This window comes from Zalophus californianus, chromosome 4 (assembly GCF_009762305.2).
Source record: "Zalophus californianus isolate mZalCal1 chromosome 4, mZalCal1.pri.v2, whole genome shotgun sequence".
Taxonomy (NCBI): Eukaryota; Metazoa; Chordata; class Mammalia; order Carnivora; family Otariidae; genus Zalophus; species Zalophus californianus.
In genome coordinates this window covers 180,317,054-180,605,411 of record NC_045598.1, presented here as the reverse complement: position 1 = coordinate 180,605,411, position 288,358 = coordinate 180,317,054, and the positions used below count along the sequence as shown (strand labels likewise).

General features: G+C 43.5%; 2 protein-coding genes and 1 non-coding gene across 6 annotated transcripts; 2 read left to right on the top strand and 1 right to left on the bottom strand.

Annotated features, from left to right (window-relative positions):
• The first annotated feature begins 56,713 nt into the window (after nucleotides 1-56,713).
• ADCY8 (adenylate cyclase 8) lies at nucleotides 56,714-285,337 on the top strand. Of its 3 annotated transcripts, XM_027615207.2 has the most exons (18): nucleotides 56,815-57,777; nucleotides 103,470-103,619; nucleotides 142,950-143,080; nucleotides 153,115-153,226; nucleotides 163,781-163,908; nucleotides 176,496-176,654; nucleotides 182,506-182,776; nucleotides 202,865-203,062; nucleotides 218,830-218,930; nucleotides 234,465-234,666; nucleotides 236,764-236,853; nucleotides 245,245-245,417; nucleotides 254,119-254,197; nucleotides 262,949-263,107; nucleotides 270,962-271,108; nucleotides 280,427-280,519; nucleotides 281,891-282,005; nucleotides 284,828-285,337. In XM_027615207.2, the coding sequence occupies exons 1-18, from the start codon at nucleotides 56,815-56,817 to the stop codon at nucleotides 285,313-285,315; spliced, it is 3,759 nt and encodes a 1,252-aa protein (XP_027471008.1). In that variant the 3' UTR covers nucleotides 285,316-285,337. The 3 variants fall into 3 exon arrangements, with proteins under 3 accessions (XP_027471026.1, XP_027471008.1, XP_027471017.1); XM_027615225.2 differs by lacking the exon at nucleotides 202,865-203,062 and having other exon boundaries at nucleotides 56,714-57,777; XM_027615216.2 differs by lacking the exon at nucleotides 236,764-236,853.
• Nucleotides 221,881-221,987, bottom strand: LOC113917308. Its single transcript, XR_003518198.1, has one exon. It is a non-coding gene; the product is annotated as a U6 spliceosomal RNA (small nuclear RNA).
• On the top strand, nucleotides 272,582-274,167 carry LOC118356926 (heterogeneous nuclear ribonucleoprotein A3-like). Of its 2 annotated transcripts, XM_035727344.1 has the most exons (2): nucleotides 272,582-272,632; nucleotides 272,699-274,167. In XM_035727344.1, exons 1-2 carry the CDS (start codon nucleotides 272,627-272,629, stop codon nucleotides 273,758-273,760), a joined length of 1,068 nt encoding a protein of 355 aa, XP_035583237.1. In that variant the 5' UTR covers nucleotides 272,582-272,626; the 3' UTR covers nucleotides 273,761-274,167. The 2 variants fall into 2 exon arrangements, with proteins under 2 accessions (XP_035583237.1, XP_035583236.1); XM_035727343.1 differs by having other exon boundaries at nucleotides 272,595-274,167.
• Nucleotides 285,338-288,358: the final 3,021 nt, after the last annotated feature.

Below are 288,358 nucleotides of genomic sequence, written 5' to 3'. Positions count from 1 at the left end.
CAAGTTAGGGCAGGTGTTTCTGCTCTCGGAGTGAACAGTGCTGCCCCTGGATTTCTCCATGGGAGCCCCTCCTTGTCATTCAGCGTTTAGTTCAAACACCACCTCTTCATTAAAAAATAATAAACAGGCTGATCAGGATGACCTCACAAAGTAAAAAGTAGAGAAGATACGTCTCCTGGAACACAGACTGGCTGCTCTGACTTAATGAAAGTCTCTTTTTCCTAAAAGGTACCAATTCTTACTGTCTGAGGATCTCAGACGAAGACCACATACTCATCCTGTTCTCCAGCCTCAAACCAGCCACTGAAATGTTGTAAATAGGAACGTTCATGCATCTCAGGGCCTCCATGAGATGTAATTCCTCTTTGTAAACATTTTCCTCAGGATGAACAGACACACATCTCAGACAGCGTCTTAGAGGCACTTAGCTTGATGAGGATGGTTCACTTTTTCTAAATAATCTCTGCCAGCACCCCAAGCACAGATGTAAAAGGTAACAAAAATCCCCCAAATATGGGTTGGGAACCAAGAACATGTACTCAGGCTCCTCCAAATAGGCCGCTAGCTGCTCTCTTGAAAAAGATCAATAGAATTTCAGAGTTGAAAAGAACATTGGAGATTCTCCCAGCCCAGCATCTCCCAATGTGTGTTTTACTAAACACTGGAACTACGAGATATTAGCAGGTGGGAAAGGGAGGTTAGGAAATTTTTTTTAAATGCAGAGAATGCTATGTCTCACAAAGTTAGGTTTCTTATGGAAGGTCGTGTAGGGTCTCTAAGATGTATTGGGAGTCTACATGGGGAAAAATAGGATATCACATCTGATCTTATCCATGGGGACCATCTTGCTGCATTAGTGTTCTGTGGTGTACTAATTTGGGAAGTGCTGGTCTAGTCTTCCTCTACAGAAATAAGTCACTTTGCTCTGCAAACAGTTATATGTGTCTGGTGTAAAAATTTCTCTAGAGATTACCCTAACTGAAATTTCACAGAAAGAAGAGATGAATAGCAGAAGACAAGATCGCTTGGTGGAATGCACATGGATTAGAATCCTAGCAATCACAGCCATTAGATGTGTGGTTCAGGGAGAGCTGTGTTATACCTTTGAGAAGGCTCGGTCAACATTGAGCAAAAGGATAAGCAACCAGTATCTCCTGCTGGGGAGGATTGGTGGTGCATGAGACCATCCTTCAAACTTCAATGCTACAGCATGTGGGGGAATCAAGTCTAAGCCAGTGTTGTCTGCTACCATCAGCCCATGCCTTTTCTGGGTGTTTGGTTCTCTTGGCCAAAAGTTTATAACAACTTGATTGTTTTCTTAAAAAAAATCCCATGTTCCTCTTCATGTCAAATAGACCGCACCTGTGGATGTTGATTCATTCAATGGCACTTGTTAAGAACCTGCTAAGTGCATGTAAATATCACCAGGCTCTAGAAGTGAAGGCCATCAATCTGGGCTTCTGACACTTTCAGCTTACACAGAATCTCTCACTAATTCTAGTCCACATCCTGAGTGTTTTCTTCTACCTGCCTCTAGGGAAAAGAAAGTACCTGTTGTGAACACCATTCCTTCAGAACTTTACTCTAACAATGTATTCATCCAGCTGTCCTTCCATCCATCAAGCCTGTCCATAGTGCCAGGTTCTCTAATGGGTACTAAGAACACAGGATTAACAAGACCCAGGCCCGGCCTTCAAGGACTTCATCAGTGAACAAAGACGCATGCCTAACCTTCAGGTGAATAACAAAAAATTCAACAGAACATTCAGAATGCTTCTGAATGTGGAAAAAAAAACCCAAAAAACAAAAATAGGCATTCATTTTATTTATTTTTTTAGTTAACATATACCATATTATTAGTTTCAGAGGTAGAGTTTAGTGATTCATCAGTTGCATATAACACCCAGTGCTCGTTACATCAAATGGCCTTCTAAATGCCCATCACCTTGTTACACCTCCCCTACAGCAACCCTCAGTTTGTTCCCTATAGGTAAGAGTCTTTTATGGTCTACCTCCCTCTCTGTTTTTATCTGATTTTATTTTTCCTTCCCTTCCCCTATGTTCATCTGTTTGGTTTCTTAATTCTTACATGTGAATGAAATCACATGGTATTTGTCTTTCTCTGACTGACTTATTTTGCTTGGCGAAATACCCTCTAGTTCCATCCATGTTGTTACAAATGGCAAGATTTCATCCTTTCGGATGGCTGAGGAATATTCCATTGGATATATGGGCCACCTCTTCTTTATCCACTCATCTGTCGATGGGCATCTCAGCTCTTTCCATAGTTTGGCTATTGTGGACATGGCTGCTATAAACACTGGGGTACAGATGCCCCTTCGAATCACTATGTTTGTATCCTTTGGATAAATATTGTTAAGTTTTTGAGGAACCTCCATACAGTTTTCCAGAGTGACAGCACCGGTTTGCATTCCCACCAACAGTGTGAGAAGGGTCCCGTTCTCCGCATCCTCGACAACATCTGTCGTTTCCTGACTTGTTAATTTGGGCCATTCTGACTGGTGTGAGGTGGTATCTCATTGTGGTTTTGATTTGTACTTCCCTGATGCCAAGTGATGTTGAGGATTTTTTCATGTGTCTGTTAGCCACTCGTTTGACGCTGAAAGTTAGAAATCCTGCTTACCAATTACTATCTAGGTAGCTGTGAAGAAGCCCACTAGCCCCTCTATTCCTTAGTTGCTACCTGTTCAGGAATGATTTACCTGGTCTCTCTTCTCAGTTTTTAATTAAACAACGGACACTTACATAATATTTAACAGTATGTAAGTTCTTTTAACATATATTTTTAATCTTCACACTTATAAGTACTATCGTTAGTATTATTAGATATCAATACTTACTAATATTAGATATAAATACTTGTTAGCATTATTATTATCACTGGCTGTTTTGTGTTAGAATTAACATCAGTATTATACGTGAGAAGTATCATCGTTAGCAAGGGCGATCATCTATCTGATAGCCCTGGAACAGAGCCAGCAAAGCTTGTATCCTCATACAACTATTAAAAGTACTCCATGGGCGCCTGGGTGGCTCAGTCGGTTGAGAGTCCGACTCTTGATTTCGGCTCAGGTCATGATCTCCGGGTCATGAGATCAAGCCCCGCATGGGCTCCAAACTCAGTATCGAGTCGGCTGGAGAGTCTCTCTCTCTCTCTCCCTCTCCCTCTGCCCCACTCCCAGCTCACTCTAAATCAATAAATAAATAAAATCTTTTTTTAAACAAGTACTTGAAACGTTTTTTATTTGAATACAGTTGACACACAGTGTTACATTAGTTTCAGGTGTACAACGTAGTGATTAGACAAGTTTATGCTATGCACACCACAAGTGTAGCTCCCGCCCGCCACTATTACGATATCATTGACCATATTCCTTATGCTGTGCCTTTCATTCCCTTGCCTTATTCATTCCGTAACTAGAAGCCTGCATGTGCCACTCCCCTTCACCTATTTGGCCCACCCCCCCCACCCCTCGCCTCTGGCAACCATTTATAGGTCTGATTCTGCGTTCGGTTTGTTTATTCATTTGGGTTTTTTTTAGATTCCACATATATGCACCTGATGTTTATTCCAGCATTACTGACAATAGTCAAGATTGGAAAAGTCCTCAGTTTTAAGGTCAAAAGTATCTAGGTTTGGATGGTAGACTTAGGATCCTTCGGTCCTTATCCTTGATCCAACTAAGGCTGAGAAGCCACGCGGGACTCCAAGATCACCTAGCTGACAAGTGGACAAGCTCTGAATGAATGCAGAGCTGTCTTATTCTAAATGCCACTGCCTTGGAACCATCATAAGCAGGACCAACCCTTTGTGAGAATGAAGAAGTCAATGAATAGGAAGGTGCTCTGGAAACTGAGATGACATGCATTGCTTCGGCAATGTGTTCTTATTAACAATCCGTCCTCTGTCCTCTGTCCCAACCCCCAAGCCCTGGGGTTGGGGCACTAAGTCATAGAAGAGACAGCCCAGAACAGGCTGAGAAGCCACAGCAAAGGTGTGACCAGGAAGGAAGAAGCTTTCTCTCACGTAAGCAAAGGCAAATCCCTTCAACAAAGAAAAACCGTGAAACTCTGAGGCTGAATGACAGCGTCTGTCACTGAGAAGAGGAAACAGAGCTGAGGCTCCATGCTTTCTGGTGAGGAACACAGTCCCTCTGTTCATGAGGTGCAGTGGGACGTGGCACCTGCATGAGGAAGGGGAGGAAACATGGCACTCGTCCCAGAGAGAGATGAACCCGCCCCACAAGCAAGCACTGCCTCCCCTGGTGGAAAGCGTCTCCTCAGGAGCATCGATAATCAATTCTGAATGGAATCCTATCACAGCAAGGGCAGGGAGGAAAGATGGCTGGTGGCCATTTCTGGTTTTGACCCTCACACACACTCGGTAGCTTTTCATTTTTCCCCAACGTTATCAAGAAATAATTGACACACATCACTGTGTAAGTTTAAGGTGGGCAGCATGACAGTGTTTGACTCACCTATGTTGTGAAATTATGCCCACAGTGAGTTTAGTTGACATCCATCGCCTCATATGGATACAAAAAGAAAAAATAATACTTCTTGTGATGAACTCTTAGCATCTACTCTCTTAACAACTTCCCTGTATTCCACCCAGCAGTGTGGACCATTGTCCTCATGTTGTACTCACATCCCTGGTCCTTACTTACATTCTAATGGGGTGCAGCTTTTCAGCTGATGTCAAGACAAGAAGGAGAAAACATATTATAATTGAGCACTTGCTTTAGGGCAGGTGTTGCTCTCATTTGATAAATACGTGTAGAGTTCCTAGTATGTTTCTAGACATAGATTTAGGCATGTCACTGTGCAAAACAGATAAAGACCTCTGCCCTAAAAGGAGATTCAATTATGGAGAGGGGAAATATACAGTTAACAATAAACACAACAGACCAAGACACCTTCCAGCTTGTTAGCAAGAGGCAAGTGATACTTAGCTAAAAAGAACAAATAAAGCAGGTGAGGGGGTGGAGAGAGAGTACTGGGGAGGGGTGTCAAATTTGGTGGTCGCATTAGGTTTCATTGAGAAAGTGACATCTGAGCAAAGACTTAAAAAGGTGGGAAAATGAGCAAAGAGACTGTGTGGAACAGAGGGTGCCAGGCAGAAGGAACAGCTAGTGCAAAGGCCTCGTGGTGACCCCATGTCTGGGATCTTCAAGTAACAGTGAGGAGGCCAGGGAGTCTAGATCAGGGAGAGCAGGTGCCCCAGGGAGGTGGAGGGGAGGAGGGTCAGAGAGGAAATGAAAGCTCTTTTCATGCAGGGCCTTGTCACCGACAATGACTATTGCAAAGGCTTTGGTTTTTACTCTGAGTGAAAACGAGGCGCCATTACAGAATTTTGAGAAGTGACATGAGCTGACTGAAGATTCTGAAGGATGACATTGTCTTCTCTGCTCTAGGGGACACACAGGCAGGCATGGGAAGACTTGCACAGAAGTTACAGCAATCCCTGAGGCCAGAGATTGTGGGGGCTTGGCCATGGTGGTAACAGTGGGGTTGGAAAGAATGGTGGGACTCTGGCTGTATATCAAAGGTAGACCCAAGGTTTTCTCATGTGGAAAATGTGACGTGGGAAAGAAAGGAGTCAAGGGTGACTCCAAGGGTTTGGCCTGAACAACTAGAAGGATAGAGTGGTCAACAACCAATGTAGGTAAGGATGTGTGTGGAACAGCTTGGGGGAGATCATAAGATCAGTAGATCAGTTATAGACATGTTTTGAGATTAATCTTCAGTGTTCAAGCAGAGATCTCAAGTAGTCTGTTGTTTCTATGACCCTGGAGTTTGAGGGAAGTTTCTGGGATGGGAACATAAATTTTCTTTGCTTATTGCTTTCATTCATTCCTCCTCACAACACTTCAAGGTAGGTAGTATTCCCTCTGTTTGTTCCAAAGTGGTTGTGATTTAGCCAAGATCACACAATTAAGGAGAGATTATGGGTTTTTGATTTCATGTCTGCCTTCCCAAAGCCCTTGCTCTTTGAAAGCTTCTCCTTCAAGAGAAATCAGTTCTCTCTTTCTGCCCCCTTTGTTTCTTTTGGTTATCCCTGTGACTTAGTTTATATTAAGTTCAATTTTAGAATCATAGAGGGATAGACCTAGAACGAACTACATGGATCCTGCCTCCCTCCGAACAACCTGCTCAGGACTGATGACCATCAGGAGACTCTTGAAGGTGTTGAACCCAAAATGAGGACTTAGAAAAGATGAGCCAGAGGCAATAAGAGATTAGAACTCAAGGAAAAAGGGGGGGAGTTGACAAAACAAGGTACTGACAGGCATAAGAACATGAGGGACACCAGATATACCAACAGAATAGCTCTCACCCTGTGACACCCACCGCTCCCGTCTTATTCCAGGTGAATTTAATGGCATACGTATCCCAGGGAGTGCATGATCTCAATGAATGCATTTGTACATTGAGCGCATGTATCTTAATGGTGCGTCATGAGAGTCCCTGTACATGTGTGTCCTGTTAGACTCTGAGTTCCTTGAAGACTAGTGCTTTCTCTGTTTTATTCACCTTTGTGACTCCAGCATCCTGACACTTGGCTTGGAGTGCATGTAGCACGGACACATGGATGACTGAGATGCTACATGGGCAGGAATTCGGTCCTAGAGTTCCCTGAGGGAACGTTCTGGAAAGAAGAAAAATAATCTAAGTGAAAATCAAGCATCTTGTTATTCTACTTCAACATGACGGGTAGCATATTTCTGTGGACATGTATTTGCATAGCTTTTTCTTAAATAGTCAGGCCAATTTACATACATTTGTATATTCCATTCAAAGAAACTTGCTGTCAGTATGTAAATTACTCAGCACATCCCGTTCTCCTTTTCTTCTTTCCATTTTTCTCATTTTCACTGTTTCCTTTTCATACTTAAAAATGTATATTTTATGCAAATTCCCTCCATATTCTGGTAGTGCCTTTCAATGGCATATATGACTTCAAATGAAATTATGTATTTAATATATGCATTATGTATGTGTGTATGTATATGCCTTGAACTTCTATTATTCTATTTTAAAGGAACCACATCTTTATAATTTAGTATAAAATATATTTTATTTCATTTCCATTTCCAGCTCAAGCACAAAATTTTATATAGTTACTGAGAACCCCCAGTGAAGCTTCCTAGCCTAGCATTACCACTAACCTGACAGAAGTCGTCAGACCTCTGTGACTCTATTTCTTTAGTAAAATGAAGAGCTTGGGGCTCTAAGATTATTTCCAGGTGAAAGATTTAGCTACAAATGTTTTCACTGCTGCTAGTGCAAATCTCTGGGAGACACACAAGCTCAGGGACAGACAGGATAGAAGACCTTTTTGCAGCAAAAGAGTAACATGGGCTGATTGGCGGGGACTGACTTATATGTAGGAAGAGAAATCCCTTTCAGAGCAGAATAGAGGAAGCAATGGAAGAAATACACAAGCAAGAATTGCAAGATTTAAGCAAATCAATGGACCCCGGGAACAACATATTCCCAAAGAACACCGGGAGCTCTGCTTGATTCTTTTTCTTTTCTTTTTTCTTTCTTTCTTTCTTTTTTTTTTTTTCCAGTGCTCCATTCCTGAGCTCATTAATCTCAAACTGCAATCCTTTTCTTAGGAAACATACCCTGAGCAAATGAGAAACTGTTTCATTTCCCCAAAAAGGCCACCTGCAAGAGGAATCCTCTTGGTGTAGAATTGCCCTTATTCTCAGGGACCAGAATGTTGTATAAATTATCCTGAACCTCAGAAGCCAATGGATTAGAGTTGTCACCTCTACTTAGCAAAGTATCCTTCAAACAACACATGCCCACGAAGCTCTTTATACTAACGCTGGAGGCAAGGAATTGATCCATCTGTTCATCCACTCCCCCAACACTTACTGAGCTCTGCTGCACACCAGTCAGTCATGGGAACATGGGGGACATGAAATATATCTACTAGAGTGGTTCTCGGTCCTATTAGATTCTCCACACCCATCTTGTTACAAACAAATCTAATGATTCCTTTACTACTTGGAAATAAAGTTTATTGATATGATATGATATGATATATATAATACTCAGAAATATAATTTCAAAAATCAATATAAGATCAATATAATTCTCCTTAAGTGTAGTAAAAAAGACAACTATACTAAGAGAAGTTGTTAGCTGCTTGCCCCTACTTTGTAATGAAAAAGGGAGAATTTAAAAGAAGCAAGACAACTTTTAACTGATTGTTATGTACACCCTTTCTCTGTGTTTGACATTGTAAAACAAGAGCTCTGTGAATATCTGTGTTGTGGTAGATGATGTCCATGTCCTAAAGCTGGAACCTGTGAATATTTTACGCAATATGGCAAGGAGGATTAAAGTTACAGATGTAATTAAGGCTGCTTATCAGCTGAATTTGAGATAGGCGATTATCCTAGATTATCCGGGGGGACCCAATCGCATCACAAGGCTCCTTATAAGTGAGAGAGGAGAGTGAGTGTGTATCAGAGGGATGCAGCAAGAGAAGGACTCAGCCCGCCATTGCTGGCTTTGAGGATGGAAAAGATCATGAGCCAAGGAATTCAAGTAGCTTCTAGAAGCTGAGAAAGGCAAGGCAATGGGTCCTCTCCTAGCGCCTCCAGAAGGAATGCAACCCTGCCCACACCTTTACATGAGCCCCATGTGTCTCCTTTTCAGACTTCTGACCTCCAGAACTATTAGATACTAAGTCTATATTGTCTTAGGAAGCTAACACAAACGCATTTTCATTTATACACATGCACAGAATCCCAGTGCACATAACAGCTACAAATGCCGGTTCCTTGCTTTGGGTCACTCAAATACAACAGCGGCCATGAACTTTGTGAGGAGCAACTGTTCCAGTAGTTGCACCTGGTACAGAGATGACAGTCAGGATTGCCTACATTGAGCCAGCATTAAAACCAGGGAGGCCGAGCCAGTGGACACCAGCTAAATATCGGTCTTGTCAGAGGGACATAATTTTCAAAATGGTGAGCAATTTGGGGAACATTAAAAAAGAAGAAGAAGAAATGTGAAGAAAAGCCACTTTGTGTGCATATGCAAAGTGGGAACGTTACTGAGTAGCAGGTCAAGATCAGGGTACTTTCCAAGGGGGTGATATCGGAGTCCTGAACAAACAGAGGGCCCATTCAAGTGGGATGAAAATAAGAGTTTCTAGAGGGAATATTTTCAAAAGCATGAGCGGATTAAGGAAATGCGAATAGGGATGGTGAAGCCCTTGTGAGCTAGCAACCACCCTCTGAGTGGCAGGAGGAGGAAGTAGTTCCCAGTTCCCGGAGACAGTAGCGGAAGTTGAAGGCAGTTGGAAGGAAAAACACTGTGATCTTTCCTTAAAAAAAGTGGACCAATCCAAGGCCTGGCAGGAGGGACCCAGAGGAATATATTGCACTCAGTCTCCTCCTTCTCTGAAGCTCCTGCTGGCGCTCCCACTAGTCAAACTCAAGCAGACATCGGAAGGCAAAGAGCTCAGTTGATGCGCTTGGTAGGAGTTAGCTTCCTGGGGCACAGTGTGGATAGAAATTGGGGCAAACAGGACATATTCAAAGAAGGACTGAAGGTGGCCTCTGGGAATTAAGGAGAGCCTCTGGCCAACCACTAAGAAGGAGTGCGCAGCTCCCTGAGCTCGGAAGCAGACACCCCCCCCATCAAACCTCAGATGAGAATGTAGTCCTGGCTAAACCTCGTGAAACACTAAAGTAAAAAAGTGAGACCCTAAAGTAGAGGACACAGCTAAGCCGTGCCCAGACCACAATATATAGAAACTGTGAGCTAATAAATACATGTTATGACACTAAGTTGGAACCTCTTCCAGGCTTATCCTTCATCTGCCAAATTGGGATAATATTCCTTATTCTGTACTGTTGACTGCTCTGGGACTGAGCTGCATAAAGCGCATACGTGGTGACACGCGGCAGTCATTGAAAGCCTGTTCATTTTCTTCCCTGCTTCCTTATCCCCAAGTCCTTGGTTAAAAGAAAGCAAAACATGGTCAAGGAAATACTCCCAAAGAGAAAACACGGTTAATGAGAAACTATTTAAAACGTGTAAGTTGTATTGGTTGACTTGGATCAGAATAACACTGGCAACTCAGAAAGTGAGCCGATGAGCTTCCCTGCACCTTGAGAACCTGAGGACATTGTCTTTAGGTCCCCAGCTCCAGTGCTGAGGCCTCTCTAACTCTGGGCCTCTCTCAGAGATGTACTCCTAAGTCCTGGGTGAGTCCAAACCTTGGGCTCCAGCTTCCTCCAGTGCTGTGTCTGCCCCTATTCAATTTCTGCCCACCGTTGCTGAGCTATGAGAGAGCATACACACCCCTGCCTTCCCCCAGACCCTCTCCTTCCCACCTCTGCTCTTTATCCCACCCTCCCCCAACCAGAGAATTCTCAGTCTCCTGCCTCCAGCCTCAGCCCTACTCCCTCCCTCCCCATCCTTTCAAGTCCTTCGCAGAACATCTACATTTCTTAACCTAGTTACACACTATTTTTTATTACTATTACTGCTAACAGGAGCTGCTGCTACTGTTCCATCACATGCTGCAGGCTTGAGAGACGAAGTCACAGAATGCAAAAACCACCACCTGGGCTCACACCCTGCTTCTTCCGCCTGGTGATCCCGGGACGGTGATTCAAACAATCCGAGTGTCTCCATTCTAAAATAGGGATGATGGAACCTATGTCTTATGGTTTCTGTGAAGATGAAATGAGACTATGTCAAATCCTTAAAATAGTTTCTGGAGTATTCTGGAACATTAATTATAAGTATCATTCAGAGCGAGAGAGATGAGCATTTTGTGATCTCAGGTAGGTCACACAGCATCTCCAAGCTCCACTTTTATCATTTATAAAATAGGGATATTTGATGCCTCCCGCTCAGGCTGCAAAAGAATCGGTGTGAAAATACACATAAAGTCAGGCACTTAGAAGATACTCGCTACATTGTCATTTTCCCCCAGATGTAAAGTTCTGTGGTTTGTTAATTCTCCATCTTTGAAAACTTTTGCCTACATTGAGCCACTCAAACACCCTCTGACCTGGCTTCAACAAATTATTTCCTTAGTGGAATATACAAAGTGTACTAGTAGCCTTTGATTCCAAAGTAACCTCTGATTCTTTTTTGTTTGTTTGTTTTTTCTTTACTTTTCTTTTGTAGCTTCTCAAGTTGAAAACAGCAGTTCGATGTTACTTCATTCAGCCATTCAAAGTGTGCAGGACTCAGGGGTGCCTGGGTGGCTCAGATGGTTAAGCATCTGCCTTCAGCTCAGGTCATGATCCCCAGGTCCTGGGATCGAGCCCCATGTCGGGCTCCCTGCTCAGCAGGGAGTCTGCTTCTCCCTCTGCCTCTGCCTCTCCCCACTGCTCCTGCTCTCTTTCTCTCTGTATCTCGCTGTCTCAAATGAATAAATAAAAAAAATTCTTTAAAAAAAGTGTGCAAGACTCAAGGTGGTTGGAGTGATTTTCATCCTCATCTGATGGAACGGAGACTGTTAAATGCAAATGAGGTTTGACTGTTTGCAGCCATTTCTCTTTTACAGAACCTTCCCTCGAAGCCCCCATCCATCAGGGCTGACACTGAAGGGTGTGAGTTGAGTGTCATGGGCCAGCTGCACCTCATCTTAGCGGGTTGCTCTGCTTACACTCTGAGCTGCAGTGTTCTTATCTGTAAAGTGGGGATAACAGTAGCTACCTCTGCATGCATAATGGGGATTAAATGTGATCATGCCCTTAGTGTGCTTCGCAGAGTGCATGGCACAATAACGCTTGGACTTACTTTGATGATGATGATGATAATGGATTTTGCAGGAGTCCATAACGACCGAAGACAAAGCTTCACCTGCTAGGCATCTTCACAAGCCCTTTCTACAATTCTGCTGTTTTAAAAGTCTGCATGTTGGGGTGTAAAGTCTGACTCCTATTGAAAAGTGAGAAAATTCCCTCATTATAAGCGTCACAAGCTAAAGTTAAAAATAACCTTGCCAGTCAGGTGCAGGAAAAGCTCCACGGAAAATCCCACACCCTCTTCCCCCCAAACAGAAGCTCCATCTAGGGGGCAGTTCTGTCCCACAGCAGCCGACAAGCAGGGTGCATTGTGGCTGCCCTAGTTTTTCAGGGCAAGTGTAACCACAAACAGGGTAGGTCAGGACGACAAGCTCTTAATTTCTCACAGTTCTAGAAGCCAAGTACAAAACTGAGCTGTTCGTAGGGCTGCACTCCCTCTGAAGGTCCTAGGGAAGAATCAATCCCTCCTGGTTCTGGGGGTTGCAACCATCCCTGGCATCCTTTGGCTTGTGGATACACCACTTCAATACCTGCCTCAATCTCTAGATGACCTTCTCCCCATGTACACCTCTGTGTTTCTGTTCTTTTTATAAGGACACACCAGTCATATTGGATCGAGAGCCCCCTGAACCCAGCATGGCTTCATCTTAACTTAATGACATCTGCAAAGAACTTATTTCCAAATAAGGTCACATTCTGAGTTTCCATGATTTTTTAAAAATTTATTTTGTGGGGTAAGAATACAACCTGGATCTACTGGCTTAATAAATCTGTAAGTATTCAATACGTTATTGTTGACTGTTGGTACAAAGTTATACAGCAGATCTCTATAGAGCTTGTTAATCTTGCTGAATCTTATACCCATTGATTAGTAACTACCCATTTTCTTGTCTCCCTTGGAGACCACCATTCCTGGAAACCTGTCCCTGGAAACCACCATTCCATTCTTTAATTCTATGAATTTGACTATTTTGGGTACTTCTTATAAAAGAAATCACACCGTATCTCTTTCTGTGGCTGACATTTTTCCACTTAGTAGAATGTCCTCAAGTCCCCCCATGTTGTGTCCTATTGCAGAATTGTCTTCTTCTTTAAGGCTGAAATGTACATTGCAGTATGAACCACATTTTCTTTACCCATTTTGGACATTTGGGTTGTTTCCAACGAGGTTCTATGAATTTGGAGAGGATACCATTCTATTTGATTGTTATTTTTTAGGGAGGGAAGGGCAGAGGGAGAGGCAGAAAGAGAATGTTTGTGTTAAGATTTTATTTATTTATTTGAGAGAGAGAGCATGCGAGAGAGTGAGAGAGAGAGAGAGCACAAGCAGGGGAGTGGCAGAGGGAGAAGGAGAAGCAGACTCCCCATTGAGCAGGGAGCCCGATGTGGGTCTCAATCCCAGGACCCAGAGATCATGACCTGAGCCAAAGGCAGACGCTTAACTGACTGATCCACCCAGGGGTCCCTCACCTTATTTTATAGATAGGGCCAAAAGGAAAGGGTCTCCCGTACCCCCAAACATTTGATTTCCAATTAATACCTTTTCAACATTCAATTCCTTCCACTAACCACAAAGATGTGAAGGAGAATTAATTACCCCTGATATAGATACCAAGTTTTTGAAGGTAATATAGGATTAAATAGAGTGGTAACATAGGATTAAATGTGGACTGCAATAAGTTAAGTTGGTAGACACAGGCCCAATTATATCAATAACTGCAGTAAAAAAGACTCACCCATTAAAGACAGAGAATGACAGGTTAGTTTTAAACATTACAGATGCACGCTATTTTTTTAAATACAAGACGGTGCATACTTTATTTAGCCCAAAAGTTCCCCAACCTTTGCACTGTTGGCATTTGAGACCAATTCTTTAACTGCTGTCCTGTGCATTATAAGGTGCTTGGCAGTCCTACCCCTGGGATCTCCCCAGGTGATGTCAGTAGAAGCCCCTACTCCTATCATGAAAACCCAAAGTCTCCTGACATTGCTAAATGTCCCTGGAGAGGGAACGAAATGCTCCCCCGTTGAGAATTACTGACCTAAAAAAGTTATTTAACTTCTCACTAAAACAAATTATTTAATTTCATTATTAGTAAGAGGGCAGTCATGATGGTATCTTCACTCTAAGAAGATTGTGAGAATGTTATGAATGTACCTGTTAGAAGTTTGTAGAAAAGTCCCTAGATGAGGATAAGCATTAACTACATGTAATAATACTAGGGGTATGACGTGACTGGTGATGGTAGAAGCAATAGCACCAGGAGCAGTATTGTGTAAGTGTGTCTTCTAGTAAGTGTTACAGGTTTAGCGTAGACCCAGAGCAGCAATTTGTCTTTTCCATAAAGGGGGAAATGTATTCTTTTGTTCAATAGATAGTCAATGAGTTCTTATTCTGTTTCAAAGACTGAGATAAACTCTGGGTATGAAATAACAAATATTTGCAATAAGACCAAAAAATGTGAGAAAATTAAGCCAATAGGAAAAAAATAGAAGCAGGAGAGATTGAGGAGAGACGAGAGTGACAGCAAGGCAGTGAACTACAGAAAGATAGAAAGATAGTTAGAAAGACCAACAGACAAAAAGAAAGAGAAAAAGGAGCAAGGGCATGAGTAAGAAGCAGGCTTGCAGCAAGCAGGCGTTCTTGTGCAGAGCATAACAAGGGGCCCTTAGCTTCTAATAACATAGCAGCGTAGATTAAATTACTGTTTCAAAATGCCTAAAGATGCCAGGGGAAGTAACACAAATATTCCTTTAAATGTGCAGCTGAGCTTTCAAGGAAGGAAAGTGGGATTGCTCAACGAGTATATTTCCAAATGAGGTCTCACATCCATTCTTAGATCAGGGCATTGGGCTGCAAAAGGAGGAGGTGAAACTGAGACTCCCTGCCATCAGGTGCCAGAAGGACTAAACCCTACATCAAAGTGTAGACTTGAGAAACCACCTAGTAGTCCAGGTAGCACACACCGCATGATGTAACACCCATGCACATGCACACCACAAATTGTCCTGGAATCCATCCGAATTGTTGATGGGCCGTTGGCAGGTTAGGTACCTGATAGTGGGGGAACCTTTTTGCCTTTGGCTTCATGTTTCCATGTGGAGGGGCTTCGTTTAGTGTAACCCTAATGCCCTCTCATGATCCCTCACTTTTCCAGAGGAGGAAGAGCATCTTATCCAACTAGGAGGCTGGCATATGAATTGGACATGTTTTACTTCAATATTTTCCTTTTCTTCTCTACCTTTTGTGATCTGCCCAGCCACAGAAAGCATGCATTTCTCTCGGCTTGTTCACACTGTAAGTTCTAGAGAGGCAGGTCCTGCTGTCTTTATGACTAGATGGGAAACCTATTTATTATTATTATACTTACGTTTCCTATTTACTGTGACTCTTCACTGGGCTTCCTCAAACGCTATTATGAGCCTGCTGACCCTCAGATTTGGGGACTCAATTTACATTGCTTCGTGGTCTGTAACACAAAACCTTATAAATTAAAATAGAACATGAGTCCACACAGGAGATCTTCCTGAGATGCCTGAGAGAAATAGGTAGAAAACCACCATGTAGGAATGCCCTACTGTGCCAGGATTCTTGGGATTCAGAAAGACAAAGCCCCACTGAAGACAAGTTCACAAATCAAATAGATGATGGTGATGATAGAACTAACATTTCTGAGCAATTCTTATGTATCAGACTCTTTCTAATCATTTTAAATATAAGATTAACCCATACTATCTCAATAGGATAGGTTCTGTTAATATGTTCATTTTACATTTGAGCAAAGTCAGCCCTGAAGAGTTTGTCTGTAACGACTTCAAGATCACTCAGTTAACAAATTTCAAACTCAAGATTCAAACCCATGTGTTCTGATGTCAGACCGTATTCTTAACCCTTTGCCAAACTTCTCCATGGAACAGGCAAACAAGCCATGAGCAATGTCAGAAGACAAAACAATTTATTTTAGAATGCCAAGCACTTCAAATAATGGCAACATAAAACGAGACTATAAACATGGGTTGAGTGATTGCTGACATAAAAGAAGAAATTGGAAACATAAGCACAGAACACTGTGAACGAAAAGACACATCGAACTTCCATAAATGAACAAAACGGTCACTGAAATTTGGAAACTCAATGGACAACTTAAACAGCAAATTAAGCACAACCAACTCTTCAGAGAGAGCCAGGTAATGAAAAATAGATTTGAGGAAAATACATACAATGCAGCAGAGAGAACAGAAGAGATGAGAACTGGATAGACGTCCCAACGTCTATCAGTGACATCCCAACACGTGTCTATCAGTAACTCCACGGGGAGAGAACAGACAAAATAGGGAGGCAAAATAGGCTAATGTCTGAGATCGTTCCCGCATTGTAGCGAAACATGAACATTCATATTGAGAATAACAGTGGGTTATGTAGAGGATAAAGAAAAGTAAATCCAAATCCAGACATCTTAGTGAAAAAAAGCAGGAAACGGAAGAGAAGGAAGCAGGGAGAACTAAACAGAGCAGCTAAGAAGGAATAGATCTCAGACCAGCAGTAGCTTCTCTCACAGCAACAACAGAAACCAAGAAACAATAAAATTATATCGTCAGTGTTTTCAGGGGACTTAACTGTCAGCCTAGCATCACATGCTAGACCCACTGAAATTTGCATCCAGGAATGCATGTGTAATAAAAAAAATTATAAGAAAAAATATCAGAGCGGTGCCCACTAAGAGACTGAAAAAAAATTAAGAATACTACAGGGTGTACTTCATGGAGAAGAAAACTAAACCCAGAAGGACATTATGCTGCAAATAGTGAATTTAAAAAGGAACGATTTCGCATAGAGCAATCTCCAGGTAGATCACAAGTTAAACGACCAAACAAGTCTCAGTAAGTTTGAGGAGAAAGAGCTCCTGTCAAGCTTCTTTTCCAACACAAAATTATGACACCAGAAATCAATTACATTAACGAATTGGAGAAAACCACAAACACAGAAAGGCTAAACAACATGCTACTAACCAACCCACAGGTAACAAAGACGTCACACAGGAAATCCCCAAATACTTTCAAACAACAGAAAATGAAAACAACACGCCACAATCCATGGGTCACAGAAAAAGCTTTTCTAAGGGGGAAGTTCATAGTGAGCGACACAGGCATATCTCAAGAAACAAGAAAAATTGCTAATAAATAATCAAAACTAACATCCAAAGGAACTAGAAAAAGAAAAATAGAGGAAGCCCAAAGTTAGCAAAGAAGGGAAATAATAAAGATCAGAGTAGAAATAAATGAAATGGAGACTAGAAAAGATCAATAAACTAAGAGGTGGCTCACTGAAAAGATAAAAAAAATTGATAAACCTTCAGACAGACTGATCAAGAAAAAGAGTGTAGGGCCAAAAATAAATAAAATCAGAAATTTTTTTTTAAAAAGGGAATAACTTGTAAGCAAACACTAATTAGAAAATAAAAATTTTGATCAATTTAAGAGTATAAAAACAAGCAGAAATTAATATTCTAAAAAGAAACAAGTATGAAGATGAATTATTGGAAGAGTTAAGGAATTCTAAGGTTCTTGTGTCAACCTCCAGGAGGGAAAGAGAGCCACGGATGGTCATAAACTGTGCTAAAGTGTACTAAAAACAAACAAACAAAACCATATATTGGAAAAAAGCAAAGTACCATAATAACTTCACTTAATGTAAACTGTGTTTTTGCAGAGTAAAAGTCATCTCCATTCAGGAGTAAAACATCTAAACAGAGGAAACCCGGGCATCTGGGTGGCTCAGCTGATGAAGGGTCCGACGCTTGATCTCAGCTCAGGTCTTGATCTCAGGGTTGTGAGTTCAAGCCCCGTGTTGGGCTCCATGTCTGCGCATGGAGCCTACTTAAAAAAATAAAAATAGGGGCGCCTGGGTGGCTCAGTCATTAAGCGTCTGCCTTTGGCTCAGGTCATGATCCCGGGGTCCTGGGATCGAGCCCCCGCATCGGGCTCCCTGCTCCGTGGGAAGCCTGCTTCTCCCTCTCCCGCTCCCCCTTCTTGTGTTCCTTCTCTCACTGTGTCTCTCTCTGTCAAATAAATAAATAAAATCTTTAAAAAAATAAAATAAAATAAAAATAAATAAACAGAGAACGCCGCATCTTAGAAAGAACCAGCAAGGGTCAAAGGGTGTCTACTGTCACTGGATTCTAATATCAAGAGTCATGGAATAGTGCCTCCAAAGTGCAGTATCCAGCTTTCTGTATTACAGGGCGTTGCCTGGGTTGTGCTGTCATAAGGAAAAAACAAAAAACAAAATGAAAAAAAAGCTCCTAAGTTCATTTCTCACTCTAGCAATAAAGCAATTTCCACTTTGGAAAGGACGAGTATGTTTGACCATCGGTGTCAGACCAATAGAGCCGTCACACGTGGCCACGCAGACTCCAGGAACCGGGTTTGATCTACGGCCATGTGGCAGCAAAGGGTCCAGTCTATCCTGGGCTTGCTAACTTCACATTATCCCCAGCTTCATGAAGCAAACACTCTGCCTCCAGCCCCTTGGCAAACAGCACACGGGGGTTCATGTCTCAAGATTACACAGGGTCCATTGTGCAGATGTTGGTCTTGATGCAAATAAAGTCATTTTGATGTCGAACGTCTAGCCGTTAGTGTGCCCAGGGTGGTTCCTACTGGGGCCTCTGCAGGCACAGAGCAAAACCAGGGGATGTGAATAAAGAGGTAACAAGGCCTGTTCTGTATTTGAGGAGCAGGATCTCACATGGCAGAGTGAAATGGATATTTGTGGCCTTCTCAGGAAGTTCCTTTTCCCTCAAAATTAGAGTCAGAGACTCCACGGGTTATAAGAGCCAGCCTTTTTAAAAAAAGAACAATATGAACAAAACACCTTTTTACACCTGTTATTCTGCCCATGGTCTTCTGTGTATGATTTCTGGGACAGGGATCCGTTTCTTCTACGGTATCGAAGCATCTGGTCGGATGTAGTGCACCAGCTCAGTTTACCTTCCTAGAGGGGGACAAATCAGCATAGGGACAGCTTCGGGGGAAAAGGCAGAGCCAGGACTGAACCGAGAGTCCCAGTCAGGCTGCCCGAGCATCCCATGTGATCCCCTTACCCTCTCCCCTGGATTCATGGAACAGGTTGAGGGCTAGTATTTCTCTCCTTTTAGGTTGTCCGCCCAGCGGTAAATCAGTACATTTAAATCTCCAAAAACTATGGTAGATGTGTCCCAAATTGCTCTTTCTTCTGCCCTCATTCAACGGTTACCTGGCCTTTGACTTCCCATCACCTAGATCTATTATTTTATTTATTTTTTAATTAATTAATTAATTAATTTTACTAGATAGCAATATTCTCTCTGTCAGTCGCTGGAAGGAATAGAACATTGACCAATGTGAACAAGTCATTCCCCTTTCTGTGCCTTGTAATCTCACCTGTGAAATGGATAGTGGGTCACATGAGTTGCCCGCCAGTATCCCTGCTGACATCACCACTGTGTGCTTCGAAATCTGTCAGCAGACTCTCCATATAATCAAGACTTGTTTTTCTGCCACCCGAGTTCTGGAGATTTCTGGTTTCACATTTTATCATTCCTCTCCACACTCTTTTACTAGATTGGGAAATCCCAAATAATAACAACAGTAATAACTACCATTGATTTAGCACCTGCTCTGTGCTTTGTATTCAAAGCACATTAATATACTAACTCCAATCTTTACAACAGCTCTGCAACTTGCATACTATGAACTCAGTTGTACCGGCAAGGAAGCTGAGGCCCAGGGAGGTTCAGTGACACTCCCAAAACTACCCAGTGTTGGCACCAGAATTCAAATCCAATTCTAATGACTCTTGAGCCCACACCCTGCCAACTCCAACAGACAGCCTCTTTCTCAAAGACAGACTGTGGCCCCCTGCATGTTGGGTCTCCTGCCCCTAGTGTAAAATCAGATATGTTATCCCAGGAATTATGGAGGAAATAAATATCTAAGTTTCCTTTCCCCTGGGCATGTCCACTGCCCTCACTCCAGTGCTTCTTGGAGTCCAGCCTCATCCTGTAGCTTTCAAGACTCCGGACAAGGGCCACTCCCACCAAAAACACATCCCCAGTGGCTCTTGCCCAAGCATCTTTCTCCCACCTCTGAAATTTTTCACTATACACTACCTATAAATGATGCATTTAACATACTCCGACCAAGCCAATCCCCAAGCACACAGTACAGCTTGAAGTGTTCTTCTCCCTCAACTTTTTTATCATGAAAAGTCCTACCTCATCTTCATTCTGCTCAAATATCACTTTTTCAGGAATGTATTTCCTAGACCTCTCTGGTAGAACCAATTGAGCACTGAGTGTTCCATCAATATTTGGAGCTCATTTTGACTATAGCACTTGTTACATTATATTGTAGATAGTTGGTGCATGTGTTTACCCCTCCAGTATCTATACGATGTGCCCCTAGAAGGCAGAAATATCTGGTTCATCTTTACTAGCTCCTGACACATAGAAAGCATTAGAAAACTATAAAGTTCAAAGGTAAAGAAGGCAAGCATCTATAATCAGAGGTCTCTCCAAACAATTGTGCTTATGGAATTTTTCTATTTGAATGTATTTGGTACTGTCATTAAAAATCATCAGAAGAGCAAATAACAGGAGGGAAAAATAAGAAGGCTGGAATAAGAATGAAAATAATATAGGAATGGTTAAAAAAAAACAGCAGTGACTATGCAGTGGAATTGTTCATGAAAATAAGCACCTAATTTAAATTAGGAGCTACTCACAAGAAGAATTGTGAGGATATTTTTGGGAAATAGTTTAAGTAGAGCTTACATGGGAAATAGAACCTGTCAGCTTTTTCATAGTTAAGAATGACAGCTCTTAGAACATGACATGGGGAGAAGGTCTCATATGGAAAACAAGTTCAGCGTGGTGGACGCTCAATCCGTGGTTGTTGACTGATAGATTGTCATTTGAGGCATGTCACCTGCTGGTTGGTTTTTTAGTTCATGTTATTGTGTGCAAATTAACTGCTTTACCCACATCAACATTACAAATATTCCAAGCATCACTGTGAAAATATTCATTTCTTAAATACTTTATAAACATGAATTTTCACAAAGCAAATGCAATAAGCATGGAATGAAAGAGCACAGAACAGTGGAATTTACTGTTTGGAAGTTCAAGTCCTGATTCTGCCCTACCCTAGCTGTGTGATGTGGGAAATCCTATTTCTCCTCTCTAAGTCTTAGGGTTATTTCCCTCTCTAAAATGAAGGGAACCACTCCTTTTTCATAAGGTTGTTACAAAAATTAAATGAGCCAAGATGGTGAGTTGGTTCTTTGGTTCTTCCTTCTAAAAATTGATTGTTTCGGTCCAAAGAATAAAAGTTGGTAGCTGGTTTTAATCTTTCCTAGTTTTAAATGAACAGCCATAAAAACCAAAATACTGTATCACGTTGAACTTGAATTTCAAACAAGTCCAATATACACCTCATGCCCTTCTTTATGTCACTGGTGATGCTTTCACTAATAAAGCTCATGTTTGCTCTTTGTCACTGCAACAGCAGCAGCTCCATCACAAATCACTCATGATTTCACTGCAGTCTGCAGGTTTACTAACTTTGGGTTTGAGTTCTAGCATCTTTTAATCTGCCATTTTTATGTCAAACACATTTAAGGATCAAAGAAAACTGATCACTTAAGGACGCCTTGCTCTTCCTTAGCTCTTTGTCCTGTCTCCTCTCATTTCCTAGACAGCGTTTGTCTGTTTGTTCTGAAATGCTTGTCTTGAAGGCCGTCTGCAAAATTCAAATGAGGTGGACAGTGGACGGGTATTTGTGACGCAGGAATGGGCCAGATGCTAGGATACATAGCATACATACTTTCTCTCTAAACTTCCTTGTTCAGGAAACAAGCATGAGGCCACGTCTGCCATATTTATAGTCCCTTTATCCAGATGACACCGAGTCTCTGAGAAAGCCAGGAGGGCTGGGTCATGGCGGAGCTGAGGTTCATACTCAGAACCTGTTTTATTTCACAGCCTTTGCCTTTTCTGCATGTGTTAGTTCAAGAAGCTGTAACAAAGTACTGTAGGCTGGTGCTGTGGTATGGAAACAATAGAAATTTCTTTCTCACAGTTGTGGAGGTCGGAGGTCTGAGATCAGGGTGACAACACAGTCAGGTTCTGGTGAGACTCTTTTTTGGGTTGTAGACTGCCACCTTCTGCATCTTCACATGGTAGGAAGTGTGAGGGAGCTGTCTGGGGTCCCGTTTATAAGGGCACTAATCCCATTTGTGAGGGTTCCACCCTCTCAACCCAATTACCTGCCAAAAGCCCTGTCCTTTGATACCTTCACATCGGGGGTTAGAATTTCAGTATATGAGTTCACATAGAGGACACATTCAGTCCATCAAGCTGCAAGATCAGGCAGCTTCTCATGCTATGCCTTTCTCCAAATTGCCCACGACTGTCACCCAGTTTGTATCATGGTTTCCCGACTACATTTCCATTCCTGTCCTAGAGTTGGAAACTACCCTGAATCTTGGATTTTTGGCTGAAGTCCAGTCCTATATATATTCTTGTCAGCCATTGTCAAAGGTTTGAAACCTTTTATACTCTGGTTGTTCTGTATGTTTGGATCCAAAATAAATGAGTAAGGAATGCAAAGAAGTTAAGTGCTTGCCTCCAAACATCTCCATGCCTGTGTGGATGTTGTTAGGTGTACCTTCTTCCTGGATCATTACAGTTGAGGGCTGGCCATTTCCAGGGGAACCCATGATACATATTAGTCATCCACTTTGCTCAAGTCATGCCTTACAACCAAATCCCCCACTGGGAGACTTAGTCAATATCCCACTGAACTTTAGGCCATGGCTGCCATCTGGTCACTTCAGACTTCTTTTGCTAAGACACAGTAAGCAAGGAAGAACTCACCATCCTGGCAGGGGTAATCAACTGTGATTATCTGTAACAGACCTCCTGTTGCCATGCAATGGGCCTGCAGAAGAATGAGTTTGACACTCAAGAGGTCTACAGAGCATCACTTGATGCTTCTCTGCCCGACCTTGACAGAAAGTGACCAGGTGCTGAAGCCATCCCCTGAAAAGAGCATGATGACCAATGCCTTGGATCCCCAAGAGATGCAGATCTGTGTTACCTATCACGTAAGACAACTGAACCAGCATAGGTGTCAGCTAAGGTGAAGGGAAACTAGATGAACAAGAAAGATGATATGATTCAGACCAGCTGCAAAAGTGGAGTTGTAGATCATCCTGCTAACCTTTTCTTACAAGTTTTCCCAAGAAAAGACTCCATCCAGGATCCAAGAGAAACTGGTCTCAAATGGGTTAAACTTAGCACATGAAGCAAGCAAATGTGAACAAAGCAAGGGACAGAATATAGCACATATTGTGGTGTGTCCTCCCAATCTCCTTCAGGACCAAAGCATTCGTCTTCCCAGATGCCAAGAGTGCCCCCTGATGAAGGTGCCATTTTGCTCCTCTCTAGGAATTATCTTCAGCCAGAGGGATCTGCCTCCCAACCCCAGGGACAGTCCTCATGCAATGACTCATCTATGCAGAGGTACAAAACTTAGAACACCTGCTCCAAATTGGGACAACCATGAAGGGTCACCTGGCCCCAGAGTCTCCCAAACTTTTGGCTGAGTTCTCTATTATAAGTGCGTTGTGATTGAACATCTCCCTCTGCCCACCCCAGCCTTTCCTTACTCTCTCATCATGTGTTCCTAATAAACCTCCTGAATATATATATTTGATGTGTTTCCAAGAAACTTGACTGGACCCTATCTATACTCTGTTTATTTCTTTAAAAAAAATTACAATAATGGCATTGACTCACATTCTACTTGTCTTTTATCCCCCTCCTCTCCTGTTTGATTATATGTCCAATAAATACATTCACTGTGGTCTATTAGGTTCATTCACGCCTGTACACCACCATGAACATGCTTTTTCTCCATCAAGTATTTAACTCTGTTTTTCCTCCATAACATTCTGTATAAGATCCAATAGATTTTCTTGGCTACTTATTTCGCCCCACTGCCTAACTCTTGAACAATTAAAATATTCCCTCATGGAAAGACTGGGATTTATTTTGCATGATTACACAACATAAGATACCCATAGTTATTCTGTCCAGATGAAGACGCTGTCTTGTTGAGTGGTTTTCTGCTTGCTGTCTCTCCAACCTTAAACAACTCATGTTGATTTCTAATGCATCGAGACTGTGGCTGAATGGCTTTGTACTTTCGACTCTTCTTGTCATTCTTCTGATTATCTTCAGGCCTGGGGCCCCGGCACCCACAGAACAGAGTTGCCAGACTAAGGAAATAGAAATATAAGACACTCAGTTTAATCTGAATTTCGGATAAACAACAAATAAAACTTGAGTATGAGTATGCATCAAATATTGCACAGACATCCGTGTAATGTTAGAAATGTACTTAAACCAAAAATTATTCATTATTGATATTACATTTAAATTTAAATAAAAGTCCTATATTTTATCTGGAAATCCTACCACAGAATATATTTGAAGTGGACAAACACCAGAGAACACTCACTATAGTATTCAGAGTACTGGATTTGGAGACCGGTTTTAGTGTAAGCTCTGCTCTATTAGCTATGGGACCACAAGCTAATGGTCTGAACTAGCTCAACCTCTGCTTTCTTAATCTGTGAAATGGACATAATTGTTTTTGCCCTATTTCCCAGGTCATGATAAGGATCAGAAATGTGACAAGAATGTACTTTGTATAAGGTTAATGCATAAACAGAGGCTCTAAGCTGCCTTACGATAAATACCTAGAAGCTCTACTTTTGGTTCAGTGGATATGTCTATTGTTAAGGCTTTTGCTACACGTTTACAAAGTGCTCTCCACAAGGCTTGAGATAAGTATATGAGAATATCTGCTTTTTCTCCCCAACTAATGCCATGAGTTATTAAATAATTTCAGCAAATAACATGTTGTGTGGTTTTATTGAGTATAGTTGATGAAAACCAGTATCTACAGTCCAAACTCCCAGTGGAGTGTCATCTCATGTGAATAATGGTTCTATTATCAGGGGTAGAGAGCCTAGACTCCTTCACAGGATCGCCCAATTAGGTCCAGCACAGTTTTCCCTCAGTAAATAATACATAAATCAGTATTACCCTGTGTCCAATACACCCGCAAATGCCAAGATTTAAATCGCCCCAGCCAAAATGCTTCTGTCCACTCACCAAGAACAGCTGATTCTTTGAAGATTAGTTTATTGGGATCTTTGTGAAATGGATGTGGAGGCAGCTCATAGGCTGGGAGAAGTTCAGTCTAAAGGCCAACTCTGCCATTAACCATCTTGAAGCCTTTAAGAAGGTTGCTTAACTTCCACGGGCCTCACAAAGTCAGACTAAATAATCTCTCAGCCTTTCCAGACTCTGAAAATCTCTGAATCTAGAGTTTGAGGTTAAATTACTCTTATAAGAATCCTAAACTCCCAAGTCACATCTCACCTATTCAGACCAATAATCTGTCCACAACAGGTACCAAGAAATGCTTCTTAGGAGGCTTTATTCACTTGTTCCTTTATAGATTACTTCTCCCCTTCAAATAATTTTCAGTAAATAATAATAAGTAAATAACCTCGGAAAAAAATAGGCAAAATTGTTAGAACAAAAAAAAAGAAAGGAGCCAAGAGTAGGACAGATAGAAAACGCTTCAGCTAAAGATAAATTTTTTTAAGAGAGAGAGAAAAAGAGAGATCATGAGTGTGTGGGGGCTGGGGGGGGGCAGAGGGAGAGGAAGAGAGGGAATCTTAAGCAGGCTCCTTGCTGAGTGTGGAGCCCAACTTGGGGCTCAATCTCCCAACCCTGAGATCATGACCTGAGCTAAAATCAAGAGTTGGACACATAACCGACTGAGCCACCCAGGCACCCTGGCTGAAGATAACTCTTATGATAGAATACTCAATTTAGCTATAAGCTTCCTGGCAGGCAATGCAATCAACCTCAGTAGACATGGATCTCAAAAGGTGACCAATGGAAGCATAATTGTATTAGGAAAAACAACATTTCTGATTTTGTTCCCTTGCACTAAACTCTAAGTGGACCCTTACAAAGATCTTGATTTGTTACATCATTAGAATATCACACACAAACACACACACACACACACACACACACACACATCTGTATTTTATAGGAAATACTTCAAAGTTCAGGATCACCCTCAGACGTTGACGACTGCACTTGACTACCCAAAATATTTGTAGCCTTAATCTATGCCACCTTCTAGAGTAACGATCTATACCTGTGCTGTCTAATAGAGTAGCCACTAGTCACTTGTGCCTATTAAACATTTACAATGTAACTAGATCAAATTGAGATACGATCCAATGCACAATACACACTGGATTTATTTTTTTTAAAGATTTTGTTTATATGAGAGAGTGAGAGAGCAAGAGAGCACAAGCAGGGAGAGTGGCAAAGGGAGAAGCAGAATTCCTGCTGAACGGGGAGCCTGACAACGTGGGGCTCGATCCCAGGACCCTGGGATCAAGACCTGAGCTGAAGGCAGACGCTTAACTGACTGAGCCACCCAGGTGCCCTTACCCACTGGATTTCAAAGACTAAGTAGGGAAAAAAATATAAAATACCTCATTACTAATTTTTATATTGATGTTGAAATTGATAATATTTGGTTATATTGGATTAAAGTAAATATATTTTAAATTATTTTATTTAAATAATTTATCATTTTTTATGATTTTATTTTTAATTATTAAAATAATTTCAACATCTTTCTTTTTACTTTTGAAATGTGGTTACTGGAAATTTAAAGTCCCATATATGGCAAGCACTTATGGCATGAATTATATTTCTGTTGGACAGCACTCATGTATCATAATTATAGTGATAAAAGCATCAATTTCTGAGCAGCGAGCAGGTGCACACAGCTTGCGGCCGTTATAGATCTAGTATCCCATATTCCTTACAATAACACCTCATGTCAAAGTGAGTCAGAGAGGTTATACCTTGCCCAACTTTGGAAAACTAGCGTGTGACAATGCATAACCCAATTTCCCCAAAACAACTCCTCTCATATGTTAGAATTCTGAGTCTTGAGGTCTTATTGATCAACCATTCATTTTAATCATATTAATCTTATTAATCATTATTTAAAGATCAGAGAACTGAGTTCAGATCTAGCGGACTTGAGTGTCAGTCCTGTCTGTGTTACCAGCTAGTTTTCCCCCAAGGCCTCACTTTACCCTCTTGTGAACTAGATGAGCTAAAAGCTAATGTGCAGTAAATGTTTACTACAGTCCAGGCAGTCATCCAAACACTCTACATATGAACTTGTGCAACCTTCATAATAATTCTATTAGGGAGTTCCTGCTCTATCTGCATTTTTCAGGTGAGAAAACTGGGACATTAAGAGGTTCATCAACCTTCAAAAATCACACAAGCTAAGAACGAAGGATGCCCAGGGTTGAACCAGTTCACTTAGCTCCAGAATCTATGCACAGAAGATCTAGGGCAGTACGGGGTAGAGACAATCAGAAAGTGCATGATCCTAAAGACTTTAAAAAGAATAGTAGACACACCTAGCTGAATGTCCACCTGCTGTTATCATCACCATTCACTGGCAATTCTAAATAAGGTTGGTGAGAAAATGCAAATTCCTTGGAAATAGTTGCAAGTTGAAACAATTGCTGTTAGTACTGTTGAGTGTCACTAACGTGTATATGAACTTCAAACCAGCACATTTATTGTTCATTAAACATTTATTGTTCGTTAATAAAACAGAGATTGATTCAAAGAATTCCCCTAACACAGGCAGATCCAGCGATGCACACTGATTTTGAGAGTAAGCATGTAACTATTTGGGATCGTTTGCCCTCCACCCAGGTGCAGGGGTGGTTCAGTCTCCACCGTCTGGGGCTATACACACTTTTATTTCACCAACAGGTGAGAGAGAAACAGGAACAGCACCATGATATAAAGAGGGAGAGGAGAGTTGCTTCAGTCCTGCCATTCTATGTGATCACTCAGGATATTTATTTCTGTTTAAAATTTTGAACACTGAAACGGTGTGTAACACAAGATGGAATCTTTTTATTCAGCAAGTACAAATTTTAGTTCATACATGAAATATAATCATCCCATTTCATGTTATTATGCCCTAAAAAAGAAGGCAATACCAAACACAGGTTTGATAAGGATAAGCAGCTTCTTGAATGTCTTACGTCACCCTAAAATGCCGTGTTTTATGGTTCTATCAATTCTCACTCTTCACCTTTCTGACCCGGTCAGCTCTGAGGGCCCAAGATACTTCTTTTTTTTTTAATTTTTTATTGTTATGTTAATCACCATACATTACATCATTAGTTCTTGATGTAGTGTTCCATGATTCATTGTTTGTGCATAACACCCAGTGCTCCACGCAGAACGTGCCCTCTTTAATACCCATCACCGGGCTAACCCATCCTCCCACCCCTCCCCTATGGAACCCTCAGTTTGTTTTTCAGAGTCCATCGTCTCTCATGGTTCATCTCCCACTCTAACTTACTCCTCTTCATTCTTCCCCTCCTGCTATCTTCTTCTTTTTCTTTTTGCTTAACATATGTTGCATTATGTGTTTCAGAAGTACGGATATGTGATTCAACAGTCTTGCACAATTCACAGCGCTCACCATAGCACATACCCTCGCCAATGTCTATCACCCAGCCACCCCATCCCTCCCACCCCCCACCACTCCAACAACACTCAGTTTGTTTCCTGAGATTAAGAATTCCTCATATCAGTGAGGTCATATGATACATGTCTTTCTCTGATTGACTTATTTCACTCAACATAACACCCTCCAGAACCACCTACGTCGTTGCAAATGGCAAGATCTCATTCCTTTTGATGGCTGCATAATATTCCATTGTGTATATATACCACCTCTTCTTTATCCATTCATCTGTCGATGGACATCTTGGCTCTTTCCACAGTTTGGCTATTGTGGACATTGCTGCTATAAACATCGGGGTGCACACACCCCTTCAGATCCCTACATTTGTATCTTTGTGGTGAATACCCGGTAGTGCAATTGCTGGATCGTATGGTAGCTCTATTTTCAACTCTTTGAGGAACCTCCATACTGTTTTCCAGAGTGGTTGCACCAGCCTGCATACCCACCAACAGTGTAGGAGGGTTCCCCTTTCTCCGCATCCCCGCCAACATCTGTCGTTTCCTGACTTGTTAATTTTCGCCATTCTGAATGGTGTGAGGTGGTATCTCATGGAGGTTTTGATTTGGATTTCCCTGATGCCGAGCGATGTTGAGCACTTTTTCATGTGTCTGTGGCCGTCTGGATGTCTTCTTTGGAAAAATGTCTGTTCATGTCTTCCGCCCATTTCTTGATTGCATTATTTGTTCTTTGGGTGTTGAGTTTGAGAAATTCTTTATAGATTTTGGATACTAGCCCTTTATCTGATATGTCATTTGCAAATATTTTCTCCCATTCTGTCGGTTATCTTTTGGTTTGGTTGACTGTTTCTTTTGCTGTGCAAAAGCTTTTTATCGTGATGAAGTCCCAATAGTTCATTTTTGCCCTTGCTTCCCTTGCCTTTGGCGAAGTTTCTAGGAAGCAGTTGCTGCGGCTGAGGTCAAAGAGGTTGCTGCCTGTGTTCGCCTTTAGGATTTTGATGGACTCCTGTCTCACGTTTAGGTCTTTCAACCATTTGGAGTCTATTTTTGTGTGTGGTGTAAGGAAATGGTCCAGTTTCATTCTTCTGCATGTGGCTGTCCAATTTTCCCAACACCATTTGTTGAAGAGACTGTCTTTCTTCCATTAGACATTCTTTCCTGCTTTATCAAAGATGAGTTGACCATAGAGTTGAGGGTCCATTTCTGGGCTCTCGATTCTGTTCCATTGATCTATGTGTCTGTTTTTGTGCCAGTACCATGCTGTCTTGATGACGACAGCTTTGTAATCGAGCTGGAAGTCTGGAATTGTGATGCCGCCAGCTTTGCTTTTCTTTTTCAAGATTCCTCTGGCTATTCGGGGTCTCTTCTGGTTCCATACAAATTTTAGGATTATCTGTTCCATTTCTTTAAAAAAAGTGGATGGTATTTGGATGGGGATTGCATTGAATGTGTAGATTGCTCTAGGAAGCACTGACATCTTCACAATGTTTGTTCTTCCAATCCATGAGCATGGAATGTTTTTCCATTTCTTTGTATCTTCCTCAATTTCTTTCATGAGTATTTTATAGTTTTCTGAGTACAGATCCTTTGCCTCTTTGGTTAAATTTATTCCTAGGTATCTTATGGTTTTGGGTGCAATTGTAAATGGGATCGACTCCTTGATTTGTCTCTCTTCTGTCTTGTTGTTGGTGTATAGGAATGCCACTGATTTCTGTGCATTGATTTTATATCCTGCTACTTTACTGAATTGCTGTATGAGTTCTAGCAGTTTTGGGGTGGAGTCTTTTGGGTTTTCCACATACAGTATCATATCATCTGCAAAGAGTGAGAGTTTGACTTCCTCTTTGCCGATTTGGATCCCTTTGATTTCTTTTTGTCATCTGATTGCTATGGCTAGGACTTCTAATACTATGTTGAATAGCAGTGGTGATAGTGGACATCCCTGCCATGTTCCTGACCTCTCAGCTTTTCCCCATTGAGAAGGATATTCGCTGTAGGTTTTTCATAGATGGCTTTTATGATATTGAGGTATGTACCCTCTATCCCTATACTCTGAAGAGTTTTGATCAAGAATGGATGCTGTACTTTGTCAAATGCTTTTTCTGCATCTTTTCAGAGGATCATATGATTCTTGTTCTTTCTTTTGTTAATGTATTGTATCACGTTGATTGATTTGCAGATGTTGAACCAGCCTTGCAGCCCAGGGATAAATCCCACTTGGTCGTGGTGAATAATCCTTTTAATGTACTGTTGGATCCTATTGGCTAGTATTTTGGTGAGAATTTTTGCATCCATATTCATCAAGGATATTGGTCTGTAATTCTCCTTTTTGATGGCGTCTTTGTCTGGCTTGGGGATCAAGGTAATGGTGGCCTCATAAAACGAGTTTGGAAGTTTTCCTTCCATTTCTATTTTTTGGAACAGTTTCAGGAGAATAGGTATTAATTCTTCTTGAAATGTCTGATAGAATTGCCCTGGGAAGCCATCTGGCCCTGGGCTTTTGTTTCTTGGGAGATTTTTGATGATTGCTTCAATTTCCTTACTGGTTATAGGTCTGTTCAGGTTTTCTATTTCTTCCTGCTTCAATTTTTGTAGTTAATACATCTCAAGGAATGTACCCATTTCTTCCAGGTTATCTAATTTGTTGGCATAGAGTTGCTCATAATATGTTCTTATAATTGTTTGTATTTCTTTGGTGTTGGTAGTGATCTCTCCTCTTTCCTTCATGATTTTGTTGATTTGGGTCATTTCTCTTTTCTTTTTGATAAGTCTGGCCAGGGGTTTATCAATCTTCTTAATTCTTTCAAAGAACCAGCTCCTAGTTTCGTTGATCTGTTCTACTGTTCTTTTGGTTTCTAGTTCATTGATTTCTGCTCTGATCTTGATTATTTCTCTTCTCCTCCTGGGTTTAGGCTTTATTTGCTGTTCTTTCTCCAGCTCCTTTAGGTGTAGGGTTAGGTTGTGTATTTGAGACCTTTCTTGTTTCTTGAGAAAGGCTTGTATTGCTATATACTTTCCTCTCAGGACTGCCTTTGCTGTATCCCAAAGATTTTGAACAGTTGTGTTTTCATTTTCATTGGTTTCCATGAATTTTTTAAATTCTTCTTTAATTTCCTGGTTGACCCATTCATTCTTTAGTAGGATGCTTTAGCCGCCATGTTTTTGAGTTCTTTCCAACTTTCCTCTTGTGATTGAGGTCTAGTTTCAAAGCACTGTGGTCTGAAAATATGCAGGGAATAATCCCAATCTTTTGGTACCGGTTAAGACCTGATTTTTGACCTAGGATGTGATCAATTTTGGAGAATGTTCCATAAGCACTAGAAAAGAATGTGTATTCTGTTGCTTTGGGATGGAATGTTCTGAATATGTCTGTAAAGTCCATTTGGTCCAGTGTGTCATTTAAAGTCTTTATTTCCTTGTTGACCTTTTGCTTAGATGATCTGTCCATTTCAGTCAGGGGGGTGTTAAAGTCCCCCACTATTATTGTATTGTTGTCAATGTGTTTCTTTGCTTTTGTTAGTAATTGGCTTATATAATTGGCTGCTCCCATGTTAGGGGCATAGATATTTACAATTGTTTGATCTTCTTCTGGATAGACCCTTTAAGCAGGATAGTGTCCTTCCTCATATCTTATTACAGTCTTTGTTTTAAAATCTAATTTGTCTGATATAAGGATTGCCACCCCAGCTTTCTTTTGGTGTCCATTAGCATGGTAAATTGTTTTCCACCCCCTCACTTTCAATGTGGGGGTGGCTTTGGGTCTAAAATGAGTCTCTTGCAGACAGCATATTGATGAGTCTTGTTTTTTAATCCAATCTGATAGCCTGTGTCTTTTTGGGGGAATTTAGCTCATTTACATTCAGGGTAACTATTGAAAGATATGAATTTAGTGCCATTGTATTGCTTGTAAGGTGACTGTTACTGTATATTGTCTCTGTTCCTTTCTGATCTATCCTGCTTTTAGGCTCTCTCTTTGCTTAGAGGACCCCTTTCAATATTTCTTGGAGGGCTGGTTTCGTGTTTGCAAATTCCTTTAGTTTTTGTTTGTCCTGGAAGCTTTTTATGTCTCCTTCAATTTTCAATGAGAGCGTAGCTGGATATAGTATTTTTGGCTGCATATTTTTCTCATTTAGTGCTCTGAAGATATCATGCCAGTCCTTTCTGGCCTGCCAGGTCTCTGTGGATAGGTCTGTTGCCAATCTAATATTTCTACCATTGTAGGTTACATATCTCTTCTCCCGAGCTGCTTTCAGGATTTTCTCTTTGTCTCTGAGACTCATAAGTTTACTATCAGATGTTGGGATGTTGACCTATTTTTATTGATTTTGAGAGGGGTTCTCTGTGCCTCCTGGATTTTGATGCCTGATTCCTTCCTCCCATTAGGGAAGTTCTCTGCTATTATTTTCTCCAATATACCTTCTGCCCCTCTCTCTCTTTCTTCTTCTTCTGAGATCCCAATTATTCTAATGTTGTTTCATCTTATCGTATCGCTTATCTCTCGAATTCTGCCCTCGTGATCCAGTAGTTGTTTATCTCTCTTTTTCTCAGCTTCTTTATTTTCCATCATTTGGTCTTCTATATCGCTGATTCTCTCTTCTGCCTCATTTATCCTAGCAGTTAGTGCCCCCATTTTTGATTGCACCTCATTAGTAGCCTTTTTGATTTCGACTTGGTTAGATTTTAGTTCTTTTATTTCTCCAGAAAGGGTTTCTCTAATAACTTCCACGCTTTTTTCAAGCCCAGCTAGTATCTTTAAAGTCATGATTCTGAACTCTAGGTCCGACATCGTACTAATGTCCGTATTGAATAGGTCCCTGGCTGACGGTACTACCTCTTGTTCTTTTTGCTGAGGTGATTTTTTCGTCTTGTCATTTTGTCCAGAGGAGAATAGATGAATGAGAAGAAAATGCTAACAGGTTAACAACGTCCCCAGGAAATATACTCTATACAAATCAGAAAAGACCTGAAACCAGGGGAAAAGAAAGGGAAAGAAAGAGAAAAGAAAGAAAAAAAAGCAAAAAGAAAAAGATAAAAACAAAAACAGAACAATACAAAAAAAAAACAGAATATGATCAAATATGATCAGGCTAGTGCACAGATCAGTGTCACACACCAGATTTTGGGCGTATTTTGGTCTGTTAGAAAAAAGTGACTCCTAAAATTTTAAAAGAAGAAAGACATATATGTACAAAATAAGGGTTGATACAATGACGGGAAGGAAGATGATTGTAAAATGAAATTTATAAAAGATTTTATAAAAGGAATTGATAAGATAAGAAGTTGTTTGAAAAAAGAAAGAAGATTAAAAAAAAAGGAGAGAATGTGATCAGGCAGGAGACTAGAACAAAGCCATACACTAGTGATTTAGGGTATATTTTGATCTGTTAGAAGAAACCGTATCTCAAAATTTTAAAGAGAGAACAACTTATATATATATATATGCCAAAAATAAGGGTAACTACTATGAAGGGATAAAATATGACTCTAAAAATGAAAAATAGAAAATGTTTTTTTTAAAAAAAGGGATTGATAAGATGTTGGTTGAAAAAGGGGAAAAGGAAAATTAAAAAAAAATTTAAAAATTAACTTTGAAAAACTAATGAATCATGGTAAAAAAAAAAAGCCATGAATTCTATGTGCAGTATTCCCCTAGCGCTGGAGTTCTCCTGTTCTCCTTGATCGGTAAACTTGGTCTTGGCTGGTTGTTCTTGCTGATCTTCTCTGGGGAGGGGCCTGTTGCTGTGGTTCCCAAAGGTCTTTGCTGGAGGCAGAATTGCCCCACCCTTTCCGGTCGGGGCTAAGGAAGCTGCTGGGGTTTGCTCTCAGGAGCTTTTGTTCCCTGCAAGCTCTGGTACAGCTTTGGAGGACCAGGGTCAAAATGGTGGCCTCCCCATCTCCACTCAGAGAAGCTTAGAACTCGGGGCCCCGCTCCTCAGTGCGCCCCCAGAGAAAAGCAGTCACTCCTGTGTCCCCGGTCTCCAGCCGCACTCTGTGCTCACCCAGCCTGTGACTGAGCGTTTCTATCTCAGTTTTTGGAGTCTCCAAACCCAGCAGATCCCTGAAGTGCGCTCCCACGCCACTCCTCCCGGGGGAGGAAGGGGAGTGTCCCCGGATCTGCCGCTTGTTGGGTCCGTGCTGGAGGAGCAGTGGCCCGACTGGGCCGCGGATCATGGTTTATGGCCACCCCGAGCTGAGAGCCCGCGCCTCGGCTCCGTCTCTGCAGCTGGCTTCCCTGCTCCGATACCTGGGAGCTCTGCTGCACTCAGGCACCCCCGGTCTTTCTGTGACCCCAAGGGTCCTGAGACCACACTGTCCCGCGAGGGTTCCACCCCCCGCTTAGCCACTGCAGCGACGTCCCTCCGTGGAGCCGACTTCTAAAAGGTCCGATTCTGTGCTCCGCGCTCTAGCACTTGCCAGAAGCGGCCGACGGAGGCCCCCTCCCCCGCCGTCTATCCTCCTGAATATCGCCTCGGATTCACTTCTCCACACGTCCTACCTTCCAGAAAGTGGTCGCTTCTCTGTTCAGAGAGTTGTTGCTGCTCTCTTCTTCAGTCTCCTGTTGAGTTCGTAGGTGTTCGGAATGGTTTGATCCCTATCCACCTGAATTCCTGAGACCAGACGAAATCCAGGTCTCCTACTCCTCCGCCATCTTGCTCCGCCCCCCCGCCCAAGATACTTCTACAAAATGAAGCAGGGAATAAATGAAGTTGGTTGATACCAACCAGGTCCCAGTGGCCTCTTTCATTTTACCTGGATGCTTTTCTAGACCTTCTCCACTGTGTTTTTCAGAAATGTGATTCATGGGGCACCTGGGTGGCTCAGTTGTTAAGCGTCTACCTTCAGCTGTGGTCATGGTCCCAGGGTCCTGGGATCGAGCCCCGCATCGGGCTCCCTGCTCAGCGGGAAGCCTGCTTCTCCCTCTCCCAGTCCCCCTGCTTGTGTTCCCTCTCTTGCTGTGTCTTACTCTGTCAAATAAATAAATAAAATCTTAAAAAAAAAAATGTGATTCACCAGACCACCACACAGTTTGTGTTCCTTTGTGGCTTTGAGCCTGAAGTCCTCCGCAGCTTCGTTTCATCCAAATAAACTCTTGCTGTTCCCCCAACTGGTTCTGTACCATGATTTTCCTCACCTCTGCCTGGAGAGCTTTCCCCCCACCTTTCTCCAGAACTCTCTGACCCATCTCATCTGCTGGGGGAGTCCCTCCTCATCCTTTTAGGATTCACCTCATATGTTAGCCTCCCCTGAGAAAAGCCTCCTAAAAGCTCCAGACAAAAGTTAATGGTTATTTTCTTATCGAACACTTACTACAATCTCTTGATACCTTGTTTACATGTGTGCTTCTCCTTCTCCCTCCTTAAAAGTGGTGTCGAAAATTGAGGAATAACTTTTTCTGCATTTTTGTACTTAAAAGGCCCAAAATGAAGCCTATCTGCTAGGATGACTTCAATAAATATTTAGCTAAGGTATGCATGAATGAATGAATATTTTCAAATTGCCTAAGTTGATGTTCCTCAAAAAGAAGATGTTTTAAACAATAAATTATATAAGCCTGAGTTTCCTAGAAAGAGGGGTGAGCAGTTAATGGGCCAGCTCCTTCCCAGGTTCTGTCTCCCACTGGTCCAAGCTTACCCCATGGGGCCTCAACTCCACTTTGGTCTTTGGCTATGTGCGCTGGCTCTTCCTGTCAGGCTCTCAGGAAGTGGTAGCCTCTTGGGCCTGGTGGGGTCAGGCCCAGGCTCTGGTGCTGCCGCCATCCTCTCTTCTGAGGACTCCATGAAGGCCATGCTGAAGGCTGCCTCTGTCCCAGAAGAGGCAATGTTGGGACACCGTGTTGGAGGCAGCAGTCAGACTTTGCTACTGTAGGAATTGTAGGAGCCAAAGTCAGGAAAAGTGCAGTGACTGCAAATGCCAAGCAGTTCATCAGGAGTACCTAGACTGGAGTGACTAAAAGTAAGAATAATAAACAGCAGCTGAGGTGCCCTAAGCATTTGCATTGGATCAGACTCAGTATTGCCCCCTGGGACCACAATGGTGAGGGGGGAAAATAGACACAGTCCTTCTTCATAGGCTGTCAATAGTTTGGTGGGAAAAACAGACATTAATCAAATAACTGCCAAATAAATGAAAAATTGCCAAGATGAGAGGCACAACCGAGCAAACGTTATGCCGTTTTTTCAGAGCCTATGATAGGAGCTACTGAGGGACAGGGGGATGGGGAAAGATTCTCTGAGGATACAACAATGAAGGAGAGCTACTACTGATGAAAGGAGTCATTGAGTTGACCAGAGCGAGAGAAGACACAGAGGGGTGTTGGTGGATGGACGTCCGTGGATGGTGAGGAGCAGGAGCTTAGAGGGTGGGGGAGGAAGTGACCCCTTGGACAGGTGAGGGTGGAGAGGTGGGTGGAGGCTGGGTCAGGAGAGGCCCCGAGCTCCATCCTGGGGATTAGCTGTAGAAGCACCCAGAGGGGCTTAACAGATTTGTCGACGACCAGATCAGTACTGCCCCCCAAAAATCATGATGACGGTGTAGAAGAGAATAAACAATAGAAAAAGGGAAGGATGCAGGGAGACAAATGAAGAAGCTGCGGTGAAAAGTGACAATGGAGCTGGAAGGAAAGGAGAAAGATGTGAGAGATGGTTGCAGAAGACAAGACGTCTTAGGACAGCAGATGAGACAGAGCTGGAGAAGAGTTGCAGGGGAATGTTGTCATAACCCCGGTTTTATTCCTAGACTCATGTGACCCGAAAACTGTGGGTAATGCATGGCTTGCATGGTTTTTCTTCTGAGTATAGCACTTCACACGTTTCCAGATCATGTACCTTTTCATACCCTCTTTTGTGACCTAGCAAAGCACTTTTTCCTATGAACCAGATAGTCTATTCTTCAAGAGCAAAGCATCATCTACAAATGGAAGGATGATTTCTTCGTTCCCTCTCCTGCAATGTTTAGTAACATATTAAAACGAATGTTTACATGGATTTCCAGGATTATGCATTTATTTTATTTATTTATTCATAAAGATTTTAATTTTTTTAAGTAATCCCTACACCCAACATGGGGCTCGAACTCACAACCCCGAGATCAAGAGTCACAAGCTCCACCAACTGAGCCAGCCAGGCACTGGGATTACGCATTTAAACTAATTTTTTAAATGGTGATTGTACTAATAACAACCAGCATCATCTCAGCCTTCTAGTTTAGCTGGAGAGAGTCATCTCCTTTCTTGAGGAACTTTGCTTGGATCTTGACGCACGGGACAGGAGGCTAAAGAGGTGGGCCATTCAGTTTTCATGAGTGTAGGAAAGACTGTTAACCTCACTGTTTTCTGTCGTCATCTTCACAAAAACAGAAAACAATCTGCTTCATTCACTGAGTTGCTGTATAAGCCAGTGAGAGTTTTCTTTTCAAATAAACTGTAAATCACTTACAACAAGGATCATTATTATTACCACAATAGGAAATTGTGAAAGGACTGTTGAGTTCAGCAGGGTGTAATGTAGCATTCTTTTTACTGCAACAGGAAATATGATATTATTTTTTAGTGTAGTAATGCTGGTTGTAGAGAAAAAAATCATTAAATTTTCTTTAAAATATAATTATGATAAGAAAAGATAAAATAAAAAATCACTGAGGAAGGTATTAAATATTAAACGTGTGAAACATCCAAGAAAAAAAATCCCATGAAAATTCAAATATGCAGATTGAACTTGCTTCTCTGGTGATAACTTTTATTTTAGAGTGAATTTTATGCTTGAGTTGGCCACACAAATTTCTGATTGATACTTTTTAATGAGGTTCTTTTCGAAGTTTTAATAGTCGTTACCACTAAAAACTATCTTTGTACAAGTAGGTGATAATAAAATGTAAAACCATTTTACAACCATTCAAAATTTGCAACAGCTGAAATTAAATTTACAGAATCCAAAAGATCTTTCTCGACTAAACTGACAGAAATATTGAGGAAATGTCTTGCGACAATGTAAGCAGATTTCAAAAGCAATCACATGTTTTCTTACAGAGTATTTCAAACACGGCAGAAGTTCTCACTTGAGAATATATGTGAATGGTTAAGGTCGTTATCCTCTACAGCTAGTTTGGACGAAAAGATGGTAAAAGAATCACCATGAAAAGCGAATCGCAAACTACCACATCATCAGCAAATCAAATAGAAGTACCCAGTATTTGTGAAAATGGAGACTCTGCGCTGACCCCGGCAGCTGTGGCCCTGGACATTTTAGAAGCTGCCTCTCAGCTTTGCTCTGACTCCTCCCACTTGGGCTGCAGGCTATGTTGCCAGAGCACCTGGAACGTGACCTTCTCCCTCAACCCTGCAGACCTCTGGTCCACAAAGGGCGGAAAAAGTGCTCTGTGGCTAAGACTGCCTTGGCCATATTTCACATTTCACAGTCAAACAAGAAGTAACAGATGTTACTTCTTTTCCTTTTTTTAAAGATTTTATTTTATTTTTTTTTATTTGACAGAGAGAGAGAGAGAAAATGAGCGGAGGTGCGGGGGAAGGGCAGAGGGAGAGAGGGAGGGAGAAGCAGGCTCCCCTCTGAGCAGAAAGCCCAACATGGGGCTCCATCCCAGGACCCTGGGATCATGACCTGAGCTGAAGGCAGACGCTTAACCGACTGAGCCGCCCAGACGCCCCCAGATGTTACTTCTTCTGCTCACTGCCACTCGATCTCAGTCACCCGGCCCCACTCTTTGTCCAAAACTCCCATGAGTTGGTGAAGCCCATGGCCGTGGGATCCTGCACCCACCGAGATCAGTATGATCAAAGTGCCCCAGTAACCCACTCCATTCCAACCATGTTCGAGAAATTTCGAGTTAAAGGAACCTCTTCCACCCTCAGTAAGAGGAAGGTAAGAGCATGTGTACAGGAGAAATTTATAAACCCCGGTATTAGCACCTTAGGTGTGTGGGCATTCCTGAGGGGATGGTATTCCGATTCAGATAAACAGGGCCTGGTGCTTCCACAAAAGATCTCATCTGTTAAGCAGTGGACTACAACTCTGTCCTCTGTGCCTGTCTAATCAGTGGGCTCATTTGAATTAACAAGGACAACACCGAGCTTTTAAACCTAAAAGTAAACATGAGTCAACAGAACATTATATATGTAGGTTGAAAATAAGGACTAAAGGTGCAATCACATCCAAACAACACCTCAGAAACAGATAGAAAAAAATAAAGCCAGTTCACATCACACGGCTCTTTTCAGGTAATAAAGACTTCAGCATCATTCACCTGGTAGCTTCTGTTTGGTAAAGCAATCATCAAGCAGAAATCATGGTTCATTACAAATCCCGTCAGTTACTCCCCGTTTGAGTGGTTAAATATTTCTTTGAAGGGAAGAAACCCCCTCTAAATTCCTTTTAGATTTTAATTTTCTGCACAGGAAAAACTTTAAAATAGGAATCAGAGGCTCTAAATCTCTCAATTATCTTACATGTCCCCTCAGACATATCACTTAAAATCTGCGATTCAGTTTTCCAGCTATAAAACAAAGACATGAACTGAAATGATATATGAGGCCACAGAACTATAAAATTCTAGAATTTTCTCTTTGATCTACTTCCTCACAGTGTTCTATAAATTAGGACCCTTTTACTCAGGAACTGTGTGTTTTCCAGGTGTAAAATGTTGAGATGATCACTGAAAGTCAATGACATAAAATAATGGTGAAAAAGATGCCAATTTAGGTAACATAGGCAGGGATGTGGTGCTGTGTATCACTGCATCCTTGGGAATGTTTGAAATAGACTCAGTGCTCAGCATATATTTGATAAATGCAAAAGATCCTTGCAAAACACATAGCCTTCCTCAATTGTTTTGGAAGATATTTTTTCCCGTATGTTTGTTTGTTTTGCTTTTGTTTTTGATAAAAGAACTTCTTTGCTTCAACCTCTCAGTACTATTGCTGGATGATGTAGAGGAATTAAGGGGGTCTCATAATGGGTAAAACCCCGATAAAATCTTTTTCTTGGTTCTGCAGTTTTACTCTAAACCTTCAGCATAGCACACAGGGCTGTCTTCTCAGAGCATGCCCTCGAGGCCGTCATTCAATGGACCATTCATCCCTTCCATGAATATTCCTTAGGCATTTACCCTGAGTCAGGTACCTCTGCTCCATGCAAGGGATATGGTGGTAAATAAAATGAACAACAATCCAGTTTTCATGGAGCTTATATTCTCAAGGAAAACAACATTTAAGTAGAGTATGTGACAGAGAAAACTTTCAGACCGTAATCAATTTTATGGGGGGAAAAAGAATTAATTAGGAGTAGGAGGGATGGGGAAATTGGGGTGAGGAGGTATTTCAGGTAGGGTGGCTCTGAAGAGATATTTTAGGGGACATCATACGGCAAAAAAAAAAAAAAGGCAGCCAATGGAAGATCTGAGGACCCAGAGGGCTACCAGAGGCAAGGGCAAGCACCAATGAGAAGTTGGGGAATTCAGACAACACTGTTGAGGTCTCCCATGGTGGCTTACTAGTTGTGTGGAATCAAAACATCTCATCTGATCTCCGGAACTTACTCATCTTCTAACTACGAGTTTGTCACGCACAGCATGGTGATTACAGTCAACAATACTATATTGTATACTTCAAAGCTGCTAAGAGACTAGACCTTAAATGTTTTCACCACAAAAAAAGAGATGATAATTACAGACGTGATGGGTGTTAGCTGCCCCTACGGTGCTAATCCTATTGCAATAGAGAAAAATATCAAGTCAACACACTGTACACCTTAAGCTTACACAGTGATATATGTCACTGACGTCATTCATTCATACATAAATAGATACATAAATAAAGCTGAGAATGAAAGATCAAAAGTCTCATTTGACCTCTTTGAACCCCGGTTTATCCCTACGTATTAGGGATTATAATATTGCCTCAAAGGATTGCCGGAAGGATTACATGGAGCCGAGAAAAGTCTTTCAATACCATCCCATGGTCTGCCAACTGAACAAACCCCCGGCATAGCACCTTAGGTGGTCTGGATCTACTTTTCTAGCTGCACTTCAGCCTATTTCTCCTCCCTCACATTTGACCCAAATACAGTGTGTCCGCACAGATCCCTAAATGTGCCAGTATTTTCCATTTGTCCTTGCCTCACACCGTTGTTCCCTCTACTTGAAATATTCTCTATGTCCTTCTTGTCTTAACTCACTTTTACTTGCTTATCAAGACCTGACTCAACCAATACTTCCTGCCACTCTCTCACAGTCCAGTGACAAGCTGAGCCCCCTTGATCTGGAGCCACTAATTCACTGCTTTGGGTCTCACCCTCTCTACTGTACCCTCCCTGAGAAGGGAAACAACTCCATACCTGCACATCAGATTCCTACATAACCTGGAACAAGTGGGTGCTCAATGAATGTTCATTGGGTAATCCCCATGTCAGCTTGGATCTCCTTAGTGCTGAAAATCTGGACATAACTGGCTCCCACTGTGAAGTCGCATTTCTAGTGTTAGTCAAAAGAAGCTGGATTGTTCCATAATAACAAAGATCCCCAAAGCTCAGTGGCTTAAGACAAATAGAATTAGCTCTCATTCATGGGACATGTTCAACCCAGCTCAGCTAGGGGATCAGCTCATCATAGTTTCTAGGACTCAAGAAGTCAGAGGCTCCTTCTTGACACCTGATTCCTCAGTTACCACCACAGAAAGAAGGGAACTCTTGAATGTCTGAAAGGGTTTGGCTAGAAGATTCTCAAAGACCATTTTCTAATTTCTCATCAAATTCTCAGTTTCCAATTTGACTAAAATTTGAGAGAACAACTCCTTTAAATACATTTCAAGAGCTAAGTAGGATGGGGAGAAAAGGTACACACACACACACAACTTTCAACAACTAGTATTGAGATATCACAAGAGCTTAAAGTCCTGTAATTGCCGGTGCCAACTGACGCATGTTCGGGAGAGAAGTGATTTACCTGGTGTTCTGCTACCTGGGCAGTCATATTGCCTTAGGGTTAGGTTTCAGGGCCATACATATGTAGGAGTTTTTTCCCCTCCACCTAAAATAAAATCTAGTTCCACCAGTAGATAGTGAGTGATATTGAGCAAGTCATTTAATCTTTCTGAAACTCAATTTTGCAACTCTAGTAATCAATAGCACTGGGGTCATAATAATAAAGCAGTTTACAACCATTGGGCATCTATGCGCATGAGTTACCTTAATTCATTCTCATTCTTACACACACACACACACACACTATTGACTGGTGCTATTAACCTACTGCAGATTAGGAAGCCAAAGCACAGAAAAGAGAAGAAACGTGCCTTGGGCCACAATTAAGCCAAGTTGAACTCAGGTCCAACTCCAGAACTAGAGCTGTTAATTCTACTCCTACACGTCAGTAAAAGAGGACAATAGTATCAAGAATCCAAATCTGTGAATACATTAAATGGGAACAGGTTTATGGAAAGCTGGTAAAATGTGAAGATTAATTCTTCAAGATTACTATAAACCACTGAAGACAAGAATCATGTTGCATTCATTTGCGTGTTCCCTGGCATACAACAGATACTCAATAAATGCTTGACGTATGTACTAAACGCTAATTCAGGGGGTCCACACGGGGTATTATGGGACCATGCCTACTTGACCAAATATGGTACTCTAGGTAAAAGTACCTGACCAGACTGTCAGTGAAGCATTTCTACCCTCTGAGAATGAGAAACCTGGAAGTTTCCCGAGACCGAAGGGCCTTGGAGCTGTGAGTTAGTTCAATGAGTGTAATGTAGAAACAGAGAGAGAGGAAAGAAAAAAAGGAAAGAGGAAGGAAAGGATGAAGGGAAAGAGGGAAAGAGAAAGAAAGGAGGAGGAGGAAGAGGAAGAAGAAGGAGGGGGAGGAGGGGGAGGAGGAAGAGAAGATGAAGAAGAAGAAGGAGGGGGAGGGGGAGGAGGGGGAGGGGAGGAGGGGGAGGGGGAGGGGAAGGAGAAGAAGGAGGGGGAGGGGGAGGAGGAAAAGAAGATGAAGAAGAAGGAGGGGGAGGAGGAGGGGAAGGAGAAGGAGGGGGAGGGGGAGGAGAAGGAGGGGGAGGGGGAGGAGAAGGAGGAGGGGAAGAAGGATTAATGCCAAAGGGTAGCTCTGTGGTCCTCGGTCAGTTTAAGGCTTGGGACAAATGGGCCTTGGATGTTGGGAGCCCCACTCAGGGCCACATCACAACCCCAAGCCATCTCATCACCATGGAGGCTCTCAGATTAAGTGGGGTGGGGTGGGGTCTTCGCTCTGGGCACATAGAGAATGTGTAACCAAATCCCACCTTCCAGCCAGTCAGCCTCATGAGGAACTGAAGCCAAAGGACGCAGCTTTATTTGTGACGACCTCCTTCCTGGTTCCACAGCCGCAGTGTCTAGACACTATTTATTGGCAACCCCCTGGGGTTTGTAAGGAGTACACTTGAGTCTAATTAATCAACCTGACTAACAGTGTGCGCAGTCATTAAAGAGTAACCACAGCTTTAATGAAGACAAAAGGGCGCCAGATGTCCCCTTTGATCATAACTTGGGCTACTTTGTCTCTTCCTCCCGGTTCTTTCCCTTCCTTGCCCAGCTCCTCCCAATCCACACTCATTTCCTGTCATACTCCTGCCTTTTCTCCTGTGACACGCACATGACTTTCAAAGCCTCTGCTGATGCTGAGTCCCATTCCTGAATCATGCAGATGAATTGCTGTGTGAGCTGGATGAGGCCTCAGTTTCCCCATCTGTGATGAGGGTGATTGGGTTCCATACAATAAAGTCTGTGGAAGTGCGAGGCTCACCCTCCATCTCTCCCTCCTGCCTTTCTCACTCCTCTGTTCTTCCTTCTTCCGCTTTATGATGTTGCTCTTTTTGAAATCTTTACTGCCTTTCTTCCCTACTTCCCCTTCCTTTCTTCTTTCCTCTTTTCATTTCTTTCTTTATTTCTTCCCTCCTGCTTTTTCTCTCCTTTTCCAGGTTTTCTCCTTTGCTCACCCTCTCTCCCTTTGCAGTCAGAAGTCATCACAGGCACAGTCAACTTGAGACTTCTCTGGATGTCTGGCAAGGCTGGCAAATTTGTAAAAGACTAAAGCACAGGAATAGCACTTGAAGTGGCAAAGCAGAGAAGGTGTTGGTTGCTTGTTGTTGTTCTAAGACTGTCTTTCTCTCACCTTCTTGGCTGGTGAGGAATATGCAATGAAACAGGAGATTGAGGAGGCCAGGAGAATCTCCATCTAAACATCTTGGAGATTCTGGCTCAAGGCTTGCAATTACCCTACCTGAAGAAAAAGAAAGCACTAAGCTAGTTACGTATGTGTTGCTACGGACTGAATCGTGTTCCTCCCACCAAATTTATATGTTGAAGCCGTACCCCCCAGTGCTCTAGTGTTTGGAGGTGAGGTCTTTGGAAGGTAATCAGGGTTAGATGAAATCAGGAGGATGGGACCTTTATAATGGAATTAATGGCTTTATAAGAAGAAGAAGAGATCACACATAATAGGAAGACAGCCATCTGCAAGCCAGGAAGTGGGCTCTCGCCAGGAATTGGATTAACGAGCACCTTGATCTTGGACTTCCCAGCCTCCAGAATTGTAAGCAATAAATGTCTGTTGTTGAAGCCCCCCAGCCTGTGGTATTTTGTCATGGCAGCCCTCATAGACTAATACGGGTATGCTGTAACTTGCAGCTGAAAGTAATACTAATCAATAACCTCTTGGCCTTTGGAAAGAAATTAGAGTCCCAACTCTTCCACAATCGATATCTGAGTGGGGGAGTTATTCTGGATGCATGCAGTTGCATTGAAACACCTTCCTGACCCCCTTACAGAGTAGCACTAACCCTGCTGTTTAGTAGGTGCTCTTAACAACTGATCTCATATACTTTGAGAGTGATTGCCCGATGAGGAAGTGCCCCACTTAGAATCCAATTTAACATTCTTGGGGCTATAGTCTTTCCTTTTCTAATTTTGAAGATTTTTTTTTTTTTTTTTTTTTTTTTGCTCCAGCTCATAAAAAGTGTAGGTTTTCTCCTGGCCCAGCTAACTCTGCTTGCATGGTTTGCCTATATAAGTCACTAGCCAACCAGTTAGTTACCCAAACTAGGTCATTTTCATTAATTCATTAAAAAACTGTTTACTAAGCTAATCCCAGCTCAAATCACTGAGGACTTTATAAAAATAAAACTTTTTACTGAAACTATTACAAGACTTCTTCCCATATCTTATGAGTTATTCCTGTATTTTTATGAATGAAAAAGAAAGAAATGCTTTTCTGCCATTCTGATTAGTGTGCAACTGGTTCATTGTTGTTATGGCTTTGGTTTGGTTTGGTTTTTGTCTAAAGAAACATACTTTGGGGCACTTGGGTGGTTCAGTCAGTTAAGTGTCCAACTCTTAATTTTGGCTCAGGTCTTGATCTCAGGGTTGTGAGATCGAGCCCCACATCAGGTTCCACGCTCAGCATGGAGTCTGCTTGAGATTCTGTCCCTCTCCCTATCCTCTGCCCCTCCCCCTGTTCATGAGCTCTGTCTCAAATAAATAAATAAATAAAATCTTAAAAAAAAATAAACTTACTGTGCCAGAGGCAGTCAGATAATGCATCCGTTATCTATAGCTGCATAACAAATAACCACAAAATTTGGGGGGGCTTCAAACAATAAACATCTATTGTCTCACAGGTGATATGGATCACAAATTCAAAAGCAACTTAACTGGATGATTCTGGTTCACAGACTCTCAGCTGGAGCTGCATCACCTGAAGGCTTGACTGGGGCAGGAAACTTCACTTCCAAATAGCTTCTGGAAGGGGACATCAATTCCTCCTTGACTATTGGTAGGAGGCCTTAGCTCCTCAATACATAGGATGCCTGAGTGTCCTCACAGTATGGTGGCTGACTTCCCCAAGAGTAGACAATGCAAGGGAGGGCAAGCAGAATGGTCTAGTCTTAGAAATGACATGCCACCATTTCTGCTGAATTCTATTGATCAAACAAACTAATCTCACACGATGTTGGAGGGGACTATGCATGGGCATGAACACCAGGATGTGGGGGATTCTTAGGGGTCATCTCAAAGCCTGACTACCACGGATGAACGAAGAGAAGGGGAGGTGACTGGATAGAGCTGAGATGGAGATGTACAACTTGCTAAGCAAAGAATTAATAGGGGCTATAAGATAATCTCTGTTGCCTATTCAAGACCCATCTCCCACATGCTTCTTTGTATCAGATCCCTTGATCACTGGAAAGGTGGCCAGGTCCTGGCTTTAGGCGTAAGCATGAGATACAGTTCTGGCCAAGGACACATATATGGAAGTCTTCTAGGTGATTCTGGAAAGACTTTTTCACCTCTGATAAGGAGGAGGTACTCAGGAGAAACTCTGAGCAGTGCTCCTACCTCTGCTTTGATCTTTCTATGTGGTGCAAGAGAATGAATGCTAAAAGAGGCTGTAACCATCTTGGAACCATGAGGTAAAGGTCAAAGGAATTCTAGAGTCGCCAATACAAAGCCCCAGATATAACTGATTTCCTGAACCAAACCAGCAAATTTCTATATTCCCCACTTCTTGTTGTGTAATAAAAATAAACTCTTATTGGTTTAAGTCACTCTTACTTGGGTTTTCCCATTATTTGTTGTCATTCTAACTTATAAAGGCATCTAACCCAGACATAGGAGGCCAGGGAGAGCTTTCCTGGAGAAAGTGATATCCACGCTAAGAGCAGAAGGATAGGCAGGAAGAGACTCTGAGGAAGGGGGGCAGCAAATCCCTAGATTCAGAGAAAAGGGAGAGCAAGATATGTTTGGAGAGCTGAATGTAGTTGAGTGTCGCTAAAGGCCTGAGGGCAAGATGGGCAGCAATGGGAGAGGGGACTGGAGCGGGCCATCCTAGAGATATTTGTCTTTGATTCTAAGGCATAGGAAGGCAAAGAACAGTCACTGCAATGTTCTAAGCAAGGGAGTGACGTGTTGGCATGGGCAAAGGAGGTGGGGAGTTGTTCTTTCGTAGATATAAAGTCTCAGTCATGGAGGGTGGTGAGGGAGTTCTGGGTGCACACTGTGCAACAGTGTATGTGAAGTTGACAATATTGTACTGGAAACTTGGAAATTGCTGGTAGGGGGAATTTTATGTTGTGTTTTTTCCACAATAAAAAAGAGTGACACATTCATATTTTTAATTTAGAATGATCACAACAGCTGGAGAAAGGAGGCAGGCTATAACTAGAGAGACATGTTCAGTCTACTACCATCACTAGGTGAGACGGGATGGCGGCCAGAAATAAGAAAACAGCAGTGGAGGTGGCAGAACTATAAGAAAGTTTTCATCTACTCTATCAGTAGTTAACAGACCTTATTAATTTAGTGGATGAGGTAGGGCGAGCTCTTAAATATTAAGCGTTTGCTACGTGTGTTGTACCATATCAGGTACTTCATGATGAATTGCCTGTAGGCTTCACAAAACCTAGCAAAGTTTTTGTAGACTTCACAAAACCTAGCAAAGGTAATTCTCCCTTGTTATGAAAATTCCAAAGTGTTCAGGAACTGGTCAAAGTCACAGAGATAGCACCTTGTAAAGTTAGAACTCAAGAATGAGTCTTCCTGACTAAAAAATCAACTCATTTCACTAAACCATGACTTTGGGTAAACATAATATTTAATGATTCTAGTAAGCGTCTGAGGACTAGGCCAATCAATTCCAAACATTTTGTTTACTTCTATCCATATGAAGAAATCCACTTTACACTGTGCCCAGTACATGTAGTGTGTGTGTGTGTGTGTGTGTGTGTGTGTGTGTGTGTGCGTGTGTGTGTGTGTGTGTGTGTAGCTCACACTATCCAAATCTATTTGATTCCTATTTGTATAACAAGAGTTCAAATATCATTTTGGAGAATGAGAAATACCATGTCAAACTGAACTTTATGTTTTGTGAATTTCAGATACTGTAACACCAAGAACTTGATAAGGTATTTTTCTGAAATTTTATCAAATTTTCTTCTGTTCTTTACTTCAGAGAGGAAGAATTTGGATGCTAAAGAATGCCTTTGTACAGAGTAGCAAGACATAATTGTCCTTATTATTCTATTTTACTCCCTTTCATTAATTTATTCTTTAAATGCTAATTATGACCCACCAAGTAATTTTGCAATCTCTGATTTGGTTGGAACCCACAGTGGGGAAAAAAAAAAAAAGCTTTGATTGGGAGAAAGAGTGAATCTCCTACATTTGTATATATGAATCATATTTTGAGCTATTAATTCAAGGGGTTTACTTTTGTGTGCTCCTCTTTTTCTTTGCCTTCATTCAAGCTTTCTTTAAGTCACTTCCATAAAGAAGGGGCAGAAAGCAAAAGTAATCTTTTCATCTTTTGTTTTTACAAAAATATAACCTCCAAGGAGAACTTAAAGGTTTTAGAGGTACAAGGAGTAGAAGTTTTAGAGGGAAGCATGTGCACAGGGGAAAATCAGATGGGCTTCAAGGAAACGTAAAGGATTTTATCGGTCTAAAGGAGACACTCCCAAGCTGGAACAGGAAGACAGACAGACCGGAAGACAGACAGAAACAGAGAAAGCCAGCAAGTCTCAAATAACGACATTTCAGTAGTGCCCTGGAGAGGGTTCATCACCCCAGAGACGAAGGGCAATGTGTTACACCGAGCATATGGGACCATAGGCAGACCTATGAAGACTCTCCCACAGGGACCATGAGAGTTGGACAAAAGATCCACTCCCTCAGGGGTGACCTTTATGAAGGGAGAGCCAAAGACCAGAAGGCATGCACATTCACGGGTGCACACCTTCCTCCTGACACGCCTGGGCACTGAGTAAGAGCCCCGAACCAGGGCATCTCTCCAGGATAAGGATACAAATGAAAGCCTCAAGAAGGATGTGAGTCAAATGTCTCATCAACTGGGTAAAAACAGAAATACATTGTTTTTTGGAAGGTGAAGAAATGTATTTCTTTGATACTTAATGGACAGAGATCCACACATACAATTACATGAATGTGTATAAATACCTATATTATAATGCCATCTATAAATTTTTAGCTTGAATATTCTACATAAACCCCAAAGGTCTCCCGGGGGGCAGGGGTCAGTAGTGGGGGTGAAATACTTAAAAAATAAGATGTTTCATGTTATTGAAATAGCACTAAGGTAGGGTAGTTTTTTTTTCCCCAAAAGAGAATGAGGAAAATGATCTGCTTTATTTCTCACTGAGTCTGATCATTTTGTCCCAAAACTTCATATGTGTGTCAAATTAAAAAGCAGGTCTTAAACCATGGCTAAAAGAGGTTTTGGTGATATGGGTGAACTAGGTGGAAACTCTCATATTTTTTCTTTCATTACTACTTCTTTTAGCTAACTTCTTAATGGTTCTTCCAATGGTCTGTGTATGTGTGCTATGAATTTTATGATTTCAATAAGTGAAGCCTTAGTAAGTAATGTCATAGTAAGCTCATGCTGTAGTTAAACCAGAGACAAGGGGATCGTCTTTTTTTTTTTAAAGGTTTCTTTTTTTTAAAAAAAAATTCATTTACTTATTTGACACAGAAAGAGAGAGCACAAGTAGGCAGAGCTGCGGGCAGAGGGAGATGCAGAAGCAGGCTGGACCCTGGGATCATGACCTGAGCCAAAGGCAGCCGCTTAACCGACTGAGCCACCCAGGTGCCTCAGGGATCATCTTTTTAAAAAAGATTATTTATTTATCTATCTATTTATTTATTTATTTAGAGTGTAAGTGGGGGAGGGGCAGAGGAAGAGAATCTCAAGCAGACTCCCCACACCTTGGAACCCGATGAGGGGCTTAATCCCACTACCCTGAGATCATGACCTGAGCCGAAACTAAGAATCCAACACTCAACCTACTGAGCCAACCAGGTGCCCAGTGAATCATCTTTTAAGAAGAAAAAAAAGGAAGAAAAAAAATCATCTTTTAAGATTTCTTCCTCTCACTTGACTAACTGCTGAATTCTGCATATAGATACATTGTTTCAGAATTGTTTTCCCACTGATGAGACTCTCTTCTCCTTCCAGGCACCAGAATCCAATTTAAATTAGTTCCTGTGAAGATCCAAAATGTATACAAAGGGTTTTTTTTTCCGCTTTTGCATTTTTTTCAAGGCAAAAAAGTACAAGATAGGAACAAAATAGATACTTTGTTTTTTCTATCATATCTTGTGCTCCATTCCAGATGAAATGTGAGTCCAAGGTTTGTAATTAATATCCTGTTTTCATGGATGAGTCCTACTTACTTCATTTTTTTAATTGAAGTATAGTTGACATACAATATTATATTAGTTCTAAGGTACACCATAATGATTCGACATTTATATACACTTTGAAATAATTGCCATGATAAAAAGCAAGCCCTACTTTCTTTAACCATTGACTTTTCCTTGAGTTCCATCAAAGCAGTTAATAATGCCTTTGATATTTCCTAAGAGCAGTGCTTCCAGGCAAGACAGGCATGCCCTCCCCCTGACCTCCAGGTTTATTGGGGTATAACTGAAAACAAAAAATGTGCATATTTAAAACTTGTAAAACTTGATATAAAATGTGAGTTAATCACCACAATCAGTAGTTAACACATCCATCACCTCATGTTGTTACCATTTGCTTTGTTTTTTCTTTGTGTGTGGAGTGTGGTGTGCAGTTAAGATGTACCTCTTAGCAAATTTCATGTACTTTTCCTTTAAGGCTTTCCAGCTTTGGAAGCTGCCCTGTCACAAACACCCTCCTTCCCCTGGGAAACAGGATCTCTCTGGTTTCAGGTCCCCTTCCTGAACTGAGTCCATCTTTTCTTTTACGTGTGAATATTTTATGTCTTCAGTGAGTGTCAGGGTTTCTATGGGTATTTTGCAAAGGGCCCAGTGCTTATAAAATTTAAATTTATATGTTAATATACTTAACCTGCGAGGTCAAAGATGCATTGGAGGGAAACAAATTTCCTTTTCTTAAACATATCTACTGTAAATGTGGCCAGTGGTATACATCAGCATCACAAAGCAAACAATGTTATTTTCTAATGGGGCAAGAGGATGTTTCCCCCCAGGACCACCCAAAGGAAGTAAAGTAGACCAAAGCAATTATTTTGGTTAAATCCAGTATGTGAAAATCTGCTTTTGCACAAACTGCAGAAATACTGTCTGTTCTGTTGCTTGACCTACACAAAAAACTAACAGACCCTCTACCCAAAGAAGAATTAGTTCTGCTACCTGTATCTGCCACTCGGGGTCATGCTACCAGACTTCTCAAAGCCAAAATATCTCAGAAGTCTCTTACTTAATTTGTATTTGGAAAGTCCAAATATATTTGATGTTTTCATTTCTATCAGTCCTGTTTAAATTAGGTCAACACTTGTTGATTTCTTGTGACAGCATTTTTATTAAGCATGTGAAAGCTAGAATTATACAATCTAAATTTAATTGCCGGAATTTTGTTGTCTATTAACCATGAGGTCCCAAGCAAGTTATTTAGCCACATGGAGGCTCAGTATCTTAGTAAAATGGAAGTAATATTTTATTCTCTTTAACTCAGAGACTTGCTGAGCTGCTTAAATGAGAGGATGGTAAAGATCTTAAGTCCTCAATAAATTGTTGCTGATCTTATTATCTTCATGTACACTTGGGGAAACCTCATTAAAGTGAGTAGGGAGGCTGGAAGGGGGAGCTATACAAGAATTACAATTACAGGAAGAATTGTAACATAGGCTCCAACAGAAGACTCTTCAACAAGAAAGAATGATCAATTCCAGGCCCCCAACAAGGAAAGACCTACAGTGAATCTTCAAGAAATCCACTACACTTGCAACTTACCTATAAGAAACTGGCATCACCCTGAACTCTTGCCTTTCTCCAATGGACTTGCTCTCAGAACAACCCTTCCTATCTTTCTCCTTCTCCTCCATAAAATAATGTTCCTCTCCTTTGTTTGTTGGATTGGCCTATGGTTTTTCCATAGTTTGCATGTCCCAAATTGCTATTCCTGAATAAATCCATTTTCTCCTGGTAAAATAACAGACAGCTTTATGTTTAAGGTTAATACTATAGTTGCTAGAAACTGGAGGCTATGGGCCCAGTTCTCCCCTTCGATGAGTTCACTGCTTCATGGGGAGAGGTGAGAAACAAATGGGTGAGCAAATGGGACAGAGCCAATCCCCATAGTAAGTGCCACACTAGCAGTACCAGAATAGACTGGCAGACAACAAAGAAGTGTCCACCAAGAAGACAACAAGGCTGTAAAGCAACCAAACATGTTTATTTGGGGTCCTAAGAATTGCAGTCCAAGAGATACAGAAGACACAGAATCCACAGAAGTCAAACATTTGCCCTGAAATGTGTAAGTGGTGTGCAGGTTTGTAAAGGCAAAACCCACAAGGCTACACAAGTTGTTTTGAAAGAATTATGATTGGCGCTGGCAGAGTTTGAAGTGACTTTCTGTACATGGCTGGATATTTGGCTAACAGGTGTTACATTATCTCTATTTCAGTCCAAAGTAGGAGGATGTGTTCCAGGAGGTGGTAGATCTGCAATTGACAGAAGTCAAAAAGTTCTAAGAATTACAACAGGGTATGTGCCTAGGTCCTAGTTCCCTGAGATCCTTCTGATTCTATTTTGAGTGACTCTTTTAGCAATGCTTCTTCATTTTGGAAGCTTCTTTCACAGAAGGAAGTTTTTAATTTTCACTGGGAAGATCAGGAAAGGATTTGCACAGAGACATTGCTCAGGCTTTGAAGGATGAGGTGAGTAGTATTTTGAGGGAAGGAAATGGCAGGGGGAGGGAAGAAGATACAGGGCCATTCTAAGAGAAGGCATCTATGTACAAAAAGATAGTGAGTTTGCAAAGTACTGTCCCTGAACATAGCAGAGACCACTCATAATAAATAGGCAGGGGACAAGTGAAAGCATGATGAGAGGCCCATTGTAGCATCAAAGCAGCATGTTAACTTGTTTTAAGTGATAATCATTTGGTGGTTTTCCTGTTTCAAAAAGCCTCTCAATATTTGTGTAAAGCCAACTTTGTCATTTGAAAACAGAATGTTTTGGGGGCTGAATGGCACTGTGTCACCCCAAGAAGAGGAAAAATAATTGAATCTAATTATCATCTGTGCTTATTTTAAAATAACCTGTTCTAACACCCCTTAACAGCAAAGGAACTTTCAGAGGAGTCAGTTGACCAGATGCAACTTTCTCCCTGATATGTTAGTTTCAACCTGAGTTCATTAAATTCTTCGGGTTTTTCTTTTCTGTAGCATGCTATGCTCATTCATCAGCCTGAGTCATTTTATCTGATTGGGTCCAATCTCCCCCTCCTTGGCATGCCTGCTTTGCTGCTGAATAAATCATCCTGGGATATGTCCAGAAGGAAGATTTTCATAGGAAAGTTCCATCTGCATTCAACCCCTCATTTATTCAGGCTGAGTTCTTAGGCTCCCAAGGAGAAAGATTGAGAAAATAAAGAGGTATCTTCCACCCCCAAGTTTACTAATATGGTCATTAGCACAGATGACTTGGGGCAGTGCCTGCAGAAAGAGGACACAGTTGGGCATACAACCTGGCACAGGGTCTGCAGGAACCCACCTCCGTCCCCCACCAGCCTTCTGCCCTCTTTGGGCTCCCTCCGCAAGTCAAAACACTTATTACCCGCCAGAGTTTCAAGAGAGCGAGCCAGGCTGATGAGTCCAAGCAATTTAGAAAAGGAGAAGCAAGCAGTGTTTCTTTTCTGGGATAATTTCATTAATGTCTAGATAACTGCAAAACTGAGTTTTGGGGTGCGCTTTGCCCTTAACCCCCAGGCCCTTGGGAGTGGGACAGCTACCCCAGGAGATCTTTATAGTTAAATTAATTCATCCACAAACCGGCTTAAAAATAGAACCAACCTTCTTTCTATTTAGAGTTGAGCATTTAGTTTTGTTCTCTTGAGAGATGGGGGACTACAACTCTAAAGATCTGGGATTAAGGGAGTTTTTCGGGGTGTATATTACATCCCAGAAATCTACTGTTAAGGGATAGGGGAAAATGTTAGTCGTTTTCTCTCTTGGGATTCTCCTGACAAGGCAGTGGACCAGTTCCGGATTTAAACCGAAACCCATGTGTGTGGATAAGAAAGAATAAAAAGGAAGTAATTAAATCCCGTGTTTCTGGAACACAGTGGACACAAATAACTCTGGAGATGGAGTATGTGGTTGGGGAAAAGGGCCATCCAAAGCTATTCCCCACTCAGGGCAGGCAGAGAGCGGGGAGTTTCTCCTCGGGAGAGCAAGGGAAATCGCTCATTCTTGAGGGCTGAGGGGGCTGCGAGGCGGTCTTCTGGGCTTTCACGGGACGCCACGGGGAGCCGAGAAAGCGCCCAGGGCTTGACGTCATTGGCCATCAGCTGACTGTGCTTAGGGCTCGGGCTCCACCGGCTGCAGCCGCAGTCGCGGTGGCGGAGGTGGCGGCCACCGCGGCTCCGCCACCTGCAGCCGGGCTCGGGACTGCGGCGACCACACTTGCCCTGCGGCCCCGGGACCGGGCGCTCCCGCTCGGCCGGGCGTGGGCGCGGAGCCGGGAGGGCGGGAAACCCGGGCTTGAGCGGGCAGCTGGAAATGTTTTCCCCTCGTCCTCCCCCTCTCCTCCTATTGTAAGCAGGGAGAAACTTGGTATGCGCGGCACTCGGGGACGAGCCCTCCACTCCTCCGGATTGGTGTAGTAAAGGCTCTTACTGGAAGCCGTCTCTACAATTGCGGCTTTTTGCTTTTAGCCCGATAGTTGGTTTCATCAAAAGATGCCCGGGTGGGGAGGACAGAAAGGAGACCCTCTATTTCGTCGCGCTGTGCTCTCGGAGTCCGTGGGCAGAGCGGCCTACGAGTCCTGGCTCTGCACCTGCCGAGGACCGGAGCCAGTGCCTAAAAAAGAATAGCGGAGGAACCGGCCCGCGCGGCCAGCTGGAGCGCTGGATACTCGCGCGGGGGGAGACAGGGGCGCCTGCGGTCGTCCTCACCCACGCCGGCCTGCGCGTGTTGCTGCCTCCAAGACCTGGGGCGTCCTGGCCAGATCAGGGTGCCAGCTCCCCGCCACCACCCCCACCCGGTTCCGGGGGCGTGGCTTGGCGTGGGGGCGGGTTTAAGTCGCCGCGGGTGTCTGACCGATCTGACAGGTCTCCAAATTCCTCCCCGCCGCCGGGTGCCCGCAGCGCGCTTCAGAGCGCCAGGGTGGCACGCGGCGCGTCCCTGGATCCGGTGGCGTCTCAGTCGACTTCCCCGCGGCTTCGGGCCTCCCTCCTCGTCCGGACCTTACACCCACCGCACCCGCCAAGCTTCTGTTCTTAGGCTTAGGGATCCGCACCGGGAGCTTCTCGGCGATCTCAGAGCTGTTGGCTTCGGAGCCCTCCCCACTTTTTCCTGCCCCCGCCTCCCAGCTCCGGGCCAAATGGACTCCGAAGAGCGAAGTGAAGGGAATGGGAACTGTGGGCTCCGACCCTTCGGAAGCACAGCTGGAAAAGCTTACCTCGTCTTCTAGCCACGACTGGGACCCTGCCGCCCTCCCCCTTCCCCGAGGGATGCGACGGGCCAGAGCCAGCGCCGCGCGGTCAGTCCTCGCGCAGGAAAAGGAGACAGCCAGAGATGAGCCGAGGAGGGAGCCTCAGCACACCCCCTGCTCCAAATTAACTGTTTGCTGACTTGTTAGCCCCGAGGCTACCACCTCTCCAACCCTTCCGCGGGGCACCCCACCACTTCCCCGTCCCCCACACCTCCCCCTTCTTTGCCCCCGCCCCCAGCTCCGCCCCGGCTCCCCATCCCGGCGCAATGGAGTTCTCCGAAGGGCTCTGCTCCAGCCACAGCGGCTAACTTCTCACCCGCCGCCGTCGCCGGTCACCCTCGGCCAGTCCTCCTGCAGGCGCCGAGTCGTGGGTGTCCCGAGCCCAGTGCCGCAGCCAGGACCCGCCCGGCGCGCAGCAGAAAGAAGCACGGCGCCCAGGCGCCTTTTGGAGAGCAAAGGCTGCGCCAAGACGCTGAGCCGAGGAGCGGCCCAGAAGCCTGAGCCCGAGAAGGGGGCTGCGTGGCTCAGAGCGCCGCGGCTTCTGCGGACACCGAACCACCGCCGCCGCGCACCCCAGCTGCGCGGTTTGACTGGAGGGCGGCGCGGAAGAACGCAGGGGTCTGCGGCAATCTTCCAGACGCCCTTTGCCCCGGGGCGCACTATGACCTGACGCGCGGAGCCTCCTGTCCAGGGCTCGCGCGACCCGGCGGCCGGGGATACCAGGGCTCGCCGCCCAGCTCCCGCCAGGCCGCCGTGGGGTCTTTGGGACCCCTCCCCCAGCTGCCTCCTCCTGGCTGTGCGCCTCCCTGCCTGCGGCCCGGCGCCATGGAGCTCTCCGATGTGCGCTGCCTGAGCGGCAGCGAGGAACTCTACACTATCCACCCGACGCCCCCGGCCGGCGACGGCGGGAGCGGCTCGCGGCCGCAGCGGCTGTTGTGGCAGACGGCGGTGAGGCACATCACCGAGCAGCGCTTCATTCATGGGCATCGGGGCAGCGGCGGCGGCAGCGGGAGCAGAGGCTCCGGCAAAGCCTCGGACCCTAGAGGCGGCGGCCCCGACCATCACGCGGCGCAGCTCTCCGGCGACTCGGCGCTGCCCCTCTACTCGCTGGGCCCCGGGGAGAGAGCGCACAGCACTGGTGGCACCAAAGTCTTCCCGGAACGCAGCGGGAGCGGCAGCGGCAGCGGCAGCGGGGGCGGTGGCGATCTGGGCTTCCTGCACCTCGACTGCGCCCCAAGCAACTCGGATTTCTTCCTCAGTGGGGGCTATAGCTACCGAGGGGTCATTTTCCCCACTCTGCGCAACTCTTTCAAGTCCCGGGATCTGGAGCGCCTCTACCAGCGCTATTTCCTGGGCCAGAGGCGCAAATCCGAGGTGGTGATGAATGTACTGGACGTGCTGACCAAACTCACCCTCTTGGTCCTCCACTTGAGCCTGGCCTCGGCCCCGATGGACCCGCTCAAGGGCATCCTCCTGGGCTTCTTCACTGGCATCGAGGTGGTGATCTGCGCCCTGGTGGTGGTCAGGAAGGACACCACCTCGCACACGTACCTGCAGTATAGCGGCGTAGTCACTTGGGTGGCCATGACCACCCAGATCTTGGCAGCAGGCCTCGGCTACGGGCTTCTGGGTGATGGCATCGGCTACGTTCTCTTCACGCTGTTTGCCACCTACAGCATGCTGCCGCTGCCGCTAACCTGGGCCATCCTGGCCGGCCTGGGCACCTCGCTGCTGCAGGTGGTCCTGCAGGTGGTCATCCCCCGGCTAGCGGTCATTTCCATCAACCAGGTAACTCCTGCCTGCCTTGCTCTTCAACCCCCCCGCCCCCCGCACTCCCCTGGGTTATTTAGAAATAGCTTTCAGAAAGGCCGGCTTGCCTTGCTTATTTTGAGGCCCCTCCCCCAGCCTGGCACAGTGCCTCGCACTTGGGAGGTCCTGGGTGTTGGTGGGATGGTATTTCGCTCATCTTAGAGGAGTTGGAACTAAATGACCTCTAAAGTTTCTTCCAGCCCAGTCCTTCTCGTCGGCTTCTGTTAGTAATTCTTCTCTGACATCAGCTAAGAAACAGCCTCTTTTCTGCTCTGCACATGTCCCCCAGGCTCTGTAGTCTCTGGAGCAGGAAACAGAAGGGGAGGAGAAGCACCCTGATTTAGAAGGTGACCCACTCCTTAACAGCTTTTACTCACAAGAGTCGCAGCAGGGTGTTGTAAGGGACTCTGGGATTCAGAGTTGGGTTTCTGTGTATCTCTGTGCCACAAACCCTCAATTCTAGAATTTAATAGCATTTTTTGAACACATAGCAATTGCTGGTGGGGACCCTACATATGTTATATCGTCCAGTCTCTCAGTCCCATGATACGTATTTTACTTGGGAATTATTCACTGCTTTGGAGTTCTAAGAGGGTATCTTCTCTTATAGGATCCGAACCCAGTGCTTTGCATAGATCAGCCTCATCTGGGACCGGTAGGGTAGGCAGGGAAGTGTCTTTGGCAAAGAATGCAAGTTTTGCTTAATTGATAAAGGATATTTTGATGTAGATGGTCTGAAATATTTAGGTGGAACCTGACCCTCCGTCGCTTCTCTTCCTTTCTTCCTGTCTTTCCTGTTAAATGTGGTTGTGTTTCTGGGAACAGAGTTCCCATTGTCTGTGAAGGAGAAGGTAGATGGTGATTTTATTGTTGAAATTCATTCAAATCAATAGATAATTAATGGTCTGGCACTTTGTTTGCCAAATGCTTGATAAATAGCAGGAGACTGAATTGGGGGGCTTCTCCATAAAAATGAGGGAAACATGTCAGCTGAAGTGTTTCCACATAAGAGGCTGACACAGGTGCTTGGAGAGGGGCCTGCTTTATATGTTCCTGTTCTAGGCTCAGCCTCTGCCTTTGGCTCTATCGGAAGCTTAAAAACTCCTCATCCTTGTGTTCGGGTTTGAATATATCGTTGAATAACCAGGTACAACACCTCTGAAAATGGCTTGTGGTTTCTGGAACGCAGACACCTATAGAACGCTTTACCTATCATTGACCTTCTGGGTTTCTAGTAGATTTGGGATTCTCTCTCTTCTCTGATGGCTCTGTATCCATTCGCTCGGGTTACTTATCTGGTTGGCTGCTTTTACAATGCTTTTTGAAGTCTCCCTGGGTAGAGCAGAGTATTACGAAGTACATGGCTGTGATCATCAGACATGAAATGGAGAGATGAGAGCCTCTGTGAGTAAGGGCTGACCAGCTGAACTTGTCCTTATAAGACAGTAGTGAATGTTTTCTCGAAATCACTGTGAACCTTTAATACCCACGTCTGATAAAGTCTCAATTTGGGATTGTGTAAAATATGTCTTCAGAACTATGTTTCTCAGTCTTCACACTTGGATCTGAACCCCACTAGCCTCTGAAAGTCTCAATTTCTTCCAAGCCCTCCTCCTTTTTTGCATTTTCTTTATTACGTATCTCCACATCATCAGACTCTCCTTCCCCATCTTGCTCCTCTTCCCTTCCTCTTTCTCCTCTTTTTTCCTTCTTCTCCTCCTTTTTCTTTATCTTTTTTCACTATGAGTCATTTTCACGATCTATCACAGGTATCTGCTCATTTGCAGAAAATCCCATTGATCATAACCCACTGCTTTCCATGTAGGAGCCTTCCTGAGTACACATTGCTGAGAGACTTCATCAAGTAAGTTTGGAATAGTATTTAGAATAACAACATCCCAAGTGGCAAATGATGAATATTTTCAAAGTTCTAAGTATAGAGACGCTTTGCTTGCCAAATGAATCCAGAAAGTAAATTTTGGCTTCATTTTTGTTTTATGCTCTACTCAAATACTACCAGATGGGAGAAGATTAAAAATAACCCCAAAATGTCTTCCCACTTCCATCCCATGATAAACAGTCCTTCGCTTGAAAACCAAGGTCCAGGTACATGCAAACCAAGCTCATTTGACTTTCTGTTTGGGTAGGAATTGTAGATGAACTACACTTTCCCAGTGGAATCAGCTTTTCCCAGACTCCTGGGGAACAGCCAGAGCGCTCTCCTCTCACTTCAGGTGCTGAAAAGACCTTTGTGGCTTTGGTTACCAAATGTTTTCCTTTGGCGCCCTCTAGAGGTCCAAGCTTCTTTCTTAGATCTTGCAGGTGGGTGAAATGGAGCATTACTCGCTTTTAAAATCATCTTTGATTTTTGAATAGGTACTGTTTGGTTTCTTTGTTTGGGAACATATAAGGCATGCCCTGCTAATGACCTCTTATAGCAATTAAAATAACATCCTAACTCTTTCCCGTGGTCACCCGGTCCCCTTACAAACTGGTTGCTCCTTCTCTCTATAATTATGTTTCCTTCTGTTCTCCTCTTCAGGCTCCAAATACCCAGTACCTTTTCCTGCTTTCAGAGATCCTGAGCTCTTTCCCCACTTCTTAGCCTTTGTGCTTGCTGCCTAGAATGATTTTTCCCAGGTTTTCCCATTATCCTGGACGCAGTTCACACACCACTCCCTAGTGCTTGGCTTGTTCTGTTTTCTCCTGAGCACGTACACTATCTGAAATTATTTTATTTGTTTATATTTGCTCTGTTTCTTTCCCCAGCCCACCCGCACAGAAACATAAACATCACCTAAGGGCATAGACGTCTATGTGTTTACCAATTTATGCTCATCACCTAGAAAAATGCCAGGCACCCAGCATACAGATACTGAATGAACAAGACTGTTCAATGCAAAGGTAATATAAAATATCCAAGCCCCCTCTATTGTGCTAGTGAAAGTTTTCTGCGTACACAATCACACGTAAGTTATATGTGTGTAAGGCAGTCTTTTATACATAAACGCCCTTGGCAAAACCAAGGCACAAGGATAATCCTTCACATATGCACAATGCTTTACATGTAACTAAGGGCCTTTACATACATTATCACATCTAATGACAAACAGATGGTATCCTTCGTTTTCATTTCACAGAAGAAAGAACAAATTCCTGGGAACTTTAAAGAGACATCCCAAAGATGGTGATCCCAAGTGGTGAGAACACAATTCAAATCCTAGCTCCAGAGTCATTCATTCTTAAGAAACCTTCTGAGAGTTTCTTTCCAAGCCCACATTTGAATTGACTCAAGACTGAGGGATACCTGTTTCACGACTCAGGAGGACAATACCCAGTATAGCACATGAATGAACGTTTAATGAAAAAAGCCAAAGGGAAACCATGAGAGAAAAATGTCTGAATTTCTAGGCATAAGCTCTTTGTGGCTAGCTCATCATCTTGCTCATTGGATACAAACTTGTCAAGTGAAGGCCATTGACACTGGAATATCATCTTTCTCCACATTTATCTTGATTCCCATTAGAGGATGGCTCACATTTAACTTAGCATTTTCAAGAAGCAAGAAGCTACATGAGAGTGTAAAGTCCACACACCTCAGCAACTGTTCCACTTACTGAAAATGCCATTTTCAGAAGTAACAAATGAGTCAATGATTGCCTTCCCTTAACCCAAGCTACGAGAATCTGTTTCTGTTCTTTTCCTCCCGGCGGAAATTACATCTGTGGCTTGACAGGGTAACAACCAAGCTGCAAATCTCGGCAGATGCCCTATATGAAGAGACAGGGCCCTGTGTTCATTTAGATCATCATGTGCTTTCCACTCTGGACACAAGATGCAACTGGAAAAGGGCCACGCAGGAGGCCCTTGCCATCAGCACGGAGATAGCTTATGTTTTCTCCCCTCGGTGAACCGTTAGACCTAAATCATGGATTTCCCACCCAAACTTAGAGGTATTGTTCTCTTAGTGGCAGATATATAGGATCACCTGTGTATGTTCTAGGTCCAGGTGGTACTGGGATACAGAGGAACCTTCAGAAGGTTCAGAGCTCAGCTCACAGTGTTGCTTTTCTATTCACCCTGACAAAGCTCAGTTACAGGTAACACAAGGGCTGCAGCCATTCCTTCCTCAGGATGCCTCATCCACCTCAAGTTAAACCTGCTTCATGTGCATCATTTAGTTCATCAATAGTACTGCCTTTGTCCAGAGACGACAGATTTTTTTCTCCACATCTTAAATTGTTTATCCTGCCAGGTCTCTTTGTCCATCTAAACCTTGATTACAAAATCGGGTAATATGTATGAATAAAATATTAATAATAAGGGTCTTATTTGCTAGGTTCTTTCACGGCTCAGGTAAATCCTAAGGACTGTTGCTGTAATTCGCATTTTACTCGGTCTTAATTGCTGGTGACGGTAATGTGAGCTACTTCACGTTTGAAACTCATCTTGTTCTCATTCTTCAGCTCATTAGTGATAAAATGGTGAAGATCATTTAGTTATTGGAAAACTGAGAGGCAGCAATATTTAACCAGAAAGATCCCTGCATTATGTTTCCTCTTGGGGATTCTGAAATGTTAAAGCTTGTGGCTAATTAGTCTTCTGTATCTCTTGGCGAGGCAGATAAGCAGAAGTGTCAGAGTGAAGGTGATTTCTCCAAGATAACTCTAGGAGCAAAATCAGCCAGGTATGCAAATCCAGGTTAGTTAGTGCTCAGGGTCATGCTGTCAGATCTGAATTTCCATGCAGCATTTTTTTACTGTCTTATACAAATCCCATCAAACAATAGAAGCTAGAGCCAGAAAAAAAAAAATACTAATTAAATCATGATCATTAAACTTGACTAATGAGGGACTTTTAGTTTACATTTGGCCTTTAAAAACTCCTTTGGGAGAAAATGCACTGTTTGTAGGGGGTAAGATAGTGGTTAATGGTATGAGCAGGTTTGGGTCAGGTGAGAAGCAGCTTTTGTGCATGCTTCAGAATGCATTCCTGCTGATTTAGGGGTGCCTGGGTAGCTCCGTTGAGTGTCTGTTGATTTCCGCTCAGGTCATGGTCTCAAGGTTGTGAGATCTAGCCCTGCAGGGGCTCCACATTCAGCGGGGAGTCTGCTTGAGATTATTTCTCTCCCTCTCCTTCTCCCTCTGCCCCCCCCTGCATGTTCACGCACGTGTGCTCTCTCTCTCTCTCAAAATAAATAAATAAATATTTAAAAAATATAGAGAATGCATTTCTGATTATTTAAATGAAGGATTGGCTTCACAGTAAACACAGAGTCAGTATAATAGAATCACCAATATCTCTCCCCCCATTTGTAAAATTTAAACATAAGTGTATATTCTGTATTCTTTGTCTAAATCTGCTAACTCAAATCAAATCAAAGGAATTGTATGACTACTTAATGTACAGCAAATGGCACGTAATTTGAATCATCCCAATTTGGTGGTTAGTATCAAGGTAAGTGCTCAATTCCAAAACACAAAATATCCGTTAAATGAGTGGAACTGGGCTTCTATTTAATGCACCTTGCTAGTTATGGTGTGCATTTTTTAAAACTCCAAATACATTCGTTTCTGTACATTTTCCTTTAGCAAATTCATACAGGCTTAAAAAAAATAATTGCAGTGTCCCAGCATGTCTCAGAAAATGTCTTTCAAAACCAGATTTGACTGTCACCATTTCCAAGAGGTTCCTCTGAATGCCAGAAAATGGAAATAATACTTTTTCATTCTTGTGAAAAATGCCCAGAGACTTTTTGGTTCTAATCCTTCCTTCCTTCCTTCCTTCCTCCCTCCCTCCCTCCCTCCAGCTCTCCCTCCCTCCTTCAGTCCTTTCCTCACCGCCCCCCCCCCCAGCCTTTTTTTGTGTGTGTGATGGAGATGTTAGGCTTTGCAAAGGATATTTTTAATGACTGCTGGAGTGACCAGTTAAATTCCTTCAGCCCCGTCCTTTACCCCCTTGGCCCTAGAGTTGCAAATAAGCTTGGTGCCTGTGTATTTAGAAATAGTTGTAAAATGGTTATAAGTTGTGTGCTTTGCAAGATTGAATTATGAATTTGTTTTCCTTCCTCTCCGGTAATGTCACCTGACCGGTATCAGTGGGTCAGAACATAATTAGATCAAAACCGCGAAGGCTGGGAGGACTTTTCCTTCTGGCACAACTGCTGCAATGTCATGCTAAGTAGGACAAACGCATTGGTCATATTTACACCTTGATGATTGATGGCACTGTAAGAGCTCATCAGAAATAAGTGAAACCAAGTATAAAAAGGAAAGATTAAAAAAACAAAGCTTATCCCACATTCTGTGCTGCTGGTAACGTGTAATCAGAGGATTCTACTACAATCATGCTGCCGTGACATTTCACTGTTGTCTAAATATTTCTTGAGATGTTAATTTATTCATTTCACAAGTATATCTCTTTTAGTTGATCCTACATGGGTTTATTTTCAGAACATAGGAGACACTTGCAACATTCCTCTCAAACCTTTCCTCTTACCCACAAATGGGCACAATATTAATCCTTCAAGAAACCAGCAGGTCCAGAATCTTCAGCTGGACAGCATATCAGCTCACTTGACGTATGTTCTTTGCTTCCTCTGGGCTGGAAATCAAGGTAACAGAAACTGAAGGTTGGCAGATTTCTATGGTACATAGGTTTGAACCTTAGTTAGCAAGAGGATGGATCCTGGAAATAACGTCTTCCCTGGCTTTTCTCGGGGCCTGAGTGCAGGAACGCCGCCTCACCCAGCCAGCCACGGCAGAGCAGTGGACGCTCGGACCATCTGCTCTGTGCTTTCCCAGGAAATGTAATTGGATTTACACACTCAAATTATATCATGTGTGTTTTGTTTATGAAGGACTATTTTAAGGAGTCAGGTCAGTTAAGCAGCGCTTGGAAGCCAGCTCTTCTCACTGCAAGATTTCACTGTCAGCCCTGCAGGGTAGAGAAAGAACAAGGCAGATTAATTAACCACTGAGGTGCCAGACATTCTGAGGGAGGCCAGGCCATAGCCTGGTAGGAATAAAAGCCATGCTATCTGTAAATACAACCGTGTGACCACCTCCCTGACCAATGAACTGGGGTTATAGCTCAGTGTGTTGTCAGATAAACCTGTCAGTCCTTGTTTCTTGGATATCTGTGATTTGATATTTGAATTTGAATTCGCTAGATCATGTATTTTCATATGTACAATATCTTACACATTGCTTAGCTCCTGGGGGTTTATCTCCCTGTGGTCCCATGTCCTGCCTTCTATGCCAAGATGTCTTTGAAGCACAAAATTCTCCGAAATCAGGAAATGATAAAATTCTACATGGTGAGGGACATGAGCTAGATGTGAAATTAAATCACATTAATGGGGTTTTTTTAGGAGGAAATTTTAAAAACTGCCCTCTCTATGTAGAGTGCATACCGGTATAAAATTTTCACATAAAGCAAGAACTGTTGCCACTTCCTTGTGTAAACAACACATCTTTTCCTGTGTCAGCTAGCTTTCCAGTCGGAGGAAATCATTTCAAATCTTTTTTTTGGGGGGGGGGGGATTACATGTTGAAAACACACATATCGCTTATAAAACAGAGATGACTAAGGATTAGGGAATGCATAATCAAAATATATATATTTCTTTAACTTAGAACATGGGAAGATGAAATGCAGCATAAACAATTTAACAGAACAAAACCAAGAAAAAAGGAAGAACCCTCGGAAACCTTGGGATACAGGGATGTAGAAGAGATATGGTGGGTTTTCCCAAATGTTTGGGGTGCTGTCGTGGTGAAGAGAGACTCGTTATTTTACGTGTCTCCTCTGGGACAGAATACAGATCAACTGATGGCCCCTATAATGTGAGAGATTTGGGTTCATCTAAGGTCGAGATTTTAAAACAGACAGACCTGCCTGGGGGGCTGCCTTTTAAAGTGATGAGCTCCCTGTCATGGGGATTCTTCAAGGGAAAGTTGTACAGCAATCCATCAGGGATGGCCTAAAGTAGATTCCATGCCAGGCGGACTTTTCCATCAAGGTCAGTCGAAAGCCATTGGCGTTCATCTCCAAGCCATCAAGGCGTCTCTTTAGACGGGAAAAAGGAGAGGGCAATGGGCAAAAGGCAAAAGGTTGGGATGGCCAACGGGCATTTGCCAACCGAATGGGTTGCCCTTCTAGGAGCTCTTCTGGATCCCTGCCCAATGACATCTGTACATTTTGGGGACTAGAATACTGACACATAGCCACTCCATGGGTAGACAGGGTGGCAAAAGTAGATGAGATTTTACTGCATCTCAAAAAGTCAGGATTGCATAGGAAGGAGAGAATAAGGATTGAGTAGGTAAGTTGTTCAACAAATATTTGTTGACTGCCTGTTGGGTGCTAGGTTCTGGAGCCCAGCTGTGTACTGGACAGTCAAAGCTGTTGCTGTAATGACGCTAATGCTTGACTGGAATTTGGAAGGGAGTTTGTGACTCTTGGTGCGGAGGTAGGGAGGTTTGTACCTGGTTCTTAGAATACAACCGGAGGGGTGCCTGGGTGGCTCAGCTGGTTAATCATTCAGCTCTTGGTTTTTGGCTCAGGTCATGGTCTCACGGGTCGTGAGATCGAGTCCCGCATCAGGCTCATTGTCCAATGGGGAGTCTGCTTCAAAGATTCTCCCTCTGCCTCTCCCCTGCATAAAGAAATAATTTTTTTTTTTTAAAAAGACACGTGGAACACAGCATTCGGTACAGATGCAAGTCTTTGGCTTTTTTTCTCTATAGACGTCTAAAGTATGAAAAACCAAAGCTGTGGTGTGTTGCTTTTAGGAGTTGTGTGAAAGGAAAGGTCAGATTCTAGAAGACATTGTGTACGGGTATGGATCTTCCTTCTTAGTGAAGAGAGTGTACGGGGACCCAAGAAAGGGCTAGAGGATTGGTTATTTAAGTAGTTCCTTTCCACAAACTGAATGCATCCCAAGCCTGGACTAGAAGATGTGGCAGGAGGGAGTGTCTGCCTCATGCTGGGGAGGGTCAGGCTGGTCTGCAGCTCTGGGCACACCCAGTTGGTCTGCGTTCACAGTAACCCCAGCTAAAAATTTGGGAGCTGCAGGAGACCTATCCCCACCCACAGGTAGGCAGACCAGGTATTCAGGTAAAGCTCAATTCCCTCCCCTTAGTACATTGTACACCCTGCATTTGTCCTTTATCAGAGCAATGTCATAACATTGCCTGGGAGCCCCTTGAGGTCAAGGGCAGTGTTTTACTCACCTCTGTGTTCCTAGCATATAGCATAGCACTTGGCCCCATGGAACAGTTCTGAGCATGGTACTTTTAAACAAATGGAATTAATGAATGTTACATGACCCCTCCTTTCCTCTGCCCCCCCACCCCGAATCACACAGTTATCAACAGGGAATGAGTAACCAGTGAGAGAAGAGAAATTAGTTTCTCTAAGAAAGAAGAGAGAAATCAGAAGAGGAGGTCAGTGAGAAACCAGAAAACACATCAAAAGCTACCCCCTTCTAAAGTGCTTTGGGCTGGAAGCCCCAAGTTGAGTTTTTGCTAGACATGTGTTTAAAAAGTTATAGTAGACAACATGAAGAAAAATCCCAAGTGAATCCCAAGTAAATCCCAGATCATTTAAGTCAAAAAAGAAAGAAAAAGGAGAAAGGAGGTGGGGAAGTTTAGGCACCTAGAATATCCATTAAGTGTTTGTCCATTCGTGAAAATTTTATATGGGTCAGGCCCATCCCCACAAAATAGAGTCCTAACAAGGGGCTCACCTCATTCACTTCCTTCTTGGTTCTTTAGGACCTTGGCTCTGAATCCCAACACCCAACACCTTGCTCAAGTATTCTTTGAACACACCCCAAATGGCCCCTTTGGCCTGACTTCTTGTCACCAGTCAATGTTCACCTTCTAGCTTCTGTGCAGCTGTGGGCAAGAGGCGCTCTCACCTTCAGACCTCATTTCTGTCACTCCACACCAGCAGGGCTAGTCGGCCTCACTCCTCTAAGGGGAGAACATTGCACAAAACTGGTTGACTTTGCTGAGCATGGTATACAGATCATTGCTTAGACTACTGTTCATTCCCCTCAGCTTAAAACTTATCACAGAAAGGCCAGTTTGTACCCTAACTGGATCAGTTTTTCTGTATACTGCCTCAGAGCAAAATCAAGCCTGATTTTAGATATTGGAGTCCAATGCAATTAACTAAAACAGTCATCATGAAGTCCCTTAAAAGGATGAGTTAAGTCTTCCCTTTTTGGAATTATCCCACTTAATTCCTCTTTCTACTGTCAATTAGTTCAAGAAACAAAGTCAGAATCAAGAACAGCAAGCTTGTTTTCTTTTAAGTTCAAAGTCAAACTCCCCTCATTACTTGGGTGAGCTTTCCTCGCCTGTTGGTGGAAACCAACAGGCATATGAAGTGCATATGAAGATGGGTTCATGACCCCAACAGTCAGTTTCCAATGAACAGAGTCCCCTTCCTTCTCTATTTAAGAGTCAGATGTAGCTTCTTGCCTTCTACCAAGTGAATAATCGCATCATAAGCAGTCCTTGGGGCCCTGCCCATGCCATTTCAGCCGGAGACCAACTCTGAGCTCTGCCAATGGACAGTTAGAGATATTTTTGAAATCATATAAGTACATGTCCTTAAAACAAATTCTCATCCTATTTTTGCCATGATTTTTTTTTCTAGCAACTTTGACCAAATGGCCTTGGCTTCCTTGGCCACACGTTTCTTTATGCCTAAAAGTTTTGTGAGCAGTGGAGAGAAATACAGGACCACAAAGGGTTCCCGGGACCCCAGACCAAGTTAGGTATTCCTGTGCTGCTGCCCGCATCACCCTTTCTCTGCCCGTCTGTCCTGCCGCATGCTGCTGTCATTGGTCTCCATGTTTCTCTCGCCAGCTGCGCTATGTGCTTCACAGAGCAGGGGGTGTACCAGAGCCATGGTGGTGTCTCTCTCTATGCTATAGTCTAGCGCCGTTTACATTCTCTCCCTTCTTAGATGCTTCAGTTCTCCTCTTCAGTGTTGGGGCTGCTTAAATTTCCATTGCACATATCTCCTTGTTACCTCACTCCATACATCCCCCTGGGCAATCACTCCCTTCTTCCATTACTGAGCATGGACCTAGGTGCTGCTTACTCCTAAATCTGTACCTCGAGCCCAGTTTTCTTGGTTAATTACCAGGCCATCTAGTGACCTGCTGGGCATCTCCAGTTAAGGGTCTCACAGGGAGCTCAATCTCAACAAATCAAAAATTACCAGCCTCCCACCCAACATCCGTGTGAATGCCTGATGGTGTTGTCTTCCACCACTGGGATCTGTCCATAGCTCTCCACCCTTCTTGCCGTTCCAGTGCAGCCCCCATTATCACTCAACTCTGTCATTCCCTGTGCTCCTCCAAGCCACCCCTCACCCACCAGGGAGTAGGCTTCTCCCAAATTCGAGTCATCATCTCACCCCTTGTGCCTGAGGGTAAGTTCCACAGTTGAACACATCCCCAGTTTCCTGACACCCTGTGCTGGCTTACTCCTGTGTCTGCTTTCTGGGGCAGCTCTTCTGTCATCTTGTCCCTTCCCTGTCTGCTAGTACCCACACAGGGGTCACCAGCTCCAGGAAACCTTCCCTGTGCCCCTTCTCCAAGACACATGCCATCTTAAGAACAAATGGCATTTGTTTCATCGGAGGATCATATGTGCTTGTTGGATTTTGAGAATCTGAGCTCAGATGAGGTGTTTAAGGGAGGAGGGGTAAGCAGACACTATGGAATTTGACAGAAAGATAAATAGTCTTTCGGGCAAGACTCTTTCAATGGGTCAGTACATGTATGGAGGGCTGCCATGAGCCAGACCCACCCATATCACCAGAGAGCACTTGTGTGTGAGCCCAGTGCAAGATGAGGATTCACACCGCCTGGGATTGATTGCCATTGGTAATGTTAGGACACCAATGAGGGTCTTAATCTTTTTGCACCTCGCTTTCTTCAGCTGTAAATGGGAATAATAACATTAGCCCAGAAACTTGTTGAAGAAATGAAATAGACATGGAATATTTAGATCTGAGCTGGTTCGTAGAATTGCACAGTACATTTCATTTTTTGTTGTAACTTAATTTTTAAAACTGACCACCTTTTCTGTGGAGTCCTCTGCCCTGAGGAGTCCTTTCCCAGGCTTTACCTTTCTAAACACCTGTGTACGGCAGACCAATGCTTGCAAACTTTAATATGCGCAGAAATCACCTGGAGGTCTTGGTACAGCCTTTGGATTTAGGAAGGGGGTCCCAAGAGTCTGCATTTCCAGCGAGTGCCCAGGTGCTGCATGCTGCAAGCCTGTGGATCTAGTTTGGGGAGAAAGACCTCACTTTCTCTGCAGTGGTTTCCCTGACACTCCACTGATGGGCTTAGGTCCCTGACTCTGGGCTGTCCTCATTCTCTTTACACACCCCCATCATTTGTTGGTTCACATGTCTGTTTAGCCCTTTATCTGACAGATAAGCATGGAGTACCATTGTGTGCAGGGGTGCAAGCAATGGGATAGTGTGATGAGGTCAAGAACGCACGATCCTGCTATGAAATGGATTCTAATCTAGAGTGAGAACCAGCCATCCATCAAATAATGGCCTAAGCATGTGACTCGTTTCAAACTGAGTTAAGTACTTTTAAACCAGATGACATGGTTTGGTGCCAGGCTATGACGACGTTGAGGCTAGGAAGGCGTCCAGGGTAGAGTTTAAAGAGGCACTTGCTGTCAGGAGCCAACCCTGCAATGTAGTGAATCCTACGCATCTAGCTTGCCTCACCCTATCTTGGCCCTGGTTTCTCTTTCAAAGGAGAAACCTGACTTGGGCTGAGATAAAGAAATTCTTCCTGATTAAGACCTGAAAGGGGAAAAGGGGTTGGCAGGTGAAATTGGAACCGTGGCATCTTTATTTGTTTCTGCTACTAAAACATGTGCTCTCTGAGGTTGATCTCTCCTTGTATATATCTCTGGACTAGACATTGGCACATCCCAAGGGAAGCTTGCAGCAGAGGCTTACCGAATAAATGCCTGAACCGTCATCTTAGCATGGGTATGGCTGCTTCCCTTCTCGTAGCAAAGGATGCTGAGCTCAGAGTATTACGTCATTTCCCTTTTGGTCATAGCGCTAATAAGGGATTCTCAGCCACATCTGTCTCATTTCAAAACTACCCCTGGATTTGATGGTCTTTTAAAGCCACTTTATCTCAATTAACTCTGCTAGTTTCAGAGGCAAGGAGCTAAAAGTAACAAAGAAGAGGGAAAACGAGATTTCTATTCAAAATGGTAGCAAATGCTTATAACAATGGTCTTGCTCCATGGAGCCAGGGGACCCCACATTGTATTGAAATAGCACCTCAACCATCGTCAAAAGACTGACCCCAGATTTTACATCCAATGTGGTAAAACTTCGTACAGACTACTCCACGTGTCTCGGCCTCAGAATGAATTCCTTACAGCTCTAAAAGTCTGTCACCATGAAATGATTTCTGAGGTTCCTCCCAGCTGTAAAATTTTTATTCCCGTGAATTACAGGGAGTGCGAATGTGGGGATTTGTAAGCTTTTCTGGTTTGTTCGGCTCCCAAGATCAGATAATGACATTTCTTATAGAAAACATAGCTTGCCGAGGTCTCTGACCTCTGAGAAGGAGGAGAACTATGATGAATAATGATTTAGCACATACTGAGAGAATTACTTACTAGGTGGTATTTAATATTTAATTTTTCCTCATGGCTTAATTACATTGACACCATGAGTTGTAAAATTGTGGATCATTTTAGCGATTCAGTTTGTTTCAAAGGGAATAGTGATGGAGAGATTTAATTGACAGACAATTGTTCCTTTTGAATATTTAATTAGTAACTTTGTGGTGCTTGTCAGAATTGCCTATCTGGCTTTTGCAAAGTGGGAATGTCCGCTGTGATCAACAAGCCATTTTATGTCGGTACTACCCAGAAGCAATTGAACTGGACACTTAGCAACCTGAATATCCACAAACTGGGGGGTCTGGCTTTTGTGGTTCCCTCTTCTTTGTCTATAGACCCCAGGAAATAGAGGCTGAACCCTGGAGGAATTCACTTAATCTTGCTGTCCATAAGTCACTTCATTGGTAACAACATGAGAATGAGATTCCTCTTGTCAAGAATTTCACTGTTTTTCGATATGGTGGGAGCTGAAGACTATGAAAGGTCATGAACAGAGAAACAACAGTTGCCAAGCACTGGGTAGTAGTAATATTACTTCTGTAACACAGATGGGTCTGCTTGCTGTGGTCACAGGCAGCAGGCTCTCTTGCTCTGGGGTTGGTGTGGAGCTCTGCCCAGCACAGGTTGGTTGCCTGAACGGTGGGTGAAATGGGAAGGCCCTGCCACTTCCAGCAGTAATGATCATCACAAGAGCTAGGAGCAACAATCGGAAGCAAAACTGCCCCCAGGATGAGGGGATGTCCACTAACTTTCAGGCTACCCACTGCTACCCCTCTGTTCCTTTTTGTGAACAAAACCACCAGTCATTAGGAATCACCCTTTGCCATGGATTTAGAACGTTCTTACAAGGAAGAGAAATCATTTTGCCTTTGTTGCTGCTATGTCTCCCTACAGATAACCACACTCAAGCCCTCTCTTATGGAAAGTCCTTCCTAATTTTATGGAAGGGAGAATCACATGCTCATTTGACATCCTGCAAATAAAGACTTTAGTTCAAGGTAATTTGACTGTAAAAAAGGCTGAGAAGATCATTTTAAAACCTAGTTAATAAGCTATTTTTTTCACGCACACAGACAGGATTCAAACCGTGAACCTATTCCAATATTAAACAACCGTTAAATGACAGCAAAACAAATCCATTGTCAATAAAATTAGTAGGAAAACTCATAGTAGAGTAAACATCAAGTTACCTCGAACAATTAGGATAAACAAAAGATTTTAGAATAGCAGGGATCCCTTTTTCAAACTAGACGAAGTAATAAAACATGAAAATAAAGAAAGAGGCACGGCATTGTTAGGGGAGGGAGGTCCATTCTTTCTGTCTCCTTCCTGCATTGCTCTGTCCCACCAGCCAAGGCACCACCAAGCTTCCCCTCTGTCAACACCATTTGAGGACCACGCCCTTAGAAAACCTCTTCCAGGCCTCGGACTTTTGAGAACTTAGATATTTCAAAAAGCAGAGCCATTATACGATTTCACACACAACCTATCCACTCCTAAGGGTATTCCTGTACTATAGTAGAATTGTAACCTCCACTTCGAAATGAAGAAATTGAGGTTCAGAAAGTGTGCACAGAAGTTAATTTCCCTGAAGTCATTCAGGATGTGTGTGGCCAAGTGAGGATTCAGCTTCAGGTTTGTTTGGATCCAACCATACATGGGTTCCGGCTGGCTCCCATCACCACCCCCCTGCACATACCAGGCTGCCATTGAAGTAAATGTATACTCATATTTAATAGAGCATGTTCCTTTCACTCAGCTCTCTACCATGTGCTGAACTTGAGGGCTGCAATTTCAAATAAGATCCGTTTCCTATCCTCAAGTCACTTTATATTTTCAGGGCGAGAAGGCAAGAAAGAAAAGTTTATCCATTGATACCTGGCTGCCTCCTGTATGGTCTCTTCATACCCTGAAACTATAGAGATATGAGAAATGGTACACTTCCTTACCTGGCCTTCTGTGCACACTTCATGTGCCCAAAGTAGAACTAACATTTAGGGAAGAAACTGAGACAGAAGAACTTAAAGTTTTGATGACTTCACAGTTCACCATCTGTCTTCAAGACCGGATTAGTGGCTACACCATAAGGAAAAGCAGAGGATCATTACATAATTTATTAAAATATGCAGACAAAGCTCTTTTTACCCAAGTCCCTTCTAGCAAAATAAATAGCTTCTTGAGAGTAATATAGACCTAGTTGCCCATGTGATTCTGAGTTACCCTATATTGTTTCACGTGCTTTAAAATGATAAGCCAGTTGAGGATATTATTTCTCTACCTCGGGCAGGTTTCTGTATACTGTTGTGTTTTAGAGACTGCTGGGTGGTTGCAATATGCATTGTCTTTTCTTCCTTATATGTAGAGCCAAATTTTTATCTTGGGAAGTAATGTGTATGATGTGCACTTATATAGAGAGAGTGGGTGGGGGAGTTGGCAGGGAGTGTGTGTATACATGCATGCACACACAGATGTACCTCCTTTGTACCTACGGGTAGCCAATAAAATAGAGGTACTCATTACTGGAGGATTTTGGAAAGTTTTGAAAAGATGCCTGATTCATCTGGGAGGACTGCCTTTTTTACCCACCCCGCCTCCTTTAGCCTTCTTACTGCCTGGTAAACAGATATGACGGCACCTCCACCAGCCATCTTGGACCATGAGGAGCCGTTGAGGATGGAAGCCACACAGCAGGATGGTGGACCACAAAGAAATCAGAATCCTAGGACACTGCCAATGCTCTGAGGTCACTATACCAGCTGTAGACTGCTCATCCCTAGGTATTTTTTTATGTGACATAAAATAGACTCCAAATGTTTTTCATCCACTGTTATTTTAGTTCTCCATTACAGCATCCAAATCAATACTGGCTGCAAAATATATTCGTGGTGCATCAGACAAGAAATTAAAGTTGTCTATTCTTCGAGATAACATTGCAACTCTTACACTTGATGATCTGATCGTCTTAAGAGAACAGACCCATTTTCATTTTGTGATTTTTTTTTTTGCTCTGTAGTTGAGATTTAGGGAACAGAAAGACCCAGATCAGATGTTGTGTCATCTGATATATAATTTATAGCACTAGAATAAATGGCAGGCAATAATTATGGCTGGAGAAGATGTGAGGGACTATTTCCCAAAGGAAGAAACCGATGTTTCCCTATTTATAGCTCTTTGAAATTGTACTAGGCCTTGTGAGATTAAAAAGTCATTGCTGAAGGTGCCCTGCAGAGGCCAGCTGCCCATCATCAGGGGTATGGGGCAAAGGGGAAGGGGTTGAGCTAAATGATTTTTGAGATCCCTTCTAATTTGAAGCTTATGAGTCTGTGGCTTGATGTTATAAATAATTGGTTAGATGTAGAATAATTGGACTCTAAAAAGGAGAGAAGTCCCAGAAACCTGAATCTCAGAAAGGAGTGCTGGATATTTACATCCAGCTGCTCCCCTGACCTTGTCCTCTTTGTGGATCCCCACTTCAGTGAGGCTAGGGGTCTGTCGTCCATCCTTGCAGCTGCCCGAGCCAGAAAGCCCAAAGGCACCCCCAGCACTTCTCCCTCTGCCAGTCCCCATGGCCAGTCTATTGCTTTCCTGACAAATTTGCCTCCAGAATATCCTCAAGGCCACCCACTTCTGTCTCTGCTCCTTCCTCTTTGGTGCAGGAAACACTGTTCTTCATCTGAATCACAACAGCCTTCCTGCATCTGCTTTCAGCCTTTTGCAGTCCATATGATGATGGCTTAGAATCCTTCAGTAGATGTCAGTAGTTTCCGTTGCTCTTAAAACAAAGGCAGAACTCCCTCTTGGGACCCACCTTTAGATCTGCCATTCTTCCCCCTCTTCTTCTTCAAGTCACATGACCTTCATTCGATTCCTCAAAAGACCCGTGTCTTTTGCTGCCTCTGAGCTGTCTGAGTTTCTATTCCTCCTTTGCCTGAGGTGCCTTTCCCTCTTTCTCAGCTCAGAGAACCTTTCTCAGAGAAGCTTCCTCTGCCCTCTCTTAGGTCACCACTTAATCACATTTTCAAATGTGATTTTCGTACTTTTCTTAGAAAACACATACCACTGTGTGTGTGTGTGTGTGTGTGTGTGAGAGAGAGAGAGAGAGAGAGAGAGAGAAAGAGAGTATTTGTTCCGTGTCTGTCTTTCCTACCAGATAGTAACTGTGATGAAAATGAGAATGAGTCAGGGTTGCTTGTTCACCAGAATATTCTCAGCATCCCATGTTTAATAAATATGTATTTAAGAATTAAAAAAAAGAAATTCACCAATCCCATTTATCAACAATAAAAGTAAAAAAGATAAAAAAAAAAAAAACTATGGGGGAAAAAAAGAATGAATGAATGAATGAATGAATGAATAGGAATGGCTGGGGCTGGTGTTCAGGCCCAGTGGGTACTTCTGGTTTCTCTCGAAGATGTGTAACAGATTTCAATCATCCAAGAAGGTGAGATGATGCTGGTTTGGACCAGGGTTTGGGTTAGTGTTTCTGCTGGGTTTCTGTCCCATTTCTTTATGGCTCAAATCCTGGTTAAGGCTAAAGCTTGTAGATAAAATATTTTCAGTACCAGAGACTGAACAGGAATCCTACCAGAAGAAGATGACCTAATGAATCTGCCAAATTGTAACTCCAGCAATCTACACAAAATTGTTATGCCAGGGTGATGCTTTTCTTTTAATAGTCTATGTTCTGGTAAAAGTGCTTGTGACTTCCACAGTCTTTAAATAGATGGTATCATTAAAGAGGCAAACAACAATTTTATGAAATGTAATTACTTGCTCTTATCTTGTTGCTTATTTCTTATGATGGATCTCATTATGGCTGACTTAAATAAATATAAAGGACTATGAAGAGGAAATTGACACTAATATTGGGTCAGATAGATAGATAGACTACTGAGGAGGATTTTTGAGTGATGCTGCTGTTCATTTATCTTTTCAATTTTGGAAAAGGGTCTGGGAGGAGTAAAGAAACAACATAAGGAAGTGGGATGTAGATTAACCTATTTAATCTATAAATTTCCTACCAAATTTTTATCCCAGTTCTGCTTGAGTATCCCAGTGATGGGAACTCTTATCCCAAGGAGCTCTTTGCCTTATGTAACAACCTACTTATGGAAAATAATGTTTGCTATGGACATGATCTAGGCAGCTGCCATAACTGTGTGTTGCAAAAGGTGAGTGCTGCCTAAGATAGCACACATTATCATTTTTATGACTATCAGCATTACCATTGGTTTCGTCACTGCCACCATCCCCTTTCTCCTCTTTCATCATCCCCACAAGAGTCCCCAACATTTGCAGAGTATTTTAAGCTAGAAGGCAAGTGGCATTAATTCTGGCTGAGGAAGCCTTCATCATGGAGGTGGCAGATGAACTTGAAATTCAAGGGTAGGGGGTGCCTGGGTGGCTCAGTTGGTTAAGCATCTGCCTTGGGCTCAGGTCATGATCCCAGGGTCCTGGGATCGAGCCCCGCATTGGGTTCCCTGCTCAGCCTGGAGCCTGCTTCTCTCTCTCTCCCTCTGACGCTCCTCCCCACTTGTGCTCTCTCTCTCTCTCTGTGTGTGTCTCAAATAAATAAATAAACAAAATCTTTTTTTAATTTTTATTTACTTTTTTTTTAAAGATTTTGTTTATTTATTTGACAGAGACACAGCAAGAGAGGGAACACCAACGGGGAGTGGGAGAGGGAGAAGCAGGCTTCTCGCCGAGCAGGGAGCCCCATGCAGGGCTCGATCCCAGTACCCCGGGATCATGACCTGAGCTGAAGGCAGACGCCCAGCGACTGAGCCACCCAGGCGCCCCTAAAATATATTTTTTTTAAAAAGAAAGAAATTCAAGGGTAGGATACGGAAAAGCCCACACAAGGCGTGGTGACAAGGTTAGACCCCCATTGGGAGAAGATGAGATCCCTACATTCATGCCCTTCACTAGATCTTAATCTTCAGGAAACATACACTCTCCTGTATTTCGTCTCAAATAGAAGAAAATATTTTGGCCAAGTGAGTGAGAACACATGCTCTGGAGCCCAAGCGCTTGCGTTTGGATTAGCTTCTGAGGCGGCAAATTACTCAACCTCCGTGAGCTTCGGTTCCTTCATCTGTAAAATGGGGCTAGGTATGGTGTGTGTCTCATAAGGGAGGTGTGAGCTTTCACAGAGGTGATGCGGGTAATGTCTTGGAACGGCACACATCCTGTAAGTATCACCTGTTAATTATGCAGGCTGCAGGGCAAACTGTGAAGGCAGAGACTTTGATTCTCTGATTTACTGCCATTACTCCAGCTGCTAAAACAATGCCTTGCACATAGCTGGTGCTCCATAGTGATTATGAATGAAGAAACGGTTACTGCAGAGAGTAGCGTGGCCAAACTGAAAAGGCTGGCAGTAGGCTCAGGTCAAAGCACTAGCAAATAGCTTGATTTATGAAAATGCATGCCTCTGATTTTTTTAAAAGGTTTATTCATTTATTTGAGAGAGAGAGGGAGAGAGCACATGAGCGGGGGGTGGGGTGGGGAGGGGCAGAGGGAGAATCTCAAGCAGACAGGGTGCGGAGCCTGATCTCAGGACCCTGGGATCATGACCTGAGCTGAAATCAAGAGTCAGAAGCTCAACCAACTGAGCCACCCATGTGCCCCTGCCTTTGACATTTCCAATGGATATTTCCAAATCCTTTGAAAGCTGGAAGAATACGTGTAATGCAGACATCACTTCTCCAAGATGGTGTATTTTACCAAAAGAAAAAGAAAGACAAAGAACCACCTCTCTATCTTTGAGTGTTCTCTTTGACCTTTAAAACATAATAATAGCTAAAGGAGACAGCATCGGAACTAACGTTGAGTCACTATTTTGATTAAATATTGAAAGAGAACATGTATTTCAAAGCCCACTTCTTTCCCTTGAACCAACATTTACTCCAAATGATCCACTCAGAGCACTCATACCAAAAAAAAAATATATACTTGGCATTTGTAATACAATTTATATTTGAAAGTTTTCTCATATTTAATGTACCAGATGGTATAATAACTCAGTCATAGAGGGCCCATTTCTAGCCCCATTGCCTATTGGACCAGGAAGCTCAGGCCTGAAAGATTCCTTAATATCCAAACACTGGGCAGGCTACAATCCTGGGCTGTTCATCTTTTAGTTCATTTCCTACTGTTTTTTTTTTTTTTTTTCCTCTTACATGTCATACTTCTCTGGTGCCATTTCTAAAACTCTGACGGGCAAAAGGAATTAACTGGTCATGGGCTGTGACTGCTACGGGCTCCAGCCTCACATCCTAGGCAGTGGGGTCAGACCCACTTGATGGGCACAGATGAGAGCAGCGACCCCTGGTGGCCGCCCCCCACAGACACCAGGACAGGGGGCAGCTCTTCTTGCAACCAGCACCGGCTGCTCCCTGGCTTCCTGGCATTTCACTTCTAGATCCTAAAAAGCGTTTATGCAAACATATTTTCTCTACTTAAATTCAAAAGCCAAGACAATTATCCATCGAAGGATTTTGGGTGGGAGCAAGGAATTCTAATCTGAATGAATCCGCTCATCCAGCTCGGATTTCTACCTGCTTTCCCTTTAGAATCATTGGCATTCCAAGTCAGAGGGGGTGTTCAAGGCCACCGAAGGCCCCTTTGGATCAAAGCAGGTGTCTTTTATCCAGTATTCTGGATGGGGGCAGGACAGCGACTCCTGGAGCTAAAGAAATTTTCGGAAGAGTTCAGGAGACAGCCAACACGCCATTTTGTACTCTGCCAGTTCCAGCACTGGGCCAAGAGCTTTTTGGAGGATAACCCCTGAACCGAGCATACCATCAAGGCAGCCCCTCCTCTGCTCCAAACCTAACATGACTCCCCATTTCATGCTGGGTCATGCTTGTGTCTGTCTGCTGCCCTATCTCCTGCTACTTTCTCCATTGCTCACTCTGCTCCAACCTCACCTCTCTCTTAGAATTTCTCTGAACATACCCTCCTGGCTTTACCATTGGTGCTCCTCCTGCCTGGAGTGTCCTTCACCCAGAGAGCCCATGATCCATTCACTCTCCTCCTCCAAGTTTTGGAAGAAAAGTCACCTTGGTCTCCGCATCCATCCGGGTGTTCTCATTAGTAATCTCTCATACGACATCCGCACCCCCACACCCCTCAACTTGTTACATTGCCCTAGTTTAAAAGAAAATCACTTTTACCTTCTACTACCCCAAATAATTTACTTAGTTTTATTGTTTACCTCTGCCAGCAAGGCAGGCACACAGAAAATTGTGTCCGTTTTCCAAAAATGAATCCCTGGAGTCTAGAATGGTTCCTGGCGCGTGGGAGGCCCTTGGGAACGATGAATGAAGGAATGGATTGTCCTCAAAAATTGTGTCTTGATGTCTGCTGTCACTCTCTCATGGCCACAGGCTTCTCATCTAGGTATTAGTACTAGAAGCAGAGTCTTGCGAAAGGAGGCCAGACACTGGAGACCAGTAGACTTCGGATCTGCGTTTCAGAGCCAGCCCCAGCTCCCTAACTGAGTGCACAGAAAGTTTGCCACCTCTGTGAGCCTCAGATTTCTCACCTGGAAAGTGGGTGTCTTCTCCATACTGACATGTTATTGTAAGGAAGGACATATTGTTTATAAAGCACCAAGCAACCGGGAGAGACTTAATGAATTCAGCTGTTGTTTTGTACTGGCAACAGCTGGATAAAGCAATAGATGATGAATGATTAAATACCCAATAACCAAAATTATAAAGAAGACCGTAGGCATATCTGAAATGAGTTGTTAAAATCTCTATAGCACTGGGTAACTTATATCTTGCCTATCATCCTTTATTTTTACCTTTTATGTCTATCAAGGCATTACTGTGAATGTTCTCGATAATGGAATATATATGGACGTAATTCCTTTGGATAGCTGCATGGTTTGAGTCTCTTCAAATACAGCCTATCAGAGGTATCTTCTTGACCCCATATAAAATAAGGGTTCATTCCTTTCTCCCCTTCATCACCTTTAATTCTCTCCATAGCATTTTTTACCAATGCGCAGGAAATGCTATCATTTTGTATGTGGTTTTTTTTTTTTTTTTTATTGTCTATGTCCCCATATGGTGAGGGAGAGATCTAGTTTATTTCGTTTATTGACATACACCCAGAGATTACTCATACATATACTATGAATTGAAGTGACTGCTCTTCATTCAGCAGCTTCCCAGGAATATAGTCTGAAGATTTATATACTTGGCCTCCCCCTCACCCAGAGGTGTGTGCCGTGGGTAGGATGACCACACATCACAGTGTGCCCATGACACTCCAAATAGATGTCTGTCTCCTCTCACTCTCCAGAGTGTCCCAGTTCGCCAAATATATGACACTGTCATGATAGTTATGAAGTCCAAAAGGATTACGCATGACACATAATCCCTCATTAGAGGAACTTACGGACTTGATGAGAAGGGGAACGAAATCACTATTGATAGGAGCAACTAATGGGAACTGAACGCTCCTCCTGTGTCTAGGGCTCTGTGTCATTACCTCTCTCAGTCACAACAACCTGTGGCTTATCACCTTTTAACATGAGTAGCCTGACACTTATAGAGGTTAAATACATGTCTCCTCTTCCCACAACTAGTAAGAGGCAGGGTTGGGATTCAAATCCCAGCAGGAGACCTGTGCTCTGCCAAGTAAGTGTAGCAGGTGCCAAGGCAGGGTGTTTCCGAATGTGACATCCTTGTAGTCTGTGGCAATCCTGGAAGGTTAGTGGTTCTACTTCTACTTCTTTAAATCTGTAAAATTGGCTTCACTGCATTCAGTGGCAGAATTAGGCTTCTAAGTTAGAATAAGCATGTTTATGAGAAAATGGCAAACAGCATGGTGGGAGCTAGTCGTCATCATGAGCTGAAGACATTGTACGTTCCCGGCTTCCATGATACTTGTCACTTCCTACTGTGTCATGAGGTATATACCTCAGCAGTATAAACCAAATCACATTGCACTTAACTCATAACCCTTGTGTCTTAAATTTTGGAAGAACATCTTATTTGATTCAGACATTAAATGAGTTTACTTGAGGGGCGCCTGGGTGGCTCAGTTGGTTAAGCGACTGCCTTCGGCTCAGGTCATGATCCTGGAGTCCCGGGATCGAGTCCCACATCGGGCTCCCTGCTCAGCAGGGAGTCTGCTTCTCCCTCTGACCCTCTGCCCTCTTGTGCTCTCTCTCTCATTCTCTCTCTCTCAAATAAATAAATAAAATCTTAAAAAAAAATAAATGAGTTTACTTGACAAATCAAGGGTAAATGAAAGCCTTGTTAATACATGTATTTGTTCATGTTTATTCCCTCCTGCAGATGTCGAGCCAATGTTGGCCCTTAGATAAATTGTCCTTTTTAAACCACTCTGTGGTCTGTACTCCTCAGAGGAAAGGAATTCTGCGAGACTTCTTTGTCCCCCAACTCTGTAAAATAGGACAGTTGAGAAACTTTGTGAAATTTGTAAAGTCACCTTCCTTATGAATTAGGCTACTCAATTTGGACATAATAAACTATTTTCTTTCTTCTCTCTTAGGTCAATGTGATGTTCCTTTGTAACAATAAACACTTTTTTTTTTCTCTTTTTGGTAAAGCAGAAGGTGATTTGGCCTTCTTTTGAGAAGTCCAGATCAGGACGTGGATGACTTGGGGAAAATGCTCCGATTTTTGGTGCATGTAACTGTACTTTATTAACCCTGAAAAACGGATGCATTTTAAGAGAAAACAAGCTCTTGGTAAGGTGCTGTTTTTAGCTCAGTAACTAATGATGAATCAAAATGTTTCTTCAAACCCAATTACCCAATAAAAATTGCCATAGTAACCATCACATTACACAACACATTCTCATGCTCACACCACAAACTTCTTTAGGAACTGCTGCCACCACCTTCTTGACACCGACATCTGCTATGTAGTGAGAAGGAGAGATGGGGGGAACGTCTAAGGAGGGAAAGGTAATTCTGATTTGTGCAAATCATTGCAGGGAAAGGGAGTCTTGGGGCAGAGACATACTGGTAGAAAGATCCTTTTCTGTGGAAGTCTGGTGGTTTTCACCTTGATCTAGGAGTGGCTCAACCCAAGAGCATCAGAGGAAATAAGATTAGACCTTAAATAAGGGTCCCCCTCCCCCCATCACTGTGTCTGCAGTAGGTGTTCCCTTGTTCTTTCCTTGGCTGACTCTTCCTCATTCCTCAAGTTTCATGGAAATATTTCATCCCCAGAGAGGTTTTCCCTGCACCACTTGATCTAAGTTAAGGTCTCCGCAGGATGCCTCCTAGGGAAGGGACATTAGTTATCTCATTTGCCACTGGAATCTAAAGCAGTGCCTAGATCCTACTTGGGACTCAGGAAATATCTATAAAAGGAATGAAGAAAGGGGAAACTACCTATGAGACAGTCATTATCATCATTTATCTGATGGTCTGGATGGTATTCATTAGTTAAATCACCCATTCTACAAATACTAGAGGCTGACAACATCAGGAAGGGCAATGAGTGCTTTCTGGCTGGTACGGGTTCGATCCTCTGAGTGGCAGACTCTAGGAGCGAGGTTAGTGGGTAAGAAGTTTATTAGGGGATGCTATTGGGATCAGCACCCATGGACAGGAAGATGTGGAAGCAGAAGTAGGCAAAGGGACAAGTTGAGCTGTGATGGGGTTTCCAAAGAGACCTGTTGCTGTGGTGGGGAGTTCTGGGGCTGGGATGGTCTTTCTGAGATCTCAGAGTTGGAATTATGAGTGTATTCCAGGTGTCTTCCCAGTCGATCAGTCCTGAGCATGAGCTTGGTGAGAAGGTCCCCTTCAGCTAGGTGCTATCCCAAGGAGGTGGACAGCTGAGGGCTGTCTGCCCGCGGTAACCATGGGAAGATGCATCCTCCATTCCTGAGGGGGATCTTGTCCTACCACAGTCGACCCCTTGTGTGAAGTTCTGAGAGCCGTTCTGTGATCCTGGGGGGCCTTTCTTCTTGGGGAAACCTAGAGGAGGACAGCTAATGGGGTCAGTTGTAGTCCCTGCTGCTGCAGCTTGTCTCGGGACCCCTACTGATGTATGTTGTGTCCCTCCTTTCTGCTTTGTTCTAGATTCTCCTCTCCCTCAGCTAGTACCTCTGCTGGTCTTGGTCGTTTACCTGATGGCATCGTGCAGACTCTAACCATGCCTTTCTCAGGCCAGGGTGTAACTCCTGCCTGGATGGTAACTCTTCCTGTCTAATGGCCACTTGGCATGAGAAGCCCAACATGCCATATGTTATAATTCAGTGGGACTCTTGCTGCGTCACCTGGTGGATGTGCTCAGCCTGAGGAAAGCTGGAACTCTAAAGCTATAGAACCCAAGGTTCAGGCTCTGTAATCACAGGCTTCCCGGTTGGGTTACCAGGAGTGATGGCAACTAAGGCCACTCCTGCTTCTGGAAACACCCCTTGTTTCCCAGACTCATGCATCCTTCCTATCGGGCACAGCACCATATAGGGCCTTTGATGGAAAGTGGCCATTGCAGCCTAGAGGGTGGCATCCCATCCTTGGAAGGTGTTGACTACAAGATGGCACCAGGGAGCTCCCTTGTTCGCTCATGGGATCACCTTCTGGGAGTGGGTGAATGATGTAGCCACTGGGCCCCACAGCCTTGTGCCCCGTCCTGTCCCATACCCCTTCTGCCATAAGGGAGGTCCCTTGGTCTGACACGAGACCCCTGGAGCAGGACTCTCCCACACACGTCTGTCCCCAAAGCTCTAGCGGAACCACCCCAGGCTCACGCTGTCCCCTCCATTTCTAGATTAAACCTAACCCGGGAAGAATAAACACTTGAGAGCAGCTAAAGCAGAATTCCCAGCTCTTCCCTGCCCTGGGTGTCAGGAGCAAAGGGAGAATGTAGTAAAGGTGGCAGTTTCCTCAGTGACCTTCTGGCAACCTGACCAGGGTGGGGCTCAACCAGCACGGGAGCGAGTCACCTGAGTCTCCGCCAGGTAGGCCCTTTGCCTCCTTCCAGCCGCATCCATAAAGCACTTTTGATGTGCTGCCTGAAAAGCTCTAGGTGAGGAGGGAAGAGAATTGAATCAGTGCCCACTTGGGTTTTCAAACTATAGCTGATTTGCCTGCCAGCGAATATTTATAGACTTCATTTCCTACACAGTGTTGCAAATGCCCATGCATGAGGAGCCTTTCCAGAAAGTACTCCTGGTTCTCTTCTGACCGCCAACAGCACTTGGGTCATGGATTCATTTTTTTTATTCTAAAAACATTTATGATGCCCCCACCATCACTAACTACTCTGCCAGGGGTTGTGTGAATAAAGATGTTGGCTTTTCCTGCAGCTGCTTCTTTGGTTAATGCCTCCGTTTCTCTGTAACATGTTGTAATGAGCCCCGTTGCTGCTTGTGTGGAGCCTACACCATACTGGAATCACAGCTTACACTGGGGTGAGGTTTGAAGGCTAACAACTTAGTCAGAAATCCTGCTGGAAAAAAAAAAAAAAATCCCTGAAATGCCAGAAGAGTCAGTAAATGGGTGTATCCTCTCCGGAACCCGAAACAACCAGGTTCTTCCCTGGTATGAGTGAGCTCCAAGCGAAGCAGTTGGTTTGTGTTCAGGGACCACGTTGTGTGAAAAAGATGGAACTTGAAGCCTCGTACACACCCCGTCCAGTCAGGTGGGCATGCTGCTGGAGGCCAAAGGCGTGAAGCAGACTGTAGAGACTCATCACCGCGTGCCAGGTCATGAGTGCTCATGAGCGGACAGCATTCTCAAGCCATTTAGAGTGCTTTGTCTTTTGGTTTCTGTCCCCTTTTCTTCCTCTCCTTCTCTCTCCCGCCCTCCCTCTTCCTCACCCCCAACTTATAACAAATACATAAAAACTAAATGCACATATGTGAAAATTCCACTGTTCTAATTTGTCACCTTGTGGAACTCAGGGTCAAATAGAGAACCTTCCCCCAGTGCTCCATGCACATTGGACAAAACTTTTCCAGACCTGGCTCTTGGTTTTCCTTATAAAATGCCAGCTAAGTGGGCATTGTGCCTACGCCCCTAGAAGAGACATTTCTTCCCATCACGAAAGCCATTAGCAGTGATGCTCGTAACCATTCCTTGACGCCATCTCTAGCTGGGATGCTCAAGGAAGTATTGCAGACTCCTAAAATAAAGACGGCCAAGTGTTCTGCAGTCAAGGATTAGATGTAGTGAGATGGAATGGATTTTGGCATCAGACATACTCCCAGCTCCCCTGTCAAATGCAGGCTTTGGGAGTAGGAGGGGAGTCTAAGACTCTGTTTTCTTATTTGCATAAAATGGTAAAAGTTCTACTTTGCAGGATTGAGATGAAGATTTATTTATTTATTTGAGAGAGAGAGAGCATGAGCAGCAGGAGAGGTGGAGTGAGAGGGAGAGAGAACCTCAATGAGACTCTCACTGAGCACGGAGCCCGACATGGGGCTCGATCTCACAACCCTGAGATCATGATCTGAGCCGAAACCAAGAGTCAGACACTTAACCGACTGCGCCACCCGGGGCACCTCTAAGATGAAAATTTAATGAACTAATTGGCCCTGTCACATGTAGTAGATGCTTCTCCTGCTCCCACCCCCTATATCCGGCCACTCCAAGCTTACAGTCCTACCCTCCGGCAATGCTGGACACTTTTCAGCTTCCCAAATGGTCCCTGCTTATTCTTGCCACCAGGCCCTTCCACATATTGCTGCTTCAATACCCCTTTTCCTGTTCTTGACTTGTACAACTCCTCTGCATTATTCAAGCTTCAACTTAAATGTCACCTCCTCCAGAGAGCCTTCCTGGATCGCCTGCCCTCTATTAGACTCCACTGTTATGCACTGTCTTTACAGCATACTGTTGTTAGTGCTTAAATGAGCAGGCTCTGAAGGCTGACTGGCTGGATTCCAAACCTGGCCCTTCCACTTATGGAGGGGTGACTGGAAGCGAGCTCCTTAATTTGCCTTTGTCTCCGTTTCTTCATCTCTAAGTAGGGATTGGGCAGCCGTGCAACCCTGTTTTCCCCCCAGGGTGGGGGGTGACGTTCATGCCTCTGATCCCAGAATCATCGAATGACCCCCTTCACTGTCAAAATTGTTTTATTTGAATAATTAATTATGGTGTCACCTAATAATAGTAATCATGGCACCCACTTCGTTGGATTACCGTGTGAATTAAATGAGTTGGTACAGGTACAACATTTAAAGCAGTGCCTATCAAAAGTTGACAGGGCAAGAAACAACAAATGTTGGAGAAGACACGAAGAAAGGGAAACACTTTTACACTGTTGGTGGGAACTCAAGTTGGTACAGCCGCTTTGGAAAACAGTCTGGAGGTGCCTCAAAAAATTAAAAACAGAGCTACCCTGTGACCCAGCAATTGCACTCCTGGGTATTTACCACCAAAGACACAGATGTAGTGAAAAGGAGGGCCATATGCACCCCAATGTTCATAGCAGTAATGTCCGCAATAGCCAAACTGTGGAAGAGCTGAGATGCCCTTCAGCAGATGAATGGATAAAGAAGGTGTGGTCCATATACACGATGGAATATTACTCAGCCATCAGAAAGGCTGAATACCCAACTTTTACATCCACATGGTTGGGACTGGAGGAGATGATGCTCAGTGAAATAAGTCAAGCAGAGAAAGTCAATGATCATATGGTTTCACTTATTTGTGGAACATAAGGAATAGCTTGGAAGACATTAGGAGAAAGAAGGGAAAAATGAAGGGGGGGAATCGGAGGGAGAGATGAACCATGAGAGACTATGGACCCCGGGAAACAAACTGAGGGTTTTAGAGGGGAGGGGGGCGAGGGGATGGGTTAGCCCGGTGATGGGTATTAAGGAGGGCACGTACTGCGTGGAGCACTGGGTGTTATACGAAAACAATGGATCGTGGATCACCACATCAAAAACTAATGATGTACTGTATGGTGACTAACATAACACAATAAAATAAAATTTAAAAAAGCGGTGCCTATGACACAGCAGGTGCTCAATACTGTTTAATTAGTTAATGATGTCAGCTGTTGGCATGACAGCCATCAGTTGCCTTTGGGGTGTCTCTGTCCTGACACCCGTCACCCCATGTGAGAATCGCATACTTAATCATCTCTCTTCCCCACCAGACCCAAGCCCCTTGAGGGCAAGGACATCATCTGTCGTATTTTTGTACCCCCCAGTGTGCCGCTCAGTAGATAGCTCAAGGTTAGTTACACAAAGAAAAAAATCCACATAACAGGGTTAGAAATGTGAAGATACTTGAAAGAGAATTGCTGGGTTCTGTAAGCAAAGCGAGTTTTGAAAATGAAGCTGTGCACTTCCCACTTACCCAGCAGTAAATTTACTGAGCATCTACTGTGTTCTGGTGACTGCAGGACTCCCGAGGAGGGTTTCTCCCCCTCGGCACTGTTGATTGTTGAGCAGGGTGATTCTTTGTTGGGCAGGGAGGCTGTGTTCTTAGGATGGTTAGCAGCACCGTTGGCCACCATCACCAAATACCAGTATTGCCCCCTCCACATGGGACATTCCAAAATATCTCCAGACATTGCTGAAAGCCTCTGACTGCACAAAATCTCCCCTGTTTGAGACCCACTGCTCGAAGGGTAGGACCTGCCTTCTTCACCTTCGTAATAGTGTGGGGAAGCTGGGAGGTCTGGCACTTGTCGGTTTTGTACGAATGTGATCTTGACGTAGCATAGACACGGGCCTCTGATTTTCTCCCTAGTCATTAATATTTATGACAAGTTAATTCAGTGATACTCATTCTTTTTCGGGGGAAAGAGTTTATCAGACCATCAATTCAATACAAATATTTCTGCATGAAATATCTCATGTTTTCTACTGTTTGTGCATTCACTCATTATCGTGCACCTACTGTTTCCCAGATGTGGCTTCTCTCCATCTCTGCCGTGATCTGTGTTGGATAGAATACCTTTCTCTTCCCTCCTTTGGTTTGATAATCAAGAAGTCTTATATGCTTGTTGCAAACAAGAGTCATGAATGGTTTTGAAAGATCAGTCTCATCAAAAATGAAAATCTTCTCTTTGAACAAAATGCCTCCATGGAAGGGTTGTCATCTGGCCTTGGCACCCACCCATGCCTTTCTGGAGAATTATTCAGAAAACATCAGTTCTGACATTTCTCATGGAGATCTAAGTAGTGTTGTGAGAGAACCAGTTATGGTTATTTGTATCTTCTGAAGCACCTTTCCTTTTTTGCAACATTGGCCACCATTTGCAATGGCCCAGGAAGTGATTTGTTCACTAAGCCACCAAGAATTGTGACAAGGTGGAAAAAACACCCTCTGTAGGTTTCCTTCTACTTCACGGGGAAGAACACTGGACTAGAAACCAGAAAACGTGTATTCTAGTAAATTCCCCAATTTTTTATAAGTTTTTGACCCCTGACAGGTTGGTGAGCCAATGTCACCCATGACCTGTCCCACCTTCCCCTTCTGCCTCCCACACTTGCACGTATACACACACTGACACACAAGTGCTGTTACCCCGAGACCACCTTGAAGACCAAAAGGACCCACCTTCTCTCCCTAAAATTACCCCAGAATGATGGGAGAGGCAGGGTCAGCAAAATTTTTCTGCAAAGGACCAAACAATAGGGGTGCCTGGGTAGCTCAGTTGGTTGAGTGTCTGACTCTTGATTTCGGGTCCGGTCATGATCTTGGGGTCTGGGGATCGAGCCCTGAGTCGGCTCTGCACTCAGTAGGGCATCTACTTTAAATTCACTCCCTTTCCTTCTCCTTCTGCCCCTCCCCCTGCTTGTGTGTGCTCTCTCTCTCTCTGTCTAATAAATAATAAATAAATAAATAAATAAATAAATAAATAAATAAATAAATAGAATCTTTAAAAAAAAAGGACCAGACAATAAATAGTTAAATATTTTAGGTTTTATGAACCACATAATGAAATCTTCCTCTCGCTCCACCTCCTCGTCCTTCGCCTGCTCCTTCTTCTTCCACTATTCCTTAAAAAACGTGAAAACCACTCTTAGCTAATGAGCACTACAATAACAGGGGCTGGACTGATTTGTCTGGCCCGTAGTTTGTGGATTGTGATGAAAAGCATGGATGAAAACTCCTCCTGATTTTCCCAGGACTGTCTAGATTTTAAAACTAAGTTCTGTGTCCCAGGCAAGCCAGGACAGTTGGCCACCCTGGTACCCCTTCTGATCTCTGCGACCGCAGGTAATTACTTAATGTCTCTGAGCCTCACCTTTCTGTGAAAGGGGGCTAATAAGACCAAGCAGGATTGCTACTGAATTGTCTATAAAATGGCACATTTGAAGGCCAAAGGACAGTGTCTGGTACACAATCGGGGCGTGGAAACAGAGGTTCTTCTAAACTCCCCTTAGGAGGAGGTGGACAGGAGATTTTAAGTGGTGGAGTCACCTCAGGCTGCAAAACCCTCTTGGAACAATTAGGGCTACTTGTTTTGTTCATCTGTTTGAGGACAATGGAGTAGACATTGTAACCATGTTAATATCTTACCTGCTTTGCATGAGCATGGTTTATCTTTAAAATTTGGGCAGCCAGCTCCTATTTAAGAAACAATTGACTTCGTCAATTTGTACCTTGTCCAGTTTTAAGGGGTTTAACCACTTATTTTTCCTCACTTCCGGTCTTTCCTGTGGTTAGCCTTTTCAATTTTTACTTCTTCCTCACATCAGTTTTTTAAGTCCGTGAGAAAAGTCTTCTAACTCCGTTCTGTTATTCTTTTAATTTTTTTTTCTCAAAATTCTCTCTTTCGTGGTCTTCCGAAAAGACTGCGTTGTCCCCTCATTATGTTGTCGTTTCTCAGGACACCAGTTGGGGAAGTCAGGTTTTTCATGGAGGTTTTTCATCAGTCTGTGCGACTTCTTACTGTTTGCTAACTGAGTTCAGCAGGACTTTTTTTTTTTTATATATTTTTCCTAGATGTTCGCTTAAGTTCACTACTTGATGGCTCTGTTATATTTTTTTTAAACTTCATTCTGTTCCCTTCATGATTTATTTTTCCAGTTCCGTGTGTACTATTTATAAAGGGCAGGCAGGAAGCGTGGTCACGGGCCGGCAGCTGTGGGAGAGCCCACGACCCTGGCAGAGGATATTGCTTGTACTGTCTGTCCCACCCGTTTGCTCAGCCACTGCTGGGGATCCAGCTAATCCTTCCTCCGTGCCATCAGCTAATCCTTTCTTCATGCCATTCTTCACCAAAGCCTCACAGACAGGAGTGTAACCTGGGTGTACGCATTCTGCATGCCACGTCATGAGTGATCTTTCCAAAACATAGACATGACTGTTTGCCTACCCGCTTGGACCCTCACTGAGTCACCACTGTGACATAAAAGACGACAAAGTAGTAATGACCACCACCACAACCACAGTCAATACTCATTGAGTAAATACTGTGCTACAGGCCCTTTGCTAATTGCTTTTCATCAATTGACCAACGATATTTCTAGGAAGGTATTCTTATTTTACAGGTGAGGAAATAGGAGGACCAGAGAAATCCACTAACTAGGCCAAGGTCATGCAACAAGGAAGTGGCATTATTGGGAGACCAGATCCTTAATCACTGGGCTAGGCTGCTGAGCTCTACACCAAACAACAAACTGAGCTGTTTAGTATCCAGCCCTTAGTGAGGGGAATGGTTTGCCTTGGTCACCCTGGGGGAACATGGTGATTTAAGGCCCACTCTGACTCCAGAGTTGGCTCCCTAATCCCCACCTCCACTATCTTCTCTGAGAGTAAATAATGGGAAATAAACATTCTTTGTAAAGTAGCATAAATACAAAAGATTTTAGTACTTTGTGGTTCTCTGGGGTGTTTCTTAACCTGAAGGAAGAAAGTTTGTAAGGTATCATTTATTCAGAAAAAAAGTTTGTGTGACACCATAGAAGAGAATTTAGAAAAAAAGATGGCCTCATATTTAAATATATATAGAACATTTGTTGCATGTCTGCTATAGGTGCTTTCATATATACACATGTAGATGCAGATATGCATATGTATACATTACTTCTATAAGGTGAAGTTTTATTCCCATTGTTCAGATGAGAAACTTGAGGCCCAAAAAGGCAAAAGGTGACTTCCCTAAGGTCATAAGCCTAGTAAGTGGTGAGGATGAGATATGCAAATCCCGGCCTCTGGCTACAGAAGCTCTAGCACCAGGCAGGTGCAAACGCTTCTTGTGGGTAGCTGCCCCACTCACTTTGTCAGGACCCCCTTCCACCAAACCTGAATATCCCTGGGGATTGTGGAGAGTATTATTTTCATCATTCGGCCCCGTATTCATGCTTCCCACTTCTGCAGCTTCTCCCTCTGCCCAGGATGCAGCCATCACTGTCCATGAGGACAAGCCTCAGTCCAAACGCAGAGAGGCCCAAACACGGGGACATTTCTCCAGTTGTAAGAAGGACTTGTAAAAACATGCCACAGCTTGCCAGGAACATGGGCGTTGGGGTTAAAGAGCCTGGTGATTCTCACGGCTCTTGAATCTTCTAACCTTTGGGCAAGTTACTCTCAGGGTCTTGGTTTTAACATTTATGGATGGAGGTAACTGGTGGCCTAGAACATCTTTGTCGGGAGAAGAGTTAAGAATGCAGACATCTGGCTAACACAGGGCCTGGTTCACAGTCAAATGCTCCGTGAATCTCTGAATCGATTTAAGCAACCGTTTTTAAGATGTGTTCGAAGGCCTTTTCCGTGCCTTGGGTGACTCTCTTTTATGTCCTAGAACCACTTACATGGCTTCTGGACTGTGTTAAAACAAGCCTGCTGGACGGCACACACATCTCTTGTACGGTTCCTTCCCCTTTCCAGGCTTCGCAACCGAGCCACAAAAAATGGCCAAACCCTAGTGTCTGCCATGCATGTGCCGAGTCTGCATTTGTGGCTCGAGTGAACTTTGTGTTCGCGCAGCAACGGGCTCAGGGAGGAGGGTGGAGGGCACAGTAGTTCAAAGTGCAAGAAGTTCTGATGCCAGTGAAGCTCTGCCGCTGGCTTCATCTGTTCTCTCGAGCAAATGAATGAACAGTGCCTCCCGCATCGGGCTCTTGTGGGGTCTACGTGAATGAAAACCTGCCAGGAACTTAGGACGATTCCTGGCATATACTAAGTGCTCAACAAATGCTAGGTTTCAATTAGAGAAGGACGCCAGACCCTCGTCTGCCAGGCTCATTCACCTGCAGATACCAGGCCTCTACCTGCATGGTTCACCTATGCCCATTATGTGGCAAAACATCCAACATGCCTCATGCGTGGTGCAGTATTTAGTTGCTAAATTCTACCCTAGTCTCCTGAAAGGCCTCCATTTCTTCTGAATATCCAAGGTCTCCTTCAGGTCCTGGCCAACCCTTGCTTGGATCCCGCAAAGTCAGACTTCCTGCGTTCAGTTCCCTGCCCTACCACGGGGAGGGCTGTTTAATCTTAGGCAAGTTCCTTAACCTCTCTGAACTTCAGCCTCCTTATATGGACATAACAATACTTCCTTCCCCATTGAGATTATGTAAGAACATATATGAAAATTACTTTGTAAGATACCCTGTGCTTAATATGAACTCAAAAAAGTAAGTTATACGTGCGATTAGGTAGTCTCCCAATTTCAGCCTGCATATCCTCCAAAATTTATGATGCACCATTAATGCAAAGGACAAATCAAGGTGGAAATCCTTTAAAAATTAGTTTTCAGCATTTCATATAAATTAAGCTGCAGGGTAACACCTTTTAAATTTCTGGTTTCTATTAAAATATTGGAAATTATCCAAATACAAATCAATCCTTATGGGATTACAACACATCTCTTCTTCATTTTCTTTCTAAGTTTTAAAAATAAAACTATCTCCAGGGACAGAATCACTTTTCCAGAACTGGAAAACACATACAACGGCACTTGAGTGGATGCTCTCTCAAGACCCAGAAACAAGTGGAAGGAGGGTTTTCCCCGTTTTGTTTTTTTTTTTAAGATTTTATTTAGTTATTTGACGAGGGTGGGGGGAGCACAAGCAGGGGGAGCTGCAGGCAGAGGGAAAGAGAGAAGCTCCCTGCTGAGCAGGGACCCTGATGCAGGGCTTGATCCCAGGACTCTGGGATCATGACCTGAGCCCAAGGCAGATACTTAACCAACTGAGCCACTCAGGCGCCCCTCTTTCCCCTGTTCTTAATAAAGCAGGTCGCCTCCAGCCATCAGCAGCTTAGGCTGTAGACCATGGTGAGGTTTCCTGTACAAAGTGAGCCACAGACAAAATGCAGTGCATCCTCCGTGGCACCAGAAAGCACACACTTTGGTTGTGAGGCCCCAGGGACCCGGTCCTCTTTCCCCACCTCCCATCTAGCTACTCGGCAATGAATAGCAGTGGATTTTTTCTGCAGTGACAAAATGCAAATCCTGTATCAAATGGGGAAGCCGACTTTGTGAGCCCTTCCATCTCTGAGCCTCCTGGCCTCAAACAGCAGTGTCCACACGTGGTCACCACCCCGGGGTGGAGGGCGGCACCTGGGGCCCACAGAGGACCCTTCCAGTGCCAGAGGTTGGGGGAGGCTGTGGGGGAAGGTAGGGAGGGACTTGTTCTGTTCTGGATGAGGTTGTGGAGGGCTGCCTACCTCAGTGACACCTCCCTATTCCCAGTGATTACAAAACTGGACCAGAGCGGTGGGTGATTGGAATTTGCTCCTGTGACTGTGTCAAATCAGACTGGACAGGTGTTTGCTGAGCACTAGGATCCTAGGCCCTGCATAAGAGATGGAGATACAACAGACATGGCCTCTGCCCTCTGGGAGTTCAGAATTTAGTAAGGCTGGTGGTCCTACAAAAAGGAGGTCCTCCAAAAAGGAGGTCAAAAGGTATTGCTATGTGTGATCTTCAGGCCATTTTTTTGAAACAGAGATTCTCTTATGCCAGCCTGTGGACCTACTGCTGTAGATCATTTTGTGAGCTTTCTAAAATGAAAGATTCTCCGGCCATATCGTTAGGTATTTTTACCCAATAGGTCTGAGTAGGGCCCATAGGACTGGCATCTTTGTAAGCCCCCAGGTGCTTCTCCTGTGCAGTCACAGTAATGGTATTTCTGGAGGCCATTTGGTCTCTGACTTTTTCTGATACTCTACACAAAACCCATCTGTAAATCGGGCTGTCTCTTCCTTTGACATATTCAAGGTCCAGCCATATCACAATGCCTGCATGATTGCTGCCCTGGTCTGAGCCAAACTCTCTTTCCAATGGGACTTTTGTAAGAGGCCTCCAGCTTGTCTCCTTTCCTCTGGCCTTGCCCTTCCTGCAGTCTGTTCTGTTCCTGGTAGCCAGCATGACCCTTACAACATGGAAGATAACCCATCTTCTGAATCCCCAGAACTCAGAGCTCCCTTCCCATCTCATGGAGAGAAAAATCAATGCAGGTTTCCCCTGCTTTCCAAAAGTTCCACTTTGGAAGTTTGGAAGTTTGGAAGAGAAGTTAGAAGTTTGGAAACTTCTCATAGGCCAAAAATGGTGCACAGACAAGAAGCAATTAGCATTGACTTATATGGAAAATTTTTTGAGCATTCCCAGACCCCTAAAATCACCTCATAGGCTTTTCTGGTCTACTTTGTACATGTGTGGCTAATGGAGGCACACAATAAGTTGAGATAAAAGACAGATGCTCCCAGACACAGAGCTCTGGCGGTTGCTGCTGAGATGCCGTGTGGTCCCTGGGAAGGAGCTGGGCATTGCCACTCTCCCTGCTCGGGGTGCCTGTGGCTTCTGTAACATACCAATGTTGGACACTATTTTTACGTATGGCTAAAGCAAAAATCCTCTTCGGATTTCCTTCAGGTAACAAAAACAGGTGCTAATGTAGGTCTTTTGTAAAAGCGAAATAGCATAACATGAATTTTCAAAGAGGGACATACCTGTATCCCTCTCATGGTGCAAGACCCTACCAGGCTTGGCCCTTCGTTCCCTTCAGAGCTCAGCTCCTAAATGTGTCCCCACCCTCACGCACCCCTCTCCGCTGCAGCCACAGTGGGCTTCATGCTGGGCTGGAGTGGGCTTCTTCCTTCTCCTGCCACAGAGCCTCTGCACTTTTCTATTCCCTCTGCCTGGAATGTTCTTCCCAAATATCCTCATGACTCATGGCCTCACTTCTTTGAGGTTTTTACTCAGATGTGTTCGTATCAGAGAGGACATCTTTGAACTCCCGAGGAATGAGCAGTCCTACCTCTCATTGTCACTTTCTATGCTGCTTATGCTGCTATATTTTTCGTCATAGCATTTATCACACACCACCACCACTTATTAAACATTCCTGGTTTATTTGTTGATTGCCTGTCTCCCACTACTAGAGTGAGAGCAGGTGTTTATCTGCTTTGTGCGCTGCCAGTTTATGAAACCATACCTGATGTAGAACTTGCTCCATAAATAATTTTGAATGGTTACATTTATTAATAGGAGCGAGGGGCTAGGAAGGCTTATCCATGGCAGTTTACAGATCTTTAAAGGTAGAAAAATAGAGCATTGATCAACAAGTGCTTCTTAGGCATCTCACACTTAACATGTCAGCTCCAGGGCAGAGGTGGCTTACAGAGGGGTCTCACAGGGACCTAGGTAGAATTAGGTAGTTTGGAGGATTACAGAATATGACCAATCCAAAAGAGTTGTCACAATATATGCCGCTCCTCCATGGACCCACAGATCTGCAGCTGCCACAGTGGAAAAGTATTTCTTTCATAAAATTTAGTTATAAAAAGGAACAATAACTTATTGAACAATGTAGGGTTTGGGGGGGTACTTAGTTGATGCTGAAATGCAGCAGTAAAGATATTTGGGAAGTCAGTTACTAAGAATCAAGTCCATATAGGAGTGTGTGCTTCTGGGCTCTGTTCTCCTCCAGCACCTCTGCACCATTGTCTCTCCTCAGCTTTTGTTTCCCTGGTGCCATCTTGTTAGATCTTCACAAGTGAGTTTGTCCTATTTCAATACACGCACATATATGCACACGTTTACACATAGGCAAGCACATATACCTGCAAATATATATATATATATATATACACACACACATATATATATGCATTTCCTTTTATACATGTGTACACATATATATTTCCTTTTATTTTAAGCATGAGGATTACATTGGATTTATAGGTTTGTGTTTTAACACAGCTTTAAATTGAAAAGTTTTAAATTAAAGCTTTTAAAATTGAAGTTAATTTAGATTTAATCTTAAAAGTTTTGAATTAAAGTAAAATTACATTTTACTTAATGTATCATACAAATTGGCTCATGCCATTAAATATTTTCCTGTGATTTTATGTTCTTTTGTGTATGCACATCTCCAATGCATTCAGCCATTTCCCCAATGGTAAAAATATGCAATTTTCTTTTTCTCTCCATAAGAAAGCTTCAGTGAAAATCCCTTAACAGAAGTTTCTGGTCCTATACCTGATTATTTCCTTCAAATAGATAACCAAAAGTTGGGCCAGAGGGTCAAAAGAAATGAGTAAAACTTTGCAACATGTTGCCAATTTGCTTTCTACTTCAAAGATGATCAGGTTCTTTTAATTTAAAAAATTTTAGTTATATTTAATTTGAGATTTGGGTCATGCTTTTGTGCTGACTGGCTCATTTTCCACATGTAACTCTTTAATCCACTGGCATCTATATGCATATATATCATGAGGTGACCTTCAATCTTTTTTCCCGTAGTTGACCAATAGTCAATGAATCCCTTTACTGACAGTTATTTTTCCCACCGAATTGTTGAGCTATATGTATCATAATAAAAACTCGTTGTCTTCTCTTTTGTCTATTTCTGGGTGGTGTACTCCATTTTATTCTATTAATTTTTCAGTTGAGATTTTTTCTACTGCCACAGAATTTTACTTACTGGAGCATGATGATTTGTATTACCTTCTGGCTGGGCAAGCCCCCCACCTTCCCCACTTCCAAATCCCTTTTGTAAAAATGTCTTTGGTATTCTAACTCATGCATTATTTTTTTAAAAAGATTTATGTATTCGTTTCAGAGAGAGAGAGGGCATGGGGGCATGGGGCAGAGGGAAAGAGAAAATCTCAAGCAGACTCCCCTCTGAGCGCAAGCCCGATTGGGGGCTTGATCTCATGACCCTGAGATCATGACCTGAGCCAAACCCAAGAGTCGGGCGCTTAACCGGCTGCACTGGCTTCCACTTGGGAGTATAATATTGAAGCTATAAAGTGATTTGGGCACTATTTACATAGTTGATAATAGCATCCCTTTACTAGAAATACCTCCCTCCTTTATCCTCTGTAACGTTGCATACTTTAGTTACTCCCCCCGCGACCCCCAGCTCTCACACATTTGTTATTGTTATTGTCAAGGATATTCTTTGGTGTTTTACATTATCATTGCTCTTGTGAATAAGATCACTGTCTCATCATATCTTGTAAATGATGATTAGTGGTACATAGGAAAGCTGTTTATCCATTCAGCAAATATATTTAGTACTTAGTGGTTGCTGAGCACTTAAACAGGTACTCTGCTAAGCACATCCACTATGCTAGGTACTAGGTGTCAATCAATGTCTAAAATGAGCACCATCCTTGCATTATTAGAACTAATAATCCAGCGTGACAGGCATCAAACAGCCAACCAAGCAAATAAATACACACTTACAATCTGTGATAAGTGCACAGTGTGCAGGAACAAAGAATAACAGGCAACTCCTACTTTGATGTAGTGATCAGGGAGCATCTCTTTGAAAAAAAAAAACAATAATAAAATCGAGAACAAAGGATAAGAGGAATCAGCTAGGCAAGAAATATGGGGAAGTGTGTGTCAGGCACAAAAAAACAACATTAATAATAACCCAGAGGTGGGACAGGCTTATTGGAAGAATAGAAACTAAACCAGGTTGTTGGTTGGAACAAATGAGTAAGGGGAGAAATGGTATGAAATGACCTTGAAGATGATCAAGCAGGCTTTATTGTCACGATGAGGAGTTCGCATTTTTCTCATTTTTAGCAATAAATTTATCAATCTTTTTAAAAATCCATGCGTTGGGATAGGTACTACATGCACTTATTCAAAATATAAAAGGTAGGTATTATAAACCAGACTTCAGTTTCTGTCCCCAGAATTACCCACTGCCTTACTGAAGGAGTCTGTGCATATAAAAATGAGAACAAATGTTAGACCTTTGCTCTTTCCCCCCACCTAGCAGTATATACTGGAGAATGTTCAGCACTCATATACAGAAAATCAACTTGGTTTTTTCAGCATATGATCTAGTTGTATGGCCTTATAATTTAACCAGTCCTCTGTTCATGAGCATTTACGTTCTTTCTAATTACATGTAAATGATGCTGTGTTATCCTTGATGCTAACACCTGGTGGTCATATTTATAAGTCCATTGAAGTGGAATCACTGGGCTGATAAGCATGAATATTGTCAACTTTGATAGGCATTGTGAAATTCATATCTTCAACAACTAGGCATGAAATGATTGATCCCACAACCTCTCCAGAGGAGTATGTCATCAAATTTTTGATCATTGACAATTTGATGGGTAAGGGAAAAAAATGCCATCAGATGCTATCTCATGTGTCCATAAGCAATATATTGTCTAGTTTTATTGCTTTTGTCTCTATGTCACTGGATTATACCTTTTAAAATATTATTATTTTCTGTACTTATCCATTTGGATGCATGCAGTGATAGTTCATATATTTTCAATGCTCAGTAGTATTTCATTGTTTTAATTCATCACAGAATATGTATCTATTCCACTATTGGTGGACATTCAGAGTATTTCCAGTTTCAAGCCCTTATGAAGAACGCTATTCCAGACATTCCTGGATATGTCTCCTGGCCACACATGCAAAGGTGGCTGTGGAGTGAAAAGGTGAAGTTCTGGAGTGGCGCAAATTAAATAGTAATGTGTAAAGTCAAAGTAGTTGCATCATTTCACATTCCCACTGGCATCCTTGACAATTTAATGATGCTCCACTATATATTTTCTTTTTGGAGCCAACCTAGTAAGTGTGGAATGGGTGTGGACTTTAACTTACAGTTCCTAGATGGTTGCACTCAGTTTCATATTTGTCTTTTCTTGTCTTTGAAATATCTGTTTATCTTTTGCCCTTGTTTTCTATAGGATTGTTTATGTTTTCTTATACATTTGTACAAGTTCCTATAAGCTAAAATTAATTCTTGGTGGTTATAAGTATCGCAAATATCTTTTCTTAGTTTGTGTGTAGTTTTTTTCTTTCAATTTTATTTGTGGTGTCTTTGAATGTATAGAAATTCTTTAATCAAATATACTCCTCTGTTCTTTCTAGTTTGTATTCTTTGTGCTTTATTTATTTTTATTTTTTAAAGATTTTTAGTTATTTGAGAGAGAGAGAAGGAGAGAGCGAGAGAGAGAGAGAGAGTGCATGAGCTGGTGGGGGGGAGGGGCAGAGTGAGAGGGAGAAGCAGACTACCCGCTGAGCAGGGAGCCTGACTTGGGGTTCGATCCCAGGACCCTGAGATCATGACCTGAGCCAAAGGCAGATGCTTAAATGACTTAGCCACCCAGGTGCTCCTGTGGTTTATTATAAAAACCTATCAAGGTGGTAAAAATATTCTCCTAGATTGTCTTTAATATTTTTGTCTTTCGTAGTGAAGACTTTAACCCACCTGCAGTGTGTTTCCATGGGTGGTATTAGGCAGGGGTTTACTTTTACTCTAGTTTCTAAATGGATAACAAACTGTTCTGGTACCCTTTGTTGAAAATCCCTCTTTTCTCCTTAGACCTGTGGTGCCCAAACTTTGTGCCTTTGTGTTTCTGGGTCCTCTGTTGACATCCACTGGTCAATTTTTGGATACCTATATCAATACCATGATGTTTTAATTGCTGAAACATTATAATAAGTCTCAATATCTGGTATCACAACTCTTTCTATTTTGTTCTTCTTTAAGAATATCTTTTGTATTTTTGACCCTTTGCCCTTCCATATAAATTTTAGAATCATCTTGAATTCCACTGGGGGTAAAAATACCTACTGAGATTTGAGAACTTTACTGGAGCAATTCTTTCCTATCCATAACATGGTATATAACCCTCCATCTATGTAGGTCTTATTTGATTATTTTAAATTAAATCCCATTATTTTCTCCACTAAATTCATTTCTTTCTGTTTGTTATGGGTGCATAGAAATGCAATTGACATTTTATTTTGATTTTATATCCAGCATCTTTGCTAAATTATTATTAATTTTAGTCATTTTTCTGTAGATATTTTTGGATATTCCACATGGATAATCATCTGCAAAAAATGAAAGTATATTTCTTCCTTTCCAAACTATCATTTTTATTTTGTTTCTGTGTTTGTCCTATTGAGATGGCTAGAATTCGAGAATGGTGTTGAATACATTCATTTGATGGTAACTGCTACCCTGGTCTTTAAACAAATGCTCTTGAACCTTTTTCCATTGAGCAGGATGTTTGCTTTAGGTATTTTTGGTTTTGTTTCTGTACATATTCTGCATAATGATTAAGAAAGTTTATTTTTAATCTCAGGTTTTTCTTTTAATGAAAACATACTGAATTTCATCAATGCTGTTTCATCTCAATGGAATGATTATACGTTTTTTAAAAGCTATAAATGTGAATTACATTAGTTGAGTTGATAATTTGAAACCATCATTGGATTTCTGGGAGAAATTCCCTGTTGTCAACTTGAAGTATTTTTTCTATACGTTGATGGATTTGATTTGCTAATATCACGTGTAGTAATTTCTCTTCATGTTCATGAGTGAGATTTACTTATCCACCAACCATACTGGTTTTGGTATCAAGGTTATGTCAGCCTTATAAACTGAGTTTGCAATTTTTTGTTCTCTGGAAGAGACATGAAATATTTAAATTATTTCTTCCACAGTTATTTATAAAATGTTCCAATGAAGGCATCTGGGCCCATTGCTTTCCTTGTGAAAAGATTTTTAATTATGGTTCCTTTTATTGACTTTTTCTCCTTTTCCTTGAGTCAGTTCTGGTAAAGATGTATTTTGAGAAATACACCAATTCCATCTCAGATTTTTTGTAGCATTAAACTTCATAACATATTCTTATTACCTATTGATTTCTGCAATATCTTTGTCACATTTCCTATTCTTAATATTGCTTATTTGGACCTTTTCTCTCTTTCTTTTAAATTAAGCTTATAAGAATTGTTATCCTTTCTTAGTCCCTTCAGAAAAGGAACTTTTGACTTCATTTATATATTTGTCTTTATTGTATATTTGCTTTTTATTTATTTTTGCTCCTGTTTTATTATTTTTTTTCCTTCTACATACTTTGGATTTATTCTGCTTTTTGTTTTTTGCTAAATCCTTAAGTTGAATGGCTAGCACATTGATTTTCAGTTTTTTAAAAAAATAAAGCATTTATTACTATATATTCCTCTGTGAGGACTACTAAATTTTGTTCAGTAGTATTTTCATATTATTCTTTAACTATACCTTTTTTCCATTATGATATATTCTTAGATCCATGAGTTATTTAGAAATATTTTTGATTTCCAAACACATGATGTTGTCTTTGTAAATTGATTTTAGTGTAGTAATTGACTATAGTTATATGCTACTAATTCTTTGAAATTTGCCGAGGCTACCTTCAAGTTTTATCATAAAATCCTATTTATAAATATTCAATAAGTGCCTAAAAAGAATTTGTACCATCTAGTTGTTGCATACTGTATTCCATTTCAAGTTTTTAGTTGTATGAGATACTTAAGTTGTCTCTGTCTTTGCTGATTTTTTTAATCTGTTCGATCTGTTAACTGCTGAACATTGTGTAAAAAATAGATCACTGTGATGATAGATTCGTAAATAATGCCATAGACTTATGTTACACTTGGCATTGTGTATTCTGAGCTATGTTGCTAAATGTGCTCAAGTTCGTAATTTTTAGATCTTTCTGGTGAATTAAAGCTCTTAACATTATATAGTGACCTTATTTATCGCTAGTAATGTTTTTTTCCTTCAGTTCTCTTTCATATAGTATTTACAAAGCAAAACCAGCTTTATTTTGTTTCGACTTTCAAACTTTTCAGTGTATTTTATTATTTTTTTAAGATTTTATTTATTATTTATTTAGAGAGTATGAGCAGAGGGAGGGGCAGAGGGAGAGGGAAAGAGAGAACCTCAAGCAGACTCCACACTGAGTGTGAGCCTATGCAGTCCTCCATCTCACAACCCTGAGATCATGATCTGAGCCGAAACCACGAGTCAGATGCTCGACCAACTGAGGCACCCAGGTGCCCCTCATTTCAGTGTATTTTAGTAATGTCTTCCTTTTTTATTTACCTGAAAATCATTATCATAACTAGAGAGCATGTCCCCTGTCTGTAACATTTTCTCTGACTGCTTTCAAGGTTATTCTTGGCTTATTGATTTATCTTTAAATTTATTGGTTTTTTTCTTCTGTCATTTACATTATCCTATTACTATCCTCCAGTGACTGTTTTAATTTTCAGTGTTGCGTTTTCCGCTTCTAGAATTTTCATTTTGTGTGCATGGTTTCTATTTCTCTGCTAAGACTTTTTTGCATTCATTGCTAGTATATTTACTTCTATATCATCGAAAAAAAGTTGTAAGAGCTACTAGATATAATAGTAGTACTATTAACTATTTCTTACTAGTTCTTTTCCCTTCTTCTGACCTGCTCCTCCAACCATTTAGAAGGCTAAAAACTTCAGCTAGTGAAGGGGGAGAGGTAAGGCAGAGTGAGAAAGAGAGAAGTGCTCCTATCTAACCTCAAGTTTCCAATTCACGTTCAAATCCACACTTGCAGTATGAGAAGCTTTAAATTGGATGGAAAGGCCAATGGGGGGCTGACATTTCACCCATGACCCAAATGGTTCTATTAGGCTGATGCTAAATGTTTGGATTACTACCTTAAGATTTACCTTGGAAATCTTTCTTTATGTTTTCCTCTTTGTCTCCAAACAGCTCTTGTTTTAATCATCTGACCAGCCTATGTTTGCAAATGTGTTTTAGGTTGTGGCCCAGGCAGTGTTATTCATGTGTATGAACACAGCTGGAATCTTCATCAGCTACCTGTCAGACCGGGCCCAGCGCCAAGCCTTCCTGGAGACGCGGAGGTGTGTGGAGGCCAGGCTACGCCTGGAGACGGAAAACCAAAGACAGGTACCAATTGGAAAGGCCTAGTGTCTGAGTTACATGGAGCTTTTTTCCTCCCCAAACACATCCTGACTTCAAGTGTTTTCTTCAGGTTTGTGTCATGGATTCCAGAGTCTAAAATAGTTATGTTAAACTTATAGCTCAAAGCAGGTTGGTCTTGTTTCCCACATTCGATTAAATGTTGTCTACAAGAAATAAAATGATTTGTCACCAAGTGCTTTTCTGACACTTTGACATCTGTGTTTGTGAACAAGGCCATGGTTCCTAAAAACCATTAACATTCTCATTTTTGACCCTCTTTTTTTGAAACTGTGAACTCTTATTTGAAATAAATATTTTCATTACATACCAAATCATAGTAAGCTTATGGAAGAATCTTGTACATGTGTAGTTCCTTATACCTCATCCTGATTTTCAGAAGAGCTTCCAGAACACAACAAATTTTGTGGAACGTGATACCAGTCCTAGGAAGGGGATGCAGTAGGGAAAACAGGTTGTGTTGGGTCAGAGACCAGGTGTTTTCAGTTTGAAGAGATCGAAATGAAGATTCTTGGACATCCCGATTGGGTAGTTGTTAAAAGGATTTAAAAAATAGCTTTGGCCCTAAATTATATGTTTCCCCAAAATGAAATCAGCTTTCAAAAAATAAAGATTTGCCCCATGAAAATTATTCATGTGATATTCAAAATTCATGCCTATCTTTGCCTCTGATTGCAGTTTTCAAAGAGGGGTAGCAGGAATATATGGAAAAAATTGGTTATGGAATCAACATATAATCTCCTAAATATATATGCTCTTGGGAATTCTATGCTCAACAGATATATTAGTGTTATCACCCAAGGCTCTCATCTCTAGATACACACTTGTTATATTAAGCTTTATGCCATAATAGTTTGAGAAACTACCAAAAAGTGCCACATTGTCTTCAGCTTAATTTGATCAAATCATCAGTAAAACATGGATCTTTGAAGTGAGTGAAGCCAGGTCTGTGTGATCATGGATGGGCCAAAACTCAAGTCCCACTGCCATATGTCATTGCCAGGGGCACAGAGAAAACTACTGAATTTCCAGACCCTACGTGGACTTCACAGGAATCAGAGCTAGGAAATTTTTTAAATTAATGTCTGGAATACTTATGCAACCTCATAATAGATTTATTATAATTGTCCTGAATATCCCTATAAAATAATTTAGAAAAATAACTTGAAATCACCTTGTGCAATCAACACCAGCATCTCCCAGGATAAAATGTTTTGTTCCTCAGCAAAACAGAACAGTTGCCAGACTGGCACGTCACTCTTTCCATGGGATGCCTGCCAATTCAGAGAATACTGCTGCATTAATAATTTATTTGACTGTTCTTGATGCCCTATTGCAATGAGAACGGCAATTGTGGGTGAGATGTCTGGGAAGCTCAGGCTTTTATTTAATGTTTATGAAATACTGGAGGTCCTACAAATGATTGCTTTATCATACCCATAAGACTTTTCTTCTTTTCCCGTCCTTCAAGTTGAGTGTCTTGGAGTCCCTGTGATGTAGTCATCCCACAGGCCAGAAGGACCTTCCTCCGTCCTTTCGATAAGCTTTATTTTTTTTAAGCTGGTGGAACAAGGAGGGAAAGGATACTCTACGGGGAGGAGAACCAGTGACAGCTGGGATGTCGGAACAGTCGCTAGAGTTCATCCGCAGCCGTCTTACCCTCTGGTGGGGTCACCAAAACCAGTGAACTCCCTGTTCTGGTTCCTCATCCATACATGGGGCAGGATCTTTCTTTCCAGCTTTGTGTTTCCCTCAAGTGAGATAAGGTGTATAAATCAATACAAAATTATAAGTCAGGGGGCACCTTGGTAGGTCAGTTAGTTGAGAAACCAACTCTTGGGTGTCAGCTCAGGTCAGGATCTCAGGGTAGTGAGATCAAGCCCTGCGTCAGGCTGCATGCTTAGTGCAGAGTCCGCTTGGGTTTCTCTCTCCCTCTCCCTCTACCCCTCCCTTCCTCTCTCTCTCTCTCTCTCTCAATAATAAAATCCTAAAAAAATTTATAAGTCAGCCTCATTAAAAGAAAAAACTGTCTTTTGGTGGAACACTCTTTGTTCTAAATATACAGCAAAATATGTTATAAGTTGTTATAGCCCTGTGCTCACCATTATAATAACGTGTTTCTGGTATATTGACCATGCCCTGCCCCCAGAGGCAGTAGCTAAGCTAGCGGGCTCTGTATCATTCAATGCTAAGTTTCCTTTCCTTTGACATGTGGTCTCTGCTTAAGGTCTCTGTTGTCTCTGAGAACTTCCTCAGTGGTAGATGGGCAGAGAAGACTTTCCAATGAGACTGCTCAGGATTTGACATCTTTGGTGAATTAGTTACTGTCTTAGTGAGCTCAAGCAAGCTCTGAGCTTTAGTTTTTCCATCTGTAGCATGGGAATGATAATACCCTTCCTGAAGAGGCATCTTAATGAGAAGTAATGTATGTAGTGCTCTTGCAGCTCAGTGAAGTTTCTATTAGCATGATTGTGCAGAATGATTTCCATGAGTCAGCCAACAGAGTTCAATGCCAGGAGGACTCCTGTGAGAACACATTATGGATTGGCTTGTCTCACTTGAAACCCCAAGTGAAAGTTAACTCATTTGGAGGGAAATCAGGATGGTGGTTTGACTTTGGTTTCCAGCGGTCAGAGCTCAGCATTAGGCTCCATATCTGTTAAAATATCGTGTGTCATTAACAAATCCAATCCCATTTACCTCTTATCAGAGCTAATTATAATACCATAACTGTTAGAAATTCTGTACCATGCAAAAGAGACGCTATAAGGGCCTGAGTGACAGCGGATCCTTTTTCCTTGGGAAATTATCCCAGAGGAGACTAAACCGCATTTTTTGGTACTTATAAAAGTATAGAATTAGGAGGGCTTATTGCACATAAACATTGAAGTTTTGTGGGATTTTTCAAGACCTGGCTTTATTTCATGGTAGGATACAAAGGAAATATTTAAATGACATACTTTGTTCAATCATGAATTAATTTATTTGAGAACCTATTATGTGCCATGAACTTTACTGGACATTGGGAACATAACAGTGACTAGCACTTGGTTCCTGGTCTTCCAGAGGTTACCAGGTATGGAAAAGGATGGCTACCCAGATGCCTCAAACCTAGAAGCAGGCTGAAGCAGGCTGATGGAAGCCTACCTAAAAGAAATGATGCCTGAGTTGCTGTATGAGTAGGATTTAGCTCAGCGGAAGAAGCAGTGAAGATTGCTACATAAGGGTCTAACCATACAAACATCCTGAAAGAAGGGAGAACACAGTTTGTTGGGACAGTTATGAGCACTCCCATGATGACTTCTCCCATCATTCTCTATTTACTCTCCATCCATTCTTGGTGGGGTTACAGAGACAAGTCAGTCCCAGTCTGCACTCTGGAGAGGGCCTGGAGGATGAATAGAACTTTATTATTGGAAGAGAGGGAAGAAAGAATTAGCAAAGATACTGATGACAGCAACATGGACAGCAACATGGGAAAGTAGGTGTCCTCGACACCCTAGCAAAGTTACGTACTTTCTTCAGTGGCATACCACTGTGCTCATTTTCCGTTCAGTATATATTTATTGAGTGTTAACTGTGCACTGATATAGCTCCCTGCTGGGCATACCAAAATGAAGAAAATCTGTTGCCCACCTCTGTTCCACCATGGAACACTGGACCTCGATCACTGCATGCCTGTTACCCTGTTAAGGTAACTGACCCCTTAAGAGTGACCCATGGCTCATTCCTCTATATAGCCCACCAGCAGTTCCTGAAAACCAGCATGGAATGGATGATTATAAAATGACCGAGATTGTCAGTATTTAATGGTGGTTACCAATAATTTTTCCAAAGAAAATTGCCAAGCAGTAGTTAGAGGCTAAGTGGCACATGAGCCCTCTTGCTTGGCAGGTCCCATAGTATGATGATATGCTTGAGGCCCAGGGAAAGAGGCTTTTTCCTGGGATAACCTGAGGTTGGGTGTGTGGGTCTATCGTTGAGAGCAAGCAGGTAGGTCTCTTCAAAGAAGGTTTTGGGGTTTTTTTGCATTTTATTTTATTTTATTTTACTTTGATGTAGTGATCCACGATTCATTGTTTGCGTATAACACCCAGTGCTCCATGCAGTACACGCCCTTCTCAATACCCATCACCGGGCTAACCCGTCCCCCTCCCCCCGCCCCTCTAAAACCCTCAGTTTGTTTCTCAGAGTCCATAGTCTCTCATGGTTCGTCTCTCCCTCCAATTCCGCCCCCTTCGTTTTTCCCTTCCTTCTCCTAATGTCCTCCCTGCTATTCCTTATGTTCCACAAATAAGTGAAACCATATGATCATTGACTTTCTCTGCTTGACTTATTTCACTTAGCATCATCTCCTCCAGTCCCATCCATGTGGATGTAAAAGTTGGGTATTCAGCCTTTCTGATGCCTGAGTAATATTCCATTGTATATATGGACCACATCGTCTTTATCCATTCGTCTGCTGAAGGACATCTCAGCTCTTTCCACAGTTTGGCTATTGCCGACATTACTGCTATGAACATTGGGGTGCATATGGCCCTTCTTTTCACTACATGTGTGTCTTTGGGACAAATATCCAGTAGTGCAATTGCTGGGTCATAGGGTAGCTCTGTTTTTAATTTTTTGAGGCACCTCCACACTGTTTTCCAAAGTGGCTGTACCAACTTGCATTCCCACCAACAGTGTAAGAGGGTTCCCCTTTCTCCACAACCTCTCCAACACTTGTTGTTTCTTGCCTTGTCCATTTTTGCCATTCTAACTGGTGTAAGGTGGTATCTCAATGTGGTTTTGATTTGAATTTCCCTGATGGCTAATAATGATGAACATTTTTTCATGTGTCTGTTAGCCATTTGTATGTCTTCTTCAGAGAAGTGTCTTTTCATATCTTCTGCCCATTTTTTGACTTGATCATTTGTTTTTTGGGTGTCGAGTTTGAGTTCTTTATAGATCTTGGATACCAGCCCTTTATCTGTAGCGTCATTTGCAAATCTCTTCTCCCATTCTGTGGGTTGCCTCTTTGTTTTGTTGACTGTTTCCTTTGCTGTGCAGAAGCTTTTTATCTTGATGAAGTCCCAAAAGTTCATTTTTGCTTTTGTCTCACTAGCCTTTGGAGATGTATCTTGAAAGACGTTGCTGTGGCCGATGTCAAAAAGGTTACTGCCTATGTTCTCCTCTAGGATTTTGATGGATTCCTGTCTCACATTGAGGTCTTTCATCCATTTTGAGTTTTTCTTTGTGTATGGTGGTAGAGAATGGTCGAGTTTCATTCTTCTGTATATAGCTGTCCAATTTTCCCAGCACCATTTATTGAAGAGACTCTTTTTTCCATTGCATATTTTTTCCTGCTTTGTCGAAGATTATTTGACCATAGAGTTGAGGGTCCATATCTGGGCTCTCTATTCTGTTCCATTGGTCTATATGTCTGTTTTTGTGCAGTACCATGGTGTCTTGGTGATCACTGCTTTGTAATATAGATTGAAATCGGGCAACGTGTTGCCCCCAGCTCTGTTTTTCTTTTTCAACATTTCCTTGGCGATTTGGGGTCTTTTCTGATTCCACACAAATTTTAGGATTGTTTGTTCCAGCACTCTGAAAAACATCATTGGAATTTTGATCGTGATGGCATTGAAGGTATAGATTGCTCTGGGTAGCATAGACATTTTAACAATGTTTATTCTTCCGATCCATGAGCATGGAATGTTTTTCCATCTTTTTGTGTCTTCTTCAATTTCTTTCATGAGTGTTCTGTAGTTCCTAGAGTATAGATTCTTTACCTCTTTGGTTAGGTTTATTCCGAGGTATCTTAAGGATTTTTTGTGCTATTGCAAATGGAATCCTTTCTCTAATTTCTCTTTCTACTGTTGCATTGTTAGTGTATAAGAAAGCAACTGATACAAAATCAATGCACAGAAGTCAGTTGCTTTCAAACTAGGTTTTTAGCTTCTTGAAGGTGGTTCTCAACATCTTTCCTTCCCATAGCCGCGGCACAGTGCCAGGCAGAAACTACTGAATGGATCCAAATTTTGACATGTTTCATTTAGATTGGCATCAAGAGGTTGAGCACATATTGGCTCTTTCCTCTGGGGAGGCAAGGGCATTGCCTTTTTTAAAAATAATTTTATCCCCAGTTGTAACCAGCACAGCACATACTAAACATCTAGCTGGTCTCTTGGTCTCCAGCTTCTCTTCCTTCAATCTGTTCTTTCCAAATCCCTGGTCTGGTTTAGAGCCAGTATGAGATAGAGGTTAAGAGCTAAACCTTCAATGTTTGGAAGATCTGGATTCCAATCCTATTTTCTTTGCTTCCTGGCCTTGGAAATGTATGTAAACTATTCCCTTGGGAGACCTTGACTTTGTCGGTTTAAGATGAGCATGATGATTTTGCCTTCCTCCAAGGGTTGTGGTGAGGGTTAAGGATGAAATTAACCGAGGCAGGGGATATACTCAAGCTATATGAAAGAGGATGCTGTGATGATAATGACATTGATGTCACTCTTGTCTGCAAGAAAACCCTTCAGTGGCCACGTTCCCTCCCAGACAAAATCCAAACCCCCACATGGGGCCTAACAGCCCTCCACTTTCTAGCCCCCATTGTCTCTCCCCAGATTCTTCCCCACTCCCTCTCCATTCTTGCAATACCATAGGACCATCAGCTCCCTGAACTGCTGTTCGATGGCCCTGTGCTCTGTGGTTCTCTCGGCCTGGAAAGCCCACCTCCCTCCTAATGTCTTCACCCTGAAAATTCTGCACCAGGATCCCTTCCTTCCTCCATGAGGCTTGCTTTTCATCTTTCCAAGTTGTATGGAAATGCTTTGCTCGTGCTTCCAGCATGCTTTAAAGTTAACTCTGTTATAGAGCCTGTCACACTTTATGACATTTGCTAGCCTGAGTGTCTCTCTACCCTCCATGGCCAGTACAGACTACTTAGAGGCACCTGCTCTTTCCAATTCATCTGATTCTCCTGGCATTTACCCAGCACAATGGCTGGAATATAAGATCTTCTGATTAATGTCTATTTAACTCAGTTATATTGAATTCAAACTTTGGCTCCTGGCCTTATTTCTACCTAAGCGAGGGTTGTGTTGTAATAATTCTCCTATGTAAAAGGAAAGGGACTTTGTGCTCCTTGTGACCCCCATGAATAACGGTTGGGGGAGGACACTTACCCAATTCAGGATAGACTGGGACAGCCTGAACACATGTCTTACACAGACCTGTTAGGGGAATTTTCCATCTAGAAGCTGAATCTTAGAACATCTATCTTTGGGGAGCTGAATTCTAATTATTGTAGTTACTGTAATCCCATTTCTCCTCCCAAATGATCCAGTGGCCCATGTTTATTTTAAATATTAAAATGAATTAATTGTTTTTCTTTTAGTTTGAGAATTACCAAAACCCGCTTATGGTAATCCTGGCATTTCGAGGTGTCTCAGAAGCTCCGGGTGCACTGGAATAAAGTTTCTGATGATGCCATATGTTGCAGCAGCAGGAAGATTATTATTAAATGCAGCAGATGTTTTAGCTGTTTTAAAGCAATTCTGTTTAACTTAAACGTCTTCGTTAGACAACATTGGTATAAACTAGTGGTTAGGACAATAGTTTGGGTGAGAAAGTTAGGTTTCCTACTTGAGTTCTGAGTTGTTTGGCTCATATTTGTGCCCTACAGAATTGTTTTTAAAGTTACAGATAACTAAGTAAGGCAGTGCCTTGTCGTTCGTTCATTCATTTATTCATTCATTTAAAGTTGACCTGAAAATGCCAGAATCTCAAAATATTTGGATTTTCTGCTCCAACTTGCTGTCTTCCCATTATATTCCAAAAAACCTCTTGAGTCTCCTATCATCAAGCCATTTTTCTACTGTTTTCCATCTATTGCATTTAGGACTACCCATGTACTGTCCGCCATGCTCATCCTTATCTTTTATTAATGATTTCATATTAACTGTTCTCTAGTGTATACTGGAATATTCTTGTTCTCCTAAACATTCTTCTTACCTTTTTACACTCGTGCCTTTGCTTCTGCTCTTCTCCCTTCCTGGTCCAACACTCCTTTCATCACTAAACACTTGGCTCAGATGTCACCTCCTCCACAAAGAGCCTCTCTTTTCTCCCCAACTGTGACTTCCATGAGTGTTGTGTGTGTGTACGTATGTGTGGGTGTATGTGTGTATTTCTTTATGGCGTTAATCTCCTTCTCCATTCTGCTGTGCTCTCGCTTTATTTTTCCTTCTACACTGTAAACTCATTGCAGATTGGATATATGTTTAAGTTGTGTGCCTCACAATCGCTCTGGATCCAGAAAGGGAGAAGCCCAAGCTGGGAAGAAAAGCAGAGACAATGACCATAATCATGAGTGCTGTCATTGTGTTTTCCCAGTAGTCTTTCATGCAGAACTACCTGTGAATAAATAGATCTGGGAAATCCTCTCCTCTCGTGCTACGGTGTCCAGGGTCTTTGTCCTCCAAAACCAGGAGTCCAACCTCTCTTTGGCAGTTAGCAACTCCATCTTCCTGATCTTCCGGTCCAGCTTCTCCTTCTGTTATTCCTTCACATAAATGACTTCAGCCTTGGCAGAGTTGTGCCTCGAATTTAAAAAAATAAATCTCACTTCAAGGCATCTTCTTGATTATCTGACTCTTGCAAGTTTCTCCATCTCCATGCTATTTTTGTCATAGTGTCATTTCATTTCTTCTCATGGTTTCACTTTCATTTCCCTCAGGTATTTTGGGGATAAAGAGTGAAACGTTATTCCAGTCACCATCTTCCCCCAATATATAATGCTCTGCAACTCTGTTGTCCAGTTCCCGTGATGATGGGAAAATTTTAGAGCTGTATCATCCAGAAACCACCAGCCACATAGGACCACAGTGTAGAATGTGCAATGTGGTTAGTGTGACTGAGCAATTGATTATTAAATTTTAATAAATTTAAATAGCCATTGAACCACCGTTCTTGTCTCTTGTCTCTCCTGTGGTGAGTTATCGTGACTTCAACCATCACTTCTGGATTGTTCCACATCAGTATCTCTAACACCATGTTCTTTTCTGAGCTCCCCATGCCCATCATCAGTATCCTGCTGGGCAGCTTCATCTGCATGGTTTCACTGCCTCCACCTGTTCAGGATCCTCTCACCACTCCCAAAATGTACTTTGTTCTGATAGGACACATTTTTTTTTTGACCTGATCCGTCCGAATCAACTGTGGCACCAATTCCTGTTGATGCTGTCTCTACCATATATGTACTAGCTGTCCCTGAATTTCTTTTTCTAATCTTGTTTAAGCCCTCCCACACTGGTTAGCTTTCTAATGGGTGTTAACCCGTTTCTAACTAGTGTGAACTGGTCTAGCCACCTGTAGGCACTTCACCCTGAGGTTCCTCTTGAGAAAGAAGCTGTCTTTGCATTTTCTTTATGATCTATGAAATCAGAGACACTGCAACATTATGACACCTCATGGAAATGAATGAAGCATGATCCACAGTTTTCTCCCCATCTATTCTTGTCCCTGTCCATCTTACAGAGAGGAGGATTCCTGTGTAATGTGTTTATTTTCCAGGTCTCTTTGTGGGGTGACAATGAGGATCCTCTCCTCCAACAGGGAGCCCACTCCTGCAGGCTACTTTTCTCCCCACAGTTAGCGCACCGAGGCAGTGAGCCCCACAGTGGCCCAGCTGCCCTCTCTTTGCCTGGAGATCTGTAGCCAGTACAGAAATAAGGCATAGAACCCCATGTTCACTCACTTTGCAGCCACAGTCCCAATCCCTTTGCCAGCAAGGCCAGTGTCTATTATGATTCCTGTATACTTCAGCTGTCTATTTCTCAGCTGGTTCTTCTGAGAGGTGAGACATGTGACTAATTCACATCTGAGAGCCCTACCCCAGTGTAACATCTGTCAGGATCATCATCTTAGTGTCCCCATTTTTTATTTTTATTTTTTTTGAGAAAGACACTTTTTTTACTTTTTTTTTATTATGTTATGTTAATCACCATGCATTACATCATTAGCTTTTGAGGTAGTGTTCCATGATTCATTGTTTGTGTGTAACACCCAGTGCTCCATGCAGTACGTGCCCTCTTTAATACCCATCACCAGGCTAACCCATCCCCCCACCCCCCTCCCCTCTAGAACCCCCAGTTTGTTTCTCAGAGTCCATAGTCTCTCATGGTTCGTCTCCCCCTCCGGTTTCCCCCCCTTCATTTTTCCCTTCATGCTATCGCCCTTTTTTTTTTTCTTAAACATATAAGGTATTATTTGTTTCAGAGGTACAGATCTGTGATTCAACAGTCTTGCAGACTTCACAGCAATCACCATAGCACATACCCTACCCAATGTCTATCACCCAGCTACCCCATCCTTCCCACCCCCTACCACTCCAGCAACCCTCAATTTGTTTCCTGAGATTAAGAATTCCTCATATCAATGAGGTCTTATGATACATGTCTTTCTCTGATTGACTTATTTCGCTCAGCTTAATACCTTCCATTTCCGTCCACATCATCACAAATGGCAAGATTTCATTCCTTTTGATGGCTGCATAATATTCCACTGTATATATATACCACATTTTCTTTATCCATTCATCTGTCGATGGACATCTTCGCTCTATCCATAGTTTGGCTATTGTGGACATTCCTGCTATAAACGTCGGGTTGCACGTACCGCTTCGGGTCCCTACATTTGTATCTTTGGGGTAAACACTCAGAAGTGTAATTGCTGGGTCGTATGGTAGCTCTATTTTCAACTTTTTGAGGCACCTCCATACTATTTTCCGGAGCGGCTGCACCAGTTTGCATTCCCACCAACAGTGTAGGAGGGTTCCCCTTTCTCCGCATCCCTGCCAATATCCTGTCATTTCCTGACTTGTTAATTTTAGCCATTCTGACTGGTCTGAGGTAGTATCTCATTGAGCTTTTGATTTGGATTTCCCTGTTGCTGAGTGATGTTGAGCACTTTTTCATGTGTCTGTTGGCTATTTGGATGTCTTCTTTGGAAAAATGTCTGTTCATGTCTTTTGCCCATTTCTCGATTGGATTATTTGATCTTTGGGTGTTGAGTTTGATAATTTCTTTATAGATTTTGGATGCTAGCCCTTTATCTGATATTTCATTTGCAAATATCTTCTCCCATTCTGTCGGTTGTCTTTTGGTTTTGTGGACTGTTTCCTTTGCTGTGCAAAAGCTTTTTATCTTGATGAAGTCCCAATAGTTCATTTTGCCCTTGCTTCCCTTGCCTTTGGCAATGTTTCTAGGAAGAAGTTGCTGCGGCTGAGGTCGAAGAGGTTGCTGCCTGTGTTCTCCTCTAGGATTTTGATGGACCCCTGTCTCACATTGAGGTCTTTCAACCATTTGGAGTCTATTTTTGTGTGTGGTGTTAGGAAGTGCTCCAGGTTCATTCTTCTGCATGTGGCTGTCCAATGTTCCCAACACCGTTTGTTGAAGAGACTGTCTTTTTTCCATTGGACATTCTTTCCTGCTTTGTCGAAGATGAGTTGACCATAGAGTTGAGGGTCCATTTCTGGGCTCTCGATTCTGTTCCATTGATCTATGGGTCTGTTTTTGTGCCAGTACCATTCTGTCTTGATGATGACAGCTTTGTAATAGAGCTTGAAGTCCGGAATTGTGATGCCACCAGGTTTGCTTTTCTTTCTCAACAGTCCTCTGGCTATTCGGGGTCTTTTCTGGTTCCATACAAGTTTTAGGATTATTTGTTCCATTTTTTTGAACAAAGTGGATGGTATTTTGATAGGGATTGCATTGAATGTGTAGATTGCTCTAGGTAGCATTGACATCTTCACAATATTTGTTCTTCCAATCCATAAGCATGGAACGTTTTTCCATTTCTTTGTGTTTTCCTCAATTTCTTTCATGGGTATTTTATAGTTTTCTGAGTACAGATTTGTTGTCTCTTTGGTTAGATTTATTCCTAGGAATCTTATGGTTTTGAGTGCAATTGTAAATGGGATCGATGCCTTAATTTCTCTTTCTTCTGTCTTGTTGTTGGTGTATAGGAATGCCACTGATTTCTGTGCCTTGATTTTATATCCTGCCACATTACTGAATTCCTGGATGAGTTCTAGCAGTTTTGGGGTGGAGTCTTTTGGGTTTTCCACATAAAGTATCATATCATCTGCCAAGAGTGAGAGGTTGACGTCTTTGCCGATTCGGATGCCTTTTATGTCTTTTTGTTGTCTGATTGCTGTGGCTAGGACTTCTAATACTATGTTGAATAGCAGTGGTGATAGTGGACATCCTTGCCGTGTTCCTGACCTTAGGGGGAAAGCTCTCCGTTTTTCCCCATTGAGAATGGTATTCACTGTGGGTTTTTCAAAGATGGCTTTTATGATATTGAGGTATGTATGCTCTATCCTTATACTCTGAAGAGTTTTGATCAAGAAAGGATGCTGTACTTTGTCAGATGCTTTTTCTGCATCTATTGAGAGGATCCTATGGTTCTTGTTCTTTCTTTTATTAGTGTATTGTGTCACATTGAGTGATTTGCAGATGTTAAACCAACCTTGCAGCCCGGGGATAAATCCCACTTGGTCATGGTGAATAATCCTTTTAATGTACTGTTGGATCCTATTGGCTAGTAGTTTGGTGAGAATTTTTGCATCCATGTTCAAGGACATTGGTCTGTAATTCTCCTTTCTGATGGGGTCTTTGGTTTTGGGATCAAGGTAATGGTGGCCTCATAAAATGAGTTTGGAAGTTTTCCTTCCAATTCTATTTTTTGGAACAATTTCAAAAGACTAGGTATTAATTCTTCTTTAAATGTTTGGTAGAACTCCCCTGGGAAACCATCTGGCCCTGGGCTTTTGTTTGTTGGGAGATTTTTGATGACTGCTTCAATTTCCTTAGTGGTTATAGGTCTGTTCAGGTTTTCTATTTCTTCCTGGTTCAGTTTTGGTAGTTGATACATCTCTAGGAATGCATCCATTTCATCCAGATTATCTAATTTGCTGGCCTAGAGTTGCTCATAATATGTTCTTATAATTGTTTGTATTTCTTTGGTGTTGGTTGTGAGCTCTCCTCTTTCCTTCATAATTTTATCTATTTGGGTCCTTTCTCTTTTCTTTTTGATATGTCTGGCCAGGGGTTTATCGATCTTGTTAATGCTTTCAAAGAACCAGCTCCTAGTTTCGTTGATCTGTTCTACTGTTCTTTTGGTTTCTATTTCATTGTTTTCTGCTCTGATCTTGATTTTTTCTCTTCTCCTGCTGGGTTTACGCTTTATTCGTTGTTCTTTCTCCAGTTCCTTTAGGTGTAGGGTTAGGTTGTGTATTTGAGACCTTTCTTGTTTCTTGAGAAAGGCTTGTATTGCTATAGACTTTCCTCTTAGGACTGCCTTTGCTGCATCCCAAAGACATTGAACAGTTGTGTTTTCATTTTCATTGGTTTCCATGAATTTTTTTAAATTCTTCTTTAATTTCCTGGTTGACCCATTCATTCTTTAGTAGGTTGCTCTTTAGCCTCCATGTATTTGAGTTCTTTCTGACTTTCCTCTTGTGATTGAGTTCTAGTTTCAAAGCACTGTGGTCTGAAAATATGCAGGGAATGATCCCAATCTTTCGGTACCGGTTGAGACCTGATTTGTGAGCTAGGATGTGATCAATTCTGGAGAATGCTCCATGGGCACTAGAGAAGAATGTATATTCTATTGCTGTGGGATGGAATGTTTTGAATATATCTGTGAAGTCCATTTGCCCCGGTGTGTCATTTAAAGTCTTTATTTCCTTGTTGATCTTTTGCTTTGATGATCTGTCCATTTCAGTCGGGGGACTGTTAAAGCCCCCCACTATGATTGTATTGTTGTCGATGTGCTTCTTTGGCTTATATCATTGGCTGCTCCCATGTTAGGGGCATAGATATTTACAATTGTTAGATCTTTTTTGGATAGACCCTTCAAGTATGATATAGTGTCCTTCTTCATCTCTTATTATAGTGTTTGGTTTAAAATCTAATTTGTCTGATATAAGGATTGCCACCCCAGCTTTCTTTTGGTGTCCATTAGCATGGTAAATGGTTTTCCACCTCCTCACTTTCAATCTAGGGGTGTCTTTGTGCCTAAAATGAGTCTCTCGCAGACAGCATATAGATGGGTCTTGTTGTTTTTTATCCAATCTGATAGCCTGTGTCTTTTGATTGGGGCATTTAGCCCATTTACATTCACGGTAACTATTGAAAGATAAGAATTTAGTGTTTTTGTATTGCCTGTAAGGTGACTGTAACTGTATATTGTCTGTGTTCCTTTCTGGTCTATGTTGCCTTTAGGCTCTCTCTTTGCTTAGAGGACCCCTTTCAATATTTCTTGCAGGGCTGGTTTCGTGTTTGCAAATTCCTTTACTTTTTGTCCTGGAAGCTTTTTTATCTCTCCTTCTATTTTCAATGACAGCCTAGCTGGATATAGTATTCTTGGCTGCATATTTTTCTCATTTAGTGCTCTGAAGATATCATGCCAGTCTTTTCTGGCCTGCCAGGTCTCTGTGGATAGGTCTGTTGCCAATCTAATGTTTCTACCATTGTAGGTTACATATCTATTGTCCCGAGCTGCTTTCAGGATTTTCTCTTTTTCTCTGAGACTCATAAGTTTTACTATTAGATGTTGGGGTCTTGACCTATTTTTATTGATTTTGAGGGTGGTTCTCTGTGCTTCCTGGAGTTTGATGCCTGTTTCCTTCCCCAAATTAGGGAAATTCTCTGCTATTATTTGCTCCAATATAACTTCTGCCCCCCTCTCTCTTTCTTCTTCTTCTGGGATCCCAATTATTCTAATGTTGTTTCATCTTATGGTATCGCTTATCTCTCGAATTCTGCCCTCGTGATCCAGTAGTTGTTTATCTCTCTTTTTCTCAGCTTCTTTATTTTCCATCATTTGGTCTTCTATATCGCTGATTCTCTCTTCTGCCTCATTTATCCTAGCAGTTAGTGCCCCCATTTTTGATTGCACCTCATTAATAGCCTTTTTGATTTCAACTTGGTTAGATTTTAGTTCTTTTATTTCTCCAGGAAGAGTGTCTCTAATAACTTCCATGCTTTTTTCAAGCCCAGCTAGTATCTTTAAAATCGTCATTCTGAACTCTAGTTCTGACATCTTACTAATGTTCATATTGATTAGGTCCCTGGCAGTTGGTACTGCCTCTTGTTCTTTTTTTTTGAGGTGATTTTTTTTTTGTCTTGTCATTTTGTCCAGAGGAGAATAGATGAATGAGAGAACAAAATGCTAACAGGGTAACAACGACCCCAGAAAAATATACACTAAACAAATCAGAAAAGACCTGAAATGGGGAGAAGAAAGGGAAAGAAAGAAGAAAGAAAAAGATAAAAACAAACTTAAAAAAAAATATGATCAAATATGATCAGCCTGGTGCATAGATCAGTGCCACACACTAGATTTTGGGCATATTTTGGTCTGTTAGAAGAAAGTGCCTCCCAAAATTTTAAAGAAAGAGAAACATATATGTACAAAAATAAGGGTAAATATGATGAAGGGATGGAATATGACTGTAAAGATGAAAATTATAAAAGATTTTATAAAAGGAATTGACAAGATAAGAAGTTGGCTGAAAAAAGAAAGAAGAGGATTTAAGAAAAAAAAGGGGGGGGGGGAGAATGTGATTAGGCAGGAGACCAGAACAAAGCCATACACTAGAGTTTAGTGTATATTTTGGTCTTTTCGAAGTAACTATATCCCAAAATTTCAAAGAGAGAACAACTTATATATATATACCAACTATATATAACTACTGTGAAAGGGTAGAATATGACTCTAAAAATGAAAAATGAAAAAGATTTTTTTAAAAAAGGAATTGATAAGATGTTGGTTGAAAAAGAGAAAAAGATAAATAAAAAAAATAAAGAAAGTTAAAAAAAATTAACTTTGAAAGACTAAAAAATCATGGTAAAAAAGCCATGAATTCTATGTGCTGTATTCCCCTAGCGCTGGAGTTCTGCCATCCTCATTGATCGGTAAACTTGGTCTTGGCTGCCTGTTCTTGCTTATCTTCTGGGGGAGGGGCCTGTTGCTGTGGTTCCCAAATGTCTTTGCCGGAGGCAGAATAGCCCCGCCCTTGTCGGTACAGCCTAAGTAATCTGCTCAGGTTTGCCCTCGGGAACTTTTGTTCCCTGCCAGCTTTCCGTACAGCTTTGGAGGATGAGAGTGAAAACAGCGGCCTCCCAAACTCCGCCCCAGAGGAGCCGAGAACTCGGGGCCCCGCTCCTCAGTGCGCCCCTAGAGCAAAGCACTCAATCACTCCCATCTCCCCAGTCTCCGGTGGCACTCCATGCTCACCCGGCCTGTGACCCAGCGTTTCTATCTCTGGCACCCGACCCCATGTGGAGTCTCCAAACCCGGAAGATCCCTGCGGTGCGCTCCACGTAGCTCCTCTGGCGGGGGGGAGTCTCCCCGGATCTGCCGCTTATTGAGTCCCTGCTGGAAGAGCAGTGGCCCGACTGTGCTGCGGATTATGGTTTATGGCCACCCCGAGCTGAAAGCCTGTTTCTCAGCCCCGTCTCTGCAGCCGGCTTCCCCGCTCCGATACCTGGGAGCTCTGCTGCACTCAGGCACCCCCGGTCTTTCTGTGACCCCGAGGGTCCTGAGACCACACTGTCCCTCGAGGGTTCCACCCCCCCACTTAGCCGCTGGAGCGACGTCCCTCAGTGGAGCTGACTTCTAAAAGTTCCGATTTTGTGCTCCGCGGCTCTATCACTTGCCAGAAGCGGCCAAAGGAGGCCCCCTCCCCTGCCGTCTATCTTCCCCCAAACATTGCCTTGGATTCACTTCTCTGCACGTCCTACCTTCCAGAAATCTGTCGCTTTTCTGTTCAGAGAGTTGTTGCTATTGTTTTCTTCGATCTCCTCTTGAGTTCGTAGGTGTTCCGAATGGTTTGATCCCTATGCAGCTGAATTCCTTGGACCAGAAGAAATTCAGGTCTCGTACTCCTTCACCATCGTGCGCCTCCCCCCGTCCCCATTTTTTTAAAAGATTTTATTTATTTGAGAGAGAGGGAGAGAATCCACAAGTAGGAGGGAGGGGCAGAGGGAGAAGCGGTGTCCCCCACTGAGCAAGGAGCCTAACTCGGGGCTCCATCCCTGGACCCCGGGATCACGACCTGAAGCAAAGGCAGATGCTTTACTGACTGAGCCACCCAGGTATTCTCTTTTTTTCCATTTGATTATATAAGCCTTTACAGTAAAGCTCCCCATTGATTGCTACTACCCACACAATACAATCCAATTCATTTACCCAACATTATAGTCCATCCACTACTTGGCCCAGCCCGACTTTTCAATCGTTTTACTTACTAACTCCATTCTCGTACTCCACCCAGACCAGCAAACATGCCCCACGCTTCTGTGCCTTTGACTTTTTGCTGGATGTCCCCTGCTCACCCTCCAGATCCAGCCTTTACCCTTCTCTGCCTTCTCAGTGCCCCTGAAGGCTAACCTTTATGGATGCATCAACAAGCTCAATACCATCTAGCTTCTGGTTGGGTTTGGCCAATGTGAAGTACAGAATGAAGATGGGAGGGCAACGAGGTCAATGGCTTTATCTCCTCATCAGCCTGGCCAAGCTGTGAAATGAGAATGGCTACATTTCTCTACCAAGGGCCACAGCTTCTCTCAGGCTCCCCTGTCCTCCCGCTACAGGATTTGCCAGGTTCCAAGAGTATTTGTAGATTCACTCTTTCTAGCCTTAGGATGTTTTACCATTCATTGTTGGGTTCCTTAACTCTTCATTAAGGTCTCTTCTGTTACCCTTTTTGAAGTACCAGTTGTGTCCTGCTGGGACCCTGAATTACAAGTTGCTATTGCTTCCTTTGGGTGAGATGCCCTGCTGCCCTCCCTCACTCCCTGTACATGTGAGGCAGTTTAGGAGAGCTGGAAAGACAAGGAGTCAGAAAAACTGCCCTGCCCAACATGGTAACCACCAGCCACATGTGGCTATTGAGCACCTAAAATACCCTTCATCTAAATTGAGACGTGCTGTGAGAATAAAATACACACCAGCGTTTGAAAAGGATACCAAAAACAAAAGGAATGTAAACTATTTCCTTAATAACTTTTTAACTATTGGTTACATGTTGATTACACACCAAAATAATATTTGGGCTATGTTTGATTAAATAGAATATACTACTGATGTGAGTTTCAACTGTTTATTTCTACTTTTTAAAATGCATACACTAGGGATTTTGAAATGCGGCTCACACGATATTTCCACTGGACGGGGCTGCCCTCGATGCTCCTCCCATTTCCATGATGTGACCGAGCAAGTTGTTGAACCCCTTTGTGTGTGAGCGTTCTCATCTCTCAATTAGAAATGATAAGTCCTGCCCTAACTCGTGGTGTTCTGAGAGACAATAACATAATGCCTGAAAAACTGTTATTTCAACTGTAAAGAACTCTACAAATGGTAGGGCTCTATCTATGAAAATCTCACCAACACCCCCTCTAGGAAGCTGGTACTCAGACGTCCCCTCTAGGAAGCTCCCTCTGCTTTTCCCAGTCATGAGCTATGACTGGCATTCAGAGATTTTTAGTTAGCACGGTTTTTTTTTACGCTTTGCCTGGTGTCTCGATTAGCACCATGATTCCCTCCAAGTGCTGGTAAGATGCTGAGTGGTGAACAGAGACCTCGTGTTAATAGCTTTGACCCTCTTGGAAGAGCTGACTTCACTCAAGGGTCTGTGTTTACCCCCTGTGGGTGGAACACCAGCTCTCGCATTCCATCTGGCTGCCTTGTTCTTTGTGATCCTCCCAGTACATTATTTGCATTTTCTGGCGCAGTGGAGAGAGTGTGAGCTCTGTAGAACAAACTTGGATTCAATTGCTAGTTCCAGCTCCATATCTGGGTGACCCTGGGTGTATCAGTTAAACTCTCTGAATTTTGGATCTTTCATCCATCAAAAATGATAATCCCTCTATCTCAAGGTTGCTGTGAGGAAATCAAGCTTATGGGTGAAAGTTGGATGTCATAGTTGGTCCTTGCACCTGGATCATATGCTGAACTTCATAGCAGAACACACTCTGATTCTAGTAACTATAGTTTTTTTTTCTTGCGGTTTGTGTTCTTATTCATATTTGCCATCCTGGGCAGTACTAATTCTAAATACTCCCCCTCTTCAAAGAGAGGCCATCACCCTGTGCTCATTTGCATACAATTAACATTTCCAAAGGCAGTTCCAATGGGAAAAATCAATCACCATCCCTGCTCTTAATACCTCTGATCCAGCCTGGAGAAGCTGAGGAGCAGCCAGAGAGCCAAATGGGTCCCTTTTATCTCATAAACCTGTCCAGGGACTTTTGACTAAAGAAATTGGAATTGGAAACCCAATACAGCCCAGCTATAAAATGCTGAAGGGAGGGCATGCTCTGTTGCCTGGATATAGTTGAAGGCACATCTCAAAAGTGGTAGGAGAATAGAACAGGGGAAAATAAAATAAGTGTTTTTAAAAAGTGATTCATGCGGGGTGCCTGGGTGGCTCAGTCGTTAAGTGTCTGCCTTCGGCTCAGGTCATGGTCCTGGGGTCCTGGGATGGAGCCCCACATTGGGTTCTCTGCTCCACGGGAAGCCTGCTTCTCCCTCTCCCACTACCCCTGCTATGTTCCCTTTCTTGCTGTGTCTCTGTCAGATAAATAAATAAAATCTTTAAAAAAAATGATTCATGCCTACAATAGCTTATTTCAGCTGGATTTGAGTACAGGTCCAGTGATGGGAATTCTGTATCCTCTATTTGGTATAAATTGCAGCCAAAATGGATTGGCCATAAAAGAGGACAAATAATTTAAGAATACTCTTAGAGCAGTCTGAGTACAGAACCATCCTAGAATTGTGTTTGTTTCTAATCTTTTGTAAATGTCTTGCCCACACCTAATTTGAGAGCAATATTTTAGAAGGAAACTAAGTATTTACAAAGTGTTCAATTTATTTTTCATAGAAACAAACACTTGCTTTCTTTTCATGCTTATATTTTGTTGTTTACATTATACTCAATTTAATTTGGTGATAGCAATGGCAAGTATAACTCATATAAACAGATTTGGGAACAAACATTACTGCCTGTTCGTAGAGATAGGACATAACTGAGGGAGCAGACATGGGTGGTGGATGGTCAGGGCTTGATATGCGTATTTAGCATGTTGGAAGCCTCCATCAATCAGTTAAGTGGAGGTCTACTGTAATGCAATGACATTTTAAAAATTATTTATAAAAAAATCAAAGGAATCCAAACTGATCTTTTAAAAATATTGAAACTACTCTTGATTAGCGGGCAGAGTTTACAAAGTTGAGAGAGCCTGAGAACTCTGGTTTCAAGGCAAGAAGACACACAGAGACAAAGAGGAGAGACCCCTGGAGCAAGCGCCAAGAGCAGAAGGAGGCGGAGACTGGAATTGACAGATCTAGGACTCCATTTGGACTTGAGATTGGAGAGATGCACAAGCCAAGGAAAGCCAAGGACCGCTGGTACCCAGCAGAAGCTAGTAAAGTGGCATGGGGACGTCTCTCTCTGAGAGCTCCTGGAAGGAACCAACCCCTACAGCTTGATTCCAGACTTCTGACCTCCAGAACTGTGAGAGAATAAATTGCTGCTGTGTTAAAACTGCCTAATTTTGTGGTGATTAGGAATCCAGTGCCAATTTCCATTGCCTTTGTTTTTAAGATTTTTTATTTATTTATTTGACAGAGAGATACACAGCAAGAGAGGGAACACAAGCAGGGGGAGTGGGAGAGGGAGAAGCAGGCTTCCCGCGGAGCAGGAAGCCCGACCTTGGGCTCGATCCCAGGACCCTGGGATCACGACCTGAGCCGAAGGCAGACGCCCAACGACTGAGCCACCCAGGCGCCCCTGAGCCCCTCCACTGCCTTTAGAATCCAGTCCACTTCTTACCCCTGTCTTCACCTTAAACATTACCTGGATAGAATTAACAACAGCTAGTCCTTATAAAGCTTTTACTGTGTGCTGAATGCTGTATTATGATGCTCTTTACATATATAGGTGACCCTTCTTGAATAACACAGTGCATCCACTTACTACTCAGAGAAGGAGAACCAGCAGCCTGTGGAGCTGCTAGCTTCCAATGAAAACTTCAAGGGAAGCTTTCCCTTCATGGGAAGGCTCTTGCTGACAATGGGAGAGCCTGGGCAGGCCAAGGATAGTGTTGGGTTTTCAGCAAATTCTCTTTGCTTTTGTCACAGCCAAAGCATCCTGGGTCCTCCCAACTATTCTAAAGGCTCCAGCTTCGTGCCTACCTGCCCACCATGGCAACAAACTGATAATGACCTCAGAAGGTCATCTTCCAAGGTATGTGGTCCTCCTCCCAGAACATCTTTGTCCTGCCTGAGTTCCATTCTTAACAGGCTTCAGGCACAGATTGAGCCAGGGGCCATCTAGTACACTTGGTTGACTTCTTCCTTATTTAGGACTCAGTTAAGTCATCAAAATCCAATCAAAATTCCACATTAATTGACTTTTACTCAGAGCCTTCTTCAGAGCTTTCCTAATAGTAATAAGTGTTATTATCACTATTCCGGTTAGTGCATTAGGGAATGTAGACAAAACCCTGAGTTAGATGTCAGGAGTAAAATAAGACGAGATTTTGTAGATCGAATTTCTCATAATTAACTGGAGTTTGGTAAGCTTGGCACTTTCCAACTTACAGTTATATGTGGCATGTCTTATATCTCTTCACTAGAATCCAAGTTTCTTGATCAATGGAAGACTCATGTTTTCCCCCCTAATATCTAACTTGGTATTAAACACTTAGTATTGTACCAAATAAATAAAGTAATGACTGAATTAAGGAGCATTTTCCATGAATCCCTTCCCCAAATATGAGTATTATTGACAAATATTGAGGAATAATTTCCCTTTCCTCCTTAATCAGTTTGATGATAAATTCTGCAGTGGATTTCATTTACAACAGAGGGTGTTCCTGCTCAACTTTCTTCTCCATCAGCTCCTTTTCCTCTTTCCCCATTATCCAAGAGTCTACAGTTTAACTCAGTGGAAACCACCTCTTCTATTAATCACTGGAATGTAAATATTTCATCTTACACCTCTTGACTCTCCAACAGCTCAAAGCATTTCATTTTTCACATCTATTAACTTGTTACCTCTTTGAAACACACAAGAGGCAGGTAGTTCCCTGTACTGACTTTTATCCTAATGCCATTAATATTTTATGGCAATCATTTTTAGTCTCCGAGTCAAGTAGACTGCAAGCACAGTGAAGATCATCCCTTGCTTTGCTCAGTGCATGCGTGAATGAGTAGCGGATGATATTCCACAATATATTATACAAACAGGTGGAAAAGCTTGCAACAGGAGAGTCAGCCCTGTGTGGTCCATTGCACCCACACAGAGCCTGGTGGATAGCACTCACTCACTAACAAATCTCGATGCCTGGATTTGTATCCGGGGGCTGCCACTTAACTCAATCCATGCCCTTGGGACGACTATCTGACTTCTCTGAGCCTCAGTTTCCACCTCTGTGAAATAGCAGGAAGAAATGTATCTTACTGTGTGGATGCCTTGTGAGTTGCTGTGAGGATGGAATGAGATAAATCATGGACAGAGCTTGACCCATAGTCTAAGTGCCAAGTAAGACCCGTTGTTGGCTGTGGGGTTGTCATTGTACTTGTCAGTCTTTTGAAACATTTGTTTTAATCATAAAGTAATACATCGCACAGAAAATGGAATCTTTGGACTACCCCAGGCTGAATTGATTTTAAGTAAGTAGAGGGAGAGACACACTGGTATAGTGGCAGTGTGGAAAAGTGGGGAAATCAAAGGCAGGCAGCCGAATTACACCTTATGTTGTAAGGAGTAGCTTGTGTTTGCCCTGAGTTCAAGGGGACTAATGAGTGAGCATTGCATGTATTTTCCAGGTAACCTTACTGATTATGATATTTTTTGTTTTTTCAAATATAAATGAGGAGGGTTTAATTGTTCTTTTCATGAGCGGAGAATGGGCATAAGCTCATAATTAAACACTGGGGTGAAAGTAACAATTCAGCTCAGCAGCCAGTTGGCTTTATAGCCTGGGAGGAAGGGGGTCACAGAGACCACATGCCCACACCTGATCTGAACAATTTCCCCGGCAGTTTTGTGGAGGTAGCAGCTGAGGGGCCACCAGCCACATTGCCCCTGCCGTGCCCTCTGGCCTCTGACTCCGTTTCATTTTTGGAGCTCAAGCATTGATAGCCACGCTTTTTTGAGATGCAGCAGAAGTGGGAAATGCAGCTTGGATTCTGCATTAATACATAGATTGGCCTCAAGCCGATCACTTTTCTGAGCCTTAGTTTCTTCACCTGTAAAATCGTTTTAATAATTCGTACCGGCAGTTCCTGGGTGGCTCAGTCGGTTGAGTGGCCAACTCTTGATTTTGGCTCAGATCACGATCTCGGGAGGTGCCTGGGTGGCTCAGTTATTAAGTGTCTGCCTTAATATCCGCATCGGGCTCCCTGCTCAGCGGGGAGTCTGATTCTCCCGCTCCCACTCCCCCTGCTTGTGTTCCCTCTCTTGATGTCTCTATCTCTGTCAAATAAATAAATAAAGTCTTTTTTTGAAAAGATCATGACCTTGGGGGTCCTGGGATTGAGCCCCCCTCTGGCTCTGTGCTCAGCAGGGAGTCTGCTTGGGACTCTCCCTCTCCCTTTGCCCCTCACCTCTGTGCATGTGGTCTCTCTAAAATAAATAAATAAATCTTTAAAAAAATAATTCCTACTTCATAAGATTCTTGTGACCATTAACTGAGTTGGTACATATGAAAGTTAAGTTTTGAACTGTAACCACATTTCAGATGAAAGTGACAATTTCTTCATTTTTTAACTGTTGTCTTTGAGGAGGGTATATAACCTCCTGATAATGCTGCATGCAAGGGGCTCCTTTTTTAAGTTTTAACTAATCTTTTAACTTCTCAATTAGAGCTACTTCAATTACCATCACACATACAATGTTCTTGAATAAATATGAAAAGCCCTGCTCAATATCAAGATAAAACATAAAGACGGTGTTTAAAAAAAATGTCCGTGGATGAGTGTCTAAAGCTCTTGTAAATTAATAATTACATAGATCACAGAATCATAACAATTGAATTAGAAACTAAGAACTCCCTGTGTTGGATTCTCATCATTTGGCCTTTAGCACAAATATACCCTTTAAGTAGGTTGCACAATTACATTGTGAATATATACGCTTACTCGGTTATTGTAGGTCTCCCGATTAAGAGTAATTCGGTAAAAATAGGGGTCTTATTAGTTTTGTGTTTCATTATATCTCCCAAACTTCAAAAGATGTTTATTGAATGAATGAATGTTTTCTGGGAAAGAAAGAAAAAAGAACCACTGTGTTGGAAACAGTGTTCACATAGCCTGGGAAGCATGCATTGTGGCAGTTATAGGCAAACGTCACAGCTGCATAGTAATACTTGCAGTGGGCAATAATAATCGGTTGTATCTGTCCATATGCAGCCACGGGCTAGGTGGTGCTCCAACATGTCGGCATCTTCCAATATTTATAGTAATAAAAGTTTGCCTGCTCAGCACAAAAGACTGTTTGCCTGCTATGGTGACGTATGCTTAATGAAGTTTAAGCTTCAAGACCGCTCATTTAAAAAGCTCTTCCAAGGCCCTCCAAAGGGCCTTAGTAAGTGTGTACTGACTACTTGTGGTGTGGAGGTTTTTTGTTTTGTTTTTTTAAGATTTTATTATTTGAGAGAGAGAGAGAGAGAGAGAGTGAGAGAGCACAAGCAGGGAGAGCAGCAGCAGAGGGAGAGGGAGAAGCAGGGCAGGGAGCCCAATGTGGATTCGATCCCAGGACCCTGGGATCATGACCTGAGCCAAAGGCAGATGCTTAATTGACTGAGCGACCCAGGTGCCCCTTGCGATGTTTTTCTTAAAGAGGATCCCTCTAAAGTACTTAAGTGTGACAACCCACAAACCTGGATCAAGCCACTGTCCCTCCCCCCTTGGAGTGGATGGAATATCCTCTCCCCCCACTATACTTTCAGGACCTAAGCCTTCCCCTTGTAAACACCCAAGTGGTTTACTGGCCTCAGACATGGATGCCAATTTGAAAATGTGTGTGTTCTGCCGAGTCTGCTCAAATGTTCACAGGGGCAAAAAACTTAGAATGTGGAGGTCTTTTCCACATCAAGATTTGCAGTTGTCCAAAAGAGGTGTGCCTGTGTAGCATCTTGAAGTAATACTTGGTAGTTTTGTAACATTGTTCCTCATCACCGATGATAGCTCGCTGTGATAAATTTTGAAGTTACCATGGTTGGACAGCAATTTATCAGAATCGAGGGGTGTATAGCAGACAGTGCTTTAAAGGCAAGTCTGTTTGTGACTTCTGCTTTTTCCTTTGCTAGAATTTCAACGGGAAATTTATTTCTGAGGAAATCCCTACGGTGTTTATGGGCAACTTCATTATTGTGTGGACGGTGGAGTCAGACACACCTGGGTTTGAATCCCAGCTTTGAGCCTCAGTAGCTGTGTAAACTTGGGCAAAAAATGTACCTCGATGTGCCTCAGTTTCCTTATCTGTTAAACTGGAATAATCCGACGTACCTCACTGACTATGGTGAGACTTACTTGAAATGAATGTTTGTGGTGTGACCCAGGAACAGGCACCGCAGGTCCCTGCTTCCCCTCCCCCCACGTCACGACTCGGGTTCCAAAGCACGGCCTTCTTGTTTCCATGATTGAGCTTGTTGAATCAAGCCATCGGGATGTTCCCACATCTTGGATGCCCCAAGATGTGTGTTCTTTGGGGCCAGGGTCTGACTCAGCTCCCAGGAACACACTCCGAGCCTGGCACACATCAGGCATGATTACCGTTTATTGAAAGAAATCGAATTGAATAGTTAAACAGAGCCAAATATGCATGTTTTTGGAGGGGTACGTAATGGAACAGTAGAGAGATGAGTGGTGTGACGTTTGCAAACATGTAGTCAGGAGGATTTCCAGGGTGTTTGTAATTTCTCCTGGCCTGATGAATTTTAGAAAAGATTGCTGAGTATTGATGAAATTCTAAGATACCTTCCTGCTCTAATCCCCTGCCAAGGTTACACATGAAGACTTTTCATCTCCAATGGCCTTGGAGGAGGGTTAAATCCTCTCTAGGGACATCGATGTTCCTCTTCTAGACCTGGTGGACCAGCTTCCCAGTCGCGGTGAAGGGCAGAGGTCGGGAAAACACCCCCACCACAGCTGTGAGCTCCAGAGCCACTCTGCCTTCTGGGTCCACCCTGGCAAAACATGGACAGTGGCCACCCTCTGGACCACCACAGATCTTGCCACTGGACACCAGAATGACGCTACTGAAAATTCCAGTATCTCCATGACCATGATTGCCGGTGACAAAAAGAAGAAATAGCTAAAAAAAACCAGCCTCTGTCTCACCTCTGCATTCTAGATCTTGCATCTAATCCGCACAATTCAGATCCTCTCCAGAGCTGCAGGATTTGGGGAAAATGCAGGAATTAACTTTCCAGGCCTTTTAATTCAGAAAGGGGATACTTGTGGCTTTTTCAGTCTTTGGACCACACCTCCCAGTAGGAAGTTCATTTTACTTGGTGATCTAGCAGCATGTACTTAAAACAGAGAAAATGCCCATGAAGCCACATTTAATGCCCAGGAAACTGTTCTGATGTTTTCTGTTTTTACTTATTTCATTTTTTAATGCTGTGTAGGATCCACTACATTTGATTTCAGGCTCACAAATGTGCACAAAGTCCAGTTTTTAAAATGCTGCACTGTTTGCACATGGTGGGGAAGAGCACGGAGGGCTAGATCACCACACCCACCATGCCCACCACACACTTCGTTACGTCCATTCCAGCAGACTCTGTAGTCCCTGTGGCTGAAGCCTATGGCTTGTAAGTAATTCTGATGCCTCTGGATCCAGGACCCCATGGGGAAGCATCCTGGGAGCAGGGCATCCATACCTCTTCCAAGATGCTGGCTACCACTCTTGACTCTAAAGCACAGAAAGTAGGGGAGGTGGACAGCCCATTGAAGGATAAGGAAGCAGAAACGTGAATGGTGCTTTGGTGGACAGGGTACTAGCTTCACTTATAGACAGAAGGGCAGCTTTGGAAACTTGTGTACCTAAATCATCAAGAGTATTCAAAAGAACACTGGCTCTTGTGCCAAACTTCCCAAATTTTTTAGTCCAGTTCTGCCACTTACAGTTAGATTTCTTGGGTAAATGTTTTCACTTCTGAGCCGGTATACTCATCTATAAAACAGGATAATAATTCCCACTTTGTGGTATGTCCTTGGACAATATATAATATCTCTCTTGTTTTTCTTGGCTATAAAATAGGCTTTGCTCCATGGGCTAGTTGTAAAGATCAAATGAAATAAATTGTGTGAGAACTGTCACACACAGGTGCTCAGATGTCAGTCCCTTTCTTAGTCATTTATCCTAATCAAACTCCTTTTCCTTCCATCTCTATTAACTTGGAGTATTTGTTATCTTTTGCTTTGTAATGACCCCAACGTGTAGTGGCTTAAGGTAATCACCATTATTTAGCTCCCAATTCCGCGGGTTAGCTGGGGAGTCAGTCCTTCTAGGCTCTAGTGAGTGTATCCAGTCACCTTGTGGGACCGATGGCTCTCAGGTGATCTAGGGCAGCCCCCTAACACATCCAGCAGTGTGGCGGACTAGAGACCAGGGCATCCAATTCTCTACCACATGGCTTCTCATCCTCCAACAGGGAGTGCAGGCGCACTCACATGGTGGTCTCAGAGTTCCAAGCATTGCAAGAGGTAATATAAGCCTCAGTGAACAAGCACATTGCACACCTCTGCTTCTGTCGTATTTGCTATTGTCCCATTGGTCAAAACAAGTGATGTAAGCATGCCAAGAATCAACGTGGGAGGGCGCTACCTGAGGGTAATTATTATGCACATATTTACACACAGTCTACCACGATTAGTAAGTTTGGACTGTCCATGGTTGCCCTTCCCAGAAGCTCTGCAGAATACTGGACAAAAACCACATCCCTCAGGGGCACCTGGGTGGCTCAGTCGGTTGAGCGTCTGCCTTCGGCTCGGGTCGTGATCCCAGGGTCCTGGGATCGAGCCCCACATTGGGGTCCTTGCTCCGTGGGAGACCTGCTTCTCCCTCTCTCACTCCCCCTGCTTGTATTCCCTCTCTCGCTGTTTCTTTCTCTGTATCATATAAATAAATAAAAATCTTAAAAAAAAATTCTATAAAAACCACATCCCTTATTTTTCTCCCCACGTATAGGGCTTACAGGAAGTGAGAAAATGTTTGTTGTAGACCATTGTGTCTTATCCAAAAAGGCACATGTTGAACGTGGATGGCCTAATAGTATATAATTCATATTAGATACAATATCTAGTATTAGATGTTTATATTATCTAATACAAACTTTCTTTTCTGGTACATTTTGGGAGGTTAAAGTGTAGAAGGGAAGGAATGTGGGGGAAGGAAAGGAGACAGAGCAGCCCATCAGCCTTGGTTGAGCCCCCACCATCCATCAGCAGCTCTAGTGTCTCTTCCACATGAAACCCTCACAGAACCATTGAGGGCTGTTTATCATTCCTATTTCCCAGATAAAGAAACTGACACTCCAGCAAGATCACTCAACTAGAAAATGAATTCAAACCTCATCTGCCTTACATCAGAGCAAAATCTCTTCCTTCTCCGAGGTAGTGTGAAGACCCAGGCTGGTAAATATGGAGCCTCGTTCCTGTGGTTTCCTAAATGCCCCCCAGAGAAAACATTTTTTCATTTTAAATGAACGTAGCATGCTCACCTCTGACTACAAAACAGGTTTACAAATACGAATGGATTCCTGAGAGAATATCAAAGTGTTTTGGTTCCATCGATGTATTTAAGAAATGTGATTTTTCAGGCTTGGAAAACCATTCCAAAATAGGTACTTTGGACTTTTTAAGTTTTATTTTTAATGTTGTCGTATTTCTGCTTTCATTGTTACAACCTTGCAAGTTGTTTTGTCCTGACAAGGCCAAATGAATCGAAGTCTTAAGTTTTGATCTTTCAGTGTGTGTGTGTGTGTGTGTGTGTGTGTGTGTGTGTGTGTGTGTGGCAAATTGTTCCCAGCCCTGTTGACAAAAGGAACATAAAGTTTAGCAAAGCACGTGTTGAAAAACCATAAGAGACCTACATTGACCTACATACACTGAAATTTCTGTTCTCCCAAAATGTTGAAGAAAGGAATGTTCTAGGCGATTGAATATGCTGGTTAATACACAATTCCGTATGGATCAGCTGCTCTCAGATGTTCGTTCCCAGGGATCCCAAACACTCTTGAGAGGACTGCCGTGAGAGCACCAGTGTTTGATGGTCTCTCACTAAGGACTGTCTTCTCATTCGTTCTAGACTCACCCATCCGTTTCCCTCTTGTCCTCCTCTGATCCGTCGCCATTCCTTAGCCTGAGTATCTCTGAAAGATGCAGTGTGAGTCATTCATAAAGTAAGTCAGCTGGCATTTATCGAGTGCCCACCACGTCCCAGACACTGCTCCAGGTTCTCGGGATACCACTAAGATCCTTGCTCTTGTGGACTTACGGGGAGAGGAGAGGAGATAAGCAGTGAGCCGATGAACAAATGAATAACCATGAAATTATTCATGATGATGAATGCTATGATTATGGGAACTGATGAGGTGACAAGAAGAACCTGGAACACTACTCCAGACTAGGGGTCAGATGCAATGTAACCTGCTGGAAAAAGCAAACCAAGCAAGGAACTGGGGGAAGAACATTCCAGGCAGAAGGAATACCTAATGCAGAGGCCATAAGATGGGAATAAGCTCGCCAAGGAGCAGAAAGGTTCATGTGGCTAGAGGATGGTGTTTATTGGGATGAGAGATGGAAAACTGGGCCAAAGCATGTATCTGGGTCATGTGAATTTAGATTACTGTTGTTCACCCTAGTGGAGTTGTCAAGTAGGCACCTAGGTATAGAGTCTAGCAGCAGAAAGGTTGAGGTTGAAATACAGACTATGGAGTGGGTCAACATACATATGGTGTAGAAAGTCATGTCTTAGAAGAGTGAATCCAGGAGAAGGTAGTGTAAACAAAGAAAGGAAGAAGCTGCAGTACTGAACTCTGGAGTTCCCCAACATTTAAAGGGGTAAATAGATGTGAAACAATCAACAAAGATGTTAAAAAGGTAAAAAATAATAATATAAAATGAAAACCATGCCACCACCACCAACAAAAAAAAATCAGAAGAGCAGGTGCACAGACTGGAACCAAAAAGTGTCTCAAGGAGGAGTAGTGGATGACTCCCTTCAGTGGCTGCCAGAAGGTCAAGAAACATGAGGCCACAAGTGACCCATTCCTTCTAGATGTAGAGTGATAGAAGCCAGACGCAAAGGAGAACATACCATGTGATTCCATTATACGAAGCTCAAAAACAGGAAAAACTCATCTATGGCACTGGGAGTTCTGACTCCAGTGGTTCAAAGCATTTCATCTTTCACGTCTGTTATCCTGGCATCTCTTTGGAACATGCAAGAACCAGGTGGTACCCTGTGCTGATGTTTATGTAATGCTGTTAATATTTTATTGGAGCCATTTTCAGTCTCCCAGCCAACTGGACCACAAGCATGGTGAAGGCAGAAGAGAAGAACATCCCCAGTTTTGCCCAATGAAGTGCAAAGCAAAAAGCCCACCACTCACTCCTTCCTTAGTACCTGCTTGCTACATAACAGTTCATCAGATTCATGAGTGGGTAGCGGATGATATTACACAATAGATTATACAAAGACGTGGAAAAGCTTGTGACAGGAGAGACAGCCCCAGGTGGTCCACTGCAGCTGAGAAAAGAATGAGCCCTAAGTCAGGCTCCATAATGCAGAGCCTGGTGGATAGAACTCACTTACTAATGGATCGAGACACCCAGGTTTGCATCCAGGTGCTGCCATGTACTCGTTCTGTGCCTTTGGCAAGTTTCTTTAGTCTCTGTGTGCCTCAGTTTCTACATCTCTAAAGCAAGGATAATAGAAGTATCTTCTTTATGAGCTGTCGTGAGGACAAAAGGAGATGATTCATGTACAGAGCCTGACACATAGTAGTGATCAACAAGAGTTGGTGTTGGTGGTAGGGGTAGTGGTGGACAGAATTATACTCTGGCAATATGATTGCTACTCTTCCTTAGGCATTAGCTCTGTTAAATAATGTGTTCCCTACTTCTTGAAGTTGTGACTTGTTGGAGACACAAAGGGCTTTTGGGGTAATGTCATGTTCTGCTTCCAGGTCTGGGCTCTGTTCATGAAGAGTGTGTTCATTTTGTGAAAATTCATACAGCTGTCCATCTAGGATATGAACATGTTCCTCTATGTGAATTACACTTCAACACAAATAAGAAAAAGATCCTTCAGTGGCTCCCCTTAGCTTTCAAGCTGAAGTTACTGTTTCTTAACTGAGCACACAAGGGCCTTTAAGACCCAGCCCTTATCTTCTCCACATCAGCTCTTTGAAGTGTTATGAATATACCATCTCTGTTACTTCATCATGGCTTCACTCATAAAATTTCCTCTACTCAAAACCAAAACTCAGCTCAATACCATCTCTTCCGGGAAGACGTCCCTGACCGGGTCAAGATGTCCTTAATGGGATTCACACTGTCCCTGCACTTCCATCCATCACTGCATTTACCACCCTAATATCTTTATGTACTTGTCTGAAGTTTGGTGAGAGTAGCATCCTTTTTCTTTTCATTAAATTGTGCCATTTTGAGTAAGAGCTTGAAAAATAATGAATGATTACTTAATTAAATGGATGAATAACATTAAAAGGAACCCCTTTTCAGATTTATGACCATAGAGAGGTGGCAATGGAAAAAGACAGAGCTGGAAATTCTTTAGTACAGGTTACTCGGGTTTCTCTGAGGATGTGCATTAATATCATGGCCTGTCTCAATTTTATCCACTTAACTCTGTTGTAAGAGGTGTTCTCTAACTGAGAGCAACGCTTTTACTTCTAAACAACCTAAACGGGAGTATTGAATGCAAAGGACATAGCTATCTCTGTGACCAGTAGTTTATTACTAACATGGAATAATTAACATGACAATGGCCACCTGTTAGCACAGCAACAAGCAAGAGATATTTAGTAATCATTTATTGGGTTCCTACTGTATACCATAGTATACACTATCCAGGTGGAATTCAGACTTACATGTTCAGCAACTCTGGAAGAAAAAACTGAGGTGGCTTTCATGGAGCCCCTCTATGCATTAGGTATTATACAGATTATCTCAATTCATTCAACACCCCCCAAGGTGGGGGTTATCAGCCCAATATCAAGAGATGTGGCTGTGTAATCAGACAACTAGTAGAAGAACGACAAGCAGTACAGAGGTCCTTTCATCTCTAAAATCCAGGTTCCCCCATCCCCTAGATGCCAGTTCTTAAGCAGAGCAGTGGGAGCTAGTCAATTTGCTGAGTGGTTTTTTTGGAGGGTTGGAGGGATCAGGGGATGCTGATGGAAGAGGCAGAGAGCTCCAAGACTCATATTTCTCAGGTTAGAGAAAGACCCATTGCCCTTTCCTTACCATGCTCTCCCTTGCCAAGTCCCATGCCAGGAGTTTTGAAAACCAGAAGCAGCAATTTGTCAAGCAATTTCCTTTTGGTGCATGCTATGTAAGAGACAGCCATGGTGCGGCTTTGCGGTGGTTGAGATTTTGAGTGCTTTTGCGCTAGGGAGCGTGTCTGCATACTTCCTTGAGCCCGGGCAGCAGGTAAGCAGTCCCTGCTAGCACTGAATGTTGTTTACACTGCAGTGTACAGAGACTGTATAACTCCGGGTGCTCTGTGTTGTTCAGTAGGTCCATCAGCATTGCTGGGCATCACTGAAATGACCATAGTGAAATAGAGAAGACAGAGCACTTTGGGTTCCTAGGCTACTGTATAAGCAGGGTATCTATCTTTCTGACTACCTATTGATTGATCAATCTATATCTGTATCTGTCTACATACATATTTACATATTACATATTTATAATTTAATATATAATTTATTTATATCTTTGAGATATATATATATACACACACACACACATACCATTTTCCCTCTGTTTTGTATGGTTTCATCCCTTGTGGAATTTCAAAAACTTTTTGGAAAATTTTCCAGCCCATATACAATCACAGTACCTTCCCTTTGTCTCTCCATTCTAACCCTTCTCTTTGCCCGCTGCACTGGCCCACATTCAGATCTGCTCTCCTTGCTGGAGACATGGCAACAACTATGTCACGTATTTTCTGTCTGTCCCCTAGCCTTGCAATCCATTCTCTAGAGTCATGCAAATAATGATGTCACCTCCCTTCTCTGCCCCCACTTAAAAAATCACTCGTTCCCTATTTCCCTATTAGCTGAAGACCAAATTCCTTGCCACAGGATACAAGGGCCCTTCCAAGGGCTCCTGGGTTGCTCCTTGGTTAAGCGACTGCCTTTGGCTCAGGTCATGATCCTGGGATCGAGTTCCACATCCAGCTCCCTGCTCGGCAGGGAGTCTGCTTCTCCCTCTGACCCTCTCCCTTCTCATGCTCTCTCTCACTCTCTCTCTCTCAAACAAATAAATAAAATCTTAAAAAAAAAAACACAACAAAACAAGGGCCATTCCAAACTGTTTCCAGGGAACTCTCAAGTCTCAATTCAGACCAGTCTTTCACAGAGAACCTTCAACCATGGTGAACTCACCCACAAACTTGCCATCTGCTGTCCATCCCCTGTGTCTTTGCTTGTTGCCTGAATGGTCTTCCCTAACTCTAACTGGCGAACCCCTATTTTTTAAGACTAATATCCAGCTGGAATGTCACACCCTCAGTAAAGCCGCTCTGTGAAGTAGGCAGAGCAAAGGTCAATGACTGCCTTTACACCTCAGAAAACTCAGATTCAGAGAGAGGAAGGAGCTGGTCCAAGATCAGACAGTGAGTACGCCCATGCCAGAAAGAGACTCAAATTCAGGTCTTCCGATTGTGATTTCCGACCTATATGTCAATGTCTCTTTGTTGAAAATGGCTCAGTACTTTTCTGTGTCGGAGAAAAGTGGCAAACTTTACATGAAAGAACCTTTCAGCACTCCCTAAAAGGACTGAAATCCTCAAGCCATAAGAAGTGCTTAAAAGAAATTTTTTCAAGAGGCGATGCTTGGCAGCAGATTGGGCGCCTAATGTCTGCTGCATACAGCAAATGTGCTCTTTTGCACATTTGACTAAATTCCTTTCAGGAGAACTCAGCATTGTGCTTTTAGTGTCATATTGCCTTTGGTTTATTGTTTTATTACCAGAGCAAAAAACTGCCTTCCTTTTTACTCGATTAACATTATCCTAGGAGTGGAGGGGAGTATTTTGTCGCTGACTTTGTTTCAAATAGTCCGTGAGTGGTGATAATGATAAAAAGCAAAGCAACTTTTAGTCCTCTTACTATTGTTTTAAGTTCTCTACAGACCAGGGACCCGCTTATTGCCTGCACCTGAGACAGACCACTCCCCACTTCATCCCCCCGACTCCCAGGGCATGTTGATCAAATGTATCTCACGGGGTCCTGAGGATAACCGCAGAAGGGAACTACTGTTAACATTTTGCACATGAGGATAATAGGCTTGGAGAAGTTAAGTCACTTGCCCACTTGCCTAGGGACACACAGCAAAGTTACAGGATCTGAGTCGTGATCTGTGAAGGCAGGGCCTTGATTGGCTTTGTGCGCTGGGGTCTCCCGGTATACAATAGGCATTCAGCAATGCTTAAGCAAATCAAAGAATGAAGAAAGAGCTTTGTCTGGCAACTACTAAATGAAGGGATCTGGGAAAATCTTAACTCCTTAAAAAGAGAAAAATAAGAAAAAGTTCCCTGAAGCCTGAATTTTGTTACTCATCCCTTTAAGTTCTATTCCATATCGTGGACCATAGACTATAGAGTAATGCTGGTTATGATCTGTGAACCAGCCACTGGAATGAATTAAAACACCCTTGATGACTACTGCTATTTAATAGGCACCTACTGTGTGCCAGGATCTATAAAAAGGGCTTGAGTGTAAACCACAATCCTGGGAGGCAGGCAGTATTTGTTCCCATCCTGTAGATGAAGAAACTGAGCCACAAAGTGGTCATATAAGTTATCATGGTCACAAGGCAAGCCACTTGTTGAGCTCAGCCAGGACTTAACTCAAGATTGCCTGACTCCAGAACTTTTGGTCTTTGCATTTCCAGGCAGAACTAAATTTCCTGGTGGTCTTAGACCCCCACCAGGTAGACACGGACGTTATCCGGACTGTCAGCCCCCTCACTGAATCAGCCTAAAGAGCATATACAGACTATGGCTTTCGGAGCCAGCTCAACAACACCTTTTGCACGGCTGGGCTCACACTTAGCTTTCAGAAACAGTAACAGTTCTGGGTGACAGTTCCATAAATTCCCTTTCAGATACAAACTCAACTGCCAGAGTCAAAATTTTGGTAATAAAAATGGAAGAATTTTCATTTTTACAAGTGTGACTGAAGCTTTTCATTGTGTAGTACGATGGCCTTTTTATATTCTGTCTATTCATCCCTCCCATACTTCCTGTGGAACGTTCCTACTTCAAGAGCTTAAAGCATTTGCACCCAAGTACAATTCGAGTTCTAAAACAATGCTTAAAATAGAGCATGCTTGCCAGTGAAATTCATCAACATTTGGGCTGCGGTTACAGCAAGCTAGACACTAGATCTAATTCTTTTACCAACACTAACTCACTTCATCCTCCAGCCTTGTCAAAGAGGTGCTGTTATGGGGCGCCTGGGTGGTTCAGCCGTTTAGCGTCTGCCTTCGGGCTCGGCTCATGATCCCGGGGTCCTGGGATGGAGCCCTGCATTGGGCTCCTTGCTCAGCAAGGAGGTCTGCTTCTCCCTCTCCCACTCCCCCTGCTTGTGTTCCCTCTCTTGCTGTCTCTCTCTCTGTGTCAAAAAATAAATAAAAATCTTTAAAAATTAAAAAAAAAAGGTGCTGTTATGATCAGCTCTGGGTTACAGACAGAGAAACTGTGGTACAGAGAAGCTAAAGGATGTGGCCCAAGTCACAGAGTTAGGAACGGGCCGAGTTAGGTTTCGAAGCCAGAGCCTACCTCCGGGGCAGTGCACGTGACCACCAACCTACACTGCTGCTTCCGCTTACTGACCTTCCCTCCAGGTTCCCTGCTCTCCACCCCTATGGTCAAAGCGGGACCCTTTTCAGGGACAGCTATTTATCTTGTACTCATCTATTCCTTCCACAAGTGTGCACTGGCTACTGTTTTGTGCATCTTTGTTTTCTGCCATGTCCCCACTTGGTTGGGACTTACTCTCTCCCCTCTGTATCCAACCTGCCCCTCTCTTAATGGTCACTTCAGTGATGACCACGCTCTTTATTGTGGCCCTGCACCTGACCATGAGCCTGAGGCAAGACTGGATGTTTGACCCAAGCAGACTCCTTCTGCACACACGGTGAGTCTTGAACTGAGTAAGAATCTTCTCAAAATGGCCAAAGAGAGAAGGCATAAGGTACAAGGCATACAAAGATAGAAGGCATAAGAACTCTCAGTAAGGGAGAAGTGAGAGAGCCTTCTTGCTAATTTGTAGGACAAGTAGAAATCCAGGTTCAAGGGCCATAGTCATTAAGGGTCACTGGGTCTTTTTGTTCCCAAGACCCAGCCTCTCAGTTTTGCCCTCAGCTTCCATGAGACACTGCAGTATCCTTAGGATAAAGCCTGAGTTTTCTGAAACTGTGTTGAGTTGGGTATCGATCTGTCACCAGAGGAATCCAGATAAATATGGCTACCCCTTCCTTCTTAAGCCTGTGTTGGGTTCTGGAGGTGGACAGGACACCGCCTTGGCTCTCAAAGGCTTCGTGGTCTAGAGGGGTGACAGACATCCAAACAGGAATTGTAAAACCACTTTAGTGGAAGTAATCAGGGTGCGCGGTTGCTTGATTCATTGGAAAAGTAGATTAAAATGGGGAACTATTGAAAAATTATACTTGAACATTTCATTTATGACTTAAACACAAAACAATACATTCATTATCTGGTCTTTTAAAATAAGGCCAAGGCATTTATTTTTAGCTTTGATCTGTTGTTTCTTATTGAGACCATAGCTAATTGTGCATCAGCCAAGACTTCTGGTTCCTTAAAATGGAGCAAGAATTTAAAAGTTCTTGCAATATTATCAGAGTGACTTTTGAATTTTCATCACTTTTCCCATAAACGTTCATGGCCACCTCACCCATGTCTTAATTCGGTGTTGATGTTTTGGTTATTCAGCATTACCAAGTCTTCCTGAAGCATTCAATTCCATTTTCATACAAACAGCAACACTCATTCCTACTTGTTTAAAAATTTTAATTTGCTACCTAATTAAATAGAGTGAACACACTCACAGATAAACCGACATAATTGCATTTGGGAATAAGCCCAGAGGCTCCTGGCCAACATGGGGCTAATATGGAATAGAAGCTGTGGGCATTTAGAGAGCTCCTTATGAGCTGGGGACCTTCAGCCCTGTAAGTGCCCAGCTGACAGGTGTGAGGGAGGGACTGGAAAACGGACCCACTGAGTCAGGTAATCCAGAGTGTCGGTAAGTGGAGGTCAGCCAGGAGAACTATTACTGCATTCAAGTAGTACAGGAACTGGTTCACAAGTTGGTGGAGGTTGCCATCAGGGCAGAAACAGGCGGGTCAACATGGCATAGGATTCAGGGCGGGTGCTTCACGGAGGATGTCACTTCCGCAGAGCAGTTAGAGAAGGCATCCCCCAGGCAGGTCCAGGACGATCAGAGGAAGGCGTGGCTCATCTGAATAACTGCCTGGTTTAGAACACTTGGGTGGCAAGCCCCTGGACCAGGGATGAGCATATGCCTTCTTCCTGAGACTTGCCACAAATATTTAGGCTCTGCAGATCCGAGTTCCCATCACTTGCTCTGTGCCTGGCTCTGAATCTTGATGCCAAACTGGGTAGAAGCCCGGCCTCTCCTCCTTTACCTTTACAGCTCTAGCAAGGCTCCCAGGACCTCATCGGTGGCTTACAGAGCGGTCTGCCCCAAGTCACTGGGTTCTCTGCCCATGCTGCTAGTGAGAGCTTAGCCCTGACTTACCGTCAGAGTGCTTGTCAAGCTCCTGCCAGCCACATTCGCCTGACCTCTCTGCTACCATGACTGTCACTTCTTGAGCCTGGCATCTCTGAGATGGAGCCTGTCAGCCCCCCCCCCCCCCCCCGCCGCCAGGGAATTCAGGATTGCATCTGTTTGTTCACTCCTATCTTCATAGCGGCTAACCTACTTGTCTACAGAAGAATCGCAGTAAACGTGTAGAGTGAATGAATGAGTGAATTTCAAAAGAGACCGTATCCCCCAGCCTCAGTACTAGCTGCCCCCTGTGCCTGCAGCACGTTCTCTAGCTTTCTATAGGACCGCTCTTTCTGTCCTTTAGCTCCCTGCTTCAGTCACCGGGTGGAGTCCTTCACTAGCCGTTTGCAATGGACAAAGGAGTAAACCACTGAGGCACTCAGCTAAAGTAGCCACCAGCTCCTCTTCATCTCTTCCAGGATCCGTTTATTAGCTCTAGAACACTGGCTCTCCAGAGGCGAGTGCCATGCCTGTTTTGGTTTTCTGCCAATTCTCCACGCCCAGCCCTGCACCTGTCACATGGCACCTTCTCCTTGACATGGTAACTGAATGAATAAATGGATGAATCATGATCCAAGTTCCAGTGAGGGCGAGGAACCATAGGCTTAAGTCTCTGCCATCTGTGTGTTCAGCATTTGTTTAGGAAGCATTTACTGAACTTCTCCTATTTTCAGGCACTCAGTGCCCCTCAAAGCCGTGATTAGCACCTGCTCCCATGCAGCAGGGATGCATGAGCAGGGCCACGGACACCCAGGAAGCTGGAAAATTGTGATAATGAAGACAAAATGGACATGATGCAGGGTCATTTGCAAGAACCACGCTTCTCAGTCTCATGATGAGACAGCTTTCAAGAGCGGAGAAGCCTCATCGTATGAAGCTCCGTGGGCACTTCACTGATAAAGCCCTTTGCATGGGAGCAGAGTTAAGGGGAGCAGAGAGGAGGGAAGGAAGTCATGCCAGGCCTATCGCACGTTTTATTTCATGGAATGCTCACAACAAGTCTGGGAAGTAGATGATTTTATTGCTATTTGCCAAATTAGGAAACTAAGGCACAGACATGACCAAGCTCACCTAATACTACTCGACTATCAGTGATGGAGACAGGGTCTCAGACTTGCTGGTCAGCCTAACAAGCCTGTCCCTCTCCATTGTTTTGTTCCAGGAGCGGCTCGTGCTCTCTGTGCTCCCCCGCTTTGTCGTCCTGGAAATGATCAACGACATGACCAATGTTGAAGACGAGCACTTGCAGCACCAGTTCCATCGGATCTACATCCACCGCTACGAGAACGTCAGGTGAGAACCACGGCACCCTCCCCCCCACCCCGCACCCCGGCTCCGTGCGTGATCTGGGTGTGCACCTCGCTGCTCTCATCACTTCTGTCTGCCTGAATGTCAAAGCCTTTCTTTATTTGGTTGATTAATTCATTAACCTGTGATTATTCATCATAGAGTTCCTTTCCAAAGTGAGGCTCAAGAAGAATGTCAGAGAAATGCAATTATATTGGCTTGCCTGCCTTTATATTTTGAGTGGAAAAGCAAAAGTCTTTTACATTATGATTGAAAAAAATAATTCCAAGATGTGATCTAGAGACCTCAGGAGTGATCACATAGCTCCTCTCCTTATATCCCTTATAACTTTCTTCAAAACAATATAAAAAAGGATTACAGCTGATTTTTCTTTTGTGAACGTATTTTTGGCCAACCATCCATCCATCCATCCACCCATCCACTCAACTACCCACCCACCCATTCTTCCATCCACCAACCCACCTACCCAACTATCCACCCACCCATCCATTCACCCGTCTACCCAACTACCCACCCACTCATCCATCCATCCACCCACCACCCACTCATCCAGCCATCTACCACCTCTGCACCCACCCACCCTTCCCACCCATCCACTCATCCGTCCTTCACCCATCCATCCATCCATCAGTGCCCCTCTCTGCCGAGCACTACCCTGGACAATATGGTATGTACCGAAAAATTAGAGGTGGGGGCTCCTTGATGAGGCAGGGCAGTTTTAAAATTCCAATTCTACTTCTTCCTTGTGTGTGACCTTGGACAATTTACATAGCTGAATCTTAGGGCCCTTCTCTGTAAAACGGGCATTTTAATAACCACCTTGCAGGGTTGATGGAGATGATGGGAGTGAAGATACATATAAAGCGTAGAATATAGGGATAAGCATATAGCAGAGCATTGGGCATATTGTAGATGGTTTCAGACATGTTTCCTAATTATAAGCAAAAACAACCTAACCCTGGTTGATTTAAAAGAAGTCTGTAGAAAGGCTGAGTAGTGGCTCACAGAGTAATTGGGGAAGGATGGAGAGGCAGGCTCAGCAAATGGGCTAGAATCACAGCAGAACACTAGGCCAGTGAGTATGCTGCCTCCACTGTTTCTGAAGAATCCCCTGCTTGTGCTACCAACTCTGTCGCCTTCCCCAGCACAGCTGCTACCTCTTGGATTCCTCCTGCAGTCCCCCAGGATCTGGAGTAGCTGACTCTTCCTTGCCCCCACTCCCTGTTCCCCTCTTTGCGCTGCGAGTTAACTCGGGCAGATGTGTCTGATTGGCTTAGCGCAGGCACTCACCAGAAGAGCAGATTTTTCATGAGAGGATTAATAAACTAAGAATGTTAAAAAAAAGAAAAGTGCCTGGAAAGCAGATATCTGACCTTTTCAGCTTGTACAGTAGAATTATATCTCCTTCCCACTAAATACCGTAGAGTGAAAATTCCCAAACGGAGAAAAGTTTATATGTTAAATAGCTCTAAAACACCAGTGTACCCTCTTGGTTCCCTTCTTCTTGACATTGGTCAGAGGGAAGAACAGCTTTTCCTTCTTACCAGCCTCTCTGGGCATTCACCTGGCATGCTGGGACACTCATTTGAAAGGAAGTCCAGTGGAAAGCATGGTTCTAACCCAGCAGACATATTCGTAGAGATCATTATCAGAGTTTTGTCCAAGAATAGAGCTACACTGGTTTAGATGCCTGGGTTTGCAAAGCAGCCTTTTGTCAAATAGCCACTCCCATAAAAGATAGTCCCAAGATCCATGAATTGGTCCCATCCGTAATGGGAACTCATCAATACCAACTGTAGACAACAGGCTCAGGGAAGCATCTATAATTATAATATATTGTGGGATTCTATTTTTACAGTAAGCAAAGGGTGCAAATGGATCGTAAAAAGAGGAACACCTAGAGAGGGGGGTGGGGTGATAAAAGAAACCTTCCTACAAGAGATGATTCTTATTTGCCTTATTGGAAATTGAGTCCACTTAGTGAAAAATATCAAAGAAAAGGAATCCTACACTGAGGGATTAGTACGAGTGAAGGCTGAACACTAAGCTATATCTGTCTATATCTGTATCTCTATATAATATATACCATATATTTTATGTATATATGATGATATTCTCTGATATTGATGATTATCATTATTATATGAGATATATAGTTATGTAGATATGAGAAGAGTATTATGAAAGTGCCTGTCACCATGGAAAAAGTGATGGTGGGGGAGGAGAATTACCCTTAATAAAGAAAAAAAAAAGGAAAAAATAAACAAGCCTGCACACCCACAACAACATACTCGGGAGCCTTAAGTTCAATAAATGACATGTTTGGCTTTCTTTCCGCACCGATCAGTTTTCAGTGCTTCCCTTAGTCGAGAACAACTAAAGTGACTTCTGCCCTCCCCACCTCACCCATTTATTTTAAACCATTAAACGGAGTTCTTAAGCTTGAGACGGACCCTCTTGCAGAAGTGCACACTGCACTAAATTAGAATTGGGTTTGCTGCCCTGCATTTCTCAACGGCCTCAGCCCACGGCAAAGAAGCCGTTCCTAACAGCAGAGTCTGCAGACCCCTGCTGCCACATTGGGCCTCTCTGGCCATCACAGAGGCGGGGCGGGGGGAGGGGGGTGGTGGGCGGGATGCCCACCGCTCCCTCTGGTATAGGGAAATGGAATTCTGGGAGGGGTGGTGGGGTCCCTCCAGCCACTGCAAGGTTGCTAGTTACTAAAATAAGACCAGAGATGAGAAAAGCAGAGGAGGATGGTCCTTAGCCCATGTCTGAGAACAAAGCCAGACCGGCTGCTCTGCCCTGTTCCCCAGCCCCTAGAGCACACCCACTGCAGTGGAGGGAACGTTTTTAAAATTATTTCCAATCCTGTGTCTATCTCTTCAGGGCAACCCACCTAGTTCATTCTTTCTTCTCTGTTGCTTATATTATTGTCTGTTGTTTTGTGACCCTTCCCTAAAAACAGTCTGCTGTAAATGTCTGACTCTTGATTATATTTCCTACGATTCTTGGCCTCCTGTTGTGTATATAGGCATCCGCATGTCGGTTCAGTGTGTCTGGTAAGGCGTGCACGCGGCCCTTCCTGTGCCCAGGGGACTGGGAGCCAATGGATTAGGCTTCTCATTCCAGAACACATTCTCTGAGCCACTTCTACTGCTAGACTTTGGCTGCATCATTTCATCTTTTGGGACCTCATTTTCCTAATCTAAAAGCTGCACTGTTTGCAATGGACAATTTGGATTCTCATGTTGATTTCAGCTCTGTGCATCTGAGACTTCCCTGGATTCTCTCTGGAGACCTACTTGGCCACTTGATGTTTTACTGGAAGCCTTTTGGGCTTCTAGTACACCCCCCCCCCGCCCAATTCTCTTTATTTCTCCTATTTTTTCCCATATATTTAAGACGCTTACATTATTCAGAGTAATACTGTCTGCTCTAACAAATCACTTCTCAATTGCATTGATTTAAATTCAATAACATTTTTTCACACAACTGCCCACTGCTGATGTTCCTGGTCAGCGGGTGACTCAGGGACAGAGGCCCCTGAGTTTTATATCTGTGTCCTCCCCTGAACTCAGGGATTTTGGCATTTGGCTCTTGGAGGAAAAAAGGGTAGAAAAGGCACACCTGCTTCTTCACCACCTTGGCCCAGAGATAACACATATCGCTTCTGTTCAGATTGCATTGATGAGACCCATGATCCCATGGCCCTACCCAGACATGAGAAGAAAACAGAATCCCTAGCTCAGCGGCCTTTCCTAGTGACAGGGGAACATGGATTTGGAGGATGGTTCGCTTCTCTCCCAGAGCTCCCTTCCCCTTCCTCTCGCCCAGCCCCACGCCATTGGCACACTTGCTGGCGCACAGTTTGGATCTACTCAGGAGGCAGATTTGTCTTTACCTCTCCCAGTGTTAGATAGTTCAGTGAACCTTCATCGGGGATCAGAAAATCCTCAATTTTAGAGGCTTACTCAGTCTACTCGCTTTCTGGGCTGGCTGATCTCTCCAGTCAGCCCTGTCCACATGGGTAGCCACCACATTGGCCATGTAGACCAGAGTTTCATGTACAAGCAAAATGCAAGTGAATGGGCCCAGAGAACCTGTTGGCTTTTGAGACCTATCTGCATGACAATCTATTAAACGCTCTCTGACTCCCAAAAATTTCCCCAAGGAGTTACATATCCTCCACTTATCAAGAACTATGTTGTGATTTAAAAGTTACCCACTTGTAGGTAATGGTACAGAGTTGCTTCAGTGATCTCTTCTTTATTATCAAGAAAATGGAAGCTCAGAGAGGCTAAATAAACTTTCCAAGGACACGCAGTTTAGGAAGAAGAGTCTACCCAGGGCCCATGTTCCTAACGATTCTTTAGAACCGTGCTAAGCCTTCCTTGAAGTCTCTCCATTTGCAGAACAGCTATTAGGTAACAACACTTATTTTTAGCCAAATAAACAACATACATAAGCAAATTAGATTTGAAAATTAACATGGCCTCTTCAGTACATTCCTAAATGAATACACTCCAAGATGATTATCATGGAAGGTTCCAAGTTCATACCTAGAATCAAGAGACCTGACCTGGAGCTCACCACATGGGGGGTAGTAGAATGAGCAATGCAGAGAGGCCAGAGCCCTGGTTTCTGTTTTCCTCTTTTAGTCAACAAACTCTCATTGCATAACTATGACTTAAACAGGTGCTCCTCATCTTGAATGTGCACATGAATCACTAGAGGCTCCTTTATTTTTTTTTTAAGGATTTCATTTATCTATTTCAGAGAGAGAGCGAGCACGCAGGAGTGGTGGGGGGGGAGGGCAGAGGCAGAAGAGACTCCCTGCTGAGCAGGGAGCCCAACTCAGGGCTTGATCCCAGGACCCTGGGATCATGACCTGAGCCGAAGGCAGACACTTAACCAACTGAGCCACCCAGGCACCCCTAAGGGCTCCTTTTTTAAAAATTTAATTTAATTTTATTATGTTAGTCACCATACAGTACATCATTAGTTTTTGATGTAGTGATCCATGATTCATTGTTTTCATATAATACCCAGTGCTCTATAAAGTATATGCCCTCCTTAATACCCATCACCAGGCTGACCCATCCCCCCAGCCCGCTCCCCTCTAAAACCCTCAGTTTGTTTCCCGGGGTCCATAGTCTCTCATGGTTCATCTCTCCCTCTGATCCCCCCCCTTCATTTTTCCCTTCCTTCTCCTAATGTCCTCCAAGCTATTCCTTATGTTCCACAAATAAGTGAAACCGCATGATAATTGACTTTCTCAGCTTGACTTATTTCACTGAGCATAATCTCCTCCAGTCCCATCCATGTGGATGTAAAAGTTGGGTATTCATCCTTTCTGATGGCTGAGTAATATTCCATTGTATATATGGACCACATCTTCTTTATCCATTCATCTGTTGAAGGGCATCTCGGCTCTTTCCACAGTTTGGCTATTGCAGACATTGCTGCTCTGAACATTGGGGTGCATATGGCTAAGGGCTCCTTTTAAAGCGGATTCTGATCCAATGAGTCTGGGGTGGGGCCTGAGATTCTGCGTTTCTGACCAGATCCCAGGAGATGCCAGTGGGGGCCTTTGACCACATTCTGAGAAGAAAAAGACTTCATTCTGAAGATTTCTGTTGATTCAGTTCAGGAAGCAGGTCAAGAGGCCACCGTGTGCTAGGCAGTTGGGATACAGAAGTGACTTTCTTCCTGTCTTTTAGTTAATAGGTGGAGCACACTTAGTCTTCAATGATTGTGTTGTCGAGTGTTAAGTGTCATGACAGAGGGGCCACAGGCTGGGTAGAAAGCTGGAGTAGGAATGACTAGCTGTGCTTGGGAGAATTCCCTATAAAAGCAGGGTCTCTACGTAGGAGTGGGTTCTTGGAGGACAAGTAGGAGTTTCATAGGTAGCAGCAGGAAAGAGAACTATGCCAGGGAGCAGGTACATCATGTTCAGATGCTGTTGCATGAAGTACGGTGTGTTCAGAAGATCACAAGAGATTTGATGATATTGGATCACTGAGCACATCTGAAACTTTTTTGACCTTTGGTTTCTACAAATCCATTTTTTTTCAATAGGTTGATGCCCCATAAGGGCTGCGATGGTTCTTTCTGCTCACCACTGTCATTCCACCGCCTGGCACAAGTAGGCATTCCATTAATTAGCTGTTGAATGAATGAATGAATGGACCGTCCTTGGAATAGACAGATAGATATCAATAGTTTTGGGTGAATGGGTTGGACTAGATGATCTATGGGCCCTTCCACTTACACCTGCCATGGCAATGACCATCCTTACTTCAGAGGTAGCACACCAGAGTGATAAAGAGTACAGATTCCAGAGCCAGGCTGCCTGGTTCAAATCCTAGCTTTTCGTGTCCATGGGCAAGTTACTCAGGTCTCCATGTCCTTATCTGTAAAATGGAGATGGTCACAGTAGGTCCCACCTCATGGAATGTTATGAGGAACGAACGAGTTAATACATGTGGAACTTAGGACAGTCCACAGTAGCTCCTCTGTAAATGTTGCTGCTCCTCTTATTCCCGTTTGTGTCAAGTCAGGAATTCTTTCAGCTGCAGGTAACGAATGATCTAATTACTTTCTCCTCTGATACCTCTCTCCTCTCGTTCTCTCTCAAATGCAATCATTCAGTTCTAGTACATTTTTGTAGAATAATGAAAAGAGCTAACACACTTACGGAACACTTACTATGCCAAGTACTGTGCTAAGCATTTGCTACTCACCAATGAGACAGATACTAGAATTATCTCCTGCTCGCAAATCAAAGGCTTAGAGAAATTCGGGAAGTTACCCGAAGTCCTGGTATTCGTAAGTGGTGAGCTGGGCTCTGAACTCTGATCTGTCCAGACTCAAATCCTATGCACTTGGTCCTATGCACTTGGCGGATGCTGTGCCACCAGAACACAGGACAGTGACCGTGTAGTGACTTGCCCGGAGGAAACTGTATACACTAGAAATCTAAAGGCATCAGGCCCATGCTTAAACCCCATCACTGGCTTTCCATCACTTTCAGGACAAAGTCTGTATTCTTGAACCTGGCTTACCAGCCCATTGCCAACATTGCCCTGCTCCACATCTCTAACTCACACACACTCTCTGTCTCCCCTCTTCTTTTCCCCACCCCATTGCTCAGTGCTACCCTCTGACCAGCTGCCCCTGAATTCTTACAGAGCTTCGGTACATTTGCCCCACTTCCACCAGACCCTAAGAGGTGCCGATTGCTCTGCTCAGACCCCCCCATCCTACTCACTTTACCATCTGTCTAGACACATGGGTCCTTCAAAACTCAGCTGAGACTTTGTTGCATCGGGAAACTCTTGATCCCCTGTGACTGGTCATCCCCCAGTGTGTCCTTCTGTCAGAGTACAGCGGTCCCCCTGTTATCCGTGGTTGCAGTTTCCCACGGTTAACTGCAGTCCAGAAGCAGATGACCCGCCTCTGACTTAATGTCAGAAGGTAAACGGTAGCTTCACACTGGAGTGCAGTGCCTGGGTCATGCCGTCACTCACCCCTCGCTTCATCTCATTACGTGGGCATTTTATCATCTCTCATCACAAGAACAGTGGGTACAGATGTTTTCAGAGAGACCACATTCACATAACTTTACGGTATATTGCTACAATTGTTCTATTTTATTACTATTGTTGTTAATCTCTTGCTGTGCCTAATTTAGAAATTAAACTTTTTTTTTAAAGAAATTAAGCTCTATCATAGGTATGCATGTATGGGGGAAAAAAATAGTCTCTATAGAATTCAGTACTATCTGCAGGTTTAGGAATCCCCTGGGGGGTCTTAGAATGGATCCTCCTGCCCCACCCACCATCCTTGGGTAAGGAGGGGGCTGCTGTAGTCATCTCCTGTGTTGTTTCTGTCTTTCTCCTTGACTGGCCTACCTCAGTCCCTACACTGTGAGCATCTTGAGGATACGCACTGCATCTTTTTTATCATTTAATCCAACTTCCTAGTACAATGTGTAGCTAGACACATGGTAGATGCACAAATATTTGTTAAAATAATGAAGGCATTACATAATTAATTCATGCAATAGTTGTTGCTGTTTTTTTTAAACCGGGGCCTGATTCCTAATCGGTCCACAAATGGGCTTCAGGGAAGGTGCAAATGCCTTGAAATGAAGTACAAAATTGTGAATACTCGTGCATTTTTAGGAGAGAGAATTCATAGCCTCTGTCAGATTCTTAAAAGGGTCTATAATGGAGATAAATTTAAGAACCACTGAATACTGAGGTTAGTAACCAACGTAAGTCAACACACATTCCACAATGTCTTCTGGCTAATTAACCTATCGCATTCAAACTAAGTTACACTGATTGTAAGACTCGCCATTACTTTATGCAACACTAAGAAAAATAAAAATGAAAAGTTTGAAACACTGCTAAGATGGTATCCTAGCTTCAAAGATGATACAATATGAAAAGTGCCTCTGCTCTTTTTTATGTTCTTCTTCTTTTTTTAATTTTAATTCCGATATAGTTAACACACAGTGTTATATTAGTGTCAGGTATACAATATAGTGATTCAATAATTCTATACATGATTCAGGGCTCATCACAGTAAATGCACTCTGAATCCCCTTCACCTATTTCCCCCATCGCCCACCCACCTCCCCTCTGGTGACCACCAGTTTGTTCTCTATGGTTAAGAGTCTGTTTCTTGGTTTGTCTCTCTCTTTTCCCCTTTGCTCATTTTTTTGTTTGTTTGTTTCTTAAATTCAACATATGAGTGAGATCATATGGTATTGGTCTTTCTCTGACTGACATATTTCACTTAGCATTTCTAGCTCCATCCATGTCATTGCAAATGGCAAGATTTTGCTCTTTTTAAAGGCTGAACAATGTTCTATTGCGTATATATACCACATCTTTATCCAGTCATCGACTGATGGACACTTGGGCTGCTTCCATATTTTGGTTATTGTAAATAATACTGCAAAAATAATAATTTTTTCAAATTAATGTTTTCATATTCTTTGGATAATTACCCAGTAGTGGAATTACTGGATCATTTAATTTTTTGAGGACTCCATCCTGTTTTCCACAGTGGCTGCACCAGTTTGCATTCCTACCAGCAGGGCACGAGGCTTCTTTTTGCTCCACACAGAGGGACCTCTGCTCTTGCCTGGGTCCCTGAGCTGGTGCGGAGAGGTGGGGTGGGGAGGCAGTGCCCTACAGTTTAAGTGGACAACCCCAACTCTGCCACGTATTACGAGGGGACTGTTAGGCATGTCTCCTTGCGTCTCTGAGCCCCAGTTTGCTCATCTTCACGGTGGAGTGGCATTCCTACATACTCGCTGGGTGGATGAACTAAGGCAGTGCTCATACAATGCCTTGCTTTTAGAGGGCTTTCAAGGACTACCCCCTTCCCTTACTTTCCTCATCCTTTATGCCTAACATATGCAGAGCTAAGGGCCTGACCTCACTTAAATCCTTAGTCAGTGTGAGAGTTTTAGGCAATGAACTATTCTGCCTGAGTCTCCCAGCTCTGCTACCTATTCCCATAATTTTTGAAAAATGCCACTTTCTATTTGCCTGCAATTTTAGGTATGTCATTTGCTGGAGATAATGAGATTTTTTTTTTTTTATTCTTTGTTCTCCTGTGTCCATTTCACGCTATGTTCACAGCATCTGCATTGTTGTTCACTGTGAAAACAGGTAATTCATAAAGCTTCATGTTGCTTTCCACAAATTGATCTGTTCATAGTGACAAATTCCCTTTGGGGTTGTTTGCATTGCCCACACTCCATTGGCCCTGCACAGGAAGAAGGGCTTTCCCTTGCCCCCTTGCCCTTCCTGAACCCCTGGGTGAACTCTGTCTGCTGAGATATTTGTTAAATACTGACACATTCCTCCTGACTCCCATGGCAGGGAGAACTAGAATCTCAGACCACGGCTGGTTATTTGGATGGTGTTGATGTCTTCCAGGATGGAGTAAAATATTAATATGCTTTCTCCTCACCCTGTCCCTCCCCTGTTGTCTAGTATTCTTTTTGCAGATGTTAAAGGATTTACCAACCTCTCCACGACCTTGTCCGCCCAGGAGCTGGTCCGGATGCTCAACGAGCTCTTTGCCAGATTTGATCGACTGGCCCATGTGAGTTGAATTTAATTCCCTTCTAGTCTTTTGTGGGAGTGAGGGACTGCATGTGGAATTAGGGAGAGGAAGACTCAGGCTTCATCACCAATGATCTCCTGTCCTGCTTCCTCTTCCCTGGTGTGGACCCTCAAGCCCCGCACCTTCTGGGAACCGATATTAGTTATTTACAGACCTCGGACGGGAGGTTTGTCAGATTAATTTTCCCAACTGAGAGATAGCCGGTTGAGTGACAGTTAAGTCAAAGCCCTTTTTTTCTGTTTTCTGCCCCTTCCCCCTCATTACTTCCCTCTTCGTGTGGCCAGGTGCCATCCAGCTGCAGCCTCAGTTTAGTTCAGGCAGTGATGGCTGCCTGCAGCTTTCCAGCCAACTCCAGCCATCTGAAACAAATTAGCCTGTTCTTTAGAGCCAGTAATCCACTGGACCGCCATTTTGTTTGACCTAGCCTAACTGCTTTGTTTTTAGCCAACAGAACACTATCTTTATTTTTCAGCTGGCTCGAGAGAACAGGCTAAAGGAGATGGACATTTGCTCTCAAAACACAGATTGCTAGTCCTAAAGCATACAAGTTGCAGAAGAATATCATTGTCACACTGTATTTTAGAGTGGGCTTTAGGTTCAAACAGGCATCGGGCTTCCTGCTCAGTGGAGAGCCTTAATTTCCTTCTTTGTAAAGTGTGTTTCTGTCAGTGCCAACTTCACAGGGCTCTTGAGAGAATCCCATGCAATCATATCAAGTGGCAGTTCATTTTTCAGAGTGTCCAAAAGTCCGAATTTAAGGCTGCCTCCCTCCAGCGAGAGCCATTCATACTTGCATCTGAGGACCTGCTAGGTGTTGTGCATTGTGCTATGGGTCAGGAGTGTGGGAATAACAAAAACATACTTTGTCCTTCCTGGAATTAATTCTAGCCAGGAACAAACACATCAATAAATGATCAATGCACAATGTGTTGTGTGTATTGAGGGTGAGTCTGGGATGCTGTGGGAAGGCAGACTCCACACATAACCCTGGCATCAGAGAAGACTTTCCGGAGAAAGTGACCCTAGACTGAGTCTTAAAAATGGGAAAAGAAATACAATTGAATACTATTCAGCAACAAAAAGGAGTAAACCACTGAGGCACACAGCAATATCAGTGAATCTCCAAAGCAGTATGCCAAGTGAAGGAAGCCAGACGGAAAAGCCTAGACAACTTTATGATTCCGTTTATAAGACATTCTAGAAAAGGCAAAATTATAAGGACAGAAAAGAGATAAATGGTGGCCAGGAGTTGGAGGTGGACAGAGAGGATTGATTGCACAGAAGCATGGGGTGCAGTGATTTGGGGAGTGATGTAGCTCTCCATATGTGAGCATGACTGTACTCTTTTTCAAAATAGTCAGCTTTATTGTTTATAAATTGTACACCAATTAGCAAAGTGAAGAAGACAAGGACGGTCATTTTTTAAAAGATCTATCTATTTATTTGAGAGCACGAGCGTGAGGGGCAGAGGAAGAGAGAGAGAGAATCTCAAGCAGACTCCAAGCTGAATGCAGAGCCTGCCGGCGGGGGGGGGGGGGGGGGGTTCAATCCCAGGACCGTGAGATCACGACCTGAGCTGAAACCAACAATTGGATACTTAACTGACAGTACCACCCAGGCGCTCCTGGCAGGGAAGATCATTTTATGCCAAGGGGAGAACGAAGATAAAGATGCTACCCTGTATGTGTGAAGAAACCAGAAGAGATTTAGCGCTGCGGGAGGGGCGAGTGAAGGTAGTGAGCGGTGGAGATGAGGCCGGAGAGGTGGCCAAGGACCTGCCAAGGAACCCGCCTTGTCACCTGTAGTTACTGGACAGCTGTAAATAGGAGACTTGACTTGGCAGAGGAGGAGGGGCAAACCGAGCCCCCCTCCAGTCCCCCTACCCCAGGAAAAGGGTTGAGTTTACCTGAAGTGCTGGAAATTTGGAGGTGGAAAAGAATGTATGCCACTTCTTTTTACTGTTGCACCTCTGGGGCTTGGTGCCAGTTCCAATAGTTATTCTACTTCATACTACGGTTCTATTTCTGTCCAAAGACCTAAGATGACCAAAAATGGCCCTCCAGTGAGAACCAACAGATGTGATCGGGGTCAATTTTTAGTGTCACGGTAAATAAACTCCACTGCCCCAGGGACAGTTGCTAAGTAAAATCTAACCCAAGTTGTTCAGCCAACATTTATTGCTAGGTATCGTGCAAGACTCTGGCAAGACAAAACCTGTCCCAGCCCCCAGGAAGCTCAATTCTGGTAAAGGGAGTGCAAATCCATAAGAATTGCAGGACAGAGCGGGTTCAAGCCATAATAGGCGCAGAAGTCCTGGTGGAGGAAAGAGCAGCCAGTGCTTGGGCGAGGGGGCGGGGGCAATGGTGGTGATTTGGTAGCACCCAGAGAAGTGGCCATGTGCAGGCTGGGTCTTGAAGAAGAGCAGAAGCTTTCCTGGTATCAGATTAGACCAAAACAGACAAACAAAAATACCTTTTAGGCTGAGCTGTGGTGCACACGCAGGAAAATGTGAAAATTCAAGAATGTGCTGCTTGTTTGGAGAGTTATAAGAAGCTAAAGATTGGGGCACCTGGGTGGTTCAGTCAGTTAAGTGTCTGTGTTTGGCTCAGGTCATGATCTCAGGGTCCTGGGATGAAGCCTTGCATCGGGCTCCCTGCTCAGTGGAGAGTCTGTTTCTCCCTCTCTCCCCGCCTTTGCACGCGTGCACACTCTCTCTCTCAAATGAATAAATAAAAATCTTAAAAAAAAAAGCTAAAGATTACTAGAACATCAAGGGCAGGGATACTGTAGTGAGAAAGGAGCTTAGAGAGCAAGCAGAAGTACGTTTGGAGGGCATGGTGCAACTTTTTAGGGGATGTGAACTTTGTCCTGTAACTGGGCCGAAATTTCCCCTGGTTACCTTACACACAGTGCAGGGGGAGCAGGGAGACAGGGTACACAGCCCACTTGGTCCCCAATGGGTGCAAGAAGCTATCATCCATCTTCTGGGATGAGGCTTACTGAAATTTTAAGAAAAATATTTTGGAGAAAAAAAAATTAAGCACAGATCCATAGTGGAGTAAAATTATTATTAATTTGATAAGACTATTAAACGCTCATCAACTGCCTGGTGTATGTTACTTACCGTTCTGGGTGTTTGCCCTGGATTCCCTAATTCAGTTCTCGCAACAGACCTACAAGATAGGTTATTGATTGTTCCCATTTTACAAAATGAGTGACTGAGGCTCAAAGAAGTAATCTTCCTAGAACCTGGTAGTTGGGTGTATTTGACTCAGGCCGACTGGGCCAGCTGCTCACTTTTTTTTTTTTTTTGAGATTTTTATTTATTTACTTATTTATTTGAGAGAGAGAGAGAGCAAGAGCACAGGAGAAGAGTAAGAGGGAAAAGCAGATTCCCTGCTAAGCAGGGAGCAGGATCCTGGGATCATGACCTGTGCAGAAGGCAAACGCTTAACCCACGGAGCCACCCAGGGGTCCCACAAGTGCTCCATCTTGACCACCAAGCAATGCCACAGGCATTTCAGGAGACAGAACACAAGACATTGGCAGATGTGTTGCTGCCCATGCGGGAGCTTGAAGGGTTAGATCCGTGGGACTTCAGGTGTGGGCTGGACTTGAATGTACCTGTGCAAATTCCTCTCCCTGTCTCTGTTTTCTATCAGAATTGCAATGGAGGATAAATGAAAAGGAAAAAAAAAAAAAAAGACAAAACACACGAAATGTCTCTTAACCTAGAGACTGTCTCCAAATAAGTACTCAGCACCCATTAGCGCTCCGTAGCTCTCACCCCCACCCCAGGTGCATCAGTATCTATTACTCTCAGGGACCTCCCTGGAAAAGTTTGAGAAACACTGCCAATGAAAACAATTCTACTCATCTTGGAATGAGAAAACCTACTTTCAGTGCTTTTTGCCCCCAGCGGTGGGCCAGTCACTTAACCAACTGGGTCAAACTCTGCTTCTCTGTATGAAAAGGTTTTAGAGTTGACCATTTTTGCATTTTTTAACATCAAGATTCTGTGGCTTTATAAAGATTCTCTATCTGCCTCACCATGATTTTTCCACTGTAGATATTTTTATGTTGCCTATCAGAGAGAATTCACCTTGCATGTGAATTTCATACACTGTGCCTCTTTCTCTACTGCATTATTGAAATGCAGGAAACTTCAAAGCTTCCTCTTAAAATTCCTCTTAGTTTGATTGAACTCCTGAGTGCCCTTGTGGTTCAGGCTGCTCAGAATAGAGCTTTGTTGTTTGGTTTTTTTTCTTTTTTTTAAGATTTTATTTATTTATTTGAGAGAGAGCTAGAGAGAGAGAGAGAGAGCACGAGCTGAGGGGAGAGGTAGAGAGAGAGAAGCAGACTCCCTGATGAGCAAGGAGCCCAATGCGGGACTTGATCTCAGGACCCTGGGACCATGACCTGAGCCGAAGGCAGACGCTTAACCAACTGAGCCACCCAGGAGCCCCTAATTTTGTTTTTTGACCCTTGACAGTGCCCTTGGCAAATTTTGTAACGTTCTGTCTTTGATCTTTTTTTAACATACTCTCTGCCTACTCCTCCCACATCCAAATTAAGAACGAATAATTTGCATACTATTATGAAGGCTTTAAAATTGTAAAACAAGGAACATATTTACTGTTACGCAGTTGACATGATTGCATCTTAAACTTTATTTTAAATTGCTGACAAACTGGAAGCAACCGAAGTTATTGCTGGAAGGAATAAATCCAACACTATGGAAAGTGAATGAACAGATTAAAAAGAATGAGCTAGCCATTTCGGTACTGACATAGAAATTCAAGACCTGTTTTGCCTGAAAAAAAGCATGTCTCAGATCCATAAACATGGTATAATATGGCTAAGGATGTGATACGGCTGCAGAGGATGAAAAATAGTACATATATATAAACATGTAATGTACATGTAGACGCATAGTAGCCTCTGAGGAGGGGAACAGAGCCAGGCTTCCAGGCGGCTGTGTGTCTGAGGGGGAGGGGCTTCCCAGGGGGATTTATTTGCGAGGACAATATATTCGTGTCACTTGTGTCATGACAATTAGATAGAATCTTATAAAATTGTCATGATTTCTAATACAACTTTTTCAAAAATACATAATGCTTTTGTTCTGAGAGTCTTTCATTTTTTTTTAAGGTTTTATTTTATTTATATGTCAGAGAGAGAGAGCAAAGGCAGGGGAGAGGCAGAGGGAGAAGCAGGCTCCCGCTCAGCAAAGAGCCAGATCTGGGACTCGATCCCAGGACCCTGGAATCATGACCTGAGCCGAAGGCGGATGCTAAATGGACTGAGCCACCCAGGTGTCCCACGGTCTTTCACTTTTTATTGACTTTTTTCTGATTACTAAAGCCAATCTTAGTCATTATGTAAAATTCAAACATCAAAGGTATAGAGCATACAGCAGGTATACATCCCCGTAATTCCCTCCCTCCCCAACAATATAACTACCTTTGATAATTTGGTGCTTTTATCATCTCATTATCATCTATGATCAACATGATTTCATAAACGTCCAAAATTTTTATACTATATCATAGCCATCGAGATGGGAAGAAAAAGCTTATATTAAAACTCACTTAGTAAAATTTGCAAGAAGACCCTCACCCTACTTTATTTTTCCTTTTCAATATCTTTTTTTCAAAGCAACCTGCTTCCTTAATATTTTAAGGAGTTTCTGGTAAAAAGAAGCAGTTTCTGGTAAAAAGAAGTTGCTTGGATATTACTGTCAAGTCATCTGACAGCTCACAGGAATTGATCAGAAAAATGTGCCTGCAAATTGACAGAACTTGACAGACCAGACAGGTCTTTCATGTATGTATATTTTTATATTTCACACACACACCCCATTTGTGTTGAGCTCAAAGTTTTTCAAAGAGGCTGCCAAGCCTCACCTTTTGTTTATAAGCAAAATGGACCCTGGGCACGAACATATTCACCTTATTATGTGTGTCTGCTCCAGAAGGATGATAAACCATTTTACACCCTTTGCTTCAAAAACATATTTTTGTCAGGAGAGCTACCATTCTGGACTCTGTCATCATGTCTTCAGTTTCCTGGAGAAAGAGCATGGAGTCCAGCAAAGGTCAGACAGACTCAGGTGTGAATTCCAGGTCTGCCTCTTACTTGCTTTGTGACCTTCACCTACTTAAGCCATCTGTGAAATGGCACATGACTCAAAATGGGCTCATGAAGACTCACCAACATAAATGGAATGCAATTAACTCATCGCCTGGCGCATAGTAGATGCTCAATAAATATTACTTCCTTTCCCTACTTAAGTTTTTCCAGAATGCTTTTACCTCTGTTTCCATGGAAAAGTCACTGATTAAGAGTTGATGAATATCACATGTAGTCCATAACCTTTTTTTTTAATTTTTTTAAGTTTTTATTTAAATTCCGGTTAGTTAATACACAATGTGATATTAATTTCAGGTATACAATACAGAGATTCAGCAGTTTGATACATCACCCAGTGCTCATCCCAACAAGTGCGCTCCTTAATCCACATCACCTATTTCACCACTCCCCCACCCTCTTCCCCCCTGGTAACCATCAGTTTGTTCTCTGCAGTTAAGAGCCTGTTTCTTGGTTTCCCCCTTTGCTTATTTGTTTTGTTTCTTAAATTCCACATATGAATAAAGTCATATGGTATTTGTCTTTGCCTGACTTACTTATTTTGCTTAGAATTATACTAAGAAGATAGACTCTGAAAAACAAACTGAGGGTTCTAGAGGGGAGGAATGTAGGGGGATGGGTTAGCCTGGTGATGGGTATTAAAGGGGGCACGTTCTGCGTGGAGCACTGGGTGTTGTGCACAAACAATGAATCATGGAACACTACAACAAAAACTAATGATGTAATATATGGTGATTAACATAACAATAAAAAAATTTAAAGAAAAGAATTATACTCTCTAGTTTTTTTATTTACATTATTTACAATAGCCAATGCATGTTGTGCAAGTGGCAAGATTTCATTCTTTTTTATGGCTGAGTAATATTCCATTGTATATATATATGCCACCTCTTCTTTATCCATTCATCAGTTATCAAAAGAAAAGTCTTCTGCACAGGAGAGGAAACAATCAACAAAACTAAAAGACAACCTTTTATGGAAGAATGGAAGAAAGATATTTGTAAATGATGTATCTGATAAAGGGTTAGTATCCAAAATATATGAAGAACTTATAAAACTCAACACTCAAAAAAACAAATAATCTAATTAAAAAATGGGCAGAAGACATGAATAGACATTATTCCAAAGGAGACATCCAGATGGCCAACAGACACATGAAAAGATGCTCAATATCACTCATCATCAGGAAAATGCAAATCAAAACCACAATGAGATATCATCTCATACTTGTCAGAATGGCTAAAATCAACAACACAAGAAACAACAGATGGTGGTGAGCATGTGGAGAAAATGGAACCCTCATGCACAGTTGGTGGGAATGCAGACTGGTACAGCCACTCTGAAAAACAGTATGGAGTTTCCTCAAAAAGTTAAAAATAGAATTACCTCTATAATCCAGCAAATACACTGTTAGGTATTTACTCAAAGAATACGAAAATACTAATTCAAGGGGATACATGCATCCCAATGTTTATAGCAGCATTATTTACAATAGCCAAACTATGGAAACCGCCTAAGTATCCATCAACTGATGAATGGTTAAAGAAGATGTGGTCTATATATACAGTGGAATATTACTCAACCACAAAAGAGAATGAAATCTTGCCATATCGTTACTTTTAGCCAGTTGATCTGTGGCACACGAAATTTTTCACATATTTCCTATCTCTCATACTGAAACGTTCATATATAAAAACAGGTGTAAATCCTAACTGTCTTCCTGTGTTCAGGGCTATTATGACAAGACTCAAAAGAAGAAAGATCACGGAACACTGGGATGACTGTTTCCAAGGTGTTTTGTTCTCATTGCTACCATTGCTAACTGATGGCCATGCTTACATTATTATGTATTAAGAACAAGATGGGTTACTTTGACACGTTTTCTAGATGGGGAATTGAAACTCACGTATCAGTGGCTTCAGTGATTTAGCCAAGGTCAAACAGCTGGTAAATGAGACCAGAATGCAGATGTTAGATTCTTAGACTAGAGCATTTCCTGCTCTACCCTTCCCCTCCTCCTTCCCTACTGCCAACACACAGTGCTCCAGACTATCATTAGTCTGAGTCACGCAGAGCAGATTCTGCCCCCAAAGAGTATGGTTGACTGAATTCACCTACTGAACCTCTCAGCCTCAGTGTTCTCAGCAAAATCTCCGTCAGTGATCTGTTTGATCAGTGGTTCTCAAATGCTCTTTCACAGTCAAATATCAGGAAGTTGAATTTGTGGCCATGAGATAAAATATACACATATTTATCTGCAATGTAGTGAGTTTTCATAATGATTTTATTTAGTTCAAAAACCTTTCTTTTAGGAATTTTTTTTACTTTTTTAGTGTTAAAAGTGTCCTTTCTTTCATAAAGTCATGGGGATAGTGGATGGCACTTGGGTTATTTTGTTTGTTGATGGATTTTTTTCATATTTCTTTGGCAAAATACAAAAACTGAACTTTATAGCAGTCCCTTGAGCCCTCTGGTTTGTTTTTTAGGTTTTTTTTTTTTTTTTTTTTTTTTTTTTTTTTTATAACTGTACCATGGATGCCACAAATCTGGAAACTGCCAGGACCCGTAGGCCAAATACTCTCTGGCTCTGTTCCAGCCATACACTAGGGGTCTTAGAAGACCCAGCTGAAGGTCTGGAGTTTCCCTTGTTGATCAGACCCCCACCAGAAGGTCTCTTGCAAAATTAGCTGCAACAAAGCAGCCAGAGGACAGGAACCACAAGTTACTAAAAATAACCCTGGGACAGCTGTGCATGCCATCAGAGTTCTGAAGATTGCATCTGAGCCCATTTGGGAAGGTTGGCAAAGTCCTGGCAATCTGATCGAGGCGGGGAGGCTCTCGTGCCAGTTCTTCTCTTTTCCCTGTCAGATATTTGTGTTTTGTATTGGGAGAGTGATTTCATTCATTCATTACCCAAACACAATGGCTGAATCCCCCGATCTGATGAGGAAACCAGCATGGTGCTGTGTAGGTTAGCAGGACAAAGGTGTCCATTGTACTGCTGGTGTCTCAGGGGGTCCTTTCCTGTGTGTGCCTCCTCTCCTCTGCCCTTGGACCCTGCTTTCCCAAGGAGAGCCTCGCACTCAAAAAGCCCGTAAGCTTTTAGGACTTCAGATCTGAGATGCATCTCAGAGGTCATTCAGTTCCACCCATGTAGCCGAGGAAGCCGAAAAGGAAAGTCATCTGCCCACGATCACAGACAGATGTGAGAAAACTGGGGCAGGAGTCCCACTCGTCATCACAGAGACAGGTCACACTGATGTAGTACCCTGTCTGCTGGACCCCATACTAAGCCTCCACACGCATCATCTTACGGTCCTCGCAGTCAAACAATGAGGTCCCCTTCATTTACCATTTTACAGACGAGGCAACTGAGGCTCAGAAGTTAAGTAGCTGTAGGGAATGTAGGATTTAATCCTGTGCAGTGTGACTCTTTAGCTGGTGCTCTTAGCTCCTACTTTATGCTGCCTCAAGGTCTCTTTCCTCGAAAACCTGCGTCATCCGGCCTCTTCCCATCCAGTGCGAAAATGCACCATTTCCCTGTGCCTTTTGCCCTTTGAGACTAGGTAAGAATCGTGTCCTCAAGACTGCGAATCTGCCAAACAACTGTGCCATCCTCCTTACCTATGAGGTATTGAAGGTACTACCCTTACCTTAACGAGGATAAAAACTGTACCTACTTCATAAGGTTGTTGTGAGGGTTAACTCTGTTTAATATAGTGTGCATCATAGGGATGGTTATTAATTATCTTTGTGTCAGGGACAATGCTTGACTTAATCATCGTGCCCTATTGGCATTTTTTTTTCAATGAACAAGCATATGAACTCACACATGAATAAAATGATAAGTAAGACATAGTCAGCCCCTCTTCTTAAGGTGCCAGGACCCTAGTAGGGAAAGGGCCTAAAACAGAGTTGAAGTAGTAGGTATCCCTGCATGATTTATATTTTTATTGAGCTAAGACTGCTAAAAAGTGTTAATTCAGAAACCTGTCCTGTGAAAAAAGACATTGATGAGCAGGATTCACAGGGGAACACTGAATATGGGTGTTTAATGCCCACACTTTGGCAGGCCTGCCCACATGTTGGGTGTTCATCTGAAGGCTAGTACATGGCAGAGCTGGGATGCAGCCCTGTGTCTGTTGAGCTCAAAGTCCAGTGTTTTTCCATGACTCCATTCCACCTCTGAGGCCTTCAAACTCTTATTTAGGGTACCCCTCCCCCAATCTCTTAGGAAGATGATAGAAGCGCATTTCAAAAGTAGGTGCTCCCCCAACCCCAGGGTGAAGACCGCCCGACCCCACTGCCAGCCTTTCCAAGCCTTTCAGAAGCACTTACCTGTGTGCTGACTCAGTCCTCTCCTCTCCACCCTGTTCCTTCCAGGAGCATCATTGCCTTCGCATTAAAATCCTGGGGGACTGTTACTACTGTGTTTCAGGGCTTCCCGAGCCCCGCCAGGACCACGCCCACTGCTGCGTTGAAATGGGCCTCAGCATGATCAAAACTATCAGGTAATCTGGCGTCTCTTCCATAATACCCAGGCCTTCAATGTGCATGAACACAAACCACCCCATCTGTCCTTTGTGGTGGATGATGTGTTTGTTGAAAGGTGACACGCTTTGACTTATGACACAAAAACTTCATGCCCATTAACTCTCTCATATGAACCCATGAACCTGCCAGCTTCATTATGTTCCTGGTATACCTCCCTTTCAATAATTGTCCAGCATATTGGTATTACCAGTGTCCTTGTGGGGATACAGCTGTTTTCTAAAAGGTGAGCAAACCTTAGATCCTGGGGGAGTGGAGAGTGTGATTTGACACGTGGGGGGTCAGGATGTGCTACAGTGACAGCCTGGGGAGGAAAGGGTGGTGACAGATGCATTGCAGGTTGGAAGCCGGCAGGGCTCACAGGGCTTTCTCAGCCTTGATAAGGATTGTACTTTAGCCTGAGGCCAACAGGAAATCATTATAGGGCTACCACCAGGGTTGGCTTTATGAGTGTGTGACAAGTGCTTTTGGCTATGGTCAGTGTATCTGCCAAATAGAAGCTTAATCAAGAGGGCAACAGTTATTGAGGTCAAGGATTTTGGAATTAGACTGTGGCTTTGGGACAGAAGCTCAGTGGTGTCAGAGCTCCCCTTGAGGTTCCAGATAGGAGGCTCCAAATCGAGCCTACAGGCATTGCAACCTTCCCCGACCACAGCAAAGACAATAAAGAGGGTACATGGGTAGAAGTCTTCTCTGTGGCTTATGCCTTCATCTTACAAGGGAAGAATAATCCTGCCATTAACAGGCCAGAAAAATCTTCCAGTGAACTCATGCCTTGGTTGTGTGGTCTAGTGGTATGTTCATGATCCTTGGCTGTATCAGTCTGATTTAAAGAGCAGTAGGAGGACAACTCATGTACCCCACACACGTCCTCCACTGAAGGCTCAGATCACCTGCTGGCTTCCAAGACCAACCCTGGAGTGGGCAGGAGGGATGTAAGCAATTGGAGCCATGACCAACACAGTGTGCCTGCCTCCTACTTGCTGACAGATCCCTGACTTCATTCAAATTTGGGGCAGAGGTCTGTTGACATCAGGAAAGGCTGTGTAGTCCCCTAATTCAGAAAAAGATGGAAGCTCTTTCCCTAAATATGATTTTGCTTCATCGATGTGACACTGGTCGTTTCAAGACTTAGCCAGATAATCTCATTCCTGGTGGGCAGATATGCTACCCTGGCAGACCCTAGGGTCCCACCTCTGGAACCAGCCCATCACCAGGGCCCAATCAAGGTGGCACTGTGCTTTGCTATGGGGTGTATGATGAAAACCCAACCATCACCATCCCCAAGAGCAAGTAGACTGGTGGAGAAAGAGATAGGACATGCCCCCTCTTTGACAGAAATGCAGAAGTTCTCACCTTTAGGAACTGTGGAGAGAGGAGCCTACAAATTCCAAACCAGAGTTTCCTTTTTTTTAATGGAAAAGCTTGCAGATGCTTCTTGGTTGTTAATTTGGACATTTGGGAGTCTTGCTCTGAAAACTGGGATGAATTGTAATATTTTAACTAGCTTCACGGGAGGCAATGGGACTGACATGCAGAAGACTTGCTGTCTTGTATGCATTCTACAACTAATTAAGTGTGTGAACTTTATTCTACCAGCCAGTTGGTAGAAAAAGAAAAAACCAAAACAAAACCTGTGAAGCTCTACCAAGTGTCAGATGCCGCCATGTTAGTTGCCAGAAGTACAGTGATGAACAGGTCACAGGGCGTCGTTCTCTTGCCCATGGGTGTCCATTAGGGAGATGACTTGGATTTTCTGTTTGTGAAATGAGGAAATTGGGCCAGACCAGCTCTGAAGTCTTTGCCAGTTCTGAAAATCTGTGATTTTTGGTCAACCACATCAAAATCAAGTTTAAGTAGCAAAACTTGCCACAGGCTTTCTTTTTAATTTATTTTTATTTTTTGTGGTGATATAATTGACCAAAAAAAATGGTATGTATTTAAAGTGCAGAGCATGATGATTCAATATATGGATACATTGTGGAATAATTATATAGTCAAGTTAATTAACACATCCATTGCCTCACAAAGCAATCTTTTTCTTTCCTTTTTTTTTTTTTTTTGTGAGAACGTTTAAGTTCTACTCTTCTGGCAAATTCCAAGTACAGCATTATTAACTGTAATCGCCATGCTGTGCATCAGATCCTCAGAACTTAATCATAACAAAAAGTTTGTGCCCTTTGACCAGTATCACCCCATTTCCCCCACCCTCCCTTAATGCTGGCAATCACCCTTCTACTTTGTTCCTATGAATGTGACCTTTTTGTTTTTGGTTTGGGGTTCTTTTAGATTTCACATATACAGTATTTTCTTTCTTTGTCTGGCTTATGTCGTTTAGCATAATGCCCTCCAGGTTCATCCTTGTTGAGGCAAACAGTAGGATTTCCTTCTTTTTTAAAGCTAATTAATATTCCATCCTTATATGTGTGTATATACAGGGATTTTCTTCTTTTTAAAAGCTGATTAATATTCCAGTGTATATATATATGTGTGTGTGTGTGTGTGTGTGTCTATAGATACCACATTTTCTTTAACCATTCATGTACAAACTTGCCATAGGAGTTTGTATCTTGAGCTTAGAAGAAATGCTGCAGAGATGATATTGCAGAAAAAATGAACGGTGATTATCAAAATGCTTAAGATACTTAGGACGTTACCATTTATCTCTCTGGGGGGGACCTTATTCCTCCTGACCATTTGATCCAATCTGAGGGCTCCTCTCTCGAGTTCTGGAGTAGGTCAGTGAGAGGTGAGAAGTTGAAATGACTCAAGGACTTTCTCTCATCCGTTGCTTAAGGGCTGCTTTCATTCTCTTAGAATAAGACAGTTCAGTAGGATATTTTTTTAACTGAATGAATCAGAGTCTATTAATACTCAAACACTCCTTGATTATAACGTAGGTGACAGGAGGTCCAGCATTAATTCTTCCAGTTAGCAACAAAACATGATGCAGAGGAATACATGAGAACTCTGGAATGAGACAACTTCAGTTGCAATGGGCTCAGACTTCTAGAGCTCTCACCCTTACAGTCAAGTGTTGCAGTCTGAGGAAAGATTGGCAGACAATATTTCTACCTGAATGCATATAGAAGAGAATCCCATTTACATAACTTTATCACAATCTTAACATTGCTTACACAAGATGCAATTTTCTTCTTCAGACCCAAAGGCACTTGTTCCAACCGGGAAACTCAAGAGAAGCCATAAAGTCTGGAACCATATATAACATGACGCTGTGTGTGTTGTCATATAATGAAAATAAGCCATTTATTTACTGGTATGCCCAGACTTGATGGCTGCTCTGTATATTTGTCATCAGAGATGGATCCCTATTTGAGGTATTGTCCCCAATTTGTCAGGGTCTCTCCTTGTTCTTTTTTTTTTTTTTGGCATTTCCTCAAAGAGTTAGGGTCCCATGCTGGTCCACAGAGTGCAAACTGGCAGTGAGGGACTGGTGTTTTGTTGGAGAGATGGCATCTGGATCTTGGATCTCTAGATCTCAGGAGCTCCAGTAGTTTCTTTGTTCGGTGAGATTTACAATTTTGGCACAAATGGCAAGCCAGCACTCAAACAACCCTGTACCTTAGTCACCAATGAGTCTAAATATGGGATGGAGGTCCTCCTACAATTGTAGACAGGTGAGGACAGGTGCCAAGCTGACCCCGAGGTCAGCTGCTGCTGCTTAGAGCACTGGCAGGATTCACAAGTGAGCAAGAGTCGAGGCAGTCAGAAGAACAAGCATGACAGAAGTAGTTTCCCCTGCATTTTGTCTTCAGATGTATCTCCACAGTAGTCATTTTGACTGAGAAATAGAGGTGTTTTCCTGGAAACAGAGACACGAAGAATATGCCCTCCTAGCTGTTAGGAATGGCAGAAGCCGCGCACACGCGTGTGTGTGTGTGTGTGTAAATGCGCGTGCATATATATACATGTGTTCATTTCTATCTGAGTGTATGTGGCATGTGTGTGCACAGACGTGTGGTATGTAGGTGTGAGTGCATGAGTGTGTGTGCATGTCTATACACACGTGTAGGCATACACACAAATATGCATGTGTGTGTACACGTGCATATTTGTGCAGGCGTGTGTGTATTGAGCATTTGAAGCAGCCTTTTGTGATCACACTTCTAAATTCAGACAGTGAATTTAGAGTCAGAGTTAGCGCACAGTTAGTTGATGACCTTGTGAGACAACTGTGGCTTTGTCCCTCGGGCAGTGGGTTCTCACCAACACGTAAAGTAGGGAGGCATCATTTCCCAGCTGGGGCATGAAGAAGGTAATTGTGGACATAAGTAACTCTCTCTTCAGTTAACTCTAGAAAAGAGGAGGCAGATGCTGAAGGAAGGAAACTGGTTGGAAGATATTTTTGTAGCAATTCAGGGAAGAGAAGTCAGGCCCTGAATAGAACACGAGCTCTGGAGCAAAAAGAGGACGGTGGTAATATTCCATCCGACCCAAGATCGTGAGAGCCTCTGTAAGAAACAGTACATGATATGGACATTTAAATTAAACAAAACACTTGTGAGGACAGTGAGGTTATATATCGCTTGACAATGCTCCAATAATTTTAGACAGGATTCCATTTTATTGGAGATAGAGTTCATTGCTAGATCTTGCTGACATGGCCATGTTCCTTGAGTGGTGACTTCTGGGGAATGTTCTGAGGGTACGTACGGAGGGAGTCCCTGGCCTGCAATCAGCAGACCTCATCTGGTTTCTGCTTCTTCCTATTATTAGGTATGTGGCTGGGGACAAGCGTGACATCACTTCTCAGAGCCTGTGTGGTCTCTTCTTTAAATGGGGATCATAAGATCCCAACTTCAGAGTGTTCTTTTGAAAATTCAAATAGATGGCAGGCACATGGTGACCATACAAATATTTAATAGAATCTTGTAGTTAGGGCTGAGTTTGGACACTGGGAAATTTGACTCAGTTAAGTTATAGAAACCTATTCCTTTCTTATGGTTTCTATTTTATTCCAGTAAAATAATGATAGTAGCTGGGTTTATTGAACACCTGCTATGCTACTTGCCAAGCACTGAGACAAGTGTTTTACATATTTTATCTCATTAAGTCTTAACGACAATTCTAAGAGTTAGGCAGGGGTGGTAGAAAAATATTGAACAACCAGTGTGGCCACAGTACGGACTAATCAGAATAGTCCAGGGCAGTTGATGAGAGCGGATGTCAGCCATTAGCAACAAGTACAAATTTTGGGGTTCATCCTGAGTAACAGAAGCTCTGGAAGTTGGCCTCTCCTTTACCAATGAGGAAACTGGAACTTACAGAGTTTGTGTAATTGCACAAGATCACACAACTAGTCAGTGGCAGAACAAGGAACACCCATCTGGAGCCATCTGAATCCAAAGGCATTGGCCTTAACCATATGGTACCCTGCCTCTCAGCATCAGGTTTCTACGATTACTTCTGATGCCTGAAGCCTGCCATTAATAGCCAAAGGCTCAACACACAGCTCAGGAGATCCTCCATACGTCCCTAAAAAATTAGCAGAACCAATATTGAGGGGGAGGGAAAGTCAGTAAACATCTGAGAAGAACAAGATAATAAGTTGTAATCAAGCCTCACAGTAAATCCATCCCATCAAAAATACTTGATTTTAGAAACATGACATTAGCTGGATGAATGGCAAAAAAAAAAAAGTGATTGTAACTTTATTTCTAATGAAGCATTTAATACCATCTCATGCATGTCTGTTCATAAAATTAAATTAATTAAAATTGGCTTAGATAAGAGTTCCATTAAATAGATTGAGAAGTGTCTCCAGGTGGCTCCTCTTCACATGCCCTGGGTCTATTTTGGGGACGCTTGATAGCTGAGAAGACAGTGGAGTTAAGGTGGGCTGTTATGTGCAGGATCTTTATTAATGATTTCGAAAGGCTTCCTTGATGAATCTTAATGAAAATTGCAGAGCCTGGTCTTTTCAGTGTGGTTGCTAAAAAGTCATAGAATGACACCAGAATGCCAAGCAGGAACTGGCTGTTCCCCAACAGTTAATTGGAGCAAAGATCTTAATCCTTGTGGCCGGGTTCCCCTGCCAAGCAACATAGCAGGACAAGGAACGAAACACAGGAGATTCTGCTGCCCTCATTTGAGGCAAGAATGCCCAAGCCCCCTCTTGGTGTCTCCTACTCTCTCTCTCTCTCTTTCTTGTACTTCCTTTTTGCTCTGTTTCTCCACCCCCCCACTGTCCCCCCTCCTTTCCTTCCTCCTTTTCCCTCCCCCACCAATCACTGTTTGTCTCTCATCCTGTCCCCCTAAGGGCCCCCCCTTCTCATTCATTGCTCTGAAACGCCATTCACTATAGGATCCACAAAGTCCCCTCTCCTCTTACAGATACAGCAGTCAGAGTGGTCCTCAGTCCATGGACAGGATTTTTAAATTTTTTTTGCAAAATCATTTATAATGGTGAAGATTGACTCTATCTAGTAATGATAGCTGATAAAGCTACTTTTAAGTGAGGGCTCACCGTGTGCCAGCCACTAGACTAGAGTTCCTGGCTCACCTCACCTAAACCTATTGAGGATGCTACTATGACTTCCCCCACTCTTCAGAGAAGGAACCTGAAGCTTTGACAGGAGAAATAACTTCTGAACAGTGACGTACAGCTTGAAAGTGGCAGAGAGAGAACTTAAGCTGGTTCACTGGACTCTGTAAATGCCCAAAGGCAAAGAATTACTTAAATAAATTTTGGCGTACTACAAAATAGGAAAATGGGGAACTATGAAGCATCATGGTTTACATTAATATTCAGTGGCACAAGAAGACGGTTGTGAGTTTAAAGAAGTATGCTTTGTGGAGCACACACACAAACACGTATCTGGGCAACCTCAGTTTTTTAAAAATCTATTTTAGCAAAAAAGAGAAGGACATAAAGCTCTGTGATGGAAAATGGATGGCCAGATTGTTTCTCTCACTAGGTCCACACTGTTTTGGAACAGGAATGCAACATTAGATCTTTCCATTACTTTCCACTCGAGAAACAAGAGTCTAATGCTGAAGGGAGTGCAGGCAGCAGTTAAGTTAAGCAGAGCACTCAACTTGGAGTCTGGCGCAGTGTGGACCGATGGGGCCATTACCTACTGTGCTTGACTGAATGACTTAGCCTCTCTCTTGCTCAGGCTTTCTTAGCTGTGCAGTGGAGTAAACCCTCCTCATGGAGCTCTATGAATACGGACGCTGACTTCCTGACTCGTCCATTTGGTTTACTACGGACGCTGACTTCCTGACTCGTCCATTTGGTTTACTACTTATATTGGCAGAGGTCTTCAAGAAACGCTTGTTGAAGGAACGAGCGAGTGAATGAACTCTGGTGGCATTGGATGGTTGTGAGGATGCAATGAGATCATGAACATAAAAGGCCTGACACAGAAAAGGTAATAGAGTGGGTGCCTGGGTGGCTCAGTCAGTTAAGCATCTGCCTTCAGCTCAGGTCATGATCCCGGAGTCCTGGGATTGAGCCTCTCATCGGGCTCCCTGTTCAGCGGGGAGTCTGCTTCTCCCTCTGACCCTCTCCACTCTCGTGCTCTCTCTCTCTCTCTCTTTCTCACTGTCTCTCAAATAAATAAATAAAACCTTAAAAAAAAGGTAATAGACTCACCTGAATTGTCTTGGAGCCTCAATTCCCGCATCTGTAAAATGGAAGCTTATAATCCTTATAGTTCTCTACCTCTCAGAATCACTGTAGGCATCAAAAGGAAGCACTTTGTGAAATTGCAACTTCTATGCTAGGATAAGACATGGTGGCTTTCGAACATTTTAAGAAGTCTGATGCCTTTGGAATTAATTGGTAGAGACTGTCATCGGCCTATTGGGCAGAGCCAGATCAGACCTCAGTGGTCCATATACCCTTGAGCATGGCTTCTTGGGTTTAGACTCATACATCCGGGGTGAAATTCCAGCTGTTTCACCGGTAGCTGTGTGACCTAAAGAAAGGAACTGCTTGAGACTCAGTTTCCTCATTTGGAAAATGGTGTGGATGATAATAATATACAGGGTTATTGTAAAGATAAAGTGTGACACAGTGATCGTAGATGACCTCCATAGCTAACTCTCTCACCTTTCCTTTTTTCCAGAATGTTCAAGGGCACTGTTTCTCCCAGGCAGCTGAGGAGGACCCAAGTTTTTATTAAATTATAAGTTAGTTCTTCCTTTTGGAGCCAATTTATGCCTAGGAACTCCTACCTGGTGTATGAAATGGGTTTGGTTGCAAATAGAGTGAATGCAGGCACAGTTTAAGCAGGAAAAGTTTGTGTGATCAATTTATAATTTTTTTATCCAATTCAACATGTGTAGTTATAAGTTGTTATTACTAACAAAAATTAGTATTTGTTATTATTTTTGCATGTTCACCAGTTTAAGGGCTTTATATACATGAGTTTATAAAGCATCCTAACAGTTCTGCAAGGGACCCATTCTCTTTCCCATTGTACCTTAAAGAGCAGGACTTGGGGCCTAATGCATGCAGCCCAAGGGCCACATCCAGCAAGTGGGGAAACCTAACTTCACATCCTGGTTTGCTTCAATGCACACTCTGCTCCTTGGTGGTGTTGAGAGTGATTTGCTTTGAGGAGCTGATATCATTCCCACTGACAGAGGAGACGGGGGAATGCATACATGTGTTTGTTCTAGCTCCCACAGCCAGCGAGGGATAAAGCCAACATTGGAACTCCGGTTTCTGCCCCCATAGCTGAGGAGTTGGGTATCCTTCCTCCCACAGTACCAACTGTTGCAGTGCTGAAGTTGGTCTCTCTCTCTCTTTTTTTTTTTTTTAAAGAGAGAGAGAGAGAAGCATGGGAGGCGGGAGGGGCGTGAGGGGAGTTGGGCAGAGGGAGAGGATGAGAGAGAATTTTAAGCAGGTTCCACACTAAGGGGGAGCCCCACACAGGGCTTATCTCACGACCCTGAGGTCACGATCTGAGCCGAAATCAAGAGTCAGACGCTTAACTGACTGAGCCACCCAGGTGCCGCTGAAGTTGGTTTTTTCATTCATCCATTCATTTAACAGTAGAGAGAGTCTGATTTACAGATCAGTGATGGCTACTAGATTATGCTTCCTATCGTTCCTCCAGCATCTTCTACAGATTGATTAATTGGCTAAAAAAAATTTGAAGCATTGAAATCAAAAGAAAAATTCTCAGGGTTTTCATGTTTTACCATTTACCAAGCACTCTCCTCTTTAATGGTTCAAATAAAAGAAATGACATCTTCAATTTCTTTGCAAGTTGTGTTACTGGTTCCCGGCTTGACATACAACTGCAAAAATTCATAATAATTAATACTTTCTTTACTTAAAAGAAATCTTAGATGGAAGCCTGCCATGAGAAACAGATGAGAGCAAAGCTGCCTAATTTGAAGGGGGAAGATGCGGCAGGTTCAAAGACACCTCTGTGGTTTCCTGGGACTCTTAGAAGCATCCTGGGACAACATGGAGCCACAGAGCAAGAAAGCCTTTGAGCTTTGTCCATTAATTCAGTAAATACTTTTGAGCACTGACTATACCTGCGCACTCAGCGTTGTGCTATGGTCTGGGCATGTGGAAATAAAAGATAGTAAGTACCCCTGCCCTCCAGAGGCTCAAGAGTTTGTGGGGAGGAAAGAGAGGGTACACATATGTAGAATGCAAGTGATCTCTAGTCATATTCTCTTTATTTGTGGCTGATGAGGCGCAGAGCAAAGCATCCCTAGGGCTCTGCCTTGGAAGAAGTGAACAAGACTTGTAATGCAGAGCAGAATTCCTTCATTTTAGCTTCAAGGATGCTCACAGGTCCTCCCCTCCAGAGCTGATCTTGAAACACATGGTGTGTGTTTGCGATTCTGTACAACCACCGGGTCGCCTTTCCAAGGAGGATCAATACCTGTAAATTATTCATTACTTTTACACACTGTTTATTCCTATCTTTCATTTAAGTCAAATCCCAGACATAACAAAAAGAAAGGAAAAAAAAACAGTGCAATAAGGAAATTTTGTCTTATGATTTTTGTTTTGCAGAAGAAAATAAAAAATCTAAATGCCTTTTCATTAAGAGGTTCCAATGTATTCCCTGTATCGTGTTAATTACCTAATGGCATGAGCACAGTGTGCTGTTCAATAGTCTCTCACAATTAGTTGGCAAAGCATTTTAACATCCATTACCTCCTTTGGGACTCACAAAGGCTCCATGAGTGAGGCAATCTGCTAGAGCTTTGTTTTGTAGCTCTTGAAACTCAGGGTCAGACCAAGCTATTTGCCCAAGATCACATGCCATAGACAGTACCTATGTTACAAAGAGGGTGAGGGGTAAAGACACACAATCCCAGGTTGGTCCTAGAATCCTCCTTACCAGCTATGTGACCATAAGCTTTTACTTCCTTTTACTTCTCGGCTGCAGTTCCTTCGTATGTGATGAGCAACCAAGTCATCCTTCGCCTGTGCCAGACACTTTCTCAGCTCTCCGTTCATCTGTTCACTTAATCTTGACAGTGCTATTATTATTTGCATTTTATAGATGGAAGTTAAGTAATTTGCCGAAGGTCATACAGCTGGGAAGTGGCAGAGCAAGACGTACACTCAGGTAGTCTGGCAGTAGAGTCCATATTAAGCCCTCCACTGTAGGGGTAATGGGAAGAAGGTGGATTGGGACTGATGACTGTACCAGTCAGCATGGTCCCGGTTATGCTGAAGTAACAAGCATCCTCCCAAATCTCAGTGGCTTAAAACAGCAAAGAGTTATTTTTCACTCATATTTTCTGTCCCAACCCTATGATAGGTTTAGGGGGAGTGGCAAGGGACCACTAGACATCGTCCTCATTCAAGAACCCCAATTTCGAACTCTCTCCCAAGTGTGCTTGAATGACAATTGACACAGAAGGAAGGGGGGGAGAAGAGAGAGAGAGAGAGAGTGTGTGATTTTTCAAGCTCTTAAAGCTTCTGCCCAGAAGCAAATCATACATGTCGCTTTGTTTACATTTTATTGGCCAAGACAACATGGAATATACAGGAGAGTACAATCCTGCCACGTGCTTGGTATTGTAGTACTTGACCCAGCCAGCCGACAGCACAGATGACCTCTCCCAGCTACCTGCCCCACACACATTCACTGGGTGACTGTGTCAGAGCTGAAATGCTCCTCTCAGCTGCTGGACGCTGTTTCTCCTCTTGCCTTGTTACATTCTTCCACATGGCTTCTACTCTTTGCTTCATTAGTGGATGGCGGGGTACTATATAATTTTAACATAAAAGTTAAAGTTAAAACCTTGGCCCAGAAACTAGAATCTTCACCAGGGACAAGACTTATTTCTTTAGCCACAGACATTCTCCCACGACTGCCTTCCTAGTATCTGATTTATTTCAATATTTCTATATTTTCAACCCACAGCAATTTTGCTTTCTTATTTAAATAACTTTGTATTATCTTACCACTTGTGAGGAACAGTGAAGACAGAGATTCGGGTTTTGTACGTGGAATCATCCATTCATTTATTCTTTCAAATAAAGGCTGGAGGAGAGGGGTCATGTTTTTTTTTCTTTTTTTTATTATTATGTTATGTTAATCACCATACATTACATCATTAGTTTTTGATGTAGCGTTCCACGATTAGCGGTCACGTTTTTAAGCCCAACTATTGGCAAGGCTTGAATCTCCACGCATGATTTCAAGGGTTGACTGTATTATGTTCTACCATTTGAATTTCTTTCTATGAAAACAACATCATTTAACTCAAACTAAAATTGTTTGAAATGCTCTGAAATCGAAGAAGGGATGTGGGTGCCTGCAGAAACCTTCCAACAGCAGAAGTGCTTTCTTTCTTCAAGAAGCTTCCTCCATGCTTACAATCTGGCATGGACCCTGTGAAGTCAATGAGGGCAACCCATATATCAAATTTGGGTAAAGATTTTTAAAGAGCTATAAATGGAGGTTTTAACATTTTCTTCCTGCATGCCAGGGATGAACCCGCTCAGCCCTGGGACGTGAGCACTCTGCTCTGGAGTCCACTGCTCTCGGGGTAGGAGGTCAGCAAAGAGTCTTCAATGAAGGAGTGATGGAGTGACGAGGTCACATTTGTGTATGTGATAGCCTGGCAGAACATGGGCTGGAAGAAGTTCAGCCTGGGGCAGGGAACCCAGACTGAAGCCTGCTGAACTGGAGTGTTGATGGAGAGAGAAGGAAACAAAATGAAAATGAAAATACTTGTCTTGGAAATGGAGTATGCCACGGAGGGCAGAATCTGTAGTCGATCCCAGGTTTATGCACTAGTGGGCGGAGAAAGATGTTGATGCCATTCTCTGAGACAGGTTGTATAGCATGAGCAGGTTTGGGGAGAAGGGTGATAAGGACACTTAAAATTTCAGGTAGAGGGGTAGGGGAGCTCAGGGGAGCAAGAAATTCCTTCCTGTTACCAGAAAAACCTAAGAAAGCTTCATGGAAGAGGTGGCATATGAACGGGCAGGAGTTGAACTTACAGAGTTGGGAAGAACTGGGCTGCCACCAAAGCCAAGAGTGTCCACTCCGGCCTTATGCATGTGCCTCCATTTCACCTATGTCAACAGGTATGTGAGGTCAAGGACGAAGCATGATGTGGACATGCGGATTGGAATCCACTCGGGCTCAGTGCTGTGTGGAGTGTTGGGCCTGCGGAAGTGGCAGTTTGATGTCTGGTCCTGGGATGTGGACATTGCGAACAAACTAGAATCTGGAGGAATCCCTGGGTAAGTCAAAGCAAAGCCATCTTCTTGTTTAACCTTCGTCGTTTTGCTCACTCTGTGGCAGTTGCTTTCCTGTGTGCAGAATTCTGAGGTATCGATCTATGAGAAGCAGTTGTTTAGGAGGAGACAGGACATTAAAACGTCATACAAATATTGGCCTCAAAAGTCTAGTGAAATTCATCACAGGTAGTGAAGGTGGTGGGACGGCAGGCAGATGTTCAGGACCCAGCCCTGCAAAACTTACTGCTTTCCAGACTGGACTCCCATTCGAATCAACGGAGGAACATTTTAAAACCACTGGTGTCCAGACCCATGTCGGTACATATAAAGCAGAATCTGTGCAGAGTCTATAACTTCTTAAAGCAATTCTCATGGGCAGTCAGGGGTAAGACCTCCTGACCTTCTATATGGGACCTTACTTACCTTGAAAACTCAGCTCTCTGAATTTGGCTGGCAAGACCAGTGGGTATAGAATCCCCAGTAGTACTAGTGGCCTGGAAGGGGTCACTGAACCCTGAAAAGTAGTAGTGAGATTCTGCTTATGCAGATTGGGCCTAATAAGATTTTGGATATATGTGAACCAGTAAGTTGTACTGAGTTCTTGCACATACTTCTCTCTAACAGATGATAAATATTAGATGATAGATAGATAGATAGATAGATAGGTAGATAGATAGATGATAGATAGACCAAGAGGCAGACAGAAAGTTTAGACAGACAGAAGGTGTACACATATTCCTTTCCCTACGCCTCATCCCCAACCCTACCTTTGGAGTCAGAGTTCTCTGGTGTCTGCCATCATTCCTTGCTAATTATATTTAATATCAGGTAACATAGTATCATGGGAAATAAACTGTAGGAGGTGGTATCAGAGAAACTAGGATTTCCACGCTGCCCCGTACTAAGCTCTGTTGCCTTAGCAAGTCATGTAAAACACACATACCTCCTGGCATGTGATTTTAGCACAGACTTGGCTTTTGTTGCTCTGTCTGCATGATCTCAGGCCAATACTTAACTTCTCTGAGTCTCACTATAAAAAGAGAGATGATAATACTGATATGGTACCTTGTGATTTTATGTCCCTTCTCCATGAGGGTTTGTTTTCTCATCTGCCAAATAGGCACAGTCCACCTCACAGATTTTGTCTGAGGCTATGTCGGGCAGTGGGTGTGAAGCGCTTTGTAAACCATGCAGTGATGTCCATCCTTTTAAGGGAGCCCTCACTGTCTTTAATGGTCACCACTCCTTGCCATGCGGCTTGGAACTAAGATAAGCCTAACATGTCACCACTGGGTTTCTTAAATCCTTACATTCTCTGGGATTTTCCTACAATAACTACCTGCTGGATCCAAACAAACCAGACAGCTAATCTATCTGTGTATATGTCTTGAAAGCGTAGCTGCATGAAGAGTTGCCGTATGCCTGGTAAATACCCTTTGCAAACTGCAGAACACAGCTCTGTGGGGTGTGTGACATAATTCTGGAGGCCAGTTTAACTAATATTCTCAATCACACCAAGAAACACAGGAGTGACTGAGTTTAAATCTGATGATGTATTTGAATGGTGGATTTACTACTTACCAGTTATAGAGGCTGGGGCAAGTTTCTGAATCTTCCTGCCTGGTTTCTTCACCGTAAAGTTGGGCTGAGAATGCTTTCGACCTCAAGAACTTGGCTTCCAATAAGATAGTACTTACAAAGTACTTAGTCTTCTATACATTATCCAGGTCTGCTGAGGCGTAGGATGTGCCCATGTGCAGAAATGTAGTAAAACTGAGACATGTCTCCAAATCCTACCTGGTTTGAAATTGTTGGGTTTTATTTGCTTTTCAAATGTCCACTTCCTTTTCCTGTCCATCAGGACATATAGGAATAAACTCAGCTTACTTTTCCTTTTAGCGAGAATTAGCCCCCAGTTCCAAACATGTATTGAGTACCTACCACGCACTCACAAGTCAGCTAACTACCATCAATATGTTATATCGTTTGATCTTATGACACTCCACATAGTAAATACAGACATACCTTAGAGATATTGTAGGTTCAGTTCCAGATCCTCTACAATAAAGCGTAAATTGCAATAAAACGAGTCAAATGAATATTTTGGTTTTCTAGGGCCTATCACAGCTATGTTTACACTCTACTGTAGTCTCTTAAGTGTATAGTACCATTATGTTTTAAAAAAAAACAATGTGTGCTAAAAAATGCAAACTATCATCTGAGCTTTCAGCAAGTCCTAATCACTGATCACAGATCAACATCACAAATCCAATAATAATGACACTGATTGAAATATCGTGAGAATTACCAAAATGTGACACAGAAAACTGATGTGAGGAGACGCTGTTGGAGAAATGACGCTGATAAATTTGCTCAGTGCAGGGTTGCCCCGGACCTTCAACTGGCAAAAGATGGACTATCTGCAAAGCGCAGTAAAGCAAAGAGTACTGAAAGCAGGTGTACCAGTCTTAGCTTTCTTGTGTTCATAAGGAAACTGAGGCTCAAAGATATTAAAGATGTCACATAAAAACAGCTTGTAAGTGCCTCACTGTCCCTCACTGTTAAATCACTGTACTCTCTAATGTATCTAACTTGCTCATGACTGTCTTCTTATTATGACTGTCCGGGCCCTCACTGTGTCCCCAGAGGCTAGCACGAGGCATAGAACAGAAGCGAGAGGGAGGTGTACAACTCCATGGCATAGTGGTTAGTACCCTGACCCTGAGGTCATGCAGAATTGGATGAAAATCCTTTCTCTGCCATGGACACCGGCCACGTGGCCCCAAACAAGCAGGAATTCTCAAAACTTGGCATGCGTCTGAATCACCTGAGGGCTTGTTAACCTGTAGGTAGCTGGGCCCCACTCTTGGGGTTTCTGATCCATATGTCTGGAGAGGATCTAAGAATAGGCCTTCCTAACAAGGTCCAGGTGATATTGATGCTGCTGGCCTTGGTACCACACTTTGAGGACCACTGTTCCGGAGCTTCTGTTAAATGATATAATGCATATAAAGTCCCTTGTCCTGTGCTCGGGACATATTCACTGTGGTCACAGCTGTCATGGTGGCCATAGGCTACAGTGTAGGGTCTTGAAAAGACTCTGAAAATGCAAGTCCTTGTCTCAATCTTGCACTGTCATCTTCCACTGATAGAACCTCAGGCCAGTTACTTACTCATTATCTCCGGGCCCATCTCACCATCTGCGAAAGGAGGTGAAGAAATGCCTGTCCCCGAGAGTGGTTGGGAAGAATGGAAATTATGTGAGATGATCCACAGAGCCAAGCATCTAGGAATACCTTTGGCTACAAAATAACATTTATGCAAAATAAGTGTCACCCAACTGTTACATCTTATTTACTTTCATAACTGTTATTATTATATGCTGGCATTTGAAATTACCAGAAAATGTTGACCCAACATTCCATGTATGAGAATATTGTCTGAGACTGGATTCATTTCTTTAGGGGGAAATGTAATTACCACACTGTCATCTGCAAATGCCTCACTCCCAAGCTCAAGGCACTAACAAGGATGAAAATGAACATCTGAAGCCCAGTTTCTGTCAAAACATTTAAGTGTATATTGATTATAACTTCAGCAGAACAGTCAGCAATAAATAAAAGTGAGGATGTCTTCCACAGTGTTTGAAAACATAGTATTGATTTAGTATATGCAAATATTAGTCTCCTTGAGCACTGACAGCAGAATAATAAAATGTAGAACCCATATAAAATATCAAATGAGGTTGATATTTAACTTATTTAAAATCAACCATCGGACTTAACAAAACCCTCCCAAGAGTTTTGTTTTGCCTGGGAGAAAAAGACAGCTTTCTAGCCCCTAGCTCTGGACTTGATCTGAGAAAGAAGACCGGAGCATCCATTTCATAGAAGGTCAATGACTTTTCTATTCCCCTAGGTTAACATGACTGAGTTCCCAGGTGTTAACAAAATTCATCATGAGAATAATTTGCACTTACACACATTACTCACATTTCTTAAGAAAGCTCAAAACATGTTTCACATGCTTTTATTTTTAATATCTTGCCTTGCTTTTGAAATCGATGACTACGTATAATGATACTTGTTTGGAAAACATGGAGAATGTATCTTAAATGATCAGAAATGCATTTTCTTGTAGTTTCTGTTTCTTTCTGTGTCCTTTGCAGTGAGTTATTCTCTATAAACAGGAGCTTAGCAGGATGGGTAAAAAGGGTAACGGGGAAGTAGAGATAGTACTAAAAAGTACGATGCATTTGGAAATGCTCCTTTTAAAAAATTTTATTGTTTCCTTCCTTGGATATATTTTTTCTATGATTGCAAAAGCGAAGCAAAATTTTAAGCATTTCCCTTATTCATTCATTCATTCATTCAGAAGAGCGGTAAAGTCAGCCTAAGGAAAATGACTTTTGAGCTGAATTGGGGAGTAAGAAATTGTCCTGTAGAAAAGATGGGATGAGCATTCCAGGCAAAGGGCATGGCTTGTTCTGAGTTTAATAGGCATGAAATGGTACCTTGGCTTTAAAGAAATGCCAGTTACTTGATTAGCTGGAGAAAGCATAGGGTACAGGAAGGGAGCAGTGTCAGAGAATGAGTTTTAAAGTGGTAGAGCCCAGAAGAGAGGAGCTCAGAAGCCTTCTTCAGAGCTTAGGTTGTATCCTGTAAGCCTTGAGGAGGCATGGAATAGACAACAGTAATTTCACAGTGGCATTTTTGAGAATATTATTTAAGCATGTGCTTTTATAGTATGTTCAGTGTACCGTACACACTGTCTTTACACAAATCAACTTTGGAATACAATGACCTTAAGAGATGGGTACTTTTATTTTCCCATATTTAAGGTGAGAAAACAGACTTATTGAAAGTTTAAGTAGCTTGCCCAAGATCTCTCAGCTAGCAAGTGGTAACGCTAGGATTTCAATCCAGGCAATCTGGCCAAACAGTCCATGCTCATCATCACCATACTAATCTACCCAGACCACAATACAGCACAAATAAGTAGTCTGATTGAATTAGACAGTTAAGAGAACAGAAAAACTCTTCCCCAAAGGGTTTATGATGTGAAGTTTCCACAATTCAAGTCTGATCCTTAAGGCTCTTGATGTCATCTGTTGTTTTGCTAAAACAAATATAAAAACAACAACTTGGATCATGAGCTGTGATGGAATGAGCACTTACCTTGTGAGTGAGCCTAGCCAGCCACCTGCCTACCTGTGTTGACTTCTCTGTTCCCTGCTCCTTGCCATATACACCTTCTAGAAGAAATTGCATCTTAGAGTAGTTTTCCGAAAGGACCCTCCATGCAGCCGTGTGAACTCCTGAGACCTGCCTTTATTTTTAAGAAGATGATAGACAAGTAGAAGAATCCAGGCACAAATATATGAAAATTAAAATGAGGAGAAAAGTCCCAAGACACTAAGGGAACTGCTGTGGTTTCATGGTGATTTGGACAATAATTACTTTTGGGCTCAGAAACATTTATGGAACTTGGTTTTCCAATACAGTCAACAATACCAAAAAATCACCGACTCTTGAAGGTTGCTGGGATCAGGCTGACAGTCATAGGAAAAGTCAAAAGAGGTGCTTAGGTATGGCTCAGCAAGCCTGGATTTTATCAGAGGCTGCAGTGTCCCTTGGGGTGAAGTCAGCGATACGCTGCTCACTGATTTATGCCTGTACTTCTGTTTTCTTTTATTTTTTTCTGCTTTTTCAGGGGAGCACGTATTGTCCTTGAAAATATGTCTTCACAGTACCCGTGTGTAGCCCTGATGTTGGCTTTGCCCAGGACGGCAAACAGCAATGGTTTTTGCAGGCCACCTCGGGGGTGTATAATGACCTATGCTTTGTGCACACAGGAGGATTCACATTTCCAAAGCCACGCTGGACTGCCTCAACGGTGACTATAACGTAGAAGAGGGTCATGGTAAAGAGAGAAACGAATTCTTGAGGAAGCATAACATAGAGACCTATTTGATTAAGCAGCCTGAGGAGAGTCTGCTGTCGTTGCCCGAAGACATTGTCAAGGAATCGGTGAGCTCCTCAGACAGGAGAAACAGTGGGGCGACATTCACAGAAGGATCCTGGAGCCCCGAACTGCCCTTTGATAACATAGTGGGGAAACAGAACGTAAGTCCTGGCTTCCTTCTTCTGGTTAGCCAAGAATGCATGCTCGAGTGCACCCCCAGCCCAGACTCCTTAGAGAAAACTGATTCATCTTTAACCTTTTCTCTGCGGAGCACCATAATTGCAAATGATTAAACATCTCTCCTCAGGACAGATTTAACCTATGTATGCAATTTCAGGAAATACCAGAAATATCAGAGGGTTCCCAACACCCTCTCTCTCTCTCTCTCTCTCTCTCTCTCTCTCTTTTTTGATCTAGCTGAAAATAAACATCATGTGAAGGTGGATTAATAATCCCCTCCCTCCCCCCGCCCACAAAACTACTCATGTCGGAGAACCTGACATGATTAAACTAGCAACAAAAGTAGAAGGTAGAAGTCCATGAGAATGCCATTTCTCAGGGAGCTGGCAGGCCAGGAGTTCTGAGTTGCCCTCTGAAATTTAAAATCAGGAGGGCACTGTTGATCTGGGAATATAAAAGCAGCACCGAGTGAGGCCAAGGGTGAGTATGAGCGCTTTAGGAGGAGCCTGCAATTTCAAAGCCACCCACATAGTTCTCTTCCTATTTAGTGTGGATTTGCATCTTAAATGAGGGATAGGGCTACAGAGTTAGTACAAAGGTATAAATCACCAATAATCAAATTATTTTAAAAAATGATTTTTTCCAAATCCCAGAATCACTCTAAATCCAATGAGATGCTCAGACTCCGAGATGTACTGGAGAAGTGAGAGAACCAGAGGGATTCAGAGATGCTCTTGTCCCCAGCGTGCTTGTCCAGAGCACAGGCAAAATCACCTGCTCTCCTAGGAGTTTACTTTTAATCCTTTAGGCCAAGTACAGGATAGTCGAATTCATGTAAATTCATGGTGTAACTCCAACATACCTTTTTAAAGAAACAAACAGAAGCCAGTATATAACACTTAGAATCAGTTTCTGACAGGCTCCTGAGCCAAGCAAAAGCTGAAAGCAGTGTGAAGAGTGCTGTAGCTTTATGAGGACATAAATGGGTAATTGTCCTCATCCGTGGACCTGAACTTTTCTCATTAACTTGCAGATAAGACAAATCTATCTGCTTAAAGGCATTTAAAATGGAGCAGGTTAAAATGATGAAAGCCTTCCCTCTTTCTTCAGCACTTGAAAGATGGATGTGGGGTGCCCCAAAACAGGTTAACCTGTTTCTTTCCAGTTCTGTGTGAAGAAGCTATGGAACAATCCATGAATCAGATTCCACTGGGGAAGGATGTAGGTCCAGCTAAGCCCACATGCCTTGTAAGAGTTTTACCTTTAGGTCTTCACTTGTCTTTTGTGAGTGTTTAATTTGCCCCCAAATTATATGTCCACACAAGTCGTCATTGAGTTCAATGTCTACTTCTTTCCATCCTTGGATTGGTATGCATGGTACAGTTTGATGTTACATAAAATAACTGTCTTGCACATTTGCTGCAGTGGATGCATGGCCAACTGACAGTGTCCTCCCAGCTCCCTCTGCCTGTTGTTAGCTTGAGCCTGAATGCTGGTTATTGAGAGGAGATGCGTGCCTCACCCTGGATACCTCAGTAACTGCATAAAATTCTCTTTGTTTTAGTGTTTCTGTTTTTCCCTTTTTGGTCTTTCCATTTGAAAAATTTTCTATTTAAGCTGATCGTAGAAATTGGGAAAATTCCTAATTGTCCTCACCTCAGTTGTACCCAACCTTGCCACTAATAGTTGAGAACCAAGAAGAAAGAGGTGGAGATGCTTGGTTTTATTTCATGATTGAGCCATCTGGCAAAATTGTATAGGGAGAGTGGAAATATTTTCTTTGCTGATTTCCTAAAGATATTTTCTGGTGTCATGAAATATTTGGGATGACATATCATTATCAAAGATTATTAATCTCGGTGTTTAAGCATACCGTGCATTTCTTGTGATGCCTGAGTTTTACCTGGATACCACCCACCTGCGCAATGTTCAGCATGCATAATCTCAATTCATTTTGATGCCATCAGACCTACAAGCCAGTGAATGTGTATCGATATTCATAAATAACCAAGTGGAAGTGACTGAATCAATGGAAATGCCCACAAGCTCTCAGAGTTCGTCCTTAGGCTTAGCTCTAGAAGTCAGTGAGTCGTGTGTGTGATTCAGAGATAGGACGTGCACCTGGAAGAGATCAGGAGTGATCTGGCTAAGCCCACGCTCTGCCAGACACCCAGTCAGTTCCACAGACAGTCCAGACCATCTGAGTGTTTGCATAACACAAATAAAACATACTAATGCTTCACTGGGGGGTGGGGTGGTTTCCAACTAAATTGGCCAGATGTTTTAGAGTCTATTAATTCATAATGTGTGCTTAGAAATCGTGTTAATGACATCAGTATGCTGAGCCCTAATCTGTGCTATGCAGATGTTCAGATAGTTACATTCTCATGTATTCATTCATTCATTTGATAAAGATAAATAGAGCATCTATTATATGCCAGGTACTGCTAGGAATAAAAGATAAGGGGAGACAGAGGAAAGAGACACTTTAGAGGTAAAGTCAGACAGTGGTTTATATGCATCATGAAGACAGGAATTACGTATTTCACTTACCCACTGTTTAGCCTGCAGTTAGAACACTACCTGGTAAATAGAAGGGCTTGATTACAGTTTGTTGAATGAATGAATGAATGAATGAGTGAATGAATGAATGAATGAAATGATAGCGACAGATGGCAAGGGAGAGGAACCAGTCAAGTTTGACGTTCAGATTTCTTGTTTGAGTGACTGGGTCAACGATAGAACTGCCCTCTAAAATAAGCACTACTGGAATGGGAGGAGACTGAGAGGGAAACATTAGGAAGTCAGTTTGGGACATGAGGAGCTTGAGCCTGGGATGGATCAGGGAAAGATCTCCAGAAGGCTATTGGACACACACTTCTGAAGCTCTGGTATGAAAGAACAGTGCAAGAGAGGAATCTGGCAGTCATCAGGATTTGCATGCTCGTTCAAGGCATGAGAATGGCACAGATCACAGTAGGGAATATGTAACATAAAACAATAAGAAGACACAGGGCAGATACTGGAAGGCACCAGATGGGAGGTGAAAGAGAGGAAGGATCCCATGATGGAAATAGACAGGAAGCAGTCAGAGTGATCAGGAGAGAATTAGGGAATGTGGTGTCATGGAAGCCTAGAGAACAGAGCATTCTGATAAGGAAGAGGAAATCAACCATGTCAACTATAACCAGGAGGCCCAGTAAGATGAAGACTAAAAACTACCAATTGGAATTAGATTGAAAAATATCACTGGCAGGAAGCAGATTTGATGAGGTGATGAAGTCGGAAGCCAGATTGTCACAGTCGATAAGAGAGAGTTCTTGGGTTTTGAAGAACCCCGACGCAATCCCTCTCCCCATCCCAACGCCCATTTCAGGAGTCTATCAGTGGTTTGGAAGAGCAAGAGAAGTCACTAAGCATTCTCTCTGGCCCCTTGTATGAATCTTCCAGTCCCTGTCTATGCCTGAAGATAATCTCTTGATTTTGATGTCCTGCACCTTCCCTGCCCATATATCTGTATCCATTTGGGTTAAACTTGCTGGTTCAGCTCTCTGAGTTCTGGTATCCAGGTTGTGTTTGGACACACTGAGCATTTCTGCTTTGCATCTCTAACTGTTGACATGGGCAGGTGTTCTGTTCATTGATTTGGTGTCTTGGCTTTCTGAACCCAAGGCTCAGTTACCAGTGAGGCTTCCTATGCTCTGAGCCTATGGGTGGAATGAAAGTAAGAAAATTGGAAGGCAAGAAGCTTAAATCCCTGATGGACTATTGAAAGTTGAGATTGTAATAGCAGAAGTAGGTCATTGAAGTAGACCAAAAATTAAAATGTTGACATTTAGGGGAGGATGTCCAGAAACTTCAAGGTGAGATTATTGGGTAAGTCATCAACATGGTCATTGGATCTCTCAGAATAAAGACAAAACTTGAGATGTGAAGTGAAAACTTAAGAAAATGATCTTTATGTTAAAGATCACATTTCTCTGCTGGTTGCATGCTGTATCTAAAAATCTGTTTGTGGGCTTGAGCTCTTATTCATTTAGTTATTTAATAGGCACTCTATATTCTAGATCCTGGGGATCCAGTAGTGAGCAGACAGACTTGGACCCTGTCTTCCGGAAGTTTGCCTTTTAAGGGAATGGGGAATGCAGACAATGAACTAAAACATATAAGTGCTACAAAGGAAGTAGAGATATATGAGTAGGAGGTGGATAGAATTACTGCAGAAGAATTATATAGGCCTCTGCAGATTCTGTTTGAGTGCTGAGAGGACTGTAGATGCAAATAACCAGGAGAAGAGCTTTGCAGACAGAGAAAACAGTAGTGCAAAGACCCTGAGGTACGAAAATTTTGGTGTGTTAGAAAAAGAACAGGGCGCCTGGGTGGCTCAGTTGTTTAAGCGACTGCCTTCGGCTCAGGTCATGATCCTGGAGTCCCGGGATCGAGTCCCACATCGGACTCCCTGCTCAGCGGGGCGTCTGCTTCTCCCTCTGACTCTCCCCCCTCTAATGCTCTCTCTCTGTCATTATCTCTCTCAATAAATAAATAAATAAATAAATCTTAAAAAAAAAGAAAAAGAACAAAAAGGAAGCTAGAACATAAGCAAAGAAGAAAGGGGTATGAGATGAAGTTTTAAAGGAGACAGGAGCTCAGTGTTACAAGCCTGCTGGTTTTAGATTTTATTCAAAGGGAAATGATAGAAAGTTTTTAAGCAGGGCAGTGACATGATCAGATTTAGATTTTTAAGAGATCACTTTGGCTGCCTTGTGGAGAATAGGTTCTGGGGGCAACAATGGACTTATCCTCAGACAGACTGCATCTTAGACTTACCATTTACAAGAGGATACCAAAGGGTGAAGCTTTCATGTTGCAGTAAAAAGTATTGTGTGAGGTCATTAATAATTTTAACTTGATTTTTATGACAAGCAATAGGCCAGGGGAGGTGCAGCTGCTCTTTCAGAAGCAAGACCCTCTCAGTGCCTGGGTTCTGTCCTCAAATACTTTGAAATCCTCAGCCCCGTCTCATCCATCCCTTTCACATTCACCATGGCATCCCAATCCAGACACTTTGCTATTACTCCTCCAGGCTTTTTAGAAGAATCACCTCGAGAAAAATACACATTTGCCACTTAATTGTATATATTAGTCATTTCTACACCGTAGACTGACTTTGGTCATCATTGTTACCATGAAAATAATGCCAGCCCTGTGAAGATTGAAAACATAGGTAAAACTTGTGTATTCCACACAACAAAACAGAACGTGAATGCACTTCATTGCTGAGGGTATAGCTAAATAACCACAGCATCGCTAATGCTAACAGAGATCTAGGGTCTGGGGTCAGGTGCCATGTTGGGAATATTGTTCCTACCCTTTCCATTTAATTTCCGTACCAACCTTAGAGGGTAAGTGTGATGTGCCTGTTTTACAAATGAGGAAATTGTGACTCATAGAGATTAATTAATAGCCTTAAAGGACGTGTAACCAGTATATAGCAGGGCTGCAATTAGAACCCAGTTATGTCTGATTTCAGGCCACACTGCCTCCCCTTTGTGACCTGAAGGTAGATGCTGGGTGTCTACCTTCTACTTTGTTTCCAGGTCAGTCAGTCAGTCTCAAAAGTGTGTGTCTGTGTGTGTGTCTGTGTGTGTCTGTGTTCACCCACTAAAGATGGGTAGCCACTGATATTTAGGAATTTTCTGTGAAAGCTCCAGGAAATGACCAGATTTCCCCGCAGCTTGTCCTGACATACTAGGTAGCATCTCATCCCATGAGTGTCCTGATGTGATCGCTGTTTGCGTGGCAAAGGCTAAGCTGGGCAGCCTGCCATGTCTACCTCGTGATAAAATGACAACACACCATTTGATGTAGTACCACTCTCATTGGAGAATCTTGAGCCCAGGAGACAAGGAGATGTGGAGAGAGTGAAGCTGGCTCGGCTGGAAGCAGGACAAAAAACCTTCGTGGGTTATTATGTCTTCATCAGTCCCAGACTTTTCTTAGGTCCTGCTCTCTTTGTCCATAGGGAGAAAAGAAAGAATTCTCATTTGATTGCCTGCTGATCAAAACCCTCATGTTGACCTGATGCTGAGGGTCACAGGTTCCTCATACTAAACTGGTTAGTCCTGTAGGTTGTGAGTCTCATGATCCTGGGACAGATCTCCGCAGGACCCAAAATTTGTCCAAATGAGAGTGGGAAGGGCCTGAATGGAAACTCCAGAGAACCAAGTTGGAGCCCTGATTGCTCCACTTACGGCCTTAAGGCCTTGGGCAGTCACTTCCTTTCAGCACTGACATTGGCCCATTCCATTTCTCAGCCGCAGACGCATGCCGGGAGTCCGTGGCTGTGCCAGGGAGTTACCCACACTTCAGAATCCCACCCTCCAAAGCTCAGGAAACACATAATTCACCAGGAAGCAATGGGGCCACCTACTGTTTACAGTTATCCTAGTATAGGATGGCAGCTTAGCGCAATTATCATCCAGTGAACTGTCTTAAAACATCAATATCAAGCTCAGCAACAAGTTAAAGCAAAACACTGGAAAGGTATTTGAGGTAAAATCTTACATAACTAGACAGTGCAATCTCTCAGCACTCCGGATAGTTGAGTTTTGATTATATGAGCTAAACACCCAGACATCATCACAAACATCATCACACTTTGCCTTCTTTCAGCATCTTGCTTTCAACATGATCATTGTGTTCTGTTGAGTAGTGTTGATCCCTGGGTTTGGTGTCTTCACTTGGGTTTCTGCCCCTAAAGGGCACGGGGCAAAGTGGTGGGTGCCTTTTATGTGTAAACCAATGCCCACAAGAAGAACTCTCTAAATTCAAGCTCATTTTACCTCTGTGATCCACCTGATGATAGCAAGTCACTCCCCATCAAGGTGTTCATTTGTTTGCTCATTCAGTCATTCATTACTTGGCTCCTCTTTGAGTAAAGGCCAGGTGCCAGGCACTGTGCCGGGGGCTGGGGAGAGAGATGAGAAAGGAGGTCCAAGTTGTCAAAAGACCTCATTGTTCCTGGGATCACCGCCAGGTCAACAGCTCAGTGTGAACTTGCTATCCTTCCAGCAGGACAGTGTTAGTAAAGGACAGAAAATTGAACCAGGGTAGTTGGGGAAGATCTTCCCAAAGAAGTGACTGTAAAGCTGAGACCCACAGACAAGTAGGAGGTAGGCCAAGGGTGAGAGAGCAAGATCCCAGGAGGAGAGGGATGACAAGGCCACCATCTGCTGCTCAAGAAGAAACACCTGCTTCTCCCCCCAAACCCCCAAGAACTCTGACCTGAAATTCCCACTCCTAAAGATGCCTGAAATACTGGGTATTAGTTTTAAAGGAAAAGAAGGTGTGTTCTCAGACCTTGCTGCTTCTGTGATAAGCTGCTGAATATCTAATTGTCCACATTCAGTCTTGTATGCAGGAAATCACAGGCGGATTTTTCTCCATCCGCAATTTATTTTTAACTATTTAACATCAGATTAAGTCTTGATGTTCCCTGGATGGGACATCTGCAGGCTGTTTGGGCAGAGAAAATGGAGGGCTTCGTCCATTTCCCTGCAGTGTGTCTGCACTCTTCCCGTAACATGTTTTTTTCTGACAACAAATCTCCCCAGGCTCTCCTTAGCCCTGACTCGGAATATAGCCTCTGGGTTGAGCCAGGGAGAGTCATTAGAGGGGTCTGGTTTTTCACTCTCTTCAGACAGGCAAGTGGATTTGAAGCCTTCGGGGAGTGTTGAGTGGATTAAGTAGGCAATTTGATCCATTAACTTTGACTAATCATCCTTTTCTGTGAAGTTCCAGAGCTAGCCAAAGGTGGGAGAGAGAAAGGTAGAGGTGAGCTTGTGGCTCATGTGGGATCTCAGGCCTGCAAATGTGCATTAGTTGGCAAGTGTACAACACACAGCCTATGCTTCCCCAATGGTCAATACCTGGCTGAAACTTTTCTAAACAAACCAGCCGGACTTGACTTTCACTAGGGGTTGACTTGTTGTTCGGGGAATCACAAAACTGTGGCCTGAGGAACCAGAACCAATGAACTCTTGGTATCTTAAATAGGAGAAAGTTAATGTATGATATTTTAAATATTTGAAGATACGTAGCAAAAGAAAGAACAAAAATCTGGATTTTTTTTCCCCTGACTCCATTATATCCTTGAACTGGGATCTCAGTTTTATTGACCTTGGCGCTAATGTGACCAATGACCGGGATAAGATTCTTCAATGTAAAATTTCTTCATTGAGCTGCATCAAATTTTTTCCTCTTTTCGCCACCAAGGATACTTTTTATTATTTTGACCCAGTGCAAGGCATATGTATGAAGGTTTTTATTTCCACACAAAATTGCATCTGATGTGAATGAGTGTGCATGCCCACTTTTTAAAGCGGTGGGGTAGCATGTGGCATAGCCCACCATCATGGCTGTGGCTCTGCACAGGGAGGCGAGGGTTACCACTCTCAGGTGATTTTCATTCCAGCCCAGAGCAAATGCTTGACATTTCTGGTGGCCTCAACAGCCTCATTTTGGTTATTCATGCATGTACTTATTTTTACTTCACTTAGGTCAAAAAGGTATTGCCCTGCCTTATACTTTCTTGGGTACTGATGGAACTTTGTGAAAGGTTTACTCACATCTCAAGGCCCCAGCATGTAAGAGGAAGTAGAAGACACAGTGTCCCAAAGACGTAACATGACCTGAGTAGCTTCTTTTCCGGGTTCTGTCCTACCATACCTGATGAGAAGTAAGAGACGTTGGGCTCTTGAAGGTCAGTTATTGTAGCTCCACTGGAACCAAATTAAGAAAAACATCAATAACCAGATTTAATTAACAAATTGCAGAAAGGAGCCTGAAAAAAAAACCTCAGACAGAGAGACTTTTTAAAACACCGAACAGGAGTCATTTATCAGCAACTCACATTTATAATACTTCTTTCTCTTTTTTTTTTCTGTTTTTATTGGTAACTTTTATTTTAAATAATTTCAAGCTTACAAAAATCTTCAAGGATAATACAAGGAACTCTTTTATGCCCTTCACCCAGATTCTCCAATTGCTCACATTTTGCTAATTTGCTTTATCCTCTTTGTTTTGCACATATGCATATAATTATAGGTTTTTCTGAACCATTTTTTTATTATTATGTTATGTTAATCACCACACATTACATCATTAGTTTTTGATGTAGTGTTCCATGATTCATTGTTTGCGTATAATACCCAGTGCTCCACTTATTCCTTATTCCTACGTAAAACGAGTTACTTCAGAACCTTACAAAAAATAAACGTTTTGGTAATGCTTATATTTCAATTCTCTTCAAATTTCTAAGAACACACACATACACACTCCACCCACAAACGTGCCCCGCCCCACACACACTTCCATTTTCCCCTGTGGCGTTGACATTCTGAAAAATATACATCTTAGATGTTCACACACACACACACACACACACACACACACACACACACACACAAAACCAAATAACTTAGGTCCTCATATGTTTGTTGATTCATTTCCTGAGCTGAAAGTACCCATTTTGTTAACCCCGAAGGTCATTTGGTCAGTGTGTAGTGGTTACCTCTCCAACCGCAACCTAGTTGACATTTTGGTCCAGTTATTACAGCGTTACAAGTCCTTTGATCCACACCAGCCCTGTGGCCCTATACACAAACCATTAATGTGTCAGAGTCTCTCCAACTCATGAGTCATGTCCTGAGCAGGAATCCTGCCTCCCTCCCTGGGCTTGCCCCATCCCTTTTACTCATTCCAGCTTGATCCTGAGATGAGGTCAGTGCTGGGGTTTACATATGTAATCCACGCATCACAACGGATGTGATATTTTAAAAGCTAAAACTTCGATTGGCAGCTTGCTTCAAATCATGTGGCTTCAAAGTGGCTACATCTGAATGGTTGTGCCAAGTTCTGTTTCAGCCAATTCTACAGTTTAGCGACTCTTTTTGATTAAAAATGGCCCAAGTGTTTAGTGACTCAAGCACAATCACATTCCCATCCCAAGATGAGCATCTTTCTGAGAAACTCAAAGGATATTATCAGAGTAAGAAATCCTGAATTAGCTTAATAAAGGATCGGCTGAACAGAGCCAAACAATCTTCTCAGGCAGGAGAGAATCCATGTCAGGCACCACTTGTCCTGGGTTAACCTGGCTCTGTGGTCTTGAGCCAGAGCTTGGGGACAAAACCTGGGACATTGGTGATTCCCTCTGTGGGCTCTGAGCCCCGTTATTCTGAGAGCTCTGTGGTTGGCCTGAAGTTTGACCACAGCGGACGATTTGCCCACACCTCATCCAAAGAGAACCAAAACCAGTGAGTTTCCAAGACGATGAGCCTCCGATAGGATGAACTGAGGCAAGGAGCAAAGCATTAACTGTCAGACAAAGCACACTGGGAAGAGAGCTTAGCATGTCTGAGACATAAACCCCCAAATGAAGAAACTGTCTTAATGATCTGGCTTATCAATATTAGTTGAAAGTTCAAGAGCGAGGATGCGGGCTTTATATAAGTAGCAAATTCTAGAAAATTCTTCTTGTGGGATCTACCAGAAGTAGGGTACCTGCCACATCACTGTTTTATTCTCTTAATCATAAATTTCAGGACACAGAGTGACAAAGGCCAATGAAAGAATTTCATACAACTTTGATTCCTCATCAAATGTACCATCCAGACAATATTTGCAAACTTTCAGTTCAGCTGAAAGCTGGAAAACAATGATTGCCCAGATAGTCTGGGCCCCGGACTCATGCTCATGATTGAAGTTTGGGAACCAAGTTACACAGGGTTGCTGGAATCCAGCACAGGCTGACTGGAAACTTCTGGACTATTTCAGCAAACCGCCCCCTTGTTATTTCATTTCTTGGAGCAGAAGCTAGGAGCTTATGAAAATTACTGAAACCTCTTCCCATAGCAATACCACATAGACCTCTCTGCAAGAAGATCTCATTGGCTATTATTTGGCTTTGTTTGGAAGACAGATTATGGTGACATAAATATCCAGAACATAAAAGAGAAGTAAGTACTGTTGGGCATGTAATCTGAATGTGATTCTTCATTTTCTTTTAGTATAGATGAGGAAAATTGTAACAGTCTTGACTAACACTCCATAACCTCGTTTATGGAGGATGGTCCAGTTTGCTAACGCTAACATTCCTATAAGGGGAAGAAATGTTAGCAATGGGTTCCAGGAAGCCCCATAGGGATAGTTTCCCAAGGGTACCCCAACTCAGTACTTACCCAAATGCCACTTAGAGCCTCCTCACCAGGAAATCAGTATGTACCACATTCCAAGGAAATCTCTGCTCCCCTACCCTTAGATTGGAGGGGAAATATTTGTGTCTCTTTCAAACACAGCAAACGTTACCCCTGAAGCACTGAATGAAAATCATCCTGGATTAGATCACCTCAAAGCTTTCCTAAGAAGTGAGCTTAGGGAAAAAAAAGAAAAAAAAAACTTTCTTTTTTAAAAAGGTAGGAGCTTTCTATTCTGGGGGTGGGATTGGAGTTTTAATAAACAGAGAAAAAAATAGCTCTAATGTGTGCCGCTGGGTACTCTTATTCAGGCTTAGTGTTTGTTCCTGGCCATTTCTTCTTACATTTGTAGGACCTGGGAAGTGGGTTTGGAACTGAGTGAGGTAGAAACCTCCGCCTTTTGCACAACTCAAACCGTGCAGGTGGCAAGTTTGACGTAGAGCTGCAGAGACCTCCAGGGCAGGCACAGGGAGATGCTGCCAGGGAGGCAATGCAGGAGCAAAGCAGGAGTTGGCTGAGGAAGCCTCAACCTTTCCTGCTTCTGAGTGCAGGCTCCAGCCTGAGTCTGGAAGCAAGCAGGGTCTTGGGAAAAGATAAGGCATCTCAGCACAAGAGAGGAAGGCACTGAGCCTGCTGGACTTGGCATTTTCTCTGGGTCTTTCCCAGATCAGCAACAAGCTGGCCCATACTGTGGGGTCCCGATCACAACCGCCTACAGCTAAATCTCAAGACTGCCGTGTCCATCTCCCAGAGGCACTCACAATGATGACTTCAACCTCCACTTCAGGCTGTGTTGTGGCAACCACTCAGGCTGACGTGAATCCAGGCTTTGGTCTTTGTCATCTGTGACCTCTGGTGCTTCAGTGGCCAGCACTGGGAGGTAGTAAAGGGGTGGTGCACTCTCTGGATTCCAAAAACCTGGGTAAAACCTCATGTTGACAAGCATCATAAGGCTGCCTTTCAAGGCTCTTGCTCTTGGCTGGAATTATATTCAGCTGTGTGCTAATGCCTTTTACTTCCTGCTGATCAAATACTAGGCATTTGATTGAATGGTAGAAAAAGAAACCAGGTTTTATTTAATAACCACAGTTTGCTAAACAGAATCTTTCCCAATCAGAGTCCACTTGGGAGAGAATAGGAAAAAAATAACAGGGCTTTTGATAGCAAGAGTTTGGAAACAATGCCCTTATTAGTGCTCTATAGTCTCTCAACCTTATAGCCGCTCATTCACGCATGCATGCACGCATTCACTCCACACATACTTATTAAGAACCTACCAAATATTCCAGATGCTTGAGATTCAGTTATGGATAAAACACAGTGCCTGATCCTCAAGGGGATCATAGCCTAAAGGAACAGACAAACTACATCACAGTAACTGCTCTTCTGAGAATAAGTGCAGGCTCAAGCAGGCTTCCTGGAGAAGGTGATGTCTAATTTTTTATGTTATGTTAGTCACCATTAGTTTTTGATGTAGTGATCCACGATTCATTGTTTGCATATAACACCCAGTGCTCCATGCAGTACGTGACCTGCTTAATACCCATCACTGGGCTAACCCATCCCCCCAACCCCCTCCCCTCTAAAACTCTCATATTGTTTCTCGGAGTCCATAGTCTCTCATGGTTCATCTTTCCCTCCAATTCCCGCCCCCTCCCCTTCATTTTTCCCTTCCTTCTCCTAATGTCCTCCATTCTATCCCTTATGTTCCACAAATAGGTGAAACCATATGATAATTGACTTTCTCTGCTTGACTTATTTCACTTAGCATAATCTCCTCCAGTCCCATCCATGTTGATGTAAAAGTTGGGTCTTCATCCTCTCTGATGGCTGAGTAATATTCCATTGTATATATGGACCACATCTTCTTTATCCATTCATCTGATGAAGGGCATCTCAGCTCTTTCCACAGTTTGACTATTGCGGACATTGCTGCTATGCACATTGGGGTGCATATGGCCCTTCTTTTCACTACATCTGTGTCTTTGGGGTAAATATCCAGGAGTGCAATTGCTGGGTCATAGGGTAGCTCTATTTTTAATTTTTTGAGGCACCTCCACACTGTTTTCCAAAGTGGCTGTACCAACTTGCATTCCCACCAACAGTGTAAAAAGGTTCCCCTTTCTCCACAGCCTCTCCAACATTTGTTCTTTCTTGCCTTGTCAATTTTTGCCATTCTAACTGGTGTAAGGTGGTATCTCAATGTGGTTTTGATTTGAATTTCCCTGATGGCTAATGATGATGAATATTTTTTCATGTGTCTGTTAGCCATTTGCATGTCTTCTTCGGAGAAGTGTCTGTTCATGTCTTATGCCCATTTTTTGACTTGATTATTTGTTTTTTGGGTGTTGAGTTTGAGAAGTTCTTTATAGATCTTGGATACCAGCCCTTTATCTGTAGTGTCATTTGCAAATATCTTCACCCATTCTGTGGGTTGCCTCTTTGTTTTGTTGACTGTTTCCTTTGCTGTGCAGACTCCACCCCCAAATTACTACAACTCATACAGCAATTCAGTAATGTGGCAGGATACAAAATCAATGCACAGAAATCAGTTGCTTCCTTATACACTAACAATGCAACTGTAGAAAGAGAAATTAGAGAAATGATTCCATTTACAATAGCACCAAAAACCATAAGATACCTCGGGATAAACCTAGCCAAAGAGGTAAAGGATCTATACTCTAGGAACTACAGAACACTCATGAAAAAAATTGAAGAAGACACATAAAGATGGAAAAACATTCCATGCTCATGGATCAGAAGAATAAACATTGTTAAAATGTCTATGCTACCCAGAGCAATCTATACCTTCAATGCCATCACGATCAAAATTCCAATGATCTTTTTCAAAGTGCTGGGACAAAGAATCCTAAAATTTGTATGGAATCAGAAAAGACCCCGAATCGCCAAGGAAATGTTGAAAAAGAAAAACAGAGCTGGGGGCATCACGTTGCCGGATTTCAAGCTATATTATAAAGCAGTGATCACCAAGACAGCATGGTACTGGCACAAAAACAGACATATAGACCAATGGAACAGAATAGAGAGCCCAGATATGGTCAAATAATCTTCGACAAAGCAGGAAAAAATTTGCAGTGGAAAAAAGACAAGTCTCTTAATAAATGGTGCTGGGAACATTGGACAGCCACATGCAGAAGAATGAAACTCGACCATTCTCTAACACCATACACAAAGATAAACTCAAAATGGGTGGAAGACCTCAATGTGAGACAGGAATCCACCAAAATCCTAGAGGAGAACATAGGCAGTAATCTCTTTGACATTGGCCACAGCAACTTCTTTCAAGATACATCTCTAAAGGCTAGTGAAACAAAAGCAAAAATGAGCTTTAGGGACTTCATCAAGATAATTGGTTTTTAAAGTAGTGGTAAGGCATGCAGCTTAGATGCTCCATGTTTGAATGCATAAAATAGAATGGGCTGAGGAATTGTTTAGTAGATCATATTATGGCAGGTATCTAGACTCCAGCACAAGGTCAGATGTCATTTGCATTGGGTCTGATTCTATACACTAGAAGAGGGGCACATGGAGGGAAGTTAATAGGATCTTACTCAGTGATCAGAGACAGGACCCCAGGTAGAATTGTGAACAAAAACAGGGAAGAACTTCAGACCAACGTTTCCCAAATGATATTTCATGGAACATGTAGAGGTGATTTGAGCCAAAAAGCATTTTGTGGTTCTAAGTTTGGAAAATACAGAATTTTAAAATCTCATTTCTGCAGAATTTATCAGTACCTTAATTTCAGTGACACGTACTGTAAGTCTCTGAACAAACACGTGCTGAGTGGCTATGATGCAATGAACCATAATGGATCCGTATTTCCTAAACTGATTGGTCCACAGAACCATTTTGTAAAGAAGCATCCCTTGATTCCCTGTGTTCTTCGAACAAGGTTTTTGGAAAGGACTTAACTAGGAGAATTAGTGATGACTTCCCCAGATGCCAGCACTGCAACTATGTCAGCGGATTTGCAGTATCTCCAGGGATGCTTTAGAGGGTGTTTTGCAATTGGAATATGCGATCCATAAGAACTACAGTGTTTCTGACTCAACAAAACTGGATGTTTCTGGAGAGTACACCTTCAGCCGGAAATCTTACTGGGAAGGATGTATTTGCTGCCACAACCTGATGAAAGGACTACCAAAGTTAGTGGCCATCCATGAAGTGAGAGGACAGTAGGAAAAATGGATTTTCACTCTGTATGTTGTATAAGACAATTCCCAAAGAAAAGTCACGGGCCAAACCAGATGGTGAGTTTAAGAGGATTTATGACTTGCTCCACCCCATTCAGATGCTGTTTACAAAAGCATAACTGGGACCTGTGATGCTGATTTTCACCTGAACCCCCAGATTCTCAGGCAGACCCTATGTTCAGAAACTTGGGAGAAGGGGCTCTGGGCTTCTCATCTGGGCTTTGATCTGTCCTAAGTGCCTATGAGTAAGGAGGTCATTGAAATGCATCAGGAAGGCATGGATCTTGGTTAGGATAAATCTCAGGGCTCCTGTGCTTTTATGTGAAGAGACTCAGATATGAGAGGCCAGCTCAGCAGCAACATTTTTTAAAATTTTTTATTGTTATGTTAATCACCATACATTACATCATTAGTTTTTGATGTAGTGTTCCATGATTCATTGTTTGTGCATAACACCCAGTGCTCCACACAGAACGTGCCCTCTTTAATACCCATCACCGGGCTAACCCATCCCCCCACCCCCTCCCCTCCAGAACCCTCAGTTTGTTCTTCAGAGTCCATCATCTCTCATGGTTCGTCTCCCCCTCTGACTTACTCCCCTTCATTCTTCCCCTCCTGCTATCTTCTTCTTTTTTTTTCTTAACATATGTTGCATTATTTGTTTCAAAGGTACAGATCTGTGATTCAACAGTCTTGCACAATTCACAGCGCTCACCGTAGCACATACCCTACCCAATGTCTATCACCCAGCCACCCCATCCCTCCCACCCCCCACCACTCCAGCAACCCTCAGTTTGTTTCCTGAGGTTAAAAATTCCTCATATCAGCGAGGTCATATGATACATGTCTTTCTCTGATTGACTTATTTCACTCAGCATAACAACCTCCAGTTCCATCCACGTCATTGCAAATGGCAAGATCTCATTCCTTTTGATGGCTGCATAATATTCCATTGTGTATATATACCACCTCTTCTTTATCCATTCACTGTCGATGGACATCTTGGCTCTTTCCACAGTTTGGCTATTGTGGACATTGAGCAGCAACCTTTGATATTTCCCAACATTGCTGCTCTAATCTGACCTCCCAAATATCTGGAAAGAGCAGCTAAGGTAAATAAATGAATATATACACTTATGATTGTATATAAGCATAATATGTATTTGAGCTATACATTGAAACATACATTCAGATACATGTATTCAATTTTGTATGTATGTGTGTGTATGTATGTGTACGTGTGTGTATGTATATATTTCTATTATTCTCGGGCATTTCCCGTTTCCTTCCATTTTATCCATTTGTTTTCTTAGTGCTAGCCAACTGCTTAAGTTGTTTACATAAAAGAATAATATCAACTTTTAAGAGGTCAGTTGCAGTTAGAATCCTATTTGAAAGCTTATGCTATTTTTTAATATGATCTTAATCTTGCTCCCACTACAGCTGTCCATCTCAAAAAGAGAAAAAGGCATATTCTATTAAAAACAACTGGTTCCATAATGACTCTAAATCTGCAAATGAGACCCATTACCCATTTCCCCAGTACCACTTACAAAAGAATCCCTGTGAAGTATCAGCATATGGATTTTTGGTGTTGACAACCGTATCCAACTTGGTCAAATCTTAGTGGTCATCACTAATGGAGGAGGAGAGGTATACCAGTTCATCTCAAACCACGGTCACCCCCAAAGCGAGCCATGCTTTGCAGTGGTGCATGGGGGGTGAGTGAAAGCAGATGATTTCCCTCCCTAATTCCAGTTCGCTTGACTTCTTTAGTTGATGCTGGTCTTCCCTTGAGCATATACATCCTGAAGCTGTGGGGTGGGTACCAGAGACATTGCTGGTCAAACAGCAGATATGATGGTCCTATGTCATTGACAAAGTGAATGATCAGGAAAGGGTCCACTGAACACTGACAACTTTAATAAAAACCTAGGGATATAACTGCAAAGAATAAAAATAATTGCCCGGAGAAGAAAAGAACTCTCCAACACAGCATCATTGACATGTTGATACAAGGGCTCCTTCCCAGCTCTTAACTATGACCTGGTAGCAATGATGAAAAAGAGAGAGGTGCTTCCAGACTTTTATTTGAAGTAGCCACAAAGCTGGTAGAATTTTGTGGGGGGTAGGAAAGCTCTGACAGGTGACTCAACTGGTCTCTGCCTTCAGAAGTGGCCAATGGTACAGGCAACCAGGAAGCAACGTGTATTGTTGGTTTTCGGAAGGACTGCTTATAGACCAGAGTCAATCTTTCATGACATTTTCACCAGTCCCAACTGACATAAGAAAAAATGAGCAGAGTTATCCATTAATTTAAATGCATCCAATGTAAAGGACTATCCTTTGTTTCGAGAGTATAGCATTCTCATTGAAAAAAAAAATGCCCTTTATTTTATGAAGTGGTGGTCACATCAGAGACCTGTCATGGCACTGGTGGCAGCTTTTGTAATTTATATATATCTGTCCCAAAGATATTTTTTGAAATTCCCCTTCTCTGTGAAATCCAGAGGTTCAAGAGCCAGTGAAGGCATGAGGGACTGGTAGAGTAAGTAGGATCAATTTTGTTCCAGGAAGGAAAACCGTGAGAAAAATAAAAATGACAGGGAGAGAAAGAAATACCTAACGATGAATGTACTAAGCCAATATTTAGCCGATTCCACATCCAACTGTTGGACCCCAGCTCCAAGCACTTGCTGGGGGAGCATCTTGGCATCTCTAAGCCAGAGGATAAAACTGCATGCCCAGACAACAACAACGTGAACATTTCCCCCTCCCCTCCAAGATAGAGAATGAAATCTTGTCATTTTCCAAACTGTGTGGGAAGAATCTCTGCCCAAGAAACCAGTGTGGGATGCACCGTGTGGCCGACAGTACAGATGCCTTTGCCTTCTGAGATTCTGTTGTAACAGCATTTAGTCCCAGGGGCTCAAGCCCTCTGGCCCTGCATGGTTCCTGCTGTTCAATTTTCTGGAACATTGGTCCCTGCTTCCTTCTCCCTGCTCCTCACTTCTCATCCTGCCATTCCTCCCCCTAACATCTATCTTTTTCTCTGCAGTAGCCTCCTTGGTAATTCAGAGCTGAAATTAACTGCTTCAGCGTTCTATGAGCATGTACTTTACTTTCTTATGTTGGCACATGCAACTCCATCCTTTATCCTGGGGCTGGAGAAAGGGTTTCAGTAAATTCTACTGGTGATGAAGCCCTACTATGGAATTCCTTAGAGACCTTGAATTTAGGTTACATTAAATAATCTCCATGAAAGTTAAAATGAGGTACCAGAGGAAGAATCCTTATGGAATGGGCTAGAAGTTTTCCATGAGCTCAAAGCCCCTGACTCTGGCTCTGGAGTCAGAGGATCTGACCCGACTGTAGATGAGCTGATGGCTCTTGAGCACATGCCTCTGAGGCTCAGAGATACATGAAGCGTTTGGGCAAGACAGCATCCCAGGTGCTCTGTCAGGTCCCACAGGCTGCCATCTGATGGCTCCATCACCTGACCCCAGTCTAGTCTGTGGGCTCAGTGTGGCCAGGCTGGGAGGCTGGCAGAGAAAAGCAGATGCGGTGAGCGTGTACAGAGAGGCAGGGAGTTTTCAGTTCCTGACTCTACAAATGCACCTCATCCTGGACCTCTCCCCAGGGAAATCTCCTGGAGGAGGAGATGGACATCCCTTGTCCCCATATCCCTTCGGCTCTGACTCCCACTATTTTGTCAAAGAAGTTGTCTTTAATTGGAGCTGTGAGCAAGCATTGCATTTGGCTTGATCCAGCCAGTTGGTGTTGTCACCTGCAGCTGAAACAGCGGGAGACAGAGGCCTCCGTGTCACACCTGGTGGATCTTCACAAGCCAGTGCTGTTGCTGCGTCCATGTGACCAACCAGGGTGGTCGCGCCTTTCCCCACCTCATGCTGTTTAATCCCTGGGAAATGTTGAGAGGCTGCAGCTGCTTGCATTTTTTGCCTAAAAGGAATGAAGCATTATATATCATTATATATCTATATCAAGATATAGATCTATGGGGAAAAACGTATTTGTGAAGTGCAAAAATCTAACAATCTTCGAGTTTAAGTAAGAGCTCCTGGCACGTTTGGCTCTCCGTCCACAAGGAATGTGAAAAACAACAACAACAACAAAAAATGCAAGCCCTGGGTCTCCCAGTCTCTCCCCCGCCATTAAAGGAAAGACCACACGAAAAGTGTGGACTCTGCTCGGTGAGAGATGATCATTTCTGTGGACTTTTCAGCTGTTTTACTTTCTGTTATTTCTGGTGGTTCTCTTTCTCTCATACCAGCCATGTGCCTGGTTAGAGAAAGGGTCTTGATTAACATCTCCAAGCCAACAGCTCTTTAAATACCTGAACCAAAGGAATTCAGTGCACCTACCCAGAGGAAAGGCAAGTGATCCTCCTGATGTGATATTTTGTGTTTCTCTGAAGCAAATGGCTAACTGATCGACTTCGGTAGGTTTCACTGAATACGACTGCATGCATGGAGTGCTATTACTGTTTGCAATGCAACCTGATCTAAAAACATTGCATTTCTTTTTAATCCAAAGGGGACTAGCAGGTTTATTGTGTTTGCATGTGCTTTCCCCCTAGACTCTGGCTGCCCTAACAAGAAATTCAATAAATCTACTTCCAAACCATCTTGCACAAGCTTTGCATGTCCAGTCTGGGCCTGAGGAAATTAACAAGAGAATAGAACATACCATCGACTTGCGGAGTGGCGATAAATTGAGAAGAGAGCATATCAAGCCATTCTCACTGATGTTTAAAGACTCCAGCCTGGAGCACAAGGTAGAGCTGGGTCTCCATAGTGGCTCTTTTTCTGAAGTTACTTGTCATAAATGTTTATGGGACCAGAGAGAGAGCCCAGGGGCTGCGGTGTTGGTTGGTGTGTTTGTCGTTTGTTTGTTCGATTTGGTTTGATACTGTCTTTCCTTTTTCTCTTTGCAAATCATGAGTAGACTGAAGGCCATGAATGGAGATGCTAGTTAGGGGAAGAGGGCCTCAGCTTTGCTCTTTAAGGAGAAGATAAGTAAAAGAACAGAGGAGATCCCTCGACTTTGAGGTTTTTAACCCTAAGGGACATTAGCAGCCACTTGCTTTTGCTTTTAGGAGAACTCATGTCCGTTGTAACCCTTGTCACATAATGTATGAGAACACCCAATAACTGGACGCAAGCATTAGTGATAAAGACTGCCTTTCTTAGATTACAGACACCCCTTCTCCCATTTTCCCAGTTGTCTGATGGCTCAGAGGCCCCCTGATGTAGGCATAGTGGAAAGGAGTTGGGTGGTGGGTTCAGCATTCGGTTGGAATTCCACCTCTGCCACTTCCTTGCCATGTGACCTTCAGTAAGTGAGGTAGCCTCTCTGAGAACGAGTTCCTCAATGCACCATGAGGATCTTGGATGTGCGTCCCACTTAGGCTATTATGAGAAGCTCCAGGCAATGCCTTGATTAGGTTTAGTGTTCAAAAGTGGAAGCCATCCCGATACTGATAATGACGTTTTCCCATGCCTCTCTCCCTCCCTAGCTCTAAACTGTAAAGGGTTGTGGGGAGGTAGGCGCTGTCCCTGCCTAGCTGGGCTGCTCCTCTGCACTGAGGGAAGCGGACAGACCTTCCTGGACTGAGCACAGGAGATGCTTGGCCCCTGCAGGAGCCTCAGGCAAAAACAGCAGGGAACTCGCAAGCAAATTTCAGGAGTTTGATCCAATACTCTGCAAAGCTCCAGTGAGCAATTTTTTATTACTTTGTTCAGCTGCCTGGGACATTCCTCTTTCCTCGATTTGGAGAATTCACACTTTTGTGCACATACACCATTCCCAGTGAGTTTCTGTGATTAACTAACTAAAGGTTGCAAACTCCAAAATTAGTATCTTCACCTCTAGTTCACAATTTGAAATGGATTGTGTCTGTGTGCTAACAAAAAGAGAAGAAACATTTTGTCTCACTCAGCACCCTCCCCTCCTCCGAAGAGCAAGTAGGCTTTTCTTACTTGTAATATATTTAAGGGGCTTAGGGTCCAAATTAAAAGCGTTTTCTTTTGTGGTTGCCACATTGAAGGAGTTAGGAAGAACAGGGTGGTCTAGCAAAGAATCTTCTCAATTAGCCTGGATACATACCTACGTTCAGAGCTATACAAAACCCTTTTGTTCATTCTTGCTAAAGATGTAGTTGCTTTGCTAATGACCTGACCCCTGCAGACTGTAGATAATTTTTAATGTGTTTTATTCAATAGCATCTGCATCTCATCTGCGGGACCTGGTGTTGGAGCAGGAGTGGGCTTGCGGGGGGCGGAGGGGCGGGGAGGGGGTAGAGTGTGTCTGAGGTTGATTTCTAGGTCCAGGAGAGATTCTTCTAGGAGAAGCAAAGGGTAACATCCTGAACTGACATGTGGGGATTTGCCCCCTGACTGTCCAGCCTTGCACTATCCAGCGTGGGCTCTGCCTTGCATGGGTTCCCCATGGTGAGGACAGTGGGGCACATCAGAACGTTTGTTCACTCCCCCCTTTCCTGTCACAGAGACCCTCGCATTGACTTTTGCTCTGAGACTCTCTCTAGGGGCTGCATTACTGTCGAGCTGAGGATGTATCATAAGTAGTAGCCATTGGGTGTTTACCAAATACCAGGCACTATTCTAAGCTGTTATCACAAATTCACTAACAATGACAGTGTGAAGTAAGTGCTCTTATGAGCCTCATCTTATACTTGATGAAATGGAGACACAGAGAAATGATTAGGTGGCCCACCCCAAACTCCACCTGTCAGTAGAGGGGCTTCAATCTGAGCCCTCTGTGAGCCCCCAGCTGCTGCCTGGTCTGTTCACCACACTGCCTCTCCCAAGAGTCCTGGAGCTCCTTCTCTCCCAGGCCTTCATGTAAAGACAACAATCCTGTGCTATCTGCATTCTCTCCTCTTTGAACTTTGGATGGGGTGGGAGGCAGGAGGCAGAAGGTTCTGGAGAGCGAATAAGTAGGAAAGAGTCCTGGAGCCTTAGCTGACTTAACACAGCACCATAAGTTTCCAGAACTGGACAATATTATCAATGTGCATCTACTGTGTGCCTGGTGTTTATGTGTGTCAGCTTATTACATCCTCAGAGAAACATTACTATCCTGCTTACAAAAAAAGAAAACTGAGCTGTCTAGAGGTTAAGTAGAGGTCCTAGTTCTCAAAATTTGGCTGCCATATTCTGTTGACTCTCAGGTACCATCATCCGTGAGATGCCCCATTTTCTATGCAGCACTAAGAAAGAAAAACCCAGTATGGGGAGTCTGGAAGGAACTCCTCCCGATAAGCTGGGCTTACCCCTTGAGGTAAGGATGGACAGAAAAAAATCCCACCCAGCAGATAATCCCACCCACATGCCCATTCCCTGGGACTGGTCTGGAAAAAAAGGAGCTCTCCAAGAGGTTAAACTCCAAAATGGAATCCATATAGCCTTGCCACCTGATTTCACACACTCGATGTGGTCTTTAAAAAACCTTAGTCAGGGAATTGGATGTGAAGTGGTCCCGGGTTGATATTGCCCCCTGCTGACCAGCAGAAGCAATCACAAACCTCTCTGAAAGAACTCAAGGCTTTACCACTCCATGGAGAGTTAAGATGATGCATCCTGGTTTCAGAGATGTTTAAAAGTGGGGGGAAAATTGTGCATCTTAGGATTGTTGTTATATATATATATATATATATATATATATATATATATATATATATATATAGCATTTGTGACTCCAAAGACCTCTTTCTCCCCACTGCCCTACCCTGCTTCTTAGGAGCAAGTTTGCACCCCTAAAAGTATATTTTCCAAAAGGAAAACAGGAAATGGAAACATTGATTTTTACCATTGGAACTTTTGCGGGGAAGAAAAGGCTTCATTTTGTTTGAACAATAAGATGTGTGAACAAGGGAATGCCTTCCCTTCTCCACCCATGTAGTGAAGAGAACATAAAATCTCCTTCGAAATGTCATTCAGACATTTCCTGATCACATTTGCTTATAAAAATGGGCACCTCTACCAACAGTGTTCTGTGAAACAGGACCTTTATATGCCTCGTGGTATTGCACAAAAATACCTGTTGAATGAATGAATGAAGACTTGGGTTAAGGAGCAGTTTAGAGGAGACTGTCTTGACTCCTGTAAGCTGGTCTTGGGATATTTTTTAAGAACTCCAAGAGCCAAAAGACATGAGTCAGTGTTGATCTGACTCTTAGCAGTGGAGCTTCGAGAGAGAAGACTGTGAAGTTCTGCTCGTGTCCTACCATGTCATTTCATGGTGGTGCACACACACACACACTCACACATACACTCACACTCTTGTACACTTATACACTTACACTTTGTCACACACATACCCACACAGAGGAATCTTTTGAGTTAAGCTTCAGAGCAGCATGCTCATGACTCGTCGTCACCAAGGTTGGGCAGCACGTGTTTCCTTCTCTCTGCGGTCCTGTTTCCTCATCTGTGAAGAGAGCTGGACAGGCCCTGGCATCTTTCAGCAATCGATGCCATGAGCCCCAGAATTCCCTATGACCATGGTGACCATACGTCCTGGTTTGCCCAAGATGTTTCTTTTCTTTTTTTTTTTTTTAAGATTGATTTATTTGAGAGAGAGAGCCCAAGCAGAGGAGGAGGGGCAGAGGCAGAGGGAGAAGCAGACTCCCTGCTGAGCAGGGAGCCGGACGTGGGACTCGATCCCAGGACCCTGGGATCATGACCTGAGCCAAAGGCAGTTGTTTAACTGACTGAGCCACCCAGGCGCCCCAAGACATTGATTCTCTCAATGTGATTATCAGTAACACCTCCCTTCACTTTCAAAACTCACCACTGTGGATGACAAGAAACATGAGCCAGGGCTTGGACCTCAGCCAGGTTAGAATCCATGGTTCTTAGCATCTCTAGTTCCCAGCATCCCCATGAGGACCTGCTGAGCAGACCTCTGGGTGGGATGGGGGGCATAATCCAGGCAGCAAAAGTCCCCTCCAGTCCTCCCAAATTTCACGGAAAAATCCTCTGCCCTTCTTTAGCCTCGAGCTAAATACTTCCTGAGACAGCTTACAGATCTCAGGGGCAAACAAAAATCAGAATTATGGGAAAGGGATGTGGAAACATGGCAGGTTTGTCAAATACTGTTGATCATATTGGATTTTTTTCTTTCCTTACGTATGACTTTTTTCTTATAAAAAAATGAATGCATTTTCACTAACAAAAGTTTATGCCAAGCATATAAGACAAAAAGAAGAAAATAATATCTCCTGTGACCCTTACAACCCAGGATAACCCCTGCAAACATTTTGGCATCTGACTCGCTACGCCTTCATGATTACAATTCTGTCTGTATGCTTATCTACGCGATTTTTGTATTAAAATGGGACCATTTTGTACATAATGATTTGTGATACAGTGTTAAGCACTCTTTGCTTGAGCCTTTTCCCTATTATCAAATATGCAGTTACCAAAAAAATTGTAACTACATACTACTGCATTGCATATTTTAACCATTTTTGGCTTTTTTTCCTTAGTTTTTCACTCTTATAAATTATAAACTGCATTGCAGTAAGCATTGTCTTAGTTAAATCATACACCCATGCTTAATTCTTTCCTTGGGAAGAAGATCCTAAAAATGGCTACAAAAGAACGTACATTTAAAAATACTTGATGTGCGTTACAAAATTGATAAGAAACAGCGTATCTCTGTCCCTTTTATTTTTTTTAATTATTCTTGAGGTTGAAAGTCTATCTGTATATGTTTTTATGTTTTGGTCTTCCTGTTTCTCCTTTTGTGATTGTCATCTTTCATTGCAGTGCTCACCTGTTACTGATTTGTGAGTATTCTTTATATATATAGTGAAAGACTTAACCCCACAACACTTACAGGAAGGGGGATCAGCCTCTGGTCCTCATTTCTCTTCTAGGACAAGGCTCTTTATTTATTTGTGAAGCTTAGGATGGGGAAGGCAATTAATCATAATTGCTTATGGATGTTTCCAGGCCAAATAAACCAGCCTAATACCTGTAGTGCCTGAAGAGAGCTCAGTAACATAGGGATACATACTTGGAGGGACTTTGTTAAGCTTAGTTTTCGAAAACAGTATCGCCATCTCCGAACAACTCAGCTTCCTCATCACGAGTAAAGATTAGGCTATGTTTAATATACACTTCAGAATTGGTTTATGGGAATTATACTTTTGATGTGAGCATTTTAGGAGGCTAAAATGTATTTAATCAAGTATTAAACCAAGTATTAAAATCAAACCATATCAATGATGACTAGATTTCCTTCTTCTTTTTAAATGCCGGCATCTTTTTTTGCTAAATTCCAAAACCTTTTCCATTGAGAAATGACGTCCTTTATGTGATTGTGAAAATTTTAAGGTTAAAAAGCCTCTTTGTCCTAGGCTGATATTTTTCCAAGTAGAAGAGTATTTGGGGATCTTGTTAAAAATACAGGTACCCACCCATCACTCTGTCCCCAAGATTCTGATTTTCCAGGGGGACCTACATTTAGGATTCCAGGATTCCTTTGTCCCAAATTGGTGGCGAACTTTCTCTGTCTTTGGCTGCACATTAGGATTTGGGGTTGTCACTTGCCAAACACCCTCAGAAATCAGGTCATATCAGAAGGTCCTAGATCCACACTGGATGCCAGTATGGCCTCAGGGAATGTCTCCATAAGGCTCACAGTGTTCCTAGGAGCTCAGACTCTAGAGTCAAGCAGACTTTGGTTCAAATCCCACTTTGGAAATAGAAGTGGGTGCAAAGAAAGGTTGATGGATTTATGGGTCATGAGTGGATGCTGACACACTGAGAGCCTTCCATCATGCCGGAGGACATTCATACACCTCCTTTATCTCACAAGTGTCTGGTCTTCGTTAAACAACAGAGAAAAAACATACACTTGATTGCTGGATAGACATGCTTGAATCCAGTTCCTACCAATTACTGACTGGGTGACACAGGACAAGATGATCTCACTGAGAGGATGATGATCATAATACCTGCCCCTCACTGGGTTGTTGTGAAATTTAGTTGACATCATACTCATGGAATAGATGTTTGAATAAATGCAATAGTTATTCTTTTCCCTTTCCTTGTGACTGATCCTATGTCAATCCACATCTGGGTGAGGCTAAACCCTCACGTAACATAAATCTCACATTTGTAGAGCTTCCGTAAAGAAACTACTTCATTAAAAATGGTGGGAGGAAACAGTGTTCCTGTGGCTTGTATACCAGGGTCACAACCTTCACAAATACATAATCACATAAGTACATAAAGGTGCAAACTAACTAAGTACACACGGACAGCCCATTGTGCGAGGCCTTCCCAGCCCTGCCTTCAGGTCATTAGAGCACAAGCAGTGGCCATCTTGACCCCCTGGGATATATTTAAATATGTAAGAGTCATTCAGTTGTCTTTTCTCTAAATGATTTTATTTTTCCAAATTCTCTATTATCACTACCTTCCAAATAAGATGAGAAAGATCGGCTCTCTCTAAGGGCATTTGGTGTTTGATCATTCCCAAAGGCCATGCCCTTCTTCCTGGGAGACCAAGCCAGCTAAGGATTTTAGATTTCACAGAAAGCTCTCTTTATGCTCCTGCAAGGACTGTCCTTCTGTCCATGCTCGTGAGTCCTGGGAAGTCCCTCAGGCCCAGTGCAAAGCATATGGTACCTACTGACTGCTTCAGACATAGACCAGGGCAGGTGCTGTCAGAAGACAGAGAGACGTGGCTTCCACTCCCTTCAAACTTACACTCCAGCTTGTGATCTCAGGCAAGTCATTGAACTTCCCATCCCCACAAGGTTGCCGTGCAGATGAAAGGCAGATAACTTGTATGGAGTGCCTCGAGGCAGCAGTGTTGCAAGGGCACTGACGTTCGTTGATCACTTGCTACTCTATCAGGCCCTACTGGAAGCATTTTATATTTGTTACCTCATTTAATTTTTACAACAGTCCTTCCATGTAGGAATTAGTTTTATTGTCTGATAAATGAGGGAGGCTCAGAGAGTTGGAGTAACTTTCTCAAGGCTCAAACATGTAGAAGATAGCAGAGCAGGGATTCAAATCTAACTCTTTTTCCAAAACTCAGATTCTACCATACTTTACAAGATCTATTGTTTTCAGGGTGTCTACTTTTCACATAGTTTGGAATTGTGTTGAGGATGAGGCTGATGGGGTGTGCTGGAGATTATATCACTGTGCATGTGGCAAATACCTTGGAGGCAGAAAAAAAAGCAAAATTAAACCATGAAAATGTCTCTCATTCTTTGTTTACTCCCCCCACACACACCCATGCACATGCACAGACATGTACACATGCATGTGTGTAGACACATGCGGGTCCACAGACACACATGCACACATACCCATGCACAGACATGCACACATGGACACATACACCCGTGCACATGCACAGACATGTACATGTGCACACATGGACACGCATGCATACATATACACACCCATGTGATGAAAATACATGTATACCTGCATACACAGACACACATGTGTACGTACGTACATGCACAGATGTGTATGTGTGTACATGCACACACGTGCATATGCACAGACACATACACGTGCATGTATGTACACATGTGCGGGTATACAGACACATGCACGTGCACACATGGACACACACACCCGTACACACGCACAGACATGTACACATGCAGGCATGTAGACGCATGCATGTAGACACATGCACGTGCAGACACATGCAACGCATACATGTATGCACCCATGCAATGCACAGGCGTGTACACGTGCACACATGGACACACATGCATACATATACACACCCATTCGATGCACATACATGTACACATGCATACACAGACACACATGTGTACATACGTACATGCACAGACGTGCATATGCACAGACACATGCACATGCATGCATGTACACATGTGCGGGTATACAGACACATACACGTGCACACATGTACACACAGACATGCACACATGGACACACACACCCGTACACATGCACAGACATGTACACATCATGCATGTAGACGCATGCACGTGCATAGACACATGCAATGCATACATGTATACACCCATGTAATGCACAGACATGTACACGTGCACACATGGACATGCATGCATGCATATACACACCCATGCAGTGCACATACATGTGCACATGCATACATGCATGCACAGACGTGTACATACGTCCATGCACACACGTGCATGTGCACATGTGTACACATGCACATGCATAGACAGGTGTGCATGCATACATGTGCACACACCCATGTGCATGCATATGCACATACACATGCATACATGCACACGTGCACAGGCACACATGTACATATGCAAGACAGGTACACATGCATACATGTACACAGAGAGACACATGTAGATACACATGCATATACATGCACACACAATCTACCACATTTCCTGGCAGCACCCAGATACAACAAGGACAACCCCATCACTCTCACTGTCCATGCACCTGTGAAAACCCAGTAAGAGACTAAGCAGACACGTGAGATAGCTCTGTCTTAGGGCCGTGGGGGTGGGCATGCTGAGCCCTCAAGTTGCCCCTGAACTGTGTATCCAGACAGAAGGCTGGGTGGTGTGAGCCATCGAGGAGCAAGCTGTGTGAGCCAGTGGTTTGAGAGAGCAGGCAAACCGGACAAGAGCCTGTCTGAACAAAACTGACAGTGAGCTTCCTCTTCACACCCAAGTCAGCCATCAGGTCTTGCCCACTTTTTAGGTAATAATAATAATAATACCTGTCATAGACAGTACTTGCAATGACCCAAGTTTTGTGCTGAGTCCTTTCAAAACATTCATTTGACATTACTCTTCTTTCTGTCAGCAGCCACATAAAAACAAGGACAACAAAGACTTGTCACACAAGGGAGCCTTTGGGTAATCCTTTCGGAGTACAGGTGGTTCTTATCTGCATTCAGAATTTCTCTCAGTTTCCTCTAGCCTTTATAAAGAAAGTTAAGTAGGGGCTTGAAAGAGTTCTGGAAAAATGCATATACACTTTGACATTTCTCTTTCTTGTTTTTCCACCCACTCCTGTTGGAGTTATGACAAATGGAATGACATCATTAAGGAGGACTTGTGGCAAAGCCAAGAAATCTAGGCAGATGAATGAATTTTCCAATGGATTAGGATTTTGGACTCTGGAATTAGGTGTTCAGAATTTGTTGAACCATTCCGTTTCTTATTTAGGTGCAGAAAGGTAGGAATCTGGAGCCTGAACCAAATGGTCTCAGGTCTTCTTTCTTATTTTTCTGAATCAGACACTTCCTGATCCTCTTCATGACCTTATTTTTTAAATTATTTTTATTTTTTATGTTTTTTTTTACTTTTTTATTATTATTATGTTCAGTTAGCCAGCATATAGTACATTGTAAGTTTTTGTTGTAGTGTTTTAAAAGAATTATTCTGTTGTAGTCTCAGGTTACTCTTGAGTTTTACTCTTAGTAAGGCCCAAAATACCAAGATTGTTTAGGCCACCTCCTTCCGGTGGGAAGAACAGATTTCAAAGAAGCTTAGGAAGAAAATCCTTCTCTTATTCAAACAGTAGCTTTGTGATACTCCTTAATATTCATGATATTACCCTGTAAAATTACTGCTATTTCTAACACCCTCTAGGCAATCAAATGATATCAAGGGTCATTTCACCTGTCTCTTTTTATCAGACCAATTAGCTAGTTCCAGTCCCCCAAAGCCAGTATTATCAGAGTCAAAAGTACCAATTCCATCCATAAGTGCAGTGTAGAATGGTAGAATTAGGATGATTTCAACCCAAAAGACATTGGCTCAGTCCTTAGAGCAATCCTGATGCCTCATGTGTAGACCTCATCAACACCTACAACCAGCGGCTTCTAGGCAAGGAACACAAGAGTAGTTATCACTCCTTTGGGCTTATCGTGGCTTGGGGAACTGGGCCAGTAAATAAAGGAAGACTCTGTCCTCCCAAGGATGAGAGATTTGAGAAAGGGTGAGGTGGAAGGTTCAGGTGGGAAGCTTTGTAAAGTCCTGCTTGGAATTCTCATATGTCAGTCAACCTCCCTACCAAGGAAGATGATAACATAGTATCATAACACATTAACGATATTGTATTGTCATTAAGGATCTTCTATAATGCCCAGTATAGTGTCCTCTCAGCCTCATTCTTCTGAAGCTGTCCATCTTAGATATGTGTCCACATGATTCCTCGTGAGTTTATTAAAGATGAAGAAATCTGCCTTTTTCAAAGGTCAGGTTACCTGGGAAGAAGTAAGACAGTGAGACATTCTTCAGACACACCTATCACTCATAGAATTATTGCTGATAATGATTTGGTTAGACACTAGACAGCAAGAGAAGGAAGATTATTTCAAAATATGAAATTATTGAAAATTAGTCCCTCTCTCTTTTATTGCAATTGTGTCTTTTACTCAAATGATCAATTAAGGGTACTCTAGCCATTGTCATGCTACATAATGCATGAGTTTAACAACAGAAGTTAAATTCCTTCATTCACTCATACAAAACGAGCAAATTGTCCTGGTTGAGATTCTTTAATTTAACAAACATATTAATTTATACTAATGAGAGGTGTGCTAGAAAATGATCTTTTTTCCAATTAGATTTATCCAAAGATGGAATGGGCTCTCAAGTTGAGGGGCTGATTTCCCCCATCACTGGAAATCTTCAGGCAGGATTTAATGAGAGATTTTACTGAGTGAAATTGACATGAGTAAGCATTGGAAGAGGTGACAAATACAATCCACTCCTCCTGTAAAATTGTGTAATCTCACATACACAATTGGGTAAAAACAGTATAGCTGTAGTTTAGACAATTAACTAGGTCATTGCTTTGGTTAGAACTATTCTTTACAACTTATAGAGACACAAGAATTTAGTCAGTACTCTTTAGCTCATAGTTGAAGTGGCCAATCTAGGAGAAAGAGTAATTTTCCTCCCACACATATAGGAAGATTTTCCAGGCCTGACTCAGGCACAGAAACAAAAAATTGTGAAAGCTCTGTTCATTCATCTCTGAAAGCTAGCTTCCCTGGTCACACCTTTGTGGATGAAGAATCTAGAATAGGCTTTTCCTTGTGTGACCAAACTCGGGTTCCAAGCTTCCTGTGACAGATCTAGGAACCCGTAGATCCTCATGGCTCTGATGTCATTTCTGAAGATGACTTCCAAGAGAATGCAGGACCAACGTCCCCAGACATGAACAAAATGGAACACTTGTTCTTCCTGCCCCCACTTCCTTGGAAGGGACCCCATGTCTCAACCTGGTCAAACGAGTAGGAGAGTTTTATTTTTAAAACAATGTTTTAATCACTTGAAGATTGTGGTTCTTCTTATTCTGTAACTCTTAAATAAAGCCTACTGTGCTTTTTCTTTTCTTCCTTGCTAGTGGTTCACTCCTGCAGGCTTTAAGAAAAGGGCTCTTCCTTTGTATTGCTTTGTGCTGAGAATCCATCCATCAATCATGAAAATTCAGCAGTGCCAGTTTATTAAATTCATTCATAGGGTGTTCTTAAGGGCCATGCTTGGCCCAGATCATAATTTACTCTCATTCTAACCATGATTTAGATAGACTCAAATTTTTAATACATTTCCTTTCTTTGTATCATGAACCACATCACTGAAATATAGCAAGACCCAGTATAGTGCATCCTGTGAAGAAGATAACCATGCCTTAAGAACATCAAAGTAGCAGCTGCTATACTACAGCCAATGAGACATGGCATTCCAGGGCTAACCTCAGGATTCCCTACTTGTAATCCGTAAAGTCCTGTTTGAGTTACTCGATTATTCTAGTCCTCACTTTCATTATCTGCAAAATGGGGATATGATAAACAGTATCTTCCTCAAAGCATTGTTGTGATAACTAAAAGAGATCGTCCACGTAAAGCATATGGCATGGTGCCTACCTTGTACCAGACATTGGTTATTATTATTCCAATATGTTACAAAATTTTGACCATTTCCTGAGTCAACCAGAGCCCTACAGATTAAAAAAACAAAAAGTAATCCAAACTCTAAGATCTCATTATTTGTTCCAAGGGGCATGCTCTTTAATTGGTATTAATCCCAATATACTTGGCTCAGGTACTGGCTTCAGGCTTTTTCTGCTCTCAGACAGTGGTCTAATAGAGTGAACACTCCACTGAGAGCCAAGAGGTGTGGCTTATTGTCTGAACTTGGCCACCAATCCCCTAATTGACCTTGACAAATGTTTTCTCCATATCTGATTCTCAAGTTTCTCTATCCTTGCAGACCAAGGATTCAGTGAATTATAAAGGCCCAGTAGTCATTTCGAAGGACATCTTTCCTAAAGGTCCCTGGAGAAGTGGAGAATTCTACCCACTGGTGGAGGATCTTTTAGGAGGCAAGGGAAGGAATAAGGGCAGGGTCTTTTCCTAAGACAAAAAAACCACATACAAGATTACAATTCCTTTTAAAAGTATCCTTTCTAACATGATAGACCAATCAGTCAGCCACACTCTAGGGGACCCTACTGAGTACAAGGTACCATTTTGTACAGAGGAATAGAAGACAGCATTCTAGAAGGCAACACTGAGGTTGAAAAGCAGGCTCTGAAAAGGTAACAAGCATAGCAATACAGTAAATATAATTAATTGATTACAGGGAAATTTTATATGAGGTTGCCCTGCCCCCTCAGCACCTGCTCTAGGCACTTTGCATATATTAACTTTTCCATTCTCCCAGCAACCTTAGTGAGATAGTTCCTATTATTATCTTTATTTTCTTGATGAGCAAACCATGGCATATAAAGCTTAGTCAACTTGTACAGGGTTCCATAGATAGTAGGTGTTGGAGCTAATTCCAAATCCAGGTAGTCTAGCTCTAGGTTAGTTCATTTTGCTCACCACTAAGGCTTAAAAGGATAAGCGGGGCCAAGTGAGGACAGAAGAGACGTGAAGTGAGCAAGAGAGAGCTCTAACGATGGCAGGAGAGAGCGTGCGTGTAACTTAATATAACTGCAAGCCCAAGTGTTCAGACCTTCACAAGTCAAGAGGAAGTGAAATGAATCACCACCCAATGTCAGTACCCTATCATCCTGAGCCAATTAGGAATGTTCTTTCCATAGTTCTGTTCTCCTTTGTGTTTCCAAAGTAACAATGCCCTCCATTCTGAAACCCAGTATTTTATATTCGATTGACATCGGCTTCCCAAATATTATAAGGCTCCTTCTTGTGACGGTGCTGACACTGGAGTTCAGACATGAAAATAATAGAATTTATTATTCAATTCTAGCACAAATAAGATAATAGCATTGGGAACCTATGAATTGTATTCATGCCCACATCTGACAGATCAGAAAAAGGAAGTTCAAAGAAGCTGGCTTCACTCACAGTGAGCCACTGACAGAGTGGACCATCTGGAGCCAGAGGAAGTCTTTCCAGCCTGCCAGCCGAGGCAAGTGAAAAACCTAAAGCCATGTGCAACTTTAGGCTGGACCAGTGATGACTAGGTGACATTTTTAAGGTCATCACTGAGAAGCTTTCAGGAAAGGAAAGGAGACAGACTCAGGCTTGAGGTCTACAGGAAAGACCTCTTCACAGTAAAAATGGACCCTACATGGAAAGGAACCTTTGCAAAGGAATGAGTTCTCAGGCACTAGGAGTGTCCAAGGCAAGGGTGTTTAGAACCCCCTAGAATGGTCTGCCCCAACCCAGCGGGAAGAAACCCACTTGCCCCAACAAAGCAGAGAGGGTCATCTGATGATAATGAGCAGGCATTTGAATAGACCTCAAGAATGTCATGGAAAGGATTCCTGCTGGCCACGATCCATTACAACTCCAAGGTGTTGTGATGATGGTCGGGATGATGAAGATGCAGAAAATGAGGAAGACAGGGATTAGACACACTAAAAATTATCATTGTTGTTTTAAAAATCTCATGACCAAGTCTCTGTAACCTAGCTGGTTTGAAATTCATCAGTCAGCCGACAAAGAATAATTAGAGCTTGTACGATTCGTTGTTAGAAGAAATTCAGACATGTATCTTTCCTTGACTTAACTGCTTTGTGGCTAACTTGCTGATTTCCAAGCTGGTGTGCATATGCCTCTCTCTGATTGTGCCCCGTCCTTAGGTAGCGCTCTTGGTAATACAGATTTTCCGTAGTTTTATCGGGAGTGAGGGTGGCTTATCGTGAGGGCTTCGGGGGAGTATTCCAGTTTCCCCTCCAGATACCAAGCAGGTTATTGGCAAGCAGACAGAGGACTCAGTACTGGGGAACAGAAAAAGCGTTGCCCTGAAGAAGCAATGAAGGTGCATTCTCCAAGCAACTTTGTGCTTCCCCCGTGGAGCTCGCTGGCCACAGGACATTGCCATTCCCCACATCTTAGCCAGGACACTGAGCAGTCTGTTCAGTCTAAAACCCAGACCACACCAAGAAGTAGGCAAGAAAATAAAAATCATGTAACTGTTGATCATGACTACCACCCCAACAAGTTGGACTGATTTTATTATTTCATTGACCTGACCAAAACCTTCTCGGTACTGGGGATGAGCCTACAGTGTTGCCAGAGGTCCATTTACTTGTTTCCTTTATAAAGTAACTCTGAATTTCAAGCCAGGGATTACAAAGTTCCAAAGCCAGGCTTAGCTTTCTGTTCCCCCGCCCTAAAAATGATCCGTATGCTGTGTGATCTATGGCAAGTTGCTTGACCTCTCTGGCATTGAGGGAAAATGAGGAGCTTGACTGAGGCTAATTTTAAGGTCTTCTTCAGTTTTAGAAACATTTTCTTCCTTCTGAAGGAATTGGATTCTTCTTCATTTAGTGACTCCAAGATGGTTTCAGGAAACTAGACAGGACTAAGGCAAGTGCATATTCAGTGTTGACCTTCCAGAAGCTTTTAAGGCTGGACAGTGAAATCACTGAGCCCTCTGGATAATTAAAATTAAGTTAGCACCATTATGCAGGGATGCCTGGAGCAGACAAGAGAAGGGCATGGAATACACTGGGCGATCATTTGCGTTTCTCTGTGTGAAATGAAAAGGCTTTGCACTCGCTGGAGTTCCCTTAGGCTGCTCTCTCCTCTAAGATTCTGTGATCTTACTTTTTAATAGTTTTCATGAAAGAGGAGGCAGGAAGACTCGGGCGAAACCTTTTCCTGTGTCCCCCACCTAACAAGAAATAGAGAAAGACCCTTTAATGACTTAAGTTTACTCATGAAGGAAGTCCATGTGAATTTGATTTGTGACATATATGGCTGTGTGCTCTTCTGTTTTGTTCAAGTGATGCTAGTTCAGAGGGAGGAGAGCTGGAGAATCTTGCCCAGAATCCCCTCCCATTCCTTTTTGCTGGGAAGGGATTTGGATTCACTCCTGGGCTCTCACTGGAAGGGTGGAGGGAGGGATGGAGATAATGCTCTGTGAAGAGTTAATTAAGATATGGATTCCTCCTTTAAAAAAAATGTTTTAATATTTTTTTTTCTTGCCGTTTGCCCTTAACTCCAAACACCAGAAAAACTTAACTCTTCCGGAAGTCCAGTTTTGCTCTGAAGTAATTTATTCTCCTTCTTTTTTTTTAATTACAGTATTCTCAAATGAGGGATGAAGTATTCAAGTCAAACTTGGTCTGTGCATTTATTGTTCTTCTATTTATCACGGCGATACAAAGTTTGCTTCCTTCTTCAAGGTAAATACGAGAGGACTAAGTTCTCAGGTGAAATGTCTTTGTGAGTTGATGGTCCCTCACCTGGAGCCAGCCAGCTGACCTTTCCAAGGGATCGGAATTTAAAATAACGGGATCCAGGATCCACACCAAAATGTTTGACAATATCAGTGTCTATCCTGGTTGTCTTACTCGGCATCATCTCACTGCTCTGCAATGAGTCTTTCTCACGATCTTAATAAAAACAACAACCAAAATCAAAATAGGCCCCAGTCTTATTTGCTACTGCACCCGTGAATGCAGCATGTAAGTATTAGAGCCTCTACCACCATGGTCTTGTGCCTCTGTTAATCACTTCTTTGTTGTTCATAGATACAGCACCAAAGCTTCCTGGGCCAGCAAAACTGGCCCTTTAATAGTACCACAAACACCTATATGTGGCCAGTCACTGTTCCAAATACTTTCCATGCAACAACCCATCAAATCCTCATGGCAACCCTATGAGGTATGTACTACTCTTGTCCCCATTTTAAAGAGGAGAGTACTGAGGCTCAGAGTCATGGAATAATTTGTACCAGGTTTCACCACTGAAAAAGTTACAGCCTGCATTCAGACCCAGGAAGTCTCCCTCCAGAGTCTGGGCTCTTGACATTCTATCAGACACGGACGTATATTGTACAGGTCGTCGGTGCCAGAGCCAGCATTTGAACTTAGTTCTGAGTTAGTCGAGAGGCCATGCTTTGTGCTCTTCCTGTACTTTAAGGAAGCCCCCACATCCTTGCTCAGGTAAAGTCCCTTCTCCTTAAACTTACTGTGAATTTTCCCCTTTAATGGGATCGACATATATCTGTGAAATGTCTTGTACAAGCTAGCAATATGCCAGCCCTCGACTATGGTATAATGTTGTTGTAAGAGGAGGTCTGCATCCTCTAAGATGTAATTTATTGGGAGAGAGAGACATCAGTGCTGACTTCCAGTTAATGAGCACTTATTACATGGAAAGCACTAAATCCTTGGCATGCATTGTCTCAGCAAAGCCCTCAAAGGCAACCAGTAAGTGAGAGAGCACTCTGATTCCCGTTTTGTGATGGCTGAGTTGGGAATTGAACCCAGAGACAGAGTCTGTGCTTTTGACTACCTACCTACTCTGTACCAAAATCAGTAATTCGTTCTGACCAGATGGCTGAAGGAAGAGTTTGCAGAAAAGGTAATATTTTGAGCTGAGCAGGATGAGATAGAAAGAGTAAGTGGAAGGGCATTCCACGTTTAAAAAAACAGCACTGGCAAAAGCACAGGGGTGTGCAAGACGTTGTGTTTGTAGTGTAGTGGATACGTGGGAGAGTCTAGAGTAAAGGGTTTGTGTGAGGACGTGGTGGGCGCAGTAGCCGAAGAAGGAATGAGCTAGTGCAGGTTCAGTGTCTATAGTGATAAAAGGTATTCAAGCTAAGTAACATTCCGAGAATGGCCATGCCTGACCTTCTCTGGATTAGCAGAGATACTAGGAGAAAGAGAAAGGGGACTCCAGGGAGTTGGTGGCAGAAGGTGGTGTATTTTGGAACAGCTAGATAGCAAAACCAAACACTTCGTGGACTGTATTTACAACAAAAACAGGTGAGATGATAGCCCCATAAGTTCCCAAATGGAAGTAGGTGGTGACAGTTTCCCAATAGCCCCAGGATTGGTGTGACATCAGCATCTGTGTAGGAGGAATCAGAAATAAGCAAGTAGGCATCTGTCATGTCTGGAAACAAAAGAATCCCAGTACAGCCAATAGATACTCACTGGGAAGTACCACCGGGTAAACTGAGGAAGCCGCCGGAAGCAGGAGGGGTTTGCCCAGTCTGGCACCCAGTGAGTGCAAAGGCCCACAGTAAGTTCAGAAGAGCAGGAACTGTCACACACCTGGAACCCACCAGACCAACCACCCTGTCTCCTTCCCAAGAGAGCGCCTTGGAAGGATCTGTGTGCGGGGAATCCAGAGAACTCACAATAAAGGCTATAGAAAAGAAGAAAAGCCAGGGTCATTGTAAAAGTGGAAAGAGAATGTAGCCATCACGCTTTTGAACACCACATGAAAGCAACTAAAGAGAGTGTTCTGTAGAGTTAAAAAATAAACTCTCCTAAACCACACCTATTTCTGGAAGTTCAGCAATGTTAATTTGACACAGAAGTGAGCAACAAATCATCTTGGTGGCAATCCCATACCAAGCTATTATCAGAAGAAAGAGGGAAAAAAGTAGATCGGTATCCTTACAGTTGATGAAAACATTCCAAAAATACAGGCCCACAATGTATATCAAATCTACAACCCACTACCTCAGAAGAATTGAAGCATTTCATGTGGTTCAGGACATGAATTAACAACCTAAACCAGAAGTAGAAAAACTTAGAAATTCAATAAGATAGCTCAGGAAGGAAATAAAAATGAAAAGAAAGATACATTTCGGAAATGAAGACCTAAGAAGAGGGAACATAGAGCACATAAAGACACCAAATAGTGCCTTAAGAGGAACAGGAGGTAAAAAGGAAGAATTTTTTTAATAAAAAAGAAGAGTAAAAGGCAGAGCACCCTCCCCTACACTTTCCCACCACAATGACAAGAATCCAGAAAATTAATGGTGGACTATAGCTGAAAAAACTGCAAGACACAGACTCTTTCTGAGGAGGAGTTCTCAGGGGAGCCCAGTTCAAGAGGGGAGACAAAACAAGGACACAAATTTGAAGCCACTGGTAGATATATAGCTACTGAAAACACTAAATGTAGCCCAACTCCAAGGGACATTTACTTAAATCCTCACCGTAAAGATCAATTCACTTCGGTTTCTCGAACCTGATACAATGTGACCAGTTTTCAACAAAAAAATTACAAGGTATGCCAAAAGGAAAGAAGAGACAGAGCAATCATTAGAATCAGACTCAGGGATGACAAAGATGCTGAAATTATCAGAAAGAGAATTTAAAATAACTATTTTTAAGGTATTAAGTGTTCTTCACAGATTTGGACGTAATGCTTGCACAGAGGCCATGCTAATCTTCTCTGTATTGTTCCAATTTTAGTATATGTGCTACTGAAGCAAGTACAATATATTAAGTGTTCTAATGGAAAAATTAGACACCATGCAAGAACAGATGGGCAGTATAAGTAGAGAGAAACTCTAAGAAAGAATCAAACAGAAATGCTAGAAATAAAAAGACTGCAACAGAAATAATGAATGGGCTCATCAGTAGACCCAACAAGGCCAAGGAGAGAACCAGGGAGCTTGAATATAGGTCAACAAACTCTCAAACTAAATACAAAGGAAAAAATAAGTGGAAAAAAAAACAGGTCAAAGTATTTAAGAACCCACTTTAAACATAGAAAATCAAATATGTTAAAAGTAAAGGGATGGAGAAAGATAGACTATGCTAATATTAATCAAAAGAAAGCTGTAGTAACTATACTAATTTCAGTTAGAGTAGACTCAGAACAAGGAAAATTATCAGAGGTGAAGAGGACATTATATCATGATAAAAAAAAAACACTTCTCAAAGAAGACATAACAATATGTATGTTATGTCTTGTATCTACCTATGAAGAGAGTGCCAAAATACATGAAGATTAAATAACACATGGGCCAAAAAGAAATCTCAAGAGAAATTTCAAAATATTTTCACCTAAGTGAAAATGAAAATACCATTTGTCAAAATTTGTAAGATGCAATGAAAGCAGTACTTAGAGGGAAATTTACAGTAATCAATGCATATATGACAAGAGAAAGATCTAAGATCAATAATCTAAGTTCTAAATCTAAGTTCTACCTTGGGAAACCAGAGAAAGAAAAGGAATTTAAACCTAAAACAAGTAGAAAATAAGAAATCATATAAATTAGGTCAGAAATCAATGAATTTGGAAACAGGAAAATAATAGAAAAATCAACAAAACTGAAATCTGGTTCTTTGAAAATATTAGTAAAATCAATAACCCCCGGTCAAGTAAACAGAAGAGAGAGGCAGAGAAAGTGACATGCACACAAATTACCAATATCATAAGTGGAAGAAAGTTTTCACTACTGATCCCACGGGCATTAAAATGATAATAAAAGAATATATGCCCATAAATTTGGTGACTGAGATGAAATAGACCAATTTGTTGAATGAGACACAAACTACCGAGATCCACACAAGAAGAAAAGGTTAACCTGAATAGCCCTATATCGATTAAAGAAACAGAGTCAGTGATTTTAAAACTGACTAAAAAAAATAAAACACCAGACCTAAATGGTTTCACTGGTGAATTCTATCAAAGATTTAAAGAAAAAATCATACCAATTCTACACAATCTCTTCTAAAAATTAGAGGTAGAAGGAACAGTTCCTAAGTTATTTTATGAGGTCAGCATTATCCTAATACCAAAATCCAGTAAAGACTTTGAAATAAAGGAGAACTACAGACCAATATCTTTCATCAACAGAGACACAAAAATTCTCAACAAAATGTTAGCAAATCAAACCCAACAATGTATGAAAATAATTATACACCATAACCAAATAGCATATATTCCAGATAGGCAAGACTTATTCAGCAGTTGAAAATCAGTGTAATCCACCCTATCAACAAGCTAAAGAAGAAAAATCTTACGATCACATCAGTTGACACAGAAAAAGCATTTGACAAAATCCAATGCCCATTAAAGCAAAAACTCTCAGAAAACTAGGAATAGAAGGGAACTTCCTTAACTTGATAAAACACAATCTACAAAGAACCTAGAGCTAGCATCATTCTTTGTGGTGATAGACAGGAACCTTTCCCCCTAATATCAGAAACAAGACAAGAATGTGCTTTCTCACTATAACGACTTAATATCATATTACACATTCTTGCTAGTAAAATAGAACATCAAAAAGGAATGAAAGTTATACATATGGGAAAGGAAGAAATAAAACTAGGTGTATCTGCAAATGGCCTATGTAAAAAATCCAAAAAAAAAAAAAGCCACCAAAAAACCCTCCGAACACTAATGAGCAAGTATAGCAAGCTCACAGCATACAAAGTCAATATACAAAAGTCAATTGCTTTCCCATGTACCACCAATTAAAAATTAGCATTTAAAGTTAAAGAAACTTTTTAAATCACCAAAAATTAAATACTTAGGTGTAGATCTAACAACATATGTATAAGATCTGTATACATAAAACTAAAAAACACCAATGAAATAAGTCAAAAAATATGTAAATAAATTCTATGTTCATGGATTGAAAGACCTGATATTACTAAGATGTCAGTTCTTCCCAACTTGATCTATAGATTCAATTCAGTATCACTCAAAATCCCAGCAAGCTAGTTTGTAGATATCAACAAACTGATGCTGAAGTTTATATGAGAACACAAAAGCTGTAGCATAAACAATAAAATACCAAAAAAAACCCCCACCAAAACTAGAGTATTCACACTACTTAATTTTAAGACAATATAAAGCTATAGTAATCAAGAGAGTGTGATATTGAAGAAAGAATAGGCACATATTTCAAAAGAAGAGTGAGCCCAGAAATAGACTCACACTAATATATATATATATATAATAATCAACAGGTTTGTGACAAGGTGCAAAGTCACTTCAATGGAGAAAGGATATTTTTTTCAACAAATGGTACTAGAAAAATTGGATGTCCATATGAAAACAAAAAAGAACCTATACACAAACCTTACACCTTTCACAAAAATAACTGGAAATAGTTCATATACTTAAATGCGAAATTATAAAATTCCGAGAAAAGAACATAGGAGAAATTTGTGATCTTACATTTGGTTGTGAGGTTTTAGATCTAATGCCAAAATCATGATCCATGAAAGAAAAAATTGACAAGTTGGACTTTATTAAAATTAAATTTTCTGCTGTGTGGAAAACACTGTTCAGAGAATGAAAACTCAAGCCACAGATTAGAAGAAAACATTTGTAACTCACATATCTGGTAAAGGACTTGCATCCAAGATACACAGAGAACTCTCAAAACTCAACAATAATAAAACAAACAACCCAATTTTTATAATAGGCAAAAGATCTGAACAGACACTTCACCAAAGAAGATACGCAAATATCAGAAGAGCATATAAGGGGCGCCTGGGTGGCTCAGTCATTAAGCGTCTGCCTTCGACTCAGGTCATGATCCCAGGATTCTGGGGTCAAGCCCTGCATGGGGCTCCCTGCTCAGTGGGAAGTCTGCTTCTCTCTCTCCCACTACCCCGCTTGTGTTCCCTCTCTCGCTGTGTCTCTTTCTGTCAAATAAATAAATAATCTTTTAAAAAAAGAGCATATGAGAAGACGCTCAATATCATTTTCCATTAGAGAAATGCAAATTAAAATAATGACACTATACCGCCACATACCTATTAACAATGATAAGGACCAGAAAATAAGGAAGTATTAAAATGCACAAACCACACACACACACACACACACACACACATACACACACACACACACACAATGATGGGAGAATGTCAAGGGACACGGGAGTCAACTGAAAGAGCTCTCAGGAGCCAAAGATGGAACAACTTGAATAAGAAAATAAATAGAATTGGGCTAAAACCTAAAATATAAAATAAATATCTATTGGTTGGTACGGATAGAAATAAATGATTGAATGAATAAATTAAGAATAGATAAATCTCCCATTCAGAAAAATCCCAAATAATTTATGTAGATACTCTGTCCTCAATGGTAGAATTTAACTCCCTGCTCCCGTAGGGGGCATGTGGCTATGCTGAACGTAACTTCCTTCTGAAAAGTACAGTATGGGTGGACGGAAAGCCTGGAGAAACATGACAAATGCTCTCAGTCAGCTGATGAAGACTAATATCAACAGTGATAAGTCATGTTGAATGAGAATGGCACGTAACCTCTGTGGTCTTCCTCTCAAAACCCCATAACCTAATCATAGGGGGGAGAAAAGGACAAATTCCAATTGAAAAACATTCTACAATATACCTGGTCAGTACTCCTCACAACTGTCAGGTCATTTAAAGCAAAGGAAGTCTAAGAAACTGTCACAGTGAGTAGAGCCTAAGGAGATATGACAACTAAAATTGAAGGTGGTATCCTGGATTGGAGATAGGAATGTGGAAAATCCAATCAAGAATGTCCAACCCAGTATCTATGAGCCTAACATGGGGCCAGACTGTGCTGTTGAAATAATAATCCAGTTTTTGTTTAAAAAAAATTTTGGAGATATGTATGATTCCAGGGCCAGGACAGGAGATATACAAGACAATATACAGGACAAGAACATCTTGTTCTATTAGAAAATAAGGAAGCCATCAAGTTTATTCGCCATGTCTAAAGGACTCGGAAGCCACACTGAGGAAGTTCTCATTGTTCCAAAATGGAATAACTTGAGCTTCAGTATGGATAATTGTTAAAACATTCAATGAAAACCCAGCAAATATTTTTAACTTTGTGGGTTTATAATGACATTTTTAGAAGTTGGATGGATGATAGAGAACTGATTGGTTATCTTGGAAAAAACGAAAGAAAGAAAAGAAAAGAAAGAAAAAGAAAGAAAGAAAGAAAGGAAAAGAAAAAGAGAGAGAGAGAAAGAAAGATGTTTTCTGTCTTTCCGGCATGTAGTGTACTACGAACTCACCAAATAGTAGGTGAGTGAAACATCATAAAATTATTCATGCTAATAGTTTTTAAAGAAATTTTAGAATTAAAATACTGCAATTTTCCAACATCCCAATGAATTAATGGATCTAAGAATTGAGCATCAGAGGACGTTATTAACACAAAAGGAGGGAGAGCCTTATCTCCTGATGGGAGAAGAACATAACATGTTTATAGTCTTACCGAAAGGATTAAACCTAAGTCTGATCAGACCTTTGAATCCAGCTTCCAATTTGCAGGAATCGTGGAGGATAAAGGATGCTGAATGAGTCTGCAAAAGTAAAATCCAGGCAGTGGGAAATGCTATAGGTCAAGGGCACATATTCTTCAATAAAGACATTGTGAAGAAAATAAAGGGATAAAGAGAGAACCTGCAGATTTTTTGGAAGACTTGATAAAACAATTTAATTTAAAAATGGGCACAACTAAACTGTACTGTCTAAATATAGATGATAAAACTATAAAGGAAAGGGGAGTGATTGATTGAGGGTAGGAGAGAGGGTTATAACGGAGCCTGGGGATGGGCTTTCGGACTGCCCGACAGAGTTCTGTTTTGTGAACTCAGTGGTCATTACAAAGGCAGACATGTTATAATAGCTAATTAAGCTAGACTCTGGTGTGGTTTTCTGTGTTTTTGCTTCATCTTACAATTTAGTCTTTAGTGAGAGAGAGAGGGAGAGAACGAAAGACTGTGTACCTCTGCTCAATTGAATGCCTATTATGAGCCAGACCTGTGTGAGATGCTGGGAATCTATCAGTGAACAAAAAAGACAAAAAAGTGCTCTCCTGGATCTTATAATCTAGTGGAAGGAGTCAAAGAAATAAGCAAGATATGTGCATATGTCTATATGCTCTATAGAGGTACATGTGTAGATACACTTTTGCCCTGCGTATGGATGACATATATACTATGTATGCAGATCTGTATTTGCTATTGCAGTGAATGAATGAATCAGGAAAGGTACCAGGGAGTGCCATAAGAGGATGGGCATCCTGCCTCCCTAAGAACCATGTGCGGCCTCGAGTCTCAGGGATGGCCTCAGGGTGGTGAGCTGTGAGTGATGGCATGGTCTTGTCAGATTCACCCAAACTTCCTGGACTCCCCTCTTGATTCCTGCCAGTGGGGAGTTGGGGGCCAAGAAGGGCCCTATCTGGGGGATGCTCCCTCCTGACTCCTGGATTCCCAACAAACATCCTTTATGTGCCTGTTTGTGCTGGACACCATGCTGGACACTGCAGGTACACAGTCCTGGTCCCTCCCATCAGAAAGCTCACAGTGTAACGGGGGGGAAGGCAATTAGCCGAGCAGCTAGAATACGGGACAAAGACTCTTACGATAGGGCAAGTGTAAGGTGGAGGGTGTGTAGGAGTGAGGTGAGGAAAACAGATCCAGGCAGTCGTCCCAGAGGAGGTGACACTGACATCTCAACCCCCTCCTGAAGGACTTGCCAGGTCACGGGAGACCACTGAGATGGAGGGGGCAGGGAGACTGGAAAGTGAGTGTCTGGAGGTGAGGGGTTTGTAAGCCTTGCTGAGGAACGGTGACGGGTTGGCAGAGAAGATATTATTGAAGCTTTTCATCGAGGCAGTGATGAGGTCGAATTTGTGTCTAGAAGGATCACACTAACATGGAAAATGGAAAGGTGGCGTGGCCTATAGTTGGGGTGACCAGTAGAAGGCAGGTGCAAAACTCTGGGGTGAGAAATGGTAGGGACAAGGTAGTGGTGGTGGCCATGGAGGTGGGCGGGACCAGAGAGGAAAACTTTGCTAGATAGTTAAGGCAGAGACGGCCTGGGTTGTGGGGAATGGGAGACCGAGAGGAGCCCAGGGCGGACCTGAGGGTCTGAAGTAGCACTGGGACAGAAAGGGTCACTGTGCCAAGAGGAAGGGAGCATGGCACTTCTCGTGGCCCGGGCAGGCTCCCTTCCCAACGGCCTTGACCACGGAGGTGAGCCAGCCCTGCTGCCCGATTCCTGGCTTCAGGGGAAGAGACCTGGTTCCTTGAACAGCAGCTGGTGGGCAGTAGTCTCTAACTCTGGGGTGCAAGCTGAAATACCAGCCAACACCCTGAGCTCACTTGCACAGCTGAAGAGAAAAAACTGACAATGAAGAAAACATCCCAAGCCGATCTCTGACCAGACAGGCCACATGTTGTGGGGACTGAGGGGCCCCTTTGCCCCAGACACAGCACAAGCTTTCGTCAATGTGTGCTTGTTTCCTCTCCAACTCATTTTGTGTCTGATTGATTTTTTGTGACTAAACAGATGGCAGGTGCCTTTCACTGACATTTCTTCCATCACGGAATTTTTAGCAGGGGAGGCAGGCTCTCCTCATATGACCACAGCTGACTCCCAGCCCCCAAAGCAAAGTGTAATGGACCCTGGCACGCATAGTGCTTGCTCCGCTCTTCGCCCTAATTTCCTCATGCACGCAGATGTTCCTCTCCCAGAGGGGTAAACTGAGGAAAGAACAGATAATAGCTCTTGTGATTATAGAACAGAGTAGCTCAGTCTGCAAGCATGGTGATGAGGGGGTAGAGGACAGACAGCGAGGAAGGTGGGGAAGTGGGAACGAAAGAAGGCAAAAGAGAAAACACGCAAGAAAAGAGGGAGGCTAGGAAAAAAAAGAAAGAAAGAGGCCCTGGGTCTTACTACTTTCTGTGCATCTCACTAGCTGTATGTACATATTTGACCTCTCCGGAGCTTCAATTTTCTCACCTGTAAAATGGGAATAACAATGCCCATTTCCCAAGGTTGCTGTGAGAATTAAAAGAACCATGTCCATTTTGATAAATTCTGGTTCCCTTCCCTTTCCTGAGCCATAGTGTTTTCATCTGTTGAAGTGGCTAAGAATACCTACCTCTCAGGGTTGCTGTGAGGCTCAGATGTACTATTGTACTCATAGGCTCTTTGCAGATTCTGAAAGGTGGTATAAATGTCATCTTTGGGTATGATCCGACTTTCTGTTTCCTACTGCACTCCAAGCTGCTAGAGGCTGTTCACTCCTCCCCATTGATCCCCGCCTCCCCAGCAAACACCCAGTCGTGATACCAACCCAGACTCTGTTTTTAAAGACAGACTATGGGGAGCAATTAGAACGTAATGTCTAGAAATGATTTGGAGAGAGCTGTTTGCAAATCCCTTATCATTTCTTTCAGATTGATTTCAGAAATGAGAGGTTTCCTTTCCTCTTATGGACACCAACAATGCAAAGCAAATTCAGAACCCCTGGATGCCTAAGTAGCTCTATAATTAGATTAAAAAACTACAATTGGTTGCTACAATGTTTATGTGTGCAGATGATAGCTGAAGAGCTGCTGCAGAGATTCTTAGAGGAATTTTATAGGCAGCGCCAGCGCCTCACATCTTATAATTAATACTCTTCTCATCGATTTTTGAAATGCCCTTGGTTTTCTGGATTTCACTGTGAATAGAGGAGAACTAATGTTTCTTTGAGTCCGTCTTACGTGCTAAGCATACTGCTTTATTACTTTAACCTCAGAGCCTCCTTAAAAAGTGGGCTTAACAATTCTGGTTTTGCAGACTAAAAACATGATACTCAGAAGAGTTAGTTACCTTGCCCAAGTCTGTGCCACTGGTTAGGTTTTGGAGCTATGGGTTCAGACACCCAGGGTTTTGTTTGCTCTTGCCACTCACGAACCCACATGCCCGCCTTTTACCTCCTGTCTTAGCTCCTTTAGGAGCTGTCACAAAATACTACGGACTGCGGGCTTATAAACGGCTCCCACGGTTCTCACAGTTCTGGAGGCTGGAAGTCCAAGATCAAGACACTGGCACATTCAGGGTCTGGTGAGGGCCCTCTCTGCCTAGTTTGTAGATGTGTCCTCATGGGGAGGACGGGGCCAAGGAGCTCTCGGCGGGCCTCTTTTATGAGGGCACTGGCCCCATTCATGAGGGTTCCACCCTCATGACCTCATCACTTCCAATGCCCCACCTCCAAATACCATCACATCAGGCCTTACGATGCAATATCCAAATTTGGTAAAACACAAGCCCTCAGTCCACAGCGCCTCCCTTTCCTTTGTTTCAGTAAACCCGGAAGGAAGTGCTGATCACTTAAAATGATGTTGGGGCAGAGGTGGGTTCTGTGTGCCAATCCCACACACAGCCCTCCAGCATACCAAAACACCCCACCAAGAGTCGACCCAGAAGCACAATAGCTAAATGGGCAACAAAGCGTCAGTTTTGTAAATTGCCAAGCAAATGCTTGCTTTGCCTGTGCAAAACTTACGGTAAAGGCTGGGATACAGAATGTGGTTGAAGTCAAGAGACCACATGGTGTCCATTCTGAATCTCCTGGCTCTCTACTTATGTCCCCTACTCCACCTTCCCATGCCAGTGTGGGATCTCACTGCTGTGATGTCGAAGAAGACCAGTGTGAGGCACACCCTCCCGGCGCCAAAGGAACAAAGAAGATCTGGGCAGTTGCCTGTTGGTGCTTCCTGGGGACACCTGAGCTTTGTTGCTCAGGAGGAGATGGCCAGTCTTCTTCTTACAGAGAAGGCCCTGGTTCTGGCTTCCCAACCATCTTAGTGGATCTACAAGGAGGGGAGGGCCAGCAGCAGAACTTCACATAAACCTTGAACTTTAACACTGGCCCTACCTTCCGGGAAGAACCAGGTCCCCTGAACATCCCGGATAGGCTCTGATCAGGCCAATGGCAGACTCCTCCCAGAGGTATGGGGGCAGGTAGAGGGGCCGGAGGGTGGCTGGTGAGGGGAGGAACAGCATCTTCTTTCCCCACAAAAAGTATAAGTCAGTGAGTGTTTATTGAGTGTTGTCTGTGTGCTCAGCTCTATAGCAGGTGTCATGGAAGAATCCAGAGAAAAACAGCTTTGAAGGATAAATGAGACATTCCCTCAGGAGAGAGCACAGAAGGGGAAGAAACAGTCCTTAGGTCACATGCCTGAGTGTTGCCCATGGAGGGCGGAGAGGCTAGAGGGGGAGCCCAGAGCAGGCCCCACGGCCCTGCATATCACCATGGAGGTCCGCAGACTATCCAAATGGCAGCAGGGGCCGCAGAAGAGTCTGAGGCTCCTGCTGAGTGACTCTCAACGTCCTCTTTGCCGGCTTTGCTTCTGCCTCACACTTTGAAACAAGGCATTCTTATTCTTGGTGGCTGCCTCGCGGAATTGAGACGCATCAGCCTCGAAATTGGCCCTTTTTGTCTGGGGAACTGTCTGACAAAAGCGATCCTCCTCCATTTGCCTCCCCTGGGTGCCCCAGAATAATGGTGTGCTGTTTAGGAGTGTGTTTCCAGCCTGTTTGGGGGGAAGTTTCCCATCTGCCCAGAGCCCTCTGGGAACCCACTGCTACACAGACCTTCTGTTCTTATCTAAAACTCCTGCAGAGACTTCCTGTCAAGGTGATCTATAAAACCCAAACTGTGCAAGTATTTTTTTAAAAAAAAGGAAAATATAAAACCTTCAACAATAAAAGCTGGGGCTGTGGGGAGAGTGACTTGTCAGCCTTTGTGATGCTTGAGCATGCAGAGGGATTTGCCAGTCTTGGTTACCCACCCACCCCCCTTGCAAATGTCTTCCTCCTGGCTGTCCTGATGCCATGCACTCTTTCTCTCCTGCTCATTTGACTACATTTCCTAAATTCCTTTTGCTGCCTTCTCTCCTTCCAGCCCATCAACTTCCTCTGTAGCTTCATCTGTAGTGCCCTTACCTCTTACCCTCCTTGGGCAAACTCCTCCCTTCTCAGATCTTCAACCGCCACCTGTTCACTCCAGACCCCGAGTTCCACAACTGTCCCTCCAACTGCCTAGCCGTCTGCATGTCTCTAGCTGGGTGACCCACAAGCATCAGAAATCAACTGGCCCCACATCAAATTCATCATCCTTATCCTCTATGGATCAGCTTCTCTTCCTGAATTTACCAGTTCAGATGGTAAAAGCATGAGTGTCATCCTTAATGACGCCACTCTGCCACACACCTCTGCACACATGCAAAAAACACTTACTAGGATTATTGACATGTCTTTCCCCAAACCTCCCAGTTATCCGTGCTGCTACCTTATGTCCCTCCCTTGGCAACTCAGGCCCCAACTATCTAAACCTCTTCTAAACCCTTTCTCTTCTCTTCACTTCATCCGTCATCCTCCACCACGGTTGTCCTTCAGATACACAGATCCAACCCTGTCCTTCCTGATTAAACATCTGGGGTATCTGTGCATCGCCTCCATGCAGAACTTTCTACATCGCATGTATGAGACCCTCTCACTCTCCAGCCCCACAACCCTACCACCTGGATTAGTGGAACTTCTAAACATATACTGGTCACTCTTACTCTCCTGCTCCTTACTTTTTCCTCCCTAAAACCCTCTCTTCAACTTCCAAGGTCTGACCCAAATGTCACTTCTTTTGTGAAGACTCCCTTGGTTCCTTTTCCTGTTTTCTAAATGATGGTTGTTCAAACCCCTTTATAGATCATAGCATATTATCCAATAGTTCATCGTGTATATGTCCATGTTCTCCTCTAGATTATGATCTCCTAGAGGATGGGGAAGATTTGTCCTAGTGTCTACCACTGTATCTGGGAAGAAGATTGTGGAATGAATAAGTAAATGACACCACAGAATCCAAAATAAAAGATGACAGCACACGTGGGAGGTCTGTCCCTCACCAAAATGATTAGAATGGCACAGTGGACTTTAAATCTTAGCTCTAACACTAACCAACTCATCGACCTAGGGGAAATTGCTTTTCTCTGAGCCTTAAATCTTCACCTGAATAAAGAGAGATCAAGAGACTTCATAAGTCTGTATCAGGGAATGGAAATCAGCTATTATATAGAGTGCTTAGCATTTTGTCTAGCACATAGTCAGAGCTCCATGCGTTACTGACACTAGTGTTATTAATAATAAGTATATGAAAATCCAAGCAGAATGATAGTAAGGCATTGTTAGAAAGTAGGTCTAACTTCATTTACTGAATGCATGTTGACTGAGCACCAACCAGTGGAAGATGCTAAAAAGCCAAATGGATGGATTTCACTGTAGAGAGGGAAGGGCCCCTTCCATGAAGGTACCCTTCAATGTGAACAGTTGGTTGGTTAAAAGAGAAGTAGAGAAATGAGACATGAATGGCTGGACAGAGAATAGAGAACGAGGGGTGAATTCCTAAGGAGAAGGAATGTGCCTACTGAGAGTTTGGTTGGTCAGGAGAGGAAGCAGTCAAAAATGCCTCCAGAGATGGAGTTGAGATCACCAAGTTGCTGGAAACAGCCTGACACCCAGCAGAGGTGTCCAACAGACAGGGCTACCATTGGACAGAGCTTTGGTGAGACCTTGAAGCTCAAGATGTATACTTGGGAGTGATGTTGAAGCCTTGGGCAAGGATGAGTTCTCCTACCTACAACTCAAATTGTTCCCTTAACCATGTCTCAAGTGGCACATAGTATATTCCCTGCAAACCTTGAAAATCACTAACCAAACTGAACAATTTGGAACAGGTGCCAAGTTCAGTTCTGGGCATCAGAGTAGACCAAGAGGGAAAGTGTTTCACAAAACACACCTCAAAGGGGAAAGGGCATGCGGGTCCCTCCCACAGTCTGGGTATTGAGATAAAATTCCAGTGGTGTGTTGCTTTGGCAGCAGTTGCCTAGTGAGAAAGATGATGATAGAAGAAGCAAAAAAAAAAAAAAAAAATGGGCAGGAACAATAAATCATGCCAAATATTTCATGGTCATTTCAAGGTTTCTCGATAGAATATTCTAGGGATGGATGTAATAAAAATGTCTCCTGCTGATTTTTCTTGAACAAACAGAACTTTAGAGAATTATCGGGTGCCAGTGGTGGGGAAGGGTAGTTATGAATGTGATTACCAGTGTTGCCCAGTGAGTGGAGATCAGACAATTGATGCTATGTGACCCAACGTTCTGGGTTTCCCTGCAGGGTGATGCCAATGGCCATCCAGTTTTCCATCCTGATTATGCTGCACTCGGCTCTGGTCCTCATCACCACAGCAGAGGATTATAAGTGTTTGCCCCTCGTCCTCCGGAAAACTTGCTGTTGGATTAACGAGACCTATTTGGCCCGGAACGTCATCATCTTTGCATCCATCTTGATTAACTTCCTGGGCGCCATCTTGAATATCGTAAGCATTCCAAACCCACCAACCCTCTGGCTTCTCGCGTGCAGGCAGGAATGAAGGGTTTATGGAGCCTGCAGCTTCTTTTGTTTCTTCCTTTGTACCACTTACCTTCAAGTGCCTGGTGCAGCCCCAAGCTTAGGGATAGAGAACAGAGATGCGGCTACTGTCAGAGCTGTGCATCTTACTGGTGGCAAATTGTCTTTTTCCCAGTGGGGGTGGTTATCTGCTCCAAAGGAGCGTAAATGCCCTAAAGTTTCTATATTGTCAGTGGCCAACCAATTATAATCGTCAGAGTTTCCTTTAAGTACCTACCTGCTATGTGCCATGCACTGAAGGAGGAGCTGTACGTGTTTTTCTTAATAAATCCTCACATAAACCCCGTGAGGTAAGTCTCCTTATCCCCACTTTATGGCTAAGGAAACTGAGGCTCAGAGACATGAAATAACTTGCTAATAAGGTCTGTCTGACTCCACGACTCATGCTCATTCTCAAATAATAAATTGTATCTCTGGGAGTGGGGGTGGGGTGGGGAGTGGAAATTAAAGATCTGTCATTTCTTGAGCACCTACTATGTGCTACAGGTAGGTATTAACGTTCCCATGCAATGGGTAAGGAAACTGCACTTCAGGAAGCTTGAGATCTTGCCTATGACTTTCTAAGGGTTCATATTGGATGTGACACATTGAACTTGGATGACTCTCTAGCTGCCATATTTATCACTGTTTTTAATTTGGTAATACATGTTTTAATGATTTCATTTTCTCTCTAGAGTGGTAACATGATAGCGCCAGCATTTTTTGTGTATATACAAACAGTCTGTGTTGTCCAAGGCTGAGTTACTCTAGATTTTAGGAGTGATCTGTCTGATTCCAGGTTTTGAACTTGGCACATTGAGAGAGGCTAGTGGAGGCATCCATCTTGTGGCTGAGCCCATCATTGTGGCCTTTGGGCCTGAGGGAGGGTCTCCACGTGTTCAGCGACCCAAACTGAGGACTCCCACAGTTGTCAGCCTGTGAGTCGGAGGCTTATACTGCCTGAAATTCACTGTCCAGAATGGCCCAGTAATTACTTACAGTCTATGTTGCCCAAGCTCTATGGTTGGCCTTGTAGGAAAGGATTCTATGGCGTAAAGAAAAAGGAAAATCCTAATCTAATTAAAGTCATCATCTAATGAATATTTTATAGATTATTGCAATTGAAAACGGAAGTGCTTAGGAACATTGATCATGGTCTGTGGAGGCGTAGCCAGGATCTCAAGGCTTGAGGAATCAGGTATTTCTGGGGTGCAGGATCTGGAAATAAATTCAGTGATTCAGGTCAGTGTTACCTCTGGGCCACCCACGCCAGAGTGGTGCAGCAGGTAGTTCAGAGGCTTTGGAGTCAGATAGACCTGCCATCAAATCTCAGCTCTACCGCTTACCAGCTCGGTGATCCCAGACAAGTTACTTTACTTCTCGGAGTTTCATATTTTTCTATTGTAAAATGGGGATAAAAACAGTAGCTACATCACAAGGTGGTTGTGAGGCTTTTTTGTCCAAAGTGTCTGGCACAGAGGAGGCATTCAGCCAATGGCAGCTACTCCTTCCCGAGCACCGCAAAATCTGCCGCAGTTTCTGGCCTAGGGAATGCCCACCACCACCACCCCAACCGGCCTTGCCTCATGCTAAGAGTCTTTCTGGAAAACGTGCCCCCCTCAGATCCCTAGAATCCTCCCAGCTATTGAGGAGGAAGCAGGCTGCGAGCATCCCCCAGACCTTTTCTCCTGCCATCTGGCTCTCTTCAGAGCCCCACAGACACTCTCCACTGACCCTACGTGATGGGGCCAGCAGAGCTGTCTTAACCTGGCTTTGGGGCTGGCTTGCAAATACTTTTTCTGAGCCAGTACCTTCTTTAAAATGAAAGAGGAGATCCCAGCTGGCACCTCCATTCTGGAATGAAGCCCCCTGTAGGGCCTGGTCTGCCCAGGCTCCTGCTGAAGCTCAGCACACTGCTTTGTTCCCAGCACTCACACTGACTTTGTTGTTCCTGTGTTGTTTTGTTTTGTTTTGTTTTGTTTTGTTTTGTTTTGTTTTGTTGTTGTTCTTTTTTTTTAATCCGCAGCTGTGGTGTGATTTTGACAAGTCGATACCCTTGAAGAACCTGACTTTCAATTCCTCAGCTGTGTTTACAGATATCTGCTCCTACCCAGAGGTATTTATTCTCGAGCTCCCCTTGGCAAGACGTGGGCCTAGGTACCACCACCAGCTCCACACAAGCACAACTGGCTGAAGGGTCTCAGAAAACGTTCAAGAGGCCTGCTTCCTTCTTCTGCCGCCTGCTCCTCCTGCTCTCCTCTTCCTCCTTCCCCTTCTCTCCCTTTCCCTCCCTCCCCTGCCTCTTTCCCACCCCACTTCCAGCCCTTCCTGATTCTCCCTTCTTCTTCCTCCTCCTTTCTTCCTTCTTCACCTATACCTCTATCCATTTTCCTCTTCCCCTCCCCCGCTCCCCTACTCATTTCCCCTTCTCATCTCAGAATCCTAGAGCAGAATGTGCCGCTGTTCCCAATGTAGGGCAGAGTTAGGTCTCAAATGGTATTTGCTGCCTTCAATAAGGAGAGAAGGAAGGAAGAGAGGTGAGGAAGGGAGGGAGGAAGGAAGGAAGGAAGGGAAGAAAGGGAGGAAAGAAAGAAAGAACAAGGGAAGGGAGGGAGGAAGGAAGGGAGGGAGGGAAGGAGGAAGGAAGGAAGGGGGGAAGGAAAGAAGGAAGGGAGGGAGGGAGGGAAGGAGGAAGGAAGGAAGGAAGGAAGGGGGGAAGGAAAGAAGGAAGGAAGGAAGGGGGGAAGGAAAGAAGGAAGGGAGGGAGGGAGGGAAGGAGGAAGGGAGGGACGGAGGGAGGGGGGGAGGAAGGAAAGAAGGAAAGAGGAAAGAAGGGAAGGAAGGGAAGGGAGGGCGGAAGGAAGGATAAAGGGAGAGAGGGAGGGAGGAAGAGAGGGAAGGAAGGAGAGAAGGGAGGGAAGGAGGAAGGGGGGAGAGATAGAAGGAAGAAAGCTGATGAGTCACAAACACAGAAAAGCACAACTAAACTTAAAGCAAAGAGCAACACCACAGGATCAGGAGGTGTCCCAGCAGATACCCACCATCATTATGTAAGTCTCACCCTCCCTTGGCCACAGAGCCAGAGGTCTGGCCCTGGGTCTTGGGGTCAGCCTATGGCACTGGACAAAGGACAGTCTTAGGCTGTGTTAGCCATAGCCCAGAACTTTACATTCAGGGGCAGAAGTTCTGGGTCAGGACAGAGGACAGCTGGGATGTCCCAGCAGACCCCAGCCAACCTCACACCCCAAGGACCCAGGTAGACCCTTGTCCTCTAAGACCTCTCCACCATCTGGGTGGGGGAAAGGCTCTGTGTCGTCTCAACGAGGCCCCAGAATCGTTGTGAGAAATGCTCTGAAAAGGAGAGAAAGCCTCCTGCCCCGTACAAGGTACAGAGCATCTATTTGGTGCGCATGGCATCATTCAATCCTCCAACTGTAGGGGGCACAGGTGGTTGTTATCTCCATTTTCTAGATAATGTAACAGAGGCCCAGAGAGTAACATGTTCAGTGCCACCCAGCACCACTCCTGCCTGCCTTCCATCCTCCCTCACGTCTTTCCTTCTTTCTTTCTTTCTGTCCTTCTCTTCTTAATTCAGTTCTCGAGACTTGGAACTGCAGTTCAAACCCTATCTGGATTGTTCTTGACTTCGTGCTTCTGCATCCAGGCTCAGTCCTCCATCCCTAGGGGGGAAATAGGCTTTTCTTAAGGAAGTCCAGGGCAGGATGGGACTAGCTCTTGTTGGGGGACCTCCTCCCACCAAGTACCGAGAGAGCACAGACTTCATGGACTCTGTGGGCCACCAGCTCCCTGAGAACATCTCGGTTTGGGGGACATGAGCAGTGTTCCAAGAGGCAGTGATTTGGCCACCCATCAGCCGTGGAGAGTTAGGCAAAGCTGGATTTCACTCCCGGCTGAGCCCCTTCACCTGCTAGCAGTGGAATCTTGAGTCAGCTCTTCTTCTCTCTGAACCTGAGCTTCCTTGTCTGGAAAGTGGGACAAATAACATCTTCTTCACACGGCTTTTGTGGAGTTAGGGAATATCATGTTGTCATGGTGCCTACCTAATTGAGTTAGCAGATGTGGAGCTCCAGCGTGTCATCTGACATGAAGTTGGTGTTCGTGAGCTATTCATCTGGGCTTCCACATCACTCTAAAACAGTGCATACCCTTGACCCCAAACCTAAACTCCCAAACTCAGGACCACAGCACTCATGGGTTTGCCAGTCCTAAGAAAGTGGCTTTTGGATCACATATCATCTCTGTGCTTCGGTTTCCTTATCTATAAAACAAGGAGGAAACTAGTACCTTCCTCAAAGGCAGTTGTGAGGATTAAGTGCATTAATCCATGTAAAGTGTCCAGAGTCGCATCTAGCACAAAGTGCTGATTTAATGAGCAGATGCTCATTAAACATCAACCATGATGTATTTATGATTTCCTGTAAGAAGGTTTTGAGCCTGTACCACTGATACACGTTTATCTCTAAGTTACATTCCTGTATCACTATGCTACTGTATCATGTACATTATGGAGCATATTCAAAATGTAGAAATGTTAAAAATGAGATAAATTAAATAAGAGTTTCAGTACTTTCTTCCCACAACCAAAGGATCATCTTGCTCAGGGGTGAGCAAACTGTGGCCTCTAGCCAAATTCTACCTGCCACCTGTTTTGTAAGTAAAATTTTATTGGGGTCTAGCCACACCCATTTAGTACCAATTGTCTATGGCTAGTTTTTTTGGGTAAAGATTTATTTATTTAATTAGGGAGAGAGGGAGAGAGCACGCACGAGTGGGAGGAGGGGCAGAGAGAGAGGGAGAGAGAGTCCTCAAGTATACTCCATGCTGAGCGTGGAGCATAATGGGGGCCCAATCCCAGGACCCCAAGATCATGACCTGAGCAAAATCAAGAGTCGGCGCTCAACCAACTGAACCCCGCAGGTGCCCCGTATATGGCTACTTTGATAGTACAATTGGCAGAGTTGCGTAGCTGCAAGAGATGGTGTGGGGCCCGGTGAGCCAAAATATGTACTGTCTGACCCTTTACAGAGTTTGCCAACTCCTGGCATTCCCACAGATGCAGGAATCCCACTGGCCCAAAAGATGGGGATCTGGACTCTTTCCATCACCATCTACCACCAATGGCCTGATTCGACTGACCAGTTGCCATCTTGATATACATGGTTGTGCCTCCCTACCTAGGGATTTGTCCACCAAACAAGAAGGAATTAGACCTTCAGACCTTGTAAAAGACTTATTCACACACAGCGCCTCCCAGCACTCACACTAGTGTGCCCCCAAATCCCTTCATCTCTCTGAGCTTTGGCTTCCTCATCTGTGTACCTGACCTCTCTACCTCACCCCATGAGAAACAGGACTCAGTGCAAAAGCATGTGGTATAAACATATCATATAAACATGGATGATGCGGTGTAAGCATAAGAGGCTGTTCTAATATACAGTATCGAGTATAATTTAGTCTTGAACTGGAGCTTGCCAGTTACTCAAAATGGATGAAGATACAGTAAATGACTGAAGAAAGCCGCATTCCAACTATGATGTGAGAAATCGTCTTGGGGAGGAAAGAGACATGGGTTTGCGAAACGAATGCTGATCACATGCACAAACCCAGAGTGTGGTTATCTCAACACCTGCACAGGTTCTCAGCAGGCTCGATAGGAAGACCTTCATTTTAGAGTCAAGCCCCTTTATTATAGGCGCTGGCACATTTGAATAAATAGTCAACTGTATTTGCAGGAACAGTTAGAGCTTGCTAATGTTTTGAAGTGTCCCTGAGAGCCAATCTCCCACAGGGGTGTCATTATCTGTGTCTTTGTTCATTAAATATTTGCTGTCTTGATGGAGATGAGAGAAGAAAGGTGGGAGGGATTGAAAGAGGAAGACAAGAGGGAGAAAAGTCAAAAAGAAGGCAGAAAGAGGAAGAGAAACAAAAGAAAAGAGAATCCACGATCAAGCAAATAGGCAGTTTTTTTTTAATTCCAAAAGTGACGATAAAAACTAGTGCTTTCATTTCTCTGGTTAACTCCTCAGGTGGGAGTCCAAACCCTGCGTGGTTTTGGAGGAAACTTTATTCAGGGTGGTCAGAAATCCCCAGCTGCTATTCAGGATAAAATTAGGTTTTCCCACGTTCCTGCAGCGGCAGGCCCACCAAAACGTTCAAACAAAGAAGGAGTGTCAAATGGCTTTGCAGTAATTTCAGAACTTTTTCTAGTTGAACAGAGGGCTGTTACGTGAGCTCATTGTTTCTGCACAGAGCCGATCAGATGTTATAGCTAAATATATAAAGAAGATCGATGTGTTTTTTTCCCAAGTGATAATCAGTTTTTGGAATCGCTTTTCCCCACAAAGAGCCCAAAAGCCATAAAGACACAGGATGATCCAAAAACCAACAAGCCTTGCTGAAGCTTAGATTTCAAGTCTTTAAGGACCTTAACAGAACATGGGAAACAGAACAGGTATGGGTGGCAGAGGCTGTGTGGTGACCTCGAATGAAGGAGGACTCTTCTGCCATTTACTTGCTTTGTAGCCTTGGACAAGTCACTTAACTTCTCTGAGCCTTATTTTTCTCATCTCCATAATGGGATTATTTTTTGTTGTTGTTTTGTTTTGTTTTGTTTTGTGGAGCCCAACACAGAGTTTGAACTCACCACCCTGAGATCAAGACCTGAGTCGAGATTAAGAGTCGGTTGCTTAACCGACTGAGGCACCCCTATAATGGCATTATTAATAATATCTATAAGATTGTTGGGGTGACAAAAAGAGATGACATCCATAAAACACTCATTCAATTTTAGTTTCTTTCTTGTCTCTTTCTTGAAGCCTTTGGTACCTAGGGGAAAATAGTGTCTGCCCAAGTGGAGATCTGAATTTAAGGAAGATAGGACCATTACAAATTTCTTAAATGCACAACGTTCTGTGCTCCAAACATGAGCTTATCTACATGATCATGTGTCCAGTGTATGACTAAAAACTTTGAACAGGCCATATTTTCATAGCCTGTTTCCCTCTCATAATCTCGCTCTCCTGGCTTCACCAATTGTTTCCAAGATGGTGACCACCTTGCATTGTATCGTTCTCAGGGAGCCAGATCCTTCCAGACCCTGCACTTGTTGCCCATGCTTAGGGAGTGGCCTTGGAGGGCACACACTTAATTCCAACAATGTCACCATCTTCCTCTCTGCTGACCATTGTTAGCTGATTTCAATTTGCTGTCCTCTGGAAGCACATTTAATTTCTGAAAGTCACTGAGATGCATGATCTGGCTGGACATCCCTGTTCAGGAATCAAACACAGACTGCATTTTTTATATTTTTCAAAAATGGACTCTGATGATGATTTACAAAAATTTGAGGTCAGTCATCAAAGAAGCACAGCCAAGACCAGGGCATAGTCTTGCAAGCGACGGCATTGAATCGACCAGTAAGCACTGCCAGGATAAGCATCGTCCTACATTTTTAAAAATATTGTGTAGTAATGCCTTTCCATGTCTCCCTGCGGAATAAAGTGCAGACTTCTCAGCAGTAGATACAAGGGTTTTTGCAACGTGGCTTTGCCTCCTATCTCTGCCCTGCCACACCTGTGAACCCCTAATGCTCAGGACCCATTCAGGGGGCACTCCAGAAGCTATGGAGCATCTGAGTTCCTGGGCTAACTTAAAAGAACCCAGAGACTGTCGGTCGTTTGATAGAAATTTAGTCATTGTGTTGGGCCCAGCATCCTTCCAAGTTGTAGGAAACATGCACCCAGATGCAGCTGAAAGAGAGGTTTTCACAAAGTCATAATACTTCCTAGCTTCCTGTTCCTCTCCATTTTCTGGCCTCACTCCCACTATCCATTCAAGCCAGAAAAGAGACAGAGGAAAAGCTCCTGATGTTATTCACCCATGGTCCTCATACCTTTGACGTCCGATGGTTTACAGCATCACCATCCATAAGGTTCAACTTTAAAGCAGAAAGTTCCCTAAACTGTGCAAGGCAGTGAGCAAGGTGGTTCTTTTCAGTGGAATGGAGGGTGATAACAGAGCTGCCAGGAGCACACTAGCACAGTCGATGGAGGCAACAAAAAGGGAAAGATCCACCAATCCATTGTGCAAACATGGGACTATATTTAACTACTATGACTTCAGATGTCTTGGCAGAGAAAGAAGGAGGGCAACTCATTTGAAACTTCCCTGCCTGCCAATGTTACTAGCTCTCTTTATGATTAATTATGTAGGTGTTTTGATATACCCAAGGCATTCATTCTATAGATTTGTTCCTTCGTACCTTTGAGTTCATGTCATTCTATCTTCCTAGAATGTTCTCCCTTTTCCGTCATGTGAATCCTATCCATCCTTCAGATCCAGTTCAAATCCACCTGTCCCGTAAATCCTTCTCCAAACGTGTGTTCCTTCTGCCTCTGTGCTCCGTCATATTTGATCACGTTGCTGGCAGAGCACGCGGCAGCACATTGGTGTTGGTCTCTCCATGTCAGCTTTACATCTTAGACCACAGGATATGGTCCAGGCAGTCTCTCACCTTGGAATTCCCAATGCCTAACAACATGCCTTGATTGCAATGGCCACTCAGTAAATCCTTCTTACACTTCTTAAACTTAACTGTTGTGCCCTCATAAAGTTTTTCTTAAAGCCATAGTCATTTTGACAGCTTTGATTTAATCCACGATTCATAATTTTCATTGACAAAACTGTGCACAACCCTTCATTATGATGCAGGTAACAACGAAACAAGACGCTTCAGGCCTACCCACCTCTCCTCTATCTGTTAAAATGATGGATTCGGGGCATCAAGATGAGTTACCTGAAAATCTTGCCAAGGGAAGATCTTAAAGGAGAGTTGAAGAAAGCTCATCATCCATTTGAGACATGGATGTAATTGGATTTACTAAGAAAGAAAGATAAAAGTAAAGGGTGCCCAGACACAGGGGTCTTTAGGGATAGGCATGCTGCCTTATTCATTCCCAAGTCCACCATATGCACGATAAAGGCATGGGACCTGGCCCTCATAGGGGTCTCATCAGGGCGCTATCCACATTTGTTGATATCGCTGTTGAAAGTATACATTAATGAGTCGGTTTGACTTAGGAACTCAATAACGTGTCTTCCATAGTTGCTTGGAGATTTCTAGAAATCTTATGGTTTCCTCTGCCCATCCAGAAACTGTCTTTTTGTAATAGGAGAGAGGAGACAGCCGGTTGCTACAAAGAGCCATGCATAAGAGGGCTGCAGTGGATTTTAGGGATTGTCAAACTCAGTGTGTCCACTGGAGTCACATATATGTGGACAGATTGCTTCCAAGGGTCCTAGGTGCCATTTGACGGTTGTGAGAATTCAAACAACTCACTTAAGCTCTGTGAGCTTCAGTCTCTTCACCTGTAAAGTGGGAGTTATGATCCCCATCTTGGCCAGTTATTTTGAAAATTATAAGAGAACCACGTGGGCCTTGATAACACACCTTTTATTCTTTTTTCCCACTGGAGAGTCATTATCCAAACCTGACATTCAGAATGATACAGTGGGATGCTTCTGTAAGGGAAAGAGGCTGGGGAGCATCCTACAAAAGGCTGAAATCTGGCTGGGCAGACTGAGCTGTGGGGGCTGCATCAGGATTCCAGCTTGAGTGGCGCCAGACTGGCCTTTTGGACAGCTACTTCTTATACAAGGAGATAAATCTTATCCTGAGTGTGGGTGGTGCTATGGAGGAACGAGGCAGTTTCCAGGGCACCTGGAAATGCACACTAAGGCTTCTCAGAGGAAAGGACCCTTGTCAGAGCAGTGAGGCTTAGTCACATGGATGAGCTCTGAGCAAGAGAACATGGGATGCAGAGCACAGAGGCCCAGGAGAGTCAGGAAACAGCCATGGGAGATGCAGGTAGATGGTGAGGCTGAAATGTATGTTGGGTTTGGAAAATGAAGGGAAATCTGATCCGTGCTGGCCTTGTGAGCTCCCTCTCAGAAAGGAGAACACCATTTGAAGGAATGGTGAGCCGTAAAAGGCCTTCAAGCTGAGGCGTGGCATGATGAGTTCTGTGTTTTAGAAATTCGGGGGAGAGAAAGACAGTTGTGTGTTCAGTGGGGGGTGGGGGCTGCAAGCAGACAGAGTTGCCGGAAACTGTTCTGGAACCAGAACAGACAATGCTTGGGAGGGGAGGGCTGCCTGGATGTGAACTCTCTGAAGGAAGTGGAGGCTACAGACTTAGGGTGGCCTGACTGTGGAGTGTGGGGAAGAGAAAGGCAGCAAAGAAGAGACCAGTGGTTCTGGCTTAGGGCTGGTGTGAATGGTCCCCAAACGCCAAGGAACAGAGGCTCAGGAGGTGGTAAGGAAGTGATGAGTTCTGTTGGAGGCCTGTTGAACTTGAGGGCAGCCTGAGGTCTCCAAAGGGAGGTGCTCAGCCACCGTCTGCGTCAGGAGACCCTCTGGCACCCGTGCTGAGGGGATCGGCCCTCCCATATTCCTGTTGAGTCTGACCACCTCCCCTCTCTCTGTTTCCAGTACTTTGTCTTCACCGGGGTGCTGGCCATGGTGACCTGTGCAGTCTTCCTCCGCCTGAACTCTGTCCTGAAGCTGGCGGTGCTGCTGATTATGATCGCCATCTACGCCCTGCTGACCGAAACCATCTATGCGGGCCTCTTTCTGCGCTACGACAACCTGAACCACAGTGGAGAGTAAGTGCCCGCCATCACATGCTCAAAATGTGCTCAACTCCCAGTGGGAAATGGAGCCCTTGGGAGGCTGATTGTGATGGCGCCACTAAAATTTGGGGACCGTTGGATATTGACTTCTGTTTCTCAGCTCAGGCGCTCACTAGCTTACAAGTCTAGGCAAAAATCCCTTGTTTTCGGTTTTAAACTTTGGGCTGAGTAGTAACTAAAGAGTATCTCCGTTCTCCTTCCTCCAAACCTAATAATTTATGATTCCTTCCAGTTTAACAGCTCTGAGATGCATAGGGTCTGATTATAATTTGGCTGTGATGGTATTAATAGTAGCAGCCACTGTGCATTGAACACTTACTATGCTCCTTGCCCTGGATTATTTATAGAACACAGAAAAATACAAAAAATAACGTCTCGGCCTAGATTTCTTGCAACGGAGCCGGAGACAAGGCGAAGGGCCAGCACAGCTCCAGGGCAGGGAAAGGGAGGGGAAGAGGTCAGGAGGCAAACGCAGGCTGACATGGTATTCTGTGGCCATGTGGGTCATGAAGAGATTGAAAGGAGCCGCTCAGGGGCGCCTGGGTGGCTCAGTCGGTGAAGCGTCTGCCTTTGGCTCAGGTCATGATCCCAGGGTCCTGGGGTCAAGCCCCACGTCGGGCTCCTTGCTCAGTGAGGAGCCTGCTTCTCTCTCTCCCTCTGCCTGTCGCTCCCCCGGCTTGTGCTCTCTCACACTCTCAGATAAATAAACAAAATCTTAAAAAAAAAAAGGAAAAGAAAAGAAAAGAAAGGAACCACTCAGTTGAAATGTCTCTGGATGGGCAGGGAAGTGGGGAGAGGCGGGCTCAGGAAGCAGAAAGGGAGAGGAATTTCTCCGCTGGCCCCATCCCTTTCCTGTCTCTTGTGAGTCACAGCTCCATCTCTGGATGAATGTCCTGGTGACAGCCGTGGTCCCTCACATAGCCCCACGGGGAAGCTAGACCCCACACTTGCAACATGGAGCTTCACCTGCGCCGGGAGTGGCAGAGGCAGAGGGCCTCAGGTGTAGGAAGCACAGGGCTAACTGAGACCGCAGTAAGAGGCCCACAGAATGAGAAAAAGATGAAGCAGAGATTGTCCAAAAAGCCTCAGAAAATGTGTGGGATACTAATCATATGAACATCTATGAACCAACCCCTGGAAATAAACAACGCTAATAATGAGTCATATTTACTTCTGCATTTTTTAAAGATTTATTTCTTTATTTTAGAGAAAGAGAGAGAGAGCAGGAGTGGAAGGGGCACAGGGAGAGGGAGAGAGAGAGAGACTCAAGCAGACTCCTCGCTGAGCGTGGAGCCTGATGCGGGGTTTGATCTCACCACCCTGGAATCACGACCTGAGCCGAAATAAGAGTCAGACTCTTGACTGACTATGCCACTCAGGAACCCCTACTTCCACGTTTTTAAAAGGATAAAGTATCTCAGATATTTAGCTGAAGTTCTCTTGTCCCCGGCATTATTTTCCTCTCTTTCCCCTAAGAGCCAACTTCTAATGCACTTAATGTGTATCCTTCCCATCCATGTTTTTTACATAGATTTAGTTATGTCTATATTATAAATTACTTATAAAATTGTTTCGGTATCGTGCAGTATTGCATTTCTTAGCCGCATCTAGGTTGATAGCCACGGATGTAATTCTGCAGACTGCTTTCACAGTCTGCAGCTGTAATATGTTCTGATTACATAATATGAACAGACCAAAATATATTTATCCTTTGACCTATTAATAGACATTCAGGCTGTTAGCAGTTTTCCCTACTTAAAAAATGCCCAGTGACCATCATCAAAAACGTCTCTGGAACTTATATCTAAAAGCACACTTGCTGGATTGTAAGGTATTTGTATTTTCCACTTTGTACAGTATTGCCAAATTGCTCTCCCATGTGCCTAAAACAATTTCCCTCTCACAAGCAATGGTCCTGTTGCTCCTTGTTCCCACCCCCACCCTTGTTAGACTTTAAAAATTCTTGTTGAATTTATGGGTGTGAATTTTGTCTCATTGTTTTCATTAGTACTTCCTTGATTGTGAGTAAGTTTGTGCATATTTGCTTGTTGACTGACCATTTGGATTTCCTTTTAGGTGAACTGTCAAGGTCATATCCTTTGGCTGGTTTTCTGTTAGGTTGTTCACCTTTTTCTTACTGGATTTGCGAGGGTTCTTTATAAATTCTAGATGCTAATTTGTGTCTGTTAAGCATGTGTGTCAGACACTTTACGTACATTACCCTGTTTGATCCTCACATCAACCATCCGAAGAACACAGTCTCAGAAAGGTTAAACAGTTTTCCTGGTAACAGGAAACAGACAGTAACAAACAGATCTGGAGTCAAACTCAGGTCATCCTGGCTCCAAAGTCCACCTTTGTCAAAGCTGCACACACTTCTTTTAAGTCAAGCTGAAGAATCTCTCATGATATGTCCAGGGTTCAAAGAAAGTCGGAACAGTTTCAAATTAGGTGAAATGGTTAGTGGCGATGGTTGTTGCCATGGCCGAACAGAGGGCGAAGAAATGTAGAACAAAATAAGCCACATTTGTGGTAAGAATAAAATTAAACCAACAAGCCAGGGCTTTGGCTTCAAATCCAGAGTCTGTTGCCTTAGGAAGTCACTTCCCATCTCTGGACCTCAGTTTGCCCATCAGTGAAATGGAATAACTGTCCCCTATCCCAGGACCGTGTGAGGCTCTGATGTGCCTGGTACATAGCAGGTGATCCATAACAGTGCATTCCTAGCCCCTCCCCCCTATTTAGGAGAGAGGTCTATTAGTTCTGAATTCTGTTCTGCAGTCTTCAGGAAGAACTTGTAGTGAAATTGTTAAGCAGGGTTGTGAATGTGAACGCAATCCCAAACTCACTGCTGCTGACGTTGGAGTGTTTTTCTCAGCTTCTTCCCGACTCAAGGTCAATTATTGGTGAGTCTCATATTAACTCACACTTCGCTATCGACAGAACTAAACTAATAAGGAGCAGAAGAGCTCATTCAGCCTTCTCGTCTGCTGTGTTATAAATCAGCAGGTCAGTGGCCACTGTGGGTCCAGTTGGCAGCCACAGCCTGCTCATGCTGTTGGGGAGTTAGCCGACACTTTAGGAGCTCACCTTGGTTCGGTGGCACTCCGCTGGTTGTACCTGGGGGTCAGGTACCCCTGTAACGCAGAGTACGAAGAACCTTCCACCTGCGGCCTGGCTTCATCTCCGGCGAGATGGTCCCAGACACTTCAGACCAGCATCTCCCAGTCTGCTCAAGAGGCCCCTCCACAACAACTCCACATCTTAGCGAGCCCAAAACAGGAGAGGCACCCCTAGTATCTTATCAATCCCTGGAGATTCTCATCATGCTTTGTAAGGAAGCACTCTATCACAACACGTGTAAGTACAAGTTAAGGAGTTAAGGCACTTAGGTTCAAACCCCAGCTCTGCCATCAGTCAGCTGCGGGATCCTGAGGTCACTTTTATGAAAAGTGACCATCTCTCTAAGCAAGGCTTTTCTCATCTGTAAAGTGAGGGCAATAACCAATCCTACGTTGTAGGAGTATCCAAGAGATCAAATGTGGTCATGGAAACTTAGCACAAGGCCTGGCATAGAATAAGCACTTGACTGATACTAAAAATTATTATCCCACATGCCCCCTCCATGCCATAAATGCTGCTATTCTAGAAAGATCCACAATCTCATCTCTGGGCTGCTGTCACCTAACAGATCTCCCAGCCCCTACTCTCAATTCATCCCTCTCAAAGCCATCAGAGCCATCTTGTCAACTCATTATTCTTCCTAAAACCCTGAAGGGGCTCCAGGGCACGTGGATGGCTGAGTTGGTTAAGCATCCGACTCTCGATTTTGGCTCAGGTCATGATCTCAGGGTCGTGAGATCGAGCCCTGTGTCAGTCTCTGCACTTGGTGGGGAGTCTGCTTTGGGGTTCTGTCTCTTTCTCTGCCTCTCCCTCCTACCCCCCGCTTGTTCTCTCTTTCTCTCTAAAAATAAATGAATAAATCTTAAAAAAAAAAAAAAACCTCTGAGAAGCTAAAAATTCAACCTGTTTCTCAAGGACTCCACATGTCTGCCTGGTCTGGCCCCCGTGACTCCTTCAATCTTTCTTCCTACAGCTCCAAAGACCACCACATATACATCCTGTGTTCTGGCCATGGGAAGCCATGCTGTTTACCTACCCAGTGAGCGTCTGCACACACCCCTGCTGGACGCACCCATCTCCCTGACTATTTCCAACCCATCCCTCTCAAGGTCCAACTCAAAGACAGTAAAGCCCTCTCTGATCATCCTTCATTTTCTAATCTGTGCACATCATCTTTTATCATTGCGCTTCTCCCTCTGTGTTGCAAGCATTGATTTTCATGTCTTCCTCTTCCATTCAAGTAGGAGCTTTTGAGGGCAAGGACCACTACTCATGCTTGAATTTTGGCACTTAGTAGAGTACCTGGCAGCAGATGTCCAATTAAAAATTTGTTGAGTGAAACATCAAATAATTGACTGACTGAAAGAAGCCTTAGCTCCTTGGGAATCCTCTTATACCATTGAATCACAGCAAGCTAAGTGTCATCTCTCCACAACCTCTATGATTATTACTCACCATCACCCTGAAACCAAGTGTTCTCCATCCCATAAGCACTTATGTGTCCCACCTTTGCTAGGCCCTACAACTTCACAGATGAATAAGACATTATTTTCATCATCAAGGATCTCAGGGGCAAGCAATTACAAGTAAGTGCATATAGGAGGGCACAGCAGCTACTGAGAAAGTTATCACTGAGATGTAGATTGACAGCCTGGCTACACCATTCACTAGATCAGTGAACTAGAATGAGTCGTTGAACAACTGAGCCTCAGTTTCTTCTTTCCTGGAAAAGGGCTAATAGTGTCTTAATCATTGATATGACAATTAAAGAGGAACATGTATGTAAAGTGTTATTACAGGTATGGCATAAGATCAGCACTTAGCAAATGTAGTCATTAGCATGACAACAGAATAAAGCATCATTCGAACTGGCTGGTTTATTTTGAGTTTCAGAAGGGGAAATGGGAACTAAGAGCTAAACTAAGAATTTGGCATCAGGTGCACAAATGGCCAAAGCTCTGAACTTGGCGCTTGAGATGGTGAATGCACATCCTGGCTCTGATAGGAATCAGCTGTGTGAACTTCGGCAAGTAGCTTCACCCTGGTCCTCGATCTTAAATCTATAAAATCAAAGCCATGCAAGGGATATTACATTATCTATTGTACACATAGTATGGAATAGAATGGATCCACCCAACTTGCATTATAAAGTATTTAATCACATGGTATTATTTTCATAATATATACTAAGTACAGAAGTAGGTTTCAAAAATAGTATGAACCATACAGTCCTAAATTTGTAAACATATTTTTGCATGGAAGAAAAGGAAATGACATTTAGTTGGCTCCAAAATATTTTTTAAAGGTTTATTTATTTATTGAAGAGAGAGAGAGGATGACCTGGAGGAGAGACACACGAGAGGGAAAGAAATCCTCAAGCAGACTCCCCCTGAAGTGTGGACCCTGATGCAAGCCTGGATCACAGGACCCTGAGATCATGACCTGAGCCAAAATCAAGAGTCGGACGCTCAACCGACTGAGCCACCCAGGCACCCCTAGTTAACTCCAAAATATTAACCATTGTTTTCTCTGGGTGGTAGGCGTAAGGACAATTTCTGTTTTCTAATTTGTGAATTTATATTAGCTTCCAAATTTACCACAGTTAGCATAAATACTTCTGTAATGGGTAACACTCAAATTAAACATTATTTTTTGTGAGACACCAGATAAGATGCTCTCTAAAGACTGTTATAGCCCTCGAGAATTAGCATTATGCTACATGTGTTTTTACTTAATTATGTGCCTTTATATTAGCATAGGGAGATGGTTGTATTAATTCTGTGATTTTATTACTATAAATAAATTAATTCAAAATATCACTGGATTTAAGTCTGTGCCACCCAGTATCAAACAAAGTGTTAAAATTTCATACACCTTTTGGTCATTTAGCTCTCTTGGAAGTTCTTCAAAAAATCACAGAAGCTACCAGGAAAAAAAAAAATTCCTTCTAAATTCAAATGACAGTTCTTTTTTGATGTTCCTTGGCCTGGCTGACTTTCTATGCATATTTTGCAATCTTGACTCCGGCCATAATATTTCCAGGTGAAATAGAGCTCAAAGACTAAGAAACCATTCATAACAATTTTCTCGTACTTTTTTTCTGATCTAGCCACCTCTTTATTTTTGGTCAACCACTGCTTTCCAGAGGTATTTGTGTTTTCCCTTGAAGGTGTGTTGCAAGTGATACATTGCTGGCCTTCCAAAAGTCTTCTACGTCACAAAGAAAAGGATGTCAGAAGTGCCTGGGAAAGCAGGAGTTTCTGTGAGGGCACACTCAGGAGGAGTTAAATGCAGGGTGTCTCCCATTCTATGAAGCTGTGGGAAGGAGGGATTTGTTTCAAGCATCCCCAACAGGAGCAAGAACAAGCACCAGCAGCTTTTCAACCAGCTAGCTTAAGCAAGATACATGACCCATGTCTATAGAGCCTTTCCTATCTTTTCCTCCTGAAGTCTTACCACCCTTGAAGACTCAGCTCCCGTGTTCCCTGAATATCCATCCTGGGTTACTTTCTCCTTCCATGTATTCCCATGGCAACAACGACGTATTTTTACGATGGAGTGCACTGTGTTATGAACTTATCTATCCGTTTGGCTCTCTCCTTTCCTGGACTGTTTTGAGGGCAAAGACAATGTGCCTTCTTCATTTTCTGTATCCCAGCATGTGCCTGGCACACAGTAGTGCTCAGTAATTATGTGCTTTACTGGGGCTATAGACAACAGACACAATAAAGAGTATCATCTATTATTAGCATCTTCTCTCCAAGGAAAAGCAGATGGAACTAGGAATTCACAAATCTGAATCTTGTGCCAGCCTGCAGACATGGGGCTGGTCCCCTGGGTCCCTGTATGCACAAGAGCTCCCCAAGAGAAAGCACATTTCTGTCCCTGAGTTCTTGTTCTAGCTGCAGATCTGGACTGGGTCTGCCTGGATCAGCTGGGAGCGTCTTCGACCAAAATCTAGATGAGAAGCTGGTCTTGGCAACGGGGTTCATGCCCCCATTTCCTGAGCCCAGTGCTACTCCTGCTCATCTCCCATGAGGAGAGAAAAGAGAAGGCTGGAGACCACCTGGTGCAGCCATATCAATGTTCACTCTCCCCCCTCCCTCTACACACCGCATCTCCTCTTTGATGGCCCCCTGTGTCCTGAAGCCTCCTCAGAGTTAGGTCACTAGTGAGTATATGTGTGCTTGTGGTTGGGAGGCAATAAAACAGTCAGTGATGTGATCCGGTTTTAGTGACACAGAACATTCCAGCGACCATGTTGGAAATAGATGGTGGAGGGCAATAAAGGGGGCTTCTGAAAGTCATGGTGGCTAGACTCAGGTGTCACAGGTAGAGATGGAGAGAGTGGAGGGACTGGGGATGTATTTGGGTGGAAGAGCAGACAGGATTTGGATATTGGGGTGGTGAGGGCTGACTCCTAGGTTTGCTTTTGTATTTGGCTCAAGTACTGGGGTGAGTGGATGAGGGGGGCATTGCCCGAGATGGAGAAAGGTGGGGGAAGAATAAGAGGTAATGGAAAGCAAGTCCCACTGTCCCTACAGACAATTTGTCTAAAACATTTTTATTCTGAGTTTTCTTCATTAGCCCCCAGAAGCCTGTCCAGGGGACTGTTTATTGCCACAAATCGCCTGTGTCCATATTCAAAGTCCAATGTTGCTTCCTCCAAACCCTTTGCCTCCTGGCCTAGCTTGTTCTGAGAAAGGCTTCGTACTGGGCTGAAATGAGAGAAAACATTCGGAATCAAACAAGGGTCTCCCTGGAACTTCTGAATTCCTTGGATGACTGAAAGTCACATCAGTGTTTAAATACACACTTACCCATCTTAGCTGCCTTCCAGCTTGGTCTCTGGAAGAGCCCAGGACAGGCCAGACCAGCAGCACCTCAGCTTGTACCCTAGCAAGGACTGTGAATGGAGCATTGAGGAGGGAGGGGGTGTCAGTCCAGGAGGAGATGATGCACAAAGAACAGAGTCTTTATTAAAAGATATAAGAATTAAAATGTGGATTATAACAGTGCCTGACTCATGGAATTGATGTAAGAATTTTAAAAAATTGATAGAATTAAAATAGTGTCCGACTCACAGAATTGATTTAAGAATCTAAGTGAAAGCAGTTAGAACAGAGACAGCCATATCATCAGCACCATGTACCTGTCCCTTAAATAGAATAACATCTAAAGGAAAAGGAAGAGATCCTGGTCTTTGCATGGATTTTTGTGATGAGAAAGTTTCAAAGCTCTTTGAAGTCGGGAAGAGTTCTGCAAAGGGAAAACATTTTTATCAATGTGAGGGCATTGTCGAGATGCTAGACTCTAGATTCGTCCACCAGGTGTGACCAAAGTGACCTCAGACCCTGGAGAATCAACTGATTTCTGAATTAGCCTATATGGAAACCCTCAGACAGCAGCCCGTATCACCTAGTGGGTGCTCAAGAAATATTCCGTCCTTTCTGTTTATCCCGCTTCTTTCTGAACCTGGTCTCCTACTGAGTCTCTTTGGGGTCCCTCCATGGTTGTAAATTCACCCCACTTGCCTTTCTTCTTCCAACAGAGATTTCCTGGGGACAAAAGAGGCCTCACTGCTGCTGATGGCCATGTTCCTCCTTGCTGTGTTCTACCATGGACAGCAGGTAATCTAACACTTTGCTCAAACTCCCCTCCGCTACCTGGCGTTTCCCATTGCCATGAAACTGACCTACAAGGCTTCTGCTCTTCCTTGTAGCAAATGACCCATCGGCTGCTTACAAGAAGTGGTGATTCTTCATGAATCGATTCCTAATAAAGATCACCTAATTAAAAAAACTAAGCTGGAGATGATGATTTGGCAAGCCAGGTGGTTTTTATGTCTTTCAGGTATATCTCTTTCAAAGAGATCATTGCTATGAAAAAAAAAACTTTCAATTTCTGCCTGAGGTAAACCGGGATCTCTCCCAGTTCCATTATTGCCTGTATAAAGTCATTGCTGGAGAAGTTGTGTCCTGGTCTAGGGAACCATGCAGGTGTGAGGATCAGTTGAGCCAGGGTCTTAATCCAGCCTCTGACTCTCAGTTTGTGGCCTTAAGCAAGTCGCTCATCTCCCTGAACCTAGAGGTCTTCCTCAGATGTGAAATAGGATAATAACACCTGGATGGGTCCATTTTGAAGAATCATTTGAGATTATCATGTGCGGCATTTTGCACACTGCCTCACATAAGTATACGAAATGCTTCATTCCTTACTTGTCTCAAGCAGATAAAGTGCCTAAAGTATATGGATGCCATTTCCCTATGAGCCACTACTCTGCTGGGATCTGGGGAGGGTACTGTGGCTAGCTCTGTATAAAACCCCATTCCTGGTCCCAAGGGTTCCAATCTCCTGGAGGAGAGCAGACCCTAAATAATGCGATGAGGGACCTGCTATGTGCGGATCAGGCTGTCCAAGGACTTCAAGAGTTGGAGGGGCAAGAATTTATTCTGCATGGGAGCGTGATGCCAGGCTTCGCCCAGGGGATTTACCTGCTGTGGCCAGTAGGACATCTCCATGTGGACTCAGACCATGAATGCTGTGGTGTTCATCAACTGGGGAGATTTTCTCTCCCCGGTAGAGCCAGGTCCTGCCAATATTCTCTGCCCTGCCCTGGATCCCTGTCCATCTTTCTTCGGTCTGCATGCACTTCAGAAAAAGTAACCAGGAAGGGAGAAAAACAAAACAGGAAGACTCTCAGCTAGAGCAGAAATAGAAACATAGCGCTGAGAAATCACCATGGAAACGCGGAGGTAATCAACCCTGAGAAACCCTGAAACAGCCCCAAACCCCGAGAACCTAGAGATACATACGAAGTGATGTGTGTAGCAAGGGGGATAGTAACATGTAGTCAAGGGGGAGAAAGACAAGTATACAGACCTGATAAGGAGGAAGGGTTACTGTGTATCAAGTTCCTACTCTGTGCCTCTATTATCTGTATCATCGTCCCAACAACGCGGAATGGTAGTTGTTAGCAGTCCTGTTTCACAGATGAAGAAAGTCACGTTACTCATCTAGTTGGGGGGGTGGGAGGGACCAGATTCAAACCCAGATCTTTCTCTAAAGCCCACCCTTTCTACTTCTCTAGACTGGAGAAAGAAAGAAGCTAACATACCAACAAAATGGCCCCGGGCACTCAGTCTTGCAGTGTGACTTTGATTTGGTTTTAAATTTGACCTGAAATCATGGCAAAATAATAAGCCAAATATCAAAATCTAGCCATTTCTAGAATTCCTGTATTTAGGTATTTCTGGCTCTCTGTCAGAGCTGGGGTCATATCTTCCATGTCTTGATGGCTTCTGGTTACAGAGGAGAACTCCTCAGTCTGACACGCAAACAGCAATCCATCTGAGGGCTGTGAGGATGGAATCAGACAAGGCGATCCTACAGAGAAACATACCCCTCCACCCCCCATGTTTGAAACTGAGGAGTGAGCAACCCCCCCCCCCCCGAGATAACTAAGAAAGAGCAAATTCAGAGTGAGGGCCTCATTCCACAATAGGAAGGATGCTCCTTTCTCCTCTGTCACCTTACGGAAGTATTTTGTGCCCTGGCAATGGCCCTTCCTCGATACCCTTTTAACATTCTGATTCAATTCGTTCTATGCCCCATTTGTCCTAGGAAACAGACAACCTAACCATGTTAAGATTATGTGTAAATATGAGTATATTTGTGCATAGTGAGGATCCGAGTGCTTAAGTGACATCTGTTACGGCTCCTTCTTATTTTTAACTTTCAAAAGGCTCTAAAATTACATAATCATATCCCATAATGGTAGCAGTTTCAGGTCTATAGGCTTTGGAGTGGGGAAAAAGTATTCAAGCTCCGACTCTGCCACTTAGTGGCTATGCGACCTTCAGCAATTTACTTAACTTTCTGAGTCCCAGTTTTCTCGCCTATAAAATGGGTGTGCTAACAGGTTCTACTTCATAGGGCTGTTATAAGATTATACAAGAATATAATTGTAATATACTAATCCCGGTGGTTTGCACATAGACTATGTTTTCAAAAATCCTAAGCTATGGATGCTTTACTTTGAAAACAGGCCTCTGAGACAAACAGGGAAAGTATTATTATGCATCTGGTCCCAAGTCACCGAGGTCTTAAAGCCAACAAGGAACACCAGGTAGAAACAGGAATCCAAAACCTCCGGGTCTGTTCTCTCCCCACTGAGTGCCCCTGTCTCTCTTTGCGAAAGGGGTCTTTCTGCCTCACCTGCATCACTTCTGTGTCCTCTGTCTACTGCACCTGTCAGGCTCCTGTTTCTCTGAACCCAAGTCTGCCTACCCCTGGGTCTGCTACCTGCTTCCACCAGTTTCTCTTTTTGGGACTCAGAGCCCTCAATTTTTTTAAAGGTTGAATAGTGCCCTTTGATGCCTGGTACAGAGCAGCAGCCTGATGGGAGCATGTGTAATGAGACATGTCCAGAGGGACAGAGGGAATTATGTAACTGAACACTTGGGAAATTTCACCTTGTCCATATGCTGAAGGTCTATGCCATTCCTTCCTCCTCCTCCAAGGCAGGTGAACGTTCTACACGGTGGGGAGACAGAGAGCAGTCAGGTGCCTGCCGCCTCGCCTGGTTCACTTGCAGCCCTGAGGTGTGGGCTTGGCCTCAGGGGCTCCATTTATAGCAGAGGAAGCCGTCTCTGCATACAGGGACAGAGATTAATGAGGTCTCCAGTCACTTACTTCCAGGTCAGATAAAGATGGGCACCAGGACTGTGTGGCTTAGAAGGAAAGACCCAAGCATTGGAACCAAGTATTCTTTTTTTTTTTTTTTTGAGAGAGAGAGAGAGAGAGAGCACAGGGGGCAGGGAGAGGGAGAGAGAATCCCAATCAGGCTCCACACCCACTGCGGAGCCCCATGTAGGGCTCCATCTCATGACCTTGAGATCATGACCTGAGCTGGAATCAAGAGTCAGATGCTTAACCAACTGAGCCACCCAGTCGCCCCTGGAACCAACTGGGAGGATGGGTGACATTGAGAAACTCAAGCCCCTCAAGCCGACATTCCTCTACCTATAAAATGAGAAGGATAATAGTTTCCTGCGAGGAGTTTGAGAATGGCTCCCTGAGGCCAAATACATATAGAGCAGGGGTTAAGTCACAGCTTGGCGTCAGAATGTCCTGAGTTCAAAGCCAGTCTCTATTTGTGAGCCCTTGGGCAATTGACTTTGTCTTACTGTCACTCCATTTCCTCACCTGTGAAATGGAAATAATAAAGTACCCACCTTGTTGAGTCGTATGACTAAATGAGCTTCGGTATATAGGAAGTGCTTAAAATAGTGCCTGGTCCAAGGCAAGAGCCGGGCCAGTGTTAGCTCTCATTCTGTGCTAAGAGCCTGGCACAAAGCTTCTGAACAGTAAGTGTTGGTTCCTTGGTACTCTTCTCATAGAGCCAGTTCCCTAATAGTCTGGTGAAAATCAAGAAAGAGATTGCGCTTCCAAATCCATTGATGGTTCTTGAGCAAATGCTGAAGAATTTTCACTTTTAAAGCTTCTCTGTGCCTTCTGTGTGCTTTGCCTTGCTGTCCACGCCTGCTCTAACCAGTGTGTTGAAATGTTCTCTTTCCTTAACGTGTTCCTCTGTCTTTCATTTTTCTCCCTTCACCACTGAGCTGAGAGCAAATCAAAGGCAGAGACGGAATTTCACGCATCTTTGTATGCCGAGCACCGTGCACATAGTAGGTGCACAATACACTAGACCTTAGTAAACTGGAAAGGCTTACTTTCCTCCCACAGAGGTTAAATAAGCGATGCCTGCCTGCATGAGACTTGCTTTGTCAAGAGACAGAGCTGTCCTCGGATTAGAGTCTCCTTATGGACATGTCTTCAGCGCAGTGACCAGCCGTCGCCTGGCTGAAATGCAAAGTGTGTTCTTAACTTATAACTGAAAAATCCTGGCTGAAATCAACTCCAGGACTCCAGGTTTCCTTACCTGTGTTTCCAAGCTGAATTCAACCAGATGAAAGGTTTTCAAAAGAAAACAAATAAAAAATGATCTGCTTCAACCAAGCATGCACTTTTAACGGAGATAACTAAACATTTCATTTGGGTAAGAAAATACTGTCCTACAACTTGACAAATTAAAATTTGATGTTCTTGAATCTGGAAGGAAAAAAGCTAAAGCACAGCCTTGATCTGACCTTATCCACTGCTGCCTTAACTTGCAGTAGTACCTTATAAATCTATAGTTCAGACATTTCAGAATTCTTTTGCAAGCAGAATGTGATTTGGTCCATATAATAGATCCATATAATAATCCATGCCTCTTGAACTAGACATGATGGGGACAGTTATCCTTATTTTTTTAGAAGGGGAACCAAAATACCAGAAGTTGAATGACTTTCCCAAAGTCATACAACAAAACAGTCAAGACCAGCATTCTTTTTTTTTTTTGGCAGTTAATATGCATTTTATTTTTTCCCCTTTTTTTTATTATGTTATGTTAGTCACCATACAATACTTCATTAGTTTCTGCTGTTCCCTGATTCATTGTTTGCGTATAACACCCAGGGCTCATTGGAATACATGCCTTCCTTAAGAGCAGCGTTCTTTTGTGCAACATGCTGCCTCCACTCATTTTTGTTCTTATAGAAAATCTCAAACATATACAAAAGTTTGTGAAATGCATAATTAGTCCCACAACTTCAACAATCATTAACTCCTGTGTCTTTTCTCGCCATTTCTCTATTCATTTTGCTCATCGCTCCTTCCCAGTTATTTTGAAGCAAATTCCAGATGTCCTTTCATCTGTAAATGCTTCAATATGCATCTAATCAAGATAGAGAATTCTAACCTAATCATAATGCTATTAGACACTTTAAAAAAGAAAATGGTGTTTCTCTAACATTGTCAAGCCTCTAGGCACTGTATCAATTTCTTAATTGGTTTATAATTATATTTTTAAGTTTGTTTATTTGATTTGGGTCGCAAATAAAATCTGTGTATTGCCATTGGTTGATTATCTCCTAAGTCTCCTAAGTCTCCTAATTTGTAAGATTACTCTCCATGTCTTTTTTTCTGGCAACATTTTGTGAGAGTCGTCCAACTTCTATAATGCTTCCCAGTTTAGAGTTAGTCAATTGCATCCTCTCAGGACATTCAACACATTCTTCTGTCCATTGTTTTTCCTGTATTGGTAGTTATGTTTAGAAACTTGGTGAGATTCAGTTTCACTTTTTTTTCTACAAAAATATGTTATTGGTTGGTTTTGTGAATTATTTTTAACAGGCACATCATATCTGCTTATCTTTTTTTCTGTTAGCAACTATTGACAAGAATAGCCTCTATCCATTTATTTTATAGGTGGTGATATCTCCATTCTATCAATAGTCCATAAGTCATTAGCTAGAATACAGCTTGAATGAGAACCTACTCCTCCAAGTACAGCTCATAAAGCAAAGGCAGGATAAATGATTAATTCTTTCCCTGTAACTGCATTTCCCCATAAGTTTCCAGTCAGCCTGTCCCCAAGCACCATCCAGAGATGATCGATGAGGTTGTGTGTCTTCAGTGTCATTGTGAACTGAGGCATGCTACCATATTCCCTGTGTTTCAATCCATTGCAATCACTATCCTTATTAAAGCTCCATTTGTCACATCTTTGACACGTGGGAGCCTGTTCACATAACCCCCCATCATCTCTGGGGGTCTTCTTATTTTCTGGTGTGAAAAGATGGTCCAGGCTTGTATGTTTCCTGCCCTAAAATTCGGCCATTTCTGCAAAGAGCGTGAGGTCATTTTTGTAGGAATTGATATTTTGAAACCAGTCTGGACACTGGGAGTGCCCACTGCTACTAGATTTTCATTATTTCTAGGCTTTTATATTAGTGGGCCAAGGTAGGAAATATGTACATACCATGAGTTCATAGTAATACTTATTGACTTTTGGCTTAGACCCATCAATTTTATAGCTGCATCTCCTTTTTCTCTTCCCAGAAATATCAGTTCTCAGTGACACCAGTACAATTACCCATTTGCTTTATCCTGCAATTCACAACCAATAGTCTAAGAGCAATGATACAGACTGCCACCTACAATATGATTGTTATAAATGGTTTTAAGATTCTTTTTGACTTCTTTTTATCCTAGAATATTTCCCTCTACAAATGTGTCATCAAATTATTGTGTTAAATGTGTTTGGTATATCTCTTCTCAGGGTGGTTATATGCATAGATTCATTTGCTTGTCTGTCTGTTTGTTTTTACAGAGTTTTTTTAAACAACTATTTAGTTTTATAATTTATAATTATATAATTTATAATATAATTTTATAATTCCACAATTCAATAGCCAAGCTTATAAAACAAGATACAATTTTAAAACTTTAAATTTGTCCCTATTTCTCCACCCTATTTCCTCCCTTCCTCATCTCTTTGGTAATGAGTTTTTATGTTTGACCTTTTATTCTTCAATTTCCTAATAAATAAAGAAAAATATATACATGTGGACAGAGAGGTAGATGCCCCCTTTTTATATATTTTTTAATTCTTTATTTAAATTGAATTTAGTTAACATATAGTGTATTATTAGTTTCAGGGGTAGAATTTAGCGATTCGTCAGTTGCATACAACACCCAGTGCTCATTACATCACATGCCCTCCTTAATGCCCATCACCCAGTTACCCCATCCCCCCACCCACCTCCAGCAACCCTCAGCTTGTTTCCTAGAGTTTAGCATCTCTTACAGTTTGCCTCCCTCTCTATTTTCATCTTATTTTATTTTTCCTTCCCTTCCCATACGTTCATCTGTTTTGTTTCTTAAATTCCACATATGAGTGAAATCATAAGGTATTTGTCTTTCCTTGATTGACTTATTTTGCTTAGCGTAATACCCTCTAGTTCCATCCATGCTCCTTTTTTAGATGCTCCCTTTTTAGATCAAAGGTGGCATACTCTACACACTTTTCTCTACCTTGGAGACTAGTCCATCAAAGTATAGAAAAACAGTTTTCCCCTTTTTTTTATAGTTTATTGAACCAACAAAATGAGCACCCGGGTTGTTTCCAGCTTTTGTTATTACAAATTCTGCTGAGGGAGTTATCTTATGCCTCTGTCTTTCCATATTTTTACCATCCACTGAGACTTTCACCTAAGACAAAGGAAAGGAACTAGCTGAATGTTTTAAGCCCTTGAATTCAGGACATTTAATCATGTGTTTGGCCATGCAGCATATTGTCCATTTTGACAGTTAAAGACTTGGAAATAGGGATGCCCGGGTGGCTCAGTCAGTTAAGAGTCTGCCTTAGGGTCAGGTCATGATCCCAGGGTCCTGGGATCGAATCCCACATCAGGCTCCTTGCTCAGTGGGGAGCCTGCTTCTCCCTCTGCCTGCCACTCCCCCTGCTTGTGCTCGCTCGCTCCCTCTCTGACGAATAAATGAATAAAATCTTAAAAAAAGAACAGACTTGGAAATAATGGCGTCCCCAAAACTGTCGTAAATATGGCTTAGGAGATTCTTTAGAAAGGAAGCTGTCTGCTCTCCAGTGCAGGGAAACTAAGACAAAGGGGAACTAATAATGTGTATTGGGTACCTACTGTGAGCCACGTGCCTTCTCTGTAACTTTCTAAGTAATTCTTCCAGTCCCACGTGCTCATTATTAGTGTCCATCCCAGTGGTAGAGATGAGGAATCTGTGATGAAGTCATGAGTCCAGGTTACAGCATTTGAATGTGGGACTGGGACTCTAAAGCACATTTGTGTCATAACTTAAAATCCACAATCCTTCAATTCATTTCTTCTTGCCTAGTGATAAAGAGCTCAGACTCTGAAGTTGGACTCTGGAGTTACCTCCAGTCCTGGCTTCCCCCACCTCACAAGTGTATGACTTTGGTCAAGTCACTCAGCCCTGTTCGCTTTGACTTGCTCATCTGCAAAATAAGGGTTGATAATGATAGCTCCCTATCAGGGTTGTTGTGTGAGAAGGGAGTGAATGGATGTATATTGGTTAGAATAATAGCTGATACATAGCAAGCACCATCTAAGTGTTAGCTGGCTTTATCATCGGAATTTATTTGTGGAGTCAACAAATATTGACGGAGCGTCTCCCCAGCACTGGGCACAGTGCTCCAGGGTAAAGATATCGTTGAGCAGGTGAAGGGACTCCTGACCTCACAGTGCCAACAAACTAGTAGACAACACAGTCATCCCCAGATAATCACGCAATCACAAAATCGTAGGTGCCTTAATGGTAGGAAGGGAAGGTACATAGCCCCATGGAGTCTAATCGCCGTCCCATCTCTGGGCATCCGCATGCTCAGCTCAGGCTCTGTTTTGTTTGCGAAGGGTTCCAGAGAAGGCTCCCCCACTGCGTACCTGAGCCCGTACCCCGAGATCTCACCTGTTCCTTCTCTCTCTCTCTCTCATGCACGGCAGCTGGAGTACACAGCCCGCCTTGACTTCCTTTGGCGAGTACAAGCCAAAGAGGAGATCAATGAGATGAAGGAGCTGAGGGAACACAATGAGAACATGCTCCGGAACATTCTACCCAGCCACGTGGCCCGCCACTTCCTGGAGAAAGACCGAGACAATGAGGTGAGCCCAGGCTCGTCTGGCTGTGAGGAGGGGTGGTGGTGGTAGGGGTGTAGTTGGGCACACTGGCCTGGAGCTCTGGGAGAATCCCCCTGCCCTCACATGAGCCCCCGAGAATAGAGACCATGCTACCCCAGAGTGCCAGTCCACCCAGACTGCCTGGCTCCACCAGGTCTACACAGGGCCTTCCCAACCCCAGGTACCACATCTGTAAGATGGACTTCATGTGAGCTCCATCCCGAGACTAGATTGAAATTTGAGTTTTATATACATCTGTGCACATGTTTCTGTGTATCCATAGAGTGGGATCTCCAGTGTCTCTCCCTGTGTGTGTAAGATGTTACTGTTAATGTTACTTGCTGATATGCTGAAGACATTTGAGTTTGTGACCCTTGCCTGAGGGTAGAACTAGGAGAGACCCCCCCGCCCAGGTCCGTTTCCCACCCAAGCCACCACAGCAAGATCAGTGGAAGAGAAGTAAAGGCAATGAATAAGCTGCTGCTTGAATAATCTTGATGCATCAAGACCCTGGAGGTCTCCCAGATGCACATCCAAGCACTGCCCACCCTCCTCGACAGACGGAGTTCTCTGGAATCAGCTTCAGGCCTGCTTTTCTCAAGGCCCCCTGAGGTTGGGGGCTTTGTTGCAAGAGCTTCTTGACAAAAGCCAAGAAAGCAGAGAGACTTGTGCATCCGCCATGACCACCAGAAGGAGCAGGTGAAACACTGGAGCCCTCAGAGGAAGAACTGGAAGAGAAATGAAAAGAAAGCTGCTTTTCAGTTGAAACAGCAAAACAATGAGGTATCTGGGACCAGGGGGCAAGAGCAAGAATTTACTGGCTTTATCCTGAAAGGAAGGAAAGCCCCCAGAGATGCTGTCATCAGCTGTGGTCCAGGCCAAACCTCCAATGAGCAAAATAAATGACAGATTCGGCCTTAATCATAGAAGACATGTTCAATCCAATGTCTTGTCATGCTTCTTTGAGGTGTTAAATATTTAAATAGTTCACAGTTGACCAGGCTTAACCACAAAGTTTTGACATGGCCTAGAGAATGTTCACTCTATAAATAAGCATTTACAGAACACCTGCTGTGTTCTGGGCACTGGGCACTATCTCAGATACTGAGATAGGCAATTGATGTAAATGATCTTTGGTTCTAGTGACGGTCTTAAGAGGAGAGTTCATCACCCCACGCTATTGACGAGGACTCAGGGGCTCAGAGAGGGCCATGACATGCCTCCCTGTATGGAGGAAAAGCTGTGAGACAAATCCAGCCCCGCAGATTTCTTCCCTCTGTGCTGCACTGCCCCCACCGTGCCTCTGGGGGTTTGGCAAGACTAGCGTGTGTGTGTATGTGTGTGTGTGTGTGTATGTGTGTGTGTGTGTGTCAGAGTAACATGAGAAGGGATGACAGAGGAAGAGGCAGGAATGTTGTAACCTGTGGGAACTCCCAATAACCTGTTTTGTTATTGTGAGAGGCATTCTTAGCTTCTCTTCTTGCTACAAATCTGAACTATGATACGAACGTCTAAAAGGTTGAGGTCTAGACATTTTGAGTTTGGGGCCCAGCCTCCACGAGGCCACAACACTGCTCACAGATAAGAATGATTATCCCCGTTTCATAGAAGAAGAAAGTGAGGCTCAGAGAAGTAAGAACACAAAGCTAGTGAGTAATGAGCTTGAATTCACACCCAGGTCTGTGCAACTTCAAAGCTAAATCTTGTGTTTTGTCCCATGTTGCTGTTAGGGCCTGAGCGGGAGAGAAGGGACAGCAGTGACAAGCAATGACTCAAACCATCTAAACACAGGGTGGTGGACAGTTTTGCCCCCTGGACATCCTGTCCGGTTGGTTCTGGCTGTGTCACCCCACATATGTTCTGGAAACTTCTGCTATTCCCTGGACTTTTGACTTAGATTAGTGCTCACCACCCCAGGGCAGGTACTTTCTCACAGATGAGGCCCCCTGAGCTGGGTCATCAGTGTCGGCAAGCTATGGCTGAGTCCCGGGAAGCCTACTTGCTCCTTGTAGCTTTTTTAAGACCTGCAGAAAGGACACTAATAAGGGCAGGTGTCCCGGGTGCTGCAAAGTGCATACAGCACAAATTCCGTCTCTGCGCCTTGCCAGCTGTGTGACCTAGGGCAGCTTACCCAACCTCTCCGAACCCATTTTTTTCCATCAGATTCATGAGGAAATAATTCCAATCTTGCTGACTTTAGCGTGAGAACTCAACTGAGTAAGAACATACGAAGTGCCCAGCGAAGCGTGGTACCAGGTGGGTTTGGTATAGAAAATCTGTGTGGTATTCTCAAAAGCTTGATGCCCTAGATTCAATCCTGGCTTCTCTTCTCACTACCTCTGGAACTGAGCAAGGGATGAATCCCCCTGGACCTCACTTTCCTCACCTACAAGGTAACAGTTCTTTGCAACTTGCTCCAGTTGCTACAATGTTTCCATGAATAATTATGCATAAAACATCTAAATGGTGCTTGGCCCATTTTAGGAACACACTGGGTTGTTGCTATTGTTTTTGATAAGGGTGAGCCATCATTATATTTTCGGTTCCTTTGCAATCTCAGCCCCCCACCCACCGACTCATTCACTCATTCACTCAGCAAGGATTTATTGAGGGAAACCATGTACCAGGTGTCATTCTAGATCCTGGGGGTCAAACAGTGAACAAAGAAGAAGAAGAGTCCTTGCCGATATGGACCATGCGTTTTCATGAGCAGATAGACATGAACGTGAATAAATACACAGGATAGTGCCCAGTAGTGATCAGTCCTCCTCGGACAGAAGAAGCTGAGTAAGAAAACAGAGTAGGTGAAGGGGGTGGGGTTGACACCGGAGGGTCTCTCCAAGGTGGGGGTGTTCACACAAACCTGAGGACGCTAATAAAGTCAACCGGCCCCAGACATTGTTTCTCCTCTGCAGAGAGGTGGCTTAACTCAGTAGAAGAAACACAGGACCTGGAATCAGGCAGGCCTAGGTGCCCTGGGCCAAGAGCTGGCTAAGTCTTCATCCTGATACCTGGGCGGAGCCGGGAGTGTGCATATGCTAAAAACCCTCTAAGAAGCCCAGACCCAGAGGACAATAGAACAGTAATAGCTTTACTATATTCATCAATCCCTCCCCAGTTTACAGTGCTCTTGTGTTCTTTGAGCCCAAAATAGCAAGAAACAGATGGCATACTCAAAGCAGTGGACTGGGGAGAGTTGAACAATGGGGCTGTCTTTAAAGGTGTAGGCAGGTGGCTGGCACTTTTCCATACCCGCCCCCCAAACCCTTCACCTCCTTTGTGTGCAGCACAAATTCCATCTCTGTTATTAACTAGCTGTGTGACCTAGGGCAGCTTACCCAACCTCTCTGAGTACATCTCCTCATTTGATTCATAGGAAATAATACAGACCTTCCTGAGTCGATGTAGGAATTAAATTGGGTGAGAACACATGAAGTGCCCAACACAGCCCAGTGCAAGGTGGGTTCGGTACAGATAGGCCACCTGGTGCACCTGAAAGCCCACTGCCCTGGGTTTGGTTCCTACGGCCACTTTCTTCACCAGATAGCATCTGACAGAGAGGACTGAGCCTCCTCCCACCCCAGTCCCACCCCTCCAACCCCTAATAGGATGTAGCAGAGTCAAGATCTGAACTCAGGTCATAGGTCTTGAAGTTTATGCACTGAGAAACCCCCACCAAAGGTCCAATCAACCATCCATTCAGAAGGACTTATGGATCCAGTTTCCAGTCCCAGTGACATTTATTCCTAGGCATTATCCTGATTATTATTGTGGTTACTGGGGTGATGGTTGCAGTCATGGTGTTTGCTTATTAGCATTAGTAGCAGCCCCAGCAGCATGGGCTCTGGAGTCAGACTGCCTGGGCGGGCATGAAGTCCAGCTCTGTCTCTCAACAACTGCAGGTCTTGGGTGAATTATTTAATGGCTACGTGCCTCAGTTTCCCCACAAGTACACCAGGATCTTAACTGTATCTAGCTCCTGGGTTGTGAACATTCCACACGGTGATGTATGTGCAGCCTTCTGTGTCAAGCTTGTCATGCAGGAAGCGCTCCATGGACGTAGCTGACATTATTAGCATTGTTTGTGTTGTATAAGCAATCAGACCATTCCAGTTGTTGGCAGAGGCTGAGAAGTAAAACTAAGAACTGAGAAGTAAAACTAAGGCTGGGAGGAGCTAGGATTTGTGAGAACACTCAAGCAGATAAATGATTGATGAGAAACCCCTGGGGACCCGCCTTTATATCACAGCAGCATTTATATATCACCAGGCAGAAGTGGGAGGCAAGCTGGCCCACTGGGTCATTATGGACTGGGTTTCAGAGGGCTCTGATAGGGTTTTCTCTTTGTTTTAAAACAGAAAATAGAAATAATGGGTGTTGTGGGCTGAATTGTGTCTCCCACAATTCATATAAGTCCTAACTCCCAGTACCTCTGGATACAACTGTATTTAGAGATAGGATTTTTAAAGAGGTGATTAAGTTCCAATGAGGCCATTAGGGCAGGTACCTAATCCACTCTGACTGTGTCCTTATAAGGGGAGATTAGGACATACACACACCCAGAGGGGAGACCATGTGAGGACACGGGGAGAAGACTGCATCTCCAAGTCCAGGAGAGAGCCCTGGGGGCGGGGGGGGGGGGGGGAACAGCCCTGCTGACCCTTGATCTTAGACTTTATAGCATCCAGAACAGTGAATCAATTTCTACGTTTAAGCCACCCGGTCTGTGGCACTTTGTGATGGCAGCCTGAACAAACTAATATAATATGTAATAAACAGATTTTTTTTCCTCCAAATCACAGCCAGTTGGAGGAGTCGGATAAAACAGAGAATCAGGCTCTTTCCGGGGTATCACTCCATTGCTCAAGGCCAAGGTGAATGGCCACCCCTTGAAAGCCACGTGCCGTGGCTCTGCTCCTTGGCCACGATCTGCGCTCCCCACACCCTGCCCAACCCAACCCAGGTCAGCCAGTCACCACCAGCCTGTGCTTTTTTGGACGAGGTCTAGTGAAAGTACTCACTCAGATTCATCCACGCTTGAAGCTCAAGACTCATTGATCTTGAATCAGGGTCACCATCTTTCTCAGACCGAGGGCACGAAAGCCAGAGGAGACAAGCCCAAGTGTGCAGCGTGGGGAGGGCCCTGGAGGTCCTCCAACCCTGGCTCGTCCACTGCTAGTGGTGTGGTCCAGAACAACAGCTTAACTCCTCTCTCTCTCTCTCATTTTCCTTATCTGTAAAGTGGCAGTAAGAATCAGTGCCTGTTTCACGGGATCATTGCAAGGATTAAATCACTGAATTCCTATGAAAGCGCTTGGTAAGCTTTGATGTTTCCTGCAAAGACCAGGGAGTAATTAATTCCAACAGGTTAGAGCATTACCTTGTACCAGATGCTATAGACAGCATGCATGATAGTGCAGGCATCCAAAAAAATATGAACTGGATGGTTAGAATGCACTAAGATGAATGCATGGGGTCTTTGCCTCATGGAATTCCATGATAAAGGAAGAGACAGACAGTAGGTGATGATGCAGGCAACCCGGGCGCTGCCACCACACTGTGCTCAGCCTCCTGGCCCCAGCTACGGGTCCGGGAAGGTTCACAGCAGATATGGTATCTACGTGGCTAGTGAAGGCAGAAAACAAGCATTAGCCTGGTTAAGGAGGCTAACTTCAAGAAGGAAGGACATGTCCCGTCAAGGGACAGACAGTAGGAATCAAAGCATTCAAGTGTGAGAAGTGTGTGTGTGTGTGTGTGTGTGTGTGTGTGTGTGTGTGTGTGTGTGTGTGTTTGGCTCTTCCAGAAGCCGACCTTGAGAAAGGATTTGGTTGAACGTCATTCGCTTGGAGATGGTTCCGGGAAGCCAAGGCAGGCAGGCAGGAGAGTGGGAAGGGAGGGAAGGGCTAAATGAGGCATTATCAGACTAGTTACCTCTGTGGGGCACTGGAGCTCCATCCCACTGGGAATTCGGGGACATGTCGATAGCATACCTCACAGCAACCTAGCCCAAGGAGTGAAGGAGCTGAGGACTCTAAGGCAATTGCCATCAGTCACTGGTTGAGAGCAGCTCCCCAGGGACATTAATTTCCTGGAACAGTGAGCCCGCTTCTCACGGGGCAGAGTGCCCTCTAGTGGTCAGAGAAAAGCTCCATGCAAAGCAAGGCAAGGACCCACAGCTGGACTTCTGGGAGAGAAGCAGTCAGTCAGGACATCTGCAGCATCTGCTACCGTCCTTACACAGGAGTACAATGCTTCGCTGTTTCTGGAACATGAGGTCTGATGCAGGGAATCGCAGGCAATGAGGCTGAAGAGAAGGGTGGAGGCAAGGGCATGCATATATGAATATATGTCATGCTGCTGTGTTTGAGCTTTATCCTGCGGGCAGTTGTGGGCCACTGCAGGTTTGAAGAATGGGAGAGGCATGGTCAATATTCTGTCTTTAAAAGATCACTGCGGACACCATGGGGAACATGCCTCGGGATGGGACAAAACAAGTCAGGGAAGGCAGTGTGGGGAGGAAAGTGGGTAGCCCTGATAAATAGCAATGGCAGAAGGGGCCGAAAAAAATACTTGAGACAAAAAGAAAGCCAGCAGAACTTGGCAATTTACTGAATCCAAACATGATGGGGAAGAAGGCTGACGTCAAGGCATCTCTGAGCATCTCTAACCTTGATGACTCAGCAACACTGTGCCACCCACTGAGAGCAGGTTTAGGTGGAGAGAAGGTGCATTTGGGTGTGGCATATATAGCTTGAAGAGTATGAGGACAACCCAGCTTGGGACCCAGCAGCTGAGAGCCTGAGAACAGGAGCCGACTCGAAGACAGGAGTTCAGAAGATGTCCCACCTGTATGTTGGTGAAAGGTGGAGAGTAAACGAGACGGCCCAGGTAAGTGTGTGAACTTTGGACCTGGCCGTGGGTCAAGGACAGAACCACAGCCATCACCAACATTTCAGATGGAAGGTAAGCCCCAAAAAGGCATCTCTGAAGGAGCCAGGCATAAGGAACGCAAATGCGGCATCACTGAAACAAGGAAAGTCAAGAGACTCGTGGTCTTGGGAGGGATGACCCCACCGACCTGCATAGTGTCCCGGAAGACATGAACCGATACCCATGCCACGTAGTGATTTTTTCTTTCCACTTTGGCCGGCTGTCTGACCTGCTCCAGAGTCACTTCATCACAGCCTGACATGTGAATGAACACTGCCAGGGTAGGGACAGGCCGTGGAGGGAACTCATTTGGGAAGTTTGGCGCAAAGAGGAAGAGAGATGGGTGAATGGTCACAAGTGTGTTCAGGTTCCAGGGGGTGTCATACTACTGAAGAAGTTAGAAGCAGGAGTTGTCAAGACATCTGGTAGAAACGTTGACCTTCAGCAGAAGGAAAATGCAGTCTGCAGTTGAAACAAAAGGGATGAAAATAAATATGAACATAGGAACAAGTATGAGTATTGGAACAGTGCTGGGTCACTGCCAAGAGGCTCAGTTTTTGCCACAGACTTAAGAGATGAGATCAGTTCTTGCGAGGAATCGAGTGGGGGGTGAAGTTAGGGACAGTGGTGAAGGTTTGGACTCGCTGCTAGGAGGACAGAAAAGGAAGGTGACCAAGGTCAAAGGGTGTGCAGTCAGAACTCGAGGCCCAGCCGAGGCTGAGGACCATGAATTGTCAATGGCCCCAGTGCACATGGCTACCGTGTTGACATGACAGTGTCAGAGCCCCGTTCTCTGTGCTCTCCGTGGGCACCTGTGAATGGGTGTAGGTGCACGTGCTCACGGGGCAGCATCACTGCAGAACCTCACCTCTGATGACCATTTGTGGCTCCCTCTGTCTCCCCATGCAGGAGCTGTACTCTCAATCCTATGATGCCGTCGGAGTGATGTTCGCCTCCATCCCGGGGTTTGCAGACTTTTACTCGCAGACTGAAATGAATAACCAAGGAGTGGAATGCCTGCGCCTGCTGAATGAGATCATTGCTGACTTCGATGAGGTAAATCAAAGCCTCAGAAACCTACAGTCTCCAGTGGGCATCCCTGTTGTCCTAGCATCACGTTCGCTGTGGCAGTAGCCATGGTTGGTACTCACAGAACCCCAGGCTGCAGTATGAACACAAACATGTATTAGCTAATTTAAGTACCACATGAGATAAACACCATTGTTTTTCCATCTGGGAGATCGACATCAGAAGCGTCAGTGAGGCCGGGTAGTCTAACCCAATGGCAAACAACCATCATATGGCAAAACCAGGGCTTGATTGGAGGCCACTGCTCTGCAGGCACTGGCATCGCAGAGACTGGGCACTGATGGGGACATTTCTCCATCTGCTCAACGTGCCAGAGATAAAACCATGAATTCGCATTTGGTCGAAGACCTAAACACAAGTATACACGTGCTCCAGATACTGCTTTCTCCTTTTAGGCTCCGTGAGTGTAAAGAACACATGACATGGGGGGATATACTCATACGGCACTGTATTTACATTAACAGATTTGGCAGGAAAGATCCTCCCCCACCCCAATCTTCTACCTTCAAGTAAGGCACCATTGTCCATCCATTTGCCCAGGCCTGAGAAGGGAAGCGATTCATCAAGAAAATGTTAGGGAAGAGGCCATGTAAAGATGGGGGTTCAGCTGAGGTCTAGCCTCCTAGCCTGATCCCTGGGGAGCTCAGGAGTTTAAGTGGTACCACAGAGTTGTTTCAAGCTGAGGGAAGGGGGCCAAACTTTTGTACACCATGTTGGTCAGCCATTGACTGTGGGTTGCCCCTTGAGGGGGATGGTTGCCTCACTTCCCAAGCATTTCCAGCATAGGGGCTCCCAGTGGCCCAAGGCAGTTCTCCAGAAAAGGGTACAGCAGTGCATTGTCAGCAGCCAGACCTCATGGCATTCTTGAGAATGGCCTCATAAAGGAGATGAGCGTGGGGCACCAAGAGCATTTGCAACACCACTCAGTGTCCTCTCTCTCGATCCCCAGGTTCCATTTAGCTACCGGGTCCTGTGGGTTCCTTCTTGATGACTCTTTGGTCTGCCCCTTCCTCAGCATCTTCTTGCACTTGGCCATCTTACTTCTCCCCTGGATGGCTGCGGCATTCCCTAGTGCCCCTTCCGGTACCTCACCTCAGCCATCACCAAAAGCACAACTATCTTTTCACAACCCCTTGAAACCGAAAGGCCATCAGTGGCTCCCAACTCCTTGTAAGGTCACCTGAGGCTTTGCACTTGCTGTCCTGTACCCTCTCTGGCCTTACCTCCCACTGCGTGCCACCCGGCCCCCCACCCACCGTCCAGCGGCTTACAAGCCTTTACGCCCACCAGGCTATTCCACATTCTGCTCTTTTTGCCCAAAATTGTACCATCCTCACTATACCCTGTTCTGTCTCCCTCAACTGCATGGCCAACAGAAAACCTAATACTAAACAAGCCATTCAAACATCATCTCCATGGAACACTACATCAAAAACTAATGATGTAGATTGAACTCGAGTTGGAAGAGGCGAGTCCGGTCTCAAAATGGAGGTAAAACCGCCGCCCGGTCGCCCCCAGCCCGACTCCGGCCGTCGCCGCCGCCGCCGGGGGGAGGAGGGCCATGATCCAAAGGAACCAGAGCAGTTGAGAAAACTGTTTATTGGTGGTTTGAGCTTTGAAACTACAGATGATAGTTTAAGAGAACATTTTGAAAAATGGGGTACACTTACAGATTGTGTGGTGATGAGAGACCCCCAAACAAAACGTTCCAGGGGTTTTGGTTTTGTGACTTACTCTTGTGTTGAAGAGGTGGATGCAGCAATGTGTGCCCGACCACACAAGGTTGATGGGCGTGTAGTGGAACCAAAGAGAGCTGTTTCTAGAGAGGATTCTGTAAAGCCTGGTGCCCATCTAACAGTGAAGAAAATTTTTGTTGGTGGTATTAAAGAAGACACAGAAGAATATAATTTGAGAGACTACTTTGAAAAGTATGGCAAGATTGAAACCATAGAAGTTATGGAAGACAGGCAGAGTGGAAAAAAGAGAGGATTTGCTTTTGTAACTTTCGATGATCATGATACAGTTGATAAAATTGTTGTTCAGAAATACCACACTATTAATGGGCATAATTGTGAAGTGAAAAAAGCCCTTTCTAAGCAAGAAATGCAGTCTGCTGGATCACAAAGAGGTCGTGGAGGTGGATCTGGCAACTTCATGGGTCGTGGAGGAAACTTTGGAGGTGGTGGTAACTTTGGCCGTGGTGGAAACTTTGGTGGAAGAGGAGGCTATGGTGGCAGAGGTGGTGGCAGCAGAGGTAGTTATGGAGGAGGTGATGGTGGATATAATGGATTTGGAGGTGATGGTGGCAACTATGGTGGTGGTCCTGGATATAGTAGTAGAGGAGGCTATGGTGGTGGTGGACCAGGATATGGAAACCAAGGAGGCGGATATGGAGGTGGTGGTGGAGGATACGATGGTTACAATGAAGGAGGAAATTTTGGAGGTAACTATGGTGGTGGTGGGAACTATAATGATTTTGGAAATTATAGTGGACAACAGCAGTCAAATTATGGACCCATGAAGGGGGGCAGTTTTGGTGGAAGAAGCTCGGGCAGTCCCTATGGTGGTGGTTATGGATCTGGTGGTGGAAGTGGTGGATATGGTAGCAGAAGGTTCTAAAAAAAATTCAGAAGAAAAGGGCTACAGTTCTTAGCAGGAGAGAGAGCGAGGAGTTGTCAGGAAAGCTGCAGGTTACTTTGAGACAGTCGTCCCAAATGCATTAGAGGAACTGTAAAAATCTGCCACAGAAGGAACGATGATCCATAGTCAGAAAAGTTACTGCAGCTTAAACAGGAAACCCTTCTTGTTCAGGACTGTCATAGCCACAGTTTGCAAAAAGTGCAGCTATTGATTAATGCAATGTAGTGTCAATTAGATGTACATTCCTGAGGTCTTTTATCTGTTGTAGCTTTGTCTTTTTCTTTTTCTTTTCATTACATCAGGTATATTGCCCTGTAAATTGTGGTAGTGGTACCAGGAATAAAAAATTAAGGAATTTTTAACTTTTCAAAAAAAAAAAAAAAAAACTAATGATGTACCCTATGGTGACTAACATAACGTAATAATAATAATAATAATAATAATAATAATAATAAAGGAAACTATGCAGAAAAAAAAATAAACATCATCTCTACTTTTGACACCTCTTCTAATCCCCCTTCTATCTAGGTAAATGTCATCACTCCTATTTTGATGAAAAACTTATACTCTGAAACCTTTCATCACAGAACCTAAAACCCTTCAGTGTACAGATCCACCTCCCCCATTAGCCATGAAGTTCTGGGGCAGAAACCCATCTTATTAATAGAGGTGTTTACCACGTGTTGCCACAACTGCAAAATAATTTCAATATATAACATTCAGTTGGTACTTATCCCTCAGTAAAACGCACAGAGTAGGAATTATTAGCCTTCATTTTATAAATAAGCAACACTGAGGCTCTGGGGCACCAAAAGAGCCCAGGCTTTGCCACCACTAAGTAGCACTGCCACCATTTGAACCCGGGTCCACCATCCTGTTTTGGTTTTTAACCATTAACTGACGTTTATGGTTCCAGTTTTGTAGTCAAAAAGACAACAGTGGTCATTTTAGTCGTTATAGGGATGGGGGTGGGGATCGAGGTAAGTAAGACACAGTCACTTCTTGTTTCCATGGCTTCACAGCCTAGTGAGGGGCAAGATAACTGAATCACTTCCACAGGAGATGTCAGGGCTAAGTGTACTCATACAGAGGGCCTTGCACTGTGGAGACTGGAGGGTGACTCCATGATAATAGTACCTTTATTCCAGCTCTTTGTGGCAGGCCATACTCTCATAAAGGTAGAAATTATACTCTTAGGTATCTTGGTCATTTTTTAAGATTTTATTTATTTACTTCAGAGAGAGAGCACAAGCAGGGCAAGGGCAGAGGGAGAAACAGACTCCTCGCTGAGAAGGGAGTCCGATGAGGGCTCTACCCCAGGACTCTGGGTTAGGGTTAGGGCTGAAGGCAGACGCCTAACCGACTGAGCCACCCAGGAGCCCCAACTCTTACGTATCTTGTTAAGACCTCAGGGACTAGCGCTGTGCCTAGAACATAGGAGATGTTCATAACAGGTGCTTACTAAGTATTTGCTAAAGGGATCAATCAATTAATTAATTAATGGGGGACAAAAACAAGCTGGAAAATAGCAAGGTGAAGATAAACTAGTGTAATCCAAAACATATCTTTAAATTAAAAAAAATTAAAATAACTGTATTTAAAAAAAAAAACAAAAAACAAACCCTGACTGAAGGTTGAGCCATCAGGCTGTTTTATTTTAAACTCTATAGTCCCCCATCCCCCAAAAGTACTCACAAGCATGTATTTAAATTGTAATAAATCAATATGAAGTAAATTTGCATCTCCATGCCCCAATTTGTAGACACCTGGTATCTTACAAAAACAAGACAGCGCCCCTCTTGGTAGAGGTGGGTTTTTGCAGAGGAAAGTTGGATTGGCTAGGTGAGGGGGAGATTGATTGGTCCAGGAGCTGGGTTTTAGACCAGGAGGAGGAGAGGAGGAGGAACTGGAGGAAAATGAGAGAAGAGAGGAGGGCAGAGATCAGAGGGAGAATCAAAAAGAAGACGTCGGAGAGGATGTGGAGAAAGGGGAACCCTCTTACACTGCTAGTGGGAATGCAAACTGGTGCAGCCGCTCTGGAAGACAATATGGAGGTTCTTCAAAAAGTTAAAAATAGAACTACCCTGTGACACAACAATTGCACTACTAGGTATTTATCCAAAGGATACAAACATAGTGATTCGAAGGGGCACCTGCACCCCAGTGTTTATAGCAACAATGTCCACAATAGCCAAACTATGGAAAGAGCCAAGATGTCCATCAACTACATCAAAAACTAATGATGTATTGTATGGTGACTAACATAACATAATAAAATAAAATTTTAAAAAAACAGATGAATGGATAAAGAAGATGTGGTATATATATGCAATGGGATATTACTCAGCCATCAAAAAGAATGGAATCTTACCATTTGCAATGATGTGAATAGAACTAGAGGGTATTTTTTTTAAAGATTTTATTTATTTATTCATGAGAGACAGAGAGAGAGAGAGAGGCAGAGGGAGAAGCAGGCTCCCAAGGAGCAGGGAGCACAATGCGGGACTCAATCCCAGGACTCTGGGACCACGACCTGAGCCGAAGGCAGACGCTTAACCATCTGAGCCATCCAGGCACCCAGAACTAGAGGGTATTATGCTAAGTGAAATAAGTCAGAGAAAGACAAATACCATGTGATTTCACTCATATGTGGAATTTAAGAAACAACATAGATGAACATAGGGGAAGGAAAGGAAAAATAAAATAAGACAAAATCAGAGAGGGAGACAAACCATAGAGACTCAACCCTAGGGAACAAACTGAGGGCTGCTAGAGATAGGGTAACTGGGTGATGAGTATTAAGGAGGGCACGTGATGGAATGAGCCCTGGGTGTTATAAGCAACTGATGAATCCCTGAACTCTACCCCTGAAACTAATAATACAGTATATGTTAATTAAATTAAATTTTAAATTAAATTTTTTTAAAAAAGGAAAGAAGGGGAGGAAAGGGGAAGAAGTAGAAGAGAAGGGGCAGGAAGAGGGAAGAGCATGCAGTCAGCAGGAACATTCCATGGCTTGCCCACCCCGAGCACTGTCAGCTTTCCCCATGTGGGTCCTTGGGACACCCAGACGTGCCTTATTCCTCTGTGTCAAGAGAGACCCTCCATGTTCTGCCCTGGCTAAGCTCCAGCCAGATGCTTCGTGCTGACTTTAGTAACAATGCTGCTCTTCTTGCTGATAAAAGTACCACGGGAACCTGGGAGCGTGTGACATTCATTCTTGGCTCAGAGGAAAGCAGGACATTGCATGGAGCACATGCTCCGAGACTGGGTTTGCAATAACCCAATGACGGGGCTCCTCTCCCCACAGCCCCTGCTTTGTTGAAGGCCAAAGGGTGCTCCCACATCTCGGCACTCTGTGCGGACAAGCGAAATAATAAAGGGGCTGATTAAGACCCGCATTATGCCCCCAGATGCTTTTAGCTATATGGCCGATACATTTGCTGCATGGACATTCGATGAAATAATGAAGCCTCTTGCTGCCTTCTGATTGACTTCTGAGGAGGAGGCAGTTTTTCCTGGGCCTGAAGTTGGCCCTTGGCCAAGTCGTTCCAAGAGAAGAGAGGAAGGAAGAGTGCCCCCTCCCTGCAGGAAGCTGGGGAAAGGCAGTTGTAAGGAGGCAGAGAGAAGGAGATGGGCAACCGAAGACATTCCAAGATCCCTGAGCTAATATTTTAACAGCCGCAGGGCTGCTAAGAGACCAAACAAACCTGCTTAGTGGTGGGTGAAGGCAAATGTCAGACATGATCCGAGGCTGAGGATGTGCAGGATGCACCAACCACTTCCTTTCCTGGGTGCAGTTGGTGGAATCTTCACCAGGGCAGAACAGTGGCTTCAAGAAAAAAAAATAATAAACAAAGGATGCCTCAGCTGTGAATCAGGCTACACATACACACACACACCCCAAAGCAAATCACAAAAGCACCTGCCAGTTTTCCTTGTTTCCCAGAAGAATTTCTCTCCAGCTAGAATTTTTCATGTTTTCTTAGCTCCAGAATAATTTTGAGAGGATGCCTGTAGCAAGACATGTGTAGAAAATCCATCTCGTCTTCTTGGTCTGACCCACCTGTTGCATGAGCCCCTGAGCATATTGTAGTCTTAAAGGGAGACAGAGAGTTGGAGAACCAGAAGTTTTATCTAAATACCTGCCAACATAGGGGAATAAGAGGCTATAACTTAGCCCTGGGAGCCAGGGAGGTTTGTGTTTTGAACCTACATCCTCCATTCAGGGCTGGCTTCATGGATGTGTGGCCTGTGTGGGGCTGGTAGTGAGACACAATCAGAATCTGGGTATCTTTGAAGGTGAGCTAAGGATTTCCTGAAAGGTTGGATGTAGATTATGGTGTTTTTATCCAGAACAACTGGAAAAGTGGAGACACCGTTAATCAAGATAGCAGGTGGGTAGAGGACCAAGGGTGTAGTTTTGAGAATGGCAGGCGAGAGATGCCTCTGAGGCCCGTAACGGGGATGTCACTGAGCAATTTTGTGCAGAAAGAGTCTGATGGTCAAGGGAAAACACATACATTTAGGAATCTTCAGCAAAGAGATTGTGTTGAAAGCCATGAGCCATCATGAGATTGCAAGGGAGTAAGCTATTTTTTTTAAAGATTTTTTAAATTTATGTAGTGGGGGGAGGAGCAGAGGGAGAGGGAGAGAAGGAATCTCAAGCAGACTCCCCACTGAGCATGGAGCAAGACACAGGGCTCGATCCATGACTCTGAGATCACAACCTGAGCCGAAATCAGGAGTTAGCCATTTAACTGACTGAGCGACCCAGGCGCCCCGGGGAGTGAGTTAAAATAGAAAAGAGAAGAGGTCGGAGGCCTGAGCCTTTTAGCCACCGACACCATGAGTTAAGGAAGATAAGAAGGAACTAGCAAAGGGGACTGAGGAATTGCCAGTGACATGGAAGTAAAGCCATGAGTGGGCAGAAACCACGTGCGTGGGAAAGGTATCACAATCAACTGGTCAGATCCTGCTGATGGGCCAAGCAGGGTGAGGCCAGTGGTCATGCAACGGGAGCGGTCGTCACAGGTCTGGACAAGAGTAATGTCAGTGTTAAGGGGGGACTCGGGATGCCAGGTCTGTAGTGGATTTAGAAAAGCACAGGGAAGGATTTAGAGGCAATGAGGAGAGACAACAATTTGAGGATTTTTATAGCAAAAGAAACGTGGTGTCCACAAGGACTTTTCTTAAGATGAGAAAAATAACCACAGCCCTCTTCTTACTTCTCTGAACCTACCATGCATTCTCCCCAACCTCCGGCCCTCATTCGTGTTGTACCCTCTGTCCGGACGCTCCCCCCAACCCTTTCCATGCCGCCAGCTTCCCAGCACACAAAGCCATGCACCCGCCGCTGAAAGACCTTTCCTTCCTTGCTCTTAAAAGTGAAGCTAGAAATCACTTGCTCAGGGAAGTCTCCAGATGTTACCAAAATGCTCCATTCTCCTCGTTCCTACACCCTGTATGTTTCCATCATGCACTTTACTAGAATTGAACGAGGGCATGTTTTGTGCGATTATTTCTTTAACATGTGATCCCGCCCCTGCCTGGGCTGTCAACCCTCTGATGGCTGGGACCTCCCGTCTTGTTCATGAGACATTGCAGAAGATCAATGGATAGTTGCTGTATTAGTTACTACTGCTGCTGTAACAAATCACCACCAGTTTAGTGACTCCAAATGACAGAAATGTATTATGTTACAGTTTGGAGGTCAGAAGTCCAAAATGGATCTCACAGGTCAAATCAAGGTGTCAGCAGGGCTGTGTTCCTTCTGGAGGCTCCAGGGGAGAATCCATGTCATTGCAGCTTCCAAAGGCCACCTGCATTCCTTGCCTTGTGGCTCCTTCCCCCATCTTTAGAGCCAGCAGTCACACCTCTGACTCCTGCTTCTGCCCTCACATTGCCTTCTCGACCTTTCCTGCCTCCTCCTTTCACTTATAAGGATGCTTGTGATTACGTGGAGCGCAGCCAGCTAATCTAGGGAATCGTCCGATCTCAGGATTATTAACTTCATCACATCTACGAAGTCCTTTCTGCCATGGAAGGTAACATCCACAGGTTCCAAGGATTAGAACGTGGACATCTGTTCGGGGGAGTAGAATGGGAAGCCACAGGAGAGTAGAGTTTTGCTCAGAGTGGGGACATGATCTGACTTGCCGTGGAATGGATCTCTCTGGCTGCCGGGCTGGGAGGTGAGGGAGGGAGCAGGTAGGTCATGGTGGTACAACAACCAGGTGTAAGCCAACAGTGGCTCAGACCAGGATGCTGAGAGCAAGTGTTAAGATTCCAAATACATGTTGATGGTATAGCCAAAAAAAATTTGTTCACAGATTGGGGAACATTTGTGATTTCTTTTTTGAACCAATACAATAACCATTTATTTCAAAGATTCACTGAAACAGATCTACTCCTTAAAGAGTATCTGGGTGTGCCCATCGTGGCGCCTGGCACTTAGCAGGTGCTCAGTAAACATATGTTGACTGCCTAAAGGCATGATTCTCAGAGAGAAAAGTAGCTGTCTTGAGGATGCTAAACCAGGCAGAAGTAGTCCTCATTGTGAGCTGGGGGCCTGCTTCAGGAAAGCAACCCGTCTTCTGGAAGAATAAACACCAGGACTAATATCATTGCTTGGATTTATTTCAGCTGCTTGGCGAAGACCGGTTCCAAGACATTGAAAAGATTAAGACCATTGGCAGCACCTACATGGCCGTGTCAGGCCTGTCCCCTGAAAAACAGGTAAAGCAACTCCTTGCACACAGCCACACCGCATCACAGGCACCTCACTGTTTTCATGTCGCTGAAGGCAGTGAGGCCACTGTCACCAGGCTGCATGCGAACTGGTGGGGAGACGATCTGATGAACTGGATATTCCAGTCATGTGACGTACATTTGCTCCTGTGGGAAGTAAGGTCTACTGGATGTAACGACGCTTCGTTATGATTGAGAAACCTCTAGGCGCCATTCTGAACCTCGTTGTTGACTTGATGAACAAAATCAGGGCCAAGAAATACCCTGGCTATGACTCAGTTGTGGGTGGTTCCAAACCCCTGATACCAGCCTGTTTTCTTATTCTTACAGTATGTAAGAATAATAGCTCGCACTCTTTTGAGGGCTGACTGTGGGCCAAGCACTAGTGTCAAGTAGGAACACTAGCATCTACCTTCCAGCGTTAGTGGATGAGTTACCTGAGACCTTGTCATGCTCCCCATGCAAAAGCCTACATGGATATGAGTCTGAGTTCCTGGGAAGAAGGAATCCTCATTTCTTCCTCTCATCCTTCCTTCGCTTGCTTTCCAACTAAAAACCTAGAAACATTCCACAAGCAGCTACCTGGGAAGACACCCACACTAGTCATTGGATGCCCGTGCATGGCACTCTATAGCAGGGTCCACAAAGTACAGCCTGCCTGCCAGATCTGACCCACCATCTGTTTTTTGTCAACAAAACTTTATTGGAACACAGCCATACCCATTTGTTCATAGTTTAGCTTTGGCTCCTTTCAAGCTAAAATGGTGGCATTGAGCAACCGTGACAAAGCCTAAAATATTACTGTCTGGCCCACCATGATTCACCAACCTCTGCTCTGGAGGGGCACAAAGTGCTTTTACATACACAATCTCATGCAATCCTTGGGAGGCAGGCAGGACATATATGTGAATCCCCATTTTATAATTGAGGAGATTGAGGTTCAGAGAGGCCCAGAGGCTTACTCTGCTCTTCCCTCAGGAGTTCTGTGAGCAAATGTCTATATGAAACATCCCTTGAACAGACGGTGTGAGCACTTCAAAGGAAATATACAGATTTCCCAGCACCTAAACACATACACACCGTCAGTGTACTCAGGAATGCATGGTGCATCAACCCGACAGGACAAGTGTAGATGTGGGGAAAGGAATATGATGAGCCACACATATTACACTCGCTTCAGCAAATCTCCCGTCATCCCGTGTTTTGGGGACGCTGCTGACTTGAGTGTACAGGGGCTCACATACCTGGTTATCTCCATCTCAGGGACGCGCAGGTGGGTTAGGACATAGGACAGGCCCCTGCTGCAGAAAGGCTCACGTTCACCACAGTGAATGAATTCTTCTCTACCCTCTGCTCCAGCAATGTGAAGACAAGTGGGGACATTTGTGCGCCCTGGCCGACTTCTCCCTCGCCCTGACCGAGAGCATACAGGAGATCAACAAGCATTCCTTCAACAATTTCGAACTCCGGATTGGTGAGTAGCCGCCAGAGGTGTGGCGAGTGGGGGGCCCCACAGAGCTGGCTGGCCTGGCTCCATCAGACCCTCCCATGCCCTGGGCCATGGGTAGCTTTCTCCTGAGAAAAGCAGCAGGCTCAGTGTGACCTTGCCAAGGACAGGGACAGCAGCAGCTCAGGCCAGTCTGGCCTTCTCACTCAGGGTGCTGGAAGCCAGGGAAAGATGCTGGCCTGTGTGCAGAAAGACACAGCAAACACTACACCCTAGCTACCTTTCTTCCAAGTTACTTGTGCGGTACCCCACCCACACAAGGCCCTGTTGAGGGAGAGAGCTGAGTCGTCTTTCATTTCATTCCGACTTCATGTCATCTGATGCTGTTGGTCAGGGAGCTGCTCCCTGGTTCTTCTGGATAATGCCTTAAAGCAAAAGCAGGATTTGAGTCCTAAGGATGTCAGATGCTATGTTGCTCAAGGACAGAGAAAGCGTTTTGGCTCTTCCTTGGCCACACAGCTCACCCTTCCTTGAGCTTAGAGACACCCTGGAGCAACGCAACAGTGCAACTGAAACCATAGCAATGTGAATAGTGACCTTTTATAATGTGTATAATTGTCAATGTCTTCGGCATCCCTGCTGATTCTCGAAGGCCTCCTCCAGCAAGGTGTGAAGGCCCCGGCTCTAGTCCACATTCTCGTTCCATAGTGGGTCAACTCAGGCCCAGAGAAGGGGAGTAATAACTTACGATCACACAGCCAAATGGCCACTCAGGCAGGGGCTCCAGGACGTCAGGACAGACCAGTGATGTTCTGGCTGCCAGGCTGCAGGTTAACACAACCTTCGCTGCAGTGTTCGGATTTTAGATATCCTCTGGCCAGCATGTCATCTGACTGACTTAGGTCTCCCTGAGTAGCTTTCAAGAAACAAGGGTGAAGAAATGCCAATATCTGACTTGTCAGATCTAACAAATGCCACGAACCTTTGTTCACCAAAATAAAAAGAAGTCCTTTTTTATGTTTTGGATCTATGGCTGGGATGTTCGGGGCTTGTTCCCACATGTTCCATCAACCCTACATGTCCTTTCTGAAATCATTGACCACACACTTGAACCAGGACTAAAAAAGCAGAACATCAACCCTGAACAAAGCAGGAGATGTCGCTGGGGTCAGGGCCGACCCTTGGTGTGAAATCTCAGAGTGCTGGCGTCGTTCAGAGGTTAGAAGATCATTTTCCCGACTTTGCTGGGCATCTCAGTTTGTGTTTGGGGTCCGCTGCGACCGGCTCTACAATGTTGGGCAGGCCATTTGAACCCTCTGAATGCCAGTTTCCTCATGTGCAAGCTGGGCATGATATTATTTACCCCTGCTCCCCGCCCCGCACCCCTGCCCCCACCTTGCAGTAGTAACGTGGAATCAGATGGGGTAATGCCTGTAAGGTGCTCTGCAAATCATGGAGAGATCTCCATCACTGTAACTCCCACACGGTCTGAAAGGTCTGCTTCTCCGATTTCTCAGTCACTTCTATCTGATTTTGTGTGGGGCTGGGAGGGGTTTGCTCTTCCCCCTGCCTGGAATGATTTAACCCAGATATCTGCCTGGCTTGTCCTGTCACTGTCTTCAGATGTCTGCTCAGAAAGGCCTTCCCTCACCACCTCCTCCAAAATGTCCCCTCCCACCTCTCTCTCCCTCTAACCCAACTGGTTTTTCTTTATAGCCTTTATGATTCATTGATATATTACTTTTTTTTTTGTTTCTGTCTCTCCCCAGTAGAAGGTAAGCTCCATGAGGGCTGGGGCTATGTCTCTTTTCTTTTCCACCATTTCCCCCACGCCTGGAACAGTGTTGGTCCCGGGCAGGGGTCTAGTCAGGTAGAATACATGAGAAATTCTAAGTCTACTACAAGGAGACATATATGCCCACCAACATGATTAGTGAAATGTTATTATTCCTAAAAGAAGGCTACATTTCATGAAAGAGGAGTCACTGAAACTGTCTTCAAAGGTATTTGCCAAATAAACGGTGGGATTGGGCAGACATGATAGTCCAAGCAGGGAGATGGGCCGGGACAAAGGCACAGACGTACTTCATGGCCGGCAGGTGAAGGCAACTCTAGCACTTCGGGGTGGGTACAATGCAAAGAAAGGTGAAGGGGAGAGTGGTGGTGAAGGCGGTTGACAAAGCAGGCAAGAGCCAGAATCGAGAGGCCATTGGCTGGGGTTCCAAGGCCCATGGGCATCATCCTATAGGCCAAAGGAGCCATGGCGGTGTTGAAGTGGGTTGGAACTCAGTCAGATGCACCCCAGCAAGAGCCCTCCCGCTCTGGCAGTGGTGTGAAGGATGGTTTGCAGGAGGACAAGGCAGGGGACGGGGAGGCTGGTTGGGAGGCTTTTGCCATGGACCAGGGAATGATGCTCAGGACCTGGACACAGACAGAGAAGGAAAAGTTCTACCCGAGCTCTCAGAGTACTGTACCAGAAGAGGCTGGAGGACACCGAATGTCCTGACTCCTGGTCCAGTGCTCCATCTGTCCTGGCAGCCACGATAAGTCTGTGTCCATGTGAGAATAATAATAATTTCCTCTCTAGCCCTCCCTGGTTGTCAGGCACCATGCCAAGGCCTTACTTCCATCATCTCGATTCATCTTCTACTTTGAAGATGGGAAGTGAGGTCCATGTAGGCTAAGGAACGGACACAGGCCACACACACAATGAGTGACTGAGGCGGGATCTGGGCCCTGCAGTTTAAGCACAGAGACCACCCCCTCGCTGGTCACTGTCCCAGGCTGGGGTACAGCCACCTCAGTGATGTCCCTCTTCTCTCACCTCTTGTTCCTTTGGTCACCTGCAGGCATCAGCCACGGCTCGGTGGTAGCTGGCGTTATCGGCGCTAAGAAACCACAGTATGACATTTGGGGCAAAACTGTGAACCTGGCAAGTCGAATGGACAGCACAGGGGTCAGCGGCAGGATCCAAGTCCCCGAGGAGACCTATCTCATCCTGAAGGACCAGGGCTTTGCCTTTGACTACCGAGGGGAGATCTACGTGAAGGGCATCAGTGAACAGGAAGGAAAAATCAAAACGTACTTTCTGCTGGGAAGAGTCCAACCCAACCCATTCATCCTGCCCCCGAGAAGACTGCCCGGGCAGTACTCCTTGGCCGCGGTCGTCCTGGGCCTTGTCCAGTCCCTGAACAGGCAAAGGCAGAAGCAGCTCCTCAACGAGAACAACAACACGGGGATTATCAAGGGTCATTACAACCGGCGGACTTTGTTGACACCCAGCGGGCCAGAGCCTGGAGCCCAAGCCGAAGGCACCGACAAGTCCGATTTGCCATAAAAGCATTTTCTTTGTGTTTCTTTTTTTGTATTTCTTTTATATATAAAATAAATATACTAATAAAAAGGTTTAATTTTTTTTAGAACAAGGATGGTTTCGTTGGTCTTTGGCTATACTAATTGAAGATAGGGGTTGAGTTTCTCTTCCATCACAGACCTTTATTGACCACCTCTTATGTACAAGTTTCTTTGGGAAGCACAGATAAATAAGGTCCGGTCCCTGACCTTGAGAGGCTCACAGTTGAGTGTGAAAGAGGGACGTGTAAACAGACATTCAACACACCTGCCATTTATTGAGCTCCTGTGGTGTGCAGGGCCCAATACCCAACTCTTTACATAATGGCCTCATGTAATCCCCACAGTACCTTGTACTTCCCTTCAACCAGCGTATATTAAGCACCTACAATGTGCCTCTGCTTCCCTAAGCTCCAGAGAAATCCTGGCAAAATCTTGCCCTCGTAGAGCTAGCATTCAGGGTGGGGATAATAGATCATATTCCTATAAACCAATACATAAATGGTCTACTTCCAGTTAGGGGTAGAGGCAATAAAGAAAATCGGGTAGGACAATGGGGATAAAGAATTGGGGGTCAGGGAGGCTATTGAGCTGGAATCCACAAAGAGCTTCTTTGAGGCCTTTGTTTTGAAGATTTGCTTTAAACGATGAGAAAGAAGCACCCTGGGAGAAAAGTGAAGGGGTCAGAAAGAATCGGAAAGGCCCAGAGGTGGGATCAAGCCCATGCGACCTGTTGTAGGAACAGTGACAAGGTCATGGGCTGGGAAGTGGTTACAGGTGGATTACACCCTATCCTGGGAAGACTGCATCCTACGCCCTCCTTCTCCCTTGACCTCAAAGACTCCCAGGAAAGTTTCGTGCAGGTGAGAGAGCTCAGAAAATTAAAGGATTTTTCCCAGATGGTGTAGTTGCTGAACTAAGATCAGAACTCTCTCGGTCAGTCAACACTGACCGCTGTCACAGGTAACTCCCACTTTAGTGGCCAAAACACGAGATTTCTCTCATTCACATCCTGTTGGACAAGTCGGGTTGGGGGGGCCTCCATGCCATGATTTCAGACTTAACCTCCTGCCACTGGGGACGTAGAGTGCTCTGCTTGATCCTCTATGTCCAGCCAGCTGAAGAGAAGACAGGAAGGAAGGGGCATCGCTCAGAAGGTCTTAGGCACCCAGCCTGGAGGTGGCACATTCTTGCCATAGCTCAGTCACTGGCCCCACTCACCACAGGAGACGTTAGGAAAAGGGCTCTTCCTGTGTCACACTACTAAGAGGAAAAATGTAGTGAGATGCATTATCTCTTCCATAAGAATCTACACTCGTGTAAGTCCATCTTTGCAAACACTGAGCTATTCCGGTAAGTTCTGTGTTGGAGGAATGTACAAGGTTGAAGTAATGGAAGGAGAAGTATGAAATCCCAACCATTCTCTAAATTCTTGACTCTTAACAGCAGGCCATTTAGAAGAAACTTAGGTCCAATGGACACGCTCTGAGGGAAATACCTACCTGATGTATCTCAGGTGAGAACCCCCCCTGGCAGAAGAGAGACTATGGTATCCACAGAAGCACAAAGCAGGGGAGTGGGGAAAGGGGCTTGAATGCCGAGCCATGTTTGGAATGACCTTTGCTCTCAGAAACTATACAGGTATCAAAGAAATACACGAGGTCCCAATGGAGTGAGAAGAGGGTATCAGGTGAAAACCTTTGTCAACTGTAAAGCCTTCCAAACACCAGGCTTCATTATTACCTCTGCAGACCGAGAAAGCCTCCAGGTTTATTCAGTGCAAGTGGCTGAGGACATTTAAACAAAGTCAAGCTCAGTGCGTGCTGAGACTTGGAACCACAGGAAGGAGGGGGGAAGCTGAGTTCAGCTGGGCTGGGGACTCGGCAAACGTCCCAGCAATGAGTCCAGCCTCAGTGATAGCCATCAGACTCTGACAGCACAGCATCCCAAAGACAGAGGAAACTTGATGTGGGCCATCAAACTTTGGTCTGATCCACAGCGCAGGGTCCTTCTGGAATCTATGGGCTGTGTTCAGCAGAGGCCCCAGGAAGCAGACAGCTGTGGGGAGGTGGATTCAGCCCCAGGGAGAGAGTTTACCAAGCACAGACGTTATCCCTAAACTCTGAGCTAGGACTTAGGACAGAGTTCCTGGACTGGAAGCAGAATATGGTCCTAAGCAAGATAACTGGGAAGAAACCAAGGTGGGAAGCATCGGGCCAACCCCAGGCTTGTGGATGCTGCCAATTTGGGGGTGATGGTGGGGCTGCTGCTGTCAAGCTTCACCCAGAACCTGCCCCCGGTTCAGTGATGACAAGGCCTGAAGTGAAACAGATGGAGGTGGTGGGGACCCCATCCTGAGTCTGGGAGGTGTGGCTTCCTTCCGGGCTCTCTCAAACAGAGGGGCAAGGGGGCAAGAGGGCAAGATGGTGCCGAGAATCTTCATTGGATCATCAAGAACCCTGCCAGGTGGGCATCTGGCCATCTGCTCTTATACAGCCCCAAAACACTGAGTCCCTGCCCCTGGCTCAGCCCATTCCTTGGTACCCAGTCTTTCCATAAAGGGTAAAGTGCAAGAGACAGAGCCAGGAAGCTGGCCTGTGGTTGACGAGCTAGGAATCATGCCTCTTCTCGGGCCTTGTATAAGGCTAGAGGGGGTGGTGAAGAAAGGCAGCTTCCTGACATTAGAGATAATGTTTTCTGTTTGCCTACTTCTTGGTCTGTTCGTCTCATTTATTAAAAGAACTTCAAATGTCATGTGATTTCTAGGAACCTGGTATAACTCAGAAACAAACCTGGCATCATATTCCAGCCAGGGACTCCAACCTCATGTTTTCCCCACTGATTTCTGCTTGTGAAATTTTAGGTTTGATCTTATTAATGCCAAGTGTAAACTCTGGCAGAGGGAACATACAAAGAGAAACACAGAATAGGAACTGCTTAGTCTCCATATGTTCAGGCCCAATAGAGGGCCTTTCTCAGTAGCTCCGTATTCTTGACAGTCTTGACATCTGGCTGCTGATTCTGGTCGC

Bases quoted from the DNA above. Each gene is read 5' to 3' on its own strand.
- ADCY8 (XM_027615207.2), top strand. From the start codon at position 56,815: ATGGAGCTCTCCGATGTGCGCTGCCTGAGCGGCAGCGAGGAACTCTAC. The intron at 153,227-163,780 runs GTGAGTTGAATT...TGTTCCTTCCAG, and splicing joins GATTTGATCGACTGGCCCAT to GAGCATCATTGCCTTCGCAT. The intron at 263,108-270,961 runs GTGAGCCCAGGC...CTCCCCATGCAG, and splicing joins AGAAAGACCGAGACAATGAG to GAGCTGTACTCTCAATCCTA.
- LOC118356926 (XM_035727343.1), top strand. From the start codon at position 272,627: ATGGAGGTAAAACCGCCGCCCGGTCGCCCCCAGCCCGACTCCGGCCGT.